At 47.1% G+C, this 287739-nt stretch overlaps 5 protein-coding genes across 26 annotated transcripts; 3 read left to right on the forward strand and 2 right to left on the reverse strand.

Annotated features, from left to right (window-relative positions):
* Positions 1-1011: 1011 nt before the first annotated feature.
* Positions 1012-28936, forward strand: GMEB2 (glucocorticoid modulatory element binding protein 2). Of its 7 annotated transcripts, none has more exons than XM_084854451.1 (11): positions 1012-1174; positions 7652-7834; positions 14250-14347; positions 16224-16351; positions 18203-18306; positions 18598-18755; positions 19659-19697; positions 20732-20803; positions 22641-22778; positions 23873-23995; positions 26956-28936. In XM_084854451.1, exons 2-11 carry the CDS (start codon positions 7704-7706, stop codon positions 27600-27602), a joined length of 1638 nt encoding a protein of 545 aa, XP_084710577.1. In that variant the 5' UTR covers positions 1012-1174; positions 7652-7703; the 3' UTR covers positions 27603-28936. The 7 variants fall into 7 exon arrangements, with proteins under 7 accessions (XP_084710577.1, XP_084710578.1, XP_084710579.1 ...); XM_084854452.1 differs by having other exon boundaries at positions 14253-14347; XM_084854453.1 differs by having other exon boundaries at positions 14253-14347; positions 16229-16351.
* A 13374-nt stretch (positions 28937-42310) lies between these two features.
* Positions 42311-126982, forward strand: HELZ2 (helicase with zinc finger 2). Of its 8 annotated transcripts, none has more exons than XM_084854484.1 (21): positions 42311-44403; positions 50179-50237; positions 76996-78116; positions 79631-79814; positions 82105-82212; positions 85156-85679; positions 86449-87090; positions 89364-90150; positions 93493-93568; positions 94053-97569; positions 100473-100558; positions 106659-106793; positions 108197-108355; positions 112906-113050; positions 113877-113993; positions 115052-115247; positions 117133-117267; positions 118528-118746; positions 119670-119830; positions 121746-121909; positions 122808-126982. In XM_084854484.1, exons 3-21 carry the CDS (start codon positions 77119-77121, stop codon positions 122927-122929), a joined length of 8475 nt encoding a protein of 2824 aa, XP_084710610.1. In that variant the 5' UTR covers positions 42311-44403; positions 50179-50237; positions 76996-77118; the 3' UTR covers positions 122930-126982. The 8 variants fall into 8 exon arrangements, with proteins under 8 accessions (XP_084710610.1, XP_084710611.1, XP_084710613.1 ...); XM_084854485.1 differs by having other exon boundaries at positions 50182-50237; XM_084854487.1 differs by having other exon boundaries at positions 42311-42649.
* A 10667-nt stretch (positions 126983-137649) lies between these two features.
* FNDC11 (fibronectin type III domain containing 11) lies at positions 137650-143453 on the reverse strand. 2 transcript variants are annotated; one of them, XM_084854500.1, is made up of 2 exons: positions 143428-143453; positions 137650-139227 (listed from the first exon to the last, which is right to left on the reverse strand). In XM_084854500.1, exon 2 carries the CDS (start codon positions 139218-139220, stop codon positions 138276-138278), a length of 945 nt encoding a protein of 314 aa, XP_084710626.1. In that variant the 5' UTR covers positions 139221-139227; positions 143428-143453; the 3' UTR covers positions 137650-138275. The 2 variants fall into 2 exon arrangements, with proteins under 2 accessions (XP_084710626.1, XP_084710625.1); XM_084854499.1 differs by lacking the exon at positions 143428-143453 and adding an exon at positions 143087-143313.
* A 15891-nt stretch (positions 143454-159344) lies between these two features.
* Positions 159345-207978, reverse strand: STK35 (serine/threonine kinase 35). Of its 8 annotated transcripts, none has more exons than XM_084854496.1 (6): positions 207264-207837; positions 196455-197204; positions 182773-183026; positions 176160-176315; positions 172078-172230; positions 159345-163194 (listed from the first exon to the last, which is right to left on the reverse strand). In XM_084854496.1, exons 1-2 carry the CDS (start codon positions 207739-207741, stop codon positions 196492-196494), a joined length of 1191 nt encoding a protein of 396 aa, XP_084710622.1. In that variant the 5' UTR covers positions 207742-207837; the 3' UTR covers positions 159345-163194; positions 172078-172230; positions 176160-176315; positions 182773-183026; positions 196455-196491. The 8 variants fall into 8 exon arrangements, with proteins under 8 accessions (XP_084710622.1, XP_084710621.1, XP_084710619.1 ...); XM_084854495.1 differs by having other exon boundaries at positions 159345-163595; XM_084854493.1 differs by adding an exon at positions 163297-163595 and having other exon boundaries at positions 176160-183026.
* Positions 207979-264535: 56557 nt separating this feature from the next.
* On the forward strand, positions 264536-267094 carry PDYN (prodynorphin). The gene is made up of 2 exons (XM_084848430.1): positions 264536-264664; positions 266426-267094. The coding sequence occupies exons 1-2, from the start codon at positions 264536-264538 to the stop codon at positions 267092-267094; spliced, it is 798 nt and encodes a 265-aa protein (XP_084704556.1).
* Positions 267095-287739: the final 20645 nt, after the last annotated feature.

Below are 287739 nucleotides of genomic sequence, written 5' to 3' on the forward strand. Positions count from 1 at the left end.
ACCCTGGGGTGAGAGGCAACCGTCGATCTCAATAAGATTGCTCCCTAAGTTTTGTTTCTCATACTTGATCCTTCTCACAGCCTAAGAGCATAAATGCACAGTCATTTTACAGCACAATGTATGATGACAGGGACCTCCTTTCACCAGAAGATGCAATTGGGTGACTGAAAGACGGTGGTGGTTTGTTAACTGCAGCATCAAGATCTGAAGACTTGTCTGGTTTGAGGCTCTGAAATCATCCAAGAAAGTATTTATTCAGTGAATACACATTTGTTGGTGTTCAGTTTAAGGTATGTTTAAGGCGCTTCTGGCAAATACAATCCATTATGCGTTGATTTCATCTGAAATTTTTATTTGTTTTTTTAACGATCTGTGAGTCACCTTGAGCGCCTATTGATGCAGAAGACAAGATACATATGTTTTTAACAAATAAAATAAAAATAATGCCATTATAAAATGTTTAAGTCTTTAAGATCCTGTTTATCTGGAAATGTTGCAACACTTTCCTGTTTAGGCTGGTGTTAAGCAAGACATGGAGGGTTTTTTTTTTAAAGTTACCACATTTTAACAGGTTCCCTACTCTTGAGATGCAAGGGAAAACCACCCCACCACCCCTGAAATGCACAATAAAAAAGAGAATGTTAACACATTCCTTACTAGCTGTTTATATAAGGCGGGGTTTGCCAGCAGCAGCCTCAGAGCAGAACTAGGAGCTTTCATCGCTCGGGCGCGCTCCCGGGAGGCGCGCGGGTGCTCGCGCTAACGCGTGCGAAGCCAGCTCCGCGAGCGAGGCGGCTCTCGGCGCTCGGGCACGCGCACGCGCAGGAGCACAGGCTCGGGCGCCCCTTGCATCGCCGCGCAGGCGCGCTGGGCTCCCCGCGGGACTTATTTCGCAAGGCCGCCCGGAGAACGCCCCGCCACGGGCCTCCTCAGCCCTCCCCCGCCAAATAAGTCCCGACGAGGTAGCGGCCACACCGCAGCGGCGCAGGCGGCGGCGCGCGCCTGCGCAGCAGACGACTGAGGCGGCGCGCGCGCCGGAGCCCCAGCTTCCCTCACACGCCGCCGAGACAGACTTTTCCCCCCTTCCCCAACGCCCCCCCGCGGCTCCCCCCGCCCCTCCCCCCCGCCGCCGTCGCTGGAACCTGAGCCCGCGCGTCGGACGGCAGCGGCTGAGGTAAGAGAGCTCCGGCGCCGCCGCGGGGCCTCCGCACGCACCCTCCGTCCGGCCAGTCAGCCGGCGGGTCCCTGCGGAGCGTCAGGACGTTACGGCAGCGGCGGAAAGACGGCGACGACGGCCGCTGCGCCGCGCCGCGCCGCGCCGTCTCCTCTCCCCTCCCCTCCCCTCCCTCGCGCTCGCGTTGCGCCTCCGCCCCTCCCCCCGCGCGTCCCTCACGATGTCAGGAGCGCTGGCCGGGCGGGCGGGCGCGCGCGCGCCCGAGCGCGGGGGAGAGCGCGCGGGCTCCCCCCTCCCCCCCCCTCGCGCGCGCGCGCCTGGAGGTCGGCCGAGCGCCGGCGTCGCGCGCCGCCGCCCTCCCTGCGCCAGCATGCCGCGGCACAGCCTGCCCCCGCCTCGCACGGCCCTGCCTCCCGCGGGCGTCTTCAGCGCGGGCTCGTCCCGTGCCGAGCCTCGCTGAGTTCAGATGAAAGCCCCCCCGCCCCACTTCGCATATTTAAAAGCTCGTATGCCCCCCCCTCCACACACACACACCGTTTTTCTTTTGTGGTTGCGGTGCTTAAGAAGGAGAGGTCTCCTGCCCCGAGGAGCCTACAGCATCCGGGCTGCCACAACAGAGGAAGGGGACACGGTTTTAAATCTCGTTTTCAAGCTGCCTTGAGTTTCTCGTGTTATTTTAAATCTCGGATTTAAAAATAATAACGCAGGAAGGTAGCGTCGGTTTATAAACCTAGCGGTTAAAAGACCATGCAGCAAACCTCAAAAGACTGGGCGAACAGGAAGATTTTGTTTGGCGGGTGCCGCTTCCTGTGCTCTGCCAACAGGTTTCCAGAGTTTCTGTGCAGGCGTCCCAGCCAGGACGTGCAGCGAGTATTCTGCACAATACTAAACTTGTGCCAAGTGCAATCCTGTGAATGTTTACTCTGAAATAAGTTCCGCTATGTTCAGTGGGTGTGGATAGGGCTGCTGCTTTGACAGCACAGCCCTAGGACATGGCTACTCAGAAGTAAGTTCCATGGAGCTCAGTGCGGCTTGCGCCCAGGTAAGTGGGTGTAGGATTTCAGCCTAAGAGTGCAATCCTATGCACACCTAATGGTGCTTCTAGACAGACCGCTCCTACTGCTGCCAATTAGAAGGCGTTGTGCAGCTATTCCGTCTTTTCTTTTTAACGGATTATCTGCAATAAGATAAAAGACAGAAAAAGTGGGAAAGCACAGGAAGGTTACAAGTTGAAGACAAGGTCATCGGGACCCCCCCCCCATAAAATTCTATGAAGGTGGGGGGTGCTGGCACCATAAAAGCCTTGTCTGGAAGCACCCTAAGACTCACTGATGTTTGTGGAACTTAATTCCTGGTAAACATGCATAGGATTGGGCTGTAAGAAATACACTGTGGTGTAGGCTTCTGTGGATCAGGGACCACTTCATGAGATGCATCATTTATGTGTAGCAGTTGTAGTGTTACTTCCACCCACATGCAGTGACTGTGTGGTTTCCCCCTGTATTAATTAGATTTATATCATGTTTTTAGAGAAACCTACCCCACTTTAAAACACAACTGAACTATCGCTTACATGCATCCCCCCCCCCCATTCCTAATGCATTAGTCTTCATCTTATGGCAGGGGTAATCAACCTGGTGTGCTCCAGATGCTTTGGACTACAGGTCGTATAAGTTCAAACAACATGGCCAATGGTCAGGAATTATAGGAAAGGAAAGGTTCCTCCTGTGCAAGCACTGAGTCATTGCTGACTCCTAGAGGGACGCCGCTTTCACTGGCGTTTTCATGGCAGACTGTAGCGGGGTGGTTTGCCATTGCCTTCCCCAGTCGTGACTACCTTTCCCCCAGCATGCTGGGTACTCATTTTACCGACCTCGGAAGGATGGAAGGCTGAGTCAACCAGAGCCAGCTACCTGGGACCCAGCTTCCGCTGGGATCAAACTCAGGTCGTGGGGAGAGTTTCGGTTGCAATACTGCCGCCTACCACTCTGCGCCACACGAGGAATTATAGAAACTAGTCCAAAACATCTGGAGGACACCAGGTTGCCAACCCCTGGCTTACGGTTATGGTCATGTATGCATGCAGTTCAGCATTGGCTGTGGAGGAATAGCCACAATTGCTTCTTGTTCAGATCAGATCTGTTGCATTACATGGAATTATCTTGCTGCCTGTAGCTTATTGCATGCAACGATATATGTGCAAGTGATGGGTGTTGCATTCTTGCAGTTTTCAATCCTGAGCATACAAACTTGAGAATAACCTGAACTCAGTGGGACTTGCTTCCAAGGAAAGATGCATAGGAACTGCTGCAAGGGGTCCAGGATCTTGGATCAAGCAGAGGAAATGATTGGTTGAAGATTGATCCAGTATTCCCTGTCCAAATCAGTTGACTCGGCAAATTGTTTGTGAAACTGGCATTTATTGCTCAACTTAGGTTGCAAGTGCTGCTGGCACTGTATATCTCTACTCAGTTAGCACTCATTTGAGCTTGAGGTGGTGAATCTTCAGCACTTCTAGATGTTGCATACAATATCTTCCCTGTTTAAAAGGCATCTCTTTTGGCTTGGTGCTGCATCTTGCCCGTGCTTCTGACTTTCTATACTTTCAGTGAGCGTTTTCCTTACATTTACAGGGGACAGGAACCTCTTATGGCTTGGGAGTACACATAGCTAAATGTTAAAGTTGGTAAACTGCCCTTTCCAGTGTACTTCTTGCATTTATTATGTGGTCCTTGCATATAAACATTAAGGCATACAAACACTGTCATCTACATGGCTACATAGAGATATGACATATTTTTTGAAAATCCCAGATTATACATGCGCCTGAAGTGTGATGCTTGCTGCTAGTAGAAGCCATAGTATAGTGGTAAAATACATGCATGCATACTCAGTTTCAGTCCTTGGGATCTCCAGATTTCTAATTATCAGTGCCTTAGAGAACCACTTCAAGTCAAAGTAGGTAATACTGGACCATGTAGTCTGATGGTCTGACTCTCTCTATAAGGCAGGGGCCTGCCTCCCAAATATTTGATGTTGCCCCTTAGGAGCTGGAGATATTTTTAGCACTGTTTAGACATTTTTTTTCTAGAGAGGTATCATTTTAGTCAACTTTCATCTTGTCTTGTACTCTATACCAGGTACTTTACCAGCTTTGGGTGACATGGAGGCTCTGTGCTTCTTCATTTATGCACCTCAGTCTGGAACTCTAAGAGCAATGATGCACACTGAATATCCTGGAACAATGCTATCTCATGATGTAGCATCGTTCCAGGACATCCTGGGGCATAAAAAATGGTGGAGCACCAGTGTATCCACTGACTCTAACTCAAAATTTGCCCCCAGTGACTCTGAGAACACAAAAGAGGTGAGGCGGTTTCTCGCACACCCCTTTCACCTCTGACACCCCCCCCCCATTCATGCCAAATCTTCTTGCTGTCAAAATTACTAGTGGTGGGCTGAACTTTCAAGAAAGCTGCAGTCATAAGGAAACCAGCGATTTTTCCCAGGTTGGTGGGGGATTGATTTAAACTTCTGTCCCAGAGCATCTTCTTGTTTTCCTGAACTGCATTCAGTTGTTTTGGACTCTTGTTGAAGGGAAAAAAGAGTGCAGTGAAGATGTTACTTCTTTGGCTTTTTAAATGTCTTCTTAAGATGCTGCAGCTTGTGCTAGTTGGAGTAGATGGCCTCTGCAGTGTGTATAGCAGATGCTAGGGCTCCCCTTCCCCCTGAGCAAAGCTTGCACTTCACTGGGTCTTGCAGAGAATTTTGCTGCTCCTCCATCAAATACAGAAGGACTTCTCTGTTTAGGATCCAGGTTACCAGCATTTAACTCTTCTAAGATGTGGGTTATCACAGTTGTAGCCAACATCCGCTTGTTTTAACAGGCTTTCCTGCTCTTTGGCACCGTGTCCTTTTGAAATTATGACACAGGAGATCTGCAACAGGGATCTCTTTTTTGAGTTTCTATGTTATATGTATGAGATACCTTTGCAGTTTTAGAATCCTATGCTAAAGTCTTGGTGGTGCTGAAATGAGGAGATTTTAGCGCATGCTCTGTTGCAGTTTGTGGTTTGTTTCCACTGTGACTAAATGCCCTATAAAAACTGGAGAATCTTCTGACATCTTGCCACACTGTTCCACTGCTTTTTCTTTTTCACATGAAGGAATACTTTAAAAATGAAAACTCTCCTGCAGTATTGAGTGATACATTCCACTCTGTCGTCTCAGGGCTTTACTGTCTCATTATCTCTTCATTCTGCTGATGGTGTGTACAGTGTACCAGGCATTGTTGTTGTTCAGTCGTTAAGTCGTGTCCGACTCTTCGTGACCCCATGGACCATAGCATGCCAGGCCTTCCTGTCCTCCGCTCTCTCCCGGAGTGTGCTCAAGTTCATATTCATTGCATCGGTGATGCTATATAGCCATCTCATCCTCTGCCGTCCCCTTCTCCTTTTGCCTTCAATCTTTCCCAGCATCAGGGTCTTTTCCAGGGAGTTTTCTCTTCGCATTAGGTGGCCAAAATATTTGAGCTTCAGCTTCAGTATCTGTCCTTCCAATGAGCACTCAGGGTTGATTTCCTTTAGGATGGACTGATTTGACCTCCTTGTAGTCCAGGGGACTCGTAAGAGTCTTCTCCAGCACCACAGTTCGAAATCATCAATTCTTCGGCGCTCAGCCTTCCTTACAGTCCAGCTCTCACAGCCATACGTTGCTACTGGGAAAACCATAGCTTTGATTATACGGACCTTTGTCGGCAAGGTGATGTCTCTGCTTCTTACTATGCTGTCTAGGTGTGCCATAGCTTTCCTCCCAAGGAGCAAGCGTCTTTTAATTTCATGGCTGCAGTCACTGTCTGTGGTGATCTTGGAGCCCAAGAAAGTAAAATCGGTCACTGCTTCCATTTCTTCCCCTTCCATATGCCAGGAAGTGATGGGGCCAGATGCCATGATCTTAGTTTTTTTAATGTTGCGTTTCAAACCAGCTTTTGCACTCTCCACTTTCACCCTCAACAAGAGGCTCTTGAGATCCTCTTTGCTTTCTGCCATTAGGGTGGTATCGTCTGCGTCTCTGAGGTTGTTGATAATTCTCCCGGCAGTCTTAATTCCGACCTGTGATTCATCAACCCAGCATTTCTCATGATGTACTCTGCATATAAGTTAAATAAGCAGAGCGACAATATGCAGCCTTGTCATACTCCTTTCCCAATTTTGAACCAATCGGTTGTTCCATGTCTGGTTCTTACTGTTGCTTCTTGACCCTCGTACAGGTTTCTCAGGAGACAGGTAAAGTGGTCTGGTACTCCCATCTCTTTACGAATTTGCCAGAGTTTGTTGTGATCCACACAATCAAAGGCTTTAGCGCAGTCAATGAAGCAGAAATAGACGTTTTTCTGGAATTCTCTTGCTTTCTCCATGATCCAGCGAATGTTGGCGATTTGATCTCTAGTTCTTCTGCCTCTCCGGTACCAGGCATAGCAGAGCTAAAGATTTATTTAACAAAGGAGAGGGAAGGTATCAAAATAACACACGCGCATGCGTGTACACACACACACAATATTAGGTAAGGTTAATAAAAGTAACCCCATGGACATTAATAACTGGGGAATACTAAGGCCAATGAAGTAGTTATTCCCCAGTCCAGTTTTTTCTGAGTTAACAGCAGGTGGGCAATTGAGCCTTCAGAGTCTCTCACCTGTGAGATGACTCACATGAGGTCCATGGCTGGAGACAGCTGCTGTCAGTCCTTGGTTGGTTAGCTGTTGGCTGAGATGCCTCTGGTGGTTCCCTGGGATGAAAAGCATTCCATTGCATGCATCCACCAGGGAGCTAAATTTACAGCGCTACATATAAGTTATCTGAGGGATCTGCTTACAAATCTTTATGGGCCTAGTACTTTCTCAAAGATGATCTTATTGTCTGAACAAGGCTTCTCAGATGTTATTCCATGTCATGATCATCACTGCTGTCCCTTAGACATGAGTAAAATTGTGTCCTTTTTGAAGTGCATATTACTTTTTCAAATTCAGTTCAAAATTCCCTACCAATAACTAAATGGACATATTTTTACAATGAGAAAATGACAACACTGCATCTGACTGGCTGACCTTTTAGCGGAGTGAGTTATTCATAGTTTTCAGGGGGCATAGGAAATTCCCTGATAAATTTAAAATTAGCAGTGCACCAAGCAGTTACAATAAAGCAATGCAAAATACCAGCAGCCACAGGAATAATTGTATGGGAAATGGTAATGGTGGGTTTGACCCCTTGTGCTGCTGGTTGATGTCCTTTGGCAGTGGCGGTGATGACAAATGTTTTGGCCCTTCCTCCTGTTGCTTGAAATCTATTGTGGTGAAGCTAAATAACCCTCATGTATAAAAAGTTTCTGATCCTTGTTACTTTTAGATGAAGGAAACCAAATGTTCTGCTGGCTAGATCAGCACCATGGCAACTCCTTCAATCTGTGCTTCCTCAACAGGACAGAGGCCTTTACCACATCATTGGTGCTTGCTGCTTTCACCTTTCTGAGGATGGCAACCCCAGATGTGAGTGTTCACATGGAGGAGGTGGTGGTGGTAACAACTCCAGACAATGTGGTTGATGGAAGCGGCATGGAGGAGGTGAAAACTGTTCTAGTCACCACCAATCTGTCCCAGCATGGGTAAGCAAAAAGGCTATCAGGTCCCTGGGATGGATAACTTTATGGTTGCAAGTGCTGTGGTACACACCCTCTGTCCATTTCACTGTAGTTTGGATGGACAGAACTCGGTTCAGAACCCATAAGTGCATTTTTAAAAAATACCCAGACAAGCTTCTATTAGAATAAACAGAGCTAGCTGCAACTGCTTTATTTATCACAGACTAAGGCTGCAGTCCTGTGCATGTTTAGTCAGAAAAAAGTCCAACAACTCCCAGCATTCCCCAGCCACCATGGCTCAATTTTTTTGTCTAACCTTGCATAGGATAATGCAGCCTAAGTTGGTTTTAATTGGAAGATAGAGCTTGAGCAGTCTTGTGTGCATCTAATGTTAAAAATGGAGGCAAACTGAAGGCCAACCCTGGCCATTTCCAGCAACCTGCATTTATCAGTGTGCAAGGAAAGCTCCAAGGTCAGAAGTATATGTTAGCACCAAGCTAGGGCTGTTGACAGCTGTATCCAAATCCAGCAGTGTAGTAGTATGTGTTCTCCAACCTCATCACTCCTTAGGAGTGGGAAGTGCAGCAAGTCAAAAGTTCTGCTTTCTTAGCCAGGCTCCTAGTCCTTATGACTAGGCCTGGTCAATGCAGAGGTTTCATACTGGGTGCCAATCACAGAGGATTCTCTTGACTTTCTCTTGTTTGAAGAGGGCTCTGAAGCCACAGTAGTTTACTGGGCTAAGCACCAAATTTAGGGCAAGGGGTTACCTGTTCAAACCTCAGAGTCCCTAACAGCATAGTAGCCATGATCATATAATCTGTATTTCTTACTACAGTTCTTTCCACACGGTTCCTTTGATTGGGATAGAAATAGTTTTCCCAGTGATCAGTAAAAACCATTTTAGGAACAGAAGCAAGCCACCTGCTTCATTGGTGCTTGTTTCTATATATTCTGTCTGCTTGATTAATCCTCCTGGGGAGAAACTTCAGAGTGACTTTCTTGCAAAATCTTAGCAGTGCTGCCACCCACGGGTTTTGTCATGGAAACAGCCCATACAAGCAGCTTTTTTACTGTAGGACTATGTGGATCTGTCTGAATAATTGCCCTCTTCTTCAAAGTGCCTATGCTAGAGGAAGCTGTTGTTGTTGTTTTAATTAAAGAAGCGGGGGGATATCATGAAGTAAAGATGGAGGAATGAGGTCTGAACTCAGCTTTGCAGCATGAATGTACTATTATGTCTGTATAATATTTCAAATGTTCTGCTATGAAACAGTTTGGTGACCTCTGCAGACAGAGCTAGTTAGAGGCAAGTTACATAGGGCAACCCCTTCATGGATCACTGCCTTGTTGTGGCGAAGGGGCTTGCGTAACTCAGTGAAGCCATAAGCTATGCCGTGCAGGGCCACCCAAGACGGACAGGTCATGGCAGAGAGTTCTGACAAAATGTGGTCCACTGGAGAAGGAAATGGCAACCCACTCCAGTATTCTTGCCAAGAAAACCCCATGGAACGTATCACAAGGCTAAAAGATATGACGCCGGAAGATGAGCCCCTCAGGTCGGAAGGTGTCCAATATGCTACTGGGGAAGAGCAGAGGGTATTTCCAAGTAGCGCCAGAAAGAGTGAAGCGGCTGGGCCAAACCCGAAAGGACACTCAGCTGTGGATGTGTCTGGTGGTGAAAAGAAAATCCGATGCTGTAAAGAACAATATTGTTTAGGAACCTGGAATGTCAGATCAATGAATCAAGGTAAGCTGGAGGTGGTCAAACATGAGATGGCAAGATTGAACATCGACATCTTGGGAATCAGCGAACTCAAATGGACAGGCATGGGCGAATTTAATTCAGGTGACCATCATATCTACTACTGTGGGCAAGAATCCCTTAGAAGAAATGGAGTAGCACTCATAGTCAACAAAAGGGTGGGAAAAGCAGTACTGGGGTACAATCTTAAAAATGATAGAATGATCTCAGTACGAATCCAAGGCAAACCATTCAACATCACAGTAATTCAAGTCTATGCCCCAACCACTGAGGCCGAAGAAGCTGAGGTTGATCGGTTCTATGAAGACCTACAACACCTTCTAGAACTAACACCAAAAAAAGATGTCCTCTTCATCATAGGGGATTGGAATGCTAAAGTAGGAAGTCAAGAAATCACCGGGATAACAGGCAGGCATGGCCTTGGTGTACAAAATGAAGCAGGACAAAAGCTAATAGAGTTTTGCCAAGAGAACATGCTGATCATAGCAAACACTCTTTTCCAACAGCACAAGAGGCGACTCTACACATGGACGTCACCAGATGGTCAATATCGAAATCAGATTGATTATGTCCTTTGCAGCCAAAGATGGAGAAGCTCCATACAGTCAGTAAAAACAAGACCTGGAGCTGACTGTGGCTCAGATCATGAGCTGCTTCTTGCAAAATTTCGGCTTAAATTGAAGAACGTCGGGAAAACCACTAAACCGTTCAGGTATGACCTAAATCATATCCCTGATGAATATACAGTGGAGGTGAGGAATAGATTTCAGGGATTAGATCTGATAGACAGAGTGCCTGAGGAACTATGGACGGAGGTCCGTAACATTGTTCAGGAGGCAGCAACGAAATCCATCCCAAAGAAAAAGAAATGCAAGAAAGCCAAGTGGCTGTCTGATGAGGCTTTACAAGTAGCTGAGGAAAGAAGGGAAGCGAAAAGCAAGGGAGAAAGGGGAAGATATACCTAACTGAATGCAGAGTTCCAGAGAATAGCAAGGAGAGACAAGAAGGCCTTCTTAAATGAACAATGCAAAGAAATCGAGGAAAACAACAGAATGGGAAAGACTAGAGATCTCTTCAAGAAAATTGGAGATCTCAAGGGAACGTTTTGTGCAATGACGGGCATGATAAAGGACAAAGAAGGCAGGGACCTAACAGAAGCATATGAGATTAAGAAGAAGTGGCAAGAATACACAGAAGAACTATACAGGAAAGATCTGAATGTCCCTGATAGCCATGATAGTGCGGTCACTGAACTTGAGCCGGACATCCTAGAGAGTGAAGTCAAGTGGGCCTTAGGAAGCATTAGTAACAACAAAGCTAGCGGAGATGACAGTATTCCAGCCGAGCTATTTAAAATCCTAAAAGATGATGCTGTTAAAGTGCTGCATTCAATATGCCAACAAATCTGGAACACTCAACAGTGGCCACAAGACTGGAAAAGGTCAGTTTACATTCCAATTCCAAAGAAGGGCAACGCCAAAGAGTGTTCAAACTACCGCACAATTGCGCTCATTTCACATGCCAGCAAGGTGATGCTCAAAATCCTACAAGCTAGGCTTCAGCAGTATGCGAACCGAGAACTACCGGAAGTACAATCTGGGTTTAGAAGAGGCAGAGGAACTAGAGATCAAATCGCCAACATTCGCTGCATCATGGAGAAAGCAAGAGAATTCCAGAAAAATGTCTATTTCTGCTTCATTGACTACGCTAAAGCCTTTGATTGTGTGGATCACAACAAACTGTGGCAAATTCTTAAAGTGATGGGAGTACCAGACCACCTTACCTGTCTCCTGAGAAACCTGTACGAGGGTCAAGAAGCAACAGTAAGAACCAGACATGGAACAACCGATTGGTTCAAAACTGGGAAAGGAGTACGACAAGGCTGCATATTGTCACCCTGCTTATTTAACTTATATGCAGAGTACATCATGAGAAATGCCGGGTTGAATGAATCAGAGGTCGGAATTAAGATTGCTGGGAGAATTATCAACAACCTCCGATATGCAGACGATACCACCCTAATGGCAGAAAGCAAAGAGGATCTCAAGAGCCTTTTGTTGAGGGTGAAAGTGGAGAGTGCAAAAGCTGGTTTGAAATGCAACATTAAAAAAACTAAGATCATGGCATCTGGCCCCATCACTTCCTGGCATATAGAAGGGGAAGAAATGGAAGAATTGACAGATTTTACTTTCTTGGGCTCCAAGATCACCGCAGACGGTGACTGTAGCCATGAAATTAAAAGACGCTTGCTCCTTGGGAGGAAAGCTATGGCAAACCTAGACAGCATAGTAAGAAGCAGAGACATCACCTTGCCGACAAAGGTCCGTCTAATCAAAGCTATGGTTTTCCCAGTAGTAATGTATGGCTGTGAGAGCTGGACTATAAGGAAGGCTGAGCGCCGAAGAATGGATGCTTTCGAACTGTGGTGCTGGAGAAGACTCTTACGAGTCCCCTGGACTGCAAGGAGGTCAAATCAGTCCATCCTAAAGGAAATCAACCCTGAGTGCTCATTGGAAGGACAGATACTGAAGCTGAAGCTCAAATATTTTGGCCACCTAATGCGAAGAGAAAACTCTCTGGAAAAGACCCTGATGCTGGGAAAGACTGAAGGCAAAAGGAGAAGGGGACGGCAGAGGATGAGATGGCTAGATAGCATCACCGATGCAATGAATATGAATTTAAGCACGCTCTGGGAGAGAGCGCAGGACAGGAAGGCCTGGCGTGCTATGGTCCATGGGGTCACGAAGAGTCGGACACGACTGAACAACAACAACAACATAGGGCAAGTCTGCTGTATGTGCATTGCTAGCAGATGAATGGGTAAATGGAGCTTCTGTACTAATGTAAGGGTTCACACTTTATGCAGCCAGCCAATTAAAGAAAACAGCTGCTTATCCTAAACACCTGCTCTTTTAAGGAGGCAAGACACTCTTGAGAAGGGAGCCCTACAGTGCTAGTGTCTGGATGCCTCTGGTGATGGACAGGTCTGGGTTAAAAAAAAGAAGGTTATGCAAAACTCATTGAATGCTTCCATATTTATTTATTTATTGTTTACAATATTTGTATACTGCTCCATATCTAAAACAGATTTCGGAGTGGTGAACACAAAAGATAACATAGTAAAGAAGTAATCATGCTTTTTTAAAAAACAGAATGCCAATAGAAACTGTGACTGGTCAATTAAGGAATGCCTTCTGGAACAGTGCTGTTTTCAGGAGGTGCCAGAAACAGCAGTGTTGGTGCCTGCCTGACCTCCAGGGGCAGGGAGTTCCAAAGAAAGGGGGCCACGACACTGAAGGCTCTTCTCCTTGTGGACTCCAATTGGGCCATAGGTCTATGTGGAACCACCAGGAGCAAGCCCTACGATTACCTCAGTGACCAGGCAGGTTGGTAAGGGACAAGGCGCTCTCTCAGGTATCCAGGTTCCAGGTTGTTTAGGGCTTTGTACACTAGTACTAAAACCTTAAACCTGGCCCGGTAGTAGATAGGCAGCCAGTGCAGTTTCCTCAGCAAAGGAGTTACATGCTGAAAAAGGGCAGCTCATGACAATAGCTGAGCTGCTACGTTCTGCACTAGCTCCAGCTTCCATACCAGCCTTAAGGGCAGCCCCACATAGAGCGCATTGCAATAATCCAATCTTCAGGTTACTAATGCCTGTACCACTGTGACCAAGCTACCCCTGTTCAGGAGAGGCTGTAGTTGGCAAACCAGCCAAAGCTGGTAAAAGGCACTCCGAGCCACCATGGCCACTTGGGCCTCCAGCGACAATGATGGATCTAGGAGTACCCCCAAACTACAGACCTGATCTTTCAGAGGGAGTGCAACCCCATCTAAAACAGGCAATGCGCCTATTGCCCGGACCCAGGAACCACTGACCCACAGGGCTCCCATCTTGCCAGGATTCAGTTTCAGTTTACTGGCCCTCATCCTGCCCATTACTGAGTTCAGGCACTGGTCAATGACTTGCACAGCCTCTCCTGATTCAGATGTCACCGGGAGATAGAGCTGTGTGTCATCAGCATACTGATGGCACTTGGCTCCAAATCCCCTAATGACCGGTCCCAGCGGCTTTATACAGATGTTAAATAACACTGGGGGCAAGATGGTACCCTGCAGAACCCCACAGCTCAATTGCCAAGGGGCTGAGGCATGGTCACCCAATATGAAGCTGCATTATCTAATCTACTACCTTCTATTCCGGTAGTGGCTTCTCCAGGGTCTCAGGCAGGGATCTTTCCTGGTCCTGCTGCCTGAGATCCTTTTAACTGGGGATGCCGGGGGCGGGGATTGAACCTGGGATGTTCTGCATGCTGGGCGTGTGCTTTTCCACTGAGCTTGGCCCATTCCTTCTCCCTTACATGCTGCTGTTCTCAAGAAAAGAACCGCCATCACAGAACCACTGTGAAAGGAAGGATGCTGAGCTGGATGGTCCACTAGTTAACTTGTGGCTGGCTGGGGAATGCTGGGAGTTGTAGGTCTTTTGTCTCTCTAAACAGGCATAGGATTGCACCCTTAAGTGAGTATATTTTGGCTTTTGCCAGTTGCTGGGGAACTTTCTGCATTTCTATGTATTATAGTTCAAAGAGCTGTGGAGTGACTGTCCAGATCAAGACTTACAATCAAATGAGCAGCTTCCCTATTTTTTGATAAACTGTTCTTGTCCATCTCTCTTACTAGCAGTGACCTAAATGAAGACACCCTAGAGACAGAAAATGCAGCTGCTGCAGCCGCTGCTGCTTTTACAGCCTCTGCACATCTAAAAGAAGCCCTTTTAGGTAAGCAAGGGGAATGACAGAGGCTGGTCTCTCTTTTGTATCACAGTCACTTGCATCAGCAAGTTGCATTGCCTGGGGTCAGGCGCAAAGAACTCTGCTGAAATGTTTACAGCTGTGCTGCCAACTCCTGGAATAAGCATTCTACAGAGTTGGGGTCACTGTAATTTGTCATTTGCCAAGAGAAAGGGGGGTTCAATAATTCAAGATATAAGACAACCAGAGTGTAGGAAGGGGTTTAGCAAGCAGATAATAATATTGTCGTTACTGGGCGCCATCCACCAATCCTTCTCCTGTGCATGCCCTGCTGAAACTGTTATTTATTTAAAATTATTTCCAGGCTGCCTTTAAGGGTAGAACCCTCCCAAGGCGGCGTACAAGATAAAAACCATATGGAATGGTTACAATAAAAGTTCCATAAAAACAGTGATAAGCAATCAATCAATCAATCAATCAAAATAGATATTACCATTAAAAGCCAGCAGGCTAAGACACTACAGGAAGGCCAGGGAAAACAGGTAAGTCTTCAGAGCTTTCCTGAAGACCTGAGATGAATAGGAGGCATTACTGTGGGGCTTGCTTAGGAGAAGCTCCAGGAAGATCATGCTCGTTATTATTACCCTGTAATAACATTCTTTTCATGATGCATAAGGTCATGAAAAGATCAAGACTATTCATGATGCATAAGATAAGACCATCCACTGGCAACATTCTTAAAGGCAAGGAGAAGGTTGATTCCATCCTTGAATTATTCCAAGCATCTCTGCCAGTTACGCCATAATAATATCGGTAGAGGAGGACAAGGGTCCTTGATTTGTCATCTCCCTTAGTATATTAGTCCCTCTGTTGTATGCATTGTTAGTGACAGAATAGTTTTTAATCCAAAAACCGGCTGCTTCCAAAACCCATGTGATTCTTGGAGCAAAATGCCACAGCTGGGATGCTGACATTATGTGCTCTGGAGGTCTTCATCTAGCCTTGGCAGTTTTGTGGTTTCCCTTCCTGTGAGTTGGGCACCAACTAGCTGAGCCAAAATGGGATTGGAAGTTGTTCTGTTTGCATAGGGGTAGGAGGCCTGCTGCTTGGAAGGCTACCTTCTAGAAACTGCCGGAAACAGACCTGCTTTGGGAGAGAGAAGTGGATTTCCTACAGCTGGGTGTATGTGTTGCCTGTGGAAATTCTCTCTTTATATTCGCATGAAAAGCCAATATATATTCTTCCTGGTGAGAAGACAGAGGGATGGTTGAACCACATGCTTTAACATGGGAAGAGAAAGGGGGAAGAGGTATAGAAACAAAGGGAAACAAAGATAACTGGTCAAGGCTGACCAGCAGCTGGGCACAACATTTGACTCTCATCCTTGCCCCATGCATGCAAAGCTATCAAATAGGTAAAATTAATTTGTAGCAGAGAATGCAGAGGCCCCTCTTTGGAAAAACCAATATGTGCCTTTAATTCAGGCATTGGTATACTGTGAGCCACTCTTCCTTAAAAAAGACATTGCATTCTTTTTGTAGGTTCCAATTTCTCCTTATAATTACCATTGCCTCTCTTTCCCTTTGATGTCTCCCCCATTTGGTGGAATTTAGACCTCAGTGCAAGTGCCTTTATCTTTTGCTTATGTTACTCTGTAAAGCATCATATACACTGATCGTGTTATATAAATAGTCTAATAATATTATTAATGTATGTTTTATGGAAGCAGTTGAGCTGGTAGCTCACTATTAAAAATTGACTGGTAATCACTTTTCAGCCTGACTGCAGGCTTTTGTTTCTGATTTGGGCCTTTTAAAACTTGTATTTAAATGTCTTCATTTGACAATCAGTAATCCATGGTTGTAACCTTTTAAAAAATCGCTTCTAATTCCTCTCCCTGAAGTGAAGATGGCCGAAGGAGATGACTGTGTGGAAGCAGAGATTGTTTATCCCATCACCTGTGGCGATAGCAAAGCCAACCTAATATGGCGGAAGTTTGTTTGCCCTGGCATCAATGTGAAATGTGTCCAGGTGAGATGGCTGCAGAATTATAGAAAATAAAACCTTTTGTATACAGGGCTGCGCATCTTCATCCACCGCAGTTTCTGGGAATCTGATATTCAACACATTCATGAAGCTCTCGGCATTCATTTCATTGTAACAAACACATTTGTTAGCCATCATGCTTGCTCAACAGCAGGCAGGAGGCATCTCCTCCCAAAAGTGTCTGGTGGGTTTCAGTTAAGGTTTTCCCTCCCTACGCAACTCAGCCACTGCACATCTTTACCTTTCTCCCTGCTTGCCTTTTACCAAAAATGTCATTGCAAGAAGTAGGAAGATAAAGAATCGGGACCGAAGAACTGTGATTTGCATAAGATTCCCCTTCTTTGATCATATGATGCATTATTTCTAAAGCACCTGATATATAAATGAAAATGCACAAGTCCCAGCCTGCAAGGTCACACTCTAAATAAAAAGGAATTGAGATAAAAAGGAAGAGAACTTGGAGGGAGAAGGAAAACATTGCACATGGCTGGGTGACATTAAAAGGAATATAAACAGAATTATACTTAAATACCTATAGGATAATTAATCAAAAATAATCAAGAGAATCAAAATTAGAAAATCATCAAGAAACACAAGAGAAAATGGTGAGTTTTTAATCACCTTCTCTTTAATATTTTCTTCAGCACAGTTTTTTTTTTATCGTTTTCTAATCATGCCTATCTGAGATAGATTACGATTATTCCCATTTTACAGATGGGCACCTATGGCTGAGAGTGGGCAACAAGCTGAATTCACAACTCATTGGTCCAGTCCAGCTCTCTGCCTTCTGGACCACTTGGGCTGTTTGTTTCTCCAGCTATTGAGATGAGAGGTTTGTCGGAAGGTGCATTGTTTCAGGCTTCTGTTTTGACTTGTAATGTGCATAATATGACCAATGGGGGTGAGCAGTAAGGGAGACCTTGTGGTGACTGCTGCTCACCCCCAGTGAGGACATCTTTGAACCTATCACTGATGCAGAAAGGGGGAAGAGGGAGCCCCGTGTGGTGCAGAGTGGTAAGGCGGCTGTAATGCAACCAAAACTCTTCCCCACGACCTGAGTTTGATCCCAGCAGAAGCTGGTTTTCAGGTGGCCGGCTCAGGTCAACTCAGCCCTCTATTCTTCCGAGGTCGGTAAAATGAGTACCCAGCTTGCTGGGGGAAAGGTAGTTAGGACTGGGGAAGGCAATGGCAAACCATCCCGCTATAGTCTGCCAGGAAAACGCTGAGGAAAAACGGTGTCCCTCTAGGGGTCAGTAATGACTTGGTGCTTGCACAAGAGGAACCTTTCCTTTCCTTTCCTGTTGTTTCTTTGCTGGATCTTAGTCAGGACCATGAAGCTGGAGAGGATGGAAGCAGCTTAGGCCTTTGCCTCTCCATCCTCTAAGCTTCCTTCCTGATTGCAGCCTGGTTAGTTTCAGAGATGTCCTAAAGCAAGGAGAGGGTGGTGGGGATTGCCTCAAACCCCTTCCAGTTCCATATTTATTCAGACGTTGTGGCGATGGGTTGGAGGGAGTGCTGTGGGGGGGGGGAGGTAAGAGCGAATGTTCTCTTCCCTCCTGCCTATCCCATCAGATGTCATGCAAGCCTCCCTCTCTGTAGTATGAGCGAACCTCCCACCACCACCACTTGCAACATGGCATCGGCTATAACAAGCGCAAGACTCTTTCCCTAGGCCCGCTCCATTCCACGAGAAACAGAGCCTGCAAAGGCCTAGACATGGAAGCCGTGACCTTCCTCTTACGTTGTCTGTTTCGCAATGGTACTTCTGCTGTACTACTGGCGGATGATGCTGTTGGCTTGCCTCTTCATCCCACACCCTGTCTCTCTTCCCTGTAGTATGACAACCACTTGATAAGTCCCAAGGAATTTGTCCACCTGGCTGGCAAGTCCACCTTGAAGGACTGGAAGAGGGCAATCCGGATGAATGGGATCATGCTAAGGTTAGCCTGTGCTAAAACATGAACATTGGACTGTTGTTACTTTTCAGGGAGTTCTGTTTTTATAATCACTGCATATGGGCATTCACATTCACTCTGTGTAATTTGTGTTATATATAATACCTCCAGTATTGAAGGCAGAATGCTGGGGAACACGAGTCAAAAAGTGCAATTATAGTCTTGTCCTGCTTGTTGGCTTCCCATAGGCATCTGGTTGGCCGCTCTGGGAACAGAATGCTGGTCTTGATAGGCCTTTGGTCTGATCCAGCACAGTTCTTCTTCTTATGTTCTTAGGAAGATCATGGATTCAGGCAAGCTAGATTTCTACGAGCACACAAAAGTTTGTTCCAATACCTGCCGAAGCACTAAAATTGACCTGACTGGAGCCAGAGTGTCTCTAACCAGCCAGACTTCAACAGAGTACATCCCTCTCACACCTGCCTCTGCAGATGGTACGTGGACTATGTTGTGCAGCTTTCAGGAGTTAAACCCTAATTTTTCAGGTTCTATTATAGTGGTGTATTATGACAGTTTTTTACTATAACTGCTTTTGGGAGCTGGCTGGGGGTGGGGATTCCTCCTCATCTGCTGATTCTCCCTCTCTGTTTCTGGCTTCTTCACATCAGAAGTTCAAATACTTGCTGGAGACAGACTGATGCCAGTTGAAGTAGACCAGCCTTCTCCAACCTGGCACCCTCCAGATGTGTTGGACTGCAACTCCCATCACTCCCAACCAACCAATAATTGGTTGGGGAACGCTGAAGTAGACTAGGCTAGACAGACAAATGGTCTGACTTCATATAAAGCAGTTTTGTGTTTTCATTCGCACAGTGATCTGTTCTTGCCAACTTTGGCAAGGGATCATAGCACAGTAGCACACATGCTTTGAATATATGAGATCCCAAGTTCTGTCCCTGGCATACATGCTGCGAAAGAACTCTCCTGGAGATGTTGGAGAGCTAGGTGGAATAGATAGTATTGGGCTAGGGTGGACCTTTGGTCTTTTACAGTATAAGGCAGTTATGTTCACAGTTCCTTCTTGATTCCAAGCATGGTGATCAACCGCACGCGGAGCATTGAACAACCCCCCCCCCCAATTATTAGGACTCAACTCTGGGCTACCCAGCATCCTGCCTGCACGTCAAGCAGTCATTGATATCCCCAGAAGACTAGAGAAATAAAGTCTAAGATGGGAAAGAAAACCCTTTCTGATCCCAGTGGGCCACAGCTGAGACAATGGAATGAAAATTGCAGGGTATCCTTCAGTTCTGTTTTGAACCTATTGAGATATTTTGCTTCTTTAACTGTTTGATTTCTGCAACTAAAATGTACCCCTTTTGTATCCCATGTTGCAGCTGCCTGCCACATTCATGGTGCTCTGAGAGAGTTGGCAGGTATGATTTCTTCTAACCTGTCTGCATAGTTCTCATGCCCCCACAAAGCAGTGTTGGGTGTCTGTTCTGGGAAACGCTGCAGTAGACTACTTTGCAAGGAGATCTCTTGACTCAAGGAGGATTTCTTCTTGAACCTTAGTTTCAGAAATACTCTAGCTTGGTTCATAATGTCCCAAGTAGAGGCAGCATGAGCATTCTATGCACTCAGTTCACATGGAGTTCCCTGGAGCCTGTTACTGCCCTTCAACTCATGCTGAGTGTAAAAGATTAACATAATGGATTTGCGTTATATTTGTGTTCCCCTTGAGCTTTAATTACTGCTGATGTTCTGTCCCTCCTATCAGCAATTCATCCCAATCAGTTGCTGGCTGGGTTCTGTGGCAGAACACCAGGATTTAGACTCCCCTTTAATTGGGCTTCCTTTCAAAACCAGCAACTGGTGACCAGCTAAATAATTTAGATCGTTTCATTTAAGGCTTCTCCTCTGAATTATTGATCATTTTTGACAGATGAGAATTTAAATGCAGCCAGGAAGACTTCTGGTCTTCCTGGCTTTGGTCCACGCACACAGTTAGCCAAAAGATCTCTTTCAAAAAGACATTTGAATTGCTTTTAGAGTTACAGTGAGTCCAATTTCCAAATCTAGGAAGAGTGTCTTTGGTTTCAATCTCCACTCAGCCATAAAACTCACTGGGTGATCTGATGCAGTTATGTTGTCTCAGCCTAACTGATGTCTTGGGGTTGTTGTGAGGGTAAAATGGAATAGCCTCCTAATACATCATGGTTTGTTATTCCAAGATTACTCATCATATAAATAAGCTACAAGCATAATGCTAAGATTTTGAGGTTCTTTATTGAAATCAGTGTTAGTTTAAGAAATGCTGGGAGAAGTGAGGAACGGCTCCTGTCTAGTGTTAATGACAGATTTGTAGAAATCAGAATGTCTATATAAGAAGAGCATGCAGTGAAGTGTTGCTATAGCTTGCCCTGCTTTTGTTGGCAAAAATGTGGTTTTTGTTTGCTTTTAATCACAGTAAATGGATCTCCTGCCACTATCACCATAGAAACATGTGAGGACTCCACCGACTGGACCACTGCTATTGGAGGTGATACTCGGAGAGAGTGCCTGTGGGTCTGCCCTCAGCCCACCACATAGTCTGTGTCTCCAATTCTATTCCGTATTGGCTCCCTAACCTGAAAGGCTTGTGAGAAAAAAGGATGCATGTATGTTGGAAGCTGCTTGGCATCGCGGTCTTTGTGTACATGGCCATAGCCCAATTGTAGAGCACCTGTCTGAAAGCTTGGAGAGCCTCTGCAAGTCAGTTTAGACCAGAGGTGGGGGATCTCAGGCCCAGGGGCCCAATCTGGCCCTCCTGGGATCCCAGTCCAGCCATTTGGGGTTCCCTAGAAAGCCATGCCCCTTCCTTTGGCCCCATGCCCTTTCTCCCAACCGCCGATTGTTCTGTGGTTTCCTGGCTTTTGTTAGGCCCCCCCCCCCCCATTATAAATGGTTGAAATGCCTCTCAAGGCTTAGCTAGTAGCAGCAAGAGCTTCAAGTTACAATATTTTTTCTATTTTGCCCCACCCTTTTTGCCTTTGGCTCCGGACCCTTTGCTTCAGCCCCGCTCACAACTTGGCTGAAAGAGGTTCAACACCCCTGATTCAGACTATATTGAACTAGATGGAGCAATGTTCTGACCCCAGTACTCCTGACAACCACTGCTTCTTGCCTTTTGGTATGTTGGTTGTTACATAAATAGCAAAACTGTTGTGTTTTTATTAGTCCAACTCTTGTTGATGAAGGATGCTGTGTAACCTGAAAGCTTGCATTCTCTTACACTAATAGAAGTTGGTTTAATAAAAGTTACCTCTTTACCCTTTTTGTCAGGTCGTGGTACTTTATTGTTAATTGTTTTTAGCTCTTTAAATTGTTTTAACTTCTATATGTTTTTATTTTGTTGTAAGTCACATTGAGTCCTTTTTTGTTGCAAAAGGCATCTAAGAATAATAATAATAATTATTATTATTATTATTATTCCCGTTCTGCACCTTTGAGGCCACATGCTCATGGCAGATGTTTTTGAAGTGGGTCATGTGATTAACATTTCCTGGAGTATACCATATCAGATTGCAGGAGAGTAATTGCATGATTGGCAGAAAAGCATTCAAACTCCCTGCACGTAGAGGTCAAGGAGAAAGGTTCTAGTTTAACCTTCTCCCTGACATTCTAGGTTTTTTTCTAAGGATTTGAGGGAGACATTCAAACACGATTCCCCCACCTTTTAAGGTGCTTCTAGATGGAGAGCTCCTAGTGCTACTAATTAGAAGGCAGTGTTCAACTATTCCATCTTTAATTCCTTAACAGATTTTCCTAAGAAAAACGATGGAAGAAGTGATGGAAAAACATGGGAGGGTTATGACTAGAAGATGATGTTTGGGTCCCCTGTATAATTCTGTGGACAAGACAGGGCAATTGCACCATAAAAGCCTAATCTGAAAGCACCCCATTTAGTCTGAAGTAGTTTAGTACAGGAACAGTTATATCACACAAAGAGCAGGTCACGTGGTAGAACTGCGAGGCTGCCATTTGACAAACAGTGTGGTGTAGTGGCTAGAGTGTTGGACTGGGAGTCGGGAGATCTGGGTTCTACTTCCCACTCGGCCATGGAAGCTCACTGGGTGACCCTGGGCCAGTCACAGACTCTAAGCCCTACCTACCTCTCAGGGTTGTTGTTGTGAGAATAAAATGGAGAGGTGGAGGATTATGTACGCCGCCTTGGGTTCCTTAAAGAGGGGAAAAAAGGCAGGATATAAATGATGATGATAATAATAATAAATAAACAAACATATGCCCTGTATCTAGAGTGGGAGTCTGGGCTATATCAGGCAGGCAGTTGCCCTGCCTTCTTGCAAATTTTTTAGGGCTCTCTCATTTTCCTTCAGATGATACGTTTACATTTTGGCGAGGTCTGAAGGAAGCAGGCATGTTGGAAGAAGTGATCCAGGAGTTCCATGTGGAGTTCATGGAGACCATGAAGGGCCTGCAGCAAAGGAGTCAGGATCCCCCATTACAGCTCAGTGGTAAGAACTGGATGGCACAGCGACTTTCCTTGCCATTAGATGGCTTCATATCTTTCTTTTTAAAAAAATACTAGTTCTACATCACATGCATTGCTAGTGCATCTTCTAAGAATAGCAGGCAATAAATGCTAGTGCTGGTAATGCTGGGAAGCCAGAAACCAGCAGCATGTTTTGTAGTCAGGCTACACTGAATTTGCTGAGCACTTTCTGACTTTTAATAAGCTGATGAATGAGGGCTCTACCTACAGTGATTACAGCTTTGTGTATTCTCTGCATCTGTAATTTGTGGCTCGTGCAGGACTTAGCATCCTGATATTCTCAGCTTTTACTTAAAAATAAAGGTGCTAGACCTCATAGTTCCAAAGCCCTGTATCATAGCTATACTTCGCCATCTGTCCATGCCCTTTCTTCTGTTTTCCTTCCCCCTTGTCATCCAGTCATTTGCCAAAACATTTCCAAATTCTTTCATAACATGGCTCTAGGATGCAACATTTAATGACAATGATGTAACGATGCAGATTTATTTAATTAGTGCAACTTATTCTGCGTGCAGAATTCAAATGGTTTGGGCGTAGTGTAGAAACAGCCTTTTGTATTGGAGGTACATCATAAAGCAGTACCTTACCATGTGGTACAGAAATGAAAGACAACTCCTTTTCTTTTATTACATGTTCACTGCTGACTGTGGAAGAAATAGCTTAAAATGACAAATGCAACATCAGAAATTATTTATATCATGCTATCAGTGCAGATGGCACTTTACAAAATACCAAAAATAAACCAGCTCCCTGCCCACAAAGAGCTTACAATCTAAGAGGAAATGCAGTTGCACTTACTTAGGCCGCAATCCTATACCGACTTACCTGGGAATAAGCCCCATTGAATGCAGTGATACTTACATCTGTATAGGAGTGCAGCGTTCATTTTACCTAGAGATGTGGAATTGGGGGGTTAAGTCATGATAAATTAAAATTCCAGCACTCTGACCTATATCCCCCTCTACCAGTAAGGAGGATAGAACTGATTGGAGAAATCACAACTACTTTTTTTCATTGTCAGCAATTAGGATTTGTGTGTTTTCCATTTTTTTCAAGATGCTGTCTTGCTCAACAATACAGTTCAGAACTTTGGCATGCTGGACCTGGTGAAGAAAGTTTTGGCCAGCCACAAGTGCCAAATGGACCGTTCCAGAGAGCAATACACACGAGATTTAGCAGGTACTACTCCTTAGTCCTATATGCAAGTGTTCCTTTGTCACAGGGGTGTCAAAGTTCTTTCAGCCCAAGGATAGAATTCAGTTTCAGAGAAGCTCTCAGGGGTCGCATTCCAGAAGTGGATGGGGCCAAAAGCACCAGCATGTTTAAACGTACTGTCCTTACTGACAGTAACTAAATCTTAGGAGAGCTATTTCCATATTTTAGAATGGAAGAAAAAACTGCGCAAAAGGTGGGAAACCACCAAACAATTGGGGTCAAAGGGGGTGGGACCCGGGGAAAGGGGTGTGGCCATCTGGGGACCCTGGACGGCTGGATTTGGCCCACAGGCCTGAGGTTCAACATCCCTGAATGCCAGTCCCCCTTCATAAGTGATTCTTTGGACATCTTCAAGGAACCTTTCCCAGATGATCAGTTGATAGTACAATGAATATGCAGTTGTTGCTCATTTGTGGCACTAGCTCCAGCTCTGTCCCGCAAATCCTGCCTAAGACGCAGTTGCACAAGTATCGCTAGCCCTGTCTGCCGGGTACCTCTGATATCATTGGTGGGAAGGGTACCTATGATGTCCAGAACGGTTCTTTCCCCTCCATTCCTGCACCATGATGCAACCCTCCCTCCAGTGCTTGGCCTGCAGAGAGGAGCCTTGCAGGGAACTCTTGACAGGACTTCCTCAGGCTTTGGCCTGAGACTTCCGTTCTAACAAGGAGCTACTCCAGACCCTACCTTGAGACTTGTCAGTTTCTGCTCCTGTGCACGCACAAGTCCCCTGTTGACAGTCTGTGTATTGTTGCTCTTGAGTGCTGAAGTGCACGTTTATTTATTTATTTCATTTCTATACTGCCCAATAGCCGAAGCTCTCTGGGCGGGTCACAAAAATTAAAACCAAAGTGCACACAATAAAACAATATAAAATATATAAAACATTAAAACCACAGTATAACAATACGACCAGAATAAAACCTAGCAGCAATGCAGGGATTTATAGATTTAAAACAAGCTAAAAGTCTAGAAAGTTAATATGCTAAAATGCCTGGGAAAATAAAAAGGTCTTCACCTGACGCCGGAAAGTATACAGTGTAGGTGCCAGGCGAACCTCACTAGGGAGCTCATTCCACAGCCAGGGTGCCACAGCAGAAAAAGCCCTCCTCCTAGTAGCCACTCGGCTCACTTCCTTTGGCAGGAGCTCACGGAGAAGGGCCGCTGAGGATGATCTTAAGGTCCAGGCAGGCACATATGGGAGGAGGCAATCCTTCAGATAGCCTGGTCCCAAGCCGTTAAGGGTTTTGAATGTTAATACCAACACTTTGAATCAGGCCTGGAAATGGACTGGCAGCCAGTGCAGCTGGAAAAGTACTGGCATAATATGAGCTCATTGGCCAGTCCCTGTTAACAGTCTTGCTGCCCGATTTTGGACCAGCTGAAGTTTCCAAACCGTTTTCAAAGGCAGCCCCATGTATAAGGCATTGCAGTAATCCAGACGAGAAGTTATCAGAGCATGGATAACTGTAGCTAGGCTGTCTTTGTCCAGATATGGGCATAGTTGGTATACCAGCCTCAGCTGATAAAAAGTGCTCCATGCCACTGAGTTCACCTGTACCTCAAGTGACAGTTCTTGGTCCAAGAGCACCCCCAAACTATGAACCTGATCTTTTAGTGCAAACCCCTCCAGTAAAGGTTGAATATCACCTAGCTGGGCAGATGAACCACCCAATAACAGTACCTCCGTCTTGTCTGGATTGAGTTTCAGTTTATTGGCCCTCATCCAGTCCATTACTGTGCCCAGGCACTGATTCAGAACAGCCACTGCCTCACCTGGGTTTGATGAAAAGAGAGGTAGAGCTGGATGTCATCGGCATATTGATAGCACCTCAGCCCACACCTCTGGAAAACCTCCCCCAGCAGTTGCATGTAGATGTTAAACAGCATGGGGGATAAAACAGAGCCCTGTGGAACCCCATGGCACAATTGCCATGGCACGGAGCAATAATCCCCCAGCACCACCTTCTGGAATCGGCCATCCAAGTGGGAGCGGAACCACTGCAGTGCAGTGCCTCCAGCTCCCAACCCAGACAACCTATCCAGAAGGATACCATGGTCAATGGTATCGAAAGCCGCTGAGAGGTCCAGGAGAATCGACAGGGTCGCGCTCCCCCTGTCCCTCTCCCAGCAAAGGTCATGCCACAGGGTGACCAAAGCAGTTTCTGTTCCAAAACCAGGCCTGAAGCCCGATTGAAATGGATCTAGATAATCCGTTTCATTCAAGAGTGCCTGGAGCTGTCCTGCAACCACCCGCTCAAGCGCCTTGCCCAGGAAGGGGATGTTGGCCACTGGCCTATAGTTGTTAACATCCTCTGGGTCCAGGTTAGGCTTTCTCAGGAGTGGTCTGATTACCGCCTCTTTTAAAGCGGTAAGAGGCAGTGTAATGTAGTGGTTAAGAGTGTTGGACTAGGACCAGGTAGACCCAGGGTCATGGCTGTGCGAGCCAGTCTCTGTCTCCCAGCCTAAACTACCTCACAGGATTGTTTTGAGGATAAAATGGGGGAAGAACCCTCAATGGAAGAAGGATGGGAAACAAATGTAATTAATAAATGAATTATATAAATTGCTTGGTTAAATTTGTAGAAAACCCGAAGCATGGAGACAGGTATGACTCTGGTTTAGACTTCCCATTTATCTAGCAATCAATTTCTACCCCAACTTGTGTAGCAAATCCTTCAGCTTTCTAGTTCTAGAAAAGGCAGCTGCTGACAGACGGGTTGTTCTTCTCTGTAGCTGCAGCAGCAGTACGTTCTACTTACATTTTTATTTTATCTTTTCACACCGAAGCCACCTTGTACACTGTATTTTGGAATGGCTATGCAGTTTAAGAGGAGGCAACCATTCCTACCTCTTGGCTGAATGAACTTACTGGTGGCCCTGCTTATCCACTGTTATCCCCCTCCCCCCCGGCTTTCTCCCAGCTCTGGAGCAGCAGTGCGATGAGCATCGGAAGAGAGCAAAGGAACTGAAGCACAAATCTCAGCATCTCAACAATGTGCTGATGACCCTGACACCGGTCTCCATTCCATCCCCTCTGAAACGGCCCAGGCTGACTAGAGCCACGTCGGGACCTCCTGCCATCACCTCCCAACTCCTGACTCAGTCGGCACAGTTTGCCCTGGCTCCAGGGATGCCAGTCACGCAACTGGCCAGCCTGCCTATAGGCAAAGTGCTCTCTGCTCTCCCAGCATCTACTCTGGGGAAGACCACAACGCAAGCTACTTCCATTGGCTCCCCAGCCTCCCCCCTGCTGGGTGGCTATACCGTTCTGGCGTCTGCGGGTTCCACTTTTCCTAATGCTGTTGAAATACACCCGGATGCCTCCAATCTCACAGTGCTGAGCACTGCAGCTATACAGGATGGCAGCACTGTGGTGAAAGTGGTGAGCCCTTTCCAGCTGCTCACCCTCCCAGGACTGGGCACTGCCATCCAGAACGTAACGCAAATGTCTCCAAGTGAGAGCACCATCATGACTGTACCGTCCAGCCTGGTTGAGGGCACCACAGCAACTGAAGAACGTACTACCATTGAGGTAACGACAGTAGCAGGTGAGCCTGCGCAGAAATGAAGCACTGACTTTGGCCCGCTTTCCGGGGTGTGCTCTGGGTTTACACAGCCATCCCTCTGATGAGAAGAAGAGGGCACTGGGAAAAGAGAAAGGGAGACAGGTTGGCTAATGGGAGAATAGTGAGGCTGGAACAATAGAAGGGAGAGAGGCAGAGAGAGCAAAGGGAGAACATTATTGAAAAGACAGGGAAAAGATCACTATTCCACTGGAACCATTAAAAGCTACAATCTTTCCATCCTCGGCTTGTTACCCATCTCTAGCTGCCTCAGCTGGAACAAAGAGTGTGTAGAGATGGGGGAAGGCAAAGCAGGTTGCCAAGAATAAAATAATAAAAAGAACAAGGAAAAGCAAACGATGAGCCAGACAGCCAGGTGTAGCTCTAGAAATTACAGTCCAAGCAGCCAGAAGGGCATTTCCTGGGTTCAGGCATGACTCAGGCTGTTGGGTGTACATGCTGTGTCACATGCGTGGCTGGTGGCTTCCCTGCCATATAGGAGAGCAGGTGAGAAAAGCGGCCGCCTCTGCCAGCTGGGCCTGGACGAAATGCATAGGAATGGTGGCAGAAGCGTTCCTTTGCATTGCAAAACACACATGGGAGGTAAAACAGCCTGGAAGCCAAGGAAAATCCTCTGATCAGGGTGGGGTGCTTGGAAGAGGGACTGATTATCACTCAGTCCCAAATGCAGCGGTAGGCAGACCCGATCTGTTGATATTACAGCCTGTGGTAAACTGACAATCTGAGTCTCAGGAGGTTAGTCATTAAGGAGGAGGGTTTGCATGCAGGACTGTCAGAAACCCATCCAGAGAAAAGCCCATAGCCTCATGATTAAGGGCCTCTTCCTTTACTTCATTCAAACACACATACACACACAACCCCACACCTTCTAGCCCTTCCCGTTGTGAGGATAGTGCACAGAGGTTACCATTCTGCTAAATGCTGAATGCCTGAGCTTCTTCCATGTCAGTGGAGGGCTGCCTCTTTCTCTGCTCATGCTGTCATCTGCCATGGCCAGTGGGCCTTACCTGCTGTGCAGCAGTACCTCAGGCTGCCATATCATGTTTGAAAAGCTTGTTTGGGCTGCGAAAGAGTTGTAATGTTAAGGAGGAGAGAGAAGATGCCGCTCCTGAGCTTTCTTTAGATTGTTCAGCTGGCTTGAGGGACTTGATAACTGATTATTTAAAAAACAAAACAAATGAAGAGGTGCTTGTGAGAGGGAAACAACTCCTGCTGTCAGAGGCTGCAAGGCATCGGATTCTTGCAGTATGAGTTTGTCTGTCAATAGCAGTGAAAGCAGGTCTCTTGAATAACCTATTAAAATATTTTTGAAAGCATGCCTTGTGGCTGAGTGGCTCTCTTTCTGTTGCACTTACAGTTGGGATGCTTCTAGACAGAGGGATCCTAGTGCTACCCATCAAAGGGTGTTGTGCAGCTGTCCTGTATTTTCCTCGTTAACAGATTTTTTTCTGCTAAGAAAAAAGATGGAAGAAGCAGTGGGAAAACATGGGGGGGGGTTACAAATTGAACATGATGTCATCCAGACCCCATGGAAAATCCTGTGAATGAGGCAAGGAGATTGCACAATAACAGCCTTGTCTGGAAGTAACTCTGGAAGTAAGCCTCACTAGTTTCACTGGAGCCCAAGTAAAAGGGCTTGAAATCAAACTTTCAGGGTTTTTTTAGTCATGTCAAAGATTAATTGTGTCACACACACACACACACACCCCTCTCCGATGTGTTTTGGAGAGTACCTCAGTGGTAGAGCACATGTTTTGCATATGGAAGGTCCCGGGTTTAATCCCTGGTATTTCTAGGTAGGGCTGGAAAAACTCTGGCCTGAAATCCTGGAGAGCCATTGCTGCCTGTCAGTGTCGACAATGCCGGGCTCGGATGCTCTGACTCACTATAAGGCAATTTCCTGTGTTCCTAATCTTTCCCAGGGCCTTAGTTATAGTGACCCCATTCATATATTCAAGTTTGGCTTGTGCTCCATTAGCATGGTGGAAGAGCCTCCTTCACCCTAAAAGCAAACAAATGCTGGAGGAAAACCATGCAAGCCAGGCCTCTGCACAATCAGGCATTCACATGGAGGACCCAATCCTTGGATAGGCTACTTGTCTGCTGGAGAGGAAGAACTTCTGTATTGATCCTCCACCATGCGTCTTCAAGGTGACACAGGCTTGGCTGTATGAACTCTGGTGGTAAACAATTAAGGCAAATCCTGAAACTAGGACGCTCCTGTGGGGGTGCTAGACTGCTCTTGAGCCAGCATTTCCAGAAAAACAAGGCAAAATCCCTGGGGGTGGCAGGGGAAATCTCTGATGAGATGAAAGGAGGATTGTGCCAGACTTCCCACAGAATTGTGCCCCAAAGTTGCGAGGTTTGTACTTCTACCATATTTGAGGCTACACATGTCTAAAGTGAATGCTGGTGCTAACTTTACAGGAAGCTACTTTTTCAATTTCCGGCTTGGCAACTATGTATAAAGACATGACATGAAAGAGGATGTTTTCTTTTTGCAACCACTAGGTGTAGCTAGAGATAAGCACTTGGAAGATTGATGGATGGCAAACGAACTGAAATTGGGTTCAGGGTAAATTGAAAAAAAGTTGTGGTAAGCCAATACCATTATTAGAACCAACTTACAGTGTTACAAAATAGTGACCCAGCTTCTGAGTTCCATAGAGTGCATGCCGCCTTGAGTGCCATTCTTCTTTTTCTTTTAGTAGAAAGGCAGGACAATAAATAAATGAATCCAACCACTAGGTAATTCTACCCAATCTGGCTTCTATTGACTCTTTACCTGTTGCACCCAGTTAAAATTAATCTCCACCTTTGCTAATACAAAGACTACTGTGTTTCTTGCTACTTCTGCTCTCTGCCTCACAAGGATTCCAGGTGTTCGATCACTGCTGGCAGAGACAGATCCAAATAACTACTAGATTTTATATTCCCCCCCTCCCCCGCAATAGATAGATATGTAGGGGATCTGCAGTGTTTTCCTCTCTCTTCCTCCCTACCCCAGCATAATTTCTTTCACAGAGCTCTCTCATACCCACCCCAGAAAGCTAAAGCCGTCCTGTGTATCAAGTATTAAAATATGAGTACGAAAGTTCCTTGAAATGAATGGTGCTGCTGTCGCTGACCCCCAATATGCATGGTTAAATGTTATTTTTTTTGCATCCTACACGATGGTATGCTTAATTCTATCCACGCCATATCAACATACCTGTATCCTGATGTTGTCTTATGTTGTCCTAGCTAGAGGGGGTTGGGGATTAAAATCAGGGTTGGCGTTTTTGGTAGTGGCCACATGTTTAAGGTAAGGTAAGCATTTATTTGTCAATAAATGACCATACATCATAATAAGTTTTTAATGGAATGTGTAGCCCTGACTTTAGTGAAACTGTAGCCACCATTTTCGGGTATGAGAGAGGCCACACAAGCCGGAAAAAGGATTCTTCATAACAATTGATAGTGACCCTTAATATGGATCTTGAAAACTGTGGCCTACTTCTCACCAAGGTGTTAATTCAGTATTCCTGCATGTGGAAAGCTAGCAGGTCAGGGAGAAGGCTAGGCTGTAATTCTTCAAGCACACAATTTTTCTATATGGGGAAGAATTCATTTTCATATTTTGCATGGAGCATTAAATAATGGAAGCCCCCCTCTGCAGCCTGAAGTGGTGTAAAGCCCAGATGCAAGCTGATCACCGTAAAAACTATGCCTGGGTGCGGGGGACAGGAAACCTGTTCACATCCAATAAATTGCCACTTCCAGGATCTGACCTTCAAATTAGATATGGATGTTAGTACTCTAAGGTTACTACCAGTGCGGGCTGGTGGCTCTGATGTCAGAGGGCCGGTGAATCCACTCCAGGTTTCAGCCAGAACTCTAAAGGAGCTCTCCAAGGTGCTTTACAGTCAGAACTATAAAGGATGTAACCAAGGTTGGATAGAATCATAGAATAGTAGGGTTGGAAGGGGCCTAGAAGACCATCGAGTCCAACCTCCTCCTCAATGCAGAAATCCAAGCCAAAGCATCCCTGACAGATGGCTGTCCAACCTCGTCTTGAACGCCTCCAGGGTGGGAGAGCCCACCACCTCCCTGGGTAATTGGTTCCATTGTCATATTGCTCTAACAGTCAGGACGTTTTTCCTGATGTTCAGCTGGAATCTGGCTTCCTGTAACTTGAGCCCATGATTCCGTGTCCTGCACTCTGGGAGGATCAAGAAGAGATCCTGGCCTTCCTCTCTGTGACAGCCTTTCCAGTACTCGCAGAGCGCTATCCTATCTCCCCTCAGTCTTCTCTTCTCAAGGCTCGAAATGCTGAAGGATAGCTCCTTTAGAGTTCTGACTGAAACACGGAATGGATTCAACGCCCCACTGACATTGGAACCACCAGCCTCCGCTGGACCACCTTAACAGGCAAATGTTGGACTGAATGAACAGGCCACTAAAAATATAAAGGAATCTGAGCATTAAAGGAATGGACATGTACAAACCCTACCAGTGCCAGCACCAGGTTTTTGAGGGCCCTTGGACAAGACCCCCTCAATCGGCCCCGTCAGTGAGTCTGCTTTCTCACTGGCATTGTCACCAGCTGCCCTCGCTCCTCCTCCTGTTCCTTCTCCTTGCTCCCCCTTGCTGGCTGGACAGGCGAAGAGCCAGGGAGCAAGCAGGCCGTGGCATCTGCTGTTCCCCTTTTCCCCACCACCATTGCCTGGGCCAGAGCAAGAGGCAGGTGAACAAGCAGGTTGCAATGGTGAAGGAAAGGAGCAAGTCCCAACAGCTCTTGTCAGTGGATCCCTGATGGGGTGTGGGGCCTCAGCAGGTGCCCAGCCATGCCTACCCTTGACACCAGCCCTGAGCCCTACTCCGATGTCACATCATGCAACAGCCATGTTCAGCCAAGTTCAGACCTTCCCCCAGCTCTGCATTAAGGACAAAAATGTATTCGTTGTATCACTTGTGAAAGGTCCCTTGGACTTGAGGAGATCTGATGTCAACTTCTTGCTCGGTCATATGTTCTGCAAGACCATAAGTAAGCCACTCTCATGCCTCAGTTCCATATCTGCTCAAGACAAATCCTGCATCTCTCTTCATACATTAAGGAATTCTCTCCCCAGCCCCATTCCTCCTTTCTCTTGATTGCAACAGACCGGCAAACAGAGAAAAGCAAGCCTGGCTGTGGGAAGGCTCATAGAGACGAAGGCTACATCAGTGGAAACATGTGACAGGCTGAAGCTCAGCAAGGAGAAATGGAAACTGAAACTTAAGCGGTTTTGCAGCACCATCTGGCTTCGAGTGATGCAACCGTTGTTTTCTCTGTACTGACTGTGCTCGCTCCAGCTCTCTCACTCACGTCCATCCTTGCTCTCCCCCTAATAAATGATCCCAATTCGCAATTGGCTCCAGGTTCTCGCAAAATCATAAGGAGCTGCCACATACCAGGTCAAGTTACTCGTCCTTCTAGCCTGGCATCATCTGCTCTGACTTGCAGTGGCTTTCCAAGTGTCTTAGGCAGAGGATATTTTGGATCACCTGCTGCTCGACTTTTTTAGACAGAGATGACGGGGTGAAACTGGGGCCTGCTGCATGCAAAGCCCATGCTGTAAGGTCGGTCCACTCCCCTGCAGAATACACGACAGACACAAGCAGAGGTGTTGCTGGGCACTTAAAAGATTCGGGGCCCTATCTTTCCATTGGCATCAGTGGAAGGGGTTTTTTTTAAGCTTAACTTTAAATGCAGAGGGGGAATTGGGGAGGTCACAGGGAAGGGAGGGTTAACCCTTCCCTCCCCAGCTGTGTTCCCCCTGGACCCCCCCCCCTCACATGGCAGCTTAGGGGAAAACCCTCCATTGGCACCAATGGGGGGGGGGATGTTGCATCATCAGGGGAGGTGGCAGTTCCTGGCAAATAGATCGTCCACCAAGGCGACCAAAGCAGTCTCTGTCCTGTAACCCAGCCTGAAGCCGGGGTTATAGGCCAGATCTAGGTAATCCCACTCATCCAGGAATCCTTGGAGCTCAGAAGCCACCACGTGCTCCAGCACCTTGCCGAACAATGGCATATTGGAGGCCATCTGGAAATTATCCAACACAGTGGGGTTTGGGAGAGGCTTCAGCCAAAGGCCTTACCATCGCCTCCTTTAGGCAAGTAGGAATCGCATCTTACTGTACAGAGGCATTCACCGCTCTCCTTGCCCACTCAAGCAGCGCCCCGCCCCCCCACCGCCGCCCGGCTGCTTTTATAAGCCAGGAAGGGCAAAGGTCCAGCACACAACTGGGACGCCTCACTTCTGCACAGATCCTGTCCACATCCTCGTGCTATAAAATTGGAAAAGCATCCATTATAACTGGACAAGGAGGAGCCAAAGTTACATCCAACAGACCTGTATCAACAATGGCATCCGTTTCAGAAGAACATGAGGAGAGCTGTGCTAGGTCATAGAATCATAGAATAGTAGGGTTGGAAGGGGCCTACAAGGCCACTGAGTCCAACCCCCTGCTCAGTGCAGGAATCCAAGTCAGAGAATTCCTGACAAGTGGCTGTCCAGCTTCATCTTGAATGCCTCCAGTGTGGGAGAGCCCACCACCTCCCCAGGCAATTGGTTCCAGCATTCTGTTCACAGAGTGGCCAACCAGCTGCCCACAGGAAACCCACAAGCAGGACACGAGTGCAACAGCACCCACAGCTCATTTCTTGAATCCCTCAATTCTTTTCCTTCCTCAGGGCTGGAAGACTGGGGCAGGCAGCAGATGCTGGGAGATGGTAGCAAAGTGCTGGAGGAAAGAGCAGCGTGCCATGCGGCCTGCCCTTGTCTCCCGAAGGTAGCCTGATGCCTTCAAGTGTAGTGGAGGACACTTTCCCATCACCAGTGTTGGAAGATTCAACTGCCGGTCCAGTTGGCTTTTGTGCATAGAATGAGAGGGGAAGCTATGTTGTTCTTTGCCTCAGGGAGCAAAATATCTTGGGCTGGCCCTGATTCCTTTAATCTCTGTAATGGCCCCTTGGGCCAACAACCAGTACAGGGGTGACGGGCATGGTTAATAGCGGGGCGGGGGAGCGTGACCTCAGCTTGCGGTCCACTCCTAGTCTCTGCTCGGTAGGCAACACATAGGGTTATTAATTACCACAATACATGAGAAAACACTAACTTCTGAGGAGCTGCATGGCACACTGTCTTACCTCCAAGGTCTGCACTAAGAGAGAGATGGGGAGAGGTTCCATTTGGGCCTCCTGCAAGAGCTAAACATAGCAGGTTCCCTTAACACTATGTACCCACAAACAACCCCCCTCTTGTTGTTGTTCAGTCGTTCAGTCGTGTCCGACTCTTCGTGACCCCATGGACCATAGCATGCCAGGCCTTCCTGTCCTCCGCTCTCTCCCGGACTCCCCTCTAGCACTTAATAAATTGCACTGCTGCTACATCAATTTCACAGCCCTCCCAGCACTTCCCTAAAAAACCCAACACATCAGGAGACTGGATAACCACACTGGACTACACTGCAGAGTTGTCTTACACTATTCTAACACACACACACACACACACAACACACACCCCAAATGGGAATAACAACTTTGCAGGCCTGGTGTAACTCATACTTTCTAAACCGCAGCCCGGCCTCCTGCAATATGGGTATAATAATTATGAACTTTATCTACACACATTGTCAGGGCACTTTAAAAAAAGTTTATAAACTCAGCAATTCCCCCCCCCCCCCGCCAAAAAAAAGATTAACAAGACCTGAGTTAGAAAGATCATTAACCCCTGTCTTTGCTGCTACCTTTTGTTTTTTGGTAGATGTGCTACTGCCCAGTCTCAACTACACTAAACTCCTGGATTTCTAAACCAGGGTGTTTTTTTTTATAATGAGGCTGCAATTACTTCCTAACAGGGAATATCCCCAAAAGGCTTAACCAGATAGTGGGTGTGTTAACCACTGCTATGAATTCATTCATTAGCTAAAAACACTGAAAGGCGAGAGCAGGCTAAGTTCTCACAAAACGAATGGGCAGAATAGTGCCTGCACATCTTGCCTCATGCCTCGGGTTCTACGAAATACTTCCTTTTTTAAAAAAAATGAAAGCTGGGAATCTGGAGATTATGGCTCATTCATGGGGGAGCAACAGCACCCCCCTTGTCCCTTCTTGTGGATGCCCATTTTATTTTTATTTTTTTATTTATTAAATTTCTTAATCTCCCATCTCGCCGGTCACCCGGCCACTCTGGGCATTGTACAATGGTACAATTTAAAACAGTAAAATTATACATTAAAACATTATTTAAAAATACCCTAACCCACCCCAAATGCCTGCCTGAATAACCAAGTTTTCAGTGTGTGGCGGAAGCTCATTAAAGAGGGGGCATGGCGGAGCTCCCAGGGAGAGGGTTCCACAGAGTGGGGGCCACCACAGAGAAGGCCCTCTCCCTTGTCCCCACCAGTCTAGCTGTCCTGGCTGATGGGACAGAGAGAAGGCCATCCAAGGCTGATCTTGTTAAGCAGCCTGTCTGGTGTTGCTGGAGGCACTCCCTCAGATAGGTTGGGCCAGAACTATATAGGGTTTTAAAGGTCAAAACCATCACCTTGAATTTGGCCCAGAAAACAACTGGTAACCAGTGCAACTCCTTCAGCACCAGAGTGATGTGATCATGCTGGCGGCTGCCTTTAATCAGGTGAGCCGCCGCGTTCTGCACCAGCTGCAGCTTCCAACTGTCTTCAAGGGTAACCTCACGTAAAGCGCATTACAGTAGTCTAGACGAGAGGAGACCAGGGCATGTACTCCCGATGGGAGCAGATGGTTGGGAAGGTAGGGGTGCAGCTGCCGTATCAGATGGAGTTGGTACAACGCTGTCCGGCTCACGGCTGACACCTGAGCCTCCATGGACAGCTGGGAGTCTAAGATGACCCCCAGGCTGCGAACCTGGTCTTTCCATACCCCATTCAACACCAGGTCAACATCCCCCAATCTCCTTTTGTCTCCCACCAAAAGTACCTCAGTCTTGTCAGGGTTCAGCTTCAGCTTATTCCTCCCCATCCAGCCACTCACCGTCTCCAGACATTTAGACAGGGATTCCACAGCCAACCCTGGTCAAGATTTGAAGGAGAGGTAGAGCTGCATGTCATCCGCATATTGATGGCACCACAATTGTGTGTTGAAATTTGTAATCTGTTTACAGCCTTGGACTTCCTTTTCCCATCAGAAAGAGGTGGTTCTTTCCAAGTTATCTTTTTCTCCCCTTTCACTAGAGGGAAGGTGGGTGTGTCTATGCTTTTGAGCTTGGCATTTCTTCTGCTTGTTTGAATTGACTACTGCTCTGGCAATGTTTTGTATACATCTACCTGCTGCCTAGGCAACTCCCCTACTTCTCTCTACACACATCTGTGCTATGTGGGTGGAGGGAGGGAATAATGACATTGGCCTACATTACTGGTTGTTGTAAAGATTTTTATTTTATTTATTCTTCAAATCTTTAGGTGGCATTTCGGTGTCCAAAGCAGCATACAATAAAATGGCAAAGCTGTTGGATAGAAACCACTGCAAGAATGGCGATATTCGGATCAATGATTGTAATAAAATCTATCTATCTATCATTCAGAAACCAGTAGAACATTTCAGCCTCCCAGGACTCTGTCACTGATCTTAAAGTAGCCATTGTGAAACAAAGTAACATCAAAGAGAGGCCGGGGGCTTCATCACACGCACCTTTTATCCTGCAATTGAGATGGCTCCTTCACGAAAGTTTGTGGGCTCTTTCATGTTGCCGTGAGCCTGCCGTGACCCTCCTGAACTAAATGACCTTTGTTCCGTTTTTAAATAGATCGTAAATAATGAGCTATCAAATTACCCTGTTGTGGTCTGCTTCAGTTTCCTCAGTGAAAAGAGTTAAAGCACAAGAAGAGGAGTGAGATCAATGAAAGATAATGGAAGACTTCAGATATGGGGGGGGGGGAAGGGAGCACATGTAAAGGGAGTCAGTTGTGATCCTGCATTTAAAAGGGAAGCAGAAAGCCCCATTTTAAATGCAACATTTTAGGCTGGTGTAGAAATGCCCTAGAGCAAGAGACTGCTGTGTAAGAATTGAATCTGTTCATGAATTCTAGCCAGAGGCTTGAATCGGGATAAAGGATATTTTTAATAACACTACGTGTGTTAATTGGCTTATCTAGTGCCCGGGTGGTATCAGCAACAACTGCACTGTGAATGATCACTGCTAACAATTTCCAGAGGGGTGGGTAGGTGATGTAAACTTTGTTAGAGGGAATTCAAATGCAAAAAAGGGCAGACAGTGATGATTACCTTAACAGTTGTCATTCACAAAACATTGTTGGGTGATAAAACAGACATCATTGCAATGGTGAGCCGATTAACATATGCAGTGTGATTAAAAAAAAAAAAAAAAGTTTAGCCCACCACAGTAATATAAAGCATCTTTGCAAGTTTGCTTTTATTGTGCATTTAGGAGTGGTAGCAAATATTGCCTTTCATTTAATCTTTGGTCAAACAGCAGTGACAAATAGGGACTTTAAGCTCAGAGAGAAAAACTCAAGGTTGCAGTCTTAAGCACGCTGAGGTCTGAGTGCACTGTCTTAGGATCGTGCTGCAAATCTCCCTTGTTTGGCTTTTTTAAATGGCCGTGCTGACTGGGGATGATGGATGTTGTAGTTCAACACATCTGGAGGGCACCCAAGGCCATATCCAATAGGGCGCTAGCACTAACGTAAATTGCGTTGTGCGAGCGTAAGGGACCTCTAGCGCAGCACCAGTTGGCACAGTGGGGCTCCCTGGAAACCTGTCCCACCAGCTAAGGCTACTGACATTGCCATGAGGTTGCTTATGCTAGCGGAACATAATTTAGGTTCACGCTATTGTCCAATTGGATACTGCCCCAGGTTGGGGAAAGCTGCTTTAGTAGGCTCCTTGGATAGCTCTTTTAGAGTTCTGACTGGTTCTGACTGCCCCTAGGAGCGGATGTACCACCCCACTGACATCAGAGCCACCAGCCTCCACTCTTTAGATGGTAATATGTATTACTTCATTTACTTAAAAATGTGTTGCATTTGAGGACCATCCCCACCCCCCGCTCATTCTGCTGTGTGGGATCCTCTGCTCCAAAGCCTTGCCTTAAGTGCTTTGCAGGAAGGCTATCTATGGCTACTCGTCCTGATGGCTCTGTGCTACCTCCAGTACCAGAGGCAGTGAGCTCATGTACACCAGTTGCTGGGGAAAATGGGTGGGAGGGTGCTGTTGCGCTCGTGCCCTGCTTGTGGGTTCCCAGTTGACAGCTGGTTGGCCACTGTGTGAACAGAATGCTGGACTAGATGGTCCCTTGGTCTGATCCAGCAGGGCTCTTCTTATGTTCTTAAGGAAGAGCAAAATATAAATGCACATAAATAAATAATCATAGTAGCAGGAAGGAGAAACATCTGTTGAGTGAATAGTGCTTATAATACATCTGCGGATACACTGGTGTTGGTTTGTTTTTGTTTTTAGTGTGTGTGTTCAGTCCCAAGCTTTCTTGCATCAGACTTCTACACTTCCTGCTGCATGAAATTCCCTGCAATAGTTTGAAAACACCAGGAAGCAATGGAAAGTGAAAACGATTACAAAGGGAAACTGCTCAGCTTGTGATGATTTCTCTTAGGGAGCGGAATGGGAAAATAATACAAAGAGAAAAATTCATCCAGTGGAGAGAAAGGGAACAGTTTGTGAGGTTTGGATGTGCACTAAATACTGATCTGATGATGTCTTATAGCTGCATCTCAGCCTCCACAGCGCAAATGACCACTCAGATCCAAGGTTCTGTGCAAACACTTTATCAGATTCAGGATGTTGATTTCCTGTGCTCAGAATTCAGAAACAATCCCTGCTCATTCAATCACTATCAAGAAGCCATGTTTTGTTTTGTTTGTGAGGATGACATTATCTATCTTTTCTTGAACACTCAGCTTTCCTCGACCACGAAAACCATCCGACTCTTCCATGTCTCTCCCTACCCAAGATGCATTTATGAATCCCTTTGCCTCTCTCCCCTCCCCTGACTTCTTGCATCTAACGCAGACTGTAAACTCTTTGGGGCAGGGACTGTGGCACTTTTAGGTACAATGCTTAGAATACTCTTGGTTTTATATGCATTTCCATAATGGTAAGAATAAGGATGTATTTTAATCTGCCCTGATTATAATGGAGATGAGAAAGCAAAGACTAGGCATGATAGCTAAATGGAATTTCCATGTTTGGAGGCAGTTTACCAGTTGTGTGTGTGGGGAGAAAATAACAGGAGAAGGGGTGCCCATAGGCTTGTGGGCCTCCTGAAAGCATCTGGCTCACCAGTGTGGGAAACTAGATGCTGGAATTGGTGGACTTTTAGTCTGATGCATGGCTCTTCCTATGTTCTCACCAAGCATGTTGTCTTGTACCCACATTATACTCTCTACCAGATTGCTGCCCAGCCTTTGCTTGGAAAGGGATCACACCACTCAGCCTCCTTTGAATTACTTTCCATCCATGTCATGGATTTGTGCCTTGAAATCCAAACAGGATGAAAGGTGGCATTTATGTAAATGTAGAAATTAAATACATTAAGGGCACAATCCCATCCATGTTTAGAAAGAAAAAAAAGTCCTACACCTCCCAGCACACCCTGGCCAGGATCATGCCCTAAATAAATTTCCTAAACAGGTAGCATTTCCATGTATGAAACAGAGACAAATCTGTATGCAGAGCACTACATGTAAAAAACCCACAGATGTTACAGAGCCTTCTCAGCTGTGGCACCCCAATCGTAGAACACCTTCCACTTCCTAATTTGGCTCCCTGATGGCTAATTGCTGCAAATTTTACATGCTTTTCATAGAGTCTAGGATCATTTAAAGTATTTTCTTATTTAGTTGGATGCATTTGAAACTTTGGGCGTGTGTTTTGCTGCTGCTATTTTTGCTGTAAGAATTTTTTACTGTCCACTTGGTTTTATTTTTTTGTATGGGTTTTATATCGTGTTGTTGGCTGCCTTGAAAACTAAGCTTGCAAAACATTTTAAACAGACATCACTTTGTGCACCAGTGCTTTTAGTTGTTTATTCGGTCAGTCGCTTCCGACTCTTCTTGACTTCATGGACCAGCCCACGCCAGAGCTTCCTGTCGGCCGTCGCCACCCCCAGCTCCCCCAAGGTCGAGCCCGTCACCTCCAGAATATCATCCATCCACCTTGCCCTTGGTCGGCCCCTCTTCCTTTTGCCTTCCACTTTCCCTAGCATCAGCATCTTCTCCAGGGTAGCCTGTCTTCTCATGATGTGGCCAAAGTACTTCAGTTTTGCCTTTAAGATCATTCCCTCAAGTGAGCAGTCTGGCTTTATTTCCTGGAGGATGGACTGGTTTGATCTTCTGGCAGTCCAAGGCACTCTCAGAATTTTCCTCCAGCACCACAGTTCAAAAGCATCTATCTTCCTTCGCTCAGCCTTCCTTATGGTCCAGCTCTCGCAGCCAGAGGTTACTACGGGGAATACCATTGCTTTCACTATGCGGACCTTTGTTGTCCGTGTGATGTCTCTGCTCTTCACTATTTTATCAAGATTTGTCATTGCTCTCCTCCCAAGAAGTAAACGTCTTCTGATTTCCTGGCTGCAGTCAGCGTCTGCAGTAATCTTTGCGCCTAGAAAGACAAAGTCTGTCACTGCCTCCACGTTTTCTCCCTGTATTTGCCAGGTATCAATCAAGCTGGTTGCCATAATCTTGGTTTTTTTGAGGTTGAACTGCAACCCAGCTTTTGCACTTTCTTCTTTCACCTTCGTCATGAGGTTCCTCAGCTCCTCCTCGCTTTCAGCCATCAAAGTGGTATCATCTGCATATCGGAGACTGTTAATGTTTCTTCCAGCGATTTTAACTCCAGCCTTGGCTTCAGCAAGCCCAGCACGTCGCATGATGTGTTCTGTGCACTACGCACCTGTGCTAGGAAGCCATAATTGGCTAGGAGCTTGTTCCAGCACTGATGTGCCTTAAGAGCAGTCACACGGTCAACTCTGGCCCTCCATATTGAAGTATCCTGTACTGAGCAGTGGGTTGGACTAATGGCCTAAATGGCCCCTTTCAAGATACCTGATTCTAGGTATCTTCCTTCAGTTTAGACCAATTCCTTTTTTTATCCAGCAGTGAGTGGCAGAGAACTGGTGGCCCTCCAGATGTTGTTGAAGTCCAGCTCCCATCAGCCCCAGCCATTGTAGGGTTGATGGGGATAGGATGTAGGGGATAGGATTGTTTATGTCTTTCCTTATAATGCAGAAACAGTGTTGCTTGTCCATCTAGAAAGAATAATTTTGGAGGAAGACTTTGGACCCATAACAGGTTCGTTGACTACAGCTAGGATTGCACTGCAGCCTTCTCGAAATCTTCTACTGCTCTGTCTGTGTTGGACTGGCTCTCTGGAACAGGGCTGGGCAGAAGGTAGATCGCCACGTTTTGGGGGATTTAACTCCCAGAAGCCCCTGCCAGCATGGCCAATGGACAGGCCATCTGTAATGGGCAATGGACGTCTTTGCAAACGAAGATGTTTGCAAAGACGTCTTCCCAATAATAATAATAACAAGGACCGAATATTCCTCTCCGCTTCCCCCACCCGAGATCCTTTTCAACAGGGGGATGGAGATGGAGGAAAGAACGGGGCGGCGCAGAACCAACCGAGGACGCGACACGCCCCGAAACGGAACTGGCCGCGCCGGGCGGCGTCGTGGGGCGGGGGCGCCCCCGCGATGCGAACCACGGGCCGCTCCTGCGCCCCCCCTCGAGGCGGCGGCGGCGGCGCGGCCCGGCGCGCAGGAAGAGGGAGCCGCGGCGAAGGGGCGGCGCGGCTCCTCCCCGGGGCCTGATGCAATTTCCGAGAAGCGATGCCATAGGTTTGGCCGCCGAGGCCCCCGAGAAACGAAAACGCGGCCGGGCTTTAAAGCAGGCGCCGGCTGCCCGCCCGCGCCCCGTCCCGCGCCCCCGCCTCCGCTCAGCCTCCTCCGGCGGGCCCGGCGCCGGGCCAGGATCGCGCGCGCGGCGTTCGCACGGTGAGCCGTCGCGCGGGACGGGGCCGGGCGCCTTCGGTGGCGCGGCCCGCGCTGCTCGGGGCGGGGAGCGGGCTCGCGCCTCCGCGCACGAGCGAGGCAGCCGGGCGCGGGGGACCCGCGTTCGCCGCCCGTCCGCGGCCCCCCGGAGGAGCGGCGGCCGGCGCTCCCGCTCTTGAGGCGGGTCGCGACGCATCCCCCTTCCGACGTCAGCCCGCGCGGAGCCAGTTTCCCGGGGAGCCGGGAGCGGGGCTCCAGGCGCGCGTCCCCGGGCCGTCGGGGAGCCGGGCTCCGCACGTGGCGGGCGCAGGCCGCGGCGCGATGGGTGGTCGCGGGGGCGGGGGCGCCGCCGCCCCCCCGCTCGAACTTGGAGGGCTCCGCCGGAACTCGGGCTCTCCCCGGCCTGGGGCCGGCGGCGCGCCCCCCTCAAAAAACTGAGAGGAGCGAGCGTGGGAAAGGAAGCCGCGTCTAGGCGGGCGGATCGCACGTCGGGCGGCCGGGGCGGCTCGAGAGGAGGGGGTTCCGCGGAGGGGTGGGGCGGGGGTGCCGCGCGGGCGCGGAGAAGTAACTCGAGCTCACGCGGGCGAAAAGAGATCAGATGCGCCGGACCGCCCGGCAGCCCCTCATCCAGCCCCCAGCTGGCCGGGTGTGTCGGGCCGCAACTCCCGCAGCCCCCGGTCGCCCTCGGCCGAGGCCACGCTGCCCTGCGCTCCCGGCCTCGGGGAGCCCGCCCGCGCAGTCCGCCGCCCGCCCCGCCCCGCCCCGCCCCGCTCCCCGGGGGCGCCTCGGCCCCGGCCCCCCGGCGCCGCCGGCCGCAGCGGGTGCGGACGCGGCGCGCCGCGAGGAGGCCGGGGACGGTCCCGGGAGGCGCGGCGCGGCGCGGCGCGGGGCTGCTGCGCGCGCGGCCCCGCTCTGGAGCTGCGCGCGGCCGGAGGGCGCGGCTGCCGGCCCAGCGGGCGAGGGCGGCCCTGGGTGCGGGCGGCCGCGTGTACGTGCGGCCAGACGAGCGCCAGCGCGCGGGCGCGGAGCCCGGCTGCTCCGGGGCAGCGACGAAGGCGCCGCGGCGCCTCCGGGGACCGAGCGGCACCGGCGCTGCTCGGCGTTGTTTGTGGGAGACCCCCCGCTCTTGCCCCGCAGGCCCCCCTGCACGCGTGGCAGGCGGACCTCGCTGCCTCGGAGGCGGCCCCCGCTACTCCCGTGGTGCATTTGAGTCGCAGCCGCCCAGCAGTCTAGGGCAGCGTAAATGGGTCATGCCTCTCCGTTCCCCATTTGATCCTCATAGCAACCCCGCGAGGTGGGCTAGTTAGGCTGACGGACGGGCCCGAGGTGGCCCAGTGAGCCGCATGACTGAGTGGGCATCTGAACCCGGGCCTCCCCGTAGCGGAATATACGTTAGAGTGAACGAAACTGAAAAGAATTTATGTAGATGTGATTAGTTTTGCGTGTATTGTGAGCGCGCCGTGAGTACATTGGCGCGTGTGGGTCGGTTAAGTGCTGGAAGCAGAAAGCTTCTTGGCTTAGGAAGGGCACCTTCGCGAAGATGCTGCTGGTGGCAGAGGTGAACCTGGCTGCAGTGGGAGGCAGGCTGGTGGGGTTAGGTGGCAGAAGGAGGAGGAGTGGTTTGACCAGGTCTGAAGCTTAGCATGAGGTCATCGACATAGGGTGATCCAAGGCAAGGGTTTGATCTGTTTGGGAGAGAGATCCTGGGAGAAGGAGGAACCTGCCAGCGTACTCTGTCCGCCATGCCTTCCATTTAGGTAAATACGAAATTTTGATAACTGTTAGGTTGAAAGGAACGTAGGTTTTACCATGTTAACAATATGCTTGCTAGTCTTTCCATTATACTTTAGTGATTATAACTTCTGTATGTTTAGGGATGTTTATGATCTGCATTATCATTATGAAAGCATTTTGTTCTCTTAGACTGTTTGAGAGAGAGAGGGAGAGGGAGAGAGAGAGACCATAATACCAACTTTGTGTTGTCTGGCTTGAGAGAAGCTTCGGGGACCACTACCCATATGTGAATCCTTGAAGCCCCAAACACTCAGGATTTGTAAATCTGTCCCTGAGTGGGGTCTGTCCTTAAAGCCGCTGTATTTCCTCTTGGTCAGGTGAATCTCGGATACACCCGTTCAAGTAAGGGAAACAAGCTAGTCAGATGGAGCGAGAATAAGTTACTTGTCTCATCCTCAAATCTTTGACACTCCAGCCACTTACGTCTTCCCCACCTGGGTCCCTCCAGATGTGTTGGACTACAGTTCCCGAGATCCCCAGCACAGTACAGGTAGTGGAAGTCTGATTTAGCCTATGCTGGCTCAAACTTCATTTGTCTGGCAAAGTGGGCTCTAGCCCATGGAAGCTGGTGCTGCAATACCTTCGTTAGTCTTTAAGTTCACATAAGCCTTATGGTGCCGCTGCCCCACACCGCCCCAGAGTTGCCCACCCCCGCCATGAGGCTCTTGGTTGTTTTTGCTGCAACAGACTAAAATGGCTACTGGTCTGAAACCTACTTTTACCCCTCTATTATTTTCATATTTGCCCCACTGATGTTGAGATTCCCTTGCGATGACAGCCCAAACACATTGGCAGCCTTCCCCAACTGGGTCCCTTCCAGATGTTTTGGACTTCAACAAAACATTTCAGCCCAGCCAGAATTGTTGTTAATGCACTCAGTCACTTCCGACTCCTCGTGACTTCATGGACCAGCCCACGCCAGAGCTTCCTGTTGGCCTTCGCCACCCCCAGCTCCCCGAAGATCGAGTCCGTCACCTCCAAAATATCATCCATCCATCTTGCCCTTGGTCGGCCCCTCTTCCTTTTGCCTTCCACTCTCCCTAGCATCAGCATCTTCTCCAGGGTATCCTGTCTTCTCATTACATGGCCAAAGTACTTAGCAGTCTGGCTTTATTTCCTGGAGTATGGACTGGTTTGATCTTCTTGCAGTCCAAGGCACTCTCAGAATTTTCCTCCAGCACCACAGTTCAAAAGCATCTATCTTCCTTCGCTCAGCCTTCCTTATGGTCCAGCTCTCACAGCCAGAGGTTACTATGGGGAATACCATTGCTTTCACTATGCGGACCTTTGTTGTCCGTGTGATGTCTCTGCTCTTCACTATTTTATCAAGATTTGTCATTGCTGTCCTCCCAAGAAGTAAACGTCTTCTGATTTCCTGGCTGCAGTCAGTGTCCGCAGTAATCTTTGCACCTAGAAAGACAAAGTCTGTCACTGCCTCCACGTTTTCTCCCTTGATTTGCCAGTTATCAATCAAGCTGGTTACCATAATCTTGGATTTTTGGAGGTTTAACTGCAACCCAGCTTTTGTACTTTCTTCTTTCACCTTCGTCATGAGGTTCCTCAGCTCCTCCTCGCTTTCAGCCATCAAAGTGGTATCATCTGCGTATCGGAGATGGTCAAAACTCCTGGGAGTTGTAGTTCAAAACATCTGGAGGGCACCAGGTGGGGGAAAGCTGAAGTAAGGAGTTTAGCCCTGAAGTAACAATTGCACCTTATCAGCTTTGCCTCGTGCACCCTTCGCAAAATTCACGATAAGTTGCTGCGTCTTTAAAGTGCCAGACAACACTCTGCCATGTTAATGGTGCTAAATTATTTCTGCTACAGATTCTTCAGGATGATGTGCCTTCCGTAGGGGGTCACCAAAGGAATGGTTCACAGAAGCATTGCTTCCAAGACCTATTCACATGTTGCTCAGGCGTAGGGCACTTGCGCCTTGAAGAAGGATTGGGGCCATGCTGCTGGCCCTGATCCCAATCTTGTGTCGCTGGGCTAGCCCTGCTGCCGACATCTGTGCTCAGTGCGCAGCTGTGGGGAGCAGAGCCAGAAGCATGGACCTGCTTCAAGATGTGAGTATCTTACATGAGAGTGACGGGGGAATAGGGCTTCAGACTCCTCATTCCTTGATTGTGTGGGACGTCTTTGACTGAGAGTTGGTTCCGATGAGATAGTGGTGGTTGCACTGAGCAACAAAAACACACTCACAACGGCTTCCACAACCAGTCTACTTGCAGGAGTGGTCTAATGTTGGAACTTCAGACTCTTATAGAAATGTCAGCTTCTCTTTTGTGGGGAAAGGTTGGCCACACTGAGGCTGCGAAGTGTTATGCTTGAGTTCCGTGACAGCTCCAGGTTTCTGAGGGCTCTTGGGCAAGACATCCACATGGGCCCTTTTCATCACCGTTGTTACCAGCCGCTCCTGCTCTGCTTTCTCATCATTGCCACCACCTGCTTGCTGGCCAGGCAGAGAGATAGTGAGCAAGCAGGAGGGGCCGTAGCTCAGTGTGATAGAGCCCCTGCTTTGCATGCAGAAGGTCCCAGGTTCGATTCCTGGCTTCTCCAGGTAGGGCAAGGAGAGAATCCTACCTGAAACCCTCGAGAGCCGCTACCAGTCCGTGTTGACAATACTGGGCTAGATGGACCAATGGTCTGCCTCCGTATAAGGCAGCTTCCTTGAATATGAACCTGAGCACGCTCCGGGAGAGAGCGGAGGACAGGAGGGCCTGGCGTGCTGTGGTCCACGGGGTCACGAAGAGTCGGACTCGACTGAACGACTGAACAACAACAAGGCAGCTTCCTGTGCTGCTATGTTCCTTCTCACGGCCACCATTGTTGGGCCAGAGTGAGAGCCAGGTGAACAAGCAGGCTGAAAAGGTGAAGAGGAGGAGCAGCTCCAGGGGGCTCTTGTCAGTGAGCCTCCCCTGGGATGTGGGCGCTCAGCAGGTGCCCAGCCATGCCTACCCTTGACGCCAGCTCAGTTTGAGCTGACATTAGGTGATAAGAGTTGACTTGGTTCTACAGAAATGCATCCCCCACATTTTCCTAACAAGGAGGATGAGGTGCACATTCATTCATTATCCATTTATTATATTTCTATAAAGCCCCATAGCTGAAGCTCTCTGGGCAGTTCATAAAAATTAAAAACGGTTAAAAATATAAAACCATTTACCTAAAAACATATAAACAGATAGCACACACTTGGACAACTTTTTTTTTTAAAGACCAAAGACAATCCAGGACCAGATTAAAAATGCATTAAATGCTGCCAAATGCCTGAGATAAGTTGTTGTTGTTTCTTCATTCAGTCGCTTCCGACTCTTCGTGACTTCATGGACCAGCCCACGCCAGAGCTTCCTGTCGGCCGTCGCCACCCCCAGCTCCCCCAAGGTCGAGTCCGTCACCTCCAGAATAACATCCAGCCATCTTGCCCTTGGTCGGCCCCTCTTTCTTTTGCCTTTCACTCTCCCTAGCATCAGCATCTTCTCCAGGGCATCCTGTCTTCTCATTACGTGGCCAAAGTACTTCAGTTTTGCCTTTAATCATCCCTCAAGTGAGCAGTCTGGCTTTATTTCCTGGAGGATGGACTGGTTTGATCTTCTTGCAGTCCAAGGCACTCTCAGAATTTTCCTCCAGCACCACAGTTCAAAAGCATCTATCTTCCTTCGCTCAGCCTTCCTTATGGTCCAGCTCTCGCAGCCAGAGGTTACTACGGGGAATACCATTGCTTTCACTATGCGGACCTTTGTTGTCCGTGTGATGTCTCTGCTCTTCACTATTTTATCAAGATTTGTCATTGCTCTCCTCCCAAGAAGTAAATGTCTTCTGATTTCCTGGCTGCAGTCAGCGTCTGCAGTAATTTTTGCGCCTAGAAAGACAAAGTCTTTCACTGCCTCCACGTTTTCTCCCTCTATTTGCCAGTTATCACTCAAGCTGGTTGCCGTAATCTTGGTTTTTTTGAGGTTTACCTGCAACCCAGCTTTTGCACTTTCTTCTTTCACCTTCGTCATGAGGTTCCTCAGCTCCTCCTCGCTTTCAGCCATCAAAGTGGTATCATCTGCATATTGGAGATTGTTAATGTTTCTTCCAGCGATTTTAACTCTAGCCTTGGATTCATCAAGCCCAGCACGTCGCATGATGTGTTCTGCGTACAGGTTGAATAGGTAGGGTGAGAGTATACAACCCTGCCTTACTCCTTTCCCAGTCTTAAACCAGTCCGTTGTTCCGTGGTCTGTTCTTACTGTTGCTACTTGATCGTTATACAGATTCCTCAGGAGGAAGACAGGATGACTTGGTATCCCCATCCCACCAAGAACTTGCCACAATTTGTGATGATCCACACAGTCAAAGGCTTTAGAATAGTCAATAAAACAGAAATAGATGTTTTTCTGAAACTCCCTGGCTTTCTCCATTATCCACTGGATATTGGCAATTTGGTCTCTAGTTCCTCTGCCTTTTCTAAACCCAGCTTGTACATCTGGCAATTCTCGTTCCGTGAATTGCTGGAGTCTACCCTGCAAGATCTTGAGCATTACCTTACTGGCATGTGAAATAAGTGCCACTGTTCGATAGTTTGAACATTCTTTGGTGCTCCCCTTTTTTGGTATGGGGATATAAGTTGATTTTTTCCAATCTGATGGCCATTCTTGTGTTTTCCAAATTTGCTGGCATATGGCATGCATCACCTTGACAGCATCATCTTGCAAGATTTTAAACGGTTCAGCTGGGATACCGTCGTCTCCTGCTGCCTTGTTATTAGCAGTGCTTCTTAAGGCCCATTCAACCTCACTCTTCTGGATGTCTGTCTCTAACTCACTGACTACACCGTCAAATCTATCCCCAATATTATTATCCTTCCTATACAGATCTTCCGTATATTCTCACCACCTTTTCTTGCTCTCTTCTGCTTCTGTTCAGTCCTTGCCATCTTTGTTTTTGATCATACCCATTTTTGCCTGGAATTTACCTCCGATGTTTCTAATTTTCTGGAAGAGGTCTCTTGTCCTTCCTATTCTATTATCTTCTTCCACTTCCGCGTATTGCTTGTTTAAAAATAATTCTTTATCTCTTCTGGCTAACCTCTGGAATTTTGCATTTAATTGGGCATATCTCCCCCTTTCACTGTTGCCTTTTGCTTTCCTTCTTTCTTGAGCTACTTCCAGCGTCTCAGCAGACAGCCATCTTGCCTTCTTGGTTTTCTTTTTCTTTGGGACGTTTTTTGTTGCCGCCTCCTGAACAATGTTGCGAACTTCTGTCCATAGTTCTTCCGGGACCCTATCTACTAAATCTAGTCCCTGAAATCTATTATTCACCTCCACTGCATGTTCATTAGGAATATTAGTGAGCTTATATCTAACTGACCTGTGGGTCTTCCCTATTCTCTTTAGTGTGATTCTAAATTGTGCAATAAGAAGTTTGTGATCTGAACTACAGTCAGCTCCAGGTCTTGTTTTTACCGACTGTATAGACATCCGCCACCTTTGGCTACAAAGGATGTAGTCAATCTGATTTCGGTGTCGACCATCTGGTGAAGTTCATGTATAAAATTGTCTTTTAGGTTGTTGGAAGAGAGTGTTTGTTATGCACAGTGAGTTGTCTTGGCAAAATTCTATCAGCATATGTTCCGCTTCTTTTTATTCTCTCAGACCATGCCTGCCTGTAATTCCAGGTGTCGTTTGACTACCCACCTTAGCATTCCAGTCTCCTGTAATGAAAATAACATCTCTTTTTGGCATATTGTCCAGTAGGTGCTGCAGATCCTCAGAGAACTGATCTACTTCTGCTTCTTCAGCATCTGTGGTTGGTGCGTATATTTGGATCACTGTGATGTTAAATGGCTTACCCTGAATTCGAACTGAGATCATTCTATCGTTTTTTGGATTGTATCCAAGCACTGCTTTAGCCACTTCATTATGAATTATGAAGGCTACTCCATTTCTTCTGTGGTCCTCTTGTCCACAGTAGTAGATCTGGTGGTCATCTGATGTGAAGTGGCCCATTCCAGTCCATTTCAGTTCACTGACATCCAAAATGTCTATATTTAATCTTGACATCTCCCCAGTAACCACATCCAATTTGCCCTGGCTCATAGATCTTACAGTCCAGGTTCCTATGGTGTGTTGATCTTTAGAACATCGGATTCGTCGTTCACCTCCAGCACCGTCGGTAGCTAGCTGCCCTTTCGGCTTTTAGCTAGCTGCGTCATCACATCTGGGGCTAGTTGAACTTATCCTCTGCTCCTTCCCCGTAGCATTTTGACTATCTTCCGACCTGGGAGTCCCATCTTCCGATGGTATACCCATATATCTCTGGTTGTACTGATCCATTTAGTTTTCATGGCAAGAATACTGGGGTGGGTTGCCGTTTCCTTCCCCAGGGATCGTATTTAGACTGACCTCTCTATCATGACCTTCCCATCTTGGGTGTCCCTTCACGGTTTAGCTCATGGCATCCTTGAGGTGCTCAAGCTCCAGCACCGTGACAAGGTAATGATCTCCTTTGCTGGAGCTGAGAGAAGAGGGCAGTCTGAACCTGGCGCCGAAAAGATAACAATGTTGACGCCAGGTGGGCCTCATCAGGGAGATCATTCCATAACTGGGGGGCCACCATGACAAGGTCCTCTCTCTTGTTGCCACCTTCCGAGCTTCCCTTGGAGGAGGCACCTGGATGAGGGCCTTAGATGCTGCACGTACTGTGCGGGTAGATTCATACCAGGAGAGGCGCCCCATCATGGTCCTGAGCCATGAAAGGCTTTATAGGTCAAAACCAGCACCTTGAATCAGGCCTGGAAACATACAGGTAGCCAGTGCAACGGGCCAGAATTGGTGTTATCTGTTTGGATCTTCTTGCCCCTGTTATCAGTCTGGCTGCCGCATTTTGCATAAGCTGCATCTTCTGAACTGTCTTCAAAGGCAGCCCCATGTAGAGTGCGTTTATTTTATTTAAAATATTTATTTGCTGCCTTTCAGGGCAGAAGCCCCCTCAAGACGGCTCGCAGCAATAAAATACATAAAAACAATTAAAATATTAAAAGTGATAAAAATATAAAAACAATAAAAACAGCCATAAAAGCCAACAATAAAACCAACGATGATGTTAACAGCAGCAACAGCAACAATAGCAGTCATATCAAGAGAAGGCCATGGTAAAATTACATGTTTTCAAGGCCTTCTACTGCATTTCGGTAATCTAAGTTGGAGGCAGACCCACATAGAGTGCATGGCAGTGATCTAACAGCGCTGTTATTTTCCCTCTTGCACAGAGTCTGAGTACTCAGGACACAAACCCATTCAATTAGCCCCCACCCCGCCTGAGGGTCTAATATGCCAGAGCACATGATCTGTCTGCCCGTGTTGCCTTCTAGGCCAGTGTGGGCTGGTTATGTGCATCCACCACTCTTTCCTAGCTGAACGTCTGCAGTTACTTTTAACATGAATAGGTTTAAGAGCTGGTTCAACATTTGAATGGATTGACATTCAGGCTAACATGGATTGTTTCCTAAGTAGCTTGCTCTAGGTGACCCAGTGGGTCTTTGGCAGAGTTGAGGAGTTGTACCCCAACATTCCAAGCTCAAAGCCTGTTCCCTAAATATTGCTCTCCCCAACCCCTACCTCCACTGTCCCCCCAAGTTCTTCTCTAATCCGCTTTCCAATAATAAAGATCTTATTTTCTGTCTGACGGACAGAGGTATAACCCAGAAAAAGTAGAACGTGTTGTCGAGATTTTATTATAAATGACTTATTGTTAATTATTCATGCAGCATCATTAGTTCAAACGGTGCTTTACCATATAAGGACTTTCAGCACTGGCAATGATGCTATTTGTTGAGGGGCCAAGATAATTGATGGGATGGCATAGAATCCTAGAGCTGGAAGGAGCCCTTTAGACCATTGAGTCCACCCCCCTGCTCAGTGCAGGAATCCAGTTTAAAGCATCCCTGACAGATGGCTGTCCAGTCTGTCGTCTGAATACCTCCAGTGACAAGAGAGCCCACCATCTCCCTAGGCGGTTGGTTCCATTATCTGACTGCTCAGACTGTTAGGAAGTTTTTCCTGATGTTCAACCAAAGTCTGTCTTCCTGTGACTTAAGCCCATTATTTTGTGTCCTACCGTCTCTGCAAAACAGGTTGTGACCCTCTTCTGTGTGACAACCCATTAGGTACTTGAAAAATGCCATCATACCCCTCTCAGTGTCCCCTTCTCAAGGCTAAACATATCCTTTTCCTTCAATCGTTCCTTGTAGGACTTGGCTTCTAGTCGCCCGGTTATCTTTGTTGCCCTTCTCTGAACTCGTTTTAATTTATCTGAATCCTTCAAGTGGTGGATGGATGGACTCTGTGGTGAAATGGGAGACTGAGGTTACTGCTGCTGTGTTGCTGTTTGTGGCCTGTGATTTGGGAGCAAGGGAGAGTTGGCGGGTAGTGTCACCAGAAGCATAGTGTAAGGGGTGTTATGGTGGCAGGGGACAATAGCATCAGAGGGAAAGGCAGTTCAGACATCTTCATACTTTTCTCCTTGTGGAATGCCATTGTTGTGGTAGGGTCTGAGCAGGGTCTGAGCAGGGTGAGGCCTGAGTGCCAGTTCCTTACGTTGTGATGGATACTTTTCAGCTTGTGCATCACAGGGATGTGGACAAACTACTTGGAGGGAGGGATGCAGCACACCATATGGTTCTTTGATGCTTGTCCATCTTGGCTGATGAAATCTGCCAGGGCTCAGCTGGGTATATGGACCTTGGAAGTGGGGAAAGCCTCTCTGAGGGATGCTGTGGTCCCTGCTGCCTTGAAGGTGGCAGTGGTGAGGCCGTTACTAAAGAAATTAAGTTTAGATTCACTGGTTGGGGACATCTGCTACCCAGTTTCTGATATTCCATTCTTGGGCAAGGTGTTGGCCAGGGGGTGGGGGAGCTGCTCAACTCCAGCTAGTGTTTGGTTGTGGTCATTGTTTGAATCCAATCCAATCTCTGCTGCCAGACATTTGATGGCGCGAGATGGGGCTTTTAATGTCAGTTGTTTTATCAGGTCCTGGTAATTTATTGTTAATTGTTTCAGCTGCTTTAAATGGTTTTTAAATTGTATGTTAAAGATTTTATATTCTGTTTTTATTCTGTTGTATTTCGGGTTGTAATTCTTGTGAAACTCCCAGAGAACTTTGGCTACTCCATATGGAGGTTTCCCATTGGACTGAGCTGGGGTTCCACTCCCCTGAAGGACTAGGTTCGCAGTTTGTGTTGGGGGGACTCAGGCCATGGGTCACTCAACCTGAACTTGAAGGGTTAATATGTACCTGAGTCAGGTGGGAGGGGTCTCTGGGAGATGGCATTGCCTTCTTCCTTGTCTCCTCCCTATGCTCTTTTTCTCCTTCCTGCTTCCTCCTGCAAGGGATGCTGTCCATGAGGCTGACCTCAGCCAACTTACCTTGAGATGTAAGCTTGTTATAGCTCAAGGAAAATCTGTTCTTAACCCACCACTCGGGTGTGTTTTGTCTACAGCCATGGCTACTGCCGGGGGGACTGATAAGGACTTCAGTTTGGGAGTTCTCCTGAACCAGGCATTAGCTGGAGGAGCTCAGGTGGTGGCAGTGGTCAGGAGTGCTTCTTAGCAGCTTAGGGTCACTGTTGGCATCCCAGCCTACCAGGAGTGGACAGATCTTGCCTCAGGAACTCACACACTAGCGACTGGCTGGACTACCGTAATGTGCTCTGTGTGGGGCTGCCTTTAAAGATGGTTTGGAAACTTCAACTGGTTTAAAATGCAGCTGCCCGGGTACTGGTGGGTGCCAGGTGGTCAGAACACGTGACATCTACATTGTACCACTTCCACTGGTTGCCAGTGCATTCCTGGGCCCAATTTAAAGTGCTGATACTGGCCTTTAAAGCCTTAAATCAGGGGTGGGCAACACATGCCCGTAGGCTGCATGTGGCCCTCTGGCCTTTTTTGTGGCCGCACTGCACGTGCTGCTGAAATTCAGGGGTACGACAGCAAAAAAGGGCTGGTTTGTCTTTGTTTTAAAGAACAAAGGGGGGGGGATTGGCCCCCAGGCCCCCAGAAGTTGTCCACCCCTGCCTGCACACTGAGATCCGCTTCCAGGGCCTGGCTTGCATAGGTTGGCGCATGCAAGGGAGAGGGCTTTTTTCAGTTTGTGGAACTTTGTTCCAGTTAGGATTTGCCAGGCTCCATCATTACAGGCCTTTAAGCAGGCAATGAAAACTTATTTAGTTGCTGCTGCTTTTTCATAATTTTAAGGATTTTTAACTACCCTATTGTTATGGTGATGCTGCTATATTTTGTGATCTTCACTTTTTATTGGCCAGAGTGCTGTTCTAATGTTATTGCTGGCTGCTGCTCTTTCCTGTTATTGTGTCATGTGTTTGTAATTTAATTATGATGGGTTTTTAAATATTATATAGTAAGCTACCTTGTGAGTTTTTTGCTTTTTAAGGAGGGACATAAATTTATTAAACAAATAAAATAACCACACACACATACAAAAGAGAGGTCTCTGCCCCAAGGTGCTTACAACATAATGCTTGGCAGTGGCAAAGAGAGAGAATGAAGAGACAGAGATGGGAAGGAGTGGCTATCTTCAGTGATATGCAGGGAGAAGTAATTTGACTTGGTACCAGTTTGAATGTGGGGACCAAAGGAGCGGAAGCATCAAAGCCTAAGCCAAAACTTTGCACTTGATTGACAGGGTAGACAAGAGTCATAGAGAGGAGAAGGTTTGGAAATAATGATATGGCTTTTCCAAGAAAAATTGAATTGGATTTTTTCCTGCAAAAGCTTCCTGTGCAAATTATGTTAAATTCTGGAAAATGTTCGTTAAATTGCATTGGAAAATTTGCCCTAGAGAGTGATCTAATTTAGCATGTTGATTTTATTTGCATTTAGTAAACAACAAAACTAATAAAAGCACCCTGTTTTATTTCTTTGTCCCAATGTACCAGAAGTATTTGACCTACAAATTAAACTATACTTAATTTAAATGCTATATTATGTTGAATTTTTTATTGGAATACTTGTAAAAAATTAAAGACAATAGCATGTATGTCTCTTACATTGTTTACATTTAAGGAAAAAAAAACAGGTGCTGAAAACTGCTGACTCACTGATAAATTTTCACAACCGAAAGAACTGTGCCTCTGCCGGTGGTGATATGCTGACAATCACTCATCTACATCTCTGAAACTGACGTTTGCCCAATATCGTATTTGTGTGCATTCGTTGTTACTAAGGAACCTATGAAACTGGAAATTTTCTGTGGAAAAAGAAAGCACTAGAAAACTCTCGACGTTTTGAAACTTTTCTGCCCCACACATCCCTGCTTGGGAAGAAAAATGGGTTCAGTTTTTGACATAGAGTTTGAGCTGGTAATGAGCCTCTGAATTTGCGAAAACTGGTCCAGTTTATGGCCACATCTCGCCATAAGAAACTGCAGCCATTTTCGCCACAGTCTTTCTTTGCCAATGCGGTGGGTGCGTGTACTGGTGCAACAGCTGCCCTTTGCAAGCTGGATAGCATTTTGTTTCTTGTTTTCATTTCGTGGCTGTTGCGGGCTTTGGAGTTAATACCGTGTCTCGTAATTGCAATGTTGTACATCCGTGTAGAGCGTGTCTTTGTGCTCCTGCCTTGGATCTTGCTGAAGAGAGGAGGGTTGAACATACCATAGTGGCCAGCGTGTTAGCTTTGAGCCAGGAAGTCCCTGATTCAAATTGTGCTTCTGCCACAAACCCTTAGGCAAGCCACAATCTTGCAGCCTCTTCCTCCTTCTGCAGTATGGAGTTAATAATATTGGCTGACCTTACAGCAGGCGTGTCCAGCCTATTTCAGCCAGAGGACTAAATTTTGGAGAAGTTCTTGGGGGACCGCATTCCAGTGGTGGGCAGGGCTGAAGGTCAGAGGGTGGGACCAGAATACCAAATGTACCAGCATGTTTTAGCTTAAGTCTGTCTTTGCCAGTAGCTCAGTCTTAGGAGAGGCATTTCAGCCTTTTAGAATGAGGAAGAAGCTGCACAAAAGCCAGAAAACCACAAAACAATTGGTACGTGGGAGAAAGTGGGTGGGGCCAGGGGAAGGGGGCGTGGCCAGCTGGGAACCCCAGCTGGGCCGGACTTGGCTTGCCTGAGATTCAATGCCTGCCCTGCAGATATGTGCAGAGGTTCTGCACCACTATGCTCTTGCGTCACACTGTTTCTGGGCTTGGCTGTTGTGCAGCAGTGTGAGCAGGGGAGGGGGAGGCACATTATTTTATTTATTAAATTTCTTAATCGCCCATCTGGATGGTCACCCGATGACTCTGGGCGATGTACAATAATACAACAGTTTAAAACAATAAAATTCCACATTAAAACATCGAATTTCTAAAAATACCCTAGTAAAAGGTAAAGGTGTCCCCAACCAGTCGTGTCCGACTCTAGGGTGCGGTGCTCATCCCCGTTTCTAAGCCGAAGAGCCAGCGCTGTCCGAAGACGCTTCCGTGGTACTGTGGCCGGCATGACTGTACACCGAGGTGCACGGAACGCTGCTACCTTTCCCGCCGAGGCGGTACCTATTTATCTACTTGCAATTTCTTGCTTTCGAACTGCTAGGTTGGCAGAAGCTGGGACTGAAGATGGGAGCTCACTCCGTCACGCAGCACTCGGGTCTCGAACTGCTGACCTGCCAACCTTCCAGTCTAAGCCACCGCGGCCCAAAAATACCCTAACCCACCCCAAATGCCTGCCTGAACAACCACATTTTTAATGTGTGGCAGAAGCTTACTAAAGAGGGGGCATGGCGGAGTTCCCTAGGGAGGGAGCTCCGCAGAGTGGGGGCCACCACAGAGAAGGCCCTCTCCCTCGTCCTCACCAGCTTAGCTGTCATGGTGTCAGAACTGCTGGAATGTGGCCCCTCCCGATGCCAGAAAGGTAACAGGTGCAGAGCACAAGGGAAGCAGCGTTTCCCCTCCCGGAAACCGAGTGACACAGATGTGCTGTGGCTGGGGATGCTACCATGAGAAGGAGCAGGCCTGAAGGCACCAGGCGGTACCAGCGGGCAGCTGCGGGGGGCCTGCCATTGCCACTGCCGCCTCCTTGCTGCTGCTCCTCCCCATCTGCACCCCGCTTCTGCTTTCTTCTCTGCGTTTGCACTGCTGTCTCATCCTCTCCTTCCTTCCAGTCATTTGCAGGGAAAAGAGAGCCAGTGTGGTGTAGTGGCGAGAGTGCTGGACTGGGAGCCGGGAGATCCGGGTTCTAGTCCCCACTCAGCCGTGGAAGCTCACTGGGTGACATTGGGCCAGTCACAGACTCTCAGTCCAACCCACCTCACAGGGTTGTTGTTGTGAGGATAAACCGGAGGAGGAGGACTGTGTTTGCCGCCTTGGGTTCCTTAATGTGTAAAAAAGGTGGGATATCAATGTAATAGATAGATAGATAGATAGATAGATAGATAGATAGTCCGGTCTGCCTGCTCAAAGCAGACATAAGTTTGTATCCAATTGGGTTGTATCCAATGTTAGCCTAATATAAGTCCCATTAATTTCAATGTGTCTGCTGTAAGTAGGACTAACGTTGTATGGGTTGTATCCAGTGTTAGTCCTACTTAGGGTAGACCCATTGAAAAGAATGGTACGTAAGTTAGAGTAACATTGGATACATCCCTTTAATAGGACGGAGGAGCTGGGCCCACCCTCTGCAGTTGGGCTGGGGGGCGGGGAGGCATGCAGACCTGGAACCAGCCCTAAGAAGGGGTCCCAGCTTGCACCAGTCCTCTTCTTCCAGATGCTCTCTGCTTTCGTGTTGTCTGGTAGACCAATGGGTCAGCCTGTATGGTAGGGCTGGCGAATGCCAACTCCCATCAGCCCCAGCCACACAGCCAGTGGGCAGGAGTAATGGAAGCTGTCATTCAATAACATCTGGTGGGCCACCGGTTCACCAGCCCTGCTATATGCCTATTAAGATAAAACCGTCTCCCAATGCTGCAGATGTTCTAAATTGTGTATAGTTTTTTGATTTTTAAAAATTTCTTTATCACATTTCTATATGGCGAAGCTCTCAGGGCAGTTCACAAAACAAAATGTAAAACTATGAAATACACAGTAAACATAGTAAAACATAATATAAAAACCTTGGTCAGTATCCAGTGCTGTCCTTGCGCTGGCAGAACTACTGTTAGCACAGCGGGAGCCTGCGGGTTCCCAAAGCAATTGGAAACGTGCAGAAATGTTCATGTCTGGTGCACCTCCAGCAGCGCCAGACAGGCCGCTCAACAAGATCAGCCTCGGATGGCCGTCTCTCTGCCCCATCAGCCAGGACAGCTAGGCTGGTGGGGACGAGGGAGAGGGCCTTTTCTGTGGTGGCCCCCACTCTGTGGAACTCCCTCCCTAGGGAACTCCGCCATGCCCCCTCTTTAATGAGCTTCCGTCGTGCATTAAAAACGTGGTTGTTCAGGCAGGCATTTGGGGTGGGTTAGGGTATTTTTAGAAATACGATGTTTTTACTGTAGAATTTTATTGTTTTAAACTGTTCTGTTATTGTACATTGCCCAGAGAGGCTGGGTGACCAGACGGATGGGCGATTAATAAATTTAATAAATAAAAAAATTAATAAATAGAAAGATTAAAAAAAATCTAGAATGGCGCAGGTCAGTGGAGCTGGCAGAAGGGACCTCTGGAAACAAGTGTTTTTGCTGTTTTCTGGGATTTGTTGAAGGAGCAGTCGTTCCTGTTGTGTTCACGGTGGGTCCTGCGAGTGCAACAGAGCCAGTGGAGGCAGAGTGGCTGTGCTGGATCCTCCCCCTTAAGTTTGACACAGGATAAAACTAAAGTAAAAACCATAATAACAGCGGCAGTGGAGGCCGGTGGCTCAAATGCCAGTGGGGTGGTGAATACGCTCCAGGTGTCAGTCAGACCTCTAAGGGGGCGCTCCAAGGTGCGTAGATTTAGTGTTCCCAAGATTTAAAAATGCACCAACACTTTCTTAAATTGGAAGGGCGAGAACTATCAATAAAAGAAATGTAGATTGTAATTCTGTAGGAATATAGCTGTGGCATCAAGCACCTTCCAAAAGGGTCCTGAAATGCCTCCTGTGTGCCTCTCTGTTATGCCATGTGGGTCTGCTGTTATACAGTGTTTATTATCTGACTTTGTCTTGGACACCAAAGATCTGATGCAATCTTTTCTGCATTTTGGCCGCCCAGTGAGGGACCTCAGCAGCCAGCATCAGGAAATCGAAACTTAAGTGGCATTCACCAAGGAGTGAGCGGAGAGAAGTCTGGGTGGTGTTGCCACAGTCACAGGCTATGCTTGAAATAAACCCTCACCATCAGCGAAGTCCACAGATTTTGGCTGGCCTTGGTATCCTGCCAAACCTTGTGCTGCCCATGATCCTGCTGCCCCTTCTGCGGGAGGGGCAGGGCCCCAGCTGATGGCACACTGGCCTGCTTTGCACGTTCCGCCAACGCATGGTATGGGTTGTTGTATTCTGGGTTGTTGTGACGCGTGTTAACCATTAACAATCCAGAAGGAAACCCATGGCTTGCTGTTGGGTTGTGAACTCTGGGTTGTTCAGACCATGGGTTGTCACTATGTGTGAACCGTAGACCATGGGTTGTTCATGGGTGGTTTCTCCAGAATACAGAGGCGATGGGCAAGAGCAGAGAAAAAACTCAGTTGCTCTACGTGCCATTACTGTAGTGCTGCAAAGGCATTTGGGATACAGGGAGGGAGGAAAACAAACAACCCAGGGATTGAGGCAAAAAACAGCCCACACTCAGCCACTGAGTGTGGATTAGTGTGCTGTGTGAACTCCTGCTTGTGGTTTCCTGGCTCCTGCTTGCGGGTCCCTGGTCGACATCTGGTCGGCCACTGTGTGAACAGAATGCTGGACTAGATGGACCCTTGGTCTGATCCGGCAGGACTCTTCTTATGTTCTTAACAGCCCCTATGTGTTCAAGATTACAGCCTTTATGTTGTTCACCTCATATCCAATATGCAGACCAGATCATACAGGCTTTTAACTGTATTGACTGGAGCACCCTTCCCCAACCTGGTGCCCTCCAAAAGTTTTGGACTACAACTCCCAGCATTCCTGACTGTTGGCCATGGTGGCTCGGGCTGATGGGAGTTCAAGTTCAAAACTTCTGGAGGGCACCAGGTTGGGGGGAGTGGAAATTGAGCTCACTGTGAAGTGTAGAGAGCAAACTAGGGGGAGGCAACCCTGATGCTGTCCAGATTTCTGAATTACAACTGGCATAATCCCCAGCCATCAGGGCCAATAGGAATTATGGGAGTTGTAGTCCAAAACATCTGGAGGGTACCAGGTTGCCTCCCTCTGGAGCAAACCAATCTGGGCAGGGGGCCATCTTACTTCTTACATTCTGTGTAGAGCTTTGCACATGTTTGGCATTAAATCCTAACTCCATAAACTGATGTTGTCCCTGGGGGGCATAGCATACGTGTTTGTGGGTGGGGGATGAATGCTAGGAAGCAGGTTGTGCTGAGGCTAACCCTTCCTCCGCCCCAGCTATCCTTCCTCCTAAACTTGACTCTGAGGTGGGTTAGCATAGAGCTTTTCAAGAGGGCTGTCAGTCAATGCATTGTTGTGAACTGGCCAGAGAGCCTTGGCTACTGGGCAGTATAGAAACATAATAATTAATTAATTAAAGAAATCCGAATCAACTAATTTGATGACCTTTAATTGATTAATTTTCACTTGATTGGCTGTGGAGGGGTGGGGGTCCAGATGGTAGAACACGTTCAGAAGGGGGCACTCCCCACATTCAGAAATGTTTTCAGGAGATTGTATTCAGGCAGTGCTTAGCGGCTGTAGCAGTCAAAGGTTTTCTCTGTGTCCACAATGCCTAAAATCAAGCAAACATGACGCATGATTCAACTCTCTTATGAGTAAGTCAACAAAAAGTTATTGTTTAGCTCTTGTATGGCCCAGTTGACGAGTTGGCCCAGCCAAAAAGCAAATCCCATCCCACACAGGCCTGGTATCTTTAAAAACAAGGGTTTCATAGTCTTGCTTCATCCTGTTGCGGGACTGAGCCATCAGTGGGTCACGGGATGAGGCCCTACGTGTTAACCCTTCAGGAGTTCTCGTGGGATTTTGATTTACTCTTTTGAAAAATTATTTGGGCACATTTTCCTTTTGGTTTTAAGAATGACAACTTTATTTCAGCCTTGCCTGTGCCATGGGGGATGTGCTCTTGGCTTTCTTGTTCTCCCTTCTAGACTTCTTTGACCTGGGGCCCTCCAGTTGTGTTGGACTGCAACTTCTATCATGCTTGTTGGGAATGATGGGAGTTGCAGTCCAATGCATCTGGAGGGCTCCAGTTTGGGGAAGGCTGCACTAGGAACACAGGAGGCTGCCTTATACTGAGTCTATTCCAAGGCCCATTGGAAGTTTGCCCAGAAATCTTTTCAGACAGAAATCTACTGCTGTTTCTCTCCCCTGCCTCCATGCTTTCTTGCCTAATATGAGAAGGAAGAAAAAGGGGCTTTGTTGTCGCTGTCTTGAAACTGTTAGGAAACTGAAGGACTTGCGATCTACTGTGAATCACCCAGAGATCCCCGTCTACTTTCTGTCCTCTCCTGGTCTACACTGATTGGCAGCATCTTCCCTTGATTTCAGGCTGGGCTTTTTCCCAGCCCTACCTGGAGATGCCAGGAATTGAACCTGGGACCTGCATGCAAAGCAGCTGCTCTACCATCAAGCTACAAGCCCTTCCCTGTTTTTCTAAATTTCAAATTCTAAAGTGGCTATCGTGTCCTAATGTTGCAGAACCCAGAGTCAGAGAGACCACGGAGTGAAGGAAAAAGAGATTCTTTATTTAACGTGCGGGCTTAAGGCTGGAATCATTTCCAAAGAGCCAGAAGCCCCGAAATACATCAGCACATTGGTTTTATAGACATTGTGACACACATGAAATGGCTCCTCCTCCCCCTCCCGCGTGGGGTTGCAGTCCTCAACATTTCTTCTCCTCGCACCATTGTTTATAATACAAGAACTGGGTTATAGGGTAGCCATGATAAGGAGAGAACAGAAGAGAACAGCAGAGAACAAGATATACAATTGTATGACCTTTGACAAGATTAGGAATTCCTGTGTCTCGTCAGCTTACAACAATATATTCAAGGGAGAAAGAGCTCAGCAAGAACATGAAGCATGAGACTGCATGAGGCTACTTAGTCTGACCCCCGATATGGCTGCTACATTCCCCCCTTAAATGCATAATTTCATTACAATTATAGCATTTCTGATAACCATACAAAGCTTTTTGTGACATACATATTACTTAGCCTCTTGTTGGGCTATTAGAGCATAGAGGGCAGCAGTTTTACTAGCTGAGACTTAAAACAGATTGGTTAAACAGTGCATAAGACAAGGAATGCAGAGACATAACAGAACTTTTATGAACAACACTGGTAGAATTAGGATGAACAATGCTTCAAGCCAGCTAAGATCTGGAAGCCAAGGGGTTAACTAATTTAGCTAATTGTTTTGTCTTAGCTACTATATTGTGCAGCTTGTTGATCTGTTCATCTACAGCATTGCTATTATCAGTTAAGTTAAAACAACAGAGCTTTTGGTGTGTCTCACAACTTAAATGATGAAGAAGGAAGAGGTAATCCATACCAGCTCTATTTTCTAGAACTGCACCTCTTAGATCATGCAACTCTTTATTTAACAATGACAATGCTCGTGAGGTGGCATTTATGCTTTTGGCTAAGCTGCAAGCTAACCGGTTGATCTTTAGACCATTAGCCAAGGCTAAATCTGGAACCCCAACCAGTGACATTGCTAAGGCCAATTTTTCTGAGTCAGAATATAACTGCATATGACTATTAAAATTTTTAGTTAGTTGGAGTGCTCGAGGCTGCCGTCGACGGATTTTCTCGGGCCACAGGGGAAGAATTGGCACCAGTTCAATTGGCGGCTGAGGCCACATGGGTGGTTATTAGACAAGTTGGCAGGAATGAATGACCAAGTGCGGGAACTACATGTCTAAAACCATCCATGAGGCAAAAGTATGTGGGCATCATTAAAAGATATGTTTTGAATTTTATTACAGTGGAAGGGGGCCAGGGATAGCTTTGTATTTTCTGGAAAATTTTTGACAATTAAGCATTCGTGCACACGTAGCAACGATGGGGGTGCGTAGAGTGAACTCTGTAGGGGGTAGGATCTTTGCAACTACGCCCCAATTAGCATTTTGGGAATAAGTTAAACTTACACCATAAACTCTTAACATGGTATCTTTTTGAATTTTCCTAGGATGTCTACAGACAGGTATTAGGCAAGAGCTAATAAGCCTGTTTGCAGGTATACCTCTTGGCAAACAAAAATGTTTTACTCCCGTGATGTTAGCCAGGTGAAGCCAGTAATTATCAGCAAATCACTGGGACAAACTTCTTCCAGGGGCAGACCCCCCTTTTTGCACCTTATTAAGGAAACACAATGCAACACTACTAACACTACAACACTCATGTTTGATCTTCTTTGGGATCTGACCGTACGCCGGGCAGCTATTCACCTGGCAAGCTGCAGTAGGGTCTAGTCCCCTTCTTCAATTCTCCAGTTGCAGGTCTGACCGTACGCAGGGGGACAGTCTCCCGGTGTGTCCACAGTAAGGTCTAGCCTGAGTCTTCTTACTGCTTTTTCAGAATGATTTTTAAAGGATTTTTGGGATTTCTGTTTACAGTCTACTCTCCCCCTCTCGCTCTCTTGACTCGTGTCCAATGTATCCAGGGTTTAACTCCAGCTGCTTTCATAGCTGCGGGAGTGGAAAGTATGATAGTTCTCAGTCCTCTCCATCTGGGAGTCAAAGGGTTATTTTTCCCTCTTTAACTCATACTTTAACTCTTGGTTGGAAAGGATGAACTTCTGTGATGGGAATGGCTTATTTTTAAGACAAAGCCACGCTGGGCTTGAAGAACTTCGCTCAGTGTTTGGACTTCTTGTTTAAGGCTAACGTTTGCTTGCTCTTGATGCCGCTCCAGTGTCAATCATGAAGTCAATGTCACGGCCCCTCTCAAGCTGTCTCCCTCTTCGCCCATTCTGGCCCCTTTGGTTTTCTCCTTTGTGTATTTGATTTATTTTATTTGGGCATTCATGCCACTAATGTCTATCTTGTCCACACTGGGCACACTGGTTCTTTTTTAAGAATCTTCTGCCTCTGCCGGGTCTTCTTCTTTTTTCCTTTCGTCCACGTCTTCTTGGGCCTCTGGGTCGAGGGGGGTGTACTGGCGATAGGCATCTGAAAGACGCTCCAAGTACGCTCTGGGGCCTCAGTGGCACCTTGCAGCACTTTAGACACTTTGGTCATATTAATTGACTTCTTCATACCTGCTTTCATGGCTTTTAACAGCAGGGTTTGATACTGGGTGAGGTGCTCTAGCCCAACGTGTGTTTTGGGATTCCAGAGGGGGGGTTTACTTACAAGGAGACTTTATTGGGTAACTTACAGCACACAGGCGTACTTAATGGTTGGATCAGACAGCTTCTCTGAACCACGAACTATTGGGCTAAATGGGTTTTATACCATACATGTTACCCATGAGGCAACACAACACTAGCAAGCATTTTCAGCATAGGCTAGAAGTGTTTGGTTCTCAGGCACAGCTTCCTGTAAACAACTTCGCTTCCCAAAGTGCTTGATAACACTTTTATTCATTAGTATGGGAAGACAAATTTTTCTCTTTCTTTTGCTTTCTTTTTCTTTGCTGATCTGCCTGTATTGCAGATCATGTTTCAAACTTTTTACATAAAACTTTCTGCTCCATGCACCAGCCTTGTCTCTTTATTTGTCTTTTTCAAGTTAAACTTACTTAAACTTTTCTGCCTTACACTAGTCCCAATGACACACATTTGGGATAGGCTCTTCTTCTCCTTCTAGTTACATTTTCTTCATCTTAAAGAACTATTACATTATTGTGGCTACTTTACCCCAGGTAATAAGCTCCAGGCACAATCAGCTGCTTTTAATTTACCCTGGGGGCAACTATGGCCACGCTTCTTCTCTACAAATGTTTTTTTTCTTTGCCTCTTGCCTTTTCTTTTTTCTTTTTTTCTGTCTTCTCTATCTGTCTTCTACTTTCTCTATTCCTTCTTTTCTACTTGCTTTTGTCTTTTCTCCTTGTCATCCATTGGGAACCACACTTAGTATTATTTGGAGTTGCAACTAACACTAATCTGCAAATATCACATATATTTTATGATATTTAAGAAATCATAAAATATACACAACAAACTTTTTCTGCCATTTAACACAATGAATGGAAAGCACTTTTAGCACGGTAAGGCATGATGGAGCAGATCCAGCAATCATACTGCTCTTCTGGCTGAAAGCTCAGGGCCCATTAAAATCAAGGGACGGGCATACCCACACACGCAAAGAGTTCTAGGTCACCATTTTTGCATCGGCAACTCTATGCTGCATGAGTTCTGGCAGAAGGAAATCTAAAAGTCATAGATCAAACTCAGCCTGCTGTACACTGAGCTGACTACAAACACAGACACACGGTCCACAGCGATGAGAGTTCAAGTTTATCCAAAGCTTCACAGCACTGTCCATGGCAAGTCTTTGACAATTTAAAATTTTAGTTCATGTGCAGAGTGTCTCTAAAAAGCCCAGATGATGATGGAGGCAAACAGAGAAGGCTCTGGGCAATGAAGATGCGATGTTTCCAGCAAAGGCTCTCCACTTTTGCATCAGTTTAAAAAGGGAAAGTGTGGCCCTACACCCCTTCTGACAGACAAGGGCCTTTAACTTTTTAGCAAGGCCTCTGTCTCAACAGAGCGGCACAGCTCAGCTCTCTAGCTGTGACGCTTTAACCTGGGCAACTCCTTTGTAAATTCTATTCTACTTCTGTCAGGTTCTCACAGACATTTTAAAAACTTATTCTTTTTTTTTTTCTCTTCTAACCTGGTACACGAAAGCACTGAAGCACTGAGTGCCGAAACTCAGGACGCTGGGGGGTGATGGGCATCGCCTTATACTTGCATTTTTCAGGCAGCCATTAATCTTCGGGGAGGCGGTGGGGTGATTTGCAGGACTTCAAAGGCAAGCTTCTCAGTTTGTTTGTATTTGTAAATCCCAAGCTCAAAACAGGACATGATGAGGTACAGGGCAGCTAAATCTTTGCTTTGGCACGAGCAACAAATACCTCGGGTCAGCTTTCTTCGCTGGGGTCTCAAACAGGAAAACAGTCTTAATTTAAAGTTGTAACATCACTGACAGCGTCAGCCAGCCAGCCACACAGATCTCATTGTTTTTTAAGACAGTTGCTCCAATATCTTCTTTTCTTCTCAATCAGGTTGGGTCTCCCAGCTTACACAGTTTATTGCAGCTTTCAGGAGCATGGTAGTAGCGTGATTTTGGCTTGGCCAGGAACATGCTGTCTGGTTTCTCGGTCTCTTCAGCACAAACACTCAGGCAGTGTAACACTGGACACTCAAATCAGTGAGATTTCTTCATTGCAGGGAACCCCACGGCAAAAGCTTAATGGTTACGCTCTTCAGAAATCATATAGCCGATGGTCAGTAGCCACAGGCTCTATGCAATTCTAACACAGTTCAAAGCTAAACACGGTTACCTTGACAGAGATCTTCAACGTGGTCTTTCCGCTTCATTCTGCTTTGGGACAGTCTTATGGCACACTTTTCACTCGAAGAGGGGTCTAGCCTGTGCTCTGGGGGCTGATTCTTCACCTTTATTTTCTATTTTGCCTTCATCTTCTGGGTCTTCATTTTCAGTTTCCATTTCTTAGGGATTTCATCTCAATTAGGCGAGGTGATGATGTTGCACAACTCAGAACGTTGTGGGCAATTTTCCTGCCCCCCCCCTCGGCGCGCTAGGCTAACAGCTACTTCTTTGGCCTTACACTCTCACGCTCCCACGCTTTGTTAAAAGCCAGACCGTCCTGCAACATTTTTCTAATTAACAGCCTCAGATCTTGTTCTTTTTTTCCTCTCAGCTCGACCTTGAGCTTTTTGCTGTTTTCTCGCTCTATTCTGAATCTTTTAAAAAAAAACCTTTTTCCTTCTTTGTTTGACATACATCTCAAGGGGGTGCAAGTCTTGAGCAGTAGACGAGCTCGCCTCCCCTTTTTTGTGAGAACACATCTTTTTAAGGGTCACTGCCGATTTTATTAAATCTTCTGCCCAGCACTTCAATTCTTCAGTTTCTTTTATTAACGCTGATTGAGGTGTAAGAGGGGAACCTCCCGATCCCGTAGAGACGGAAGTCTCGGCAGACAATACCTGGGAGTTGAGGACCGTAGCTGAAATCGGCGAATCACTGCCGGTGGGGCTTGAAACTGATGGCGACAGTTCTAAGTCAAAGCGAGGGGCAATGCCTCTAGGGGGGATGGCAGGGGCTCAGGAGCCACAGGATCTGGATCTCGACGGGGCGGTCTTACAGTAACATGGGCCCGTGGTGGAAGCAGGGCATAAGCAGGTGGAAACGCCGTTAGCTCTGCCAGATCTTCACATGGGACTTCTAACACTGGTTGTAATTTCTTTTTGGCCAATTTTTCTTTTCTGAGCACCAAAACCTTTGCCTGGGATTCTAGGCATTTCTTTAGCCATGGAGGAGAAGTGCGGACTATGGAATCTCACGAGTTTATGTAGGGAAATTGGTCGGGGTGCCCAGGTCTCCCAACCACAATGGCATATACACGGCTGATTTTGCTGGGCTCTAAAGAGCCTTTAGTAGGCCATCCTACACCAAAAGATGGCCACTCCATTTCACACAAAGTCTGCAACCGTTGAGGATTCATGGGGGGGTCCCCATAATCCCCACTAAAACCTTCCTTAAAATTTGCTAGCATACATCCCAAGGGGGTGCAAGGTTTGCTTCCCCCCCCCCACCCATAGCCTCCCTCCTAAACTGAAGACAGACACAATTAGGGAAGGGGAATTGGTCAGTGAGTAAGGGGTCTCACTGGCCGACACAAGAGGATTTTACACACCACGCACTTTGCTACTGGCCTGGGCACCCAGACAGTCAACGGTATGCGTCAGAAACCACAGTAGCCACTCACACAATCATCAATCTCTCCACTGCATCCATATGTCCCTGCCACCCACTTTTTCCACTTTTTACCAGAGCGGAAAGCGGCTTCCCCAGCTTCCTCAGCTTCCTACTGAGTACTGGCGTGCTGGGTACTGGCGCCCACTCGGGGGTGTGATCAGGCCCCCCTTCTACCCGCAAGGAGTAGGTTCTTTTTGTATACGTATACCACCAACACTGACCTTCATAAGGCGGGGCCCTCTTTTTTTCTGCCCAGTGGCCTTTCTCCCTAAAGGCGGGGCCCACTTTTTCCCATATACTTGCCTTTCTCCTGAAGGCTTCCAATGTGGGTTTCAACTCAATTGCAGCTGCGATACAGGCAGGGCTCAAGTTCCTTCCTCCGCTTTCCAAGGTTCTCTTGCTGCTCGCTGCCGTTTGGGCGATCCCGGTGCAGGCTTTCTCCCATTCACTCGACAAAAAGGTCGGTGGTGCCAAGAAAGGGAGGCATGCGCCGAGCTTGTCTTCCCGGTGCGGCGATCAAGAGCAGGCAACTGCCACCTGTCTGGCTCAGAGCCTGCCACATCAGAGTCACGGCACCATTTATGTTGCAGAACCCAGAGTCAGAGAGACCATGGAGTGAAGGAAAAAGAGATTCTTTATTTAACGCGCGGGCTTAAGGCTGGAATCATTTCCAAAGAGCCAGAAGCCCCGAAATACATCAGCACATTGGTTTTATAGACATTGTTACACATATGAAACGGCTCCTCCTCCCCCTCCCGCGTGGGGTTGCAGTCCTCAACATTTCTTCTCCTAGCACCATTGTTTATAATACAAGAACTGGGTTATAGGGTAGCCATGATAAGGAGAGAACAGAAGAGAACAGCAGAGAACAAGATATACAATTGTATGACCTTTGACAAGATTAGGAATTCCTGTGTCTCGTCAGCTTACAACAACATATTCAAGGGAGAAAGAGCTCAGCAAGAACATGAAGCATGAGACTGCATGAGGCTACTTAGTCTGACCCCCGATATGGCTGCTACACTAAGAGGGCTATCAGTTGGGAAGTTCCTCATTCAAATCTTATGTCTGCCATGAGCTCCTGCAAGTGACCTTAGATATACTAATCTAAGGGGAATAATGATATTGAACTACCTTCAAGGGTTGTTGTAAGGATGACAGGTTAATGTAGACAAAGTGCTTTGAGCAGTCTAGGGTGCTATATAGAATGCAAAGCTGTTATTTAAGTATCAAAGTAAAAATATTGAGCCCTGCCCACATCAGCAAAAAAGGCAATCAGCTTAGGGGGTCTTTCTTATTTCGAAGCCACATTTTCTCCCATTGCAGCAGACGGGGCTGCAGAGACAAATGTTTGCAGCAGCAGTGATAAAACTGATGAGGTGGACTCCATTCCATGAGCGCTGCGCTACATCTCTTGGTTTTTAAAGCGCCACAAGACCCTTCGTTGATTTTGCAGCAACAACAGAACTATGTGCCTGCCTGCCCTCCACATGGGATATGATGCAATACTTGTTCCCCATTAGTTGACACCCCTATTAGCAGTTTGCTACTGTTTTGCTGCCATCCTCCAGCTTAATACCCACGCCTGGTCTTTATCATCCCCACCTTTGTTGTTCAGTCGTTAAGTCGTGTCCGACTCTTCGTGACCCAATGGACAATGCCAGGCCTTCCTGTCCTCCACTCTCTCCCAGAGTGTGCTCAGGTTCATATTCATTGCATCGGTGATGCTATCTAGCCATCTCATCCTCTGCCGTCCCCTTCTCCTTTTGCCTTCAGTCTTTCCCAGCATCAGGGTCTTTTCCAGGGAGTTTTCTCTTCGCATTAGGTGGCCAAAATATTTGAGCTTCAGCTTCAGTATCTGTCCTTCCAATGAGCACTCAGGGTTGATTTCCTTTAGGATGGACTGATTTGACCTCCTTGCAGTCCAGGGGACTCGTAAGAGTCTTCTCCAGCACCACAGTTTGAAAGCATCAATTCTTCGGCGCTCAGCCTTCCTTATAGTCCAGCTCTCACAGCCATACATTACTACTGGGAAAACCATAGCTTTGATTATGCGGACCTTTGTTGGCAAGGTGATGTCTCTGCTTCTTACTATGCTGTCTAGGTTTGCCATAGCTTTCCTCCCAAGGAGCAAGCGTCTTTTAATTTCATGGCTACAGTCACCGTCTGCGGTGATCTTGGAGCCCAAGAAAATACCATCTGTCACTGCTGCCATTTCTTCCCCTTCTATATGCCAGGAAGTGATGGGGCCACATGCCATGATCTTAGTTTTTTTAATGTTGAGTTTCAAACCAGCTTTTGCACTCTCCTCTTTCACCCTCAACAAGAGGCTCTTGAGATCCTCTTCGCTTTCTGCCATTAGGGTGGTATCGCCTGCGTCTCTGAGGTTGTTGATAATTCTCCCGGCAATCTTAATTCCGACCTGTGATTCATCCAACCCAGCGTTTCTCATGAAGTACTCTGCATATAAGTTAAATAAGCAGGGTGACAATATGCAGCCTTGTCGTACTCCTTTCCCAATGTTGAACCACTCGGTTGTTCCATGTCTGGGTCTTACTGTTGCTTCTTGACCCTCGTACAGGTTTCTCAGGAGACAGGTAAGGTGGTCTGGTACCCCCATCTCTTTCAGAATTTGCCACAGTTTGTTGTGATCCACACAATCAAAGGCTTTAGCGTAGTCAGTGAAGCAGAAATAGACGTTTTTCTGGAATTCTCTTGCTTTCTCCATGATGCAGCGAATGTTGGCGATTTGATCTCTAGTTCCTCTGCTTCTTCGAAACCTAGCTTGTACTTCTGGTAGTTCTCGGTTCACATACTGCTGAAGCCTAGCTTGTAGGATTTTGAGCATATCCTTGCTGGCATGTGAAATGAGCGCAATTGTGCAGTAGTTGAACACTCTTTGGCATTGCCCTTCTTTGGAACTGGAATGTAAACTGACCTTTTCCAGTCTTGTGGCCACTGTTGAGTGTTCCAAATTTGTTGGCATATTGAGTGCAGCACTTTAACAGCATCATCTTTTAGGATTTTAAATAGCTCAGCTGGAATACTGTCATCTCCGCTAGCTTTGTTGTTAGTAATTCTTCCTAAGGCCCACTTGACTTCACTCTCGAGGATGTCCGGCTCAAGTTCAGTGACTGCACTGTCATGGCTATCGGGGACATTAAGATCTTTCTTGTATAGTTCTTCTGTGTATTCTTTCCACCTCTTCTTAATCTCATCTGCTTCTGTTAGGTTCCTGTCTTCTTTGTCCTTTATCATGCCCGTCTTTGCACAAAACGTTCCCTTGAGATCTCCAATTTTCTTGAAGAGATCTCTAGACTTTCCCATTATATTGTTTTCCTCAGTTTCTTTGCATTGTTCATTTAAGAAGGCTTTCTTGTTTCTCCTTGCTATTCTCTGGAACTCTGCATTCAGTTGGATATATCTTCCCCTTTCTCCTTTGCTTTTCGCTTCCCTTCTTTCCTCAGCTACTTGTAAAACCTCATCAGACAGCCACTTGGCTTTCTTGCATTTCTTATTCTTTGGGATGGATTTAGTTGCTGCTTCCTGAACAATGTTACAGACCTCTGTCCATAGTTCCTCAGGCACTCTGTCTATCAGGTCTAATCCCTGAAATCTATTTGTCACCTCCACTGTATATTCATAAGGGATATGATTTAGGTCATACCTGAATGGTTTAGTGGTTTTCCCTACGTTCTTCAGTTTAAGCCGAAATTTTGCAACAAGAAGCTCATGATCTGAGCCACAGTCAGCTCCAGGTCTAGTTTTTGCTGACTGACTGGAGCTTCTCCATCTTTGGCTGCAAAGTACATAATCAATCTGATTTCGATATTGACCATCTGGTGATGTCCATGTGTAGAGTCGCCTCTTGTGCTGTTGGAAAAGAGTGTTTGCTATGATCAGCGTGTTCTCTTGGCAAAACTCTATTAGCCTTTGTCCTACTTCATTTTGTACACCAAGGCCATGCTTGCCTGTTATCCTGGTGATTTCTGGACTTCCTACTTTAGCATTCCAATCCCCTATGATGAAGAGGACATCTTTTTTTGGTGTTCGTTCTAGAAGGTGTTGTAGGTCTTCATAGAACCGATCAACCTCAGCTTCTTCAGCCTCAGTGGTTGGGGCATAGACTTGAATTACTGTGATGTTGAATGGTTTGCCTTGGATTCGTACTGAGATCATTCTATCATTTTTGAGATTGTACCCCAGTCCTGCTTTTCCCACCCTTTTGTTGTCTATGAGTGCTAGTCCATTTCTTCTAAGGGATTCTTGCCCACAGTAGTAGATATGATGGTCACCTGAATTAAATTCGCCCATGCTTGTCCATTTTAGTTTGCTGATTCCCAAGATGTCAATGTTCAATCTTGTCATCTCATGTTTGACCACCTCCAGCTTGACTTGATTCATTGTTCTTACATTCCAGGTTCCTAAACAGTATTGTTCTTTACAGCATCGGATTTTCTTTTCACCACCAGACACATCCACAGCTGAGTGTCCTTTCGGCTTTGGCCCAGCTGCTTCCCTCTTTCTGGCGCTACTTGGAAATTTCCTCTGCTCTTCCCCAGTAGTATATTGGACACCTTCCAACCTGAGGGGCTCATCTTCCGGCATCATCTCTTTTATCCTTGTGATACGTTCCATGGGGTTTTCTTGGCAAGAATACTGGAGTGGGTTGCCATTTCCTTCTCCAGCGGACCACATTTTGTCAGAACTCTCTGCCATGACCTGTCCGTCTTGGGTGGCCCTGCACGGCATAGCTTATGGCTTCACTGAGTTACGCAAGCCCCTTCGCCACAACAAGGCAGTGATCCATGACGGGGACCCCACCTTTAACAAAGTCTAAATACCTGTAATGGCATCTACTCACATGCATCCCATGTCATGCCTCTCCCCCAGTTCTCTCTAAGCTTCTGGGCATTCCCTGCTTTCAGTCTTTTAACCTGCAAGCTCCTTGGGGCAGGAACTTACTTCTGAGGCCCTCCTCCAAGTGCCTCCTCCAGGGAGGCTTGGAGGATGGCAGCAAGGGAGAGGGCTTTCCCAGTCTTGGCTCCCTGATTGTGGAATGCTGTCCCCACTGAGGTCCGCCTGGTGCCAATACTGTCATCTTTCCAGCGCCAGGTTAAGACTTTACACCCAGGCGTTTGACAGCATATGATGGCGGTATCTATGTCAGTTGTTTTGTCAGGTGCAGTATCTTATTGTAACTGGTTTTTTTAGCAGTTTTAAATTGTTTCTAAATATCGTATGTTGAAGTTTTTATATTATGTTTTTTATTATTTTGTATTTGTGGTGTGTGATTTTTATGAACAGCCCATTGAGCTTTGGATATTGGGCGGTATAGAAATGAAAGAATTAATAATACTTGATCCTGCAAAAATTGAGAACTTGTAAGTTACAATTTCTGGGAGGCTTTGCAGCAGGTGGGAACACCTGCTGTACATGCTCCAGCAGTCCAGTTATGATACATGGAAGGCAAACTCAAGAAGGCACACTCGATCCAGTTGAGAGAGCATAAAGAGGCATAGCGATGTTGCTGGTTCGGGGCTATGTGTGGAGGAAAAATGCTAGGAACCCTGGTTCCTGTTTTGCTCTGAGCAGGAAGCAGTTTTGATGAGCTGACACACTGGCATCTGATGGTGCACAGTTCTGAGAAACCCATGGAAATTGGCCAGGCTTTGGGGGAAGAAAGCTTTGGGAGAAGATTTCCGGTCACTGCAGTGATAGTGACAAGTGGCGTGATGAACTCTGTGAGAGGGTTTCTTATCTAAAAAGGGCATCATACCATATTGCATTCTGCACACACTTTGAGGGTGGCGTGGCACCATTGAATCCAGTCGCTAGGTAAGGCTGCCCTCCTCCTCCCCTCCCTTCGCCTGGCCCTGTTCTCGTGACTTGTTATTATTGAAAGTGAATTTAAAACTAATTTAAATGTTACTCATTTGCTTCAAAGAACTGCTGCCCTGCTTTTCCATCTGTAGCAATCAGAACAGCATGCAAAATAATGCTAGAACAACCCAAAACAACACATTAACAACAGACAAAGAAACAGCACGCAAAAATCCGTAGTATTAGGAGCGTTGACAAGTCCACAGCAGCCTGGCTGGTGCACAGAAATTGAGCAGACTTTCCCCCACCTCTTTATCTCCATGCCAGGCAAAGCTTGGCCCACTTAATTTCTGCGCGTCAGCTGCTCTGTTTCCATGACTGTCTTCTTGTGTTTTTCCCCATCTGCTGGCAAAGAGCCAGCATCGATCGCAGAGAGGCAATAATCACGCTGTTCTAGCAGGCCCTGCCTTCCGCTTCCCTACCTAAAAGAAATTCACCCCAGCGGGAGCGATGGTGGGGGGAGCTTCCTTCAGCTCACCGCAATCCTTTTCCCCCTTGCCCTCACTATAGCAGAGAGGTTAAGGCCGAAGTTATTGGAACATGGGATCTTCCTTATCCTGGGTAATTGATCTTCCAGAGTCGGGAGAGTTCCTGCATTGAAATAACAGCAGGATCTTCGGGTGGGGGCGGGCGGGCGGACATCTCCCATGGAAACAACTCCAGAGGCAGTTTTGCGTGGCCATGTGGACAAACACCGCCACCACTGCTGCTGATGCACCCAGCAGCCCTGCCAGCTTACTCTCCCTGCATTCACTGTGCACCGTTATTATTATTATTATTATTAGTATTATTATTATTTTCATTATTATTCTTCACACGTTCCCACATGTACAGAAGGAAGCGGTGGAAGGTATGAGGAGTTTAATTATATATGCATGCACATCTTTAGCAAATCCCACAACAGTATTGTATTTTTTGTGCTTGACTATCACGGGCACTTTGGCGATGCTGATATGAAATAGAAACACAGCCTGTGGACAGAGTAGTATTGGCCCTAGTTGGAAGAGGGGAATGCAGTAGGACATAAACCGGCTCTGGGTGAGCAGAGCACCACACTTGTGTCTTGATGGGGATCTGGCCTACCTCAGAAGGCTGTCCCTGTCCCATGCTGACTGTTTTCCCAGGTGCTCTGCCTTGCAAGGGGCACCCCAGATTGGGGTTTTAAAAAGGGTAAGAATCAATTGATGCCACTATACAGTATGAGACGCCCAATACCTGCACCTGCAAATAACCTGACACATGTCATATGCCACGAGGGAACCATGTGAGAGCGGGGAGGGAATGACTGTGTCTGTTCTTGCAAAATAAATTTTATAATAAAACGTTGATTTCTGAAAAAATGGGACTGACGTATGTTCCGTGCAATGAATGACCCGGAGACATGCTTTCTCAGCCACTTTGCTAACTAAGAGCACAATCCTATGCATGTTTAGACAGAGAAAAGGCCTACAACTCCCAGCATTCCCCAGCCAGCCTGGCTAAATCAACAATTCTTTATACGTAGATCCATTGGCTGCACATTTACTTGGGGAGTTTGAAATATGGAGTCAGAAATGACATGTTTTGATTAAAAAATCCCCATGGATGCAAAAGCTGCATGGGGGAGGGGTTTAAGTAGCAGGAAGGGAAAGGGTTAAGCATCCCCTCCCCTCCCCTCCCCTCCCACCAGACTTCTGCTCTTGCATTAAAAATGCCGGGCACAAGAAGAACAAAGCAGCTGAGCTTTACCTGAAGGCGAGGTGAGAGGCTGGAACCAGAATGCCCGGTTCCCATCAGGACAGTGGCCTGTATGTTTAAGGCACCAAAGCAAATGGATTTTATTGAGAGCCAAGAGTGGCTGTTATCCTGTTGATGCATGGATCTCACCTGAGCTTGTGAAAGGGGATGGGCGCTCCTGGGAGCCTTATCTCTGGCCATACAAATGCAGTGGGAGGCTTGATTTGGTTAAGGGCAGACTCCCTCAACCAGATGCCCTCCAGGTGTTTTGGACTTCAACTCCCATCAACCCCAAGCAATGGTCAGGATTGCTGGGAACTTATTTATTTAATTGGTATCCCTCCTGTTGGCCAAAAATGGCACTGCAGGTAGATAGAAATACTAAATGCAGACTAAAAACAAAATTTTAATGAAAACAGAACATCCAAACAGATCCATTAAAATACAGTTAGGCTGCAATCTTATGCATGGTTAGACAGAGAAAACTCGTACAACTCCCAGCATTCCCCAGCCAGCGTGTCTGACTGGGGAATGCTGGGAGTTGTAGGAGTTTTTTCTGTCTAACCATGCATAGGATTGCACCCTTAGAAACACAACGATAAAAGGAATAGCACCCAACCAAATAAACCCGCCTTTGTTGAGCAATAGACAGAGAATATAACTTCCCAGCCGGCTCAATACTTCAGTGTGTGTGTGTGTGGTTTGGGGAGGCAGTAATTTGAGAAACAGCTGGGATCCACTGAGGTTACTTTGCTTGCTTTCACGCAGCCTTCCCCAGCCAGGTGCTCCCCAGCATACCTCCATCATCCCCAGCCAGCATGGCCATTGGACACATCTGGAGGGCACCAGGTTAGGCGAGGCTCCTTCCACGTGACATTGGCAACTGCAGAGGGATCGCTGTTCTGTGTCAGTCTCTTGCCGGCTTTTTAATTCTGCTCCATTTTGCAGCCTCTAAGATTTGGAGAACGGAGCCAGAAGCCCACGCGCCGAGCCTCAGCGCCTGGTCCCTGATCCACATCAAGGGGAATTTTTGTTCTCTGTTGAACAGAGTTTATCGGACCTTGAGCCAAGATGCCCCAGCTGAATGGGGTTCTTCCAGCACCGCTGGACAGCCTCCAGGAGCAGCTGACGCTGTACCTGGCCTGCTCAAAATGCAGCCAGCAGGAGAACGAGAGCACCTACAGGCTGAGGGAGGTGGAGCACCGTTGCGTGATGGAAATCCTCCTGGCCAGGTGCAAAGGGAAGCGAGGGGAACTCTGGCGGAAGGTTGGCAGGAGGCCCAGCTTCCCCAACCCAACCCATTACGACATCTGCAGGTACTACGTTGCCGGCTCGGGTTGCACGAAGCACAGGAACCGCTGCACCTTTGCCTGGAGCCGGGAGGAGGTGATCGTGTGGACGTTTGAGAGGAAGAACGGCATGGAAAGGCACATCCTGAAGACGCTGGTGCGGCGGGCTCAGATCGGCTCCTTGGCCAACGGCCTTTCGAAGCCTCTGGATCCCAGCGTCGCGGAGGCAATCCTTAGTGAGTTTGGGGGCCATTTCCAGGAGATCTGTAGGTCCTGTTTCTATCAAACCCCGCAAAGGGTCTGCCCGAAAGGCCTGGCTCAGAGCTGCCAGAGCCACTGGAACGCACTTCTGGTCCATGTGGTCACCGACGGCAAGATGAAGGAGCAGTACACGGAGATCCGGCCCTGCCCGGGGGCCGTGAAAAAGTTTGGTTACTGCAGGCACGTCTCTGCTGGCAAACCGTGCAAGTATCCTGCCCACCGGTGCATCTTTGCTCACAGCGACATGGAATTGGCGGTCTGGGAGGCGGAGCAGCACCGCGGCTTGGCGCGCATAGACCTCCTGTGCCTGCAGGTGGATTGCGGGGCGGGAGAGGAGGACTCGCAGCCCAAAGTCCAGTTCTACTGCAAGGTGTGCCTGGTGACCTGTGACTCTCAGGAGAGCTTTGAGAACCACTGTTCCTCTGTGGAGCACACGCAGCTGATCGCCACCGACACCGTGATTGAGTGGACTCATCGGGCCCCTCCGTACGACCCGAAGACCTTTGCGCTTTGCAGCCGGTAAGCGGGGCTGTTTCTGTAGCTTATTTATTCTTTCAAATGAAAGTAAGTTCGGAACCATTCCTAGGGTGGTATCCGGTGTGAGATGAACTTAAGTCCAATTCATTTCAATGGGTCTACTCTGAGCAGGATTCACATTGGGTACAACCCACAGACTGCTTTATGCTCGACGAAGTGGGCAGTGTCCACGAAAGCGCATGCCGTAATATATTTGTTCGTTTTTTAAGGTGCTGCAAGAATCTTTGTTTTTCTGGGTTTAGTGGGAATTCTGGCCGCCTTCTGCTTTTGCATTGATCGAATGGTGGCCAGGCGTGCATGCAGCTGCTTGTGTTAATCCGTGGAGTGTCCCGTGCATGGAAAGTGCGCCGTCTCTTACTTACCAGAGCCAGCTCCCCAACATTCCGTCACACTGAAGAGCGACCAAGAGACAGAACGTAGGGTGGGGCTATGCAAATGAGGGGTGGGCCTATGCAGATAGGAGCAGTCTTGATTCTTAACAGCTGTGGCCACTGGGGTAAGGAGCAGATTTACAACCCCCAAACTGCACTCGATCCCTTTATCCCAGGGGTTCGGAGAAGCTCTTGGGGGCTCCATTGCAGTGGTGTGTGGGGTTGAAGGTAAACAGGGTGGGGCCAAACTGCACAAGACAAAACACCCCAGCACGTTGTATCTTAAAGCTCCTTCTGCCAGCCTCAGGAGGGGCATTTCACCCTTTTAGAATGCAGGAAAAACTGCATTAAAGTCAGGAAAGTGCAGGTGATGGGGGAAAGGAAAGGGAGAGTGGCTGTCTGCAGGACCCCAGAGGAGTGGACTGGGACTGCTGGAGGACTGGATTTGGCCCTCCTGCCTGAAGGTTCTGCATCCCTGCGGAATCCCATAGAGCTGGAAAAAGTGTGCAGAGAAGGGCAACTAAAGTGATCAAGGGGCTGGAGCATCTCCTCTATGAGAGAAGGTTACAACAGCTGGGACTGTTTAGCTTAGAAAAAGGGCAAGGGGAGACATGATAGCAGTGTACAAAATTATGCGTGGTGTGGAAAATGTGGATAGGGAGACATTTTTCTCCTTCTCTGAAAATACTAGACCCCAAAGGGGTCATCCCATGAAGCTGATTGGTGGGAGATTCAGGACAGATAAAAGGAAGGACCTCTCCACACAGCGGAGAGTTAAACTATGGAATTTGCTACCACAGGATGTAGCGATGGCCACCAATTTGGATGGCTTTAAAAGAGGGTTGGACAAATTCCTGGAGGAGAAGGCTATCCATGGCTAACTAGTCTTGATGGCTATGTGCGACCTCCAGTACCAGAGGCAGTATGCCTGTGTACACCAGTTGGTGGGGAACATGGGTGGGAGGGTGCTGTTGCGCTCATATCGTGCTTGTGGGTTCCTGGTCAACAGCTGGTTGGCCACTGTGTGAACAGAATGCTGGACTAGATGGACCCCGGGTCTGATGCAGCAGGGCTCTTCTTATGTTGTTAATAAATGGCTGCCCGTGGGCTGGTTTCTCTGTGCAGAGCTGACGTCTGTGAATATGGGCAGGAGTGTGCCAAGGCCCATTCTGTTGAGGAGCTGGAAGAGTGGATCCAGAGGGCAAAAGTTGCTGAGAAGAACAAGAGGTCTGCCAAGCAGGAAGGCCTCCTGGCTTATCAGGACCGGCTTCTTGCGGAGTACCAAGAAAGCCACAATGAAGTCTTAATTGTGAGTTGCCGGTCGCGAAGGGAAACTGCGGGCCGGAGCATGGCGGTCGCTTGAGGGGAGGTCTGTCTTTTGGTGAAATGAGATGGATGTCAGAAGAGGGTCCGGCCGGGTCACACCGATGGTCCGTCTAGCCCAGCGACTTGTTTCCAACTGTGGCCAGCTAGGATACTTCTAGGATGCTTGCAAGCATGGCCGTAATGGCAGCGCCCACCCTTACTGTGTGCATTCTGAGGCACAGTTTGTGGAGGTTCCATTTAAGTGTCCCCACTAATAGCTGCTGGATAGACTTCCCCCAGGAATTTGCCAGCCTTTCCCAACCTAGGGTACCCGGATGTTATTGGACTACAGTTCCCAGCGTCCCCAGCCAGCATGGCCAATGGTCAGGAATTATGGGCCACTGTGTGAACAGAATGCTAGACTAGACGGAGCCTTGATCTGATCCAGCAGGGATCTTCTTATGGGAGCTGTCGTTAGGAAAGGCTTTTCAGTTCTTTTGGAGAAGTCCTCTATGGCTGGGGTCTCCAAGGTAGCGCCCGTGGGCACCAGTGCGTCTGGGGACACCTCTCTTGGAGCCCCTTAGGCTCCTTGCCTCTCCTGATTTTTATTTTATTTCTTAAGACTCTTTAATGTATGCATTTTTAATTGGGAGGCTGGCATGGTGCAAAGCAAAGTGGTGCTCACTAGCACCATCTCTATTTGGGATCAAAAGGGCGGTTTGTGTTTTGCAGCTCAGCCCCCACCCCTGCCTTGTACTTCGGTTCTTAGACAAGTAACTTTTCTTCTAGTCTCACCAGTTTGCCTTCTGGGAAACGAGTGTTTTGTCATCGGCCATGTCCCATTATGGCAGCCATTTTATGAATGAGCCAGTTGCCTCCCCATGGCCTTCAGACATTGTTGAGAGTGCCCACAACACTCTTTCAAAATTCCAGATGTGCCCAGTGACCTGGAAAGGTTGGGGAAGGCTGCTCTAGAGCAGCAGACTGTAGCCAAAACATAGAGAGCAACCTGATGGTCCCAGGGCGAGGGTCCCAGGGAACATAGGGCTGTTCGGAGTCTCCCTTCCGAGGCCGGAGACAGTGCTCCGACCTCGGAAGGGGGAGTTGGAGCTCCGCCCTGCTCCCCTGCCCCCTTGCAGCCAGCCTGGAGAGAACCGCATCAGCTGCCCTCCAAGGTTAGAAAAGCAACCTCGGAGGAGGCGGAAAGGGGGTGTTCTGGTAGGCTGTTGGGGGAGGAGACCAGAGAGGCCAGGATCTGAGTTATCCCGAGTTATCTCTTCCAGCTTCCTTCCATTCTCCTCCAAAGCACCTTCACTAAAAAGCCTGTCTAGTGAGATCTGCAGGGTGGGAGTATGGGGAGGTGACAATCACCTCCACCACCCCTGCCCTGCGCAGGATGATCGCACACCTCCGAGTTCGGGGGCTTCCAACCACCGAGGGTGCAAATGATAGGATTGTGCCCTTAACCAACTTGAACAGGTTCCTGTAGAATTATGGCAGTGAGACGCACTTTTAGCGAAGTGTGAGTAGTACTTCCAGAAGATAGATGCTTTCGCTTGCATGTCACATCCACTTCTATGGGGTGCTTAAGAATAAGGTGCCACAGCGCTGTTTACTACAAGGAATAAAAGATGGCTGCTCTTCTGGAATCTGCTTAAAGGTTAAAAGTGTGATAACTCACCCAGGTTGGATGAATACTTGAACTGAATTGAAACGTTTGAATGTCAAAATCCACGGGTATTTCTCACCCCACCCCATTCCCCAAGCTCAGATTTAAATTTGCAGATTAAGCCTGATGAACACAATTAGTGTTTGTGCATCTGTGTGTGGAAATGCACCACCACTACCAATACCTGGAAGTTGCCCCCAAATTCAGATTTAAGCCACTTGTCCTATATGTGAAATTCTGATTTTGAAATGACAAAATAACTCTGCAGCCATGGACCGGTAAGCAAACAGAATTTAAAGCTTGGATGGACAGTTCATTTATTTATTTATTTTATTACATTTTTATACCGCCCCATAGCCGAAGCACTCTGGGTGGTTTACGGACATTAAAACGTTAAAATACAATATAAAATGTTTAAAAACCATTTACATTAAAGCACACGGACAATATACACAAACAACATATAACTAAAAACAACTTTGAACAGTCGGTCAGTCAGTTCGATGCAAAGAATTAGTTACCTCAGCCTTTCACGCCCACTTGACTGGGGAAAGAAAGAGGGAAAGTCCCCTGCCCTCCTGCCACCCATTTGCCACTGGCCTCATCTGGTTGCTTTTCTCATCAGATTTCTGAGGAAGTGGATGGTGTGAAAGTTACTTGCCAGCAGCCGTTGCGGGTGCAGTCAGAAGACAAGAAGATGCACTACCGGTGGGTTTTCACTGTTCATTCCCAGGTAAGCTGGAGGGGTAAAATAGATCCCGGAGGTGGTTAAATGAGGTCTTGTAGTGGGCGTGCTGAACCTCCGGCCTTTGGGTGGAATCCGGCCTGCCTGGGCTCCCAAACTGACCGTCTGTGATTTCCTAGGTGGCCACATTCTCTTTCCCCTGACTGCCAGCCATTTGGGGTTTCCTGGCTTTTTTACCCCCCCCCCCAATTCCTCTCCTAAGGCTTAGCTGCTGGCAGTAAGAGTTAAGCTCAGATATGCTGGTATTTTTGGCATTTTGGCCCTACCCTCTCCTCCCTTCAGCCCTGCCCACCTTTGGAACGTGGCCCCCGAGAGCTGCTTTGAAATGGAATTTGGCCCTCTGGCTGGAGGAGTTTCAGCACCCCTGCCGTATTCCATCGCCTCGGAGAGTGCCAGCTTCTCGTGGGGTGGGCGGAACTCTGCACAGTTGCGTGAATTGTGAAGCGGCGACCAGGTGTGCAAACACGCTTTCCGGTTGCACTGTATGTAGGAAGCTGCCTTATATCAGGTCAGGCTATTTGTCTGTTTATCCCAGTATTACCTACTCTGGCTGGCAGCAGCTCCCCGGGGTCTCAGGAGGGGGACTTTTCCCCAGTCTGGCACCCTGTGATCCTTTTCACTGGGGATGCCAGGAACTGAACTTAGGACCTTTTGCAGGCAAAGCAGGTGCTCCACCACTGAGTCCTTGCGCCCCTCCTGAGTATTGCTCCTGCTCTCTGCTTGTGGGGCGCAGCAGTCCCTGGATGGATGCAGTGCATAGAGACAGAGTCCTTTGAGGTGATGTTTGGGATGCTACTGCAGGCTAGCTGCTGTCATGCTTGTCCCTCTAATGGACTGAACGATGTGTTCATTGGGCTTGTAATAACAACCAGGAGAAAATCATACGTTTGTGTCATAGTAGGGCCCTCCGTGCTGCCACAAAATAAAATGTCAGCTGGCAGGAGCCGTAGTTACGGGTGGTGGGAGGGCACGGCGCTCCCCTTTTCAAATGAACCCAGATTTTTATTTATTTTTATTTTGTTTTATTGATACTTTATGTAACCAGCCATGCATCAAGGAGCTCACTGTTGTCAAGGCCTAAAATATGCGGGGGCCCAATGCGAGAGAGAACAGGGCTCCTGCACCCTTAATAGTTGTGTGGAGGAGAGGATTTCAGCAGGCATAGCCTGTCCGCTATCCACTCCTGCAGAAATTCCCTCTTCTACACAACTATTAAGCCTGCAAGAACCCAGTCCTCTTTTGTGTTGGGCCACCCCTGCAGGCCACCATCACTGTGACCCAAGAGGTGGGGTCCCATTCCGGATCTCGCTCGAGTGCCACTATGGAGGCATGGGGGGGCGGTATTGACTGTCTTTTCAGCAACTCAGTTTCTGGTTTGGTCAAGAGTGGACTGCTGCTCAGGGGAAAGTTAGAAAGTTGAACAATCTCAGGGCTTCCCACCAGGGCAGGGGATGCGGTCTGTGAAGCCACCTTACACAGAGTCAGCCTATTGGCTTAGATCGTCCGGTATTGTCCGCTCTTAGCTGGCGACAGTGGAGGCTGGTGGTGCCAATGTCAGTGGGACGGTGAATTTGCTTCAGGTTTCAGTGCAGAGCAGTTCTGACTGAAACCTGGAGCAGGTTCACCACCCCACTGACATCAGAGCCACCAGCCTCCACTGGCTGGCGACATTCCTGCGAGGCCTTTCCCAGCCCTGCGAGGGAAGATCCCTCTAATTGGAGAGGCCGAGGACTGAGCCTGCCGTCTTCTGCTTGGGGCCGCTCCCTGCTTTTGCTAAAAATGGATGCACAAAGGAAGGTGGGACTTGAAGCTGCAGTCCAGGAGAACAAGCTGTAGACCAAAGGTGTGGAACCTCAGGCCTGCAGACCAAATCTGCCCCGCCTGGGGTCCTGATCTGACTCTATGGGGTTCCCCAGATGGCCCCATCCTGCCCCCTTTCTCCCGACTGCCACTCATTTGTGGTTGACTGGCTTTTTCACAGTTTCCTTCATTCTTAGAGGCCGAGATGCCTCACTGAAGGCTCAGTTGCCACCAGTGAGAGCTTTAAGCGAAAACAGGCTGGTCTTTTGGTCCCGCCCCTTTTGCCTTCAGCTCCGCCCACCACTGCAGTGCGGTCCCTGAGAGCTTCTTGGAAATGGGATTCGGCCCTCAGCTGAAAGTGGTTCTGAGCCCCCGCTGCAGACGATGACTTTGAGTACCCCACTGTGACATGGCATTTGTGTCAGGAATGAATCTGAGCATGTGGAGATGTCTGGCAGCTTAGATTCGGAATCAGAATGGGAACAGCAAGAACAGAGGGAGGAGGCACCTTCCCCGTGAGCCCAGATATGGCAAGGCTTTCTTCCCCAACCCTTGACACACAGATGCCCCATGCTGAACTGCTCCCCTGTTCCTCCACCATGAGAACTCAACGTTCGGAGGCGTGACTTGAGGGAGGCTAGGGTCCATCGCAGAGTGAAGCGGAAAAAGTTAGGGACAGGGCTCAGGCGCCAGGTCGGCCACTCATGGAAGCCAACGTAGGAGGGAGCCACCCTAAGGGAGGGGCACCCCTGGGAAGCAAGTCTGGCCCTGAAGTTCATGCCTAGACTGCTGGCAACTCCTCTTAACTTCCACCTTGCATCCTCTGTCGATACTCGTACATGTGTGGATTAGCTGCTTCCATGCAGTCTGAGAGTTCCCTAGAACCTGCATTTGTAAAGAAGCGAGTGGTTGACTAATACAGCAGTGTTGGCCTGAAGGTTTATTTCCTGGAGTGTGCTGATTGCGAAGGGAGAGGAGGAAGGGACGGGGCCGTGTGGTAGAGGGGAGCCCGGCTATCCGAGGTCTCAGTCCCTCGGCCTCTGGGGGGTGGGCTCCGCCTGCTTCCAAGGCGCGGCTTCGGTGCCGGAGTGGGTTTCCCCCACCTCCTCTGCCGTTGTCTTCCCGTTTCAGACGCCGCTGGCTCATGTGGCCCTGCTGAAAAGGGTCCCTGGAGCGATCTTCTTCCTCCCTGTGAACGGGCCCTCCCAGGGTCTCACCTACGCCTCAGGAGGGAGATTCAAGGCCCTGGGGGGGTATCCGCCGGCGACAGAGGTGGAGGTCCGCATGGCGTGCCGGACGTTCGGGGTCTACGAGCAATGGCTGGTGTTCGACTTCGGCAGCCGCCCGGTGTTGCTCCGAAAGCTCCAGGCCCGGGTCGGCCAGAAGGAGCCCCTCTGGCGCGTGGACCCGGCTGCCGAGCCCAGCAGTCAGTTTGTGGACTTCGTTCGCTGGCACAGTGGCAACCGCGTCGTGGTGCCCAGCGTGGGGCGCACTGGCAAAGAGCTGGAGCTGTTGGCCAAGTACAAGGCCCCGTTGCTTGCGCTGGAGTTCCGGCGGGGTGCTGAGGACAAGCCGCTCAGCCACTTGAACTACCGCCAACAGATGCACAACTTCCTGTTCAGAGAGGAAGAGGCGCAGCAAGCTTTGATCGCCAGGTGAGTGGCTGAACAGCCAAAGCAGGATCAGGGTAACAATGCAGGAGCCTTGAATTAAGAATTTTTTTTATTTTTTAAACTTATATATCCTGCTTCTCTCCCTCACCCCACTCCCCCCACCTAAAAGAAACTCAAACATACACGAAATAAAAACAAATCCATAGAATCACAAATGGCAACAAATCAGCAATGGTCAATTCAAATCAAAGAGCACCTTGATAAAACATGCATTGAAACAATCTTACCCTGTCCTGACTCCTAAATGGGCAAATAGAGGAGGTTAGTTGGGTTTCATGACTTCCAGAGCTTGGGTGCCACCAACAAGAAGGCCCTGTCCCACGTTCCCAATGTCCACACCTCAGATGGTGGTGAGACACGGAGTGGGGCCACCTCTTACGTTCATATCGTAGGAGATGGTCCTTTTGACATCCAGGTCCCCAAAACATAGGGCTTTAAATTGCTGGCATAAAGAAAGGGGTAGGCAATCTGGTGCCCTCCAGGTGATTTGAACTACAACTCCCATAATCCCTGATCATTGGCCATGCTGGCTGGGGCTCATGGGAGTTGTAGTCCAATCCATCTGGAGGACACCAGGATGCATGCCCTTGGCATAGCGTGCTGTTATGTTGCAAGGGGGTGGGTGGAAGTCTCTGATCTTAGACCAAAACAAATAGATGCTGTTTTGTCCACGTTGCTTCCCCCTCTCTCCCCCACACCCTGCACTCCAATCTCTCCCTGCCCCCCTTGATTGTCCCCTGCTCTGACACAGGCTCAACTTGCAAGTCGTGGCCTCCCTTCAGCCGATGACAGAGACCCTTTCCGTGGGGATGAGGTTCGCTCCCCCGGGGTCGCTGTATGCCCACATCCCCACGCCCGACTCTCTGACCCCAGACTCTGCGGAAGGGTACCTGCTGCACCGCTCCGTCAAGACCGCCCTCCTGGCCCCAGCCCCGCCCACCAGCAACCGGGTCTTCGAGGTCTCTGTCGACAGCAAGGCCATCACTGAGAGGAGCGTCTGGCTTCTGCTGCCCCAGCGCTGCTGCTCTGAGCTGGGCCTCCTGGCGGGCGCCTCCGTCAAGGTGGAGGTCCAGTTCCAGATCAACCGGCTCCTGTTCCCCTGGTGGCACCACGCCGTGGACCAGCTGTGCGACGAGCGACTGGTCTTCCCTGATGTGGCCGCCTGCTCTGTCCCATGGCCCCTTGGGCAGGCAGTGCTGCCTCTGCGGGGGAATGCGAAGCAGAACCAAGCCGTCTCTTTCATCACTGGACAGGCGGTGGGGGTCCGGCAAGTGCCCCCCCTCCTGATCTATGGGCCTTTTGGGACTGGGAAGACGTTCACCTTGGCCATGGCCACCTTGGAGATCATCAAGCAGCCACAGACGCGGGTGCTGATCTGTACCCACACCAACAGGTCAGCGGGGCTGTGGAAGGGTTTTTGGTTTTCAGCCAGTTTATGAGTTTTTTAAATTTAGTTTTTGAGCGGGGAGATTTGGGTGCTTCCAAGGCATAGGATCTGCACAGTGGAGTAGTGGTTCTGCTGTCAGTGGGGTGGCGAGTCTGCTCCGGGTTCCAGTCAGAACTCTCTAAAGGCAGAGTTCTGACTGAAACCTGGAGTGGATCTACCGCCCCACTGACAGCGGAGCCACCAGCCTCCACTGGATCTACATACATGCATACATAGATGGAGCACTCATAGGTTTACTGTCCAGTCTTATGTATTCCCACTCTAGGGGTGGGCCACTTCTGGCCCTCCAGATGACTTGACCTACCCGTCCCACCATCCCTCACCATTGGCTGTGCTGGTGAGGGCTGATGGGAGTTGTAAGCCCAGACATCTGGAGAGCTACAAGTTGGCCACCCCTGGTCTACTCAGAAGTGGGTCCTGCTGAGTCCAGTGGGAATTACTCCCAGATAATCGTGTGTGGGGCTTGCACCTTTAATCCTAACATGCTGATCTTTGCTGCACTTCTTTCCTAACTGTCTTCGATACTAAACAGCAATTCTTAAAGTAGAATCATAGACTCATAGAATAGCAGGGTTGGAAGGGGCCTACAAGACCATCGAGTCTAACCCCCTGCTCAGTGCGGGAATCCAAGTCAAAGCATCCCTGACAGATGGCTGTCCAGCCTCATCTTGAATGCCTCCAGTGTGGGAGAGCCCACCACCTCCTTAGGTCATTGGTTCCATTCGTATTGCTCTAACTGTCAGGACGTTTTTCCTGATGTTCAGCTGGAATCTGGCTTCCTGTAACCTGAGGAAGAAATCCTGGCCTTCCTCTCTGTGACAGCCTTTCAAGTCCTTGAAGAGTGCTATCATATCTCCCCTCAGTCTTCTCTTCTCACAGCTAAACATGCCCAGTTCTCTCAGTCTCTCCTCATAGGGCTTTGTTTCCAGTCCCCTGATCATCTTCGGTGCCCTCCTCTGAACCCTCTCCAGTTTGTCTGCATCCTTCTTAAAGTGTGGTGCCCAGAACTGGACACAGTACTCCACATGAGGCCTACCCAGTGCTGAGTAGAGGGGAACTAGTACGTCCCAGGATTTGGAAGCTATGCTTCTATTAACACAGCCCAAAATAGCATTTGCCTTTTTTGCAGCCACATCACACTGTTGGCTCATATTCAGCTTGTGATCTACCACAATTCCAAGATCCTTCTCGCTTTTAGTGTTGTTGAGGCAAGTGTCCCCCATCTTGTAACTGCGCATTTGGTTTCTTTTTCCTAGGTGCAGAACTTGGCATTTATCCCTATTAAATGTCATTCTGTTGTTTTCTGCCCAGCACTCCAGTCTATCCAGATCACTTTGAATTTTGTTTCTGCCTTCCAGGGTATTAGCCATCCCGCCCAGTTTTGTATCATCTGCAAATGTGATCAGCATTCCCTGCACCTCCTGCTCCAAGTCATTCATAAAAATGTTGACGAATGCTGGGCCCAGGACTGAGCCTTGCAGTACCCGCTAGGCATCTTCCTTTCCGACATAGTATACACTGTGGCTCGCTAGTGTATGCAGAGAAGTGTGCTTTAAGTTATTAAACTCAACCTGAGCTAAATTCAAAAATAACTTGCTACTCTGTGATCCTCAAGGCAGGGAGAACATGTGCAGCATCTGTCAAGCGAACCGCCCAGAGAGCTTCGGCTGTGGGGCGGTATAGAAACATAATAAATGAATGAAATGAATGAATTGTCCTAAAGAAGGACATAGGATCATAGATTTGAAAATGACCTCAGAGGTCATCTAGTCTGCTCCCTTGCCAATTCAGGAAATCCATTGTACAGCATCCTTAATAGGTGGTCTTGTGATAGGTGGTTTGTTGCAGCAACTTTTTGCCACCCTGTCACCTAAATTAGGCCATTGATATGAAGAAAGCTTAGGGGAAAACAGACGCGGATTGTTTGGAGAGAGGGAGAAAGGGCTGTGATCTCAGTTCTGGTATCAGTGTGGGGGATTTCCAGAAGCTTGGCTGTTGGTCAACTAACATGATCCCATCCTTGAGCCTTGACTCACTGGGGAAAGGCGATATGGGGGGCAGTATTACCCCATAGCTGCTAGTGGGGTGTCTGTCAGCTCTGCGTGTGTAAGTCTAAGAGTGAAGTGTGCCTTCGGTCTTAATCCAGAAAAAACAACAATGCTGTGCTCTAGGTATCCATCGTTTGGGAAACAGTGTAGTAAACCCGTCTTCCCTTGCAGCGCTGCTGATATCTATATCCGTGAGTATTTCCACGATTACGTCACATCGGGGCACCCTGAGGCTGTTCCCTTAAGGGTCAAATACACTGGCCAAGAGATCAAAAGCACAGACCCCGTCACCCTGCTTTATTGCTGCCTCTCCCCGAACCGGGACGCCTTCCGCCTCCCCACAAAGAAAGAGCTGGACCAGCACCGCATCGTCATTGCCACCTGCATGCTCTCCCTGGAGCTGGGGCTCTGCCCCGGCTATTTCAGCCACATCTTGATTGACGAGGCCGCCCAGATGCTGGAGTGCGAAGCTTTAGCCCCTCTCTGCCTTGCGACTTTGGAGACCCGCCTCACCCTGGCAGGGGACCACATGCAGGTCACCCCCAAACTCTTCTGCCTGCAGGGGAGCGAGCAGCTGGCTGGCCACACGCTGCTGAATCGCCTCTTCCAATACTACAAGAAGGAGAAGCATGACGTGGCCACCAAGAGCAGGATCATCTTCAACGAGAACTATCGCTCCACTGCCAGCATCATTGACTTTGTCTCCCGGCACTTCTATGTCGGAAAGGGAGATGCCATCCGCGCCAAGGGCAGCATCCCCCCTCATCCAGAGTTCCACCCGCTCATGTTCTGCCATGTGGCCGGCTCCGCCGAGCGGCACATATTGATGCCTTCCTGGTACAACAGCTCGGAGATTGTGCAGGTTGTCGAGAAGGTTCACGAGATGGCCCAGAGGTGGCCAGATGAATGGGGGGAGCGAGACCTCAAGAGGATCTGCGTGGTCTCCTACGGCATGCAGGTAGTCACTAGGGGTCCATGTCAGCCAGTGGTATATATTTATTAATTATTGCATTTATATCCCACCTTTTTTCCTCTGGCAAAAAACTGACGGGAACTCACATGGTCCTTCTCCTCTCCATTTTATCCTCACAACAGCCCTGTGAGGTAGGTTAGGCTGAGAGTCAATGACTGGTCCAAAGTCACCCAGGGAGCTTCATGGCTGAGTAGGGAGTAGAAGCTGGATCTCCCGAGTCACAGTCCAACACTCTGACCACTACACCACATTGGCTCGCACTGGCTGTCTTCTCCCATAATATTAATGCGACCAGAATTTAAGGGTCTGTGTCAGAGCCCCTGTCAGGCAGGCCATTTAGTGCAGCCTGGGGTTGATGGGAGTAGTAGTCTGCATCTAAAGGGGAAAGCGGAGGGACGGTACCATTACCAATTCCTCCCTGTCCTTGCACGATTCTCATGTGTTCAACAGCAGACAGGAATTCAGAAAGTTCAGAAATTACAGGCAGAAATTCCACTAAGCTTTCTTCCCCATCAGCACAGCTCCATTCTAGGAAAAGTCTACAGTAGCCTTTGACATGCGGTCCTTTAATTTTGGGATTTTCCCAGTTAATCAGGCTGTTAGAATCACATGGAACCTTACAGCCAGTGCAGTGTAGTGGCGAGAGTGTTGGACTGGGAGCCAGGAGATCCGGGTTGTGGTCCCCACTCAGTCATGGAAGCTCACTGGGTGACTTTGGGCCAGCCACACTCTCAGCCCAACCTACCTCACAGGGTTGTTGCTGTGAGGATAAAATGGAGAGGAGGAGGTTAATGTAAGCCGCCTTCGGTTCCTTGCAAGAGGAAAAAAGGCGGGATATAAATGCAATCAATCAATCAATCAATAAAAAATAAAATAAATTATGGAGTTTGGAGTTAAGATATACACACGCAGCATTTAGAAGGAAGTTAAGGATTTATTGAAGGACAGGCACTAAGTGAACAAACACAAATCCCAAACTGAAGAAAGCAATCACAGTATACTCAATTAGTTGCACGTTCTCTGGTTACAAACTTAGGGCGCAATCCTATGGCTGCTAGACAGCGGCTAGATGGCCATAGGATAGGCCGGTTTCTGGTAACTGACCTCAGAGCCTGCACTCCGAGGTCGGTTCCTGGAGAATGACTTCCCCACCCCCTCGGCCTCGTCAGCAGTGTGGATTGTGCCCAGGCTCCGTGCTTGAAAGAGCAGCATGGAGTGGGACAAAAGGGGCATTCCCCGGGGCAAGCTGTGCGGAAGTCTGGCCTCCGCCCACCCCACTCCGATGTCCCGTGGCTAGACAGCCGAAAGCACCATCTAGCCACAGATGCTGGGTGGCTGGAGGGCAGAGGAGAAGATCCCCTCCACGCTCCTCCTGCCCTGCATTGGATAGGCGGTCGCCTGTCTACACAGGAGTGCTCCCTCTGTTACCCAAATGTGGTACATTAAATGACTAAATATACTGTTAGTCCCTGTGTGTTACACAGCTGCCTTCAGCCAAGCTCAGGCCGGAGTCTGCTGGCTGTGCAACCGTCACACAGCTTGAGTCAGGTTGAAGCCAGAACCTGCTGTCTGTGTGAAAACCTCAAAAACAGTGAGTATGACCGTGCAGAGAAAACTGCGCCTTATCTATGCCCTGGATGGTAAAATCCTGTTCTCTAAATTCCACTCAACACACACCACATGCTGGCAAAAACTTGGCCAGAGCACTTGACACTTGTCCCGTGGATTGTGGGCACTGTTTGTATGTGCACATACAAACGATCCAGATGCAACCACGCCCTTCCTGAATACTGGCAAACCTGCGGGGTTTTATACTCCCCCCCCCCGGTCTTCATTGGGGCCTGGGGCATCAAAGAGGGGGTTGAAATGTTCTTTGTTGATAATACATCATCTCCCAAATTCCAATACTGACAGACTGACAGCATCCTCCTGACTCCCCAACATCTCTCAAGGTTGTTTCCATGGCCATTCAGTATGGTTCTTTGGTATTAAAATGTCTGCTGATGCCCCTCTTTATTGGCTCATCTCCGTCTTTTGTAACTGATACTTTGGCAATCTTCAGCACATACCAAGGCACCCCCATTTGGCCTTCCTGCAATAACGCCATTCACATGCCCCCCCTTTCCTGACCTGGGCTAGAATGTTTCATATGGATATGACAGAATTGGTGACACGTTAACCTTTTCACATTTCATGATTTTCTCCATTGACACGTAAATGTTTTGGGTAATAGGGTACATTCAGGATATTTACAATTCAAGTTGCATTCAGGGTCAAGCTTTGCATAACATCCTTTTAGTTTCTCACCACATTTGTTACATTTCAACATGAGATCAAGAGTTCATTGTGGCATCTGAAGTCTACAAGGTTATCTACTAGGAGCAGGGAAAGAAGTTACAGAGGGAAGCAACTTTTATTGACAAAGATCAAGCAAAGGTGGATTTAAGAAATGAGAGAGAAATTAATAGAAGTGATAAGATATTAAAAGTAAGATATAAACTTTACTATTTAAGGGAAATATTTATATGTGGATGTAAGGAAATATAGGGAAGACAACATGAAAAAATAGGAAAAATAAAACCACACTGAATCACCTTCCCCAATCTGGTGCCCTCCAGTTGTTTTGGACCACAACTAGGGATGTTGGAGAAATCTGCTGCGGATTCAAATGAGGCCGGATTCTTTGGAATCTGGCCTCAGGAATCTGCAGCGGATTGGCCCCACTAACCTCCTCTCCTGGAGGATTCCGCGTGAGGTGGCATGGCTGCTTGTTGCACCGGGAGCCATTTGCCTCCTCGCCAATCGCCATTAAAATAGAAAAGGTGATCGGCAGGATATCCCTATAGACTTCTACGCAAAATAGAGCCATGAATCTTGTGTATAAGTCTCCACAGACTTATACGCAAGATTCACGGCTCTATTTTGCGTATAAGTCTGCGGACATCCTGCTGATCGCCTTTTTTTTTTTAATGGTGATCGGTACGGAGGCGAACGGCTCTGACTGCAGGTAGGCGGGGCTGCTCCGTGAGGATTCCAGGGGGGAGGAATGGATTGCCTCCCCCCCCACGGATTCCCCACCGGAACGGATGGTGGGGAATCCATACATCCCTAACTACACCTGACCATTAGTCATTCTGGGGAAGTCCAAAGCCGTAGACCCCAGGCGGGTACCTGGGGTCTACGGTCTGCCCATTATGCCGCTCTTAAAATGCTCAAGAGGCTTGCTAGAGAATAGGTCTCAAGCAGCCCTGCTAAAGAAGGATTGGCCTGTTGGTGAACTTGCTAGCTGCTTTGATTTTACTTGCTGGCTTCTTTTATTCTCACCAGGTGACGGCAATAAGGCAGCACTTGCGGAAGAAGCGACTGGGAGAAGTGATAGTGGAGAACTATGAGAACCTGCCAGGTGGGTATCTGCCCAGGTGTGCTTGCAGCCAAAGAAGAGGACCCATTTTAGTGTCCACGTGAGATGTTTCAGCAGTTGATGAGGAATGTTAGAAAGACCACTATTCCATGACTCAGCCCACCCCAACCTGGTGTTCTCCAGATGTGTTGGATGACAACTCACCATCCACTAGCCAACATGGCCATGCTGCTGAGGATGATGGGAGTTGTCCTCCGACACACCTAGAGGACACCAGGTTGTGCAGAGCTGCTATAACCCTTTTGAAATAGGCCATTCACCTGCCACCCCCCTGAAAAGGCCAACAGACGTATCAGGAACACAGGATCCCGCATTCTACTCTCAGGGGCAGCAGCTCTCTGGCAGAAAAAGAGTAGTAAATATGGGTCTGTCTGTACCTTATTGCTTAATGGGGTAGATGCTGGTCTCTGTTTACAAGCAGTACCCTTTTTTTTTTTCTTTCTCTCTTCCATTTTATTTTCAACAGGGAAAGAATTCCGTGTTATCATAATCAGCACCGTCCATACCCGGGAGAGCCTTGGCCGTATCAGCTCCTCCAACCTGGACTTCTTCAACGACGCCCGGGTGCTGAACACCACCATGACTAGGGCTCAGTCCCAGGTCATTGCCGTGGGGGACGCGGTGGCGTTGTGTTCCTACGGGCAGTGCAGCAAGGTCTGGAAAAGCTTTGTCAAGGAGTGCATTGACAAGGGGACTGTGGCTCCTGAAACCCTGACGCTGGAGGAGATCAGGCAAGCGGTGTGTGACCGGGCCAGCTGGAACAGAGGGAGCCCCGAGCCTGAGGAAGAGGGGAGTGACACGGATTCCTGGTTCTCCGATGCAGAGAGTTTGAACGTCGATGACCCTATCTTGCAGGAACTCTTGGACGAGAGCAAAGACATGGTGGTGATGGTCTCCGATGAAGGGCTGTTGAACGTGAAGTCTGAGGTGTCCACCCCGCAGAGCAACAGGCAGCAGTATGTTAGCTACTCCCCGCAAACCATGAGGGAGTATCTGCGTATGCACCCCAACATGTATAAGCGCTGTGAGCTCATCAAAGAGGGGTTTGATCGAGCGTCTGCCTTCACTCTGGATGACTTCCCTCCTGTGAACGTCCAGATCAAAGGCCGACTTCACTGTGGGATGGCCTTCACTGGGGACCAGGTCTTGGTGGAGATCCTGGAGCCCTACCCAGTGAGGGCCACAGCTGAGGGAAGTCCCCATGGGAAAGTGGTGGGTGTTCTAAAGAAGGCCGAGAGGGCGTCTACCTTCGTCTGCTCAGTGGATGAGTTTGATCTCCGAGTTATGATCCCCATTGACCGCACAGTCACCAAAATCTTTGTCCCAGGCCTAAAAGATGAACCCAATGTTATTCCCATCCGCAGGATAGACCAAGGAGGGAAGTTCCACCTGAAGAAGTGCAAGAAGATGACCCAAGAAAGCAAGAAGAGATGCCTCTTTGTGGTCCAAATCATCACGTGGCGGGAAGGCTTTTACTACCCACTGGGGATTGTTACAGGTGTCCTTCCTGTGGCTTCCACACTAGAGGAAGGGTTGCACATCCTTGACGTAGAGTACTGCCTCACAAATGAATACCCAGCCTCAGTGAAGTGCGAAGTGGCCAAATTCACATCCAGCAAAGTCCCTCTTGCGGAGGGTAATCGGAAAGACTGCCGAGCCTACCTGACCTTCACAGTTGACCCCCTAGGCGCGAGAGATTTGGATGATGCCATCAGTGTCAGAGACCTGGGCGATGAATATGAGATTGGGATCCACATTGCTGACATAGCATCTGTGATCCCCAAAGGATGTGCTCTAGATCTGGAAGCGAAGAACCGGGGAGCCACTTACTATGCTCCTGGGAAGGAGCCGGTGTGCATGATCCCACCTCGGCTCAGCCAAGACCTCTGCAGTCTCCTTCCAGAGAAAGAGCGCCAGGTGATCTCTCTCTTTGTCTCAGTGGATAAGGTGACTGACCAGATGGCACCTGTGTGCTTTACTCGGTCCACAATCCGCTCAGACCGGCAACTGACTTACGAGGAGGCAGAGGTCATCATTAAGAACTACTACAGGGCAGACTCTCCGTTGCATAACTTCGACACTCTGGAGGGTTGTATCGCAGTTGCGTACCATTTCTCCCGAGTCCACCAGCTGTCCAGGCTCCATGAAGATTGTTATTATGACCAGTTGGATGAAGAAAGCCTTCTGGGCCAGAGATGTTCCCACCAGATGATCGAGGAGTTCATGGTCATGTTCAACAGTTCCGTGGGAGAGTTCCTCACCAATCAGGATCGCACCAGAAATCTAACCCCTCTACGTTGCCAGAAGGAACCCAACCCACAGCAAATGACCCAAATGAGGGACAAATACAGAGATATAATCCCGCTATCCACCCACCTTTCACATCATCTGGGATCTCCGACCACTGCAGTCCACATGGAAACCACTAATAATTTTGTTCTCTTGACTTCACTGTGGGATCATCTCAAGTCAGCTGCTGACGCCGGTGACATTCCCAAGATGCTTGACCTGATTACAACGGATGACATCCACCCCAAGCTGGCCCCTGTGAACCTGGAGTTCCGGAAGCTTCTTGCCCGCTCAGTTTTTCTCCGCTCCAGTTCCTCTGATCAGTCGAAAGTGGGCCATTACTCCTTGCATGTAGACTCTTACACCTGGGCTACCTCCCCCATCCGGCGCTACATCGACATTGTGCTCCAGCGGCACATCCTCTCTGTGATCTTGAAGAAGCCAGTACAGTACAACCCAACAGATATTGAGTTCCTTTGCCACGATTTCAACCGGAAGAATGGCATGGCCACTGCCTATGAGAAGAAGGCCCACTGTTTGGAGATGGTGGCTCAGTTGAAGTGTCAGGTCCAGCAGAAGGTTGCCTTTGTGGTGAAAGTTGAAGAGATGGCCAAGAACTTCAAAGTGTTGTTTCCTCTGAACAAGGAAACTCTTCCAGATCCTCATCTCATCAACTACAGAGCTCTCCAACTGGTAGCGCAGCCATTATTTAATCAGGAGCGGGACAGCATTAAGCTGACATGGAAGAGAAGAGTCTACTCCATGGTGAACTTAAAGGAGTGCACCTCCAAGTCGGCAGTGCTCCGGGACAAGAGGGTCACTTTCTTCAATGGCCAAGCCTGGTGTGATGTCCTTGCAGCCATCCGAAACAAAGGTTTTGAGGAGGTGATAGCTCTCCTTGAGAAGGGCCGCAGCACGCACTTGAGAAGTATGGGGAGGATGGAGAGGAGCAAGTGCTCTCACTATGTCAAACTGTCGCTGGAGCTCCGTGCTGGAGACGTCTTGTACCTCCAGCTCACCACAGATGTCCAGCGGGGCTTCCTGGTACCATTTGTACAACTGTGGGCCATAGGTCCGGGCTTTGATGTGTGTTTGGAGCACTCGGAGAGGCCCATTGACTGCTTCTCCAAATACGCCACCCAGGCGTCCAAGGAAAAGTATAAGGATGCCTCTGACTATCGCAAAGTGTGGCTGCCCCTCTCTGACATGGAAGCGGCTTCGTGTGCCATAGCCGAAAATGAGTCCATCGTCCTGCACGACGTCAAGATCGCCTGGAAGAAGCAGCGGACAAAGAAAGGACAGCTTCATGGGATGCTCTCCTTCTCCAAGGAGTTCCTGAAGGAGTGTGCCATCGAAGTAGATTTCAGCTATTGCTACCTGTGCATCCGTCTTTCGGGCCTGACAGTTGACGGAGTCCAGAGCAACCCTGAGGCCCTGAGCCGCAGCCTCGAACAGCTCAGTTTGACCAAGGGAAATGCCGAGGCTGGCAAATTCATGGTTGATCCAATTACCTACACTTGGGTGGCCCATGGGTGCACTGAAGAGGTTAAAGACAATGAGAATTCCGATCAGCGTGGTGATCTGATGGTGAATTTCTACATCCATTTTATGTCCATGGAAAACATCCCTGTCGAGGTCGATCAGGAATCTTCCAGGTTCACCGTGGAGCTGATTCCAAAGTTGCTTCCCGATGTGTAAGTCTGCATTGCTCGCAGTGGTTCAGTGGTTCTACTGCCACCTCTCTCCCTTTCTAGATTGACGTTCTCATTGCAAATCACATAGAGCAGCCTCCCCCAGGCTGGCTGGGGATGATGGGAGTTGTAGTCCAACACGTCAGGAGGGCCCCAGGTTGGGGAGGAGTGACATAGAGAGAGAGTAAATGGCTCATAACATTGTGTAGCAATTTGACCAATGATACCGGCAAATACTCTCCCAGTCTGCGTCACAAGGTAGATACCACCCCATCCCTCCTCTAGATCTATTATGTTGCCCTCTTAAATACAAGATGGTTACTACTCTGTTTAGTCATATGATGCCTGGAAGTGTGACCTCCACAGTATCAAGAGCCACTTCCCACTTTGACGTGGTCTGCGTACACGTTTCTTTGCCTTTGTGAACCATCTGTGGCCCTCCTGTCACCCTTTACATGTTAACTGTGGCAAAAATAGACTATTGGGTCAGATTCAGCTTCTGTGATGTTGCGGCAAAGGCAGCCTTTAGCCCACAAGAACAAAATCTCCACAGTACGCAGACCACCAATCCATTCTGGCAGGTAGCCTTTATAGGGGGTCAGGGAGCATCATGTGACCTGCTGTGGAAGGAGCTTTCCTTGGGTGGTCTCTCTCTCTACAGTTCCCTCCTTTGGCCAGAGTTAGGGCACAGACTAAATCCTTGCCTGAGACCCCTCAGGTAGGAGTCCCAGCAACCCCTTAATCTGGGTGTGAATCAGTTCCAGGATGGTAACTGTTTCCCATGAGCCTGCCTGATAATCTTGAGCCTACCTCATAGAATAGTAGGGCTGGAAGGGGCCGACAAGGCCATCGAGTCCAACCCCCTGCTCAATGCAGGAATCCAAGTCAGAGCATCCCTGACAGATGGCTGTCCAGCCTCGTCTTGAATGCCTCCAGTGTGGGAGAGCCCACCACCTCCCTAGGTCATTGGTTCCGTTGTTGTATTGCTCTAAGAGTCAGGACGTTTTTCCTGATGTTCAGCCGGAGTCTGGCTTCCTGTCACTTGAGCCCATGATTCCGTGTCCTGCACTCTGGGGTGATCGAGAAGAGATCCTGGCCTTCCTCTCTGTGACAGCCTTTCAAGCACTTGAAGAGCGCTATCCTATCTCCCCTCAGTCTTCTCTTCTCAAGGCTCAACATGCCCAGTTCTTTCAGTCTCTCCTCATAGGGCTTTGTTTCCGTCCTGTGATCATCTTTGTTGCCCTCCTCTGAACCCTCTCCAGTTTGTCTGCATCCTTCTTAAAGTGCAGTGCCCAGAACTGGACACAGATTTCCGGCTACTGATTGCATAGCTTCCTCAGCAGCCCCCATTTCCTCAGCAACAAGCAAGGGGCTGGATGTGCGTGCGCTTGTCTGATCTCGGAACCCAAGCGGGGTCAGCTCCTGTCAGCAGTTGGATGGGCAACCGCCCGGGAACCAGGCCCCCCGCACGAGCAGGGGGCTGCTCCACCCCTTCCAATGAGACCAAGCTTCACCTCCTTTTTAATGTATCGAGTAGGCATGCTTATTGACATGGTCAGTGCTTAATTTCTAGATGTTGGGTTGCTGGGCTCAGGTCCGTCAGCATTGGCTGATCCGACAGCACTCCCCCATTATCATCATCCATCATCATCCTCCTCAGCATCATTTATATACAGCCTTATCTGCTAAAAGCCTTTAAGGCGGTCTAATTTAAAACAATAAAACATTGCAAGAATAAAAACAAGACTATTAAAAACAGAAAATACATTAAAAACTACACATTTTAAAAGTAGTTAAAATGGCTAAATGGAAAAGATGCATGATGTGCGAGGATTCTCTGTAGTTGGTCTGGCAGGTACTCTGCACATGTTCAGGGCGCCTTCATCTCTTGAGCCTTGCCACTGGATCATAGCATTTTACAGTTGGGAGGGACTTGGAGGCCCTGCTGAATGCAGGCTCTACAATCCAGGATGCAGTTACAGCATCCCTGTCAGTCAGCCATCCTGCCTCTGCTGAAACACTTCCACGGAAGGAGACCCCACTGCCTTCTGAAGCAGATATCAGGGTGGAACCCTGGAGCTAATTAAGCCTTGTGCCCAACAATGTGACAATTAGTACATTAAATTTGCGCTGAGCTCGCTTCGTGTGTTTTCCAAACTGAACGCCAGCTTTGTCAATGTGATGAGCTATGCCACTTGAGCAAGCAAGTATTCTCTGTCTGACAGTCATCCTGTGAGATCGGGACAGAATTAGAAATGGAGCAGATAAGGTGGTATATAAACGTTAATAATTAATAATAAAATTAATCACTCTTGGGCCACAGTATTGTCACTTGCTGGATTCTCCCACTTCCTTACGTGTATTTCATTCCCTCCTGAGGGCTCATCCGAGACTTTTGCCTGATTCTCAGAGTAGAGCTTAGCCATTTGCGATCTTATGGATATAGTTTGCTCCAGCCTTCGGCTCTTTCACTCTAAAGAGGCCTAGCTTATTCTTGCAGCCAGTTTGTGCTCTGTGTCAGATGGTGGACAGTGGACATGAGTTTATTTAATGAATTGTATGCCACTTGTCAATATCCATATTCTCGGGGTGTTCCACAACAGTAATAGTTTGAAAGAGCGCGGAATTCCTTTTTCTAAGGATCTCTGGCAAGGGCTTCTCTGGATCCTTGTGGCTGTAATGCAGGAGGGCCCAAGGCTGTTGGGACTTCTCAGTGATCAATCCAGTTACATTCCAGTTTAAAGCTTGCCTGGTCCCACATGTTAATACTTGCCCATCCCTCTCGTAAAGCAAGTTGGCAGACCAGCAAGAGGAGCCTTCCCAAACACCTGCATTGCACCTCTCGTCTGTGCTGTCCTGTTTTTCAGAGGTTCTTTCCTTACCCGCTTTTCTTCCCTTTCTCGCAGCCGGAAGGAGAGAGCCATTTGGCAACTGGAGCACGCGACTGCCCTCGCCGCAGGAATAGCTCTCGGCCGGAAAATTCCTGACAGAGGTAAGTGGAAACAAATCTCAGGGTGGGGTATTGAAACATCCACCAACAGTAGTCATAATAACAGGATCCAGTGCTCTGGCTGTGAATATTATCCAAGAATTATTAGAGAACTTTTCATTGATTTAATCATTTGTCTTTCAACCGATTCAAGCTGCAGTCCTATACCACTGAACGCAGTGGGGCTTACTTCTGAGCAAATACGCATAGGATTGCACTGTGAATCAATTACACCAATAACATTTCGCACATTGCAAAAGCTTCGATATAGGTGCTCTTTTTTGAGAATCCTTAGCATTAATTTATTTATTATACTTCTATACTGCTTAATATATTAAAGTCAGTTTACATTAAAATGCAATGTAACACTATAAAGCTAGATAAAAACTGAAAACAGTTTATTTATGTTAGGACCACAGTATTTAATCCAGCCTTCGCCAACTTGGTACCCTCCAGACACGTTGGACTGCAAGTTCTATCATTCCCAGCAAGCAAGGCCATTGCTGGCTAGGAATGCTGGCTGGCTTGGAATGATAGACCTTGCAGTCCAACACATCTGGAAGGCACTAGGTTGGCAAAGGCTGGTTTTGTCCATGAATTGGTCTGATTTAAAATCCTTTATGGTTATCTGAATATGAGCCAACAATGTGATGTGGCTGCAAAAAAGACAAATGCTATTTTGGGTTGCATTAATAGAAGTGTAGCTTCCAAATCCCAGGAAGTACTAGTTCCCCTCTACTCAGCAGTGGTTAGGCCTCATCTGGAGTCCTGTGTCTAGTTCTGGGCACCACACTTTAAGAAGGATGCAGACACACTGGAAGGGTTCAGAGGAGGGCAACGAGGATGATCAGGGGACTGGAAACAAAGCCCTATGAGGAGAGCCTGAAAGAACTGGGCATGTTTAGAATCATAGAATAGTAGGGCTGGAAGGGGCCTACAAGGCCATCGAGTCCAACCCCCTGCTAAATGCAGGAATCCAAGTCAGAGCATCCCTGACAAATGGCTGTCCAGCCTCATCTTGAAGGCCTCCAGTGTGGGAGAGCCTACCACCTCCCCAGGTAATTGGTTCCATTGTGGTATTGCTCTCACAGCCAGGAAGTTTTTCCCGATGTTCAGCCAGAATCTGGCTTCCTGTCACTTGAGCCCATTATTCCGTGTCCTGCACTCTGGGATGATCAAGAAGAGATCCTGGCCTTCCCCTCTGTGACAACCTTTCAAGTCCTTGAAGAGTGCTATCATATCTCCCCTCAGTCTTCTCTTCTCAAGGCTAAACATGCCCAGTTCTTTCAGTCTCTCTTCATAGGGCTTTGTTTCCAGTCCCCTGATCATCTTTGTTGCCCTCCTCTGAACCCTCTCCAGTTTGTCTGCATCCTTCTTAAAGTGTAGTGCCCAGAACTGGACACAGTACTCCAGATGAGGCCTAACCAGTGCTGAGTAGAGGGGAACTAGTACTTCCCGGGATTTGGAAGCGATGCTTCTATGAATGCAGCCCAAAATAGCATTTGTCTTTTTTGCAGCCACATCACATGGTTGGCTCATATTCAGCCTGTGATCGACAACAATTCCAAGATCCTTCTCGCTTGTAGTGTGGTTGAGCCACGTATCCCCCATCTTGTAACTGTGCATTTGGTTTCTTTTTCCTAGGTGCAGAACTTGGCATTTATCCCTATTAAATGTCATTCTGTTGTTTTCTGCCCAGCGCTCCAGTCTATCCAGATCACTTTGAATTTTGTTTCTGTCTTCCAAAGTATTAGCTATCCCGCCCAATTTTGTGTCATCTGCAAATTTGATCAGCATTCCCTGCACCTCCTCCTCCCAAGTCATTAATAAAAATGTTGAAGAGCACTGGGCCCAGGACTGAGCCCTGCGGTACCCCACTCGTTACCTCTCCCCAGTTTGAGAAGGTCCCATTGATCAGCACTCTTTGAGTCCGATCCTGTAGCCAACTGTGGATCCACCGGATCATTGTTTCGTCTAGCCCACTTTGAGCTAGTTTGCTCATCAGGATATCATGGGGCACTTTGTCGAAAGCTTTGCTGAAGTCGAGGTATATGATGTCTACAGCATTCCCACGGTCTACAAGGGAGGTTACTTGATCAAAAAATGAGATCAGATTTGTCTGGCAGGACTTGTTTTTGACAAATCCATGTTGGCTTCGAGTAATCACGGCATTGTTGTCAAGGTGCTTCCAGATGGATTGCTTTATGATCTGCTCCAGAATTTTCCCTGGGATTGATGTCAGACTGACTGGTCTGTAGTTGCCAGGTTCCTCCTTTTTACCCTTTTTGAAGATAGGGACAACGTTAGCCCTCCTCCAGTCATCTGGCACTTCGCCCGTCCTCCATAATTTCTCAAAGAGAATAGACAGCGGTTCTGAGAGTTCTGTCAGTTCCTTTATGACTCTAGGCTGCAGTTCATCTGGCCCTGGAGATTTGAACTCATTCAAAGTAATTAGGTGTTCCTTGACCATATGCCTGTCGATCTCAAGCTGCAATCCTGCCCCTTCAGCCTGTACTTCGCCTTTGCCAGGGGGGTCATAGACCCTCTTTTGGGAGAAGACTGAGCCAAAGTAGGAATTGAGCACCTCTGCTTTTTCTTTGTCATCTGTTATCGTTTTGCCATCCTTATTTAATAGCTGAACCACCATTTCTTTCCTCTGCCTTTTACTATGCACGTAGCTGAAGAAAGCCTTTTTGTTGTTTTTAGCATTCCTCGCTAACCTCAGCTCGTTCTCAGCTTTAGCCTTCCTGATGCCATCCCTGCAATTCTGTGTTATCTGCCTGTACTCTTCCTTTGTTACTTGGCCTTCTTTCCACTTCCTATATGTGTCCTTTTTTGTTTTCAGGTCATCCCTAAGCTTATTGTGAAGCCACATTGGCTTCTTCTGTTGTCTTCCACCTTTTCTTCTTGTTGGAATTGCTTGTGATTGTGCCTTGAGAATTTCCTTTTTTAAAAGCTCCCACCCATCTTGGACTCCTTTTCTTGCTAGCATTGCTTGCCATGGGACCTTACTGATCATTGTTCTGAGTTTATGAAAATCAGCTTTCCTAAAATCCAGGGTACGTGTTTGGCTACACTTGGATTTTGCTTCCCTTAGAACCAAGAACTCAAGTACGACATGGTCGCTTTCCCCCAGAGTTCCTGTAACTGCTACTTTATCCACTAAGTCATCTCTGTTGGTTAGGATCAAGTCAAGGATAGCCAATCCTCTAGTTCCTTCCTCTACTTTCTGTAGGAGGAAGTTATCCGCCACACAAGTCAGGAATTTCCTGGAGGGGCCATGTTTTGCAGAATTTGTCTCTCAACAAATATCGGGGAAATTGAAGTCCCCCATTACTACTACATCATGCTTCCTTAAAACATTGGCTATTTGCTTTTCAAAAGTTTCATCCTTGTCTTCTCCTTGATTGGGTGGCCGGTAGTAGACTCTGACCACCAGGTTCCTTTTATTCTTTGCTCCATTTATTTCAACCCAGATGCTCTCGATGGGGCTACCAAGCTCCTCCTCCTGTATTTCTGTGCAGAGATATGTATTTTTCACATACAGTGCAACCCCACATCCCTTTCTGTTCCTCCTGTTCTTTTTGAACAAGTTATATCCTTCAATTGCTGTATTCCAGCCATGAGAGTCATCCCACCAAGTCTCAGTTATACCTATCAGGTCATAATTTCCCTCTTGTATTAAGAGTTCAAGTTCGTTCTGTTTGTTTCCCATACTCTGGGCATTAGTATATAGACATCGAAGACCATGTGCTTCATAGTCTGGCTTTCTTCCTACATGTGTCTGAAGACTATTATTGGGCGCTATCAGAGCTGTTCTCTCCATTGCAGTGCATCGTTACCCCCAACATTACATCTCCCTTCCCCGTAGGATTCAGTTTAAAGCCCTCCTGATGAAGTTCTTCATGCTGTGACCAAACACATTCTTCCCATTCTTTGTGAGGTGCAACTTATCCCTAGCCAACAGCCCATCTTCCAGGAAGTATAGCCCGTGGTCCCAGAATCCAAATCTCTCTCGTCGGCACCATCTTCGTAGCCAGTCATTCACCCGGAGTATTTTTCATTCCCTTTCTATCCCTCTTCTAACTACTGGAAGGATGGATGAGAAAACTATCTGGGCCCCAAAGTTCTTGAGTTTCCTTCCCAAAGCTTCAAAGTCTGACGTGATTTCTTCGTAGCTCCGCTTGGCGGTATCATTTGTTCCCACATGGATGAGAAGAAAGGGATACCTGTCAGTGGGCTTTATGAGTGCAGGCAACCTTTCAGTCACGTCTCTAATCTGTCCTCCCGGGAGACAACATACCTGGCGAGTCCATGGGTCTTCGCGACATACTTGGGTCTCGACCCCACGCAGCAAGGAGTCTCCCACTACTACCACTCTTCTCTTCTTCTTCTTGTAGGCCTGGGTTTCATCGCCTCTGTTTGACTGACCTTTAGCCTCTTGCTCATTCTCATGCAGGTTCCCCTGTGATTCTTCCTCTGCAGGCTGTCCTCCAGTCTCATCTGCAAGTACCTGGAATCGGTTCCACAGCTCCACTGCTTCCACCGGTGCAGAGTGGCGTCTAGTTCTTCTTCTCCTAACTGTCACCCTTTTCCAAGGAGCATCCTCTATTCCATTTTTCTTCACCTCAGCATTTCCCACTGCCTCATCTTGCTGTTGCTCTTCAAGCTTCTGGTCTGCCCTTTGCTGCTGTAGTTCCCCCATTCTGTCCAAGAACTCTTCGTGTTCTCTTATTCCCCGGAGGGTCGACAGTCGCCGCTCCAGTCCACTTACTTTTTCCTCCAGCAGCGTGATCAACTTGCACTTGTTGCAGGTGTAGGCCATGTTGTTCTCAGACAAGAAAACAAACATTGCACACACCTTGCAGGTCACCACCACTGGAGAGTCTTGTCCTTCCATAGCCTCTTTTCCCTTTTTGTGTCTAGCTTTGTGATTGTTCTAGAGTAGCCTGTGCCTGCTCCTCTACTCAGTAGAGGTTAAAAGCAGAGTCCCACTGGTGTGAAAGTGTGTGTTACAAGACAAATAAATGGAAAAAAGTTAGTTAAAATAAAAAATTATAATTAAAAAAAAATGTTCGGGGCCTCCCCCTTGACCTCCCCTGCCGAACTCCCCTGATTAACCTTGAGAAGAGAAGACTGAGGGGAGATAGGATAGTGCTGTTCAAGTACTTGAAAGGTTGTCGCAGAGAGGATGGCCAGGATCTCTTCTTGATCATCCCAGAGCGCAGGACACAGAATAATGGGCTCAAGTTACAGGAAGCCAGATTCTGGCTGAACATCAGGAAAAACGTCCTGACTGTTAGAACAATACAGAGGTGGTGGGGAGGCATTCAAGATGAGGCTGGACAGCCACCTGTCAGGGATGCTCTGACTTGGATTCCTGCACTGGGCAGGGGGTTCAGCTCGATAGTCTTATAGGCCCCTTCCAACCCCACTATTCTATGATTTCAGCACCTGAGAAAATTGCCAGTGACAGGAACCCTCTCAGAAGATGCATTCTTCCATCACTCTGAGCTGCGGGATGCCTCTTCTAAGATGCTCTGTCGTGTTTGTGCAGGAGGTCAGACAGGTGCCAACTGTGCTGCTTTCAGCACCTCCTGAAAACAGCTCTTTTTCCAGGAAGCGTTACGTAACAAACCAGCCATGGGTTTTATTGGCATTCTGTTTTTAAAAGAACAATTTTAATAATGGTGTTGTGATTCTTTTTTATCTTTTTACTTCTGTACTTATGTTCACCACTCTGGAATCTTGTTTTAGATATGGGACGGTATATGAATGCTGTAAATAAAATGAGTAAATAAAATAAATAATCCCCAGGCAAAGAAATTGTGGGGTTTTTTCCCCCTTTCAGAGCTGCTGTTTTTAAGTCTATGCAGATTTATGCAGTTTTATGCAATTAACACTCATGCAGTTGACTGACTAGTGTTTGTTTAATGACAGTCCTAATCTATATAATGCTCTCTGAAGCCAGTTGGTGGTAGTATCAACCCTAAAAGTCCCTTTGGCTTCTGAGGATTTTGCTCCCATCTTGTTTGAGACCCCAAATACACTTCCACCTCGAGGTGCCTGTTGCTTTTTTGATGTTGCTTTTTTTAATATGCAGAAATGAGACATTCCAACCTCTTGACACGCAGAAGCTTTGATCTTCCAAGCGGACTACAGAGACTCAACCCGAGCCAAAATCGCGCCATTTCTGAGGCTTTAAGAAAGCCGTACACTGTCATCCAAGGCCCACCAGGTGAAGTGACGGCACAGGGGTGCAGTTGATGGGAGGTGGGATGCTGTTAGCAACCTACTCCAATTGCTCTTTGATTTTATTTATTATCAATAGCTGGGTTTGTTTAGTTTGGGAAAAAAGGAGGGTGAGGGGAGACATGATAGAGGTGTACAAAATGATGCATGATATGGAGAATGTGGACAGGGAGACATTTTTCTCCCTCTCCCATAATACTAGAACCCAGCGTCATCCCATGAAGCTGATTGGTGGGAGAGTCAGGGCAGAGAAAAGGAAGTATTTCCTCTCCCAGTGCATAGCTGTACTATGGAATTCGCTACCACAAGACGTAGTGATGGCCACCAATTTGGATGACTTTAAAAGGGGGTTAGATAAATTCCTGCAGGAGAAGGCTATCAATGGCTACTAGTCCTGATGGTTATGTGCTACCTCCAGTACCAGAGGCAGTGAGCCTATGTACACCAGTTGCTGGGGAACATGGGTGGGAGGGTACTGTTGCACTCACGCCCTGCTTGTGGGTTCCTGGTTGACAGCTGGTTGGCCACTGTGTGAACAGAATGCTGAACTAGATGGACCCTTGGTCTGATCCAGCATGGCTCTTATGTTCTTATGCATGGTGGTCTTCTAAGTGGGTAGGTGTGCATAGATATTACCTAGAGTTCAGAAAAGAAAAAAAGAAAGAAAAGAAAATGGGTTGGCCGGGCCAGGCCAGAAGATAAAGCTTCTCTGCTGTTGCCTGGTCAGCGGAAATGTCTGTCTCTTGGTCAGTGGCTGCAGCAACCCTGGGCTGGGGAAGACCCTTCTCCCGTCTTGATTTGGAGATGACTTCCCATGGCTCTGAACTGCTCCTGACAGGGAAAGGAATGGTGAGGTCAGAAGGGATTGTTGCTCAGAGCACATGCTTGACCTACACAAGATCCCTGGTTCAGTCTACACCTTCATCTATTAAAAGGATCTCTGGTCATGGAAAGGGCTCTGTCTGAATCCTTGGGGAGCTTTTGTCACTCAAAGTAGGCAGTACTAGATCATAGAATAGTAGGGTTGGAAGGGGCCTACAAGGCCATCGGACCAGCCTGATGCAGCGTAAGGCAGGTTCATGTGGATGGGAATATTTGGTCTTCTGGCCAAACTGACTTGTTATGGACAATTATTTGCTGGTGGATAGAACAAACCAGTGGAGGCTGGTGGCTCCAATTTGAGTGCAGCGGTGAATCCGCTCCGGGTTTCAGTCAGAACTCTAAAGCAGTTATCCAAGGTCAACTCCTTCAGAGTTTTGACTGGTTCTGACTGAAACCTGGAGCGGATTCACTACCCCACTGACATCGGAGCTGCCAGCCTCCACTGGAACCAACACCTAGCCAGGGATTATGATAGGCTGCTCACTCCTTTTTTTTTGTCTTATCCAGGGACTGGGAAAACTATGGTTGGAGCTCATATTGTGTACTGGTTTCACAAGCTGAATGAGGAAGGAATTGGGAAGGAACCAACCCTGGATGACGGGATCAAACCAAAGAGCCACATCCTGTACTGTGGTCCCTCTAACAAGTCTGTTGATGTTGTTGCCGGTAATTGTCATTGTTGACACCAAAAGGTCAAGTCTTGGAGAAACAGTCAAAGTGGGTCTTGGCTGCTTTGCTAAGCTGTGACATAAACTTGGTTGTGATGTTGCCTGCCCTAGCTGCAGCTCCCTTGCTCAATTAAGAACCTTCCTTGTTTTTTCCATTGAATGCCCTTAAATTTGTTATAATTTTCCTCTCCCCCTTAGAATCATAGAATCATAGAATAGTAGGGTTGGAAGGGGCCTACAAGGCCATCGGGTCCAACCCCCTGCTCAATGCAGGAATCCAAGTTAGAGTATCCCTGACAGATGGCTGTCCAGCCTCTCTTGAATGCCTGCAGTGTGGGAGAGCCCACCACCTCCCTAGGTCATTGGTTCCATTGTTGTATTGCTCTCACAGCCAGGAAGTTTTTCCCGATGTTCAGCTGGAATCTGGCTTCCTGTCACTTGAGCCCATTATTCCGTGTCCTGCACTCTGGGATGATCAAGAAGAGATCCTGGCCTTCCCCTCTGTGACAACCTTTCAAGTCCTTGAAGAGTGCTATCATCTCTCCCCTCAGTCTTCTCTTCTCAAGGCTCAACATGCCCAGTTCTTTCAGTCTCTCTTCATAGGGCTTTATTTCCAGTCCTCTGATCATCTTTGTTGCCCTCCCCTGAACCCTCTCCAGTTTGTCTGCATCCTTCTTAAAGTGTGGTACCCAGAACTGGACACAGTACTCCAGATGAGGCCTAACCAGTGCTGAGTAGAGGGGAACCAGCACATCCCGGGATTTGGAAGCTATGCTTCTATTAATGCAGCCCCAAATAGCATTGGCCTTTTTTGCAGCCACATCACATTGTTGGCTCATATTCAGCTTGTGATCGACAACAATTCCAAGATCTTTCTCGCTTGTAGTGTGATTGAGCCACGTATCCCCCATCTTGTAACTGTGCATTTGGTTTCTTTTTCCTAGGTGCAGAACTTGGCATTTATCCCTATTAAATGTCATTCTGTTGTTTTCTGCCCAGCACTCCAGTCTATCCAGATCACTTTGAATTTTGTTTCTGTCTTCCAAAGTATTAGCTATCCCGCCCAATTTTGTGTCATCTGCAAATTTGATCAGCATTCCCTGCACCTCCTCCTCCAAGTCATTAATAAAAATGTTGAAGAGCACTGGGCCCAGGACTGAGCCCTGCGTTACCCCACTCGTTACCTCTCCCCAGTTTGAGAATGTCCCATTGATCAGCACTCTTTGAGTCCGATCCTGTAGCCTACTGTGGATCCACCGGATCATTGTTTCGTCTAGCCCACTTTGAGCTAGTTTGCTCATCAGGATATCATGGGGCACTTTGTCGCAAGCTTTGCTGAAGTCGAGGTATATGATGTCTACACCATTCCCACGGTCTACAAGGGAGGTTACTTGATCAAAAAATGAGATCAGATTTGTCTGGCAGGACTTGTTTTTGACAAATCCATATTGGCTTCGAGTAATCATGGCATTGTTTTCAAGGTGCTTACAGATGGATTGCTTTATCATCTGTTCCAGAATTTTCCCTGGGATTGATGTCAGACTGACTGGTCTGTAGTTGCCAGGTTCCTCCTTTTTACCCTTTTTGAAGATAGGGACAACATTAGCCCTCCTCCAGTCAATTGGCACTTCACCCATCCTCCATGATTTCTCAAAGAGAATAGACAGCGGTTCTGAGAGTTCTTCTGCCAGTTCCTTTATGACTCTAGGCTGCAGTTCATCTGGCCCTGGAGATTTGAACTCATTCAAAGTAATTAGGTGTTCCTTGACCATATGCCTATCGATCTCAAGCTGCAATCCTGCTCCTTCAGCCTGTACTTCGCCTTTGCCAGGGGGGTCATAGACCCTCTTTTGGGAGAAGACTGAGCCAAAGTAGGAATTGAGCACCTCTGCCTTTTCTTTGTCATCTGTTATCGTTTTGCCATCCTTATTTAATAGCTGGACAACCATTTCTTTCCTCTGCCTTTTACTATGCACGTAGCTGAAGAAAGCCTTTTTGTTGTTTTTAGCCTCCCTCGCTAACCTCAGCTTGTTCTCAGCTTTAGCCTTCCTGACGCCATCCCTGCAATTCTGTGCTACCTGCCTGTACTCTTCCTTTGTTACTTGGCCTTCTTTCCACTTCCTATATGTGTCCTTTTTTGTTTTCAGGTCATCCCTAAGCTTTTTGTGAAGCCACATTGGCTTCTTCTGTTGTCTTCCACCTTTTCTTCTTGTTGGAATTGTTTGTGATTGTGCCTTGAGAATTTCCTTTTTTAAAAGCTCCCACCCATCTTGGACTCCTTTTCTCGTTAGCTTCGCTTGCCATGGGACCTTCCCCAAACCTCACTCTGTTCCACATGTGCCATAATGAAGTCTCTGAATCTGTCTAGTTCTTGTGGTGGTGCTTCATCAGAGAATCATGTTGACCTGGTAGCCAAGTCAAAACAAACTTTATTTGAACAGGCACAAAAGGGTGAGCAACACATGTGTATGTGAGGATTACTTAGGGCGCAATCCAGTAGCGATAGATGGGCATCTCCGACCTCCCCTGAAGTCAGAGGCAATGCAGGGTGGAAGCAGCACAGAGTTTGCCTGAGACATGCGTTTTCACACATCCAAGTGTGTCTTTGGGGAGGTGGCAGAAACAGGGCTAGAGACCGCATAGGAAGCTGTCTAAAACAGCGTCCGTGGTCTCCTCCCATCCCCGCCCCCAGGCACGCCCCATTTTTGCCCCTCCTTGCTCTGTGTCACAAGCACGGAGGTGGCAGCGGCGGCAGCGTGGTTCTCTCCATGCGAGCTACGAGGGGATGGGGGAGGGTGGGGAGCGCGGTTGCCAGAAACCCAGAATTCCTTTGGCTTTCTAGAAAATGTCTAGTGGCCATAGGATTGTGCTTCCCACTAATTCTAGGATCTGTTTCTTCTTGCAACAGGTCAATTTGGACTCACTTTTCCTCTGTCTTCCTCACTCCTTCCCTTCTTTCAGATTCCTGTTTTGTAGCCCACTGTCTACTCCACCATTCCCCAACCTGGTGCACTCCAGATGTGATGGACTACAACTCCTAGCATGCCCCAGCCCAACACACCCTCCCCCGTGGGCCCCTGTTCCTGAATTCCTAGGTGTTCTTCCTGCTGAGTTTCCCAGTGATTGGTTAGCTTGCCTCTTGCTGTCTGGCCACAGTTTTCCATGACTTGTTACCCTCCCAGTTGCACTATATGTGTGTCTGCCTTTGAAGACTATGTGAAGCTTCAGTTGGTACACAGAAGAGTTCCAGGAGTTTTACTAGCACAGCCTATTTGGATCATATCTCGACGGTCTTGAAAGCGCTGCACCAGCTGCCTGTCCATTTCTGAGCCCAATTTAGTGTTGCTAGTATTGACGTTTAAAGCCCTAAATGGCTTGGGACCCTGATACCTGAAGGAGTGGCTCCCCCCTATTATCCTACCTGCACTCTCAGGCCTGTTTCTGCATTCCCTCCTTGTTGGGTAGTGGGTAACAACCAGAGAGAGGTTGTGAAGTGGGTAACAACCAGAGAGAGGGCCTTTTTTGGTCATGGCACCCCTGGGGAAGCTGTTCTACGGAACGCACTCCCTATGGAGGCTCAGCTGGTGCCAATATTGCTTTTTTTTTCAGGCACCAGGTGAACAGAATAAAAAGAGGTGCCTGAAACGCCAGGCGTTTAAAGTGTATTAGGCATTTTAAAACATTGCAGGTTGCTCTGTTTTATCTACTGGTTGTGTGTGTGTATTGACTGGGTGTTGTTTTTGATATGTTAATCTTGTAAACTCTCCTGGAACCAAATCTGCTGATGGGTGGTATAGAAACATTTTAAATAAGTAAATTAAGGGTGCAATCCTATGCAGATAGGTGGCCGCCTCCGAACTCGGAGGTGACTGCCGTCCAATGCAGGGCAGGAGAAACATGGAGGGGATCGCTCCCTCCGCGCTTCTCCTGCCCCACATTTTTGGCTAGACAGCCACTGTCTGGCTGTGGGAGGGCAGAACGGGGGAGGAGGCTGCTTTACGACACATTGGATGTGTCGTACAGGCATTTCCGCCCTCCCCGCCCTGGAACGCCCCCCAGGAATGCCCCATTTTGGCTGCTCCGCACTCCTCTTGCGAGCGCAGAGCACAGGCAGCGCGGAAGTAGGGGAAGGTCGGTTCTCTGGGAACTGACCTCAGAGCGCGGCTCCAAGGTCAGTTCCCGGAAAACAAGATATCCTATGGCCATCTAGCCACTGACTAGTGGCCATAGGATTGCTCCCTCCGACGTCTACTGTCTGTCCTTTGTGTAGGTCCTAGTGAGCTCCCCTGTCCATCAACTGTAGCCAAGCCAGCTTTCTGCTTCTTCTGCAGTTATCAGCTGGTTGTCAACATTCCCTGACTGACCCCCCCCCCCCCCGACTATGAATATTCACATCAGCATGTTCGGGGAAGGGATTCACAGGAGATAGCTGGTTCTGGTTTACTGTATAAAACAGGAACAGTGTTGTGTCTGCAGCATCTAAGGTTCGGGTCCCTTTAATTGGAAACAGAGTTCATTTTCATGGTGGCTGTTTTGTTTCCTCTGCAGAAATGCTGTTGAAGATGTGGGATTCTCTGAGGCCCCTGAGGGTGTATGGAGACACCATAGAGTCCATGGAGTTCCCTTATCCTGGCAGCAGCTTGCATGTCTCCCGCAAAGCCCAGCGGGACTCAAAATCCAAGCCTGAGATCAGGTTTGAACTTAACCATTTCATTGCTTGATCAGATATAGAGTCAGTTTTTGACCATATTTAATTTTAAGGATAAATCTGGTTCTTTCTATAGTTTGTGGAGGCATGTTTACGTTCTGTTGAAAAAAAAATTCTTAAAAAATCTTGCTCTTGTAGTTCAGATCCAAAAACAATTCTGGAAGGAGTCTTGAGCTTGCACATTCCATCACCCGTCTCCCCTCGCTCGCAGTTTGATTAGTTCTTTCCTGTTTTGTTGCAAACCATAGTTTGCTGTTGCATCTTAGCTAAAAACTATAGTGTGTGCTTGCCCTGGAAACCAGGATTGCAACCATGGTTTGAAGATGATTTGCAATCTTGGTTTGGATTTTGGCAGTAAGCCTAAACCATAGTCTGCCATTTGGGGTGTGTTTGCTGCAAACCAAGAAGGAACTAAGTAACTGAGAACACTTTGGGGGTGGGGGAGAAGAGAGCTAAGGAGGGAGCGGGGAGCATGTGAGCCCAAGACTCATTCTAGACTTGTTCTTTTCTCATAGCATCAAACCATGGGTTGGTGTTACCCCTAAACCGAACCACTGAGAAACATTTGAGAGCAAGAAGCTGGATAATGTGATTGGTACAGCTGCCAGCTGATTCAAGGTTTTTACATTGCAATCCTATGCATATTTATTTGGAAGTAAATTCCACTGCAATGTAAGAAGCAATCTAGAAGCAATCTGTGCTCTCTTGTTAAGTTTTCAGACGTTGGAGTGATTTGCAGGAAAACTTATAAATGTTGTTTGTGTAAATATTTAGTCTTTTACTTTAAAAAAAAATCATTCTTTCTGCCCAGGGCTATAACTTTACACTACCTGATCCGTCAGCCATCAAACCCTTTTGCCTCCAAAATCTGTGAGTTTGATGCACGTGTGAATAGAGGAGAGGAGATAACGGAGGATGAAGTTACGAAGTAAGTGCAACACAAGTCAATACAAGGAGAAGCCTTGGTTTTGTCGCTGCTTTTATCTGCATCCTGAGGAGGTTTCAAAACCAAACTTTCAGAGTATGTGGCCTTATGGCAGCTCGTTGGACCAGTTTAGATGTAATGGGAAACCATGGCTTACCATTATGTGAATGAGCCTGTATGAACCTTAGAGTTGTGTACTCTGCCTTCCCCTCTGTTCCGCTTTTATGTACCAGAGGAGGAGATTGAAAGCACCTGTTTTTGCTTTTAAATAAACCATAGTTCCCTGTGATGTCTGCAGTTGGGGAAGTGTGGTTTCTTTGAGCTATAGTTTAAGAGCAAGCCAGAATCTGAAACCATGGCTTCATTTTGGTTTGTTCTTACTAAACATGGTTTAAACAAACTACATCCTGAGTTTGGATGGCACGAAGCTTAGCCTTTCAATCTCCTCCTCTGACCCATGAAAGGGGAAGTTGGAGCATTTAAGCCTGAGAATGGATCTTGCAGGTTCAGAGTAGGGTTTCCTCACCCACCTCTGGCTCATATGTTCAAAATGTCGCCATTTGGATGGGGTCTGTTGCTACAGCCTTGCAGCCATAATATGAAAACTGGTAGGCCTTTCTCAGCAGCTTTTCAAAAATCAAGTTTTAAACAGCCTTTTAATAATCAAGTTTCTAGCCCTTGTGAAAATATGCTTGAAAGTGTGTGGACAAAGCCAGCTTTCAGTGACTAGAAGGGATGCTGATTAAGGTTTGCCGTGGTGGCCTTAGTGCCCTGGTTACCTCCTTGCCTCCCCTCATGACTAGCTCTCCTTGTTCTCCTCAGAACTAGAACAAGTTGTGCAAAATAATCAAAATAAAAGAAATCGTGCAAATCTGTTCAGTTTTCATGCAGATCATGGAACTGAGGTTTTCTGTGTGGGGTGGGGAGCAGAATCTGGATTGCCTGGGTACAGAATTATATTATGATTTTGTTTTTAAAGCACAGTAGCTCCCCCCCCCCCCCGGTCTAGAGTGTTCTGGGTCCTGTGGCAGAACTGAGTGGTCTCCCTTGTGGCCTTCTAGGTACAAACATTTGCTGAGCAAAGCCCGGGTGCACGAGCTGGAGAAGCACGACGTCATCCTGTGCACATGCTCTGCCTCTTGTGCCCACAGCCTAACAGAGCACCTGCATGTCAAGCAGGTGCTGATTGATGAGTGCGCCATGTCCACAGAGCCAGAGACCCTCATCCCCTTGGTGAGCTACAAGAAGATTGAGAAGGTGAGTGGGCCGCTTACGATCATGATGATGACTCGTGCATCTTATTCCTATCCTGACAAGTGAGGCTCTGCAAGAAGATGTTGCAGTGTGTCCCCAACCAAGAAGCAGCATGCTCCTGTTCATGTTCTCCAGCCAGCCTGGAACTGGAGCCTTGTCGTGTTGTTTGGGACTCTCAGAGGACAGTGTTTTTTTTTTCTTTCCTACCCTCCTGAATTTTTCCTCTGCTGTACCGGATAGTACTACAGAGTTTAGTAACCAACCAGCCAAAGAGTTTGTTGTATCTCAGTAATTTGCCATTATACAGAGTTACAGGGGAAAAAAGATCATTACACAGTTTAGAACTCTGCTAGAGAGCCGGTGTGGTGTAGTGGTGAGACTGGGACGCAGGAGATCCAGGTTCTAGTCTCCACTCAGCCATGGAAGCTCACTGGGTGACTTTGGGCCAGACACAGACTCTCAGCCCAACCTACCTTACAGGGTGGTTGTTCTGAGGATAAAATGGAGAGGAGGAGGATTATGTACACTGCCTTGGGTTCCTTGCAAGAGGAAAAAAGGCAGGATATAAATGCAAATAACAAACAATATCAATAATAATATAATAGACCCTCAGAAATTGAGTAATTTTCCTTGCAACCTTTAAGCTTTGTAATGTGTGTCCGTAAAACATTCACAAGAAATTGAGATGTTCTGAAAGATACATATTTGTCAGCCTTAGACAATAGAAAGCAAACCTTTACAAGAGACGACCTTCCCTTCAACAATTTTATGAATGGATGAATATATTTGGCTCTAAGATCATTACAGATCAAGGATTCTAGAAATACATGAATAATATCTTCAACTGATACAGAATTGCAACCGCATACTCTGTCCTTCTTAGGAATCCTTTTATGCCGGCCCACCCGATCTGCCAAAGGAAGAACATTTAATCTTGCCCGAATAAAGGCCACCCTCATTTTAACATTTGGCAGAATTTGAACACTTCATTGGTATTGTTGTGGCAGGTGATGGGGTGGTCAGGGTATAACAAGGGGAGGAAAGCGTTTTAACTTCATGGCGCATGCGCACCTCCAGGCTGTTATAAGCTGCTAGTGCAGGGTTGTTGAATTTCTTTCAGCCTGAGGGCCAAATTCCACTCCAGAGAAGCTCTCGGGGGCCGCATCCCAGTGGTGGGCAAAAGAGGCAGAGCCAGAACACCCCTGGAGGAACCAAGGGGGCTGTGCAGGCTGCATGCAGAACCTCCCTGGGTCAGATTAGGCACACAGGCTGGAGGTTCCACAACCCTGAGTTAAACCCTAACTTTTACCCAGTATGCCTTAAACCCGGTTGATCTGGGCTCCTATTTTGGCTCAGCTGTGAACTAACAGGGTCCCTTTTTGAGCGTGCCCTTACCCCTCAGCCTCAATTCCCATTCTGTAAAGTGTGAACAAGCCAACTGGATCCAGAGTGCATGCACTGAATTCTTGTGCAAGTGAGAGTTCACTTTTAACGGAGTGTGGAAGCCCTGTGGTTGGCGCCTTCTCCATGCACAGATGGGAACCTTCCATTAAAGTGAATAGGGGAGCTTTTGCCGATGGGGAGCCCCCTGCATTTTGTCGTTTTAATTTCCGTTCATGCTTTTGTGCTGCCAGATTTTACCAGTGCCTGCTCTTTTTGGACAGCCGGAAAAAGCAGGACATAATAAAAAGGCCAAAACTGCAATCCTATGCACACATGCCTGGGAGTAAGCCTCACTGAAGTTAATGGGACTTACTTCTGAGGAGACATGTACAGGACTGCGCTGTGAGTGAACTGAATGGGTACATCTGAACTCCTTTGCCCACAAGTAATTGGTTAGGGGCAGGAGGAAGCCTGAAATGTCAGCTGTGTGCATGATTTCTTCCAGGTGGTCTTTCTGGGGGACCATAAGCAGCTGAGACCTGTGGTCCACAATGACTTCTGCAGGACCCTAGGAATGGAGAAGTCACTCTTTGAGCGCTACAAGCACCAGGCCTTGATGCTAGACATCCAATATCGCATGGTAAGAAGGTGGCTCTCTGCCTAGAAGCAGAGCATGACTTTTTGGATGGAGCGGTCTAAGTAGTCCTGCCTCACAGGGTTGTTATGAGGATAAAATGAGGGTGGCAAGGAACTATGTACACTAAAGTTCCTTGGAGGAAGAGAGGAATAAGGATCTAATAGGTAATAAAACATCCACTTGTTCTGCCTTTCATTTGGTGCTGTGTGCGTGCATGCTGGTTTTAATTGGCTGCTTTTCCATTGTTTTGTTTTTAAGCTGCTCTGTTTTTTTTTAATATGGCAACAGTTTTCATTTTGATTGTTTCCTTCATATTCCTGTAATCATTTTTAGCCACTTAGGGCATGTTTTCATGGTAAGATGGGACACAAATAAATAAATGGGTTCCCATATTTGCCTCCAGCAACTGCTATCCAGAGGAAGAGTGGATGGTCCATTATCTGTCATGACTGATTGCTGTCCGGTCTCTTCTCCATGAATTTTTCTAATTCTTGAAAAGTTATCTTGGCTAGTAGCCAATAACTACCAGTAGTTAATTATTTATTTGATTTGTACCCCACATTTCTACCAGGAAAATGACAGGGTTGCACTAACACACCAATCATGCAGTGTGTATCAAAAAGTCCTTGCTTTTCTTGCATGAAATTGTCATTAGTAATTTGAGCTTTTAAAATTGTGTTCTATGTATTTTATCAGTTTTTTGGGTAAGCTGCTTTCAGGATTGTTGTTTTTAATAAAGAAAAGCAGGGTATCGTTTGTTTCCTTTTGCCAATCCTGAACCTATAATAAGCCTCAGGGAGGGAAACCAGTGCCCCAGGATTAAGAGAGAGCCAAGAGTTCAAATATCGCCATAAGAATAATGAAATTAATTAAATTTTGAAAAACCTCTACCTCACCCTTTAAGCCTGCATAAAAATGGCTAATGAGCAATATTTAAAATCTGGAAATGTCAGAGCGGTTGTATAAAGCCGTGTAATACGGGAAGCAGCATGAACAATATTCAGTGGTAGAAACCAACTAGAAACTTGGGAAAATAAAAGGTTACATGTCCTGGGCAAATGATGAGGATGATGCACCTTTCCCTGTACGCCGAAAGCATATCATGTTGGGTGCCGGGAGAGCCTTCTGGGGAAGCGCAGACGTGGAGGCCCAGAGTGTGGAGCCGGATGGATGAGTGCGTGTCTGCTATCAGCACAACGTCGTCTGTGACACTGAGCCACCGCCACCGTGTGAGACGCCACGTCTCTCTTTTTGTCCCCGCAGCACCGTGAGATTTGTGCGTTCCCATCCGAGGCGTTTTACAACCGGAGACTGAGGACCTGCCCTAACCTTCGCCGTCGCTGCAGCGCCTTCTGCCACAAGAACCGGCTCTCTTGCCCCATCATCTTCGGCCACATACAGGGAAGAGAGAGGAGCCTCATCGTCTCCACCGAGGACGGGAATGAGAACTCCCGGGCCAACCAGGAAGAAGCGGAGCAGGTGGTGAGTAAAGCTGCAATGGGCAGCGATTGCCTGGCCTCTCCGGCAAGCGTGCACGTGGCCGAGGGTGAAGACGGCCCGCTCTGGCCGGCTCCTCCGCCTTCCAGAGCGCCTTGATCTGCAGAGACGAGCAGGCAGTGGTGAGAAGCGTCAGATGGTGGTTTCTGCAGACTGAGGTTCTGTGAAAGGCACAGGGATGGGCCAGGTTATTTTTATCCGGTCAGTTGGCAACACTGCCTAGCGGGTAGAGACAAGAGTTTGAATCCCAGTTTAGTCATGGATTGGCTTAGTACAGTTTCAACATGCTGTAACACCCCAGATTGTCTAGTCCAGGGGTGTAGAACCTTAGGCCCAGGGGCTAAATCCGGCCAGTCCCGGGGTTCCCCAGAAGGCCGCACCCCCTTTCCCTGCCCCCAGCCCTTTCCCCCTGACCACCAATCATTTGGTGGTTTCAGCAGAGGCTGGTGGTTCTGATGGCAGTGGGCCGGTGAATCCACTCCAGATTTCAGTTAGAACCAGTCACAACTCTTTAGGAGCTATCCAAGGTGCTTTGCGTGTTGAACAAGGGATACTTCACACCGTGGAGAACTCCTTTAGGGTTCTGACTGGCTGTGACTGAAACCGGGAGCAGATGCACGGCCCCACCGACACCAGAGCCACAGCCTCCACTAGGTGGTGTTCTGACCCTTGAGCAGTTTCCCCCCCATTCCAACAGGTTGAAACGCCATTCCTAAGCCTTAGTTTCTGGCAGTAAGAGATTTTGGGAGAAAGGTGGGGCACAAATCTAATATAATAATAATTATGATGGCGATAATAATGATTCTTATAATTCTTATTATCTGCCTAGCCCATCTTGGGCTCTGTTTCTTGTACCTGCTAGGATGTGATGGAATACGTAAGGACGTTGTCTCCACGCTCTTTTTCAGGTGAGAATCGCAAAGCAGCTGACACTCGACAAGACCACCAAGCCTGAGCACATTGCTATCCTCACCCCTTACAACGCCCAGGTAGTCGAGATCAAGAAGCTTCTTTCTGAAGCAGGGCTGTGGCATGTAACTGTGTGCACCATCATGAAAAGCCAAGGCAAGTTGTAGCCGTGTAAAGCAGGGCTCTGCGTTTTAGCCAGCGTGATCTGCCTGCAGCTGACCTGTGAGGTAGCCATGGCACACCCTGCACCAGAAAAAGCATCCTATGTCCACACCCGAGTATTTACACAAATTATTTTCCAAGGCCACCGCTGTTATCTCTTGCACCTAATCTCAGCACTCCCCCATCCCAACTGCTAAGGGAGATTAACTGCATAGGCAATGCAAAGGTTAAAAGTTTAGCTTTTAATGTCCCTTTTGCTCTGGCAAGGAGCTGCTTTTGAGAAGAATAAATATACCACAGCTGGGGTCATCTCATACCTGAGGGTGCAGGAAAGGGGAGGGTCTGGTGAGCACTTTTAGGACTTTCCAACCTTTCAAGGCTGTAAGCAGACCCGATTAGAAGGAGGCTTTGTCATTCTAAACCAGTAGAGCGGGTTTCCATGTGATTGCTTTTTTAGAATGTGACATGTGTGTAAACTGGCTCTGGGAGTCTCCAAATGCTGAATCCGATCAGCTGTAAGTGTTGAGGACTTGGGCATTCACTGCTAGGGAGGCAACCTACAAACGTGATTTTACATCCTCTTTCCAGTATGCATTTCTAAGGGTGGCATGCCATGTTGCAAGGCAAACAGAGGGCTAGCAACCCTTGTGTCTGCCTTGTGAGCGGACCCAGGCACTTGCAGGAGGCAACCGGTGGGTGGGCGAGGGATAAGCACCCACATTTGTGTTACCTTGGCAAAAGTGGTTTGGGGAGTATGTGTTGGAAGAGAAAATATATAATTTCACCCCAGTTCTAGTCAGTTTGCTTCATTTTTACGCTGCTTTTCCTCTCAGGTGGTCAGGACATTTCCTTCTCAACAATTTTATTCTTACAACTACCCTGTGTGGTAGGTTACGCTGAGAGACGAGCAGAACTCCCCAAATTTTGTCTGGCCTTGGTAGCCAACCAGAAACGTCTGGTCACCAGGTTCCCCACCCCCAAGTGACGGAGTCTAGTCTCTCATCGTGAGGTCAGGGATGACTCCTCACCCCACCCGTCTCCAGCCCTGCAACCAGAAGTGTGCTCAGAAGCACAGTATGAAATCAAGCCTCTGCTCCCCCCTCCAGCTTGGAGGGCCTCTGAAGTCCAGCACACCTCCAAGGAAGACTCCTTGCGCCCCTGTCCTGTACCAAGCTTGGGCTCGTCATGTTCATGAGAGGTCACTCACTGTGGTGAGTGAAATTGTGGACCCCCTGCAGATAAGTGACTGGCCCAAATCCCCCAGTGAGTTTCGTGGCTGAGCGTGGCTGACATCAGAAGAGCCCTGCTGGATCAGACCAAGGGTCCATCTAGTCCTGCATTCCGCTGACACAGTGGCCAACCAGCTGCCCATGGGAAACCCACAAGCAGGACATGAGTGCAACAGCACCCTCCTAGCCATGTTCCCCAGCAACTGGTGTACAGAGTCATACTGCCTCTGATCCTGGAGGTAGCATATAGCCACCAGGACTAGTAGCCATTGAAAGCCTTCTCTTCCAAGAATGTGTCCAATCCCCTTTTAAAACCATCCAAATTGGCGGCCATCACCACATCTTGTGGAACTAAATTCCATAGCTTGATTATGCACAGTGTGAAGAAGTCCTTCCTTGTATCTGTCCTGAATCTCCCACCAAGGGAGAAAAATGTCTCCCTACCTCCACGCCATTCATAATTTTGTACACCTCTATCATGTCCCCCCTTGCTCACCTATTTTCTAAGCTAAACAATGCCAAGCATTGTACCCTTTCCTCATAGGGGAGTTGCTCCAGCCCCATGATAATTTTGGTTTCCCTTTTCTGTGCCTTTTCCAACTCCACAACATCCTTTTTGAGATGTGGTGGCCCAAACCGTACACCACCCTGAATGACCTGTTGCCATTTCTGGCCCCCAGGCAGTGAATGGAAGTATGTGATTGTGTCCACCGTCCGCTCGTGTGCCCGCTTGGAGATTGACAGAAAGCCCACCAAGAGCTGGCAGAAGAAGTTCTTGGGCTTTTTGGCTGACCCAAACCAGATCAATGTCGCCATCACCCGGGCACAGGAGGGGCTTTGTATTATAGGTGAGTGACTGGGGAGGGGGGTGCTGAGGAAACAGTTTGTGCGAGCAGGGACAGGCCAGCCCCATTGTGTGAAGTGCATGGCTGCAGAGGTGCCCATTGGATGCCAGGGGAAGCCTCAATACCCCTTTACCCTGGGAAGTGACAGAAGTGGGCAAGTATAGCCAGAACTGGTGTTCTCTCTCCATGCTCATTCATTCATTCCATTTATTTCATTTATTTATTTCATTTATATCCCACTTATTTTTCCTCCTTAAGGAGCCCAAGGCAGTGTACGTAATCCTCCTCCTCTCCATTTTATCCTCACAACAACCACCCTGCGAAGCAGGTCAGGCTGAGAGCCTGTGACTGGCCCAAAGAAACCAATGAGCTTCCGTGGCTGAGTGGGGACTAGAACCTGGCTCTCCCATGTACCAGTCCAACACTCTAGCCATCACACCACACTGGCTCTCCTTTGCTTTGGCAAAAGAGGGGGCTGGATTTGGTCCAGCAGTTGCCAGCTGCTGACCTCATCCCTCAGTACAGAACCTCCTCTTATCAATGTCCGCTTTGCCTCTGTTTTACTGGTGCAAACCACCCAAGATACATAGGAAGCTGCCTTTATACAGAGGCAGACCATACGTCCCATGTAGCCTGATATTATCTACTCTGACTGGCATCGGCTCCCCAGAGTCTCAGGTAGAGAGAGGCCTTGACCATCACCTACTGCTCAGGCATTTTTAAAACTGGAGAGGCTCAGAATTGAACCTGGAGCCTCCCGCATGCAGAGCGTGTAGCTTCACCACTGGGCTTGAGGCCCTAACCATGCCGCTGCCTGAAGTGTAACCACTTGTTGTGAAAATGTCACGCACATAATGCTGTTCTTCATTCTGTTTTCCCCGCCACCCGCTTTTGCTTCTAGGAAACCATTATCTCCTGGAAAGCAACCCCTTGTGGCGAAGCCTTCTGGAACATTACAGGACCCAGGGGTGCTACACCTCTGCTACCGACATCCAGATCAGGAGGCTGTCGGCCGCTCGGTGATGCGAACGGAGGCCCATCGGCCGAAACATGTAGCTGTTTGTAATGGACCCGCGACGTTTTTCTCTGCACCTTCCCACCTTTTTAACAGATACAAGAATTGCCACACTAAGCCGCTAGGGGAAAAAAAACACGTGCAAAAACGTTTGCTCTTCAGGCATTGAACCATGAGAAGGGCGCAATGAGGGACCCCGACCTTAATTTGGTGACCACCCCTACATCATTGGTGGCCGGCCAGCAGCACAGGCAACACACGTGGCACAGGTTTGTGAGATGCCTGGATAGAGCGTGGGTTTGGCTACAGCACAGAGGCTGCTCTGTGTGGCCTCCTGCTCCCTTGGCTTAGTAGTCCAGTGGCAAAACCACTCCAAGTCGCAGAGGGCAGCAGAAGCGATGTGGTCTCGTACTTTGGACTTGACCTGCTGGCACGATAGTCGAGAAGGTTTGGTCACCACCGTGCTAGATGGCTTTTCTGATTATAACCACTGGTGAATGTCTTCTTTTCTGAAGGCTTTCTTTCTGGAAGAGGAAATATCTGTCTGTCTTTCAGTAGGGGGGCCAAAAGGTTGGGGTACTCTGTAGAATCCCAGTGCATCTTTGCTTTGGGGACCAAATGGATGCTGCAGAAAACCAAGGGAACGTCCACGAAGTCCCTTTCAGAAGAATACTACCTGCTAGCCCAGGAAAAGAGTTCCTCCACTAAGTGGAGCTTCCTTGCTCAAAACCAGAAGAACAGCTGACAGAAGGAACACAAACCTTTCTTGGCGTGGCATTAAAGAACCTTTGTATAGGACCATCTGAAGGCTTTTCATTTTTATAACGAGGCCGTCATGACCACCAAATGTAAATTGCTCTGTCCCAGGGAACTCCTTTTGTACAAATGTTTTTTAAGCTTCCGTTTTTGAATTTTACTTGAAAGTGTTTCCTCTTACCAAAAATGTGTTTTTAATTTTTTTTTTTAATTGCATCTGGGGTTTTGACTAGAGAACCACTGATCTGGTGAAGCTTGGCTTCTCCTGGTTTTTGCACTTTTTGTTCTACCAGCGATTATAAATATATGATGCAACTCTTAAGAAAATAACCTAGTATGTGGAGAGTGGTCAATTGTACACGAGGGAAGGAAACGACATTTTGCAAGGTTGCTGCCTTTTTCCCAGTGAGCCCTGTATAAGCCTTGATGAGAATTGCCCCCCAGTCCAAAGAAATGCTGTGATCGTCCGTATCAACAGTGCCTACTGTACCTAGAACTGTATGTGGTTATTCATGCATTCCAACTTCGTTGGATATGGACTATGGGAGGAGGGGGGAAACCTGTGCCCCCTCCAGATGTTGGACTACAACTCCCGTCATCTTTGACAATGGGTCATGCTGGCTGGTGCTGATGGGTGTTGCAGTCCAACAACATCTGGAGAGCCACAGGTTCCCCATCCTTAGTCTCCACTCTCTCACACTTTTGTGTACCCTGTACAACAGATCCACTTGCACTGCACTATTTCTACGTGCGCTGCATGGTGGCAGGGAAAAGAGGGCTTCTGATTCCCCCCCCCCCATTCCAGCTCTGAATATATAAAGTGCCTACTTTAAAAAAAGAAGTCTTAGAGAAACTTGATGCAAGGAGACCTGGGGTTAGGTCCCTTGATATTCCAACTGGATTGGATTTAGCTGCCATTTTGTAGCAATTTTCGTGGAATTCAGCTGCTCTGGCCCACAATCATCTCTGATATAACCGTTAGAACTGCGCAAAGCCCACAGGTGTGAATTTAGCCCAGTGTTTGCACTAAGATGATGTAACTGGGTTTTTTCCTCAACACCAAGGATTGTGGGAATGTGTGCAATAAGAAGTCCTGTGTTGTTACGTTGCTGCTCTGTGTCTTACTATGGCTCCTTCTTGCTGTCTGATATTTTAGTACATCTGATTTATTGCAGAGTGTGGAGCTGCTCTTTCTTAATGGGGGAGGAAAGAGGCTTAACATTTTGCAAGTGGCAAGCCTCGGCCTCAGCCCAGATTTAGCCATACTTAGAGTAGAGCCATTGAAATCAATGGGTCTACTCTAAATATGGCTAATTCTGGATCCAACCTCTAATTTTTGTGCAGTTTGAATACATTGTGTAAACAGAAACCTTTGGTATTTTTCTTTGGCTGGGCAGTTTTCCGCTCCAGAAATATAACCTTATTGTCAGGGAACGTGATAGCAATGGAAGGGGAATGAGGCATCTCTTTCTCCCATTCTACCTCAGTAATTTTAAATGGGAACATTTGAAAATTGTTAAAAATGCAACCTGCACCCCACATGCGTCATTTTACTGTGGAACAAGTAGTAAGTTTTGGACAGGAGAACCAATCTTGTAGCAATAGTCCTTGTACCTAGTGCACAGAGAGAGAGAGAGAGCGCGCGCAAGTCAGCACCGAGATATAATAATACTCCTGTGCTGACTCACTCTTCCTTTATGCAGGAGCTATAAACTCCTAAGCCAGCCTCAAAAATAAGACAGAAGTTACCAGCCCATTTTTACCAGCTCTTCTGCCTACATATGCTTACTATATTAGTATTAAGTGACCTAAAGAAAAATAAGAACTACTTTTAAAAAAGCAAATAAAACCTAATGCTACCATGGCTGGTCACCTGGAGGTGATATTTATTCACCACAGGCGACTAGGTAATTCGCCATTTACATTTTCAACTCTCCACTTCTCTGCCCTTACTCAGTATCTTTTCTTTCATCCCCTCTCTGTCCCCTGCACACTAGCTCCTCTGCTCATGGCCCCTCTGTTCCCTCCTTCCATTATTGTGCCTTCTACTGTGCTGCTTGTACCTGGCAGAGACCACCACCTGGACCTCTGCTTCTCCAAGTCCCCATGCAAAGCCAATCTGTTTGGCACACCTAATTCCAAAATCACAGTAGCCTTTTTCTAAAATTCTCCTGGATCAGCAGTTCCCTGTCTGTTGACTTCCAACTTCTTCTGTCTGACCAAGATGACAATATTTATTTAGCTCTTTATTCTGTGTCCATGGGATATAGGTTTTATCAAGGAAATATAAGGTAAATTATTATTGCCCTGTAGCATTGATACAAATGCACTCATTCCAGGTGACTTTTACATTTCAAACCTTTTACAGCTCTGTGGGGCTCTGTTTGATGGCTGCCATTCTGAGGAGAGAAACCATTAGGCATAATCTGCTGGACCTTTCTACTACACACGCCCAATGAAATTAATAGGAAGTGTGCAGAAACACATACATGCTGTTGTGCAAGTTCCATACATTTCATTGGGCCTGCTTAGGCGAATTGTCTTGTGGATTTGACCATGCCCTACCTCAGCATCCAAGGACTACAATTAACCCACCTTTTATATCAGCAGTATTTCTATTGAAATAGCTGCATACCCAGATACAGTGAGCTTGCTTCTCTAAAGAAAATGTTCAATGCAGAACATTTGAAATTTCAGCTTGGTATTTTTTTTTCCTAAGGATATCTCTCCTTAAAACGAGTGTAAAGGCAGAGGCAATTTTAAAGCTATTTTTAGTGCAATAAAAATAGCACAATCCAACTAGAACTTCTTCTGCATGAACCCTGTTGACATGAATGGGGCTTGGCGCTGGCATAGGTCCCATTCATTTTGGGAGCGTTTCTGGCTGGATTGTGCCTGAAACATTATCTGTGAAATGGACTAAAATATTTCTTGAGCTGTAACCAGCTGCATGTCTTTTTATATATGTAATATATATTAAAGCTATCTGTAATTAGTAATTTTGATTGTATTTGATTATTGGATTCTATTTTTATGATGTATTGTATTTTTTAAAATGGAATTTGCATGTAAGCTGTCTTGGGGACCCTTAGCAGGGGCAGGGGCAAAAAGGGGCTGAAAGGTGGGATAGAAGTTAAATATAATTAAATATTTCATATCTATAAATTATCGCTTTCTAGCACTCTGAACTATTTTTTTTAATCATAGGCTGATAAAACTATTTGTGATGTTTATATGAACCTTTACATTCCTCTTTTGTGGAGCTGATTGTATTATGCAGAATAAAATTTGTTTCTGAATTCTGATTATGGTAATGAATGGTGGAGTGGGCCGGGATGGTGGGTGGAGGAGGCCTGGTCTTATGCATGCAGCAGAATGATGAGGTACAATCCTGAGGATGCAGAATGGACAGCACCATTTCAGACTGCAGATAAAGGACAGTTTTTGAATGCTCCCCTATGTTAAAAAAAACAAATCCCTGTCAGTAGAAAACTAGCACAACAAGGAGTACGCCTTTCTCCTTGATGGTCTTTTTTGTTGTTAACAAAGGGAAACAAGATTATACATAAACTTCAGTAAAAGCAGACCAAATATAAGTCCATTCATGAGTGGCACCTATATACCACTCTTCTGAACGTTGCCAGTGTTGTTAGGTCTTCAATCCATTGCATTATAAACGATGAGCACTTATCCTGCCAGTGTTGTAGCATCAGTCTTTTAGATGTCAAGAGGGCGCAAAAAATCCATTTACATTGACCATGTATTACATTCCAAGAAGCAGGTAAATAATTTAAGAGAACATGTACATCAATAATTATTAAAGAACGTTCCAGTATAAAGTTTATCGAAAAGGAGGCAACTATTGGGCATTTCCAGAACATATGATTAAAAGCAGTATTACACCTCCAACAATTAGCCGAGTTAGACAAACCTTTATTAAAGAGACATGGCATCCAGTAGACCTGAAACAAGAATTTTTGCTGAATAAGATGTAACCAAAGGTCCATAAACACATCGGATACAGGTACCAAAGTGGCAGTCCATTGATTAGGGAAATAGGATATTTCCCTGTAACATTCTTGCCGAAGACTCCATGTATCACATTTATTCACTGATAATAAGTATTTATAAACATGAATCGTGGGTTGATATACATGGTCAGCTTTAATAAGTGTTTTGAATAGCAAGGAGGCAGTGAAAGCAGCAGGACCAAATTTAGATTCTATCAAATGTTGCAACTGCAAGTACTGCCATTCAGCTGTAGCAGGCAAATCAAATTTATCTCGCAAAGCTGAAAATGGCAAAAACTCATAATCAACACCCAGTAATTGATCTAAGGTAAAAATAATCATCCATCCAGGTCCACCACAAAAACTTTTTCTTGCCAATATCTAAATCTGGATTTCCCCATGGAGTCAATTTGGCATGGGGAAATGGCTCAATCTGTAATTGGCTTGACATTATATGCCACACATCTCTGATACCTGAGATTATGGGAGGAGTCCTATTCACTGTAATATGCAGAGAACCAAATGTCCATCGGGAGAGGGGGTCCAGCCAGGAAGATTCCAAAACTGACCAAGGTGGAAAATCAAATCTACATGGAAAAGACCAACATTTAGTACATGTCAGCAGATAAGCCCGGTGATGTGTGGCAAGATCTGGAAAGCCAAACCCATCTTATTTAATTGGGAGTTGCATCCTTTTCAATATTCTTGGTGGAAAGGAACCCCCCCCACTCCAACTTTGTGAAACAAAGCATTACACTTCTACAAATATTTGCCAGGTATAAATAAGGGGATCACATGTATAACATAAACAATTCAAGGTATAGTATTCTACTTAAATGTATTAACCTTACCCCATAAACTCAGCTTTAAAGGTGCCCATCTATATCTCATGAAATATCATTAATCAACTTGTTTAAATTTAACTTGATCATTTGAGATATATCTCTAGGGATAATTATTCCCAAATAAGTAATAAAATCTGGGCACCGTCGAAATCACCAGTTAGCCAATACGCTAGAGTATACTCTACCTCCAATTGGCATTATTTCTGACTTTGACCAATTAAATGATCAATTAAATCATTTCAGTGGTAATAAAATGTGGGAGGACGGGGTGTGTGTGTTGCCAACCAGATTTAAAAGCCTGCTCTTGGATACACTTCAAATGACATTGCAAAAACATGGTATTTAAAAACACTTTCATTTAAGCTAAGGGATTTGTGCTTTTGGCATACACACATGGCCATTTAATTGTTCATAGAACAATGGTCACCCATGTGTGACCTGTGATTACATCTCTCATCTCTTTAAGTAGTTGTTAAAAAACAGCTGGGAAAGGATTTGGATTGGGGCTGTGCTACTGGAGGGAGGGGTTACTTGCAGGGTTGGTTTCAGAAAGTAGCATTGCGGGATCGTTGCTCGACTTGATGACATTTGAGATGCGGAGTCCCATAAAGGTCTAGCTTAAACCTGCATTATCTTTAGCATCTACATGAAGCTGGTGGGTGAAGTCATCCAGGGATCTGGAGTCAGGTGTCACCTGTATTTGGATAACTTCCAGCTCTGTTTCTTTGTGTAATTACAGTCAAGGGAGGATGTAGAGGTTTTCCATAAAGTAAAATGTAGAGCCAGTGTGGTGTAGTGGCAAGAGTGTTGGACTGGGAGCTGGGAGATCCGGGTTCTAGTCCCCACTCGGCCATGGAAGCTCATTGGGTGACTTTGGACCAGTCACACACTCTCAGCCGAACCTACCTCACAGGGTTGTTGTTGGAGAGGAGGAGGATCATGTAAGCCACCTTGGGTGCCTTGCAAGAGGAAAAAAGGCGGGATATAAATGCAATAATAAATAATAAATAAAGTAAATCTCTCCCAGACTTGCCCACCTGGGTTCTCATGTTGTGGCAGGCAAGACCTGGGGGGGGCAGGGAGGTGGAGTTGCAGTGATCTAATGTGATTCTATCTTCATGACCAGGTACCCCATCCTGCAGTCTTCCAGTTTCGAGTGCATATCTGAAGGTGGGTGTTTGGGACAGAATAGGGATTCTGTTGGTGTACCGCCTGTTCTGCTACCCAACAATCTCCGTTCCTGAGCTAGCTGGGGTGGTCTCAGGGCTGGTGCTGCCCCCCCCCCCAATCCCTGGCTTCTTATGCTGGGGTACCTCAACATACATGCAAAAGCCACCTTGTCGGGAGTGGCTCAGGACTTCATGGCCTCCATGGCAACCATGGGTTTGTCCCAGTTAGTAGCTGGCACCACTCATTCAGCAGGGCACCCTTTAGATCTGATTTTCTGTGTTGGGCAGGAGGATGGTTATCTGAGGGTGGAGGAAATTGGCCCCTGGATACTCCCAATTTGCCCACCCGTCTTTCAGGATCCCTCTAAAATCCCCTCCCCACTGGATCACCTGTAAACCCTTTCATGCTCCCTTGCTACTTCTCACACACATGGCACGCCCATCCATTCAGATATAGAAAGACACAACCCTCCCCAACACCCCAGGCAGCTCCAAGCTGGCTCCCTGACATCTCCCCCCACCGCCCATATTGGCTCTCCCTAGCCTCTTCCCTGATGGATTCATGCTGGCTTGCCTGATTCCTCATAAGAACAGAAGAGGGGCAGTTACAACAGCTGGGCTTGGAAAAAAGGAGGGTAAGGGGAGACATGATACAGATCTACAAAATTATGCATGGTGTGGAGAATGTGGATAAGGAGACAGTTTTCTCCCTCTCTCAAAATACTAGAACCCAGGGTCATCCCATGAAGCTGACTGGTGGGAGATTCAGGACAGAGAAAAGGAAGGACTTCTACACAAAGCACATAGTTAGACTATGGAATTCGCTACCACGGGATGTAGTGATGGCCAACAATTTGGATGGCTTTAAAAGGTGGTTGGACAAATTACTGGAGGGAAAGGCTATCACTGGCTACTAGTCTTGCTGGCTGTGTGCTACCTCCAGTACCAGAGGCAGTGAGCCTATGTACACCAGTTGCTGGGAATATGGGTGGGTGGGTGCTGTTGCACTTATGCCCTGCTTGTGGGTTCCTGGTCAACAGCTGGTTGGCCGCTGTGTGTACAGAATGCTGGACTAGATGAGCCCTTGGTCTGATCCAGCATGGTTCTTATGTTCCTATGATGTATTTGTTATACTACTTATGCTATACAAATGTAGTTATTTTTTGCAAATCTAGAGATATATATTTGGGCCGGGGGGCAAATAATTTGCTTTTGCTCTTTCAGCGCTTAACTTGACTGCATGGAATGTTGAGAAGCTGCGAAATGTGAATAAGTAGGAAAGGTTAAAAAGAGCTTAAGAGCTAAGTTAAAAGAGCTTAACGTTGATATGGCTTTTTTTTTTTTTTACGAGAAACCCATTTGATGGCTGTAGATGGACGCATGTTACAAAAGGGCTGGGTTGGTGAGGTTTATGTTACAGATACTTCAACACAGTGAAAAGGGGTTGCAATTTTAATTCACAAGCGACTTTCTAATTCATAAGCGACTTTATATTATGATAATCACTCCCAACAACTTCATATAGATGTTACACATCAAAAGTCAAGATGGTATCAAAAGTCGCTGAGAGATGAAGGAGAACGAACAGGGTTGCACTTCTTCTCTCTCTCCTGATAAAGGTCATCCATCTCTCATGCCATTTTCCCTGTTATTCCATCCCCCCTGAAGCTGCTGTGTGACCAGTTGGGGAAATTATTTATTTTTTATTTATTATTAAATTTATTAATCGCCCATCTGGCTGGTCACCCAGCCACTCTGGGCGATGTACAACATACCATAAAACAATTTAAAACAATAAAATTCTACCATAAATTTTTTTTTTAAATACCCTAACCCACCCCAAATGCCTGCCCACCCCAAATTAATAGCAGCATCATGGGGAAAGCATTAACCCCCACCCCCACCCCAGCAATAGATTCCTGATCTGTATTTCCCCTCCCCTCACTCTTTGATTGCTTTTTGCAAACTTTTAAAAAGATGGGAGACCTGATCATGGATCTTCAACTCATATAGTTTGGCCCTCAGTGTATAGAAGTGGTGACCCACTATCCTCTGAAACCTGGGGAGGGGTGGGGCAATGGTGAAGGCATTATGAAGGCAACAAAAGATTTACCTTCTATCTAAGTCAAACTGTGCTCTTTTCCTTCAATGCAGAGCACCTGTTCTAAAAACACCTGACAGTCTGCAGTGGGTGGGAGGTCCCAAATTATAGTTATTATTTATTAGGTTTCTATACTGCCCCATAACGGAAGCTTTCTGTGTGGTTTATGAAGCTCTCTGGGCAGTTTAGTTGCATAAAGTTTGTAAGTATTATGGAGAGGACCCAAGAGAAGATACTGCAGAAGGGATAGAATCTTCAAGTATGGCCCATAGAAGGAATAAAGGTTAATTTCAACTATGGCATTCCTCCATAATCTCTTCCTAGTACCAGAAATCATGCCTGGTACATGAACTGATAAACAGAACATGTCTAGAGTGCATTTCCCCCCAGACCACTGAATAACCATGGCTAGCCTTCAAACTAGAGAATGAGGGATGGTGGGTCTGAGGGCAGGATGTAAGTTTAAGCTCCAGCAACTCTCTTGAGGAAATTTAACAATTGAAAGATCCTAGGTTTCTAGCTTGAAAAGGCTTGTCATAGCAAAAACATAGCCCTGCTGAATGAGACCAAAGTTCCCATCAAGTCCAGCATCCTGGTTCCCACTATGGCGAATCAGATGTCTTTGGAAAGCCTACGAACAGGACAGGAAGCTGCTTTTTTCAGCTACGTGCATAGTAAAAGACAGAGGAAAGAAACGGTGGTTATCCTTATTAAATAAGGATGGCAAAATGATAACAGATGACAAAGAAAAGGCAGAGGTGCTCAATTCCTACTTGGCTCAGTCTTCTCCCAAAACAGAGTCTATGACCCCCTGGCAAAGGCGAAGTACAGGCTGAAGGGGCAGGATAGCAGCTTGAGATCGATAAGCATACGGTCAAGGAACACCTCATTACTTTGAATGAGTTCAAATCTTCAGGGCCAGATGAAATGCATCCTAGAGTAATAAAGGAACTGGTAGAAGAACTCTCAGAACCTCTGTCTATTATCTCTGAGAAATCATGGAGGACGGGGGAAGTGCCGGATGACTGGAGGAGGGCTAATGTTGTCCCTATCTTCAAAAAGGGTAAAAAGGAGGAACCTGGCAACTACAGACCAGTCAGTTTGACATCAATCCCTGGGAAAATTCTGGAGCAGATTACAAAGCAATCCATCTGTAAGCACCTTGAAAACAATGCAGTGATTACTGGAAGCCAACATGGATTTGTCAAGAACAAATCCTGCCACACGAATCTGATCTCATTTTTTGATCAAGTAACCTCCCTTGTGGACTGTGGGAATGCTGTGGACATAATATACCTCGACTTCAGCAAAGCTTTCGACAATGTGCCCCATGATATCCTGATGAGCAAACTAGCTCAAAGTGGGCCAGATGAAACAACGATCTGGTGGATCTACAGTTGGCTACAGAATCGGACTCAAAGAGTGCTTATCAATGGGATCTTCTCAAATTGGGGAGAGGTAACGAGTGGGGTACCGCAGGGCTCAGTCCTGGGCCCAGTGCTCTTCAACATTTTTATTAATGACTTGGAGCAGGAGGTGCAGGGAATGCTGATCAAATCTGCAGATGACACAAAATTGGGCGGGATAGCTAATACTTTGGAAGACAGAAACAAAATTCAAAGTGATCTTGATAGACTGGAGTGCTGGGCAGAAAACAACAGAATGACATTTAATAGGGATAAATGCCAAGTTCTGCACCTAGGAAAAAGAAACCAAATGCACAGTTACAAGATGGGGGATACGTGGCTCAACAACACTACAAGCGAGAAGGATCTTGGAATTGTTGTCGATTACAAGCTGAGTATGAGCCAGCAATGTGATGTGGCTGCAAACATCAAAAAACCAAAGTGCTTTACCAGCAAGCACAAACCAATCCCTCTATAGTGCCATCAATCCAGCTTAATGGTGTGATGCTGGAAAATGTTGATCACTTTTTTTATCTTGGCAGCCATCGTCCACAAAAGCTGACACTGACGCTGAAATTCAGCATCGCCTGAGCTCTGTGAGTGTAGCACTCTCCCGAATGAAGCGTAGAGTGTTCTAGGATCGGGATATTCACAGGGAGACTAAAATGCTTGTTTACAAAGCCATTGTACTACCGACCTTGCTGTACGCCTGTGAAACATGGACCATCTATAAACACCGCTTCCAACTTCTCGAACGATTCCATCAATGCTGCCTCTGAAAAATTCTGCAAATTACTTGGGAAGACAGACGGACTAATGTCAGCATAACGGAAGAAGCAAAGATAACCAGCATTGAAACAATGATTCTCCAACATCAACTTCGCTGGACCGGCCATGTTGTTCGAATGCCTGATCATCATCTCCCAAAGCAGCTACTTTATTCCCAACTTATGAATGGAAAACAGAATATTGGTGGACAGCAAAAAAGATTTAAAGATGCTCTCAAAGCTAATCTAAGAAAATGTAACATAAGCTTTGAGAACTGGGAAGCTCTAACCCATGAGCGTTCCAACTGGAGGTCAGCCTATATTAAAGGCGCTGTGGTCTTTGAAGAAGCACGAGTACAGAGCGAAAGGGAGAAATGAGCTCAGCAGAAGGCACGTCAAGCAAACCCTCACCGTGATCGCCTTCCACCTGGGAACCTATGTCCTCACTGTGAGAGGCTGTGTAGATCCAGAATTGGCCTTTACAGCCACCTGCAGACCCACTGTTAAGACTCTACTCTTGGAAGACAATCTTATTTGGGCACGAGTGATCGCCATGATGATGGTGGCTGCAAAAAAGGCCAATGCTATTTGGGGCTGCATTAATAGAAGCATAGCTTCCAAATCCCGGGAAGTACTAGTTCCCCTCTGCTCAGCACTGGTTAGGCCTGGAGTACTGTGTCCAGTTCTGGGCACCACATTTTAAGGAGGATGCAGACAAACAGGAAAGGGTTCAGAGGAGGGCAGCAAAGATGATCAGGGGACTGGAAACAAAGCCCTATGAAGAGAGACTGCAAGAACTGGGCATGTTTAGCCTTGAGAAGACTGAGGGGAGATATGACAGTGCTCTTCAAGGACTTGAAAGGTTGTCACAGAGAGGAAGGCCAGCATCTCTTCTCGATCCTCCCAGAGTGCAGGACACAGAATAATGGGCTCAAGTGACAGGAAGCCAGATTCTGGCTGAACATCAGGAAAACATTCCTGTTAGAGCAATACAACAATGGAACCAATGGCCTAGGGAGGTAGTGGGCTCTCCCACACTGGAGGCCTTAAGGACAAGGCTGGACAGCCATGTGTCAGGGATGCTCTGCCTTGGATTCCTGCATTGAGCAGTGGGTTGGACTCAATGGCCTTGTAGGCCCCTTCCAACCCTACTATTCTATGATTCTAAGACAATAACCCTTCCCATTTGTTGCACCCAACAACTGGTATTCAGGGGCATATTGCCACTAACGTCAAAATTCCATGTAGCCATTTTGGCTAATACTTGATGATAGACCAAACTTCCATGAATTTGTCAACTCCTTTTTAAAAAGTCATCTAAGCAAGTGCCCCTTAGCACAACTTGGGGCACTGGAGGTATCGGGGTCACAGAACAATGAAGAGTCACTGCCTTTTGCTGAGGTGCCTACAGTATCATTTCCTATGGCTAGGAACCACCAGATGAGGACAAAATTCCTGAGAACAAAATGTCTCCATCTGACATAAAGCTACAGCCATATTCTAAGTGAAACCTTCCACTGCTACTTCCCCTCCATCACAAAGGCCCCTAGCTCCTTACCATCCTTATTCCTTCCTTCCTTCTCCCAATCCACAGCTCCTAGCTTAAACCCCTGTGGATTGTGTTGCTGTCACTTCTGACGCCCATAATTCAGCTAGAAGGGAGGAGATAGCAGCAGGTCTTTCCTGATACACATCGTAGCAAATGTCAAAAACTTAGTAAATGCTGGCTTTTGTTAAATGTTAGGTCTAGAAGGAAATGTTAGGAATGTTCTGCCATGAGGCTTGTTTTTGACATTTACACCTTTATCAGTATATAATGGAAATGAAACCGATATTTGAATGTTTACTGAAGGCGGTTGGCTTTGAGATGTATTCGTAAATGTCAACAGTTTCTTACATTTCCCTCTTAAATCTTAAGAATTACCAGTAAATACCAACATTCACCAGATTAATAACACTTACCTTAACATATAAACGATTCCTGTTATTGATTACTTTCTTTCAAGTGTTGCCCTGATAACTGATGGACCTAGGCTGGTGCTTGGAGGTGAGCATGAAGCCTTAAGAGGGTGCACTAAATTTGGGTTGGGCAACATTCTACAAACTACTTTTCCATAGGCCAGTATCCATCTGATGTGGCCTGTGGCTCCTTGACTGCATTCAGCGTAATGTTCTGGGCAGCTGACCCTTGTTTGTCATTAAGCCCCATCCATTAGTCTGCAAGGAATAATCATATAAAGATGTCACACATAAGAATAGCCTATCTATTTCAGCATTTTGTTCACACAGTGGCCAGACACCTACAGAAAGCCCACAAGCAGGACTTGAGTGCAATAGCACCCTCCCACTTGTGTTCCCCAGCAAATGGTATTCAGAGGCATGCTGCTTCTGATCCTGGAGGTAATATGTAGCCATAATGATCAATAGTCATTGACAGCCTTCCTCCTCCATGAATTTGTCTAATACCCATTGAAAGCCATCCAAGTTGGTGGCCATCACAACACCTTGTGGAAGTGAATTCCAGTGTTTAAGTATATGCTGGGTGAAGACTTCGTTTTTTATGTACTGAACCTCCTACTGTTCAGCTTCATGAGATGACCCAGGGTTGTAAGATTATAAGAGAGAGATCCACTTTCTCCACACCATGCATAATTTTATACACTTCTATCATGTCTCATCCATTACTCGCCTTTTTCTAAGCTAAAAAGCTCCAAATATTGTAACCTTTACTCGTAAAAGAAATCTCTCAAGTGATGCTTGATGCTTGTTTGGGGCTATCTAGTGCTTTCCTCCAGGAAGGTGGGAAAATTCAAAGACGGTGCAGCATAAACGACTGTAGCAGAAACAGACATGGGCATCATGAGCTTTCTTAGCCTCCCCCACAAATGGAGCTAAGTTGAGCTTTCCACCTTGTGCTGGAGAAGACTCTTACGAGTGCCCTGGACTGCAAGGAGGTCGAATCAGTCCATCCTAAAGGAAATCAACCCTGAGTGCTCATTGGAAGGACAGATAATGAAGCTGAAGCTCCAATATTTTGGCCACCTAATGCGAAGAGAAAACTCCCTGGAAAAGACCCTGATGCTGGGAAAGACTGAAGGCAAAAGGAGAAGGGGACGGCAGAGGATGAGATGGCTAGATGGCATCACGGATGCAATGAATATGAACTTGAGCACGCTCCGGGAGAGAGCGCAGGACAGGAAGGCCTGGCGTGCTATGGTCCATGGGGTCACGAAGAGTCGGACACGACTGAACGACTGAACAACAACAACATGCATTACACCAGTAGGTAGCATAAAAAGGTAAAAAGGTAAAGGTGTCCCCAACCAGTCGTGTCCGACTCTAGGGTGCGGTGCTCATCCCCGTTTCTAAGCTGAAGAGCCAGCGCTGTCCGAAGACGCTTCCATGGTCATGTGGCCGGCATGACTGAACACCGAGGTGCACGGAACGCTGTTACCTTTCCCGCCAAGGCGGTACCTATTTATCTACTTGCAATTTCTTGCTTTCGAACTGCTAGGTTGGCAGAAGCTGGGACTGAAGACGGGAGCTCACTCCGTCACGCAGCACTCGGGTCTCGAACTGCTGACCTGCCGACCTTCCAGTCTGCAGTTCAGTGTCTTAACCACTAAGCCACCGCGGTCCCTTTTAGTAGGTAGCATAGGCTGATGCTTATGACCAATTCACATATTTAATTAACATGCAAAGACATTGTTTTCTATGTGATTAACCAGGTATTAAGAAAGAAGCAGTTCCAGGTTTGTCTGCATTTCAGTCAGCCTCTCCTTATGAAGAGGTATGTGGCAAGAACGAATGATCCTGCTGTTTCACATAAACAAGCCAATTTAGTAATAGCAATTGTCCCAACATATCAAGTAATTGTGTGAACTGTCAATTAAATTGTCTCCTGTTCACATTCCACAGCCACACAAATAGCTCCCTCTGTCCTCTCATTTTCCTGTGAAGTATTTCAGTACTTTTAAAAAATCAGTTTTGAATTTAAAGTCAGTTTTTAACTTAACCCAATGTCCTACCAAGTCATTTTGATATCTAAAACTTGAATTGATGTTTTGCACTAGATCAGAGGGGAACTTCCAAGGCAGTCTCATAGGAAGCAATGCCAATAGGTCAAGCACAATTCCAGTTTTGCTTGGCCTACTGACTGCAATGGTTCTCTTGATAGCTTAAGATTTGTCAAATTTCCATCCAAGACAAGAAAAATCTCATTCTGTGATGCAAAAGCTTTAAAAATAAGTTTTTAATCTGACTTATTTTACATTCCTTGTGAATTGCTATGGTGGGAAAGTCAGGGTTCAGACATGGCACTCTCCATTCCTTCCTCAAGGTATGGCTTTGTTTTAAGCAGGATGGAATCGTGCCACTGTTCATAGACAAGCGTGTAGGTCTCTGCTCTTTTGACAGTGAACCTGTACAAACGGTCGGACAGCAGGTTGTGGATTTCGCACGTGTTCGAGGTGACTGGCATGATTCCACAGTGGACTCGCTCTAGGGGAGTTCTGGGCTCCAGCAGCTTAAAACGGAGTTCATACTGTTCGAGCTGTGGCTGCTGACTAGTGACAAACCACTTGAGACTCACCCAGTCCTCATGTGCCACTGACTCCCTTCGATCAAACATCACTGGCATTTTTGTGCTAAGGACTAGCCTGATGTGTGGGATTTTGGTAATTCCCACATCTGATACCAGACGGTGCTTGATGTACAACCTTCCAGGTACCAGCATAGCAAGGAAATAATCCATCTGCTCAGAGAGACTAGACAACCTTTGTTTGACTGTGTCCCATCTGGAGAGGAAAGTCATCATGTCGTAGGTCTCCAGGAAGTAGACCAGCTCCTCCCGACCTCTCCCCAGCTCTTCCAACAGGTCAGACAGGAGCAGCAGCTGGATTTTGGTTTGGATGGTCCCCACTTTCTTCATCTTCTGGAACCTCCAGGGGTCAATCAGTTGGAACATAGTGGTGGGTAGCATCAGATGGTTCTGATCTCCCAGTGCCAAGTGCTTAGGCAGGATTTCAATGTGATAGGAGCACTTTTTCAGGAGCTCAATCCTCTTGTGGTGGCGTTTGAGCAGGTGGAGGCTCAAGTCAGAGTGCAGGAATTCCAGCACTACGTTCTTCCTCTCCATGTACATCCTCCAGGCTTCGTGCTCCTGCTCCTCATCACTGTACACCACAGTTTGGAGGTTGGTTCCTAACTTGCTCAAATAGACGTCAATAGTTCCAATGTTCATCATGCCTGGGCTAGAAAACAACAATAATGAAAGAAAGACCCAAGGGAAAAGCAGGTCAGTTGCAACGTTGTCATATTGATTTGTGATTCCCTTTTAGTCCATTAATATTGAATCTCAGAGGTCTGTAGCCTATATACACATGAACTTCAGCCTTCCTCTGCTCTGAAGCTCCTGAACCCTCTGAAGCTCCCCCCACTGAAGCTGCTCCTGCTGGCCTCCTCCTCTTCCTTCCATTTTTCTTGACCATTCCCTGTTGGGATCTTAATTTCCTAGCTCCTTCCTTCCCTTGGCTGGCTACTGTTTCTAACCAAGAGGGAGCCAACCTTTTTCAGCCATGAGCACATTTGGCCATTTGGTCCTGGGCACCACCACAAAATGCCTGTCCTGGGTGGCTTGGCAAAGGACAAGTAACCTGCTCAAAAGACTGAGTTCAAGACAGAGATAGGGTCTCAGCCCCAACACACTAAACAACTCTTTTGAACCCACAGGTTTCAGCACCAAGAGAAACTTATTTTTCAGCACCCCCAGCTGTTGGTGAGAAAATTGGTGTTGTTGTTTTTTAAATGGGAAGGGTAGGGCACCTTGGTGGGCACCAAGAAAGGTGTCCAGAGGCGCACTGGTGTTTGTGGGCGCCACACTGCCCACCCCTGCTCTCACCCGTACCTCCTTGTTTCCTAGGTACTTGCTCAGGCCAACCCTCTTCGCCTAGGCTCTTCTGCCTGTCCTGCCTCTAGGATCTGAGCAGTTCAGCCAATGTGTCCCTTCAGTCCACCAGCAGAGTCTCTTAGGAAAAGAGCTGCTCAGCCAATGGACAAAGAGCAGCCCTCATGAATGGAGCAGCTGAGTTTTTTAATACAGTGGGCATAAGAGGTGCTGAAGGAAAGGAACCCTGTGTCAGTGTGAGAGGACCAAAACCCTCAACACAACGGAAGGATTCATGTGTGTGTTGCATGGCACAACCTTTGGAAAATATGTAGTAGTGTGAAAAGAGGGGGCCTACCATGAGCTACTCCTGTCTGAAAGTAAGTTCTTTTTGATTTACATTCAAGTACTTGAAAGATTGTCACAGAGAAAAAGGCCAGGATCTCTTCTCGATCATCCCAGAGTGCAGGACACGGAATAATGGCCTCAAGTGACAGGAAGCCAGATTCTGGCTGAACATCAGGAAATACTTCCTGACTGTTAGAGCAGTATGACAATGGAACCAATTACCTAGGGAAGCTCTCCCACACTGGAGGCATGCAAGACGAGGCTGGACAGCCGTCTGTCAGGGATGCTCTGACTTGGATTCCTGCATTGAGCAGTGGGTTGGACTCGATGGCCTTGTAGGCCCCTTCCAACCCTACTATTCTATGATTCTACTATTCTAAGTGACAAGCTGGCACTTCTCTTGCTCTCCTGGCAGTAGAAAGACACAGAGTGCCAGACTCAGATTGGTATCTGAGGCATGGATGCTACTTATGTGTGGGAGGTCTGAAAAACGAGAACCCAGAAGGCAACAGTCTGCATGTTTGCCACTAACATGAGCATATTACACAAACATGCTCAACACTCATAACATGCAAACCCCATTCTGTATCAACAGTAGCAGCAGTTTACCTGAGCCTGTATCAGGCATTCTCTCCTAATTGCAAAGCCATGCAAAAAGATGGATGAAGAATGGGATACTAGGGGAGGGGAGAAGAGTAGGACTGAAGTCTCTGTAGGTAGACAACGAAAGGGAGAGTGAAAAGGGTCCTCTGTTTGGTCACTCGATTTCTCTCTCAGGCCCTCTCAATTCTCAGTATTTTCAGCTTTTTATTCATCTCCACAACCATGAGGTCTAGAGACATATTCCCTTTTAAAAATCAATGGTGGGATATTTTGGAGGTTGACAAAAGTGCTGGATAGTGTATAACTACGATAGTAATCTAATGTCTATGTTTAAACAGGCTAGTGCAAATAACTCCATTATCATGTCTAATATGTTGGGTATTTACCCCCAAAATTTGTTTATACGTGTACGAGTCATACATTGATGCTAAATGACAAAAACCTACCTAATTAACTGCCCAAAATATAAGCAGCCTAAATAAATTAAAATCAAATAATGAATGCACAGGTCTCTAATGATTAACATTACAACACAATCCTATGCATGTTCACTCGGATGTGAAGTCCCATTGTGTGCAATTGGGTTTATTCCCTAGTAAGCGTGTTTAGGATTGCAGTTGTAATAATACTTACCATTTACAGAATGCTTTAGAGAATTCAGAGTGATTTACATATATTATCACAGTAATCGTTACAACAACCCTCTAAGGTAGGCCAGAATTACAATCTCATATTACAGATCAGGGGTTAAATCTGAATAGAGAACAGAGGAGCTCATTCCCTCAGTCACAACAGCTAAGAAGCCCAAAGCTTATTTAGCATTACCTACCTTAACAGGTATATTTATGCAAAGGATGCTTCATGCTAAATATAAATAACTAATAATATAGAGCTGCCAAAACCAAGGGATCATAAACTAGGTGGTTTGAGGATCCCCCCAAAACCATTTTACAAGTTTGATGTTGTATTTGCCTCTGATTTGGTTTGGGGTCTTTAAGTCAGGGTGCATTCACATTTTTCAATCTTCTTCCACAACTTCTTCAAGACAGGAGCAGGCTGAGGGAACATCCTTCCAGTTACACTGCCTGGCCCTGCCACCCAGGAAATAAGAGGTGAAGCAAGTCCTCTCTACCAGCCCTGCTGAAAATCTACTTAATTTTTTCCTTTTCCCTCACCATCGCCTTTTGCTTGTGTGTCATGTCTTTTTAGATTGTAAGCCTGTGGGCAGGGACTGTCTTATTTTACTGATTGACTGCAAGCCACTCCAGGGACCTGTTTATGGTTGAGGATCAGCATAAAAATAGTTTAGATGAAATAATAAATAATACTTGGGGAGGAGGACCTCTAAAGAGGCTCACAACCTCACCAGTTTGTGATCCACTGAAACACCCAGTGTGTCAGGTGTAAAAACTGAAAATCTGCTGGTTTATCAATGAGCATTTAACCAGGGAGTTCCTAATGCCATTTTGCACATTTTTTTTTGACCACTGAAGCCTGCTGTGTACAAATTGGTCCTTCCACATTTATCTGCATGACCTTCCTTAGCTATCCACGGTCAGCCCATCGTTGTGGGCAAGAAAGTACCGCGTAAATCAGCGGCTGGGCACGGGTCGCTTGGCAGCCAACCTGAGCTTCTTGGAACAGCTGCGAATGTGCAAAACACAGCAAACTCACTGTACGGACATGCAGGTGTACACGCACATGCACAGACACATACGCATGCACCGTTCACATGGCCTATGTCTCTATGCAAGCAATGGTTGGTGTTTGTGTGAATACAGCAGCACATGACTGTGTGAACTGGCTCCTAGACCTGATCCTCCCCAACCCACTCCCACCATCTCTACCCATCCCTCAGTCCAGGGGCTCCTGCTGCTTCCTCTAAGCCTGCTGTACTCAAGGTTGGAGGGTACCCCCACCTCATGCCCCCCAACTCCCTTGACACCCATCTTTCTTGTCACCTGGATTACAAGGGATTTTTCTTCACCTGACGTCCCCTACTGTGAGGCTGTCAGAAGTGAGCACCTTTCTGCAAGGGTCTTTTGGGTTACACCCCTGACGCCCCCCTCATCCAAGTCTTGCCCTCCCCGGGGTCCCAGTGAGGCTCGCCCCCTTCCCCGCGTTACCCCCCCCCCCGCATCTCAGGGAGCAACTATTTTCCATCCCTCTTTCCTCCCAAATAGCTACTTCTGCATTGGCTGAGAAAGGGGGGGCGGGTGAGCTGCACCCCTCATTTCCTCCCCTGCTGCCTCTCTTCTCCCACCCCCCGGAGTTACCTGTGGCTTAGCATGGTTGGTCCCGGGGCAGCCGCTCGCCCGCCACCCCCCTCCGCCTGGGCCAGGGCCAGGGCCAGGCTCGGGGCTGTGGCCAGGCCTCGCCGGTCGCCTTGGCAACCCATTGTTCCGAAGGGCCGCGTTCTGGAGCCTGTAGGCCTCACCGCGGGGGTGGGCGGAATGAAGGGGGAGAGGGGTGGGTGGGAGTGGGACTGGGAGCCCCTCAGGGAGAAAATGGGGAGGGGGAAATGAGGGGGTCAGAATGAGGTAATGGAGGGCTGTGAGGGGCTTATTGGATGGGTGGACGGGAAAAGGCACGAGGGGAATTAAGTATATTTATTTACCTATGTCCGCCTTCCCCAACCTGGCGCTGTCCAGAGGTGTTCGACTACAGTTCCCAGCATCCCCTGCAGGCCATGTTGGTGGGGGATGCTGGGAGTTGTAGTGCAACACCCTGGACAGCACCAGGTTGGGGAGGGCTGACTTATGTATTTGTTAATGGCAGGTCCTCCAGATGTGTTGAACTACAACTTCCACAATCCTCAGCCAGCATGTTGGCTGAGGACTGTGGGAGTTGTAGTCCAACACATCTGGAGGGCACCACGTTGGGAAATGCTGGTTTATGGCTTTCCTTAATAAATCATACAACATGAACATCACTTTAGAGGAGAGTTGGTTATTTATATACATATTTTTTCCCCAAGGAGCTCAGGGCAGCGTGCATGGAGATTCCAGCCCTCCCCCCATTTTACCCTTGCAACAACCCTGCAAGGTGGAGTGGTTACAGTGTTAGACTAGGAAGACCCAGATTCAAATCCCCACTCAGCCATGAAGCTGACTCAGTGACCTTGGGACAGTCACTTTCTCTCAATCAGCCTAATCTACTCCACAGGGTTGTTGTGAGGATTCACTGGGTGTGGGTTAGGATTAGGACCGTACACTGTTCTGAGCTCCCTGGACGAAGGGCGGGATGTACATATCATAAATTAATAACTAGGTCAGGAGCTGGCAGGCCTGAGAGACACCTCTGTTTCTCTTTTTTGACATTCTAGGGGTCTACCATTCCTGTAAAAAATAAAATATGCTGTAGCGTGTTGATGTTCTGGGAAAAGGGACACCCTCAGACAAGGATGTGTCTGGCAATCCTGTTTTGTATACGAGGTAGGTATTTCTCTGGTGTAATACTTTTGTTGTCTGTGAGAATAGCCTTTTTGTGTGTTTTTCTCTCTCCTCCAAACCTGAGGCTCATCTACCAGATAGCTTGCTTCTAACAGTGTGGCCTTTTTCAGTTGCTCCAGATCCCACAAAGCAAACGTGGCCTTTCATGTTTTGTTTTCCTGTGGCTGTGCTCATGCTACCCTTTTTCTTGGGCTCAGACTCTTTGTAAGTTTCTGGAGTCTAGAATCTAGACCTTACACCTACAACATTTTCCAGCCATTCTTGCTTTCACTGTTCAGAACAAACTTCTTTGCTATTAACTCCTTTGCTTTGTAATCCCTGCCTTATGTTTCAGTGTTGCCAGCTTTTCAGCCAGCCATCATAGCTGTGCCTTTAACTGAAGAGATTAGCAGCTCATAATTATAAACCCTACATCATAAACATCACCTGCTAATTTCTGCACATCACATTGCTTTTCAAGGCACAAGAGCAGGCTAGGCTGTTTTTTTTTTCTAGTCAATAGGCACCAAATACGTTGTTCTCTAGGCTTACAAATATCACCTCTTCTTTTTTCCTTCAAGCATTAACCCAGTTCTTTAGCAAAACTTTCCTGAACCCTCTAACAGCCTGATCCTATGCATCTTTATTCAGGAATAAGTAGTGCTGTGTTCAGTAGGGCCTACTCTCAGGTAAGTGTAGATGGGTTTGTAGCCTAACAGCCTGAATCTGTGCAGACCTTTTTTCTTGAAATAAACTCAATTAAGGATGCAATCCTATGCATGTTAAGATAGAAAAAAAGTCCTACAACTCCCAGCATGCTCCAGCCAGCCATGCTGGCTGGGGAATGCTAGGAGTTGTAGGACTTTTTTCTGACTAAACATGCATAGGATTGCACCCTAAGTTTGCCTAACTGTAAATAGGATCAGGCTGTAAGACAATCCTAAACACACTCACTTGGGATTAAGCCCTATAGAACTCAGCAGAGCTCACTTTCAGGTGAACGTGTATAGGATCAGGCTATAGTTAATTTTTCCTGTACCTCCACTACTGCTTGATTCCTTCCTACTCAATACCCTTCCTGCTTTGCTCAATTTTCGATACTGATCACTCCTCATCTCTGTGTCTTGGCTTCTCTGCCTAATAGAGATTCTAAAAAATATTATTTTTAAATAAAATTTATTATAGAACCCCCCCACACACACACACAAAGACATCAACAAATGGACAATAAAAAGTTATCAAACTATACCCACACAATACCTCCAGGAAATGGACAAGCCTTCCTTTATAAAGCTCATACCCTTATTCTTCTCAGGCTTCCATAACAGAGTTATATAGATGAAAATCATTGTCAATATACCAAATCTTTCCATAGATGTACATGAGATATTGGTATATTGAATTCGTTAGTATTCCTATTAGCATGGGAAATAAATGGATGCCAAATTACACAGAAGTCTTCCTTGTGTCCCTCATCATTCCCTAAAGAATGCACATATAACGTAAGTTTTTCTATGAGTGCAATTGACCATAGTTTATCCCTCCATTGTAGAATGGACAAGACATTTTGATTTCTTTTGTTCTGTGCTTTAATCTTGCTGCTAAACAACAAAAACTGATCAGGTGTTTATGCAATAGCGATTTGTTAGTATCCATAAACAGAGATAAAAGACCCAAAGAGGGAGGTAGTTCTAGTAATTGGTTGGTAATTATCTCTATCTCAGCAAACACTTTGCGTCAAAGCTCGAACATTCGAGGGCAATGCCACCACATAAAAATATAGGAGCCTCTGTATTTGCCACAGTGCCAGCATTTATCTGGGGGCATCCCTATTAATATAACTTAATTTACCAGGAGTTAAATACCAACGACTCACAAGTTTAAGGTTATGCTCATTGAAGGTCTAAAATATATTATTAATGCCTAAATAAGCTGTGGAAGTTGCTACTACAAGATGTAATCATGGCCACCGTGCTGCTAAGGCTGGACAACAAGGTGCAGGTCTGGGCCCCATGGTCCAGAAGGAATCCCAAACAGGCAGCACTGTGGGGAGTGGCTTCTCCTCCTCCTGCCATGCTGCTGCCAAAGGAAAGTGCATTTTAAATTAAATCATTTTAAATTAAAGCATTTTTATTTACTGAATTTGATTAGCAGTGACCTGAAAACATAAAATGTAGACCATGCCAATGTTAGTTTTCAAAAGTGAAATTTCAGGAGAACCTAGTGAGTAATGTTTTTATGCGATTACCTCTTTGCAATGGGAGAGTTTTGTGGATGAAGTGGACTGCATGGTTGGTGGTGGTAACGGGCCACCTGATCCTATCCAAAGTGTGCCCAAACTCACTGAAAGCAGAGGGCTTGAGAACACCTAAGTCTAAACAGAATCGGGTTATAAGACAGAATGCCTTTTGTTAATCTAAATTGCAGAGAAGGATAAATAAGGAGTTCTGGCTTATTTTATTGAGCTCAGTGTACACCAGTGCCCCTCCCATACATCTCTGAATACTATGTCGCTCATGGCTCTCCCCTCCCCCCCCCCCCGTCCCTCCCTCAAAATAGGGTTGGCAGGAAGAGGGACAGAGGTGTCTGGACTCTGCTTACTTTTTCAATAGGGGAGAATGCAGAGAGGGAACTTCTCTCTCTCTCTCTCTCTCTCTCTCTCTCTCTCTCACACACACACACACACACACACACACACATTTTGCTGCTGATCCCTAGATTGGATTCAGAGGATTTGTGCCCCCAACCTCTTGCAAATGTAGTACACAACACATAGCCTTTTTCTGTGCAAGAATCACAGCTTGCTGGATTTGAGCCCAGGGCTTTGGGTCCCATCTTGCAGCTTTATCAATGTACACTTTTTTCCACAAGAGAGCAGCAAAGTTGTCTTCTTCCCAAACTGAATCTGCTTCTAACTAGAGTTGTTTCTAGGATCCAGGAACCGACTTTAGCCATAATGTTTTTGTGGCTTCAGATCCAATGAGAAAGGAAGCAGTGACAAATACTCTGCATAACGTAGATATCCAGGACAGTTTCAAAATGAATGTTTTCAGTGGTAGATGTACATGTAAGAGTTTGAAATGTGGGAACTCTAATTCCCACCCAAAAGTTCATGTCTGTGCTGTTTAAAATATTAGAATAACTAGTTCACATAATGGGATTAGGCAAGTTCATGGAGGAGGAGAAGTCTATCAGTGGGTATTAGCCATAATAGTTAAATAGAACTTCCATCTTCAGAGCCAGTGTGCCTGTGAATCCCAGGTGCCGGAGGGCTCACAATGTGTGGGAGATGTATCCATCATGCTGTGCTTATGGTCTTTCCCCAAAAGCATCTGGTGGCCAGAGTTGGAAACAGGATACTGAAGGAGATGGATCTGAGGTCTGGTCTTGCAGGGCTCTTCTTATGTTCTCGTACAGTCACTCTATTCTTCATCACAAAGGAGGATTCAGATTATGACAAAAGGGAACCTCCTGGGAAAATGTTGTGCTTAAGAACTTTAGAAACAGAGTTCTGAAAGCTACTTTTAAAAACCACACTGAAATATATATTTTACCAAGATTTAGTTCCTTCCCCTCAATCATTCATTCATTCATTCATTCATTCATTCTCTCTCTCTCTCTCTCTCTCACACACACACACACACACACACTCACACACGCACACTTTCAGGGCCAATTCAAACAGATTCCCCACAGGAAAGTAACTGAAAACGTTTTCATGTGGCAGTGCTCCGGGTGGGCATTCATAATACCCCATGCAGCTTGCCATGTGCTTCATTGTGTGTAGATTCTCCATGCCAACTCTGCCTGGAACATGTAGCTATGACATGGAGACCCTCCGTACGACTGGGTCAGTAGCAAGGAGCGTCATCATGCAAAGATGGAATAATGCATCTCTAAATCAAAGAATAGGTGGGCACAGAATATCCTGGTGTTTATCACAGGTTATGCCACAATCACACCACAAATAGCTGGTGCAGCCCATACCTCATGGGATAAAGAGTGGAGAATGTTGCAATGCACCCAGCTTTATGGTAGCTGCCACTGCTGAAAACCCTGGCATGGATTTTAACCTGTCTGGAAAAAGAGTTGCTGTGGATGATGTTCCTGGCCAGCTCTCACAAGGGACCTGAGTCACCCCCTCACTCTGACTCTGCTCTAGACCTGCAGAAGAGGTAGCTTTGTAAAGTCTATTTAAAGAAAAGGCTTCTGTTGCACTTTTAAGGCTAGTTGATATCATTTTACTGAAAGAGCCTAAACTTCTGTAAGTAATCACTTCCCTGGAATTTCGCGTGGAACTGTAAGCAGATCAGAGGCATTTGCCCATTGAAAATTGCCCCCACTGAATCACTCCTGCCTCACACTAAAACAGATACAGACGTGGACTCAGTTTTCACCATGAATATGCCCTGAGCACACCCCTGCTGATGAAAAAGGATGAAGAATCCCCTCCATGCTGATCTCCCTTTATAGACTGCAGTCTCAGAGGCTGCATTGTGCGAAAGAATCATGGAATGACAGCTTCTAGTTCCACTAGATGATTATACTTTGTCTTGCTCTGGAGGGACAGTTAACATTCTTTACATCACTCTTTACATTGCTACATCAGAACACTCACTGTTACAAAGTGCTTCTCTTAGCTTTTACCATGTGAAAAGAAACCTAGGATGCAATCCTATGCATGTTTAGAAAGAAAAAAAGTCGTATAATTCCTAGCAGAATGCTGGGAGTTGTAGGAATTTATTTTTTCTGTCTAAACACGCATAAGATTATGTCCTTAAACTCTGTTTTGGCCCAGGTTGACAGTCACAATTTTTGAATAAATTCCTATCTTCCACCTCCATAGAGGCTTGCTAATTCCATTCTAGCTTGGGATCAGGGCACCTTAAAAGCTGCCTTCTCCCACATCAACCTACCTGTGCATTACAATCATCCTTGGAAGCTCGTCTTCAGCTCCCCGCACCCTCCAGAGTTAGTGGGGGGACCTGTGAGTTTGAGGGTGGCTTTGGAATTCTCTCCATAAGAAGGTTTACATGGCACTGCCTTTGACATCTTTTAGGCACCAGGTAACCCCTCCCTTTTTTTTTTTTTTAGTTTTCCAGGCCTTTTAGACTTACATTTTATTGTGGTTTTATGCTGGCTTTGTGTTGTGCTGCCCAACTGTGTTTTTATTGTTTTATGATTGTTTATCTTTTTGATACCATATAAGCTGGTCTGAGAACTTTATGGGATTGGAGAGCAGCACAGCAAATTATAGAAAAAAGGAAACAATAAATTAAATGCATCAGAATTTATCATTCTAAGGATGTCTGCTCCTACACAGCCACCTCTGCCACCTCTGCCCCCCCATCACTGTATATCAGTTTTATATTCATTCCCTCTTTTCCTCAAACACAGCTCAGACTGCCCAGTGAAGATGGACGTTTTATGCAAAATATGTATGCAACATTAGTCAAAATGTAGGTGTTAGTGCTGTGGATGGAGTGGAAGGTCCTGCATTTAAACCATGTTGCTGGGGTTACTAAGTGAACATAAGAACACAGGAAGAGCCCTGCTGGATCAGACCAAGGGTCCATCTAGTCCAGCATTCTGTTCACACAGTGGCCAACCAGCTGCCCACAGGAAACCCACAAGCAGGACATGAGTGCAATAGCACCCTCCTGCCCATGTTCCCCAACAACTGGTATACAGAGGCATGCTATCTCTGATACTGGAGGTAGCATATACCCATCAGGACTAGTAGCCATTGATAGCCTCCTCCTCCAGGAATTTGCCGAACACCCTTTTAAAATCATCCAAGTTGGCTATCACTGCATCTTGTGGTGGCGAATTCCATAGTTTAACCATGCGCGCTGTGTGAAGAAGTGCATCCTTTTCTCTTTCCTCAATCTCCCACCAATCCACTTCATGGGATGACCCTGGGCTAAGTGCACGTAATTGGCACTTGGATCTGCTGACAAGGTCTTGTGCCTTGATATGATTCTCTTAGGGTGTTCTGATGGCTGGTTAATACTTGTTTAACTTAACACAGTTGTCTGTATTCCAGCACAGCTCTACCTCGCACTGCTTCTCTCAGAGCTGGGCACCCAAAATAGTGTTTTTCAGGGACTCGGTGTTTTCGCTCTCCCCCTTTGGTAACACCCCCACTGAATGGTTTCCATTTCACACCTGCCATTCTGGATGTCTTCTCCAGGCCCACTTGCTTCACCTTTTTGCTCCCAAAGCACCTGGGAGAGACTTTCTTTTCTATTTCTGAGCCATCCACCCACAGTGTGTCTTTTTATTTTTAATGCACGTTAGTTTAAAAGCTCTCACTCGATGCCCTTCACCTGCAACCCACAGCGTTGACACAATGCACTTAGGATATAGCTTAATCTGTCCTTGTTCCACCCCCTCTATCTCCATAGCAAATGAAATTTAGCAAATACTCTGTGAGTCTCACTATGTTCATGTATAGATTTGGAAGCTCTGGAATGCCAGCTAGAAGCAGCTATCTCTTGGGACAACTTGTGGGTGAGACAGAAGATGTGGTGATCAAGCAAATTGCATTTGATGACGGGAGAACCGAAAGCTGGTTTAGTGTTGTGGTGAAGAGACTGATCTATCATTCAGGAAGGCCTGCTGAGATCTCACCTCTGCTGTGCACTTACTATGTTAGCCTTCCCCATTCGGGTGCCCTCCAGATGTGTTGGACTACAACTCCCATAATTCCCAGCCAGCATGGCCAGTAGGTTATAGGAGTTGTAGTCTAACTCATCTGGGGAATGCCAGGTTGGGGAAGGCTGTGCTGGGTGGTCTTAGGTGAGCTATTCCCCCATCTGGGTTGTTGTAGAAATTAGAACAAGATAACACAGGTAAACTGCTTTGAATAATACAAAGTACTAAATGGTTAGTACTATTACATTTTTTAACCTTTGCATTACTTTTTATCCCACCTTTCCCCCAGGGCATTAGGGAGGCACATGTAGTCATCCTCCCCTGCATATTTTATCTCCACAACATCTCTGTGAGGTAGTTTAGGCTGAGAGATGGTAACTGGCTCAAGGTAACACAAGAAGCCTCATGGCTGGGTAAGGATTTGAACCCAGCTCTCTTGGTTCCTCGTCTGACACTCTCGCCCTCTACACCACATTGGCTATACTGCACTTACTAATGGCATTGTTCACAAGGGGCTCGGTGCAAAACTGAATGGGCAACAGGTAGTGCCTCGCGCTAATGGGACTAAAGCCCAAATTCAAAGAACAGGGGTCACCAGGTGGGCTGTCATTATCCCAAGGGCCCAAGATTGGATCAGAACCAGTTTAAGGGTGATGGTGGTGATCACTTGCTCTGGTGCAACCTTCCCTAGCCTGCTGGCCTCCAGATGTTTTGGACTACAACTCCTACAGTCCTCCCACAATGGCCATGCTGGCTGAGGATTGCGGGAGTTGTAGTCCAACATATCTGGAAGGCTGGTTTATGGCTTTCCTTAATAAATCATACATCATGGAACCCAATTTTAGAGGAGAGTTGTTTATTTATGCATCTTTCTTCCAGGGAGCTCAGGCTGACCTAACTTGGTGTCCTCCAGATGTTGTGGACTACAACTCCCAGAACCCCTGACTATTCAACATGCTGGCTGGGTCTGATGGGAGTTGGGGGTCTGAAACATCTGGAGGGCACGATGTTGGCGAAGGCTGCTCTTTTGGTAGGTTGGTATCTATATTTCAGAACCATGTGGGTTGGCTAAATAAAGTGGCTTCTTCCCATGACAGTGCTGCAGTCTGCATGGCTGCTGGATATGGCTGCAGCATGGGATCCTCTGAAAACAGATGTGGATGCCTCAAAGGGCCATAAGCAATGACTCTAAAAATCAGCCAGAATTCTATTCTGAAGAAGTTGCCAATATTGGTTTTGAGCGCTTGCTTAGCAAACAGGAAAGAGGGATGATGAAGTTTTTGTGAAGGTGACCAACCTCTTTTCTTAATTCAGCTTGGTCTTTCTAGCAGGCAGAATCTTGTACCTGGTACACTGAGGAAAGTAAAGGAAGTGGGATGGATGTCCAATTCCACCACCCCGCCCTGTCCCATATCAGTCGCCAAGTTGAATGTGAAGTGGAGGGTTTTTGAAGGATACAGTGAAATGGGAGTATTGGATTTTACTAGTGTCTCTTTTGTTGGGGAATTACATTGCTACTCAGTTAGCAGAGAAGGGGAGAGTGGGTGGGTGGCTTTGGTATTGCCAAGGAAACTGCTGGTGGTGGTGTCCAAAGAGACAGTGTAATTATGTGTGTGCAAAACCCGCAAATTAACATTTGAGTTCTAGCTTAGTGATGCAGCATGGGAAATCATGGGAGCCATTGAGATGGATTAGGAAACCATATAACTCAGCAAAGAGCTCTCTAATCAGATTGACTGTCCATTGTGATGGTATCAGGGAACAGGGTTTTTCTGGAATACTACAGGTGCCAGGGACTGGGGGAAAACAAGTGTCTTGTGCAGCTCTTGCTCATTTCAGTGCAGCTTGCATAGGAGAACTTCCCAGTGGATTGCGTCCCATGGCTCAGATCTTGGTGTTTCCCATTAGTGATGCTCAAAACCTTCTACCCCACCTGGGTCATTAAAGGACCACCTCTGGGTGGTACAGTGTTGGCCGCCAAGCTAATGGGGCACCTTTCAGATGGTGCTTGATTTCTAACCCTGGAGATGAATTGGGTTCTGCCCTGTGAGGGAATCACATCCTCTATCCCAGAAGACCTTTCTCTGGATCTGAAATGGGTGTGAGCTGGTTGTGGTGGCACCCTAGTTGAGGAGCAGGCACTCTGTATATGTTTAGTGAAGATTCCTTTATTCATATTCATCTGCCCATGTGCTGAGATCATCTGTGGAGCCCTTCTCCAGCTGCCCCCATCTCCAAGAGGGAGGCCGGTGGCGATTGAGGTGCAGGGCTTTTTCTGTGGTGGTGCCCCAGTTGTGGAATAGCAGCTTTACTTCTAGGTGTCAGGCTATTCTTTGTAATTAACCAGCAAGTCAGTTTTGTGTCAGGTTTGGAAGTTTTTACGTTACTGGACTTCATTCCTGCTTTATCTTATTTTATGCTGTTTTTGCTCTTTTATTATTGTATTGTTGTGATTTACAGGTTTTTATTTTATATTTTGTGGTCTATCTTTCTGCAAACCACCTTGGGAATTTCATATATTCACTGAAAGGCAGGGTAGAAATATTTAAATAAATACCATTATTTCTTTCTGTTCTGCAGACCTGGGGTTCCTGCTTCCTAGCCTTCATCCTGATGAGTGCTGGGTACAGATAGATTAAGTCCTATACACACTGCAGAATGAACCCAACCTGCAGATTGTTGGCCTCATCACACAGAGATGAAGACTGATAGCAGCAGCCTGTTTCATAAGCTGCTTGGGAAGAGTAAACACCTATCGGAGAAACCGCAAATATTACATTTGCACCACAGACATTGTCATTATCTTTAAAGCTGACAGTTTGAAATATGTATCTAGATGTTGCTGGGATGTGGGAGCATTCTTAAAAAGCAACAGATTCCCCTGTGCTCCAGGAACTGATGTTCAGCCTGTGTCAGTAAGCCCTGAAATGTGTCTCAGGGCTAAAACAGCCATTACTTTAAATCTGTGTCTAGGAGCAACATCTCTCCCCACCCCCACATTTCCCCCCCTCTAGAGTAGGTGCAGGGCCACCATTCCAGATTGGGAACCTCGCAGGGGGATAGGGCAGCTTTCAAGATCTGGATTGCCCCCACCCCCTGAGCTTCCTCTAGAGTAAAAATGAAACAGGGATGTAGCTGCTAGACACTGATTTAAAGTAAAGTCTGTTTTCGCCCCCAGCTTCCCCAGGCTCAGGATTTATTCTGTCCATGTTTGTTGACTCAACACCCTACCCTGGATGCTCAGAATAGGTGGCACATGATAAATACAACATCCCGCCAATCATGATTTAAGATCCAACTGAAAACAGCTATAAGCAGTTCAGGTGGTAAAACACCCGGCTATTTCGTCTGCTTAACCTTGGCCCTTGAAAAGTGTGAGAAGACCTCCAAAATGGAGAAACTTCCATCTCATGGCCAGTTTTTGTCTTGCAATGGCCAGAGTACTGACACTGCATAACTGGACTTCAGGTCTCTGTGAGATTTGTGCTTTAATTGAGCTGTGAGAATCTGTAACTTCCTCAAGTCACTCTTTATTTCAGGGGAACAGAGGCAACTGTCTGACTAAGCAAGGAGGAGGTGAGGGTGGTACTAGTGCCAGAATGACATGGAAGAAGGGCTCAACCTTCTAAGACTTCAGGGAGAATTTCACTTCCTGAAGGGCAGAATGGAAGAAGCTGCCTTATTGTCCCATCTGGCATTTAATGTCCATTTGCTTTACAAAAGTCCTGCTCTTGGTGGAGATGAGAACTGCTAGAACCATTTTGTGGATAGGGATCAATACAGTGGCTTGCATTTTGGACTCTTCTTGGAGTCATGGTACCTACATTTCAGAATTACCACTAAACCACTGGGTCTTAAAATGCATCCTGAAAGCCAGTTGGGCTGGGCTGCAAGGTGGGGGCAGGGAATGCGTTCTGTACCCATCCTTTTCCCAGAGCCTGCAGGCATGCCAATGGCTGCCCTTTTCCACACCTAGCCCCACCTTCTGAAGAAAGATCACTCCCTTTCCCAACCTGTGGTCCAGTCTGGCCTGCTTCTTTTTCACCTTCTTTTCAGTATCCAAAATGCCACTGCTGCTGTCTCAAAAAGACCCGGTGTTACTCTTTTGCCCTTGGAACCTTTACTATCAAGTAGCATTAATGGCTGCAAACCTAGACAGCATAGTAAGAAGCAGAGACATCACCTTGCCAACAAAGGTCCGCATAATCAAAGCTATGGTTTTCCCAGTAGCAATGTATGGCTGTGAGAGCTGGACTATAAGGAAGTCTGAGCGCCGAAGAATTGATACTTTCGAACTGTGGTGCTGGAGAAGACTCTTACGAGTCCCCTGGACTGCAAGGAGGTCCAATCAGTCAATCCTAAAGGAAATCAACCCTGAGTGCTCATTGGAAGGACAGATACTGAAGCTGAAGCTCAAATATTTTGGCCACCTAATACCAAGAGAAAACTCTCTGGAAAAGACCCTGATGCTGGGAAAGATTGAAGGCAAAAGGAGAAGGGGATGGCAGAGGATGAGATGGCTAGATAGCATCACCGAGGCAATGAATATGAACTTGAGCACACTCCGGGAGAGAGCGGAGGACAGGAAGGCCTGGTGTGCTACGGTCCATGGGGTCACGAAGAGTCGGACACGACTTAACAACCGAACAACAACAACAACAGTACATGCAACAATGCTTCCATGGTACCACCTGCAATCCCCTTTATAGCTTGCCTTCCACCATGATAAGAACGTAAGAAGAGCCCTGCTGGATCAGACCCAGGGTCCATCTAGTCCAGCATTCTGTTCACACAGTGGCCAACCAGCTGCCCACAGGAAACCCACAAGCAGGGCACGAGTGCAAAAGCACCCTCCTGCCCATGTTCCCCAGCAACTGGTATACAGAGGCATGCTATCTCTGATACTGGAGGTAGCATATACCCATCAGGACTAGTAGCCACAGATAGCCTTTTCCTACATGAATTTGCCAAACACCCTTTTAAAGTCATCCAAGTTGGTGGCCATCACTATATCCTGTGGTAGCGAATTCCATAGTTTAACTATGTGCTGTATGAAGAAGTCCTTCCTTTTCTCTTTCCTGAATCTCCCCCCCCCCCCATCAGCTTCATGGGATGACCGCATTGGGTTCTAATATTATGTGAGAGGGATAAAAATGTCTCCCTATCCACTTCCTCCACACCAGGCATAATTCTGCAGACCTCTATCATGTCTCCCCTGACCCTCCTTTTTTCCAAGCTAAACAATCCCAGCTGTTGTAACCTTCTCTCACAAGGGAGATGCTCCAGCCCCTTGATCATTTTAGTTGCCCTTTTCTGCACTTTTCCCAGCTCTACAGTATCCTTTTTTAGGATCTACAATCCAGGGTTGCCCCCCTCTATCACAGTGCAGGGGGATTTGGTAATTACAAGAAATCTGTAGGAAAGGAACATGGAAATTTGAGCTGCTGATTTGGTGGGTTCTGAGGGAACGTGTAAATAATACGATGAAACCCATATTGTGCACAAGGCAGCAGAAATTTAATGGTCTTGTACCCGAGAGCTGTTTGGCCCAAAAGAATGGAGGAGGCTATGAATCTCTGGGAATTAATGCAAATATAAATTTATATGAAGGCGTCAAGCTCCACGCTTCCCTTTATCAACGAGATCTCCCTGTCAACTAGCTGCTTGCTGTTGTCTGGGTTATTAATCACTCTGACCTTTTGCAATCAAAATTAAGTGTGTGTCATCGTTCCTGTCTTTGGGATCAAAATATAAAGGAGCCAATTGATTTCCCTCCCTCTCCTTTCCCACTTGCTCTGATCTGACACTTAATAAAACATTATATTTCCACATGCCAGGAGTAAGCAAAACGCCCGGGTGCCACCTGTCAGATGGGCCAAGACTGCTCCGATACATCTTTGTAGGAAATCGATAGCTCGGGGCTGAAGAACTAGCTGAACCCAAATTAAAAGTCTCTCACAATCTCTGCCCTCGTAGTTCATGTCAACTGAGTTTATGGGACAGCAATGCAGGGTGCGAAATAAAACATTGAGAGAGGAAAATAATAGTTGGAGTCCTTTTACGAAGGATTTTTATACATTCTCCATCTTTGGGGCATGTTGTGGCTGGAGGTTTTTGGTGTCAGGATCCTGGGGACAAACACAAGTAGGTGAAGATGGGAAGCACACTCTCCTGGTGCTTGGGAAAGAAGAGGGAGAGGCTGATGAAGGGATTGTTCACACATGCACCACCACTTGATGACTGCAACATCAAGGGTCGACTGAAACATCTCAATGGACCATTGCAGATATTTTATTTTAAATAAATTACAAATAATTCCAGTAAACTGTCTATCAAAATTATTCTGCAAATCCAAACAAGCTGTAAAATATATATCAAAATAAACACATATCAAAAATATCAATATAAATATATATCAAAATATAAAATATACTCAATACTGTAAGAATATACCTACAACAGTAATATTATGCAAGTAAATCAAATAGATATAAACTTTATAAATATAATATTTAAGGATTACATCATAGCAAGCAATATATATGGATCAATATTATCCTGGACTGTATTATTCTAAAAGGAGATGATCAGATTTCATGTTTCTACAAACTTATTTGCCTGTTGTTTCCCTTCTGTAACTCCAACTATGTTAGTTAATTTGATCATATATACCATATCCTATAACCTATTAATCCACTCATCAAGTGATTAGGGGCTGTAGCTTGGAGGTAGAGCATCTGCTTTGGTTGCAGGAGGCCCCAGGTTCGATCCCCAGCATCTCCAGGTAGGGCTGGAAAAACTCCTTCCCAAAACCCCAGAGAGCTGCACAAGCATTTCAATGTACCAAACTCTTAATCTAACAAAATAGAATTACCAGTGGATCTGATGGTATATTATATCCTATCTTTAATTTATTTCAGGGTTAAAGACCATTGCCGATATACCACAGATAGAACCCCCACGTTGCCTCAAATGCAATGCTTTTCGATGCAGCCCGTTCGCACATACGGCTGCTGTCATGTGCTTAGATAAATCAAGGGACGTATGCACATGTGTACACAAGCACGTATCCCCTGGCTGCTACTTGCCTGCAAAAGTGGTGTTTACTGCGCACTGCATCTTTGGGGGCAAACAGCATCTGGAGGGAAGTTTCAACAGAAATTGGCACAGGATCCTGAGGCTCCTTTACTTTCAAAATAGAAGTGACAGTGTTGAGCACACTTTTGAAAAAGTGTGTTTGACTTAACATATAGTTTGGCTTACCCCGCGGGATGGAAGGTGTCCATGCATGATATGTGGCTTGGGAGATTATCTAGGCAGGAATTTGGGGAGTGAATAAATTCTAGGGTTTGGTGACTAGTGGACAACCCAAAAAGCCTCCATCTCAAAACCCCTGAAACCAGATGAGACTGTTTTAATGTTCTGCAGTGCCCTATCTCTAGGCTAAACCAGTTCCTAGAAGAGGACACCAGTGTCTTGATTTACAGCACTCTCTGCAATGCTGGGTTGTTGTTGTTGTTGTTCTCATCATCCAAGCTGAGACTTTAATTTACAACCTCAAAGGCACCTTTGTATAAACAGCATAAATCCCCCACAAAAGTTATGTTCTTGGGGATTGTAGGGGAAGAAGAGGAGAGGTGCTAGCAAGATACTGGCAGCCTTAGATGTCTGGCAGGGGCATTGGAGACAATGTTGGGGGGTGGGGGAAGGAGGTTTAAAATAGCCCATATAAAATGTGACACCCTTTAAGGATGCTCCCTAATGCTGATTCTTTTGAGACATTTTGTATTTTCATTTGGCTTTAACTTAATGAAAAGTTATGTTTAGAGAACAGAAAGCAGAGAGTAGGAATAAATGGTAAATTCTTCCAATGGAGGGAAGTCAATAGTGGGGTCCCACAGGGATTTGTATTAGGACCAATGCTTTTCAACCTGTTCATAAATGATCTGGAATTAGGAGTGAGCAGTGAGGTGGCCAAGCTTGTGGATGACACCAAATTATTTAGGGTGATTAAAACAAAAAGGGATTGTGAAGACCTCCAAAAGGATCTCTCCAAACTGGGAGAATGGGCATCTAAATGGCAAATGTGGTTCAATGTAAGCAAGTGTAAAGTGATGCACGTTGAAGCAAAAAATCCCAACTTCAAGTATAGCCTGATGGGTTCTGAGCTAGCGGTGACTGACCAGGAAAGAGATCTTGGGGTTGTGGACAGCTCAATGAAGATGTCGACCCAGTGTGCGGCCGCTGTAAAAAAGGCAACCTCCATGTTAGGCATAATTAGAAAAAGGATTGAGAATAAAGCTGCCAACATCATACTGCCCCAATACAAATCTATGGTGCGACCACACTTGGAATACTGTGTCCAGTTCTGGTCACCACACCTAAAAGAAGATATTGTAGAGCTGAAAAAGGTGCAGAAAAGGGCAACTGAGATGATCAAGGGGCTGGAGCATCTCCCTTATGAGAGAAGGTTACAACAGCTGGGATTATTTAGCTTGGAAAAAGGAGGGTAAGGGGAGACATGAGGGAGGTGTACAAAATGATGCCTGGTGTGGAGAATGTGGATAGGGAGACATTTTTCTCCCTCCCTCAAAATACTAGAACCCAAAGGGGTCCTCCCATGAAGCTGATTGGTGGGAGATTCAGGTCAGATAAAAGGAAGGGCTTCTTCACACAGCCCATAGTTAGACTATGGAATTCGCTAGCACAGGAAATAATGATGGCCACCAGTTTGGATGACTTTAAAAGGGGGTTGGACAAATTCCTGGAGGAAAAGGCTATCAATGGCTACTAATCTTGATGGCTATGTGCTACCTCCAGTACCAGAGGCAATGAGCCTGTGTACACCAGTTGCTGGGGAACATGGGTGGGAGGGTGCTGGAAGCAAAGATTCTTGCCCTTACCCCAGGGCATTATAGCAGCCTCCAAAGTAGCGGCTTCCTTGGGCACCTATGATGCAGAGGAATCTCTTCCAAGTGATCTGGCAGAGAAAGTTGTGACCATTAGAAGAGTGATCCCCCCTCCTTTTAGGGCACCAATGTGCCACAGATGAGGAGGGGCTTTGTGTTAGCCAGGGATGGGCGAACCTGTCTTTTTTCCAGCCTGTATCAGTTTTGCAATTCTATTCCATTTCCTAACTGTGAATTGTTCAGCAGTGGAACAGATTGCCTTTGGAGGTGGTGGGTCCTCCTTCGCTGGAGGTATTTAAGCAGAGGCTAGAGGCCATCTGTCAGGCACACTTGTCAGAGCCTAAGTTGAGCGGGGGTTGGACTAGATGATCTCTGAGGTTCCTTCCAACTCTATGATTCTATGATTCTGTTCTGCATTAATATGCAACTTTAAAAGGAATCCTCCCAAAATATGCATTTAAATACACATGTTAACATGTATTTAAATATGTATTTGCTCTCAAAGTATTGAAGTGGGGTTTCTCCCCCATCCCATCCCTGCCAATGTTCGTAAATGCGTATTTGGATATGTTTAAACTGACTAAAGCTGCATTGCAACATTCAGGAAAGTGCAAAATCTGGTAGACAGCTGTGCAGACTAGTCCAAGAAGTGTGGATCAGGCCATTCCATATAGGCACTCAAAAAAGTCAGATTCATCTAGGATCCCGGGGCTTAGCTGGAGAGCCACTGTCAGTCAGGGAGCATAGGCACTACTGGGCTAGATAGACCAATGGCAGCCAAAGGCAGCTTACTATGTTCAGACATGACTGACATAAGATCATCTATCTGATGAAATGGACTCTAGTCCATGAAAGCTCATGCCGTTATATTTATTTATCGTATGGCACATTTACATCGTATTACAATAAAAACATAGAACATAATAAATATGAAATGTAAAATATAAAATATAGACAGGAATATTACAGACTTATGTCTAGGTTACAGATATAGTTTTTTACTTCAGTTGTCACAGCCAGGAAATCAGCAAAGTCTGCATGGTAGGCTTGGTTTTGACACTCTGTCACTATATGTTGGATAGTTAGTTTTTCAGCCCCACAATCACAATTTGATGATGTTGTTTTTCCCCATTTATAAAGGGCATCTGCACATCTACCATGACCCGTACGAATTCGGTTCAAGGTTGTCCATATTGCACAGGGCTGGTCAAATCCAGGTGGTTTTTCCAAGATGCAGGGCAAGCTTCGGCATTGAGGAGGGCAGTTTCCTAGCCAATGTTGTTTCCACGTGTTGTGGATATTGAAATCATCTTCTAGAAGAGCTTTAGCGGTAGAAATGGCTGGATGTCTCGATCTTGACCTGTTTCGCTCCAAGTAGGTTACGTCACTTAATATTGGTAGCTGGAGATTGTCAATAATTGGTATTCTTGAAGAAGGGCGCTCTTTCATCTTGCATCCGGAAGTGGTGTATGGCTCAAAACAGGCAGCCAGTATGTGGGAGTAGATTGTATCATCCCTCTAACAATACGCATTGACTCATGCAGTTGTGTATTGATCTTTCTCGTGTGCGGACTATTAAGCCACACTGGGGCACAGTACTCTGCTGCTGAGTAAACCAGACTGAGTGTGGTCGTTTTCAGTGTATCCGCTGTTGAGCCCCAGCTAGTGCTGCATAGTTTGTGTAGAATGTTAATTCTACTTCTCAGCTATATGCCGTTATATATTTGTTGGTGTTTAGGGGGCCACAAGACTATGTGTTGTTTTTACACAAGTAGATATAGAGGAAAAGGTCTTGTGGGCTAGGAACGTTTACAGTCCTTGCCCAGAATTCCAGTTTCTTTTGCGCTCTGTGTGTCTAACTCCATCCAATCAGGCTGGAATGGCATGTAGAGTTGCAAACACCAGCATGTCTGTTACCTTGAGAGACCTCGGCCTTCAAGGCCAGAGCCAGATTCAGTTGATTGGATTGAATGATCTTAGCTGCATTCTTGTGGGAACTTTTCCCCTCCCTTACAGGGTTGGGTACAAAGCTTCACCTGGATGAAGATTGGCTAACTACGATCTTCCTTGAGTTGTCAGGGGATTTAGCATAAAAAGTGGGGGTTGGAGTTGCTCCTTTGTCTTCATCATCATCTGCATCATTATACTGCGACTTGCTTTCGAGCTTATGAGTCTTTGGTTCCTGGACTGAGCCCTGTCCTACTGGAAGACCCACACTTAGGTAACATATAGGGTAGCTTAGGTATTTCTTTGTTCTTTTTGCCTGAAGTATTGTTTACAAAGGTTACTCTGATTGTTGTATACCTTTTTCATTCCTTTTTCCTTTCCCTTATGTAAATAAACTGAACCTCTGTCTTAAGAGTTACGTGTGCTTTCTTCCAAGTAAACCTCAGTACTAAAACCAGAGTCTTTTGCTTGGTTTTGCTCCTGGTTAACATTTCAGGCTTGAGGCTTGTGAATAGGGTGGGGTGAAGCTGAACCCCTATTCTCTAAGCCTCAAGAGAGTCCTGCAAAGTCTGAGAGTTCCCTGGTTCAGTCTGAGGTGGATGTAAGGAGTGGTGGCAGTCTACCTTAGAAATGGATGGCCCCTGCCTACACTGCAGGGAGTTTGGGTAACTCCCTTTCTCCCTTCAGAGTCCTGGTTGTGCATCTGTCCCAAAGACCTCCCTGTGCCCATTCTGAGCAGCAGCAAGTGATGTCTTTATTTCATAGAATCAAAGAGTTGGACAGGACCTTGGAGATCCAAGGGTCCAGGGGTGGGCAACTTGTGGCCTTCCAGATATTTTGGCCTACAGCTCCCATGATCCCTCACCATTGGCTATGCTGGCTAGGGCTGATGGGGGGTAGGTTGTAGGTCAAAACATCTGGAGGACCACAAGTTACCACCACCAATTTAGTCCTGCCCTGCTCAATGCAGGTGTGCAACACAGGATGCAGACAGATGGCCATCCAGCCTCTGCTTAAAGACCACCATCAAAGGAAAGCTCACCTCCTCCTGAGGCAGTCTGTTCCACGGCTGAACAGCTCTGTGGTTAGGAAGTTTCTCCTCATGTTGTGCTGAGATTTGCTTCCCTGCCATTTGCAACCATTGGTTCTAGCCTTGCCCTTCAGAGCAACAAAGAACAACTCTTTCAAGCACTCTTCTGTATTCCAGCCCTAAGAGGCGGAAAAGGCCTTGGCGGCATCATACAGCTCTGAAGGTGGATGTCTTTAACCAGCGATCAACAACCAAAGTTTTGAGAGTGGGGGAAAAAACTTGTAAAGCTTCTGCTTCTCTGCCAGGGGAATGAGGTTTTAATTGTTTCATTTGCAGTTGGCTTTAGAATTTCTCTTCACAGATGCTTAATCCGCAGCACACGGGCAGAGCAAAGAGCCAGGCCATTAATCCTGGATGGAAAAAAAGAGCTCTGCTGAGGAACAGTTTAATCAGCCCACTCCCCAATGTGAGTCAGGATCAGCTTAACTCTGTGTTTGCAGAAAAGCTGGTACCTGTTGTGTCAAATGGATGGCCCCATCACATCTCAGGCTCCTTGGAGAAGCATAAACATCACCTTGCATCAAATCCAGCATCTGCATCTACGTGAGTCGGTTGGACTTCCGTGATATCTGCGTGCTGCCTTTCCTAGCAGAAGTAATTAGCCATGCTTCCTTCTCTTGATCTATACCTTATTAATAGTACAGTATGCATCTTCTTCTTTTACTATAATACAGGGGTGTTGAACCTCTTTCAGCCTGAGGATTCATTTTCAGAGAAGCTCCCCTGGGTTGCATTCCTGTGGTAGGCAGGGCTGAAGATAATAGGGACCAGGTCAAAATTACCAGTATATTTTAGCATATAGCTGGGGGGAAACTGCACAAAAGCCAGGAAAGCACTAAACAATCGGGGGGGGGGGCATCTGGGGAACCCCAGGTGGGCTAGATGTGGATCGCAGGCCCGAGGTTTGACACCCTTGCTATAGTATACCCATTGCTTATTTGCACCAAATTTGTACTTCATCCTGGAGCACGTTGTTTAGCGGTGTGTGTCTGGCAAAACCTCACCTCTTGTGCGGCTTTCAGTGTAGCAATGAGACGTGGTTGCATATTAGGATGTGAGTGGCAGGCTCCTAGGAGCTGTAAGGTTAAGGAGACCTCAGTGGTTCTTGCCTGTGAGATTGTGGATCGTATCCCACTCTCCTCTTGGCTGCAGGGGAGTAAGAGCCTATGCCTTCAGATGCTTTTTCTTTTCTTATGTGCACCATTAATTTATGGAATTCGTGGCCAATAAATATGGAGATATGCTGCAGGCCAAACCATCTGGCGGGCCAGAATTCCCTGCACCTGCAGCAGGCAATAAGAGAAAAATGTCCTTTTCCCAGCCAGTAGATCAGCCTTCCCCAGCCTGGTGCCCTCCAGATGTGTTGGACTACAATTCCCAGCTGGTGGTCCAACACATCTGGAGGGCACCAGGTTGGGGAAGGCTGCTTTAGATGCTGCTACTACAGATGATTCTCTGAAACTCTCAGAGAGAAGATGCTAGGGAACCACAAAAATACACCTTTAAAACCTCTTTGCTCCGGTTTCAGGTTACAGTTATGCACATGGCCACAGGGGGGAAGCAGGAGCATTGGGAAAACCTCTGACTCAGACTTGGGCTGATATGTTCGAGGACCCATGGTTGGTGACCAGGAAATGCAAGTTTCCTGTGTCAGTTAAGTACTCCGGGGTATGTATGTAAAGGCTCTTTGGTGGGAACTGGGCAACCTTCTCCACCACATCAGCACATCAGATGAGTGGTCAGAGCCAGCTGACAGCAACAGGTGTGCAGGAGCTAGGGCCATGGGACTGGATACAGGAAACAAAGGCTCTCCCTGCAAGGGGTCTGTCTGGCTCCTGCTTTTAAATATTGGGTATTTCCAGAGGGTTCCTAGCACTAGCAGTCAGAAGGCCTTGTGCAGCAATTCCATCTTTTCCCCACTCTTTATCCTTAACAGTTTTTTTGCAGTAAGGAAAAAGTTCAAAGTAGTGGTGGGAAAACACAGAAAATTATGGGTGGAAGATATCATTGTCTTGTCCCCTGTAAAATTCTGTGAATGAGGCAGGGCAATGGTATGATAAAAGTCTTGCCCGGAAGCATCTATTATTTATCTCCTGCTTTCTTTCTTTCTTTCTTTCTTTCTTTCTTTCTTTCTTTCTTTCTTTCTTTCTTTCTTTCTGCTTTGGCCCTTTTCCTCTAAAATTATAAACAGTTTTTCTTTCCTTGTTTTACCCATCAAAATAAGCTTTGCAAGAGCAGAGCAGCAAAATTCTGTTTAATGCATTTCTTAGCCCTTTCTAAGACTGTGGTCTTTCCAATTAAAAATGGCTCCCAAGAAAAATGGTTACATGATAAGAGCAGCAGGGTGGGGATTTGCAAGAGGTCAGCTGCAAGTGAAGAGCAGACCTTGCAAATACATCGTAACAAAATAATTCACATCTGTATTTTTTAACATAGGTCAGTCTGGAAGCTCTGGATGATTTTGCTTTTAGCATTCATTTAGCTCAGCAAGAGTAGGAGACTCTGTGCCCATGTGAGTGCAGGCAGGGATCCTGTACCTTAACAGGTGTGTAGCAGGCAGAAATTCAGCTGGTGAAGCTTCTTTCCAGCAGGAGGGTGCATGTCCGGGAAATGTTTGTCCTGTTGCTGTCTGCCTGCTGCAGAGCTGTTAAAGGCACAGAATTGGCAGAACAAAAGACGGCAGCTGAAAGGAAATGCTGTCATTTGGAGTTTTTGAAATTATGGAAGGAGAAGCAATCTACTGATGTGTGGGATGCAAAGTTGACCTGCAAGTTCTAAGGAGCTTTTCCGCAAGATTGGAGCTGATGTGTTGCCACCCAAACTTGATTTTGTTGCCATAGCAACCTTGCTGATCCCCAGCTGGGGGTGGGGTATATATAAAGTTACTTTTTTGTCAATCTCACCTGGAGGGTTAAACAATAAAAATGTGGAGATAAGCAGCAAAAGGGGGGGCGGGGGGACTGGCATGAAGCACAGAGTTGCTGCCAGCATGTCTGCAGAAGCAGCAGGCATTTCTTGTGTTATAAGCAGGAGCAGGGAAAGGCAGACATGGACCCTGCAGTGCCGTGGCAGCTCAGCTCCGCCCTGGGCTTACAAAATGAGGAGGGAGGGAAATGGGAAAGGGCCCCTTTGCGTAATTTGCCCTGGCAAGATGCAAGAAAACCTCTGGTGTATTGCATGAGTCCCACTAGGTGGAAATTGTTGACTTCATGTCTTTTGCCTCTTCTTTGAGCTCCGACTGTTTGAGGTACACTTCAACAAGAACAACAAAGGTGTTTCATGCGGTGAAATCCTGTGACTAGTCTTGAGTAAATTTACTCTGGACCCCAGGGTAGACTATAGCAGTAGTCTCCAACCCACTTTTACATTTCCATCTCCTCCTTCTACACATTTATTTTAGTGGTTGGTGCTGCTAGTATTTGGGAAAGACTGAAGGCAAAAGGAGAAGGGGACAGCAGAGGATGAGATTGCTAGACAGCATCACTGATGCGATGAATATGGACTTGAGCACGCTCCGGGAGAGAGCGCAGGACAGGAAGGCCTGGCGTGTTATGGTCCATGGGGTCACGAAGAGTCGGACACAACTGAACGACTGAACAACAAGCTGCTAGTATTCCCGGTTGCCAACTTTTCAACCAGTGACTGCAGATATGGCTACAGTGCCTTGGTCAATAGCAATGAGCAAGTGATAGTCTTTCTCTCCATGCCTTGAAAAAAACTCACCTGCTGGTTTCCCTAGCTCAAACTGTTGTTCAAGGCACAGCTACAGGAGCCAGTTAAAAAGTTGACAAGGTGACTATATGAACCACGTTAGTGTGGGCATGTGGCCTAGTTGCAAATCATGAGCCACCAACTGAAGATGAAGGGAACATGGAATCTCTTGTCTTCAGTTACAGCAACCTTCCCCAACCTGGCACCCTCCAGATGTGCTGGCCTGCAACTCCCATAACCTCCAGCCAACACAGTATATGTGCTGAGGATGTTGGGAGTTGAAGGCCAACACATCTGCAGGGCACCAAGTTGGAGAAGGCTGAGTTACAGGATATGATGAGTCAGGTTCCAGAGGAGGGTGGTCCGGCCTGAGAAGGGTCTCCATGTTGGCAGAACAGCGATACACTTGACAAGGCTGAGCTGTGTGGAATCCTAGCTGCACACTGGATAAAAGGATATTATCCTTTAATAATATCACTCTTGGTCAAAGGATAAAAGATCAACAGAGGGGTTCAAACTACAGGCGCAATCAAGACCAGCCAGCAGTTAGGGCCAGGAGAGCCGGAATTGCCGTCTTTTTTTCTAAAATCGCCCCAGCCTTGTCATTGACTGCCATGTCACAGGCAAGAGCCCACCGGTGCCACACGGAGAAGAAGTTTAATGGAGTTCAAATCTCCAGGGCCAGATGAACTGCATCCTAGAGTCATAAAGGAACTGGCAGAAGAGCTCTCAGAACCGCTGTCTATTCTCTTTGAGAAATCATGGAGGACCGGGGAAGTGCCAGATGACTGGAGGAGGGCTAATGTTGTCCCTATCTTCAAAAAGGGTAAAAAGGAGGAACCTGGGAACTACAGACCAGTCAGTCTGACATCAATCCCTGGGAAAATTCTGGAGCAGATCATAAAGCAATCCATCTGGAAGCACCTTGACAACAATGCCGTGATTACTCGAAGCCAACATGGATTTGTCAAAAACAAGTCCTGCCAGACAAATCTGATCTCATTTTTTGATCAAGTCACCTCCCTTGTAGACCGTGGGAATGCTGTAGACATCATATACCTCGACTTCAGCAAAGCTTTTGACAAAGTGCCCCATGATATCCTGATGAGCAAACTAGCTCGAAGTGGGCTAGATGAAACAACGATCCGGTGGATCCACAGTTGGCTACAGAATCGGACTCAAAGAGTGCTTATCAATGGGACCTTCTCAAGCTGGGGAGAGGTAACGAGTGGGGTACCGCAGGGCTCAGTCCTGGGCCCAGTGCTCTTCAATATTTTTATTAATGACTTGGAGGAGGAGGTGCAGGGAATGCTGATCAAATCTGCAGATGACACAAAATTGGGAGGGATAGCTAATACTTTGGAAGACAGAAACAAAATTCAAAGTGATCTGGATAGACTGGAGTGCTGGGCAGAAAACAACAGAATGGCATTTAATAGGGACAAATGCCAAGTTCTGCACCTAGGAAAAAGAAACCAAATGCACAGTTACAAGATGGGGGATACTTGGCTCAACAACACTACGAGCGAGAAGGATCTTGGAATTGTCGTCGATCACAAGCTGAATATGAGCCAACAATGTGATGTGGCTGCAAAAAAGGCAAATGCTATTTTGGGCTGCATTCATAGAAGCATCGCTTCCAAATCCCGGGAAGTACTAGTTCCCCTCTACTCAGCACTGGTTAGGCCTCATCTGGAGTACTGTGTCCAGTTCTGGGCACCACACTTTAAGAAGGATGCAGACAAGCTGGAGAGGGTTCAAAGGAGGGCAACAAAGATGATCAGGGGACTGGAAACAAAGCCCTATGAAGAGAGACTGAAAGAACTGGGCATGTTTAGCCTTGAGAAGAGAAGACTGAGGGGAGATATGATAGCGCTCTTCAAGTACTTGAAAGGTTGTCACAGAGAAGAAAGCCAGGATCTCTTCTTGATCATCCCAGAGTGCAGGACACGGAATAATGGGCTCAAGTTACAGGAAGCCAGATTCCAACTGAACATCAGGAAAAACCTCCTGAGTGTCAGAGCAATACGGCAATGGAACCAATTACCTGGGGAGGTGGTGGGCTCTCCCACACTGGAGGCCTTCAAGACGAGGCTGGACAGCCATTTGTCAGGGATGCTCTGACTTGGATTCCTGCATTGAGCAGGGGGTTGGACTCGATGGCCTTGTAGGCCCCTTCCAACCCTACTATTCTATGATTCTATAAGTGTTGGAAAAGCTCTGCCTCTTGATTTCTGCCTGCGGCTCAGCTCTTGAAGGCATGGAGCCTCTCTCCATTACAAGGTGAAGACCCTAACAGAGAGACCGGGGGGGGGGGGAGAGAGTTAGCCAGTTCTTGGAGTGCAAACTGAACCCAGGACTGGCCATAGTGTGGAACAGGCACTTGAGGCAGCAGATCCCAGAGGGTTTGTCTTTTTCCTGCCTTGGTTACTCCATGTTGCTGTGTAAAAAAAAAAAAAAGGCCTGTTCATCTGCAGCGTGTCCATCTAGATGAGATTTTGCTTTCTTGTTTCAAGAGCACCAGTGTGAAGGGCTGATTTACATGGCAGCCCAGCAAGCAGAGTGGGCAGCCTGGGGCATGGGGGTGCACCTCAAGCTCAGGTTTGCTGCCGACCCCACTGCGCATCTATGCATAGTCAGTTGGGGCTGGTGGCTCCAATGTCAGTGGGGTGGTGCATCCGCTCCGGCTTTCAGTCAGAACCAGTCAGAACTCTAAAGAAGCTATCCAAGAAGTGAAGCACCAGCATATTTTGCGAAGCACCTCAGATAGCTCCTTTAGAGTTCTGACTGAAAGCCGAAGTGGATTCACCGCCCTGCTGACATCGGAGCCACCCGCCTCCACTGCACACAGTTCAAAGAGTGTAGCCCCTGCTCACATACTCTCTTCACCCCCTCCCTATGGCAGACAAGTATCTTAAGGAGCGCCTCCAGCAACACCAGACAGGCCGCTTAACAAGATCAGCCTCGGATGGCCTTCTCTCTGTCCCATCAGCCAGGACAGCTAGACTGGTGGGGACGAGGGAGAGGGCCTTTTCTGTGGTGGCCCCCACTTTGTGGAACTCCCTTCCTAGGGAACTCCATCATGCCCCCTCTTTAATGAGCTTCCGTCGTCCATTAAAAACGTGGTTGTTCAGGCAGGCATTTGGGGTGGGCTAGGGTATTTTTTTTTTTTAAATTTTATGGTAAAATTTTATTGTTTTAAATTGTTTTATGGTGGGTTGTACATCGCCCAGAGTGGCTGGGTGACCAGTCAGATGGGCGATTAATAAATTTAATAAATAAATAAATAAATAAGTGATGTGGATGGGGTTCATGCATGCAGTAACAGAGAAATCTGATCACGCGCATGTTCGATGCATGGCAGGAAAGGGTATACAATCCTGCAAGTCACTCATGTGTTCCACAGTGCACGTGCAAGCTACGAGCCAGGTTGGTGAGCGAACTGGGCCTAAAGCAAACATTGACTGAGGTCAAGATCTGGAGATGAGAGAAATTCCCAGTAACAGGCAGCTGGGAACCAGGATGCAGCCAGACTGCAGGTGCAGAGGGGAGCTGAAAATGGTGACGGGAGTAAGCGAGAAGTTTGCCAGAACTGGAGCTTGCAGGAGAAATGACAAGGCTCAAGATCTCCATTGCTGCTCCTGCAGAACTTGAAAGAGCCAGTATGGAAGACCCTGGTCTCAGGATGCCAGCAAGTCAAACATCAAAGCAGGCACACCGTTGGATGAACCTGATGAGCTTAGAACTCTTTCCAACTTGTTCTTGCTCTTGTTTTGGTGGAGGAGAAAACCTCATAAACCCATTTCCTAGTCAGAGGCCTGGGAGGCTCTGCTCTTGGAGTAATTGTGCTTAATGATCTATGCAGTGCTTGGAGGGAATGAGCTTCACACTCATGCAGGCACCTGAGAAAAGCCATTAGGGGGACGGCGGTAATGGCGATCTCCATTACTGTCTTCCAGCACCTGAAGGAAGAAACAAAAAATGGAGCTGTGTGGGGTCTCTCCTGGGACAGAGCAGAGAAGCACAGCTTGTTTGTTCTCAGAAAGGCAGCCATCAAGAGTGCTGGAGGGAGGGAGGGTGAGATGGCAGAACACATTTCAGAGAAACCATGTATGACACTGCCTGATGGGGGGTTTGGTTGCGAACTCTGCTTACCTGGGGCTCTTCCCTTATGTTCCATCATGATTTCTAAGATCAGTTCCTGCACTATGATGTGCCCTGCCTCCATACCTGGGCTTCCAGGTACCCCAGAGACTTTTAGGGTCCTGTTGAGATCAGCACTTTAAAGGTAACAGGGAGCTAATACAGGTCTTGGATCCACAGTGAGATATGTGCTGAGTGGCAAACACCCACCAGAAGGGGAACCCCCATGTTTTGCACCAACTGTAGTTTCTGGCCTCTCACCAAGGGCTCCCTGCCCCCATAGACAGCACCAGAGTAGTCCTCTAGCATTGAGATGGCAAAGGTAGAAGTGATGGTCACTGGGCCTGAATCTGTCACAAAGGGATACACATTTCATCGCACCAGGCGGCTGGACACCACTGCAATATGTTCTTCCAAGGATCAGCAAAGGACCCAGGGTACCCAAGGGCTGCGAAATTGCATGACCCAGAGAGGCTTTGCCTACCCCATTAATGATAGCACTCTTGGTAATAACTTGTAATGGCTCAAGTCTGCAGCAGGTACTGAGCCTCCAGCCTGCGAGGTAACAGGCAAAGACCCACCCTTGGAGCCATCAAGAAGTCAGCCAAAGGGGGGGAATGCCGGGGGGAGAATGCCCCATTAGCAAAGGAGCCTCTTGAACAGCAACAGACGTTAGAACAGGGGTGCTGAGCCAAGTGGAGGCTGGTGGCTCCAATGTCAGTGGGTCCATTCTGGGTTTTAGGCCAAACTCTAAAAGTTCTGATTTTAGAGTTTTGACTGATTCCGACTGAAACCCAGAGAGGATCCATTGCCCCACCGACCTTGGAGCCAGCAGCCCCCACTAGCTCATTAGCTTCTGCACATCCCCCTCCCACCGCCCTGGCCCCCATTCCAAAAAGCTGGAATGCCTCCCCTAAGGCTTTGTGATTGGCAGTCAGAGCTTGAGGCTAAAAGATGCTGCTATTCCTGGCCCCGCACCTTTTGACCAGAATGCCACTCAGCAGCTTCTCTGAGACTGAATTTGGCTCCTGGGCTTAAAGCAGTTCAGCACTCCTGCTTTAGAAGGTTGTGTGTTAAGGCTGATGGCCCGTATAAAAGCATCTGGGTCAGTACTCAGGACTGGTCTTTGGCCTAAGCAAGGACTGAGCTTACTGCTGGATGAATGAGCTGTTACATGCTACATGACTGTTATTTTTGCTGCAACAGACTCACACAACCAGTTGGCGCAGAGTAACAGCTTCCAGAGGGGCAGGCGTGCTAGTCTGTGGCTTACAGTAAAATAAAAGTTTTACTTTATGGGCACCTTCAAAATGCCATGCTAAGAAAAGCCAAACCTGTATATATTATGCAAAATGTAAACATTTTTGCATGTATATTACCAGAAATTTCTGGGTATCATAGGCAAGCTTGACTTCTGTTTTTCACGGCTGTCATCTGTTTTGCTGTCCGTGGAATGTTCTTGTCACAGGATCCGAGGATGATCTGATTGGGTTCCACAGGCCTTGGCAGATATCAGGCAACTTGCTCAGCTCCTGTTGGAAATTGTAACATCCTGGTTCAACTCATTCCTGTTCTCTGGCTTGACTGAAACAGGTACCATTGAAAACAATAAACTTTGAATAGCTGACTCAGCCTTCTCCAACTCAGTCGCCTCCAGGTGTGTTCGACTGCAACTCCCATGGCTGCACCAGTCCTAGGAGAACCAGTCAAGCATTCACAACACTGGTTCAGCTCAGTTGGCCAAAATCGACCAAAGGGTTCAAACAGGTTTGCCTTTACCTTGTTAAAAACCATCAGCTGAGCAAGTCCGACAATATCTGCCAAGGCCTGTAGAGCCCAATCAGAACATCCTCGGATCCCATGACAAGAACGTTCCACAGAAGGCAAAACAGATGACCACGGGAGTTGCAGTCGAACACACCTGGAGGGCTGGAGAAGGCTGAATTAAGGTGACGAGCATCCTCTGAAGGTACTGCCCCTGCCTCTCCTGACACCAACAAGACTCTGTGCAAATGGGGTGCCTCGGCATACGCGACATACCACCGCACTTCCTTGGAGACATGCCAGGGCTCCATCTCGTTTGGCAGCAAGCTGGGACTGACAAGCTGCATTCAAGCCAAGTCGGGCTGAATGAATCCATTTCAGATCATTGTCGGAAGCCATTAAGGGGCACAGTGCTGATGAGGACCGTTCATGGGAGCTGGAGGCTGTTGTGGTTCTGCATTTGGGTTCTTCTGGACCTCTGATGGGGCACGAGGGGCTGGGTGGGCGAGAGACAAAAGGCCTGCCCATGAAGGCACGGTCAAAACAAACTGGCCATGTCTCAGGGATGGGGCTTTGGCCGATTACATAACAGTGCTGCTGACTGTGTCGTCCGTTATGCAACTGCGGGGGAGCTGCGTCATGCGGCTCACTTCTGAGCCGCGGCTGTTCTTGGCCCAGAACATCTTCTAAATTGCGCGGCGCAGGCTGCTGTGCTGTGGGAGGCACAGGGGCTGCTCCCCTGTCCCTCTGCACGTCCACAGATCCCCATTATAGAGGGCCATTTTATACATTATACAGAGGCAAACCCAGGCTTGCACACTTAACAGGGAGCTGCAGCCCATATAAGGGCTACTTGTCTGACACAAATGGAAATATGCTAAGGGGCTCATAGCGTCTCCCATGAAGAGGCAGTTGTGTGTTCATTTCTCATGAAGGATTCCGAGCCCAGTCGTGAGAGCTAGAGATCCCATCCCATCACTTGTGGGATGACCCCTCTCATAAGAACATCAGAAGAGCCCTGCTGGATCAGACCGAGTGTCCATCTAGTCCAGCTTTCTGTTCACACAGTGGGGAAGCAGCTGCCCATGGGAAACCCCCAAGCAGGACCTGAGTGCAACAGCACCCATTTCCTTGCTCCCAGACAGATATCTTAAGACCTGCTCACCTGAGGGTTTTTGTTTTTTTAATAGGGTAACGACAAACCAATTGGATTCCTGTGGTAAATTCTGACAAACTGAACTAGTGTAATGAATTGTAATACCCTGCTTCAACTCACTTTTGGAAAAGCTACATGTTGTGTGTCAAATCTGTATACGTGCTGGAGCTTTGAAATGGCACACTCAGCACTCCCAAATCCATCTGAAATGCTAGCTTGAATGGACGACCCTGTATAAAATGATTGTAGGCATCAGCACATCCCTCTCTGCTTTGTGAGATTTCACTCTGCATTACCTCCATGACTTCAATGCTATCTTCAATCATAAGGTTTAGAAACTTGGTTTTTTTAAATGAGATTCTCAGAAAGTTGCTTTGTGTGCTGAGTACCATTGTATATCAATGAATACTTTTGAAAGGCAACGGAACCGCGTTTTGTTCCTGCAGTAGCAATCACTTGGTTCATTTGCATTTCTTTTGAGCAGCCTCTCCCCTCCTCTAACTCTGTTATGGGAAATGCTTCATGTCCTATATACGCCTTCCCTCCTGGTTGTCTTTTCTGGGGAACATCCCCACTGAACGGTGCTCATTATGTCATACAGAAGGGCAGCCGATGCAGAGTGCCATTCTCCAGAATACTGCCCAAAGCCTATGCCAGAAAGCAGCATGTCTCATGACACCCCAGGGGTGCAATTTAGCACCCTGAGCTCCAGATACTGGAAGCACATGGGCTTCCTGGAGGCACGCAAGGTTAAACCCCAGCTGAAGTGACTCGGCTTCAGCCATTAAGACTGGAGCCACATGAAAAATATGGCAGTGCCCCCATGGGGCTGCCTGTCCACCTGGAGCTCTTCCACTCTGTCTGCCGTAGAACCAGCTGTGCTTTGGGGAGATCCCAAACCACAGGCTGGCTTTGCAAAGTAGCACTAGCTGTCCATGGTCTACAAGGGGAAACACAGAGGTGGGTGTTTTTTTTGCAGGCTGCCTTTTGTAAGGGGAAGGGACCTTCTCCTGGTAGTAGCATCAGGCACTTCCTCTTGTCTGAGAAGTGACTACACCCTTCAAATCAACTTGGAAATGGGTGGGATGCAATTTGCGACCCAGGAAGGCACCAATGCTTACAAAAGCAAGCTGCAAGTACTAGCCTAAAATGAATTTAGTAGTAACAATTGAGAAGTCCAGGGAGAGTCCAGCTTTGTACCACATGCTTAAAAGATGCCTACCCTTTACAAAACAAATGCAATGTATAGCCCTATTATAGTCTTGGCCCTAATTCGTTCTTTCCGCAAAGGACAGACAATCCCCACAGCCTCACTGTGGCCAGGGTCTCTGCTATTTTAAACTCCCATGTTAAAACAACAGAAAACAAGAGCAGCCTTGCCAGATCAGAGATAAGAAGACTCTACTATCCAGTTTTCAACCGAGGCCAGCCAGATGCTCTGGGGAAGCCCACAAGCAGGAAGGGTGGGAACAATTGGGTTAACAATCTTGGTTAACCCAATTCACTTGGTTGGCTTCCTAGAGGGCATTAAGCTATCTTCAGTGCTAACCATGGTGGTTTCAGCAGCTCCATTCACTGCACAATCAGCCCATCCCTTCTGGCTACTAGCTGCCCATCTTTCTCCATTCCTCCCCCCACCCAATGCTTACCTTCTCTCCATTTCCACTCCTTGCCACTCAAAAGTTCATCCCAAACCTTTGAAAACGTGGATTTTGGAAGCAAAGTGACATAACTTGTGTCCTTTTTGGCATGGTATGTTTGTTGCCTTAGTGGTGTTGCATACTTCACACAACCCCTGGGAACCTCTGCATGGCCAAGCCATGCTAAAAAACACTGTCCCCCAGGTAATCCACAGGTGAAGAATTGAATTCTGCTAGCTGCTTTGTAACCATGTATATTTGCACAACTTGCATGATTTCCCATATTATGCCAACTTTATTCTGCAGTTTTTATTCTGCATAATTAATGTTGGGTTTGTTAGTCACAGGGAGAGGGAAGGTGCTATACAAAGCCCACAGCCAGATCTTACTCAGCCACTGCTCTGGCTTCTGAGATTTCAGTAAGCATTGCCCACATTCTTCCAAGGCTATTGTTGGATTCATGAGGGACAGAAACTTGCAAAAGCAAACATTTGGAAGTTTTGAGGAGGCAGAAACATAAATGCTGCATTTTGCACTCCTGTGAAAGCACAGCAGACACAGCCCTGCAAGTGATCAAATTGCCTCCCCACCGCTGCTATGTAGGACAGCCCTTCCCAAATGCCGTGCCAAGGAAACCAGTTGTGTACCATGCGACAAATCAATATTATGCATGGAGGATAAAGCTATGGTGGCTACTAGTCATGATGGCTATCTACTGCCTCCACAGTGGTATTCTGTGTGCCTCTGAATATGAGTAATTGGGAACCACAGAGGGAGGGGGCTGTTACCCTCATATCCTGCTTGTAGGCACCCCAACGGCCTCTTGTGGGAAACAGGATGCCAGACCAGACTAGTCTTTGGTCTCATCCAATAGAGCCTCTGGTGAGACCACTGCACTCACCCAGAGCAGAGTCTCCCTGCTGCATGATTCATTGTTCCAGCTTAGCCTCCTCCCAATGAGGCATGTTCAGAACACGTCTCCTGCAGAAATATGGCTTGGGGTGAGAAGACAAGACATCCTGAAGATCTTACATCAAGAGTCTTCATTTTTATGGCACTGAAAAGAAGTTGGGGACTCCCAGTTATAATCCAGGTAAAAGAAAGTATACCACAGGGTTTCTAGGCGTTTGAGAAAAGCTGACCTAGGATGCTCTGATCTCTCCTAGCCCCCTCCCCCAACTCAAAGCCAGACACTTATAACATAACTAGGAGGTATGCGGCCTCGTTGCCTTAAAACCTCAGTAGCCTTTCTACTGGAAACTCCTCACCAAGAGAAGCTGTCCCCAACCCCCTTCTACAGCCCCTGGTGACCAAAGGGGGTCCCAAGCCCCAGCACTGATCCCTGGATCCCCTCCACCAAGCACAGCTGTAAAGGGAATCATGAACACAAAGACAAAGACACTTCATTTCAAAACTGGGTATGGCTTTTCAACCCCATCCACTAGCTTTATTCACACAAACGTTTCTTTAATTTACAAAGCTGCTGCCATTCATACACAATCAGGGTTTCCACAGTGTTCAAGGAACTTAAATACAATGTCGCACACCAACCCAAGTAAACCAAATAGTTTTTTTTTAAAGAACATAAAGTTGCTCACAAACAGGTCCTAGATAACCAGCTTCTGTGCAAAGAAAAAGGAGTTTTACAAGATAACATTGCAAACTGCAATTTGACGCCTGGGTTTAAGCCTTTCCCTGTTACACTCAGTTTTGCAAGTTTACAAATTCAGTGTCCAACCAAGCCAGATGTGGGCCCAAACTGCAACTGGAAAGTAAAATAGGGCTGGATTTTGGAGGGGATGGGGATGGACTTTGACCCAGCTCTCACTGAGGTGGTCAACCTGCATCTTTGCTGTACCATTTTTCAGACTGCAGGTGGGGACTGCATAACAGACCATTCCTCCAGACAAAGACACATCCCTCTACACAGAAAACTAACACACCAGGCAGGGAGAAGGCTAGAACCTCTCTCCGTGACATGCCAGTTTACCATGTGGAGAGAACGATTGATTTGGAATAAGAGAACTCTATCCTGTGTGTCCCCATCTGCGGTCTGAAGCTATACAGCTTCCAACATAGGTTGACCATTTGAGTGAGATTTGGGCCTTTGATGCCAATGTTTATTGTTCCCCTTCTCCTTGGTATCTTACAACTCTGAAAGCACGCCAGCAGAAAGACAAGATCCATACACTGTGTACCCAAAATGCAAGGAGGGGCAATGTAGCTTTTCCATCTTGCTTATCAAGTACTGGCATTCCACAAATAAACGTCTGGGAGAAAAACAATCCAGACAGTCGTTCTAGACAACTTTTTGCAACAGTCACTTAATTCCAGACAGCCACTTGCATCAGGATGCCCAGATAGAGACTAATACCAAGGAACTGGTACAAGCTGCACAGATGAATGGTGCCACATATCCAGCAAACCAGTTCAACAGTGACTGGCCATGCCAGTAATAATCCTCTATTATTTAGCTAGATTAGACTCATGTTGGTAAGAGTCTGGTTGGTGGAAACATACATTAACAGATACTATGAGAAAAGGGGGCCAGCAACATAGCCTGTACCAATCATCACAAGAATGTGGCTGAGAAGTCTTTTGGGAGGTGAGTGGGGGGAGGCCAGACCCTGACTGTTCAGACAGCCACTTATGAGCCCCACTGGTAGGGGTATAACAGCTTGTTCAGAGACAAAAACAATTGTGTCCCTTGTGTAAAAATGCATCTTTTAGGCAAATGCATTTTTGTTTAAAGAAGCCATAAGCAGTCTGTTTTCGCCCATTACCTTGGCTTAACCTGTGCCACAGTGCAACCCAGCAGGCTTAAACCCAGACTAGACAACTGCATAGAACTAGATATATTCAGGGAGAAAAAGAATTACAAGGAATTCAGAGATTGCATTCTCTCTCACTTGGAAAAACACATTTATTGCTCTACAAAAAGACTCTGGCAGTGTTTGGAGATATCCAAGAGGCACAGAGTGGGATCCTGAGGAACAGAAGTGTAAGGGACAGAGGAAGACAACTGCCATCCATTGCTAGCACCTCACCCTTTAAAACACAACAGCAGCAGCAGCAAGAGAAAGAGGAGATAGGAGAGCTAAAGTACTCAGTCTGTCTCTACCTCTTGCACTGAAGGACAACACAAAGTTTGGGGGAGTCTGAAAAAGCAGCAGAGATTAAAGTTGCAAGAAGAATAGCCACACAGCCTAGAAATAGGTTGATTTCCTGGGAGACTTTAGTTTCAAGGCTTGGACTCTCCTGGTAGTCTCCACTGCCCTGGGGAAGGTGGTCTTGCGGGTCCTCACAAAGGTGAAGGCATGGCTCAACTAGGGCATGTCACTGGCCCCAAAGCAATAGCAGGCAGCTGGTATGTGCTGCCAGCCAGGTCAGGCACTTCCATACTTACTTGGAAGCATTCAGTCCTGAGTCAGTGCAATGGCAATCAATATCCAATCTTCCCTAACACAGGCACATGGCTAAAGACTGTCATCCCTCAGAAGTACATGCACACCAGTGAAACTGGCCATAACCACTGCCACCAGCTAGCCAGCTGCTTCGGTGCTTAATGGAACGCTCAAAGCCTTCAGCTAGCGGCGTGGTATGAACAGTGCAGGAGTTGACTTGGTTTGGACAGTGACATTATGATTGGAAATTTCATGTCCTGGTTCTACCAGTGATACCACCGTGCCCCAAAAGCATATATAATACAGCCTGAGAAGGTAGTAGTCCCAAGACTTGTGAGTGCCGCAGTTAGCTGCTCAGCTATGGTGAATAAGAAGTTGCTAGCAGGTGACCAGGAAAATCCCAACTCTGTGGCAAAGATAAAACCACCTTTTCATTCTCCCTTCTAACACTACAGTGTATCACAGGGATTGGGCCTGGGACTCTTTCTCACTTTCAGCCTCAGAACCTGAACACCAAACCTAGAAGGGAGCTTGAGGCTTGTACTCAATTTCTAGATGTCACAGAAGTAAAGCATGGGCAGGCTCCCTCTCATTCTTGTTGATCGAATCGGAGAACCTACCTGCAGCATTGGAGGGGGTGGAGAAAGAAAAGGGTATGGCATTCCATGCAGGCATGGAAAGGATGGGAGAGCAACCTTGGTGGAATGTGTTGTACGCTTGAAGAGATGCCCATGCCGCCAGGTTTGTTGCTGGGTTCTCCTATCCCTGCAATGTAAACTAAGAACCCAAGTGAAGGGGGGAGGAGGTGGTGGTAGAGGGCTCTGGAATGGGCTAATGCCAGGTGTGAAATTCACCCAACAGTCCATCTACTAGCCACTGCACCAGGATGAGAAAATGTCTGGCAAGTTCTGGCCCGCACCACCAACTGTAAACAGCGCCGTTAGATGTAAACAGTTCAATATAGAATCATATCCACAACACAAGAAAGCCATGTCAGTCTGCCAAAATAACAAAACCTGTGCAACAAAATGTCAGCAATATTTCATTTTTTGCAGTAATGAACTAGCAATTTCCATTCCAAATTCATCCAAGGTAACTGGGGGAGTGGGGGCGGGAAAGACCCCTTTGAAAGAAGTAGGGGACACTCCTGTATGAACACATGCTATAGTACCTGGGATTCATGGGATCCCAGGAGATTCAGGCAAAACTATTTCCTGCTGCTTTTAACACAGCTATGCACTCACACGCATAACCCAAAAGCGAGGCAGCAGGCCAGATACTGGAGCAGCTGGTCAGGCAGAAGGTCTCTTCCTTAGAAACTTGTATGAAGGTTTTCCAAAAGAGGCTATGGGGCTTCCCTATTTGGATGTTGTCATCCTAGATGAAATGTGTTGTGGGTTGATATCAACTGATTTCTGAAGAGCTTAGTGGTACCCTGTGGGCAACCAACAAAGCTATCCCAAGCAAAAGAGGGAGGAGAAGACACTTGACGCAACAATGAAAAACAGAAAAAGGCCTTCCTTGACCTAATCCTGCCCCTGCAAAGGGTCCTTCAAATCCTCCAATAAGGCACTATGGATTAGCTACCACCACAAAAGCACAACCTTAACTGCAGCATGAACACAAGAGAAGGGGATGTGTCTGAAGTTTTATCAGGACCAAAATGGTGACATTATAGAAGCCAGGATGAGTTCAGCTGAGGGTGTTTGCCTGAAGACCTTCTGACAGAAACTGAGTCAAGAGCTTTTGAGATGGAATTGGGTCCATCCTCATGGTTTCCTCTACACACACCCCAAAGTGCAGAAGTGAAAAGAAAGGGCTACTTTGCTCTAACCAAGTTTCCCATGCACATGCTCCGGGGTCTGGAGGAAGGAACACAAAACCTTATCTGGTAGCAGTCCAAAAATATGGATGGGGTAACATGGGCTATGCCACAACACCAGCCCTGCAGCCTGGTGCAACAGCTAATGGGTCAAAGGGTTGTGTATGCAAGCCATAGTTGCCAGGTCAGTATGAGTAGCGTTGATGCCATGGTGACCAGTGCCTCCATTCTTCTGATTTGAGGCAAACAATCTCAAAACGCCACCTTCCTCATCCTGCTGCATTGTGATAGTGGATGGTACAGAACAGCTCCCAAACGGTTACTGGGATGGAGTCTCTCCTTGGATAATAGTTTCATGTTGCCAGTCAGATGAGTAGCAAACAAAAAGCAACTCTGATGAACCTTCTTGAAAGACCAAGACATCTTTCTTGTCACTTGGAAGATTGCTGTTCCAGTCATGACCATGTTTGGGTGGAATGGCAACAGCCGCAAAGGATGGAACAGAACACTGTTATAAGAGTCTGGCCACCATAGTTGTAGCACCTACCTAGTGCTGTGTGATTTAACTGGTTGAAATTTATTGCTGGTCAGGAGGAGCAAGGTCTGTGCCACCCCCATCCCCTCCAGGAAGCTTCTAGTCATTTGAGGTGAATACTTTACAGTTCAAAGGAACTGCTGAAGGGCCATTCAAGGGAGCTTATGGCCTTAAGAGCAAGAAGGCTAGAACTTACACCTAAATAGTAAGGCTCTTCATTCCCTTTTTTTGGGCTTTCCACGTTTGCAACAAATCTTCCCATTTCTCCCTAGAGCGCCAATAAACAACAAATGCTACTTGAGTGAAGAGTTTTGGGGAGCAGCAGGAAACAGCTCAACACAACTTGAACTTAGGTGTTAGAAAACCCAGGCAAGACCAAGAGGACTTGCAAATGGTAGGCCTGAAAAGCCACAGACAAGTCTTCTATGCCACAAATAATCACCCAAGGAAGAAGTTGGTTTAGTCATACTCTGGTTGTGGCTGTCCACATACCAGAAAGGCATGTAAAAGTGGGTGAGAGTGAATGCAAAGAGCAGCCTAGTGGGCAAAACCGACTTCTTGTATGGCCCATGTTTTATGGAGCAATGCCTTCCAAGAGCCACAAAATAAACATCACAGCATTTTCTCCAGAGCCTCACAAACACTGACTACAGCTATCAGCATCAGTAGTAGCGTTAAGGTATACGAGTCACCCTATAAATGGACTACCACAGACTGTTGACTCAGTTGCACTGCCTTGATCTAACTGGTTCTTTCACTGCTATGAGTCTGTACAGTGCAAGGAGCAAGCAGCCCAATTGGATTGGTAGTACCACCAATCAAGACCAACTGAAGAGAAGCAAAGAAGCAGAAACTTCCCTAGCAGCAGTTGACAAGTTTAGTGTAAAGACCTACTCATTGTTGGAAGTAGTCAGCTAGATCTCAATGAACAACAGAATGGCAGTTAGGAAATGATATCTAGAACAGCAACAAGAGTGTTTCAAACCAGATGACCACAGGGTAGGCCTAACTCTGTGTGTGGGTGTACATACGCTAGCATGTACAAAACCCTAGGGGCGAGGAAGGGACTGTGCTTTACACCCCCATTTACAGTGAGGCAGATCTAGGCAAGATCTGCCAAAATGACCCTCAAGCAGGTTCAAAGCTAGAACAGCCTAACAGGCAAAAGACGCCCATGTTCAGATATCAGCTTGATGTTTCAGGCTCTCTTGGTCACTCAAGTGACCAAACTATATAACCAATCAAGCCACCAGGCCCTTGGCAGGTATGGGTTTTTGATGGGCAAACAGACCACCTTCATGAAGAGAACAATGCCATGTGTTATCACCTTCCACCCCCTCCAAATACCATAGTGCTTTTGACCTATGAAACGTGGCACACAGGAACATACGCCTTTCACATGGTTACCACACAGCTTCTAATTTTGAGGCCATCTTTACAGTGGTTTCCTGCTTTAACAGGCCTTCGCTGCCAAGTTCCATGGGTGAAGAGCATTCTTAGGAAGGGGAGAGAGGAAAAGGTTTATCCCACCTTGTTTTTTGTTCCTTTTTCTAGAGGCTGAGCAGCCACCAGAGACAAAACATTGTTACAAGATTTGTGTTAAGCCTCAACATCCCAACTGAACCTCTCCCTGCTAAACAAATCTTACGCTCATCTTGGCCCAGAGTTCTGGTACTTAGCAGCAGTGGAAAAGAAATATGTTGTAGATTTGTTTCAGTATTTTGTTTAGGTGAAAGAGGAATTCCAGAAGTACCTGCACAGATTTAGTTGATCGGCAAAGCTGAGTTGGCAGAGGGGAGAGGAAGGGGAAAATGTAAATTTGAAAAAACGTTAATAGTCTCATAATGAAGTGGGTTACAACAGCTCCTGCGATTCTTATGCCTCATCGGACTTTAAGAAGAATCTTAAAGCTTCATGTTGCCAGTGATCCTGGTGTTTGACCTGGACCATCCTCAGCTTTCCTCTATGCATGAAAGTCATGGAGATTATAGTCCTCAGTAAGATATCCTGAAAGGAAAAGAAAGGCAGTCATGAAATACTTTATATTCATTTGTTTAGAACAACTAGCCTTAATAGAGAACATTCCAAGTTAACACAATCCTGTCCATTTCCTTCCTCAAAGAAGGTCTCCCAATTAGATGCCACCAGTAATTATGATTGGTCAGAAGCAAGCAGTGGCATGCATGCATGAACGAGTACACAAGTGTATACACCAGGAATTTCTGCCTCCAATGAGAATGAGATGTCCTCACCCTCTGCTATCTGGCCTTTGCTCAGAGATTGTCTGTCGCTTTAAGAAGATGAGTTTTCTGGTGCACCTACTCCACTGCACTCCACACTGCTGCTCCACAGGTTCCTTGGACCCACTGTGGAGTAAAGTGAGAGTCCTGCTTGTTACAGCAGGACAGAAGAGGAGTTTGGGCTAAGGAACCCGTGGAATGGCAGACAGCTCTGCTACAGAAGAACGGTTAGGCCTAAAATAGTGTACTTTGGGTTAAAAGTATGAAACACCAGAGTTGCCATACACTGACCCATACTAAACATTCAGAGTAAGCAATGGGCAGGAGACTGACAAATGCATTATCCTGCCTTTTAGTCCATGAGCTAGGACAAAAATTCTTGCCATAAGTGATGAATACTACTGAATAGGATTTTAGCAAAGTTTACACAAGGACAGGGAAAACACATACTAGATCTGCAGCAGTCACATTGCTTTGCATGTAATCATAATTTATGTTAACTCTTACACCGGGTCAGCCCTACCATGCAGCAGGGTGAAGCAAGCCACTCACAGCAGCACCAGCAGGGAGAAATACAAGATCAAGAGTGCTTCGTGTGGTCATCCACACCTCCAGTACAGCCTCTGGTCCAAAGCTGGTTTTGGGCACTGGACACTGTCAAACGTACTGCCACCACACCAAATGTAGCCAAAATATGCATAAATTAATAATGAATTGGGGGTGTGCACACCAAACTAAGTTTTGGACTACACCAAATCATATATCCAACCTCTAGGAGAGTGGCCTCTATGAGACCACAGCATCACATCCAGCCCAACACTCTGTTGTGGTGCAAGACATTTTCGCATGTGGCTCCCCCATACAAAGTGTATTCAGCATACGCAGAAATCATTAAAGAAGTGGAAATGTGCATCCCACAAGAAGCCTTGGGCCACCCCAAACCATAAACCTCCAGGTGTACGTCCTCTCTATGGTACACTCTTTATTTGGGCACAGGGGCCAACGGCCATGGAGTATGACATGCCCTCGTTCTTTGCTGGGAAAGGCAAGACGTTAGCTTGGGATACATGTAACATATTTCCAGAATTCACAACTGCAATTCTGACACGGGCAGAAGCACTCACACACATCCCTGTCAATACCATGGTGCTACTTGAAAGGTTCGCAGTGCGTCTGTATGACAGAACCAGTGGGTTGTGCACATTCAATGAGGCAAAACAGCATCTGTTTTTAAGAAGGTCATGATCCTCGGAGAATATTCCATCAACGCAGACAGCTCTCATACACCACAGGGATATCAGGGAGGACATGTATGGGGGAAAATATTTCAATGAGATCCAAAATTACTAAGTCCTGCAGACTGGTACCAGAAGACGAAAGGTAGATCTCAGTGGTAACACACTTAATTGTACAGTTTTTTACTACCATGATGGAAACTGCTTTCAAGAATTTAACCTGAACAGTAGTGACTTCATATCCTCCTCAATTTGTGTTGTTTATGGACATTCAATTTAAATTTATCTAATTTTATTAGGCCCCTTCATGGATCACTGTCTTGTTGTGGCGAAGGGGCTTGTGTAACTCAGTGAAGCCATAAGCTATGCCGTGCAGGAACATACAAGACGGACAGGTCATGGTGGAGAGTTCTGACAAAATGTGGTCCACTGGAGAAGGAAATGGCAACCCACTCCAGTATTCTTGCCAAGAAAACCCCATGGAACGTATCACAAGGCTAAAAGAGATGACGCCGGAAGATGAGCCCCTCAGGTCGGAAGGTGTCCAATATACTACTGGGGAAGAGCAGAGGGTATTTCCAAGTAGCGCCAGAAAGAGGGAAGCGGCTGAGCCAAAGCCGAAAGGACGCTCAGCTGTGGATGGGTCTGGTGGTGAAAAGAAAATCCAATGCTGTAAAGAACAATACTGTTTAGGAACCTGGAATGTAAGATCAATGAATCAAGGTAAGCTGAAGGTGGTCAAACATGAGATGGCAAGATTGAACATCGACATCTTGGGAATCAGAGAACTAAAATGGACAGGCATGGGTGAATTTAATTCAGGTGACCATCATATCTACTACTGTGGGCAAGAATCCCATAGAAGAAATGGAGTAGCACTCATAGTCAACAAAAGGGTGGGAAAAGCAGGACTGGGGTACAATCTCAAAAACGATAGAATGATCTCAGTACGAATCCAAGGCAAACCGTTCAACATCACAGTAATTCAAGTCTATGCCCCAACCACTGAGGCCGAAGAAGCTGAGGTTGATCGGTTCTATGAAGACCTGCAACACCTTCTGGAACTAACACCAAAAAAAGATGTCCTCTTCATCATAGGGGATTGGAATGCTAAAGTAGGAAGTCAAGAAATCACCGGGATAACAGGCAAGCATGGCCTTGGTGTACAAAATGAAGCAGGACAAAGGCTAATAGAGTTCTGTCAAGAGAACAAGCTGATCACAGCACACACTCTTTCCCAACAGCACAAGAGGCGACTCTACACATGGACATCACCAGATGGTCAATATCGAAATCAGACTGATTATGTCCTTTGCAGCCAAAGATGGAGAAGCTCTATACAGTCAGTAAAAACAAGACCTGGAGCTGACTGTATCATGAGCTTCTCATTGCAAAATTTCGGCTTAAACTGAAGAACGTCAGGAAAATCACTAAACCATTCAGGTATGACCTAAATCATATCCCTTATGAATATACAGTGGAGGTGAGGAATAGATTTCAGGGATCAGACCTGATAGACAGAGTGCGTAAGGAACTATGGACGGAGGGCCGTAACACTGTTCAGGAGGCAGCAACGAAATCCCTCCCAAAGAAAAAGAAATGCAAGAAAGCCAAGTGGCTGTCTGATGAGGCTTTACAAGTAGCTGAGGAAAGAAGGGAAGCAAAAAGCAAGGGAGAAAGGGGAAGATATACCCAACTGAATGCAGAGTTCCAGAGAATAGCAAGGAGAGACAAGAAGGACTTCTTAAATGAACAATGCAAAGAAATCGAGGAAAACAACAGAATGGGAAAGACTAGAGATCTCTTCAAGAAAATCGGAGATCTTAAGGGAACATTTTGTGCAAAGACAGGCATGATAAAGGACAAAGAAGGCAGGGACCTAACAGAAGCAGATGAGATTAAGAAGAGGTGGAAAGAATACACAGAAGAACTATACAGGAAAGATCTTAATGTCCCTGATAGCCATGATAGTGCAGTCACTGAACTTGAGCTGGACATCCTCGAGAGTGAAGTCAAGTGGGCCTTAGGAAGCATTAGTAACAACAAAGCTAGCGGAGATGACAGTATTCCAGCTGAGCTATTTAAAATCCTAAAAGATGATGCTGTTAAAGTGCTGCACTCAATATGCCAACAAATTTGGAACACTCAACAGTGGCCACAAGACTGGAAAAGGTCAGATTCCAAAGAAGGGCAATGGCAAAGAGTGTTCAAACTACCATACAATTGCGCTCATTTCACATGCCAGCAAGGTGATGCTCAAAATCCTACAAGCTAGGCTTCAGCAGTATGCGAACCGAGAACTACCGGAAGTACAAGCTGGGTTTCGAAGAGGCAGAGGAACTAGAGATCAAATCGCCAACTTTCGCTGCATCATGGAGAAAGCAAGAGAATTCCAGAAAAACATCTATTTCTGCTTCATTGACTACGCTAAAGCCTTTGATTGTGTGGATCACAACAAACTGTGGCAAATTCTGAAAGAGATAGGGTACCACATCACCTTACCTGTCTCCTGAGAAACCTGTACGAGGGTCAAGAAGCAACAGTAAGAACCAGACATGGAACAACCGAGTGGTTCAAAATTGGGAAAGGAGTACGGCAAGGCTGCATATTGTCGCCCTGCTTATTTAACTTACATGCAGAGTACTTCATGAGAAACGCCGGGTTGGATGAATCACAGGTCAGAATTAAGATTGCTGGGAGAATTATCAACAACCTCAGATACGCAGACGATACCACCCTAATGGCAGAAAGCAAAGAGGATCTAAAGAGCCTCTTGTTGAGGGTGAAAGAGGAGAGTGCAAAAGATGGTTTGAAACTCAACATGAAAAAAACTAAGATCATGGCATCTGGCCCCATCACTTCCTGGCATATGGAAGGGGAAGAAATGGAAGCAGTGACAGATTTTACTTTCTTGGGCTCCAAGATCACCGCAGACGGTGACTGTAGCCATGAAATTAAAAGACGCTTGCTCCTTGGGAGGAAAGCTATGGCAAACCTAGACAGCATAGTAAGAAGCAGAGATATCACCTTGCCAACAAAGGTCCATCTAATCAAAGCTATGGTTTTCCCAGTAGTAACGTATGGCTGTGAGAGGTGGACTATAAGGAAAGCTGAGCGCCGAAGAATCGATGCTTTCGAACTGTGGTGCTGGAGAAGACTCTTACGAGTCCCCTGGACTGCAAGGAGGTCCAATCAGTCCATCCTAAAGGAAATCAACCCTGAGTGCTCATTGGAAGGACAGATACTGAAGGTGAAACTCAAATATTTTGGCCACCTAATGCGAAGAGAAAACTCTCTGGAAAAGACCCTGATGCTGGGAAAGACTGAAGGCAAAAGGAGAAGGGGATGGCAGAGGATGAGATGGCTAGATAGCATCACTGATGCAATGAATATGAACTTGAGCATGCTCCGGGAGAGAGCGCAGGACAGGAAGGCCTGGCGTGCTATGGTCCACGGGGTCACGAAGAGTTGGACACGACTGAACAACAACAATTTTATTAGGATCTTACAATATCAAGTGGGAACATTACCTTGATGTAGAGAATGTTTACAAGCAAAAATTAAAACTCATTTATTTCAAAACAGGAGTAGATGCGAGCAGGGGATCCATACCAGGAAATATTTAGGCATTATTACTGCTTCCCCCTTTTAACTCTGATGCTATTAACCCAAAGTGCACTGTTTGGTCAAAAATCCTGGCTTAACTACTCCATTCTTCCCACTGCCTTGGAGTTTAAATGGAACAAGATCCCAGCTGACTAATTCGAAAATTCTACCAGTGAGCCCAGACTTTATTTGCAAGACTAGTTCAGGGTTTTGTTTTGCTTTCCTGTTTATGTTGTAACTTTTCCACTGCGGCACTTTGAGGGTTGAATCTTCTAATTATGCTGTTTCTTTCACTAGAGTGGTAGTAGCAGCAGCCTTTCCACCAGGGACCTGCCTCTCTGATGAGTGCCAAAAGCAAGTGTTTAATTATCTCCATGCCCAAATACTAGCTCAGCTTTCCTCAGCCTGGTGCCCTCCAGATGCTTTGGACAACAACGCTCAGTATTCCTGATCACTGGCCATGCTGGCTGGGGCAAATGGGAGTTGAGGTCCACAACAACTGGAGAGCAGCAGGTTGGGGGATGCTGAACTTGCTCAACATTGCAGGCCCCATTCAGAAGAAGCTGGTGAAAGAAACACAGAGCATATGCATTATCCAAAGGATAATCAATAGGTCTCTGATTGTTTACTGTAGGCAGAACAAAGCATGCAGCAATCTGTGTAGCTCCAGTTCACCTACTTGAGGTTTACCTCCTCCATTTGAAATGTCCCAATACAATACACCAGCTGCCACTGACACCAATGCCATTCAACAGTTATGTAATGCTTTACATGCTCAGTTTAAGAGTTACAGTAAACCAGTTTGCTGCCAATTTTGGTCTCTTTTAATGCATACGGTGTTTCAGTTCTTGTTTCATCTGTTCAAGCATCTTTTGGCATTGGTTTTAGACAGCTGTACTAGCTTGGCTTTGAAATCCTCTTCCCGGTGAATTGTGTTTGTTTTTTTAGCTCATCAGTGTAATTTGGTAGGACTTTATTATATTACAGTTACTTTTAATTATAGATACTAAAAAGAGATTAGTACAAGTGAAGGAAGTAATGAAGAGGAGTCAAAGTAGACAAGACACCATTCACACAAGTAGTAATTATGTGAATGATTTTTTTACAGTAAATGAGAGACAAACAATACTACTGACCTTTTCAGGGCCACTGCAAGGATTACCTAGAATGTATTTCAAATCTTTTGAACATTATAAAGCACTATAAAAATGCAACGTATTAAATGAATGGCATTACATACATGCAGAATGGCCTCTAGTTCCCAGGGCACTTTTAAAATATTTAAAAAGTGCACCATACATCCAAGTTACTTCATGGGAAGTATCCCTTTCTCTACTGAATTGACAGAAGACAAGGCTCACCACCACTGTGGAGACTTCAATACACAGACAAGAACACAAACAAGCATTAAGCCAATTACTGGGCTCATAGCTAAGGCACCTTGCCTCTCCTCCTGGACACAATGAACCTGAGTCTCAAGGGGAGTGAGGTTCGGGATAGCTCTTGCTTCAGCATCCAAACTCAGTAACCGAGTTTCTTGAGACAAACCCCCCTGTGGAAGGCCCAATTAGATGAAGGAAGTCTTAAGCAGAAAACAATTCTTAAGAGTATGCAATAATTAGCAATGGATTTTCTCAGGCTCTAATTTTCTTGTTGGATTTGGCAGGGGTGCTTCTGAAACTGGAGCTACATACAGTCAAAATTGGCCCCTTAAGAGAAGAGGATTCAGCTGAGGCAGCTGTAATTAGAGCAATGTTAAACAGAGCAGGACCATCTATTTTACAGCTGAAGCAGAGAAGCAGGTACATTTCTGGTTACGATACTGGCAGAGAGAGACCAAGGAGGCTGGGGGAGATACTGCTGGAAAGTGTCATTTTCAAGGCTCTGATTTGGTTAAATTCTTTAAGAATTCCTACGCGCAGCATTGTGTATACTTGGTACCACTGTAAACATACACCCCCAGTCTCACACAGGATGTCCTCTTGTGAAAACTTCCAAAAACTAGACAGCATTTTGGTGCTTCCCAATCAGCTATTCCTATCTTCCATCACCTCAGTTCTTGCTTAGGTGTTCCAGATTTTGCAGAATTCCAAATACTGAAGTATCATCATGCAAAATACGTATACTGACTGCCCTCTGCGCATAGTCTGGCTGTGCTTAAAAATCAGGAGCGGGGATAGAGAGGAGACAAGACACCTGAGATAATATATGCAAGAAGAAAAAAAAAAGAATCTCATTTAAGTCATTATTCAATAAAGGTAATCCCAAAGACTGTTTGGCAAGTCAGTTTCATGGCTCTTTTGAGGCTGCAGGTTTTCCCTTATAATATGGCGGACTTAGAAGGAAAGCGGCATATATGTAGCAAAAGGGGGTCAAAACTTCAGATGAGGGCCCCTCCAATAGCCCACCCAAATCCTTGCAATTCACGCAAATCAGCACAGCTAGCACCAAGTTAGATCATAGTGAGAAGTATTATATAAGCCCTTGCAAGATTAATGATGCTGATTGCGCCAATGGGAGTAAAGGCATTAGTCACCAGCACTGCACAAACGAGGCAAAAGGCCTGCAGGGCCAACAGACCAAGGTGAGCCTTGATCCCATCTGGCACAGAGCTGGATACAGGCGACAGACACTCCTGTCTCAGTTACTCTTTTAGCAGAGTGAAAGGGGTAGCAAATATACCCATAAGCCAGGCAAGAGCGGCCACAGTCCATCCAGCTGAATTTAAACACCCGCTAACACAGCCTTCGCCAACCTGGAGCCCTCCTGATGCGCTGGGCTGCAGCTTCCATAATTCCAGCCAGGTTGGGGAAGGCAACCAGCCAGTAGGAGGAAGGACGTTGCAGAATGGCAGCTTGAGCAATGCAAAGCTCTTTGCATTTCCCCACTGCAGTTGAGTAGAAGAGATACTCTCTGCAGATACTGGCAGTGAGGTATTCTGGCCCAGCCAAGCCTCCTCAGATTCTTTTAAAATAAGGACACCATCCCACAATCTTTAAGGTATTCTGGGGTATGTTTGAGTTACACCATCTTGCTGCCTGTCTTGGGTCATTCACAGTTCACTGTAGATCCCTGGGGAACTGTGCTCCAGAGATAATAGCAGGCTGGTTGTTTACATGATTTGCTTATCCCAGGATAAGTGAGAGACAAGTCAGGGCTCCCTGACTGTTCCAAAGATTGGTGACTTTCAGCTCACATCAACCCCTGAATACAAACAAATCATGTGGGGGCGGGGAGGAAGACAGCTCACCAGTCGAGTACGTGTTTGGGATGTAGAAGGTTCCAGGTTCAGTTCCCAGCATCTCCATTTAAAAGGGTTTCAGCAAGCAGGGCAGTGAAAAGGACCTCTGCTGGAGCTCTGGCAAGATGGGGAGGACTGAACTGTGCTAATGGACCAAATAGTCTTGACTCTGTATAAGGCAGTTTTTGCTTGTGGGCCAGGCTAAATGATCATGTAAACAGAAGAGCAGCAAGCAAATTCTAGTACCTGCAGAGGTCTGGCCACAGGAACCTATCCTCCAAGGGATTTTGTCAGGGTAAGAAGTCATCACTATGAAAAGGAACCACACAGAAAGAACTTTTCCCAAACAGCAGAGCTTCCACTTGGATGAGCACAAAGCTGGTGCTTTGCTCAGAAGCAAGCAAGAGGATGGTCAACGTGACACGTCCCTTTCAGTTACATAAGGGGACAGCCCCTTTCACTGCAGCTGTGCTTTTGCTAGAGACTCATTACCAGCTCAGGCCCTGGCAAGGGGGTGGGGTGGTTGGAAGAGGCAGCTGGGCCTTAGAATCAATAGCCAGAGGGCAGGCCTGTCCCCTCGCATGTTTATTATGCCTGCATGTACCATTCTGAGATGTGCAGGAGGGATTTTCCCCAGAGGGCACAGCCTGGTTACGCAATGCAGCAGCATCATGTTAGCAGAGCATGAGTGATTACAGTTGGCAAACACAGACTGCTCCCAGGAGGGTCTGTGTGTGTGTGTGTGTGTGTGTGTGTGTGTGTATGTGTGTGAAGAGAATAAAAGAGATAATGGATCGCCACCACCTCCAAAAACCTCAAGAGAAAGGGAAGTCACCCACTGCAGCATTCCCTCATACCCCCTCCCCAATATTTTATCACATAGTTATAGCAGTCATTACATCTAATCCTAGTTCATGAGTTAAAACTTGAGACAACTTTAAACTTCTATTCTTACCTGTTTTCATTTCATTTCTTATATTTCTATACCACCCCATAGCAGAAGCTCTCTGGGTAGTTCACAAAAAAATGTTTTGTCTGGGAAGCTGGAGAAGTAAAATTCTTACCTGCATTCCCTTCTCAGAAAACTTACAGAAAGGAAGGAATGCTCTGGATGGGAAGTTAGGACCTTTTAAAGGTATATCCCCACATTAAGTATTGCCTCAAATGCATTGTCCTGAATGCTTAGAACGCTTTATATTAGGCCAAATGTATGCGGTGTCCTTTGGAGACACCTTGGAAGTAACACTAGCATGGAGACATGGAGGCTTTTGGGTCACGGCAAGGTGAGAGAAATGCTACAACCCCCACAGGGAGAATGCTTTGGAGCAAGCATCTTTAAATGGATCCTCTTGACCAGCAAAGTCACGGACCTAAAGACCAAAGGAGAACATGGAGCTGACTTAAAGGGATCACTTGGATTGGCAGAGTCAGGGTTTTTCATGAGACCTTTAGCACTGAAAATACCCATACCTAGTACTATACCACCTTTCCCTTTTTTTGCACGAGCTCTTCAGGGAGGGGCATCAGTCTCTCTTGAATTTTGTGGGCAGGGTAGCTCAAATTAAAAAGCATTGCTAGACCTTCTATATCATGTTAACCAAAACATTTGAGGGAGATAAGAGGTGTAATTGTCATCCCACCATTTCAAGGCTGTCATGTTTAGGACTGAATGCAGGAAGGGATGCAGTGTATGCCAGGCAGGACTTCAGCATGGACAGAACTGGGCTAAATGGGCCATTCTTGCTGGCTAATACATATAAACCTGGCCAATGTATATAAGAGGCTGTATGTACATTTCTGCAATGAATATGAATTTGAACACACTCCGGGAGAGAGTGGAGGACAGGAAGGCCTGGTGTGCTATTGTCCATGGGGTCACAAAGAGTCGGACACGACTTAACAACTGAACAACAACAACAACACGTACATTTCCACTTTAGATCAGCAACTGTTCAATAGGGTTTTCCAGAAGCTATCAAGAAGCACTAGGCAACAACCCCTATTAATACTGTTGTCTAAGCACATTCTGAACTGGTGTGTGGAAACAGCAGCACATCATTTTTATATAACTTCTGGAATGCATGCTGGAGGGCAAGACAGTCCCAACAGCTGCAGGAAATTGGGAGGCAGGGCTGCCAAAACACCTTTCACATAATGTCCTTTGGTAGGATTGAACAGGCAGTTGCTTCTAGCACAGGGAGAGCAAAGGTCTCAGACACAAGTCCCACTCTTGGAACGTCCCCACTGCAGGCCTGCACAACTTGTGAGCCATCAAGTCAAATGCAGCCTACCAGGCATGATTGATGGCCTCTTCTTTTCGCAGTCCCAGGCAGGCAAAGAGGCTGTTCAAGCCCTCTCTGGCTTGGGGCTGAGTTCAGCGCACATTGTGAAGGTCTGCGCTAAGACGATGGTAGCCCCCCCACCCACCCCAGCCTCCTCTGTCCTTCAGGTTTCCACATTCACATTACTACTTACTAAGTGGCAAAAGTCATCTTTCATGCAGAACCCGCTCTAAAAATTGCATTGACTTGCATTCTGCAGTATTGGCGCGTGCCATTTTATTCGAGGAGAATGGATCACTTTGCTTGCCCTAGCATTCACTCACTGCAGCAGCATTTTGGAAGGTCCTGTCAAAATATATACTGATTTCCATAATTTCAGCCAAGTTCTTAGACTCTGTGCATCCCTGGTAACAAATTCTATACGGCTTTGCAAATGGTTCAAGAGTCCTCCCATTCTTGAAATGTGTAGATGTTTTGCATGCAGTGCCTGGAAAGGAAACACGATTCCAGTTGTCTCCCTGTTTAGGTTCAGGAATGTGTAGCAGATTTAGAGAATCCAGCTTCCTCACTGAGCCCTAGTGACCAGCTAGAGGGACAGCCATTCCATAAATTTAGCTCCTTCTGTGTAGAAGGCTTCAGTCTTTCAGAGGTAGCTGAGGGGGACACAGCTGACCACTGTGGGCATGCACTGTACAGAAAGAGCAGGATGGCCCTTATTTATCCCTGAGAATGGGAAGCAGAACAAGAACAACTATATTCCTTATTGATGAAACCAAGAGACTGGGAAGTCCTTACAAGGAACTCCACAAGGGAAAAACTCCCCAGTAGGGTGTTGCTTAGTTAGCATCATGGATAATTTGTACCAAGGGAGGGATGGGAATGCAGGTACTATGACTGTTCAGATGATGATGTTGGAGAATGGATGATTTGTCAGGCAGGGTCTCCTCAATTTTGCCCTTAAAATGGCCAATTCAGCAGTGCCATCCAACTGCTGCTAAGGGACTGTTGTCTAAACTAAAGCAAAGCTTGCAACTTTGCTTTATTTCAATGCACTTAGGTTTATATTTATTTCAGTAACTACTTCCCTTTTTCTGGAATGGAATGAGGAAGGTAAGCCTGAACATTCAATATATTGTGCAAGGCACAGGGCTAATAATGGCCTAAGACTCATCTCTTCTGGGAGTGGCTATATGACATAAGTGCCCTACTGGATGAGACCAAATGCCTTTCCAGTCCAGCATCCCATTTCCCAGAATGGTTAACCAGATGCTTTTGGGAAGCCCAAAAGCAGCATGGCATGAAGGCAGTAACTCTCCCCTGCGGTTGTCAACAGTAACCAGTATTCAGTAGTATACTGTCTTTGAACAAGGAGATTCCACTCTGCCAGCATGGTAAAATGGGGATAATAGAACACAAGGTTGTTCATGGGATGTCAAAATGGCAAGACAGGCCTGATGACAGCACCCAGGCAATTACTTAGGGCCCCAGACCATCATCAGGCTCTCCTTAACCCCACAAGCAAGGATCCAAAAAATACATTCACCAGTTTGCCATTGGCAAATGCATCTCTTAACCTGGCAAATGTAGCATCAGGGAACATTGCCATACTTCTGTTAAGCCTGCAGAAGTGTGGGGGCTCTTCCTGACCTTGAGACATTTATAAAGCACCAGGACTTTCTTGCTGCTTTTCTTGCACTCCCAAGACTCTGCAAACAGGGATGCACAAGCCTTCCTGTCCTTGACCGTTCCAGTTCAAAGCTGGGAAGGAAGGCAGCCTCCCTCCCACACAAATTCCTTGAGCACAGGGTGATGTCAAACAGGAACCAGCCCCTCCCTCTGCCAGCCCTGCCAAGCACAAATCTTGTTTGGCCAGCCAAACTCAGTGGAGCCCTGCACATAAGGCTGTTCCAGAACACAAAGTGCTTCTGCTCTACATCACCCATGTACACAAGAAAGGAAAGTTTGAGAGCAAGCCCACTCTACTCAAACGGAGAGGGAAAGACCCACTAAAAATCTTCACCCAACAGCCCAAAGACTGTGGCACTGCATCCATAGTTGTAGGATGACAGGTGTCCACAACATACTCTGGCTGACAAACAGCAGCTCAATGCCCTCATGGCAGCAAACAAGTATGACTTGCCTTTAGGGCTACAATGTTTAATCAATTCGATAACTTGATAAAATAAATCAACTAAAGGTGTCCCCAATTAATTGGGCAACAGTTTTGTAACCCCCCCAAAGCCCATGTTTAATATGACCCCTTATACAAACTGCATGTTGGAAGCACCATCTTAAGAAAAGGCATTCTCCCTTCTCCCACACACAAGAGGAATTCTTAGATGATATGCCTGCTATGACATGCATGCATCATGTAAAAACAAAGGATGCATGGTTCTTGCTTCAGAAATAATGCTTTGATCCATATGCAAATGTAGACATTAACACTCTACGTGCCTTTGTATGTAGGTTCATGGTATCACAACAATAAAGATCCTTTTTTTTTGGTAGTTCAAAGCCCTGCCCCTTCATCTCATCCAGTTAATGCCACCTAGCTTATTCAGCTAGAAAGGATGGGAGCTGCTGGGTACAAAGCTCTCACACCACTTGACCAGCATCCAAGCGTGCACCCAGAGATTCTGTTTTCAAGCTTTTTTGAAGGATGTTTACTTAAAGGAAAAACGAGGCAAGGTGGATGAAAATCCCACTTAAGGAAACAATTCTCAGGAAAGTGAGTGTATATATACCCCCACAAGCTGCGTAATACACAGAAAAGGGGTTCCATCACTCCACTAGCTTGGGCAGCCTACAGAGAAGAACTGTGGAACACTTACCCCAGTTTTCAAAGCACGCCAGCACTCTGACCTGAGTTTAAGCAGCACAAGTAACCTGGTCCATCCTGGATTCAAGCTCAAAGGCATCGGGTCGATCCTGCGGGTTAGCAGCTAACATGTCTTTCAAGAGCTGCTTGATCCCCTCAGACATGGAAGTCCTGCGTTTCTGGGGGATGTGCAACTCCATCTTTGGGTTTTCTAGCAGCGCCTCCCCGACGGGTACAATCTCAGTCCCCTGCTTGATGTAGGTCCCCAGAAGTTCCTTCTTGGTCTCGGCATCAATAAACGTTATCCTCTCAATCATTGCCCAGATAATGATGCCCAGGGCAAAGATGTCTGCCTTGGCAGTGTAGTGTCCCTCCCAGACTTCAGGAGCCATGTAGAAGTCAGAGCCGCAAGCAGATGACAGCCAGTACTTGTTCACATTCACATTTTTGTTATCATTCCCCCCATCCTTGCCTCGAGCAGTCAAACCGGCACACACCTTGCTGAGGCCGAAGTCTGCCACCTTGAGAATGGGAGCACCCGATTTCTCCGTGATCAGGATGTTGTCTGGCTTCAGGTCCCTGTGCACAATGTGGTTCCTGTGAAGAAAGGCAATGGCGCTCGTCAGCTGAAGCATAAAACTCTTGTTGGTGGCTGGGTCCGGTCTGCGGGAAAGGATGTATTGGTTCAGGTCTCCCCCTTCACAGTACTCCATGACAAACCAGAGATAACAAGGTTCTTCAGCATAGCCCAGGATCCTCTCACCTTGCCAGGGGGGAAAAAAAGGACAAGGAAAAGAATTACTGCATAAGCAAGATGCGGAGATATCCAAGACTGATTAGACCTTGCAGGAGCACACAACATGAGTGCACCTTTTCAGTGTCCTTCCCCAAGATTAATTAAGAAGTCTTACACTGTACTGATAATTTTGCTCAAACCGTTTGGGGGCTAGAAAGTTATGCCTGTGGACGGGCATTAGAGGCTTACAGGTACAATTCATTCCTGGAGATTATGCAGATAGGTCAGGCTCTGACCTGGCTCTTTTGAGCACTGGAAGCTTTCAAGGAAAAACCCAAGATGCCTTCAAAAACTCTCACCAATCATGAGAGCTATTAAAGAATGACACAGAATTTGAGTTCTGTGCAAGATTTCAGATCCCACAGGAACAGCCTTACTGCACAAACTCTCTCTCACACTGACTTGCAGTGATCTTTCAGGCACCAACTTCCAATCCAAGGCCTCTTTGGCCACAAAAGCATCACAAAAATAGTGGTGGTGTGATGTGTGTGTAAAAAAACCTCCCTGGGAACTTTATGTTGAAGCAGTAGTGTTACTAAATTGACAGCCTGGAATTTGAAGTTCAAGTAGTGCTCATAAGCACACCCTCCATAAGCAGGACCTGCAGATGGAGTTTAATAAACCCAGATGACACAGATGCCAACCAGTTATTGCTCATCAGCTATTTTGTTCTACTACAGGAACTGAAAGGCATTCAGCCATATTACATGGAAGGCCAGACTTGGAAAAAGAGCAAACTACCCATAACAGGGGAAAGAAGGAGTGCTCCTACTCTGGCAGAACCCTCCCCACTCTGATCAGCACCCCCTAATGTACAATGGTTACTCTTTCAATACAATCTCAGGTGACTTTAGTCAGAGAAACTTTAGTCAGAGAACTTTCAAGAAGCAAAAGCTGTTAGGCTGGAGCTGGACAGAGCCATTTTTATAAGATGAAAGCAGAAATTAATGCCCCTGTTTGACTGGTAGGTAACTTCATTTTTATAAGACTGAAAGCGCAGGTTTAGCATGTTTATGAGATTCCATTGTAACTATGCTATTTTAAGTTACAGAACAAAAGTATTTTATTCATGACATTTTAAAAAATTGATTTAAATAAAAAATCTGATTAAAATTTTAAAAGCATTGATAGTTATCCACCCTGTTGCTTCCTGGGTCTGAGACAGCATGCCTCTGAATATCAGTCGCTGGGCAACAATGGTATAGAGATATTGTCTGCTGATCAAGTGTAACCATAGTTTACTTCAAGGGTGGGCAGAAGGCAGATGCTTTGGGCAATTTGGATTTCTGACTCCCAATTGTTTAACAATAGCAGCAACAAAATGACACCCCCCACCCTAAATTATGCTGCTGAAATGTAGAAACTTGAGGTAACCAGGAGTTATTTTTGTGTAGGACTGTAAGCTGCATTCAGTTCTGGCACTTAAATAAGGTTTCACGCTCAGAAGTCTTTAATTGTAAGTTTCTTTTGCACTTATGCTACATGCATCTGTGATCATATCCTGTGACGTTGGGGGCACAAGATTGCACAGGTTTTGTTGTGTATTAAGGGGTGCAAGACAGGAGCATCCCAAGTGCCTGATCACTGGGACCCCCCAAAAGTGTTGATGCTGTCATCAGGTGCCCTCTGCTGTTTGGCTAGCATGGCCAATGGTCAAGGATTATGGAAGCTCTAGTTCAAAATATCTGGAAGGCATCAGGCTGCCTAGCTTACCCTTGTGCTAGACATTCTGAATGGTTCTCCAGCCTTGCAAGAAGCATCCACTGCAGCCACCCTTTTAAACATGGTAGTTCTTCAGCTGACAGATAAGCCTGCATGTTTACAACAAGAAATGCCACCGCTGGCAGGCAAGGCTTATAACGCAATAGTAGAGCCCATGCTCTGCAAACTGAAGGGCCCAGTTGTAACCCCTGGGGAAAACCTTTAAAAAATCTTGGTTAGCAGGGCTAGGAAAGAACGTCTATCTGAAACCCTGGAAAGCTGCACCACTCAGGACGAACAGTACTAGGTGAGATAAACCATCAGTATGACTTTCTGTAAGACAGCTCTTTAAGCTTTCATTAAGGACTTCATTTCATGAAAGCACTAGAAAGGCCTTTCCAGACTACTATGCTAAGAGCATGCTCTCTAGCATTATTTATTTATTAGCTACATTTGTATCCTGCCTTTCCACCAGTGGTGCTCAAGGCAAGTATCAGAAAGACAATACAAATCAAAATACGAAATAATCAAACATAAAAACTCACTTTGAAAGATGTGGAAAAGCCACCCTTCTATGAGTAGCAAGGAGAGAATATGGTAGGCAAAAAGAGCAGGGGCCTTCTCTGCTCACACTTCTGCATGCCAGGGTATCATGCAGAGATTACTGGGGGAAGACAGTAGAGCCAGTCTTATGCACACCCCATCTACTTTCACCCAGCAGCCATATGTGTAGTGACCTCTCGGTAACATGGACAGGGGATCTAATGCCATCCAATTCACGTCTACAGGCCCTGCCCAGTTTTCTGTGATGTGGTGATGCAATGCTGTCAGTCATGCTGTAGAGCAACAGTAAGGCCAGCACCAACAGCTTGACAGGTTTGTCAATGACTCAATAGCCAGTAACTGAGGATATAGCATCTCTGAAGGCAAAGGCAGGATGCACAGTTAACTGTTTATGTAACCTCCATTCTTAGCTTGAGGCAAGCTAATTCTGTTGGGGAGGGGAGAATTATAGGGTGCTGCTTTAAAGTGTACTTGGCCAAATTTAAGATGTCTGACACTTGGCTTACACCCCCATCTTCCAGTATGCCACTGCCGCAATACAGCAGTATTGCTTTGTCCAGGAAGCAAGCTTTAGCCACATATACATGGCATCAACACATTCAAGAGGAAAAAATGAGATGTTTTCTACCAAGACGAGATATTGTCTAGCAAGATGCTACAAACATTGTCAAGTAATGCAGTTCCCAAACCCAAGAACAGCACTTCCATCACACCACTAGATGTTTACTCAGAAGTAAGCCCCACCACAGTTTAATGGACTTTATGCTGTAGTTAGCGTGCTTAGGATTGCTCATACACCCCTACCGATAGCAAAGAGGGATCAAAATACAATGGTAGGGTACATCCACCTCTAAGTGCAATAATAAAAGTAAGCTCTCGCTGAATTCTATTTTGGATTCTCATATATCTCAAACACATTGCCATACTACCTTATAAAAAGTTAAGGGTTTTAAAGTGGAGGCCCGGAAGTGCACAAGATAGCACAACAGGACTTCCAAAGGCATGAAGCCAAGTATGATCAAACACAGCTAGACACAAAAGGGTCCCAGGCCTTTGATAATAGCCTCTATAATAATGAGTAGTGGATAGTGAGGAATGCTGGTTATTTGCATAAACAAGTCTGTCACCCTGACTATTACTATGGTAACTGAAGGCCATATCGTAATTTGGCTATCCTTCCCTGTCACCAGTGTGTGAAAACCTTTTAAAAGAAAAAACCCTTAATCATAAGGGGTGCGCACTGCAAACTTCCAGGACCAATAAGGATGTTGACTGCACACAGGAAAGAAGGGTGGAGTGGGATGAAACATACTTTTTTATGTAATAAGCTACTGGGCAATACTTCTGGATTCCATTCTTAATCTCTGGAGGTGAACAAGAGGACAAGAGGAAAGGCAGTGACAAAATGGAAACTGAAGAGACTATTGCTTCCCTCAAAAAAGGTGGTCTTATGGGGTCAGTTAATGAAGTTATAAGCCATACAGGTTCTCAGTGTGCTCTGTTAAAACCTCACAACCACCCTATTAAGAAACAAGGTTGTTTTCAATAGCATAGTCACTGCTCTTTCTGTCACTTGTCATAAACCTCTGCTTGTTACAGTGATGGCATACTAGGACCACTTTGTTTTAAGATTATTACAGGAACACCATGAAGATGTCCCCAATAGGATAAATACTGGTTTAGATGAGGCTACTTCCAGAAGCGATTAAGTAAGCCAGCCACTGTTACCTAGCTACAACAGGGCACTTGTAATAGCCTACTCACTATAGCAGACATTAGTTTGGGATATGGGACATGGGCTGGAGGTAATAATTTTAAAGAGAAATAAAGTTGACAGGAGAGGTGTTTCACTGCCCTAAATGAGTTCTCTCACTATGTCCTCTCTAGCTCTTTTGTCCCAACATTATCTTTGACCAAACAGGTTTTGCAGGTTTCTAACACACTACAACCCCCCCCCCCGCAAAACTCTTCCTAGAGACAGAAGTGGGGAGACTGTACAAACTGCAGGTGCTCTACTGTACCCTCTTAAGAACTACTGTCTTTGTCCAGCATCAGTCCCCCTACTTCTATTTGCTGCTATGAAATCACAAGCAGCTTCTGCTTTAGTGGATTAATATGGAGTTTCAGGAACTGTTGTATTGACTAATTTTCTATCAAGTTATTGATAGTCCACCTGCCTTGCTACAACTTTGAAAATGGCAAGAGTTAAAAGTTTTGGCAAGATTTACTCATGTTTCTGCCATGAAGTATGTGCAGTCTAATGTGTGGAAAGAGTTAGAACTAAAATAAGGGTAGCTTAAATACAGATAGAGAAATGCCTGACACTTGCTTATTAGTTCACTAGATTCTTTCCGAAGAACTTAAAAAGGTACCCTTCCACCCCCTTTTCCCTGGGTAAGGAAAGGAAAGGTTCCTCCTGTGCAAGCACCAGGTCATTACTGACCCCTAGAGGGACGCTGCTTGCGCTGGCGTTTTCATGGCAGACTATAGCGGGGTGGTTTGCCATTGCCTTCCCCAGTCGTGACTACCATTCCCCCAGCAAGCTGGGTACTCATTTCACCGACCTCGGAAGGATGGAAGGCTGAGTCGACCTGAGCCGGCTACCCAAGATGCAGCTTCCGCTGGGATTGAACTCAGGTCGTGGGGAGAGTTTTGGTTGCAATACTGCTGTCTACCACTCTGCGCCACACGAGGTGATTAAATGTAAGATGGCCATGCCTAGTTTTAATTGCAGGTAGCTGACTGGCAGAGATCAAGATTTCAGCCTAAAAAGCAGCCATACTCTTTGAAACTTTGCAACATACCTTAGACCAGATAATTTAATGTTTCAGTTGTTCTACTGCAAGCATAACTAGGGTAAACAGAGCCATAGCTCATAGTGGGTGGGTCATGATGAGCCAGTCAGTTTACAGGTTGTCACAGTATAGATTCACAGAATATAAATATGACACCACACAATGACTGTACCCTGATTACCTGAGAGTAAGCCCACCTGAACCCAATGGACATTCCTGCCAAGTAAACAGGTGTAAGATTGCAATGTAATCCTCTCATTTGTGCTGTGGGCTCCCTCCAAGATGCTTACTGCATACTAGCATCTCAGAAACGTTTTTTTCTAATGCACTTTCATTACATACATTGGAAAACTAGGTTTGTTAGTATTCATTACACACAGTGACCACCTCCCTTTCCCCCACCTGAGTGACCTGCTTAAGAGCTAATATTGAGTGACTAGCTGTGAGGCTGAGGCACTAAAACCAGAAGCTCAAAGGCGGCTGATGTGCGGCAGATGAGTGCTGCATATTTCCGCAGAGCCCATCTGGGCATTCCGTGAGCTTTTGCATGGCACGCAGCTGAACAGCCTCTGCAGCTTGCTGGCCGACACGTGGAAGGGTTTGGCTTATCTGTAATAAGCCAGCTCTGTACAGTGACATAATGGCCTGAGGAAGAGCATGCAGTCCAGCACAAGCCCAGATTGGGGCTAGAACTCTGCACGTTGCTGCAGCACGTGGCACACTCTCTCTCAACTCCACATACTGTAGGTTTGCTTGGGTCTAAGGAACACCCTTTCTAAAAGAAGGCGCACATTAAATGCAGAGAAATAAAACACTGGCAGCAACATTTTGCTGAAGAATTGCCCCACCGAAGACCCAGTTGCTGTTTGCTCTCCCTCATTCTTTGACATTTGCTCCCCCACCCCAAGAGGACCATCCCCACCACCATAGGGGTAGGCATAATTGCTGTGCCTGCTATACCAAAGTGCATGAGAACTTTGGTATAGCATCATTTATGATGGGGCATAAGGTTGAGTGGTGTGGAGGTCTAGTCCACTAGGGACAAGGATAGACACTGTAGAGGATAAAGATAAGGGAGAAAAGGAGGGCACTTTTAGGAGGCCTCTGCCAGTCCCAAAGGAAGTGAACTTATATTGTTGGAAGATGCCTCAATGGAGGACAGGTAGATCTATGTGCATATATAGGTTTCTTTAACGAAAGAGCTGTGTTGCAAGGTGTTGCATTGCTGAATAGATCTGAACAAAGCTGGAAAAACTATTTCAAGTTGGCTAATACTAGTAGCATGCAAGGCAGCATATTATATTCTAGGGATGATGTTAACATTTTTAGATGTACAGGAATTCTCCAGGCTTCAAGGAGACCACCATGAGACATACATTAAAGTTACTCAATGAGGAATAGGGGCATATCTACAAAAGGCCTCAATGAGGGATGTGTGAAAGTTCTGTAAACCACCCTACATATAAAGGTATCTTGAGGTTCAGGACAATATGACTTGGAAATGTTAGAAGGGGACATTCAGATGAAGAGACACTTGCCATCTGTGGCACATAAAAATTGCCTTCAGGTGACAAGGAATGCAAGATTTATAGTAATTGGCTATTTTCTTCTAGGCCACAGATGACCAAACCCACATACAGACAGACAAGTAGAGATTTGTGGGTTAGTAACTTGGGCTTACTTGAGTATTTTCATCATGCAAATGTAAGGGCCTCAACTACAGGGTCAATAATCTAAAGTAAGGTCTCCAAAGGGCACAAACAGAACACACCCTAATACACATATGCATGGAGTCTCTGCATATAACCCACTGCTTTGATTAGATTCATTTTTCAGTCTAAACTTGCATGGTTGTAGCGACAGGTCAACAACAGAGGGTAACTATTACTGCAGAATGAGAGTATTGTGTCTACCTAATGCATGGCTGCAATCCTAAATGTGCTAGTACTTTACTGTTGCCAATTTGATACACTCCCTGGACACCAAAGTTTTCACCCCTCAAAGCTGAAAAAAATTGTTTAGAAGGTATTCGTACTGTTCTTCATCCAAAGATTTCACGACTGAACAACAACAAAACAAATCACCTAGAGAACAATCTTATGGTCCCTGGACAGCATCCCATGGACCATAGGATACTTCAGAGTCTCCCCTCTGAGGCCATAGACACTGCTACAATCTTGGAAGGGGGACTCTGGAATCTGGTCCCTTCCCCTGTCTCCTCACAGCTGCTGTGGGAAGAACTGTGGTGCCTGCATTATGAGGTCACAAAAGTGGCCTTGGAGGACCTCAGAGAGGTCCGAAAGGGGGATTTACAGTGGGCGAGGAGGGGAGGGGACAGGTCAGGATGTGAGAAATCCTACGGCATCTCCAGTCCCAGCCCTGCCTCTGCTAGATGGGCTCAAGAGACCCTTCTAGAGGGGGGAAAAAAATAAAGGGAGGAGAGAAAAGTGAAAGTCGCCTCCTTCGCTCCTCTTGCCCTGCCATGGTATTTTGTGGGCATTCACATACAAATCCCCATAGGGACCTGCATGCTCTAGGCCCTCTTTGGGGAAGGTTTCCACAAGGTATGTGACTCAGACACCTCAGGCTTGCTTGGAAAAGGGCTTTATAGGGAGCGCATGAAAAGTTCCTATATCTTGGGAAGAGCAGTGGTAAAACACAGGCATTGCACGTAATAGGTCCCAGGCACAATCCCTGGCACCTCCAGGTTTGGCTGGAAAAGATTCTTGCCTGAAACCTGGGAAAGCAAGCTGCTCCCAGTCAGTGTAGACCAGCCCTCCGTAATATGGGCCTCTCCAGCTGTTTTCACTTACAACTCCCATCAGCCCCAACCAGCATAGCCAGTGTTCAGGGATGAGAAGTATAGTCCAAAACGTCTGGAGGGACCCACATTGGGGAAAGCTGGTATAAACAATACGCAGCTATATGGGCCAATGGTCTGACTCAGTATATGTTCCTATCTATAAGGACCATTATCTGCGGGGGACATCTAATGGAACCACCTTACCTTTGAGCAACGTCTCCATGATGTGGAAGTAGAGGGCAGTTTCAAGCATCTTTTCCTTTGAGGCCCTTGGTAAGTAGTTTTGCAAAGCTGGCATAGGATCTGAATAATTATGCTTAAGGTATTGTCTATGTCACATGAACCCATCTATGGGGGAGGATGTGCCTGCCTTCCCCCATTTAACTTTGAGCCATACCTTCAGGAGTTTAGGGGCCCAGTATCTTGGACCATGTGCAAGTAAGGTGCTCAGTACCCCCTATTTCCCTTAATAATGTATGTAGAGCAGCTCAGAGGCCCCTATGCATGGGAGTAGGCTCATGAAATAGCCCTACTTCTATGGAGAGGCATGCATAGACATTTGCCCCTTCCTCCCACATTTATTTCTGCACAGATCTCCACAAGGTCCTACATCTTGGAAGTTTAGCACAGGACCTTTCTGCAGCTCTCTCTCCTCTATGTGCATGCTCACACCCTTGTTATGTACAGAAGGGGCAGTGCACAGAGCAAGTATCTTGAAGGTGCAGTTTTCCCAAAACCTTCCCTTTTGTTCTAAGGCATCCTACAAAAGGATTCGTTTCTCATATATACACACCTCAGTTCCTTTCACAGGTTTAGCAAGGGACAGTTTAGCAGACCAACCTTGGGAGATAGTGGTGTTTCTCTCCAACGGGTCCAGTAAAGAGCCCTTCTCCCCTTTCATGTTTCCTACCCCCAACCTGCTCTACCTCAGGATATACTGGAGGTAGTTTACTGATATTCTAAGCTGGGCACGCATTGTAAAAATGAAGAGTCCTATGTAGGAGGGCGTGATTGACCTTTCCTTCCTCCCTTCTGGTAATGAGGAGTATACGTTGGATAGACGTCTCAATGGAAGGGTTTGCATGATCAAACAATGCATAATTCATGGGTTGCTTGTGAGTGTGCGTGAACAAGTGAGCTGGCTCTCCCCCGAACCTGTTTCCGTAAACAACCCAGAGTGCCTGGTTCGCACATCACAACAATCCAGAAATGGGGGCATTCCTGGATTGTTTCCAAAAGCTAATTGGAAGTGGTTGAGAGGCAGCAAACAATTGGCTTAACGTGGCTTTTATTTGTGATTTGTAGCTGGTTAACATGCCATCATTTGTTTGCAGGGATGAGTTCAGACACAACGAGCCAGATTTCAGCAAACCACACCACAGCTTTATGTGGAAACCAGGCCACCTGGGTTACGGAATGAGCTTCCGACAGAAGCTTCCGCGGCACATACATTGTGGTCTCTCTGGTGCCATGAAGACCTTTTTATTTTCCCAAGCATTTTAGTATTGTAGTTCTGTCGGTTTCAGGTTGTTATTGCATTTTAAGTCTCTGCATTGCTTATTTTGGTTTTACGTCTATGCTGTAATTTTAAACACTTACAATGCATATTGTATTTTAGGTTGTATCTTGTGGTTTTAATTGTTGAGAACCGCCCAGAGACCTTTGGCTATTGGACAGTATAGAAATGTGACAGATAGATAAACAAAGCACAGTTAAGAGTTCTTCCGTGTTGGGATACACAGACCCGCACACTACTGTCTACTATAAAATACTACACAGAGCCTTCCCCTCCCCTAGATGCAAGGGACGGTCACCCCACCCACCAAAGAACTGCCAGAGGGTCCCCTTCCTCCACCCCCTTTGCTTTCGCAGTCAGTTATACGGAAGCAAAAGCGGTGGGTGGAGAAGCCTGTGGGCCTGTACAGACCCCCTGCCTATGCAGAGCTACCCCACGACCCCACTCTTTGTTCAGTATGGGGGGGCTGTGCCTGTAGGGAATCCCGCCCCCCCCCTTCCAGCATTTGCTCCTGAGCCGGAAGGGCCAGTCGTGGGGGAGGAGGCTGCACCGACCCCGGCTCGCCCCGAGCAGCAGCCGGCAGGGACGGGGCCTGCACCGCGGGGGGGTCCCCCACCTCTTCCTCGGAGGCGCGGGGCGGCCTGTACCTTTGAGGGAGGTCTCGACGAGGCGGAGGTAGAGCGCGCTCTGCTTGTTGCCGTGGCTCATGCGCTGCCCGAGGCCGTCGCGCTGCAGGACGCACTCCTCGAAGCGCACCACGTTGGGGTGGCGGCGGCGCAGGCTGGTCAAGGCCCAGAACTCGGCCAGCGCCAGCTCCACGTTCTCGGGCGCGTCGCAGCGGATGCGCTTGACGGCCAGGCGGGCGCCGCTGCGGCCGGACACGGCCTCGTAGACCACGCCGTAGGCGCCGCGCCCGATCTCCGCCACCAGGCGGTAGCGCGGCGGGGCAGCCGCCGCCGCCCGGCTCGGCCCGCCGCCGCCCCCTCCTCCGCCGCCCCCGACCTCCATGGCGGCGGCGGCGGCGCCCCTCAGAGGCGGCGGGGCCCGCTCGCGCTCCGCGCGCCTCAAGCGCCGCTCCGGCACCGTGTGTGTCCCTCGGCGGCCGCCGTCGTCGCCCGTTTCCATGGCAGCACCGCGGCGGGGCCTAGCCGCCGCTGTTGTCGCCGCCGTCGTGGCCGCGGAGCCCCCCTCTTCATCCCGCCCGCCCCGCCGGCCCGGGGCTCGACGGATCCTCGCGGTCGCCGCCTTCCCGGTTCCCCTTCGCCCAGGCCGCCGGTGGAGCTGCGGAAGGACGAAAGCCGCAACGAGACGGCCCGCGGGTGAGGGGAACGCGAGGTCGGAGGGCAGAAAAAGCGCGCCTTGCCTGCCCCTTTAAAAAGCGCGCAGCCAATCGACGCTTCCCAAAGCCGGATAGCGGGGGGGGGAAGGGGGGGAAGGAGCGGGCCGTACCATTTTCTGAACGGAGAGGGGACGGAGCAGAAAGCGGGGCTGGGGCGCCTCGTCTCCGCGCTCGAGCGGGGGTCGCCGCTGCCGCCGAAGCGCAGTTAGCGCTCTCGGGGGTCTTCAGGCGTGAAGGACGGCGCTTAGCCACGGCACGCGGCGAGCCCCGAGCGTCCATTTTTATATGAAGCCACCCCCCCCCGGGAATGGTTTGCTCCCTCCCTTGGACGGCGAGTTAAGGGAGCGGGGTAGCAAAGGGCCGCGGCGCCCCGATCGGCGCTGCCCCCCCCCCGCCGCAGCGCATGCGCTGCGGCGGGGGGGGGCAGCGCCGATCGGGGCGCCGCGGCCCTTTGCTACCCCGCTCCCTTAACTCGCCACCAGCCGATCCGGGGCCTCTCCGCGTACCTGGCTGCTGAGACGCCCCCCCGACCCCCCCCGCCTCTGCGCAGGGGGCGGGAGCCGAGGAGGTGGGCCGAGGGGGCTGTTGCATGCGCCCCTCGTGCAACAGCGGCTGGCCACCGGGGCGGGGGGGGGGTCCTGCGCGCCGCCTCCCGGGCCCGGAGCGCCGTGCCTTTGCCGGGCGGGAGCATGCGCTCGGGTCCTGCCGGCGGGCTTCCCATTCGGGCTGTTCCCGTGTGAGCAGAATGCTGGACCAGATGGACCCTGGGTCTGATGCAGCAGCGCTCCTCTTATGCCCTGCAACCCGGGGGGTGGGGTGGGGTGGGGTGGGGGGGGAGAAGGACTGCCCCCCCACATCCTTTTACAAATAATTAAAAGGCAGTGTGCAATTTTGTCTTCAAAAGGCCTGCAAACCAGGTGAGCCGCCCCCTACTTTGGGGGCAGCACCTCTCCCCCCCCCCCCGAGCTTTCAGGCTGGCTACAGGCCCGCTTCTTCCTCCTGAACCCCTTTTCCTCCTGCGTAGGACTCGGCTGTAGACCTGTGTGCACGTGACTGAACCGAACACACATCCTTCCCCTAGTTCACTCACCTGCATCTTTCTCCATTCTTCGCGTTGCCTCCTCGTGTGTCGAAGTTTAGGTTGGAAGCTCCTCGGGGACTTGTTCTTTCGGTCTCTGTAAAGTACCGCTATGAATATGAACTTGAGCACGCTCCGGGAGAGAGCGCAGGACAGGAAGGCCTGGCGTGCTATGGTCCATGGGGTCACGAAGAGTCGGACACGACTGAACGACTGAACAACAACAAAAGTACCGCTGGAGGAAAATTCTGAGAGTGCCTTGGACTGCAAGAAGATCAAACCAGTCCATACTCCAGGAAATAAAGCCCGACGGCTCACTTGAGGGAAGGATATGAAAGGCAAAACTGAAGTGCTTTGGCCACTTAATGAGAAGACAGGAGACCCTGGAGAAGACGCTGATGCTGGGGAAGGTGGAAGGCAAAAGGAAGAGGGGCAGACTAAGGGCAAGGTGGATGGATGATATTCTGGAGGTGAGGGGCTCGACCTTGGGGGAGCTGGGGGTGGTGACGGCCAACAGGAGGCTCTGGCGTGGGCTGGTCCATGAAGTCACGAAGAGTCGGAAGCAACTGACCGAATAAACAACAACAACAACAAAGTACCGCTCACTCACTTTGAGGGCACTTTATACATAACAGAAGCTTGGAGAGTTAATGTCGCAGCCAAAACTTAGCACGACATTGTACTGCCAACTTGCAAGCTCTCCAGTGTAAGCCTACAACTAACGAAATATTTTTCTTTGGGTTTCTTCAAACTGACTTCCCTCATCTAAAAATGCAGGCAGGCAGACAAGCGGCCCGAGCCGCTGCAGATCTGCACGAAGAGGCTGCAGCTGGGCAGTTTCAGAATTGGGGAGTATGATCCTGAAAGGGAAGGACCACCATGGTATTCATTTGGTGGTTGCTTTAAATATGCCCTGTGTGTGTGAGTGTGTATGTTATAGGGGCAGGAAATAAAGTTTATAAAGCACCGTTTTCAAGAGAGGCTGGATGCAGATGAGTACAATAGGTGTTCTTTGTCTTCCTACACCCCATGTTTAAATTGTACTATAATTTCATTTTTTCAAATAATTAATTTCAATGTAATTTCTCATTGAAGAACCACTGTGGTTTAGTGGTTGGACTGGGACTCAGGAGATCTGGGTTCTAGTCTCCATACTGAGTGTCGGTCTAACCTACCTCACGATTGTTGTGGGAATAAAAAGGGAGGAGAGGGAGGACCATGTGAGCCACCTTGGGTTTCTTGGAGGAAAGATGGGATGATAGATAAATAAGGAAGTAAACTTTACTTATTTGTTACATTTATATCATGTGTTTCCTCCAAGGAGCCCAAGGCAGTGTACACGATGCTCCTCTCCATTTTATCCTCAGAACAACCCTATGAGGTAGGCTATTTCAGAAAAGGGGCACTGAGGCAGGAGCCAGGGCCTAAGTTTGGCTTTGTAACCTAAACTCCTTGCTGCACTTCTAATACGCTTTATTCTTTATTTAGAATGTTTTTTGGATCACCCCTCTGCTCAACGAGTGCTTGAGGCGTTGGACCTTAGCTCCCTGGGCAGGGCATTCCACAACTGGGGTGCTGCTCCACAAAAGGCCCTGTTACGCGGAACCACCAACCACGCCTCCCTAGGAGGTGGGGCACACAACGAGGCCCCAGATGAGAACGCGAATTTCAGGCAGCTACAAAATTGTCATGCTCTTCTACTGGGGAAGAATTTATATATATATTAAAATATAAATATTTATTATGAATAAATAATAATGTGGGTGGTTTGGCACAGTGCCCCAGCCCTGGGTTTGGGGTAACAGTGCTGTGTCTACCCCAGCCCTGGGTTTGGGGTACCAGTGCAGCCAAAAGTGGGCAATGAAGGAATCTCAAGTTGAGGCAGTGGGTTGGATTAGGCTCCCAAGCAAGTGGAAATCACTTGGTACATTCCCTCAGAGTAAAATGTTGGGAATCACTAGATGCAAAGCCCCAAGTCTACTGTGACTGTGTCTGAATTCTTATGTAGAAGTTACATACAAATGTGTTGTACATGGAACACGAGAGCAGCGAGCTGCCATTTGTCATGGAAGAGGTTATCAATGGCTGCCAGTCAGGATGGCTATAAATTATCTTCAGTATTGAAGGACTGCTCATTGGAAGGACCGATGCTGAAGCTCAAATATTTTGGCCACCTAATGCGAAGAGAAAACTCACTGGAAAAGACCCTGATGCCGGGAAAGACTGAAGGCAAAAGGAGAAGGGGACGGCAGAGGATGAGATGGCTAGATAGCATCACCGATGCAATGAATATGAACTTGAGCACACTCCGGGAGAGAGCGGAGGACAGGAAGGCCTGACGTGCTCTGGTCCACGGGGTCATGAAGAGTCGGACACGACTGAACAACAACATGCTGGGGAACATGGGTGGGAGGATGCTATTGCACACATGCCCTACTTGTGGGCTTTCCACAGGCATCTGCTTGACCTCTGTGTGAACAGAATGTGGGATGAGACAGGCCTGTGCTCTTATTCAGTGTGGCTCTCCCTGCGTTCTTAGGCAGAATGCTGCAGCCCACCTCTTGATAGAGATTAGGATGTACAAATGGGTTGGGCTGTATCTAGTTGTGGTTATTCTGCTGCAGAAGGCATCCATGAGTGGAACAGGGAGGGAGGCGATTTTCTGTGATTCCCCTCCCGCTGCACCCTCCCTCTGCTCCGGGGGGCTGACCCTCTGGAGCGGATTTGGGGGGGTGGGGTGGGGGAAGAAGGTATTGCCTCCCTGCGTGTTCCACTGGCAGGCACCTTGCATCAGCAGTGACCCCTCAGCATTGGACACAATCCACTATATCCACCCTGTTCTGCTCCCAGTGGTAGTCGTTCCACATTTTCTTCGAGGCCCCATTCAAGGAGCTGGATCTGACCCTTTAAGGCCTCCCCTGCCCCCCCCCCCCGTTTCATCTTGTTTCAGGGTATGCCCCTGGATGTGCTAAATCAACTTTGTGCAAGTGGTGGTGACTGCTTGTGAAACGGAATTGGTGGGGCTAGCTGTGTGTGGAATGAAAGGAGCAGTGGGCCCCATGTGAAGATGGGCAGGATTGGATACTGCCCTTGATGTGTAGGGATTTATATAAATGGTCTCTGGGGGATACATGCCCACATATCTGGGGCGTTTGCCAAATGACATTCCTGGTGGATCTAGTGGTTGGCGAGTTATCACAACCATAACTCTATGTGATATTTCATTGCATGCTTAAGTAAGGTTCTTGTCGAGCAACTCAATTATTTTGTCACTGCTGGGCACTCAACATTTTAATTGGATTTTTGAAGGTGTTATACATTTTCAGGTGAGGGACATCAGTTTGAAAAAACCCAAAGAAAAATATTTCTTTAATCATAGGCCTACATTTCAGAGCTTGCAAATCGGCAGTACAATGTCGTGCTAAGTTTATTTATTTTCATTTCTGTGTGCAAGGTCGTGCTAAGTTTATTTATTTACGACTTAGCAATGTCATGCTAAGTTTATTTATTTTCATTTCATTTCAAGTTTTGGCTGTGACATTAATTCTCCAAGCTTCTGTTATTTATATAGTGCCATCAAAGTGTGTGGTACTTTACAGAATAACAAGCCAAAAGAACAAGTCCCCGAGGAGCTTACAATCTAAATTTTGACACATGGGGAGGCAACAGATCGAATGGAGTAAGATATAGGTAAGGGAACCAGGGAAAGAATATGTGTTCAGTTCTGTCATATGTACATAGGTTTACAGACCAATCTTATGCAGGTCTGTTCAGAAGAAAGAAGAGCCATGCTGGATCAGACCAAGATTCTTCTAATCCAACATTCTGTTCACACAATGGCCAACCAGATGCACCAATGGGAGTCCCACAAGTAGTACATGAGTGCAACAGCACCCTCCTGCCCATGTCCCCCAGCAACTGGTGTACATAGGCATACTGCCTCTGACATTGGAGGTAGCATGTAGCTATCAGACAAGTAGCCATTGGTAGCATCCTGCATGAATTTGTCCAATCGCCTTTTAAAGCCATCCAGATTGGTGGCTATCACTAGATCTCATGGTAGTGAATTCCATAGTTTAACTATGTGCTGTGTGGGACTTATTTCCAGCTAAAAGGGCATAGAGTTGCAGCCTTGGCTTCAGTTTTGAATGTCAGACTTTTATTTGGGTTTTTCAAAAGCTGGCGTATTTCTGTGTCAGCCTTTTCCCAAGCTGGTGTTCTTTAGATGTGTTGGACTACAACTCCCATCATCCCCAGCTAGCATGGCCACCGGTTGGGAAAGGCTGCCCTACATTAAGACAATAATCCCAGTATGTGGGAGCCTATTGTTCCCTGTCCCATGTGTGTCAATTAAGTTAGCAGTGCTGAGACAATGATGCTTCCAATTGCTACTGACTGAACTTTTTATATTTCCCTTTGGTTATGGGGCGGTTTAAAAGTAAAATAAATAAATATGAAGAGATTTGTTCCCTACAGTTTACCATTTATCCCCGCCACCCTCTACACTGATGTTTATAATATACCTCCCTACTCAGGATAACACTTCATGCATTTGGTGAAATGGCCACGAAAAATTATGCCATAATAAATTTGTTTGTCTTTAACGTCCCGCAAGACTCCTGATTGTTTTTTCTGTTTTATATTTTCTTATCCTCTTCTTCAAGCATGGCTATGACAAGTTAATAACTTTTCTTTGCTCTATGGAGTCAAGCTACACATGTAAACATATGTCCACTGCTGCTAACCCACATCTCCTCCCAACATGTATTTCTTTGGTGGGCCTGAGAGCTAGAGTCATAGAATCATACGATAGTAGGGTTGGAAGGGGCCTACAAGGCCATCGAGTCCAACCCCCTGCTCAATGCAGGAATCCAAGTCAAAGCATCCCTGACAGGTGGCTGTCCAGCCTTGTCTTGAACGCCTCCAGTGTGGGAGAGCCCACCACCTCCCTAGGGAATTGATGCCATTGTCGTCTTGCTCTAGCAGTCAGGAAGTTTCTCCTGATGTTCAGACGGAATCTGGCTTCCTGTAACTTGAGCCCATTATTCCGTGTCCTGCGCTCTGGGATGATTGAGAAGAGATCCTGGCCTTCCTCTCTGTGACAGCCAGAACCTTGATTCTTTTATGTAAGGATTCATTCTGAGCATTAGCCACATTTAACGGGTTGGGAACTTTTTTTTTTTCCTGCCAAGGGTCACGGTCCCTTGAAGATCATCTGTTAGGATCTCTCTCTCTCTCTCTCTCTCTCTCTCTCTCTCTCTCTCTCTCTCTGCCATACCCTTCTCTCTCTCTGCCATACCCTTCTTCCTCCCTCCCCAGTGGGCTGCTGGTGGAGGGAGAGATGAGTCTTGTCAGAGGTTGGAACTGATGGCTGCATGAAATTAGGCAGAGGGCGGCATGCAATCCTAGAGCCACAGGTTGTCCATGCCTGACATACAGCAAACCAAGGAGATTATTGGGACTGGACAAAGTGGAGCCTGAGGAACGTGCAGCTTCGGGGCAAGCTTTGCTCTGGAAGGGGCTGTCCCCAAAAAAAGACCTGAGTTTTTCACTGGCTGGGAACGAGGCCAAGGTATCACTCTGATGCAAGGTGAGGCAGGGAGGGGAGAATATGGACAGAGGCCAGGAAAGTAGCAAGCCAGTCAGGCAACGGCTAAATCAGATTGTTGCTCAGGAAAAAGACCCAAGAGTGATGATTTCACGTACAGCTGGGCCGGAACACGAAGGGCCAATGGAGAGGATGGGGGCTGAGCCATGTTAGGGGATAGCACCACCCTCTTTCCCCTCTATTGTGCTCCCTGCCCTGACTTGGCATGAGGGGTGCAGCCAAGCACCAAGATAGGAGGTTCTGGATTCAAGTCCTAGCTCATCCTGAAGGAGACACGGTACACATGGTCTTGCTGGGGATTTGGTCACACCCACACCCCTGTCCTTCCTGTTTGCTCTTCCTGTTATCCCCTGCAGTAGCCCTCCCCAACCTGGTGCCTTGCAGATGTTTTGGAATACAGTTCGTAGCAGTTCTGCATTAGCCATGCTGGCTGGGGCTGATGGGAGCTGAAGTCCAAAATATCTGGAGGTCACCAGACTGAGGAAAGCTGGCCTACAGGATGCGACATGGGGGCAGGTGTGTGTGGGAGAGGTGAAGCTCTTATTCTGTTGAGGGGCAGGTAGGATGGGTCTCCTGCCTGTTCCAGATCTTTCCTTCTCCTCTGGGGAAGGATTGGTAGGGAGCTGCTTGGCTGCCTGTCCTCTGTTCTGCTGTTAAACTGCATCCAACATAACCATCTTCCCAAGCAAAAGGTCCCACAGGGGTCAGGCAAGTAAAGCTGCAATGCTATCAATTTTTTCGCAACCGGCTTGTTCCAGTACTTACACTTTCTAGGTTGGGAATGAAGAGGGAAAATGTTTGCTAGCTGTCTTTGTGAAAACAAAGCAATCAACTCAGCCCTGTGGAAGAGAGACTGCGGTTAAGTCAACACCCATCTTTCTTTATTGTGCTCCATGCCACAGGGTGTAGGGGGCATTGCCAGTCCAACAGAGTTTCATATATTAAGATTAAGCAGCAAGATGGAAGATTGGGTTGGCATGTTTCCTCAGCAATATTAGACGAGTAAGTAAATCCACTCTGCAGTACACCTGGGAGCACCTTTGGGGGAAAAGAGGTAGCCACTAGTTGGGTTCTATATTAAAAAAGGAGAAAGAACAAACAAACCAAGGGCAATTATAGAAGGCTTTGAGGCACAACAGCAGCTCTCCCATTTGAAGTTACTTCCAGTGTCTACCCTTGAAAACATTGCAGAATAGAAAGGAAATGGCAATCTCTCTGTATTACGGCAGCCCATTCCAGTAAGCAGGTGTCATTGGTTAACCTTGGTATAAGTTCAGGAAAGAATCTCATGACATGGGCGATTTATGTGACCCGTTGTAAAGGTGAGCTTGTACATCAACAGGATTTCAACCAACAGGCCCGGTGAGCTAGATTATAAAGAAACAACCTCAATCCAAAATTAGAACATACATTTTGTGCAGAGATGATCTCATAGCTAATATTATTAACTGTCCCATAAATTTGGTCTTAAATTTTACTCCTTAAAAAAAATCCCATAAGGTTAAGACATACAAAGAGGGCACAAACACACCTTTCAGGCTAGATCTTAATCCTGAATTATGTCTGAGAAAACAACTCCTCTCTCAACATTAACTAATTAAACCTACATGGCTACATTTTCTTAGACATCTATATATCAAGCTTTTTCATATTTATATCTTTATACATTTTTTATAATTAACTGATAAGCGAAAACTTTAAGTACTCTTTCGAGATTGAATATTTTATAACCCTTGAATCCAAGTGACAGGGCTTTAATTCAGAATTCTCTCTTTAGATCCTATCCAAGTCACCTTGACAATTAGTTTTTGATATCAATTACCCAGAATTCATTGTGAACCTGCTTGTGTCTTTGCGTATCTTCCCTTTATACAATCACTATTTTTTACTTATTCACATCTACAAATTCTTAATTATGTATCATTAACCATTTTCAGTTGCCCTTTGCACAAGCAGTAGTTAACATGAGTAACAACTCAGAAGCACCTATGAAAGTAACACTTCTGCAGAATTTTGTGCCCACTCTTTCCAGAGGCAAAACAGTTGCTTAGCTGTCCTCAGTGCATGTGCTGTACCTGGACACTGCCAAATCCAGGATGTATCTCCTTCAATGCAGCTGGCACACCAACCAGCTTCTGGGGAAAGGTTGCAGCTTTTCCAGAAGGGTCGGAAGCGCAAGTAAAACCTACACCCGGTTCTCAAGGGGCGCAAACCATTGTAGTTGGCCAATAAAAAGTGAAAAGAACCTCAAGAGTGCTAGTTGTTTAAATCTCCAGGTAATTTGCTAGGTGCTCAATATTAGCAAGGTTCACTTTTTATTTACTTGTGCATCTGCAACTGTTCTGTTTTTTGGTGCTCTATATTTTCTCAAGCATGATTTCCTGTTATATTTTACAGGTCTCTCAGGAAGACCGTTGCACTACAGCAGCCTCCCCCAACCTGGAACCCTCCAGATGTTTTGGACTGCAGACTAATCTGACCTCATTATCTGATCAGGTAACCTCCCTTGTGGACTGTGGGAATGCTGTGAACATAATATACCTCAACTTCAGCAAAGCTTTCGACAAAGTGCCCCATGATATCCTGATGAGGAAACTAGCTAAAAGTGCACCAGATGAAACATCTATCAGGTGGATCCACAGTTGGATACAGAATTGGACTTAAAGAGTGCTTACTAATGGGATCTTTTCAAACTGGGGAGAGGTAACAAGCGGGGTACTGCAGGGCTCAGTCCTGGGCCCAGTGCTCTTGAACATTTTTATTAATTACTTGGAGGAGGAAGTGCAGGGAATGCTTATCAGATTTGCAGATGACACAAAACTGGGTGGGATAGCTAATACTTTGGAAGACAGCACCCTCCTGAGAAACAAAATTCAAAGTGATCTTGAGCGCTGGGCAGAGAACAACAGAATGAAATATCATAGGGATAAATGCCAAGTTCTGCACCTAGGAAAAAGAAACCAAATTCACAGTTACAAGATGGGGGATACTTGGCTCAACAACACTACAAGCGAGAAGGATCTTGGAATTGTGGTAGATCACAAGCTGAATATGAGCCAACAAGGTGCTGTGGCCGCAAAAAAGGCCAATGCTATTTTGGGCTGCATTAATAGAAGTATAGCTGCCAAATCCCAGGAAGTACTAGTTCCTCTCTATTCAGCACTGGTTAGGCCTCATCTTGAGTACTGTGTCCAGTTCTGGGCACCGCACTTTAAGAAGGATGCAGACAAACTAGAGAGGGTTCAGAGGAGGGCAATAAAGATGATCAGTGGACTGGAAACAAAGCCGTATGAGGAGAGATGGAAAGAACTGGGCATGTTTAGCCTTGAGAAGAGAAGACTGAGGGGAGATAGGATAGTGCTCTTCAAGTACTTGAAAGGTTGTCACAGAGAGGAAGGCCAGGATCTCTTCTCGATCATCCTAGAGTGCAGGACATGGAATAATGGGCTCAAGTTACTGGAAGCCAGATTCCAGCTGAATATCAGGAAAAACTTCCTGACTGTTAAAGCAATATGACAATGGAGCCAATTACCTAAGGAGATAGTGGGCTCTCCCACTCTGGAGGCATTCAAGATGAAACTGGACAGCTATCAGTCAGGGATGCTTTGACTTGGATTCCTGCATTGAGCAGGGGGTTGGACTCGAGCCAATAACTGAAATGTTAGTAAACTTTAGTCCTGGAGTGACTTTTAATGAACATAAGAACATCAGAAGAGCCCTGCTGGATCAGACCAAGTTCCATCTAGTCCAGCATTCTGTTCACACAGTGGCTAACCAGCTGGTGACAGGAGACCCATAAACAGGACATGAGTGCAACTGCACCCTCCTGCCCATGTTCCCCAGCAGTTGGTGTACATAGGCATACTGCCTCTGATACTGGAGGTAGCACATAGCCATCAGGACTAGTAGCCATTGATAGCCTTCTTCTCCAGGAGAATGCACAACTGAAGGAGAAAACTAATCAGCTTTCACACTTCTACCTCATTTCCCATTACCTTACCTCAGGCATAGCACCAGGGAGGTAAGAGTACCTGGATAACGCAAATACAATAGCGTTTGGAAATGGTGTGAAGCATATGCAGTTTTCCTTTGAACACAGGGGCTTTCAGGGTCGGCATCATGGCCAGGTGCCCACTGACTGGAGTTGCTTTTCCTCTCCACCATTGCATCCTGCTTGTTCACCTGCCTCTTGCGCTGGGCCAGACAAAAGTAGTGGTGGGAAGGAAGAGCAGGAGATGCCACTGCCTGCTGGCCCACTGGCTGTCTGCCTGTCAAACAAACAGGCTTGGCTGTGATGGGAAAGAGGGTGAGGAGCAATAGAAGCTGATGACAATGGCAGCGAGAAGGTAGACTCCTAGAGGGATGGTGCCCTTAAAGGGGGCTTGCCCAAGAGCCCTCAAAAACCTGGATCCAGCTTTCCAATCCCACCCCTCTAAAAGATATAATCCGAGTTTGAGATCTACCATATAGCTGGCATTGTTCCGCCTGCTGTTCGCAGAGAAGCAGCAGCATACAAAGAGAGGCTTAAATCCTCAATATCCAAACAACACCCTCTTTACAGCCTACAACCAGCTCCTCAGAGTTTAAAATCCAGGAAAAGCTTCCTCAGATCGACGGAAGACTTTGATGAATTCAAAAGTAGAATGGACTTATGGAAAGCTACAAAGAATCAACACTGGAGGGAACCGGCAGAGGAGCGGGCACCCGGTTCCGATGAAAGCTGGGAAGTGTGGAAATCATGGAATAGACTGCACACGGGTGTAGCAAGATCTAGAGACACTTTGAATAAGTGGGGCTATCCGGTGATCTCTGCCCTATGCGACTGCGGAGACTTGCAGACAACAACACATATGTATACTTGCCCTTTGTGCCCTGGCCAATGTACACATGAGGACCTTATGACAGCGCGACAGAATGCAATTAATGTTGCTAGTTTCTGGGCAAGATTTGTCTAATTTCTATATATTTTAACTTCTACATTTTATATTTTAAATGTTATGTGTTATAGTATGTTTTTTAATTGTGATGCTTCTGACACGAATGAATAAATAAATACCAAGTGGTTTCAAACCTATATGGGTTTAGGACAGGGTTTTTCAATTTCCCAGAGCAAAACCCATGAATATTCTTAAACAAAGAAAAAGTTTATTCAGGGAAAACTGAAGAAACTGTACCACAGGACTACAGGAAAATACAAAGTAACTAGGTAATGGAATTGGCCTTGTTTACATAATCAGTAAAGGATAGGGTACAATTAATGTTTATATTTTATTTATTTTTCAATTGCCAATCCTGTTTGTTCCCAGTGAAGCCCAGGGTGACTTGTATAGTTATTGTCTTTGCTACTCATCAGTTCCAAAGAACAACAAAGCCATTTCAGTTATGTGTAGTTAACGTAGAGAGCACTGATACAGCATTGCCACACATCCTATTTTTTTAGGAGTTCTCCCTCAAATCAAGCATCCTAATGACTTCACAATCAGGTAGGTTTGTTTTTAAAAAAAACAATCAAAGCATTCAGTTGCATTTCCAGCTAGGACAAAAGACTGGAAGCTGAGTCACAGTCTGTAATTCTACAGCCAAAATGGAAACAATTCAACTAATGAAGGACAAATAAGCTTATGTCTAGATCAAATTGTTAATCTTTGCAGCCCATTCTGAAATCACATTTCCACTAACATGGGGACGTGGGACGACTTCCAGAAGTCATTTTCTGAATGTAAACTATTATGCCCAAACCAGCCCACAGCTAGGATGAAGAGGTGGGGGCATCCATGTTTCTGCAGAGAGAATGCCAACATCCCAGGAGACAAGGCAGGATTAACACATGCATCCTCTGTTATTTCAGAGACGTGAGGCTGCCTAAAATGGCTTATTTCCAAATGCACACAGTGGGTCCAAAATCTGCCTCTGAAGGAAAGACTCAAGGTGTTTTTCAAACAGAGTGGCAATTGCTATTCATGTTCCTATCAAAAACACCTTTTGATTCTTGGAACTGGTAAATCAGTACTTTTCTACAAACACCCCTGCCCAGCCACTTAACCTATGGCTCTTCCGTAATTGTCACTGTGGCAAATTATAGCTATTGTCCTCTTCTTGTTTCCCACTACTGTATTGCTTTAGCACATTGTTCCTTAGATCTTCACTCCACAAAGTTTCAAGTCGTTCTATCAAAAAGCCGTTATTTAAAAAAGGAGAGTGATAGAGAAAGGCTCCTTCCTGCTTGGATCTCTCTCTCTCTCTCTCTCTCTCTCCATTCAGGTGACACTGAAATGCTTCTTTCAAAAGCTTTTGGGCCAATGCATGTTGTGTGACAGTTATCCTTTCTGGAATCTTTGCCTTTTCGTTATTTGTTTCTTTTGAAAGCAGGAACTCTCAGAATCTCCCACCAGGGGCACTTCTGAATAAAATCTCCCATCAAGGACACACAGATGCTGAGTTTACACATCATGGTAGCATTCAAGCACAACCAGGGAGGAAGAAAAACTGCTCCCTTGAGACAAGCTGTTTGTCTGAAACTGCTTCTCAAGTGGTCCGGGTGATTTCACCATGCCAACGCAACTCCACTTTTGGATGTGGTTTGCATGGTGGTAGAGTGAAGACTCCTTGGGACATGTGGGCCAGCTATGTAATTTTAGACTTTGGATTTAATGGTCTTACCATTAAAAAGGGGGTTGTGTGTCCCTCTTTAGATGGTAATGTGTATTACTTCATTGACTTCAAAATGTGATCAGGCAGCCCTGCTGTGTTTTGGGAGCCCTCCCGCTCATTCTGCTGTGAGCCCCAAAGTTCTACCCTGTATGGCACTGTCGGGCTTCGCACACTTTGTGTGTCAAACAACTCCCTCACTGCAATGTGCACATGTGACAATTTGCATACAAGTTCTCTTGGTAAGGTGACCAGACACAAAGGAGGATTGCTTCTACACTGAGGCAATTAGCTGGAAGCAGAATTAAAACGGTGATGCCGCATGGCACTTAATAAAGCTCCATCCCGCTCCCCACCTGGTATAAAATCTGGAAAAGCCCATTCTCATGGGCAAGGGCCCTCTACAGGTTTACCTGCTTTAAAGGAAAGGGGTGAGGAGGAAGCTGCTCATGAAAGAGACAGCAGACCTAAAAGGGATAGCATTTTCCAGCATGGGATTCGCCTGGACAAGTTGGTGCTGCTGTTGCATTTGAAGACCAAAACCTGGTCAGAAATTGGGTCTGAAAAAAGATGGGAGGACAAGGTAGAAAACTGGAATGCAATGATTTGTGTTGCAGAATTTTACCCTTCTGCCGGGCTCGGCCAGAGAACAGACATGGACTTTTTGTTTGAACAGATGTTTATTGCCAGAACACAAAGGTGTGGTGCAGTCAAGAGTTGCCAGTGTGGCCCCTTGGGACTGGACCCAGAACAATAGGCAACGTTGGTATTTATACAAACAAGTAAACAAGGTACATGTCGTAAGCTTTGGTCAGTATTTGGTGCAGTGCTGTGTCAAGCGGGTACAAACGTCTTTCAGAGGAAATTTTCTGGTTTCCAGAGACAAGGGCCCTGCTAGGCATTGTGACTCATGCGCATTAAGTTAATCAGCCACCGTCCTCTAGCAGTTCATTCAATCACTGCCTCTAGCACTAATTCAATCACTACGTCCTACGTGACTCTCAGCACTTCAGCAACACATTTCCATGCTAACAATGGAAGTGGTATTTTTCCACTTCATTTGTTAACAATGTTTGGATTCTCAAAAGATGCCATTTCTGAAGAAAACAGCTAGCATGGAAGGAACGAAGGGAAAGGCTCCTTTAATACATAGACAAGGAAATGTCAGAAGGCGCAGGTTGTTATAAGAATCAAAAGAACTTCCATGCTGCAGGGGTGCAGAACCTGTGGCCAGGGAGCCAAATCTGGCCCTCCAGGGTTCCCCCAATGGCCCCACCCCTTTCCCCTGGCTCCACCCCCTTTCCCCAACTACTGATTATTTGGTGGCTTCCCAGCTTTTGTGCAGCTTTTCCTCCATTCCAAAAGACTGAATTGCCTCTCCTAAGTCTGAGTCACTGGAAGGCAGAGCTTGAAGCTAAAATATGCTGCTAATTTTGGTCCTGCCCCATTTGCCTTTGGCCCTGCCCACCCCTGACATGTGGCCACCAAGAGCATCTCTGAAATGGAATTTGGCCTTCAGGCTGAAAGTGGTTCAGCACCCCTGCCCTACTGGATCTGACCAAGGTCCACATAGTTTTGCATTCAGTTCCATTTGTGTGTCCTGGGCCTCCTGCTTATCGATCTTATCGGGTGACTCTGAGTTCTAGGCTTATGAGAGAGGCAGACAAAAAAGTTCTTGCAGCCCACTCCCTCAACACAATTCATAACTGAATAAGCCTCTATTATGCCCTCCATTAGTCATCTCTTTTTCCTTGAACAAAAACGCTCCAAGGCCTTTTGTTGCAGAGAGGTGCTTCAACCCCTTGGTTGCTTTTGATGCCCTTTACTCTCTTCCACTTCTACCTGTTATTCTTTTTTGTGATGGAGGGGCCAGGACTGAACACAGTATTCCAACAGCACAATCATCTGATCCATGTCTACTCAGAAGCAAGTTCCACTGAGTGCAATGGGGCATACTGCCAGGTAAGTGGGTACAGGGTTACAGCCCAAATGCGGCTTCGCCAAAGAGCGATGCAACAGCGCTGAGCTGCTTCCAATTTTATTTCCTGCCCCTTTTTCCTAATAACTCCTACTGCTGTATTTGCCTTGTTTCATGTAACACACCATGTCATCATTTTTTAAGGGAGTTATCGCCCCCAGGAGGTTTTTCCTGGTTATTCAAGAGCAAAAATGGAAAAACTTCCCTTTGGAAAGAAGTAGAGGATGTCTACAGTCTGCTGCTTTCTCTCCTGCTGAGATAAAGGTGATTCTTTTTACTTCTAAAGGCAGGAGGAGGTAATTGCAACCCAGGAAAGAGTCCTTCGCACAGTCAGCAGCTCCTTGGCTAGTTAATTTTACATGAAGAAGTGGAGTTGTTCTCTGGTGACAGATCACTCGGCCTAATGAATGCTTCTCTGATTAAAGAGCAGACGGGGCTGCCTCTGCAAAGCAGGCAGTGGAGGCGGCTGTAGGGATCATCCCTTTTCACTCTGCAACTCATTTCGAGATTAAGCCAGCTGCTCTCCTGCTGGAAATGGCGTTCTTGGGATAGCAGGGGACTTGTGGATCTGGGAGAAGTGGTGGTGTGAGATGCTGAGATGTACGGACCAGCTTAGGACCACACGGGTTTGTTCCCACAGGTCCGAGTCTGAACAAGCAGACCAAACAAGCATAAAATCAAACCTGGATCGTGGGCCAAGAGGACCCAAACCCTTTGGCAGGGAAAGGTGAATTCTACAAGCTCAAGAAATGTGCATGCTGCCTGAGTTTGGATAAATTATTCTGCAATTATGATTTCCCATCTTTCTTCCTGCTAGTCATGGGGAAGTCATAATTGCAGGATTGTGGAAGGTACTACAGCTAGCTCATAGTTAAACTATGGAATTCGCTACCACAAGATGTAGTGATGGCCACCAATTTGGATGGCTTTGAAAGGGGGTGAGACACATACCAGGATGAGGAGGAGGCTATCAGTGGTTACTAGTCCTGATGTCTATGTGCTACCTCCAGTATCAGAGGCAGTATGCCTGTGTACACCAGATGCTGGGGAGCATGGGTGGGGGTGGGAGGGTGCTGTTGCACGCATGTCCTGCTTGTGGATTTCCAGTGGGCAGCTGGTTGGCCACTGTGTGAACAGAATGCTGGACTAGATGGACCCTTGGTCTGATCCAGCAGGGCTCTTCTTGTGTTCCTAACTGCTGGAAATCATGTTCAGGCATCCATCTGACTTCAGAGAACTTGCAGGCTTGGCCCTGACACTTTCAAGCATATCTTCATATCCATAAGCACTGGAAAAGCCTTCCCCAACCTGATGCCTTCAGATGGGTTGGAAAGGGCTGGATGCTGCTGATCTCGTCTGATCTCGTAAGCTAAGCAGAGTCAGCCCTGGTTAGTACTTGGATGGGAGACTGCCTTGGAATCAGGTTTCCTGCACTGAGCAGGGGGTTGGACTCGATGATCTTGTAGGCCCCTTCCCACCCTATGATTCTACGATTCTAAGACAACTCCTAGAATTCCCTGGCTCGGGTTGTCTTCCAACACATCTGAGGGCACTAGGTTGGGGAAGCCTGCTCTAGAAACTTGCTTGAACTGTGACTCTTAAAAAGCTACATTGTGGATGGCTCAGGAGGCTCTGGACAAATTAACTGAGGAGCAGTGTTTAGCCCATGAGGGCTGAATGGAACCTCCATGTTCAGAGACAGTCTATCTTTGAAGGCCAGGTGCTAGGAGACAAATGACAGGGGAGAGGTTTTGCCATCATACTCTGCTTGTGGGCTTTCCAGAGGCATCTGGTTCACCGCTGTGGGAGCTGGGATGCTAAACTAGACAGGCCTCTGGCCTGACCCGGCCTAGCTCTACTTATCTTCTGTCAGGGATGTTCTGACTTGGATTCCTGCACTGAGCAGGGGGTTGGATTCGATGGCCTTGTAGGCTCCTTCCAACCCTACTATTCTATGATTCTATGATTCTACACATGAAGCTGGGCTGGGGTGCCCATGTTTTAGGCGAACTTAGGAGAGGGGTGAGAGAACCTGAGCCCTTCCCCTTCCCAAGCTGTGCCTCTCTATGTTCCCCTTGCATCAAGCTCTGCCCCCCAGCCCCACTGTTATTCCAGATATTTATCATTTATTTACAAAATTTATAAACCATTTTATATCTAAAGAGAGAGAGAGAGAGAGAGAGAGAGAGATGAACAGTAAAGAAAAGAATCAAAATACAAAAGAATAAAAATATATGAAAATCAAGTTATACCAATAAAACTGTGGCGCGACATTCAGGAAGAGCTCGTTTAAATGAAATGTCTTCAGCAGACACAAAAAATGAAGCAACGTTGGTGCCTGCCTGACATCAGCTGGCAGAGAGGTCCACAGAGAGGTGCACTAAAAACTCTACTCCGAGTGGACGATAGCGGGACCTCAGGTCCATGAAGAACCACCAGGAGCGCCTCATCTGATGACCTCAGGGACTGGGCAGGCTGGCAAGGGAGAAGGCGTGCTCTCATACGATATTGGGTATCAGAGCTGCGTCAGTTGTGGCCAGAAGTGACAGGATGTAGGGAGCTGAGGCAGGGGGAAAGTTCAGCTCGCTGCACCCTTGTGCTCCTTTTAGTGTGAAAAGGAGACACCAACCCCGCACTGTCCCTGTGGCTGCCCCAGTCAGTTGCCTCAGTGCGTCCCTTCCTTCGCCCTTCCAGAGGAAATGGTAGGGCTCCCGTACACAGCTGAGCAGCAGCCCTTCCCGAACCTCCCTTGCCAACACTCTGAAAACATGGGACAGGGACATGGCTCAGGGGCAGAGCGCTGCTTTGCACGCAGAAGGTCTCAGGTCCCTGAGGGGAGAGACCTCTCCCAACCTGCGACCCTGGAGAGACGCCACCACTTAGGGCAGCTCTATACCAGCCTGAAATCCTGCATTTAAGATGGGGCTTCCTGCTTCCGTTTCAAATGCAGGATCACCACGGACTCCCTTTACATGCGCTTCCTTCCCCGCCCCCTTCGCCTCGTGTCTGAGTCTTCCATTATCTTTCATGGATCTCACTCCTCTTCTTGCTGCTTTAACCCTTTTCATGGAGGAAACTGAAGCGGAACACAACAGGGTAATTTGATCGCTCATTATCTGCGATCTATTTAAAAACGGAACAAAGGGCATTTAGTGCCGGAGATGCCCGGGATGATCACGGCATCATGTAAAGAGCCGTGAAAGAGCAATCTCAATCGTAGGATAAAATCTCCGTGTGATGAAGCCCTTAGACTAGACAATAGTCTGATCTGGAATAGGGCAGCTTTCTATGTTCTTAAAACACATGAACCCATCCAGGGCTGGCTCCAGGTTTTTTAATGCCTTTGGGCAAGACACCCTCCATGGGCCCCCTCCCTCGGCGAGTCTAACTTCTCATTGCCGTTGCTGCTGCCCCTCGTCCTCTTTCCCATCCTTGCTGCCACTTGCTTGCTTGACGGGCAGAGAGCCAGGGAGCACGCGGGCCATGGTCCCTGCTCCTCCTCCTCGCCTCTGCCGCCTGGGCCAGGGCCAGAGCGAGAACGAGAGGCAGGCGAACCAGCAGGTTGCGACAGTGAAGAGCAGGAGCAACTCCAGGGGGCTCTCGGCAGTGGGCCCCTGCTGGGGTGTGGCCCTTCGCAGGTGCCTGACCATGCCTCTCCTTGACACCTGTCCTGAATCCATCCACCCACAACTGTCTGTCTGTCTGTCTGTCTGTCTCACACACACAACATGCTGTAACTGATCATACTTTCACCACTGTGCCTGTCATAAAGACAGGGAGCTTGCCAGGAAAGAAATTATGAAGACTTGGAGACTGATCTTTGGTGCTCCTGATAACAGCAACACAAAGCTCCTTCTTTCTTCCTCTTCAGCCTGGTGCTTTGTGCAAGAGTGGTAACCTAGGAACAGGTCACTCCTTGCCTGTAAGAAATCAGGTTTTCTTCCATAGCAACACTGGTGCTTTTACCATGGCACTGAGGCAGCAACATCAGAACTCCTTTGCACAACAGGCTAGAGAAAAGCATCACAAAGTCGCCTCAGTTGCCAAGGCTGAAGTGAATCACAATATATTCAAGAAAAGCAGATTATGCTAACGGGGGGAATGAATGCACAGATGTCATTCTGGATGTGGGCCAAATTTAAACCCCAGGAACCTGTCTCACAAATGGAGGCCTTTGTCAGAGGCCCTTGTCCAGGCAACCCCATCTTTTGAGGTCAGGCTGGTGGCTATCTATTGGAGAGAGGTTCTTTTCTGTGGTGGCTCTCAAACTATGGAACTCTCTCCCTAAATATATTATCCCTGGCACCAACTCTGTTACCTTTTCCGTGCCAGGCAAAATCTGTCCTCAGTGGTGCAGCTGGGGCTGCACTTTGGGGCCAAAATGAGAGGGAGAAAAACCTCTCCCCATCTACTTTCTCCATATCATACATAATTGTATACACCTTTATCGTGTCCCTTCCTTACTCTTTTTTCTAAGCTAAAAACAACTAATATGTTGGAAGTGTATACATAAAAATGTAAATGTTTACACACACACATGTGTATCATGTAAATACACTTGTTGGGGGAGCTGGAATTGGCAGCGGTTCTCTGGGGTGTATAAAAAGGTAAAAGGTGTCCCCAACCGGTCGTGTCCGACTCTAGGGTGCGGTGCTCATCCCCATTTCTAAACCGAAGAGCCAGCGCTGTCCGAAGACGCTTCCGTGGTCATGTGGCCGGCATGACTGAACACCGAGGTGCACGGAACACTGTTACCTTTCTCGCCGAGGTGGTACCTATTTATCTACTTACAATTTCTTGCTTTTGAACTGCTAGGTTGGCAGGAGCTGGGACTGAAGACGGGAGCTCACTCCGTCACGCGGCACTCGGGTCTCGAACTGCTGTCCTGCTGACCTTCTGGTCTGCAGTTCAGCATCTTAACCACTAAGCCACCGCAGTGTATACTAAGTGGTAAATCTAGGTCTGCCCTATGTAATGTGTGCAATAGCACTCATGGGTAAATGGCTGAGAGGAGTTTTTGTCCCTCTCTCACAGGGTTCGCACTTGGAGTTATCCGATGAAACTGAGAGTGTTTCCAGATGAGGCATTTTATTTATTTCATAGAATCATAGAATAGTAGGGTTGGAAGGGGCCTACAAGACCAATGAGTCTAACCCCCTGCTCAGTGCAGGAATCCAAGTCAAAGCATTCCCTGCACCTCCTCCTCCAAGTCATTAATAAAAATGTTGAAGAGCACTGGGCCCAGCACTGAGCCCTGCGGTACATTTCTATACCACCCAATAGCCTAAGCTCTATTAGGAAAAAAAGAAAAGAAGAAAACCTGTAAGGAGGAAAAGGTGGGATAACAGCACAGTGTGTTTTGAGTGACAGCTAGGAGCGTTCCATCTGGAGGAAGCACTGTGGCTGGCAGTAGATTCAGGACAGAAAGAAAGACTTCTTCACCCAGCATGGAATTCGGTGGCCTTAAAAGGGATCAGACAAATTCAGGGTCTATCAGTTGCTGTTAGTGTCTCTCTCTCTCTCTCTCTGACTCACAGTGAAAGCCAGAACATTTAACTAAGCAATTTTAGATGTATTTCTGTTTTGTCATTTGTATATGTGGAACCAATAGCGCTTAGTTTGATATATTGAAGCCTTCAAGAAAACTAACACAGCTGTTGGGTTGGACACATTGTGCTCATTCCGTCTGAGTGAAGCCCTCCCTGCTGGCACCCCAGGCATGGCCCCTGCCATGGTGCACCCCTATGGTCCCCCGAGGGAAGGGTCTGTTCCCACAGCTGGGGGGCAGGGTTATAACTGTGCCCCTCTGCCTGCTCATCTCACCTGGCTTCACACTGTATGGACTGCAAAGCTATGTGCGAGTTAGGGAGGTCTGGCCCTAACTGCAGGAAAATATTCCTGCAGGCTTCAGTCATGTGGACACATTTAAATTAATCAACATTCATTAATGCATTTTAAAAACAAAATAGCCTTGAGATGGACACCTCTTGGGTCCCCTTAATATTCACGCCAAGGCCCTAGTGTCTAGGTTTCACAGCCTTGGCACTATGGCATTGTCAGAGACACACACACACACACACACACACAGGCTCTTTTATTATCTCTTTATTATCTACCGCACACACACCACTGTTCTAGGCAAAATGACCACTCAAAACAGGTGAAAATATTGTTATGCTCACCCACTTCTCTGAGCATAGAAGGTCCAGGGGTACAGTGTCTTAAGAACATCAGAAGAGCCCTGCTGGATCAGACCAAGGGTCCATCTCATCCAGCATTCTGTTCACAGAGTGGCCAACCAGCTGCCCATGGGAAGCCCACAAGCAGTACATGTGTGCGACAACACCCTCCAGCCCATGTTCCCCAGCATCTGGTGTACATGGGCATACTGCCTCTGGTACTGGAGGTAGCACATAGCTCTCAGGACTAGTAGCCATTGATAGCCTTCTCCTAGTTTTCAGACAGACACCAACATCTTCAGCAAGGTGGGTGGGGGAGCAGAAGCCTTCCCGTTTCAGGTATTTTCTAGCCATTTAAACGGCCAGAAATGGAGAGCAACCAGCTGTATTGGCCCCAGGAGTGTAACCAAGTCACCTGTAGTGTTAGAGGGGCCTAGAGATCCATAATGCTTGCTTAAGTTCATTATTAGTGCAATTCCCTTGCTAGTGAGCCTCTGAGCATGTGAAGATGAGTCAAAGGGCCAATAGTGCGGCTTAGCACATTCCATATTAATGAGTGAATCAAGATGTGCCTGGGAAGCGAAGTTTGTTTGTCTTAAAGCTGCAGGTAGCTGTGCTGAGAACCAAACACTTCTAGTCTATGCTGGGAATGAACGCTAGGTGGCGCTTGCTGGTGTTATGCTGCCTCATTGCTAATATGTATGGTATAAAACCCATTGTACCCCATGGCTCTGGGGTCAGAGAAGCTGTCTGATCCAACCTTTGGGTACGCCTGTGTGCTGATTGTTCTCAATAAAGCACTCCTTGTAAGTAAACCTGGATCTGATTTATCACTATCTTGGCACCTCTAACCTAAGAGTTCAAAGCCCATGGCCGGGGCAATACACCAGCCAATCTCGCTCACGAAAGGAACTGTGACTATTGAGTCAGTCCGGAGAAGTCAGCCTGGATCCATTAACCCTGTCCTCTCCAATCCCCAGTCTGATGACAATATCCTCAAATAAAACAAGATAACAGAACTAGGTAAAATATACGGACCCTCCATATGTGCCTCTGAATGCCAGTTGCTTTGAAGCTACTGTGGGATGGTGCTGTTGCACTCATGTCCTGCTGGTGGGCTTCCTAGATGCACCTGGTTGGCCACTGTGGACACAGTACTGGACTGGATGGATTTTTGGTCTGATCTATCAGGGCTCTTCTTATATTAGTGGTGGGCTTCATACTTAGCTATATGTTAAAAATACTTATCTCTGCACTGAAATACAGGAGGGTGAGCTTGGCAGCCCCATCAAGAGCATCTGGGTTACAATAAATGCAGCAAAGAATTAAAGGAACATGGTGGTTGGAGTCTACTACCAGCCACCCAGTCAAGGAGAAGACGAGGATGAAACTTTTGAAAAGCAAATAGCCAATGTTTCAAGGAAGCATGATGTAGTAGTAATGGGGGACTTCAATTTCCCTGATATTTGTTGGGAGACAAATTCTGCAAAACATGGCCCCTCCAGGAAATTCCTGACTTGTGTGGCGGATAACTTCCTCCTACAGAAAGCAGAGGAAGGAACTAGAGGATCGGCTATCCTTGACTTGATCCTAACCAACAGAGATGACTTAGTGGGTAAAGTAGCAGTTACAGGAACTCTGGGGGAAAGCGACCATGTTGTACTTGAGTTCTTGGTTCTAAGGGAAGCAAAAGCCGAGTGTAGTCAAATGCGTACCCTGGATTTTAGGAAAGCTGATTTTAATAAACTCAGAACAATGATCAGTAAGGTCCCATGGCAAGCGACGCTAACGAGAAAAGGAGTCCAAGATGGGTGGGAGTTAAAAAAAAAGGAAATTCTCAAGGCACAATTACAAACAATTCCAACAAGAAGAAAAGGTGGAAGACAACAGAAGAAGCCAATCTGGCTTCACAAAAAGCTTAGAGATGACCTGAAAACAAAAAAGGACACATATAGGAAGTGGAAAGAAGGCCAAGCAACAAAGGAAGAGTATAGGCAGGCAGCACAGAATTGCAGGTATGGCGTCAGGAAGGCTAAAGCTGAGAACGAGCTGAGGTTAGTGAGGGATGCTAAAAGCAACAAAAAGGCTTTCTTCAGCTACATGCATAGTAAAAGACAGAGGAAAGAAATGGTTGTTCAGCTATTAAATAAGGATGGCAAAATGATAACAGATGACAAAGAAAAGGCAGAAGTGCTCAATTCCTACTTTGGCTCAGTCTTCTCCTAAAAGAGGGTCTATGACCCGCCTGGCAAAGGTGAAGTACAGGCTGAAGGGGCAGGATTGCAGCTTGAGTTCGATAGGCATATGGTCAAGGAACACCTAATTACTTTGAATGAGTTCAGATCTCCAGGGCCAGATGAACTGCAGCCTAGAGTCATAAAGGAACTGACAGAACTCTCAGAACCGCTGTCTATTCTCTTTGAGAAATCATGGAGGACGAGGGAAGTGCTGGATGACTGGAGGAGGGCTAATGTAGCCCCTATCTTCAAAAAGGGTAAAAAGGAGGAACCTGGGAACTACAGACCAGTCAGTCTGACATCAATCCCTGGGAAAATTCTGGAGCAGGTGATAAAGCAATCCATCTGGAAGCACCTTGCAGTGATGACTGGAAGCCAACATGGATTTGTCAAGAACAAATCCTGCCAGACGAATCTGATCTCATTTTTTGATCAAGTAACCTCCCTGGTGGACTGTGGGAATGCTGTGGACATCATGTGGACAACTTGAGCAAAGCTTTCGACAAAGTGCCCCATGATCTCCTGATGAGCAAACTAGCTCAAAGTGGGCTAAAGGAAACAACAATCTGGTGGATCCACAGTTGGCTACAGAATTGGACTCAGAGTGCTTATCAATGGGATCTTCTCAAACTGGGGAGAGGTAATGAGCAGGGTACCGCAGGGCTCAGTCCTGGGCCCAGTGCTCTTCAACATTTTTATGAATGACTTGGAGCAGGAGGTGCAGGGAATGCTGATCAAATGTGCAGATGACACAAAATTGGGAGGGATAGCTAACACTTTGGAAGACAGAAACAAAATTCAAAGTGATCTTGATAGACTGGAGTGCTGGGCAGAAAACAACAGAATGAAATTTAATAGGGATAAATGCCAAGTTCTGCACCAAGGAAAAAGAAACCAAATGCACAGTTACAAGATGGGGGATACTTGGCTCAACAACACTACAAGCGAGAAGGATCTTGGAACTGTGGTAGATCACAAGCTGAATATGAGCCAACAATGTGATGTGGCAGCAAAAAAGGCAAATGCTATTTTGGGCTGCATTAATAGAAGCATAGCTTCCAAATCCCCAGAAGTACTAGTTCCCTTCTACTCAGCACTGGTTAGGCCTCATCTGGAGTAGTGTGTCCAGTTCTGGGCGCTGCACTTTAAGAAGGATGCAGACAAACTGGAGAGGGTTCAGAGGAGGGCACCAAAGATGATCAGGGGACTGGAAACAAAGCCCTATGAAGAGAGACTGAAAGAACTGGGTGTGTTTAGCCTTCAGAAGAGAAGACTGAGGGGAGATATGATAGCGCTCTTCAAGGCCTTGAAAGGCTGTCACAGAGAGGAAGGTCAGGATCTCTTCCTGATCATCCCAGAATGCAGGACATGGAATAATGGGTTCAAGTTACAGGAAGCCAGATTCCGGCTGAACATCAGGATAAACTTCCTGACTGTTAGAGCAACACGACAATGGAACCCATTACCTAGGGAGGTGGTGGGCTCTCCCACACTGGAGGCATTCGAGATGAAGCTGGACAGCCACCTGCCAGGGATGCTCTGACTTGGATTCCTGCACTGAGCAGGGGGTTGGACTCGGTGGTCTTGTAGGCCCCTTCCAACCCTACTATTCTATGATCCTGAAACAGCCTTTCTCAACCTGGTGCGGTCCAGATGTGTTGGACTACATTTCACGTGGAATTCCTCCCAGCATGGCTGGCTGGGGGATACTGGGAGTTGTAGTCCAACACAACTGGGTGGCACCAGGTTGGGGGAGGCAGCCCGAGTGGATTCTAAAGAATGCCCATAAGGTGCCATAAGAGGAAAACTCACCTCTTAGTCTATTAACTTACCAAAGGGCAAGCCCGTCGGGCAGCAAGAGGATTTGTTGCCATCCGCCATTAACCTGCTTGCGAGCTCCGGCAATTATCAGATCAGCAGATTTCTGCAGGAGCAGCCATTTACTGTGCTCCTTTGGTGCCAGTGCTCTCCCCCCCCCCGCCCCTAAAATTAGGGTCATTGTGCATGTGATTTAAGAAAAATCCAGCATGAGCAAATTGCAGCTGGCGCTTGGCAGGAGGCAGTTCTCCCTGTGCAAAAGTTGCAGGTATCAAGAGTGAGCCGCTTTAATCCTGCTCTTAATCCTGCTTTTACCTGTTTAATGTGCAGTTCCTATTGAAGGCATCAGGACTCCCAGCAGACAGCTGGCTCCCCCTGCTGTTTCAGGCTCTGCTCTACAATGGATTATTCTTCCCTCTTCTTCTTTTTTAAAAAAGCTGTTCTGTGTGAGTTATTTGATGATTAAAGCCCAGCACTCTTAATTGCCAGTATGGAGCATTAAGAGCTGACGTTTCTGTACAGTCCATGTTTCAGCTCTAGAATATGGCAGTCCCGGAGAAGCCTTCACACTTGTTCCATTTGCCACTTTCACTGGAGAGCAAACTTCGATCAAGAGCAGCCGCATAGATCGAACCGCCAGCTGGATTGATCTATTTGCTTTGACTGTAAGCTTTTGTATTTTGTTTTAATCCATCATCATGTGGAGCAGTTTATAAATTCTACAATAAATAATAAATACATTGGACTGGCTGGTGGATCATAGAATTAGAGTGGGAAGGGTTCTCAGAGGTCATCTAGTCCACTTCCCTGCTTGATGCAGGCTGTGCATGAAATAGCTCCAGTGATGGAGGAGTCTATAAACTGAACTAGTGGAGGCTGGTGGCTCCGCTTTCGGTGGGGCTGTGTATCCATCCTGAGTTTCAGTCAGAACCAGCCAGAACAATAAAGGAGCTAGCCAAGGTGCTGAATCCTATCCCCAAAATATCTTCAGGATCTTGGGTAGCTCCTTTAGAGTTCTGGCTGATTCTGACTGAAACCTGGAATGGATTCATAGCCCCACCGAAATCAGAGCCACTGCCTCATAGAACATAGAAAGTGGCCTTGCACCGACACAGATCCTTGGTCCATTTAGCCCAGTATTTTATGTATTCATTTATTTCATTTCTATACCACCCAATAGCCGAAGCTCCCTGGGCAGTTCACAAAAATTAAAACCAAAAAGCACACAGTAAAACAGTATAAAATATAAAAATTTAAAACCACAATAAAACAATACAACCAGAATAAAACCAGAGTAAAAAAATAGCAGCAATGCAGAGATTTAAAACACAGATTTAAGACAGCAAAGCTAAAAGACTAGAAAGCTAAAATGCAAAAATGCCTGGGAAAATAAAAAGGCCTTCACCTGGCACCGGATGGAATACAATTGCCAACACTGACAGGCTCTCCAGGGTTTCAGGCAGGGTTCTTTGGCCACATCATGAGAAGACAGGATACCCTGGTGAAGATGTTGATGCTAGGGAAAGTGGAAGGCAAAAGGAAGAGGGGCTGACCAAGGGCAAGGTGGATGGATGATATTCTGGAGGTGACGGACTCGACCTTGGGGGAGCTGGGGGTGGTGACGGCTGACAGGAAGCTCTGGCGTGGGCTGGTCCATGAAGTCACGAAGAGTTGGAAGCGACTGACCGAATAAACAACAACAGCCTGAAGATGCCGGGGATTGAATCTGGGACCTTCTGCATCCCAAGCAGGTGCTCTATCCCTGAGTTATACCTTCCCTCCCCCAGCTTTTGAGGCATGTACTGTTAAGAAGCTTCTCCTGGTATTTAGTTGAATCTGCTACCCTGTAATTTCCACCCCATGGTTCTAGCTCTGCCCTCTGGAGCAACAGAGAACAAGCCACCTTCAGATATTCAAAGCCTGCTATGGTTGTCTCCCCTTAATCTCCTTATTTCCCTTGTTGTCTCATCCTATGAACTGAAAGCACCTTCTCTCTTGTGGCTTCCCTTGGGCAAGTTCAGGTTTTGAGTGAATCTAGCAAATCTGGGGCAACTGCAAATCAATAGCAAATCGGCACCCTCCAAATGTGGGGCAAATTAATAAGGAATGAATTCGGGGATGGTGCTGGCCAGGGGTGGGTGGGTGGATTCTAAAAAGAGAAGTGCTGATGGGACTAAATCCTCTCCCAAAGTGACATCCGCTTCCAATGACCAGTAGTTTGTTTAGTTGTTTGTTGAAGTGTTTATACAGTGCCATCAAGTGCATGGAGCTGTAGAGTTGAGGCTATGGATCCAGAATGTATTAATTACCTGGAGAATTGATCATTAGACAGGAAGCTGCCTTCACACCAAGTCAGATTGTTGGTCCATCTAGCTCAGTATTGTGTACACCAGGGATGGAGAACCTCTGGCTCATGAGTATTCCCTATTCAGCTCACCAGCTCCTTCTCCAGGTCCCACACCCTCTCTCAGCAAGGGAAAACTCTTATCTGATTGGAGATAAGAGCTTTAGCCTGATGAGCACAAAAAACGTCTCCCATTCTCAGCAGAGAAAAATGCTGATCTCTGCTCAGCTGCAGATGTGAGATAATAGGTTTTTCATGCCAGGGACAGGAGGCAGGGCCTGGGGAAGAAGCTGCTGAGTGATTCTGTCCTTCTTACTTCTGAGGCTTGCCATGCTTACTTCTGAATAGACATGCAGAGGCTTGTTCTGCATCCTTCTGAGTAGACATATGTTGCTTGTGCTCCAGTAGCCCTGGAGAGGCTTGGTATTTGGGATACTATTTGAAAATGCTGCTGAGTTATTCAGTCCTCCTTACTTCTGAGAAGACATGCAAAGTCTTGCCCCACTTACCTCTGAATAGCCTTCAAGTCAGTAAGAATCATATTTTGGCCTTTCCAGCTCTGCCTTTGGCCCCACCCACTCTGCCTTTGGCTCCACCCACAGATAGAATGTAGCCCCTGAGACCTTTCCCAGATTGTAATTTGGCCCAAGGGCTGAAAATAGTTCCCCACCTCTGGTCCACACTGATTGGCAGCACAGCTCTTCTGGGGTCCCAACAATACCTGGAGATGCCAGGGACTGAAACTGGGACCCCCTTGCATACAAAGTCTGTGCTTCTACTGAGTCCTTCACCAAGGGGTGGCAGTATAATTCTTTGCCTCATGATGACTAGAATTTCTTAATAGTCATTGTGAGGGAGAACAAAGGGGTGCCTGTGAGAATGATGGTTCATAAGGCTTTGGCTCCAGGGCAATACATGCACCATCATCCTGCAAACAGCACTCCAGATCTAAGTCGGATTGCCTGCCCATACACCAAGGTCATCATGAGAGGCTCTTCTGTTGGTGCCCTTAGCACATGGTGGGTGCCAACAGGGAGAACGCCTTTTTGGTGGTGGCACTCTCCCTTTGGAACACTCTCCCCAAGGAGGCTTGCTGGCACCCACATTGCTAGTTTTTCATCTTCAGGCAAATATATTTCCCCCCCGCCTTTTTTCCCTATGCTTTAAATCAAACACACACAGACATTTCAACCTGGAAATCTGAACAGGTTTTATGCTGATTTCCTGCTGTTTTATTTTTCTTGTTGTGATCCTTAATTGTATTATGTTCCGTTAATTTGGAGCTTGGTATGTGACCCTGAATAATTTGATTGAAAGGCAGGATATATACATCCATAGAGAAAATAAATATGATGTGGCACTCTTTTGCCGTAGTTTTCAGGCAAGCAGCATTGTACAAGTTGCCACCTGACCTCATGTGCAAACAGCCCCCATTAACAATGTTGTTAAAAGCATAGCTCAAGAGCAGCGAGGCACCAAAAAGCAGTCGGGGCAAGGTTGCAGACCTGTTTCTCTCTTCACTTTATTGCAAAGCTATCAAGCACAGATCCTTCATGTTGGGGTGGAAAGACTGGTTGAGACCATGAAGGATTGGAGGGCAGGTGATTTTTTTTTAAGGATCTTGTAGAACAGGCGAGGGAAGTCTTCAGGCTTGTTGGATCGACTTGGTACTTTGCTCTGCTTTAGATGGACTGTCCTATTCCATCAGGCATGTAATGTTTAATGTTTTGCTAGACTTTCATTGTATCCAGTGGTAGTTCTATTTAGAATAGACCCATTAAAGCAAATGGGGCTTAAGTTAGTCATGACTAACCTTGCATTCATTTCAATCATTCTACTCTAAGTAGGACTAACACTGGAAACAACCCTTTAATAGAAATGCTGCTCGCTGATTTTATTGTATGGTTTTGTTCCGTTGTTCTTTGGGTTTTATGTGAACTTTTAATGGTTTTACTGTACTTTGCTAAGTGGAGGGTGCAGTTTTATATATCTAATATATAAATCAATAGCTCATGTTTTACTAGAACCCAGTGCAAAAGATGTACACATAGAATTAAAGAACAGAGTGTCTCTGAGCCACTGGAGACTGGTGGCTCCGATGTCAGTGGGGCAGTGAATTTGCTCCTGGTTTCAATCAGAACCCTAAAGGAGCTATTCAAGATGCAAAGCTATCCAAAGCACCTTGGATAGTTCCTTTAGAGTTCTGACTGGTTCTGACTGAAACTCGGAGAGGATTCATTGCCCCACTGACATCGGAGCCACCAGCCTCCACTGCTCTGAGCACATTCTGAGCCCAGGGATTTGTTTTCAGAACAAGAACTAAACCGAGATCACAGTCCTTTCCTACAAAAGTCCAGCCCTGGTTACTCCAAGTGTTCTTCATTTTGGCAGCTAAGTTAGGTGGAAAAAGTCATTTTCTTGTTGCTATTTTCAAAAATTGGGAGTAAGAAATCCTTGCTGATCTACTGCAAATCAGCCAGAGATCTACCAGTAGATCTTTCTTGCTACCCATGCTGGAGAGCAGGAATGGGCCTCATTCAGCTCACAACAAAGTTCTACCAGTTTCCCTAGTAGGGGAGACCTGAAGAGGAGTATTGGAAAAGGATCTAGTTGGTTTAGTTGATAACAAGCTGAGCATGACCCAGCAGATGCATCCAGCATTGCAGATCCTGCACTGAGTGGGAGGTTGGACTAGCTGACTTTCAAGATACCCTCCAACTCTAAGGGCGCAATCCTATGCATGTTTAGACAGAGAAAAGGCCTACAACTTGAGCACTGGGGAATGCTCAAGTTGTAGGCCTTTTCTCTGTCTAAACTTGCATAGAATTGTGCCCTAATTCTATGATTCTGTGTTTCACTCACCACAAGGAAGGGATAGATCAAGGTAAGCTAACTTCTATCTTGCATGGTCTACCTTTCCTGCTAGTTTCTCCATGATCCACTGATGTGCTTTAAATTTATAAAGCAAAAATCTATACTCAGGATCTCTCAACAGTTAAAGTATAAAGCATTTGTTTTAGTAAGTGATCTGAGCATGTATTCTTACCTACAAACACAAAAATGACATGCTGGATCAGGTCAAGGCTCACCTAATCTAGCATTCTTTTTTAAAAACCCCAGCAGGTTCTAGGTGGTCCATTGGATGTTGGGCAGTGGTCTACTCATGGATCATGGTGGACCTTCTACCCAACCCTGATGTAGAGGCTAGTCATACCAAATTCCATGATAAGCTCAAACATGTCTTGCTGTGACAGCTGTATTTTTAAATGTCATTCTGATTCTGAACAATAGTTTATTGTATTAAGAAAATTTTGAAACTGGTAGTATCTTTTTCTTACTTTTAACTCTAAAAATACAAATGCAAGCAAAACAGGTAATAACAACTATAAAATTAGAAAACCAAACCCCATAGACATGTGTGTAGAATAAGAAACAGATATTGAAAAGCCAGGAAAAAAGAAAAGGGGACAGAACAGGCAATAATTCCAAATACCGATTGACAGTTAAGCACAAAAAAGCGAAAAGCCTAAATGCCATCTTATAAGCAACACACAGCCTTTCACTAAGGAACTTGAAAGCACTTACTGTACCTGTTCTTGAACTGATTTGTGTGATTTACGCCTGTTTCAATGGTTGCCAACTATCTCATAATTGGATAATGACACCAGCCCTCACTGCTACTCATTTAAAATATATAATTTTATTCATTAGCACTATATACCAAACCTTCCGAATCCAGTCCTCTTTTAAAGAGTTCTTTCTACCTATTTTTCTATCTCTTTGCCACAAGAGTCCTTCTGGCAGTTAGCAATTTACTCACCAGATCGCTATTTTATTTCCGTAACGCATTCTTGCACATCACTTCGCGCACAGATTTGTGGATTTGTACATTATCAATGGCATTTTTACATTTGTTTTGTTTTCCTATTATGCTGTTAGTGCTGTGCAGCCATGTCAATTAGGGTGCAAGCTGCAAAAAAATACGAGAAATGAAATCAATCCCTAAAATGTAAGTAGTGTGCAGGGTGTTCTATGTTTACATGAGTGCTTGTGCAGTGTAGTGGGGAAATATGTAAGCTGCAAGACAAAGGCTGCAATTCAGATTCCAGTAAAGCCACAGACTTGCTTGATGTTCTTAATCAAACTGCTACTATTTAGCCCCTGCCTCCCTTACAGGGAAGTTGTGACGATGAATGGGATAATGTCTGCGAAGTGCTTTGAGTGCTTTAATGGTGCTATATAAATGCACAGAATTATGATTACATTTCTCCTATAGCGATCACAGAGAGATCATACCCAGCCTTGATCTCCCTGCTCAGAACCCACGTCAGGATATGCCCTGTCTCTCACAAGTTCTTGGAGGCTTCTCAGCATCACTCTGGCAACTGCTTTTCCCTGTGGTGCGGGGGAGACAGATTCCAGGATAGCTGTTGCAATATCGGTCGCTGGCCTAACTTTTTTGAAAGAAGCATAGCGTGATATTGGCATCACCCGTGCCCCGCAGGACTTCTCCTTCCCCCAAACTGCACTATAAGAGGGTCGTGGAAGAGTGATGGGGAGACATTCTGAGGCAGAGACGGTTTTCCTTCTTATTAGGAGTGCAATGCTGTCCATGGTCCTGAAACAGCACTAGCAAGCCAGTGCATCTTTGCAACGCATCCAACAAGACTGTGTTAGAAACAGAGGAAAAGACATCCTCCCAAATTATCTGAACCACAAGAACCTAAGACAGCCTTCCCCAACCTGGTACCCTCTGAGCTGACTACACCCTCCATCATTCACAGTCATCTGTGAATGACTGTGAATGTCTTTTCACCAGGTTGGGGAAGGCTCGTCCCAGTGGAGGCTGGTGGCCACGAAGTCAGTGGGGCGGTGAATCCTTGGAGAGCTCTTTAGAGTTCTGACTGGTTCTGACTGAAACCTGGAGCAGATTCACCATCCCACTGATACTGGAGCCACCAGCATCCACTGGCTGGTCCTAAGAAGATTCTGGAAGGATCCGACCAAAGTACATCCATCTTTCCCAGCATCCTGTTTCCAACACTGGCCAGCAAAATGCCTTCTGGAAAGTCTGTTATTTTCAGGGAAATTTGATAATCATGAGGGGGTTCACATGAATACACCTTCAGATTTAATTAATACTTGGAGAACTTCTTGGGATGTGCAGCCAATGCCCCCCCCCCCACGCCCGCTGCTGGAACTGAGCACTGCCTCCATCCTCCTTCAGAGATTGTTCAACTGACATTCATGAGAATGAGTTTTCCATACATATAGATGTATTCACTGAGAACTCCTGCACTTGCAGAGGCCTCCAGATTGAGCAGGGCAACGCCTCAGTTGTAGGAGCTCTCTTCAAGTACACCTGCATGTTCATAGAACTGGTCTTTTTGAATGTCCACTGGATATTTGTCAGGCAGGGGAAAGAGAGGCATGAGCTTCTGGTGAAGGGTGGGGCTATTCCATGCAGCCCTGCAGCCCCCTTTACAAGTTCTTCCAACCTGTGGAAGGGGTTATGTGTACCCCCCTAAAGACACCTACTTGTCAACATGTGCTGTTGTGCAAATTGTTATTTGATTATTGTACAAAAATCAGCCAGTCAGAATACACACAGGCTTGGATCCAGACTGTGTCATACTTAGAGCCGCCCCATTGAAATCAATGGGACTTAGGTTACTCATGATTAATTTAAGTCCCATTGACTCCAATGGGGCTACTTTATGAATGACTCAACCCGGATCCAACCTATTTGAAAACCAGCATGCCAAGCAGAAGGCTAGACTAGAACCCTTCTCTCTGACATGTTATTTATTTTATATGAAGGGAATGTTTGGTTTTTTGTTTTGTTTATATGGGGGAGGGGAGCATTCAGTCATGCAATCTCCCCACATCACGCTGAGATGGTGCAGTCCAGAAACAGTTTTACCACTTCCTTTGTTCTTGGTCAATGTTGACCAAATACATGTACATAGAATCATATCATAGGATCCTAGGGTTGGAAGGGGCCTACAAGACCATCGCATCCAACCCCCTGCTCAGTGCAGGAAGCCTGATTCCCAGGCGGTCCCCCATCCAAGTGCTAACCAGGGCTGACCTTGCCTAGCTTCCGAGATCAGAGAAGATCAGGTGCATCCAGCCCTTTGCTCGCCCTCACCGATGCATGCACATGCATGCACGCATACACACATGAAAGGCTCAAATCAGTGGACTATCTGACAGTTTCTCTCCTCTGCCCTTGAATTAACACCCCCCCCACACACCACAAAGGAATCAAGAAAGTATAGAAACTTCCTTGGAGCTCTGAGAACTGCCACAACAGTTCAGAGGTTTTCCATTTGGCATTGGAAAAATGGAGAGGGATTTAAAAAAAAAAAGTTGACAAGAGTTAGTATGTGACATGATGTTAAATTAACTCCCACTTCCTTTCTTGCTAGCCCAGAGCATATGCTAATTCTTAAGCCCTCCCTCCCTTCCAAGCTTTTAACTGTGATCAAGTTAAGAACTTAACTTTGCCATTACTGTACATTCCACATCTTTTACCTCAGTGTTTAATTGTCATTGTCCCAGCAAAATGTCACAGTGAATCACAGGCAGTCTTCCATTAGGATGAATATTAATTAAATATACTATTGAGTGTAATTCCCCCCCTCCATTTTTTTTCTTTTTGAACTTTTACTATTGCTGGTTTCAGGATCCCTTACCAACAAATTCCTTGACTTCACACAGCACAAGATGGTAGTTTAAATGAGGAAAAAGCAGGAGATGGTCGTGCTGAAAGAGAGCCTTAAGTACTGGATACATAAATGCAAAAGTAAGGATGAGTTTTAACCCCAATTGCCTGCTGATCCTGTTGACTGGAGATGGTGGGGATCTTGGAATTGTTGTAGTTCACAAGCTGAGCATGAGCCAACAAGGTGATGGTGGCAGCAAAAAAGGCAAATGCTATTTGGGGCTGCATTAATAGAAGCATAGCTTCCAAATCCCGGGAAGTACTAGTTCCCCTCTACTCAGCACTGGGTAGGTCTCATCTGGAGTACTGTGTCCAGTTCTGGGCACCACACTTGAAGAAGGATGCAGACAAACTGGAGAGGGTTCAGAGGAGGGCAACAAAGATGATCAGGGGACTGGAAACAAAGTCCTATGAGGAGAGACTGAAAGAACTGGGCATGTTTAGCCTTGAGAAGAGAAGACTGAGGGGAGATATGATAGCACTCTTCAAGTACTTGAAAGGTTGTCACAGAGAGGAAGGCCAGGATCTCTTCTTGATCATCCCAGAGTGCAGGACACAGAATCATGGGCTCAAGTTACAGGAAGCCAGATTCCAGCTGAACATCAGGAGAAACCTCCTGACTGTTAGAGCAATACGACAATGGAACTAGGGAGGTGGTGGGCTCTCCCACTCTGGAGGCATTCAAGATGAAGCTGGACAGCCATCGGTCAGGGATGCTTTGACTTAGATTCCTGCATTGAGCAGGGGATTGGACTTGATGGTCTTGTAGGTCCCTTCCAACCCTACTATTCTATGATTCTATGAACTGGGATCTCCTGTATGCAAAGCAGGCTCTACCACTGGGGCACCCCTGCTGAGAGAACAACTGTCTGGTCTGTCATATGGTTGTAAGCCACCTTGGGAGGGCTTCTGCTCTGAAAGGCGGCCAAGAAATATTTATAAATGAATGAATGAATGAATGAATGAATGTTGTAAGACAATGGCTTTGCAACACACCTCTGGGTTACTGGAATAACAACTGATTATATTCCCTTCAGTGTAGGGCTGGGACCCCAGAGGTTGGATTGCCTCCTGAGAACCCTTTGGGGGCTGGATGAGGTCAAGGGTGGGCCCTTTCCTCTCCAACCTCCACCCTCTTCCCCAAAGCCACACCCACTTATGTCATCAGTTTCCCAGCTCACGCTATGGAAAGGCACCCCTTTTTGCAGCACTGAGCTGGGGAAAATCTAAGTTCTTATCTTCAATCACTAACCACTGAGATAAGAGCCTTCCCCCAGGTCCATGCTACTGAAAGGGCTGCCTTTCTGTACCACTAAACTGGGGAAACCCTGCCAGGGTGGGGCTTGGGGAGGTGGGAGGGGGGCCCGGGAGGAAATCTGGCAGGCCAGATGAGGAACCCCCATGAGCCAGATCTGGCCCACTGGGCAGAAGTTCCCCATCCGGGCTTTGGTGCCTGAAGAGACCACTCTAAGACGGGCAGATCCTGACGCCAGTACCATATCTGTGGATTCTGGTGAGTAAATTATGACTGATGCTCTGCTTCCTACAGTTGGACATATTTTGGAGCTGGAAGGGCCTTGTCTTGTCACTGTCTGGTGTATCAGCCCAGAGTCTGATGCCAGGTCTCCCTCCTCTCACTGGCCAGCATCTCCCACTAAGAACATAAGAACACAAGAAGAGCCCTGCTGGATCAGACCCAGGGTCCATCTAGTCCAGCATTCTGTTCACACAATGGCCAGCCAGCTGTCTGTGGGAAACCCACAAGCAGGACTTGAGTGAACACCACCTTCCTGCCCATGTTCCCCAGCAAGTGGTGTACGTAGGCATACTGCCCAGATACTGGAGGTAGCATGCAGCCATCAGGACTAGTACCCATTGATAGTCAGGGACATCAGGCTCAAAGTCTTCTTATATTTTATATTTGCAAGCTTCCCTAGACTGACAACACTAGGTGATCTTTGGGCCATATCTACATTACAAACATCTATTGATTTTCTACCAGTTCAACTGTGATGGCTTCCTCTAAAGCAGAGGTCCAGAATCTCAGGGGTGGAAGCCACATCTGGCCTTCTACGGGTTCCAATATGGCCCTCTGGGGTTTCCCAGATGGCCACGCCCCCTTCCTCTGGCCCCACCCCTTTCCCTCAACCACTGGTCATTTGGTGCTTTCCTAGCTTCTGTGGACTTTTCCCATTCTGAAAGGATGAAAGGACTCTCCTAAGGCTCCAATTCCTTGGCCCAGTCTACATGGAGATGGAATAAGAAGCACTTTCTGGTTATATCCAGATTTTCATGAAATCCCTTTGGTCCATCAGGGGCACACGAAGCAAGGAAAGTGGAGTATACACTACCTAAAAACCCGCTTTCACGGGACACACAGCACTTGAAACCCCCTTACTTTGGGGTTGGGTGGGCAGAGTAAAACTGAATGTCATCAACCCCGTTGCTCAGCAAATGAGAAAAGTTTGTTCCCCGCCCTTGTCCATGCTCCCCCTGCTCAGGGAAGTTTACTGGAAGCACTGAATCAAGCCCCTGTAGTTTATCCCACACCTCCCCCCTCTCATCCACCATTGGAATATTGTGAAAGATTAAAAGATACTGTGCTATTGTGAATGGGAAAAACAGGCTACATAATCTGAATGGGTGAAGCAGCTACTGTGCTATTGTGAATACTTGAAACAGTGCTACTGTGAATGGGAAAATGCTTGAAACAATGCTACTGTGCTATTGTCAAGGGGAAAAACAGTCTACATCCTGTGAATGGGTACAGCAGTTGCTGCGGCATTGTCAATGCTTGAAACTGTGCTATTGTGTTATTATGAATGGGAAAAACAGGCTGCATCTTGTTTAATAGGTAAAGCTGCTACTGCGCTAGGCTCATGTGGTGAATGGGAAAACAGCACTACTGCGATATAGTGAAAGGATGAAACAATGCGAAGGCTGCCCCACCCCTTGGCCATGCCACTGCCGGGTCACTGCCAGGTCACAGAGGCATTCCCAGGATTTAATGCAGAGGGACAGGGCATGCTGCAGCGGAACTGCGCGGGAGCCACATTTAAGGGAAAATCATTCACTAAAAGGACTTTCCAAAAATGCGTCTGCTCCAGAGGGATGCTGAGGGGTGGCTGCGAATTGGCAACAGCATCATCTGTTGCAAATTACCCTGATGTGCTCTTGCTCTGCAGTAAATTGGCCATGTAGATTTGGCCCTTGAGTCTTTCCTCATATCATATGATGTGGCACTGGAGGCTGGGTGCTCCGATGTCAGTGGGGCAGTGAATCCACTCTGGGTTTCAGTCACCTTGGATAGCTCTTTTAGGGTTCTGACTGAAACCTGGAGCAGATTCACTGCCCCACTGACATCGGAGCACACAGCCTCCACTGAGATGTGGTCTCCAAGCCACTCACCATCTTCAGTGCCCTCCTCTAGACATGTTCCAATTTGTCCATGTCCTTCTTAAATAGATTTTTGGGCTGATCCAATTCATAGCAGAGAAGATGGAGGATTTCTGGGTCAGGAACACGAAATGGAGTAACTCTGGTGATTTTAATCAAACTCACAGCATAAGAGTTGACACTTTCAAAACTTTTCCCTTGGAGTTCCTGCAAAAGGTTGGTGGACGGAGCCGATCAGATGTCATATTTTGTTCTCTGATTGCTTGACATGAGAGCAAGCAGCTTGCTGTAGCTCAACACTTTTGTACCTCTGTCTTCCTGTAATTGAAGGCGTGCACACACACACAGAAAATCAAAGGCCGAACTCAAGACCTATTCAAGATCAAGCCTAAAAACTGAGCACTTGGGGGGGGGCAGATTTCATTTGAGTTGAATGCCTTCATCTGAAGACACAACGGCCTTATCAGGCAGGTGAACAACAACAAAAAATCGCATCTTTTTGTGCCTTTTCGACATCAGGTACTCCAAACGGAAAACAGGTTTCAAAATCAGATACATTAGAAGCTCATGGAAAAATAATCAGAGGGAGCTTTGGAGGTAGTGCTCTGTGTTGCATCACAGACTTCAGAGGCTATAGGGGGAGTGATCTTTGGCCATCCAGTTGGATAGGCACTTTTTCTTCTAGCGTGGCCATCCTAGGGAGCCGGAAATGAATCCAATTCAGTGGAGGCTGGTGGCTCCGATGTCAGTGCGGCAGTGAATCTGCTCCTGCTTTCAGTCAGAACCCTAAAGGAGCTATCCAAGGTGCAAAACTATCCAAAGCATCTTGGAGAGCTCCTTTAGAGTTCTGACTGGTTCTGACTGAAACTCGGAGAGGATTCACCGCCCCACTGACATCGGAGCCACCAGCCTCCACTGGTCGGAGCACATTTTGAGCCCAGGGATTTGTTTTCAGAACAAGAACTAAACGGAGATCACAGTCCTTTCCTACAAAAGTCCAGGCCTGGTTACTCCAAGTGCTCTTCATTTTGGCAGCTAAGTTAGGTGCTTTGCACCTTGGATATCTCCTTTAGAGTTCTGACTGGTTCTCGCCGAAATCTGGAGGGGATTCACCGCCCCACTGACATCGGAGCCACCAGCCTCCACTGTTCCAATTGCAATCAATGGAACATACTTTTTAACCAGGGGTGGGGAGCCTCAGGTCTGGGTGCCAAGTTCAAGGTTCCCCAGATGACCACACTCCTTCCCCTGGCTCCACCTCTTTTCCCCCAGCCACTGATCATTGGGTGGTTTTCTGGCTTTTATGCAGTTTTTTCCTCATTCTAAAAGGTTTAAATGCCTCTCTTCAGGCTTAAATACTGGTAGCTTTAAGGTAAAGTATACTGGTATCCAGCACTGGAATGCGACCCTGGAGCACATCTCTGAATTCGGCTGTGGTGTATGAGCAAAAAAACAAGATGGAGCCTCTGTGCACGTGCAGAGTGCATTTCCTAACTGCTCCACCTACACATCTGAGATTAGGGGAAGGTGTAGCTTCTAGGCAAGCCATCAGAACTCTAGGACTTCATTTGAGAAATGTCAGCGCTGACTGCGGTCATGCCCAAGTCCAGGCGATGTTGGGCCGACGGCTAGTACATGGCACTTGGGGTTCAAGAGCATTGGAAGCAGAGCACATGACTGTGTATTGCAGCCTTTGTTCTGCAGCCATGATGGCTGGGGTTGATGGGAGTTGTAGTCCAACACATCTGAAGGGCACCAGCTTAGGGAAGGCTGTTGTAATCTCTCTCTCTCTCTCTCTCTTTCTCTGCCACAGGATGCCTCCGGGGAAGAAGTTAAACTCCTGTTTCATTGTTTTCCCCCTCAAGGTGAATGATCAATAGCTTGGCATTGGGGAGGGGGAAAGAGAGAGCGGAAGTGACTGAACCGGAGGCAGGTGTGTGGGTGTGTGGGCTTGCACCGCTGTGAACATGCGTGTCTTTCTAGGACTGTGTATAACGGAAGATGCTTTAATAACAAGTGGGTGGAAGGTATGGAAGAATGACCCATGTATTGCTTTAGAAAGTCAAGGTAAAGGAGAACTAAATGCTCCCCTCCCCTCTCTCTCACACACTGAGAGAATAAAACAGATAAGATTCCCGCCCCGCACATTTAGCCAAGACGAGGGGGAGTGGGGGGTGGAGTGGGGAGCATCATCTGTTTAACTTCTCAATCCATTCCTAATGAATTACATTTCTTCATTTCAGTCTGGTGATAAAGGCAGAAAACTCAAAACGTTGGACATGTAGAAGCAACTCAACAGCCACAGAAAAGAGGCAGTTCAAACTATGAGTCCCTCTGCCTTCAGGCTATAGGATCAGCAAAAGGTTATTTTCCCTCCAGTTGTTTTGGGCAGCGACTCCCTTCATACCTGACTATTAGCCATGCTGGCTGGGGCTGATGGGAGTTGTAGTCCAAGATATCTGGAGGGCATCAGGTTGGGAAAAGCTGACCTAGAGCCTACGAGACTGAATCTCGTCTCTGCCAAGAGCTCACTAGGAGGTCTTAGGCAAGGCGCTCTCTCGGCTTTGGTGCCTCCATGATCTGCAAGATGGGGCTAATAATACTGACTTACCTTACAAGGTCGCTCGTCAGGATTACAGCTACATAATGTATACGAAGCACTCTGAGCACTCAAACGTGCCATACAAATGCCTATTATTACTGATATTATTATTAAGCCGGACAGAGAAACTGCCATCTGGATTTTTTGCAGTGGGCATCACATAGTCTCAAGTTTAACATAAGAGCTTCCACAACAAATCGTCAGAGGTGTGGTTTTGCTCAGGCGGCGAGAACTCTTTTTTCGAGCCATCCCTCAGTCCCATATAACTTAAATTATGGCTCTCAGGTCTCAGAACTTTGATGCCAGGGAGTGAGATATTACCTTAAATCTGTGCCTAGCAACTATTCTTTTCATTTTTACTCTATTGTAGGTGCAGGGCCTCCATCTGGATTGGGTCCTTAGCATGGGGGGGCGGAGGGAGACGAGTGGTCTTTTAAGATCTGGATTGGGCCGCCTACTCTAGAGTAAATATGAAAAGAAGGCATAGCTGCTAGACACAGATTTAAAATAATGTCTGTTTTGGCCCTAAAACTATAGGCGGCCATCACATTGTAAGCAAGAGGCTTGGCAGCCAGTGAGATCAGAGCTCACAAGCTTACTGTTACCTAGGCAAAGTCTCAGCCCACACAGACAGCTTTTGTAATTCTTCCTGGTGAGGGGAGCCACCCTGCAGCCCAAGAACCGAGGGAGCACTTCTGGCTGCAGCCTTGTGTCAGGGTGGGGCTGAGCAGCAGTTTGGAGAGCCTGGGCATGGCTGTCCCACATGGTGAGCCACCCAAATGTCAGGAACTGCTGACTTCTGCCCCCTGTGGTGAGCTGTATTACCGCGGCCTCTCGAGAACCACTGACCTCTGCTCCTTGTGGAGGGCTGCGCAACTACAGCCCCTCTGGGAAGAAACATGTTGATTCTGCTTCAGCTCTGCCCTCCCACCGCTCCCAGGCTGGCCAATGGCTCCTTCCCAGGGAGACGGGGAGTAAGGACACTTCCTGGAGGGAGCCGGGAGCCAGGGCTGCTGAGTAGTTAACTTCAGAGGATGAACCAGGAGGCAGGACCAAAGAGCAAGCCAAGAATCGAGGCTGAAAAGTGAGTAGAAACACAGAGCCATGCCAGTGCTCAGGTAGATCCAAGCAAGGAACGAGTGAGACAGGAAGTCTCCTTCCTCTCCTTCCTCCTGGGAAGGAGCCATTGGCTTACCTGGGCGCAGTGGGCGGGCAGAGCTGAACCAGAATTGGGAAGTTCTTTCCAGAGGGGACGTAGTTGCGCAGCCTGCCACAAGGGGCAGAAGTCAGGTGTCTGGAGAGGCTGTGGTGATACAGCTCACCACAGGGGGCAGAGGTCAGCCGCTCTTGAAAGGTTGGTGCAGGTCTCCATGCAGGAGAGTCATTCCCAGATCTGTGGGTTCCTGGTTCTAGCCCTGATAGCACCAAGCATGGGGACTGAGTCTGAGATGTGTGCAAAGCCATTGATTTACCATTTATAGCTCCCACCTCGACCACTGAGCATATGAGAGAGACAAAGGGTAGCACTAGATGTTACCAAAAACCAAACCAACCCTGAAAATGGAAACTACGTCTAGAGTACTTCCCTTCCTCTCTGTAACTTCTAGATCTTATTTTGTGCACTGGCCTCATTCAAAATGCCCCTAACTTCAGCAGCCCAGTGGTCCATCCAGCCACAGTACTGTCTCTCTAGCCTTGCTACCCAAATTCCTTTTAACTGGAGCTACCAGGGATTCAAGCCAGGCCTTTATGCAGTCAAACCATGTGCCCTGCCACTGAATTATGGGTCCTTCCATTCCCTTTATTGGCCATACAGAAAAATGCAAACAGCACTTTAATGCCATGCATGGAAAATGCCCTAAGAGATTGCCATGAGAAACTAGAGGGAAGAAGTAATCTCTAAAAAGTATAAAGAGTCTTGTGTGACACCTTCAAGATGAACAAATTTATTCTGGCATAAGCTTTCATGGATGCTGTCCACTTCATCAGATGCATGGTTAACCTCAAACTGGCAGATCTATATACACCTGCTTGTGGGGAGGGGGGAGATATAAACTGTGTTGTCCTAGGGAACAGAAATGCAAAAAAGTATAGAAAGTGATGATTACCTTAACAGTTGCTATTCAGAAAACACTGATGGGTGATAACACAACAATGATAGCAGAGACATTATTGCAATAGTGAGCCAATCAAATAACTAGTGTGATTTTTGAAAAGCCTTTATCCTTATTCAAAGCACAGGAATAGCCTTGAATTGATGAATCAAATCAGTCCATCCTAAAGGAAATCAACCCTGAGTGCTCATTGGAAGGACAGATAATGAAGCTGAAGCTCCAATATTTTGGCCACCTAATGCGAAGAGAAAACTCCCTGGAAAAGCCCCTGATGCTGGGAAAGACTGAAGGCAAAAGGAGAAGGGGACGGCAGAGGATGAGATGGCTAGATAGCATCACGGATGCAATGAATATGAACTTGAGCACGCTCCGGGAGAGAGCGCAGGACAAGAAGGCCTGGCGTGCTATGGTCCATGGGGTCACGAAGAGTCGGACACGACTGAACGACTGAACAACAACAACAACAAATTTCATATTGGTATCTGCCTTTGAAATTCCTTTGTACAAGAATGGTGACCTAGGCCGACCACCTGCTTACTTGATCCTTGCCCATCTTGGCTCATTATTGGCTGCAGAGAGAGACTGGGTGAGGGGATCAGGGCAGTGCGCGGTGGTGAATGCCTCCCTTGAGGAGGGAGTGATGCCATCAGCCCTCAAGGAGGCAGTGATAAGACTGCTCTTAAAGAAGCCCTTCTTGGATCCCCCAGTTCTGAACAACTTTCGCCCAGTCTCGAATCTGCCATTTTGGGGCAAGGTGATTGAGCGGGTGGTGGCGATGCAATTGAAGAAGCCGATTATTTAGACCCATTTCAGTCAGGCTTCAGGCTTGGGCATGGGACAGAAACAGCCTTGGTCACCTTGGTGGATGATATGAGGAGGGCTCTGGATAGGGGTGAATGCTCCTTCCTTGTTCTCCTCGACCTCTCAGCGGCTTTTGATACCGTTGACCATGGTATTCTCCTGGACTGCCTGGAGCGGTTGGGCATTGGAGACACCGTATTGCAGTGGTTCTGGTCCTTCCTCTCCGGCAGGTACCAGAAGGTAGCACTGGGAGAGGAGGTTTCAGACCCATGGCCACTCACTTGTGGGGTGCCACAGGGTTCCATCCTCTCCCTGATGCTATTTAACATCTATGTGAAGCCACTGGGGGCTATCATCAGGAGGTTTGGGGTGCAGTGTCATCAATATGTGGATGACACGCAGCTCTACCTCTCCTTCAAATCTTCACCAAGGTTGGCCATAGAATCCTTGTCCAAAAGTCTGGAGACGGTGAGTGGCTGGATGGGGAGGAATAAGCTGAAGCTGAACCCTGACAAGACTGAGGTACTTTTGGTGAGAGACAAGAGGAGGCTGGGGGATGTTGACCTGGTGTTGAATGGGGTACAGCTACCCTTGAAAGACCAGGTCTGCAGCCTGGGGGTCATTTTGGACTCCCAGCTGTCCATGGAGGCTCAGGTGTCAGCTGTGAGCCGGACAGCACTGTATCAACTCCATCTGATATGGCGGCTGTTCCCCTTCCTTCCTGACCATCTGCTCCCATCGGTAGTACATGCCCTGGTCTCCTCTCGTTTAGACTACTGTAATGCGCTCTGCGTGGGGTTACCCTTGAAGACGGTTCGGAAGCTGCAGCTGGTACAGAACGCGGCGGCTCGCCTGATTAAAGGCCGCCACCAGTGAGATCACATCACTCCGGTGCTGAAGGAGTTGCACTGGTTACCAGTTGTTTTCCGGGCCAAATTCAAGGTGTTGGTTTTGACCTTTAAAACCCTATATGGTTCTGGCCCAGCCTATCTTAAGGAGTGCCTCCAGCAGCACCAGACAGGCCGCTTAACAAGATCAGCCTTGGATGGCCTTCTCTCTGTCCCATCAGCCAGGACAGCTAGACTGGTGGGGACAAGGGAGAGGGACTTTTCTGTGGTGGCCCCCACTCTGTGGAACTCCCTCCCTAGGGAATTCCACCATGCCTCCTCTGTAATGAGCTTCTACCGTGCATTAAAAACCTGGTTTTTCAGGCAGGCATTTGGGGTGGGTTAGGGTATTTTAGAAAATGTTTTTATTGTAGAATTTTATTGTTTTAAACTGTTTTATTATATGCTTGTACATCTCCCAGCATGTAGGTTTTCACTGCATGTAATGTTCATGCAGCGTGTTTAAAATTTATTTTCTATTTATTTACCAGATTTCTAAACCTCTTCCTGCTCTTTCTTCCAAAATGTACAAAAATATATATATGCAAAATTGTCAGTTGTGATGAATTATAGACATGTTGCTCATGTAGGAGTTTCTCATGAGAAGCTGGACAAGAGCCAAGTCATGCGCTGCACAGCACTGCAGAAACACTGGGCTTGCTGCAACACTGCTTGCTGCACTGAACAAATAAAGCAGAGACACGGTTCTCCAAATACTCAGGGAAGACAGAACACATGCTGTTTATCCCATAGAAACATAGGAAACTGCCTTGTACTGATTTGGACCGTTGACCCATTGGCCCAGTATTGTCAACACTGACTGGCAGCAGCTCTCTGGGGTTTCAGGCAAGAATCCTTCCTAGCCCTACCTGGAGAGGCCAGAGACCTTACATAGGAACATATGAAGAGCCATGCTGGATCAGACCAAGGTTCTATCTAGTCCAGTATTCTCTTCATGCAGTAGCCGACCAGCTGCCCATGGGAAACCCACAAGAAGGACATGAGTGCAACAGCACCCTTTTGCCTGTGTTCAGAGGCATACTGCCTCTGATCCTGGAGGTAGCATAGAGCTATCAGAACTAGTAGCTATTGATAGCCTTCTCCTCCAGGAATTTGTCTAGTTCACTTTTAAAGCCATCTAAATTGGTGGCCATCACTACGCGTTGTGGTAATGAATTCCATAGTTTAAGTATGCACTGTGTGAAGAAGGATTTCCTTTGATCTGAAACTCCCACCAGCCAGCTTCATGAGATGACCCCATTGGGTTCTAGTATTATAGGAGAGGGATAAAAATGTCTCTACAATATCTTTTTTTAGGTGTGGTAACCAGAACTGTACACAGCATTCTAATTGCAAACACACCATAGATTTCCATAAGGGGAGCATGATCTTGGCAGTTTTATTTTCAATTCCTTTCCTAATTATGCCTAACATGGAATTTGCCTTTTTCACAGCAGCCAAATACTAGGTCAACGTTTTCATCAAGCTGTCCACCACAACCCCAAGATCTCTTTCTTGGTCAGTCACTGCTAGCTCAGATCCCATCAGCTTATAGCTGAAGCTGGGATTTTTTTGCCCCAACGTACATCACTTTACACTTGCTTACACTGAACCTCATTTGTCATGTTGATGTCCATTCTCCCAGTTTGGCGAGATCCTTTTGGAGTTCCTCGCAAACTTTTTTTGTTTTAACCGCCCTAAATAATTGGGTGTCATCCGCAAACTTGGCCACTTCACTGCTCACTCCTAAGTCCAGATCATTTATGAATAAGTTGAAAAGCACTGGTCACCCACAGTGCTTCTGTGCAGGCATCTGCCCCTTTTAAGTTTGCTTGACACGGTGTCCTCTTTGCTGTACAGAGCAACACCTCCTCCAATACGCACTGCCCTGTCTTTCCTATACCCAGAGATGACCATATCCCACTGGTTCTCTCCACCTTCCCTTGCTCCCCCAATCAATTCCCTGGGGCATGTCCCCCTGTGCTCTCCCTGTGTTTGGGGAAGTGTGTTTCTTTACATTCAGGTACAGTTCACACATGGCACAGCAACAAACCTGGGTTTGCCATGGGGTGCACATTTAACTGGGAGGGGAGCTAACTGTGGGTCCCTGCCAAGCATATCCATGTGATGCACATCTCTGTAAATGTGCCTTTGCTGCATTTGAAACCCCCCCCCCTCATTTTTAGGTATGTATTTAAGCACTGAAGGTGTACATTGAAGAAATGTAATGTGTGAAGGGGCCCTGACTGCAGTAGACAGCGGCAGGCAGACACTCTAATTTGCCTCTGAGATCTATGGGGTTTGGGGAATGAAGTTTTCACTTGACAGTCTCTCTCTCTCTCTGTTCTTCATCCTGCTTGCTCCCTGTTTCTGCATACAGCTGAAAAGTCTTCCTTGCAAAGATCTGCTGAGAATGCCGGTGTCCTTTTTCTCACTCATGGAGAGGTGTCTGAGAGCCAGAGTGATGCTTCTCATTATTCAGAGCTTTTGTCTTCCCCTATTGGCTCTGGAGAGCTTAAGCTGAGCTGGGGCTCAGTGACAGGAGGAAGCAGCGTGCCAATAAAAAGAGGTTCCAACGGGGAAGAACCTGAGCTGCAAAGCAAAGGGGAGACAGAGAACCCTCCCCTCCCCATCTCCCAATAACGAAATAACCCGAAAGGATACAAGAGGGACGTGCAACTTTTCGAGACTGTCCAAAGAAACCACCTGCAGCCAATACTGTGAAGAAGAGAGCCCGGAATCCTTTGGGAGTTTGGGAGTGCTCTGTGCAGGTAACTCTTTAACTCTTCCTGTGTGCAGTTAGTTAGTTGCCTCTTTCGTAGGCCCTCTTCGTTGATTGCCATAGATCTTTGTCCTGCAATCATCCGTTTCACTCCATCAATTTGTGTCTTTTCAGACCTGCCTGCAGTTTAAGTCCCAGTTTTCCCATTAGCAACAAACAGTATTTTTGGTCTGTGCTTGTGCGTTTTTCTTTCGACAATACACTTAACGTATAAATTGAGAAAGGGACCCCCCCCCCCCAGTGCCTCCAAATAGTATATTTATAGCACTTCTATGCAGGCATCAGTTTCAATTCTGGGAGAAAGTCTTAGGCAGCTAAGGAAATGCAGCCAGCGGCGAAGATCACTGATGTAGTATATTTCTAACTTTCAAGCTAACGGAAAGGAGATAGAATTATTCATCCTTCTAAAACTCCATGTTCAAAAGAAGTTTCCCCCCTTCTCTTTTTAGTTCGTTATGGCTTTTCCTGATACCCAAACCTCTTCTTTTCTGCATCAATCTCCTCCAATTTCTTTTTCTTTTAAATTGTGGACACATTCTTTGGGACATTTCTCTATTACTGGAGAAAATGTGTGGAAACAAATAGAGCTGATTCCCTGCAAGCGTGTGTGTGTTCGCGTGTATTCCTTTTGCATTCACTAGTGGAATAAATGGGCATGATCCAGCCAAAATGAAGCACTTTAAAATCCCATTGATTTCAAGCTCATGCCAATTGAAAACAGTGGAACTTTAAGGCTGCAATCCAGCACGCAAACGCTGTGGGACTCACTTCTGGCTAGACATGGGTAGGACTGCGCTGTAACTCTGGCTAGATCGTGCACATTTTCTAGCCCTGCTGGACTATTGTTTCCAAATCCACAATACTCCAGCAGCCTGGTGATTAAACCATGTTTAAAAGAACAGGAATAAAGCATGTTTAGAAAGGATCCCTTGAGCACAATCCATCGGGAAGATCTCCTGCATGAGCTTTGTTGAAACCAGCTTCTCCTGCTCGGCTTGTGCAGGAGAACTTCCCAATGGGTCGTGCCTTTAAGTGTGGCTTCATTGGGAAGAAATTGGGGTGAGGGGATAGGCTAGAAACAAAAGAAGAGCGAGAGAGAGAGAGAGAGAGAGAGAGAGAGAGAGAAAGGGGGCGTTTTCTGTTAGCAATGTCTTTGGTGTTATTGAGGCATCTTTTAAAGCAACCTCCGCCAGAATAGATTGTGGAAAAGCAGCAACAGGCAAATACGCAATATCAAAGGAACATTTCGCACACAGTTATTACGGAGGGAAGTAAAATGAAGTGAATTCCAGAGGGGAAAATTGCATCCATTTTCTTCACTGATTGCAATTCTTTGTGGTTCATTCGCAAGAAGAACCACCTTGGGGCACAATCCAGAGGGACATTCTCTTGCACAAGGCTTACATGGCAGAACTTCCCAGTGGTTAGAGCCTTCTCTATTTCCAACAGTCTTCCCCAACCTGGTGCCCTCCAGACGCATGCTTACTGGGAATGATGGGAATTGCAGTCCAATGCATCTGGAGGGCACCAGGTTGGGGAAGGTTGACTTACAACATTTTCTATCATAAAGCTTTAAAACCTCTTTGAAATGTTAAAGAACAAAACTCTCCCATAGGCCCCCCCTTTCTCACCCACCTCAAGCTATGGGGTTGAGAGCAGATCCATTTCTAAACTCTCCTCCTTCCCTGACTACACTTCATTTCTTGTTTTCCATTCCTGTCACTAGTTACGTGCTCTGTGCTGTTTCCGTAGCAAGACACACAACACACACACACAGAGTGTGTGAGAAAGAACAACTAGCAAAAAATGAATCTTACAAATGATTTCAGCAAAGAAGATCCGGGGACATGTTGGATGAAGAGCTGGCGAGCCAGATTTCAAACTGTTTTGCAACTGCAACTTATGGGGCTGGGTCCAGATTTAGTCATACTTGAAATTAATGGGACTTAAGTGAGTCATGACTAGGGATAGCAGAGAAATCCGCAATGGATTCAAATGAGTTTGTATTTTTATGAATCTGACCTATGGGTTCTGCAGCCACCGCCTTTTTCTGAGTCACGTGGATTCTGCAGACTTGCGGACTAGTTTTTCATGGGGGGGGATTTGTGCTAATTTGCATTAGGTTAATGCGCATTAACTAATGCACATTAGCGCCAATGCAAATTAGCACCAATGCAAATTAGCGCCAATGCAAATTAGCGCAAGTACAAAATTCTGGTTAAAAAAATCTGATTCCATCAATGTGCAGATGACAGAACAAAAGACGCCTGACAATCTGCATGAAACACAGACAGAAAGGATTTAACAAAATTCATACAACCCTAGTCATGACTGTTTTAAGTCCCATTGATTTTAATAGGTCCACTCCACGTAGGATTCAGTCTGGATCAAACCCATGATATTTACTCAAATTCCATCTGGCCAGAGGGAAAAAGAAGAAGGATTAGACAAATTCATGGCGGGGGAGAGGTCTATCAACAACTGTTAGCCAAGTCTACTATATGGGACCCCCATCTTCAGAAGCAGTGTATGTATATATGAATAGCAGATGCTTTGTGTGTGTGTGTGTGTGGGGGGGGGGACGACTGCTGTCTTTATGTCCTGCTTGGGGGCTTCCCAGCAGCTTCTGGTTAACCACTGTTGGAAAAAGGATGCTGGACTAAATGAACCCACCTTGGTCTAATCCAGCAGGGTTCTTCTTATGTATAAGACACAGTGTGTTGAACTGTGTATTTCTATAAGGAATCGAGACTGCCTAGTTACAGATCTTTCTGAATACTGGAAGCAAACAGCACATCCCCCCGCAGGCTGAGATCCATTTTAAAGAAAAAGCAGCAGTGTGGAGCTCCAATCCAGATCAGGAAGCACTGTGGAGGAAAGAAGAGTTTAACCCTTTCCCATCAGCACCAGTTTCCAGCCAACTCCCCCCACCCTTTGCTATTTGCCCCTGAAAGTTCTGTTTGCAGTTAAAAACACCTTTGGCAGCAAATAGCAGTTTGACTGTTGTCCTGCTATTGTACAACTGAGTTCCCCCATCATCTCTCTTCCTGTTCCTTCTGTGCTTTGATCTGTGGCTTCCAGTGATGGAGGTATGGCTTTAGAAGCTGGTGTTATGTTCCCATGTAGGGTGACCAGATGCAAAGGAGGTGGCAGAGCTCTTGCAGTTTTCAAAGTTGTGCAGAGCATGGAAGTTCAACAGGCACAGCTTTCTTCACCTATGCTTAATAAGTTCACGTCATCTCAAATTCCCTCCTGCACAGCCTTTAAAAGGCACTGGAGTCCCATGATGCCCTTTTGCATCTGGTTACCTATCTGAAAGGCTAGTGGAGAAAGGAGGAGTGGTCTGAGAGTAAGGGCAATCAGTCAGAGGGATGAGGCCTGGGAGATGGCAGAAGAAGAGCCCTGCTGGATCAGGCCAAAGGACCATCCAATCCAGCATCCTGTTCTCAATGCTGTCCAAGGAGATATTGCTGGGGAAAGCACCAGCAGGGCAGAAGGGCAAGAGCTTGCCAGCCATAGGTATTCAGTGGTACACGGCAACTGCACCCAGAAGTTCCATCCAGCCTTGGCCAGCCTGGCGCCTTCCACAGGTGTTGGACTACAACTCCCATCATCCACAGCCAGCACACCTGGTGCCATCCAGAGGTGTTGAGCTGCAATCCCAGCATGCCCCAGTCAGCCACTGGGCAGCAGGGGTTGTTTGAGGGTTATACAGCCCTCAAATAACCCTGAAAGAGAACATGGGTTGTTTGGGGGTTGTTTAACCCCCAAATAACCCCTGCCTCCTGGGTTTGGAGGACACGACAAACCAGGGCAACCCTCCACTGGGGACTGAATATTAAAAATGGGCGCTGGTACGTGCTGCAACACACTGTGGCTTAAATAAGCCACGGTGAGTTGCAATGATCTTGCGAACAGGCCCACTCAGTCAGACCCTTGGCCCATCTAGCTTGGTACTGTAAGCACTGACTGACAGTGGCTCTCCAGGGATTCAGGCAGGATTCTTTTCTAGCCCTACTGAAGTTCCTGGGGATTGAACCAGGGACCTTCTTCATGCAAAGCAGGTGCTCTGCCACTGAGCTCCAGCCCCTCCTGCTACAGCTCCTCCCAAATTATCTCTATCCACTTTCTTCAAACCATGCACAACTGCATTTAAGGTCCCACCACCACCCAACCCCGGCGGGGGCCCACCTTGCAATCCAAACCACGTGTACCTGGGAATAAACAGTGTTGGACATAGCAGAGCTTACTTCAGTGTGAACAGGCATAGGGCTGCATCATCAATCATCTTTCAAAAACAAGACCCCCCCCCCCACACACACACTAAAAAGCCACAAACGTTTTAGCCTTTCATCATGCAGAAACTGCTCCAAACTTTCTGAAGTCCAACCCTCTCGGTATCAAGGGAGAAGCAGGCCAGAGGTGGGCTTCTGAGCTACGGGTGACGGACCAAGCAAGAGATCCTGGGGTTGTGGTGGGCAGCTTGATGAAGATGTCGACCCAGTGTGCAGCCACTGTAAAAAAAGGCAACCTCCGTGTTAGGCATAATTAGGAAAGGAACTGAGAATAAAACTGCCAATATCATACTGCCCTTATACAAAGCTATGGTGCGACCACACTTGGAATACTGTGTCCAGTTCTGGTCACCACACCTCAAAAAAGATATTGTAGAGCTGGAAAAGGTGCAGAAAAGGGCAACTGAAATGGTCAAGGGGCTGGAGCATCTCCCCTATGAGAGAAGGTTACAACAGCTGGGATTGTTTAACTTGGAAAAAAGGAAGGTCAGGGGAGACATGAGAGAGGTCTACAGAATTATGCCTGGTGTGGAGAATGTGGGTAGGGAGACATTTTTCTCCCTCTCTCAAAATACTAGCACCCAGTGGGGTCATTCCATGAAGATGATTAGTGGGAGATTCAGGACAGATAAAAGGAAGGACCTCTCCACACAGCAAATAGTTAAACTATGGAATTCGCTACCACAGGATGTAGTGATGGCCACCAATTTGAAAATGGGATTAGACAAATTCCTGGAGGAAAAAGCTATCAGGGGCTACTAGTCCTGATGGCTATGTACTACCTCCAGTACCAGAGGCAGTATGCCTATGTACACCAGTTGCTGGGGAACATGGGCGGGAGGGTGCTGTTGCACTCATGTCCTGCTTGTGGGTTCCTAGTGGAATGCTAGAGTAGATGGACCCCAGTCTGATCCAGCAGAGCCCTTCTTACGTTCTTATTTTCTTATGTTATGTTATGTTCTTTATTTATTGCATTTCTATCCTGCCTTTTTTCCTCTTGCAAGGAACCCAAGGCGGTGTACATAATCCTCCCCTCTCCATTTTATCCTCACAACAACAACCCTGTGAGGTAGGTTGGGCTGAGAGTCTGCGACTGGCCCAAAGTCACCCAGTGAGGTTCCATGGCCGAGTGGGGACTAGAACCCAGATCTCCCAGCTCCCAGTCCAACACTCGCCACTACATCATGTTGGCTCTCGTGTGTTCTTATGTTCTTATGGGAGCATTGCCTTCATGTGCATGTGCATATCTTTATGCGAGGTTTTCATTATCAGCAGCACTGACTCTGCACATCCAGTCTCTGTAAGTCCCGTGCACTTAGGGGGTCATGGAGTTACCAGTGGTTCATTGTTGTGACACAAATATGCATCTCTGTGTCTGCTTTTTGTGAGTGGGTGGGCACCGCTTTTAGCACCTCCAGATTTGGCTGAAAAACCTAAATTGGCCACAGACACACCAACATTCCATGTGAATATTCTCTCTGCGTCTGTGCGTGGGCATGTAAGTTTGAAGTTACGTGCAAAATTTCAGTCAACCTGTAACATGTTTATCTTCTCTGACTGTGGTACAGTTGATTGCATTGCATGGCCCTATGGATGCCATTATTTCTGTCTCTGAACTGGCCCTTGGCAAATTCTTAGCGACACCTCTGCACTCTGCAGCAAATGTGGAATTTAATTCACTACCCTGGTGCTTTAATAAGTGAGTTTGAATCACTCCTGAGAGAAATCAATAGAAAGCAGCTGATTCAGAGGAATGGCAGGGATGACAGAGGAACCGATCAGATCCCATCACTTATTGCTGCCCATCTGTTCATGGGCTGGCAAATCCATGGATTCTTCTGCACCAAACACGACCCACCTAGGGGTGGAAGTGAGGAAGGAAGATACAGTTTTGCTGGGAAACCTTGAATGTTAAAATGGCATTGCTGGGAGAGCATCCTAAAGAGTGGAATGCACTCCTTTTAGATCTCAGCAGGAGCAGATCATTTCAGGGCCTGAAATAGAAAACCCAAATAGCAACTTCCCTTCTGCTAATTCGCATGGAGCATAACTCCAGTGTAGGTCTCACTGAAATGAGCAGAGGCCATCCTGGGTGGAATTGTAAGGAGATAAGCAGGATTATTAACAGTGCAATCCTATGCATGTCTACTCAGAAGTAGATTTCCAGGTAAGCGTATATAGGATTGCAGCAAGTCTTCCTGTACTTCTGCTCTCTAGTCACTGCCTAAAGAGGGCCAGATGTGTTCTGATTAGCAACACAGGTGGATCTGAATTATGACCATTTTTTCAACTATGCCTCCCTTTTCAAAGAGAGAACATCCATGTTCCTCTATCCCAGCAGCTTGGTGCAACCTGAAATTTGTTTGCACCTAGCTGGGTTTAACCTAGCTGAGTCTGCATACAGGGCTGGCATCGAGCGTAGGCATGGTCAGGCACCTGTGAAGGGCCTGCATCCCAGCAGGGGCCCACTGACAAGAGCCCCCTGGAGCTGCTCCTCCTCTTCTCCATCGCAACCTGCTCGTTCACCTGCCTCTCGCTCTGGCCCAGACAACGGGGGTGGTGGTGAGAAGCAGGAGCAGGAGATGCCCCTGCCTGCTTGGTCCCTGGCTCTCTGCCTGTCAAGGAAGCAAGTGGTAGCAATAATGGGAAAGAGGACGAGGAGCAACAGCAGCTGGCGACAATGGTGGTGAGAAAGCTGACTCCTCGAGGGAGGGCCCCCCACTGAGGGTGTCTTGCCCAAGGGCCCTCAAAAGCCCAGAGCTGATGCTGTCTGCACAGACATTTCAGTCCAACACCATCCTGGTGCCTTCCAAATGTGTTGGGCTGAAACTTCCATCAGATCCAGCCAGCATGGCCACTGTCAGTTCAGCACAACTGGAGGACACCCAGGTGGGGGAAGGCTGTTGTGATTAGTGTCATTGACACGTGGAATGACTTCCATCAAGAGGGAAGGACCAGTGCCTTGACCTTTGGGCAACCATGAAAAATAATCCCCCCCCCCGCATGTCCTTTTGCTTATATATGCTATTTTTGTTTTGTTTTATTGCCTTGGAAAATATCTCCTCCAGCGCCTTTCCCCCACAAAGCCATGCTCTGATCTTTCACTTGTGTTGGGGAGGCTTCGTTAATGGATGCTCTTAAGGCAATTTGGGATCAGCAGATGAAAGGTGCCAGATGATCGCAAAGCACTGTTATCAGATAGCGAATCGTGCCTCTGAGCAGAAGTCAGCAGCTCTGTAGAATTTGTGTTCTGCTAATGCTGATAATTCGACGTACGATAACACATATCATTCAGATTACAGCTTAATTTAGCCCAAATGAATCTGGGAACATTAGCATATTTCTCCATCAGCCTCAATTAAAGGACATGACGAAGAGAGTCAGCTGTGGCATGGAAGAGAGAAAGAGCGAACCGCAAGTGGTCTTCGGGGATTCACAAAACAGATCCCTTTGGGGCCTGAGAGTTTGAAGCCAAGAGAGATCCGCAGCTGGGCAGAGCAAGTGACTAAAGACATGTATTCACCTGCAAATTCTAGGCAGTTTCTGCATTTGTGGGATTCATTTCCAGCTGAAAGCAAATTCCACGCAGAGATCGCAGCCAAAACATCGCATGGTGGAAAACGTTGGGGTAAACTTATCATCAGATACCAAAAGTTCCATGTGCAAGGTTTGCAAAGAGGAGCCAGCAAGGGCAGAAGAAATGCAGTTGTTTCAGAGGGCCTGAAACAGCTGGCTTCCCTATAAACAGCTGGCTTCCCTATAAAGCCTCCTGGCTGCCTTGGAAAATATCTCCTCCGGCTCATTCCTTCCACAAAGCCATGCTCTGATCTTTCACTTGTGTTGGGGGGGCTTTGTTAATGGATGCTCTGAAGGCAATTTGAGATCGGCAGATGACAGGTGCCTGGTGATCGCAAAGCACTGTTATCACATAGCGAATCATGCCTCTGAGCACAATGTATATTTGCAGCCTGATCCATGCTGGGAGGGGTGTGGCTGGCTTTCCCATGAGGTAGGGTAAATCCCCTGCCTTGGGTGGCAGATCTGGAAGGGCGGCAGATCCCGTGTGCTCTGTTGCTGAGAGGGATGTGGGTCCACTGCCCTGTGCCTCACTTTGAGAGTCATAGGGCGGGTAGCTGCTCCAGAGAGCCCTGCTGGCCGCTCTTCTGCTGTGACGAATGCTGCAGCAGGAAAGCGGCTGTTGCAGCTCTCTGGAGCAACCGCCACCACTGCCTCACACTGAATAAGGCATAAGCAGGTGAGCAGCCTCTCTGGAGAGCCCCGCCAGCCACTCCCCTGCTGTGGCAAAAGCTGCAGCAAGAGAGCGCCGTGTAGCTACTTGGAGTCCTGCCTTCCTCTGAGGACCCCTTAGAGCAAGGCATCCAGTGGGTAGGCTCTCCACAGAGCCCGCCTGGCCCAAATGCTTCACTTCGGGTGGTCCTTCCTGAGAGTAAGGCATTGGTGGGGAGGTGGCCCTGGAAAGTGCCTGGGCCACAGCACAGGTGGTCTACAGGACCACCTCCCTGCCAATGCCTCACTCTCAGGAAGGACCCCTCAGAGCAAGGTATTGAAGGGAAGGCAGGTGGTGGGGGAAGTGGGTGGCAGCGGCTCACACTCCTCCCTCCCTGCAGCGGAAGTGGGAAGAAAGGGAGGCTGGTGGTGGTGACCATGGTGACTCTGGCAGGCCACATTCCTCCTCCCCGGCTCTGGCGGCAGCTCCTCCTCCTCGCACTGCCCCAAGCAGAAGAAGGGGGAAGAGGGGAAGGGTGTTAGCTCTGGCTGTGCCATCTCAGGCTGCTCCCCCACAGCAGCGGAGTCTTCCTACCCCAGGTGGTGGGAGGCATTGCACCAGCCCAGTGTGGCAGGCTTGGAGGCCTCTCTAGGCTGAGGCATGATAACCTCTGATAATGCCATCATCTGATCCATAAATTGAATCCTATTTTCCCCAGATCTGCTTTCAATCTGGCCGGGGCAGGGATGGTGGAGCAGTTCCGAGGGGTGGCCGCTCCCGCCCTGCATATCTGATGCCACTAATCGTCTGTCTCGTGTTCACCTCTCTTCCCATCCTTTCAGGTGCTTGCTGGGAAGAATGGTGTGGCAGCTTTTGGCACTGGCTCTTTGCCTCAGTTCGGCTCCCTCGGCTGCTGCGGATTGTGCCGCTTGGTGTTCCACGTGTGCTCTTCATGGCCAGGAGGTGGCGAAGCCCATCAGCCCATTAGTAAGTTGGTCAAGGGTTGTCTTGCCTATCCTTGCCCGCCTGCGTGAATGAAACCCTGCAGAGAAGGGATGCAGCCTGAATCCTAACCAGATCTGGGTGTTTTTATCAAACCAAATTCATTGTAACCCCACCCAAACCCATCTTTCCTATGCGTATGGAGGTGACATGTATATCTAATCACGTTTCACTCAGTCCAGTAGCATAGATGATGGCCATTCAGAAGCTAAAACAAGCCCCTCTTTGTTAACAGTCTCCATGTGATATGAGAACAGCTACCTTTATTGGACAGTGGGGACAGATGTCTCTGCTGTTGTCTGCACCCCTGTTGTGTGGTGTGAAGGGAAGAGACACACGTATTTTATCATGGAAACCTTATGCCCAACCCCTTTTTAACAAGCCCTTACTTTGTTTATCTCTTCTTGTTACTTTCTTGTTCTCTTGGAGAACCAGGAAGAACTGGAATCTTTAATGATCCCACTTTTAACACCATATTGAATTATGGAAAGCCAAGCAGCCATTTTAGAATAGAAACAAAAACTGCCTCCTCACAGGAATTCGCGCTTTTATTTTTGGCTGTTTGTTACTCCGAGGTCCCCTCTGAGAACCAGAACTCTTTGATTGTCCCATAGAACCTGTTTTAAATTGTACTGTTGTACATTGCCCAGAGTGGCCGGGTGACCGGCCAGATGGGCGATTAAGATATTTAATTAAAAAACAAAACAAAAAAACATGCCCAGAGAGCTTTGGCTATTGGGCGGTATAGAAATGTAATAAAAAAATAATAGAAAAGAAACTCATTCTTTTCCTAGCTATTTAAGACTCCAAGTGGGAGTTATGGAAATCACTGCATGGGACTTGCATTCTGGGTACCTCAGATCCCTAGTTCTGAGACAAGTTAGGTCCAATTCACCCACATGCAAAGCTTTTAAAAATTTTGTAAATGCAAAGCTTTAAATTCTTTAAACTTTGAATGAATCCAAGAATGACACAGAAGGGCCAATTAGGTGCCAGGGGCTAATGTAAAGACTCCCCAAACTTCTGCCTGCCCACAGTCTGAGCAATGAGTTGCTGAGAGATCATCTCCCTCTCCACCAGACTATTTGCTTCCACCATGCCATTCACCCAAGGTATTCACCTACTCTTGAGTCCAAGCGCTTGATGCTTATCCTCAGTAGGACATGCTAAACAGTCCCCCCGCACCAGTGTCCCATGTGCTCTTCTCTCCTATCTTTGAAATGTTGCCATAAGGTAATGAATGCCAAGTTCTTTCCACCTCAAATATGAAGAACTTTGTAAATTTTGGCATGTTCTCATCAAAAACCAAACTGAAATGAAATTTTCATGCCTCTACATCGGTCAAATCCAATTGCTAAAGCTATTCCTAGCATGGATAGAACCAAGATATGCCTGTCTGGCATGTAGCTGTGAAAGATGAGAAGCCTGTTGGAAAAAAATAAGAGGTGGCAACCCCAGCTCAGCACCAACATGACTTTTAAGGGCAGAGCACGCCAAGCCCTGGGCCTGGGTGCATGAGTGAATCCGTCAGTCTCGGTTTCTCCCACATTCACCTTGTTTAAATCTCAAGTTCTTTTTTGTCCCGAATATGGAGAACTTTGTGAATTTCTGTACATTCTTATCAAAACCAAACTGAAACGAAATTCGCACCCATTCCAGGTATAAGGTAACTGGGGAATTATACTGGGGGCACCTGGGGGAATGCTGGCCAGAGTGAAGGGTGTTCCTCTTGTTGGTGTCTTGCAGATTTGTTCTCTGGAGTGCCAGGGCTCCTTGCTGTCCAGTGCAGAGTGGGAGAAGTGCAAGAAAGCTCTATCCATCTTTGTCCCTTTCTTGATGGAAGGGGAGTCCAAGAAGCTATCCCAGTGGGATGACGAGGAGAAGTCCACCCAGGAAGGGAGTCCCAGCCCTTGGGAGCTGTATACTGGGCCAGTCAAACGGTATGGTGGCTTCATGAAGAAGCTGGATAAGAACAAGATCTTTTCTCTGTTCCATGAGAACTCCCTGGCCAAGGGGGGTGCAAGCAAGAAGTATGGCGGGTTCTTCCGGAAGATGGGGGAGAGGTCAGCCTCTGAGATGGAGGCAGAAGAGAATTACCCTGGGGTGATGGAGACTGGGGATCTGGGCTACAATGGGGAAGAATCAGACCTGGGGTCTCTCAAGGAGGAGATGAAACGCTATGGGGGTTTCCTCCGCAAATACCCCAAGCGAGGCCCTGAAGTGGCAGCTGCTGAGGATGGGGAAGAGCTGGAGGACCTGCACAAACGCTACGGGGGGTTCATGCGCAGGATCCGCCCAAAGCTCAAGTGGGACAATCAGAAGCGCTACGGCGGGTTCCTGCGGCGCCAGTTCAAGGTGACCACGAGGTCAGAGGAGGAGCCCAGTGCCTATTCAGGAGAGGTCTCTGACCTATAGAGGCTGCTTGCTGCAGAAACCAAGTTAGTCTCCAGCCAAAATACTTCCAATAGGGACTGTGTGGATTACCCCAACCCCAACTGCTAACCCCAGTGCTCAGCCAAGTAGTGCAGGGACCCCCTGCCAATCTGACAGTGCAGGGAATGGATTGATATTGTGAGGCACTTTGTCCTGGATGTTAGGTTTAGGACCCTTCTGGATCAGTCCTTCAGGGATAGCTAGGCATCGATGTTGCCTGTCTCCAGCCTCTCAAAAAGATTTCAAACTGTTTCTCTAGCCATCATCAGTATTTTTTTCCTTTTGATAAAAAGAAACCAGCTAGCTAACACATCTAATTAGCTCAAAAAATAAAAATAAAACAGCATCTATAAAATGTATTAGCACCGCACAATCCCAAACATGTTTACTTGGAAGTAAATCCCATTGAGTTCCTCCTAGGGGCCGATCTACACTTACGGGTTTTTTCACTTCCAATGAGGTTTCACCACCCATCTCTCACACTACACAGTACCTGCCTCGAATTGGAACCGGAATTTCCCACTTCCGTGCTCCCGCTTTCAATACCCTGATATCCCGGTATTTCCCCTTAATGTGCTCTGATTTTCTGCCTTTGCTACTGTAATGGTCGTAGTCCCCTCCCCTGCCTGTCCATATACAGCGGTGTTTGTATTTCCCTCCTGTCCAATCACAGCTCTCGACGGCCCCATGTCATTTTCCGGCTACTGATCTCATAACTTCCTCAGCACTCAATGTTTCCTCAGCAACAAGCAAAGGGCTGGATGTGTGTGCGCTTGTCTGATCTTGAAAGCTAAGCGGGGTTGGCCCCGGTCAGTAGTTGGATGGGTGACTGCCTGGGAATCAGGCTTCCTGCATTGAGCAGAGGCTTGTTCTATCCCTTCAAATGGCTGTTTTACCCCCTTCGGCTTTTTTTTTAAAAAAAGTATGCGTTATCTTCGAAGAATCATGGCTTCTCCGCAATTTTTTTTTTTCTAATTCAGGCATGATCTTTGAAGATTCAAATCTTTGAATCTTCGAAAATTCAAAGATCATGCCTGAATTAGGAAAAAAAAAACTTCGCGGAGAAGCCACGGTTCTTCGAAGATAAAGCCTTAATTAAAAACAAACGAACAGCTGAAGCGGCGGATAGAAGGAGGTAAAACTTAGTCTTCTTTGAAGGGATAGAACAACCCACTGCTCAATGCAGGAAGCCTGATTCCCAGGTGGTCGCCCATCCCACTACTGACCGGGACTGACCCTGCTTAGCTACCGAGATCAGACAAGTGTGCACACACGCACACACACTAAAAGAGAATGTGCTGTCTTTGTCAGCACCATGGCTGTATGACCATGAAACCTAGACATCTGAAACATGGCATGCATACCAAGGGGACCCTAGGGGTGTGCACCTCAAGCTGATTACAGTTTTAAAATGCATTCATTAGTTTAATTTCATTTAAATGTGTCCCCTTCTTTGAAGCCTGCAGTACTGTCTTCAGTCACTAGGCGGCAGAGTTCCCTAACCAACGCATCACTTTGCAGTCGATACAGTCTGAAGCCAGGGGGAGGAGGCTGAGGGAAGAGTTACACACCAGCCCCCTCCCCCTGGTGTGGGGCAGCCCCCCTCAGGGGAATAGAGTGGGGAGGGCCTTCCTCCAGGGGCCATAGGGTTGCACTGCAGCAGGGACAGTGCTCAGGGCTGCCGTGGCTTCTCTCAGATGGAGGGGGCTCAATGTGTCCAACGCTGAGAGCCTTGTAACTTTGCTTGAAGGCATCACTGTATCAAACGAAGGGCTATTGAAACCTGGGCGACACCAGGTCCATTTGCTAGTATATAATACGTGCACACACATGATTGTATCAGGACACTACTGGAAAAGACCCTGATGCTGGGAAAGATTGAAGGCAAAAGGGGAAGGGGACGGCAGAGGATGGGATTGCTAGATAGCATCACTGATGCAATGAATGTGGACTTGAGCACACTCCGGGAGAGAGTGGAGGACAGGAAGGCCTGGCGTGCTATGGTCCATGGGGTCACAAAGAGTCGGACACGACTGAATGACTGAACAACAACAAAATGTGTCAGGACAAAATAGTGAGCAGTGAGGTCAGAGGGAAATAAAATGCAAGAAATGCAGACCTTGAGAATTACATTCAAGCTTAAATGTACTTAAAATTCACAAAGCAATGGTGATGATAATAGGTGTTCATTAGGTCACCAACGCCAGGATGTTTGAGTTAGCAACACTGCTTTCTGGACGGTCGCTGTAATGATTTAACATAATTGCCACTCTGTACTTTCTGCATTTCATTTCCCTCTGACCTCAGAGTTTACAATCCTGTCCTCCTGCAAACAATTTTCTGTGTATGTGCCTGCCAGGTTAGGATAACACCTCATGCATCTGATGAAGTGAAGTCTAGTCCACGAAAGCTTGTGCCATAATGCATTGCGTTACCATTCAAAGTACCACAAAACTCTTCGTTGTGCTCATTTTACATATTTCTTTCATCCTACTGTTTCTGCTCAGATTTTTCAAATGCTACACACCTCCCCCCACCATAACAGTTCATCAAAGGCTATAGCAGGATGAGTTCCCAAGCCGGGAAGAAATTCCTCCATTTTCTATAGGTGTCTGGCCAGATTCAGGCTTATGACTCTTCCAAGGGCTAAACACAACATGGTTTGCCTTTGAAAGTTTAGTGCTGCTTGTTGAGGAGGGGCGTTTGCCTTAGACCTTCTGCAATGGGGTTTGAAGGCCACGAAGAGATCCTGTGTTTGGTAATGGTGCCACTTGTTTAAGTGAGGAGCAACCTGATTTGAAAGTAGACGTTGCTCCAAAGCAAGCAACAAGTTTGCAGAAGGTGGAGCATTCACAAGGCCCAGCATTGTCTGTGGTTGGGAGGGAAAAAACCCTTACCTGCAGATTTTTCTTCCTGCCATTCAGCTGTGCAGGAACCATGCCAGAAAGAAAGAAAAAATAGTCTAACAGCACAATCCTATGCATTTTTATTTGGAACGAGTTCCCCTGTGTCCAAAGGGGCTTACTCCCAGGTAAGCCTGCATAGGATTGCAGCCTGAAGGATCCACAGCTTCTGCTGATTTCACTGCACAACCGACCTGCAGATTCCTCAGATTTCGGAATCACGAGGATTCCAGTTTTTCGCTTTTGTGGGAGATTTGCACTAATTCGCATCAGCATAAGTGCGCAGTTACGAATTAGCGCAAGAAGAAAGAAATTCTGGTTAATTCCAGTTCCCTCGATGAGCAAATGATGGAATGAAAGATACCTGACAATCTGCAAAACACAGATGGAATGAATCCAACAAAATCCATACATCCCTAATCTCTATCCACACAAGAAGAGATATCCAGACATTTCAAAGGGTCCCGGGCAACTATGGCACTGCAGATTTGCCCTGTGAAAACTTGATTCCTTTGTGTGTGTGTCTCTCTCTTCCTGGATCAGGGCATGAACCATTGGTTTCTTCCTTCTCACAGCTGTTCTGGGGAGAATTTGTATATTTCTAGTAGATCATCTCCCCTGCCCCCCACCTGGTTTTCTAATTTCCATGATAAATGTGCTTTTGTAGCAGAGGTGGGATCTCTAGCACCAAGGTCCCTATCATCAGCCACTGAAGTACATCTTTCACAGGATGCAAAAGCTAACAAAGGGAAGGACAATTCCTCTCCTCTTCCCTGTTCATGCACTTTTCCAGATGGGCATTGCCGTCCCATTGTTTTTCCATAGCCCCAGAGTTAGCGCTTTCATTTACCCGCCATAATGGGGTGTTTTACCTGGAGAGCTTCATGCTGAGCTTGCTTTTATCCAAGGCAAATTGCAGCTCTGACCCCTGGCAACGAGGAAGGTAAGGCACATTAACAGAGCAGTGAAATAACCATTTCTCCCCATTGCTGAAGTGATCTTGAGGCAACCTGCAATTTGTCAGCCCAGCAGCCATTTGGGCTTTGATATTCCGCCATAATATTTGCCCATGTGGCTTAATCCCTCCCCTTCTTTGTGTGTGAGGAGTGTGCATATTTCAAGGGCTCAAGGTTTTCTTATTGGGTTACCCTCTCTCCGATGTGATGAAAGGTACTCACACATGCTTCTTTGCCCTATGTGATAGTGATAAGCTGTCTTTGCATGCATACAGATAAAGAATCCTGTGTGATTCAGAAGCTTGTACGCTTGCAGCACCAACCAGCTGACCCAATAAAAATGGCTGTTTACCCATTTTATTCAAGTATTTGAAATTAGTGGCACAAAAATGGCTCCCCCCACACAAATATCTTGAAATCTTATATTCACTGCTGCAGTTCCTCACACATTGTTTTGTTTCCTCAGTGTACACCACAGTTGTTTGAAAATGCACAATGTGGACAATAAGTGGCTACAAATGTGTGTTTGCAAACCTGTGTATTATATGCACATACATTCCTTGAGGAGGCAGGATTGGAAGTGGCTGTCTGCCAAGTGTACCAGCAGTGGCAAATTTGGGTTTGCCGCTGCATAATATACGAAAAGATCATAGCGTCCATCACTTTGATTTCATGCACTGATAGAATCACAGGAAGAAAGACACAGCCCAGTGGAGGCTGGTGGCACCAATGTCAGTGGGGCGGCGAATCCACTCCAGGTTTCAGTCAGAACCAAGTCAAAATTCTAAAGGAGTTCTAAGGAACTCCTTTAGAATTCTGTCTGGTTCTGACTGAAACCTGGAGCAGCTTCACCACCCCACTGACATTGGAGTCACCGGCCTCCACTGATGCAGACCACTCATCTCAGTTGACTGATAGCAATGCAGATGTTCGACCAATGCAGGAGTAGGCTACGAATGGATCCTTCAGTGTAAAAGGCTTTCAGAGAAGCTTGGACTGACTGCAGCCCGAACATGCTGCAGCTCTCCAGGCCCTCATGTGCTTAACCTTTGCCTCTCTGCCACTCTCCCATGCTGGGGAACTTTGGATAAAATGAAATATTGCACATTCAGCATTCTAGACTTACATGAAATCTCCAGCAAGACTGATGCCCGGTTCACACAGGCATTTCATCAGTTCTTGACTGTACCATACAGTGATGACTGACATGAGTGAAGGAGCATCCTATGTTAGTTTCCATAGATGGAACTTTTAAAATGCATGCCCCGAGGATGGTCCATGTAAGGAATATGTGGCACTGTTTCAGCATGAAAACTGGTCTTAACCTGGTCAACAGCCCAGCCCAACAGCTGGGATATACTGATCCCAACCCAAGCATCCACCAAATTCAAAATTCAGCAGTATTCAAATCTGAAAATTGGCTGAACTGACATTTTGGCTTTGAAACTTGATTTGATAGGCAACTTGCCAAATTCTAAAACTGAATGGTTTCCTCAGGTCAACATCATCCATAAAAATTGGGTGAACAGAAACGCTCATTTTTGTAAGCAAATTGGTGTTTAGGAGAAGCAAAAAATCCCACATCAATTTCAGCTCTAATATCGATTTCAATGATGTACCTCCGGCTTGGAATGTTGGACTTGGGATGCCCAACTTGAAGCACTACGACTGCTCCAGGTCTCCACTTCCTTGGTCTCTGCTGTCACCAGCTGCTGGAGAGCTATTGATCAGTGGCTGGACCAGTAACATTCCAGCAGTTGTCCACTCCCTGTAATGCTCCTGTCCTCCAGTACATTGCCCATCGTCTAATAGTCTGAAAGGTGCCTATGCCCAGTGCCCAAGCCATGGATGGTTATGAACCTCAAAAGACCCCATCTACCTCTTATCACAGCTTCACCCTACAGACCTTCAATTCTGCCTGACCTTAGCCAACTGGTCCATGTGTAACCTTAGGCAAATCCTTCATTTTCATGCATAGGTTCTAGGCTTTGGTTAGCATCAGTTGTTCTACTGGAAATCTCCCATTCACCTTGGATCAGGACCAACAACCCCTTAGGTTGCCCGAAAACAAATGCTCTCCAAATCTGCATGCCTCCCCATTTGGTTATCCTCAGGATCTGGTATTCAGAGGTAGAGACTTTCTGAACATGGGCATGCCATCCTGCTATTCTGGCTACCACCTTAATCTCTCCCCCAAGAAATTGCCAACAATGTTTTTTTAAAAGCCAGCTCTGGAGAAGCCTTTTCTTTTTGTCCTGGACCTACAGTCAATGAATGGCATTGGGGGACTTGAATTCTACTCTTGCGAAAGATATGACACATGACACTGAAGAACAGGCTCTCGTTAAAGACAATTTCACACAAATCTAACACATAGCTGTAGGTCAGGATTCACATTTTGAATGTCAAAGATTTTTCAGATTCCACATTTGAAACTCAGCCTTGAAGGAGACCTTATAAAAAGCCCTACATCTTAGTTCTTGTTGATTCATTATAAGACTATATTAACTATCAGCTTGCTATATTTATCCAAACTTCTAAAGCATCCAGCACCCCTAAAATCCCTGAAGCCAACAGCATCCATTACTAGAAACCCCCAAACACATTTGAAGTCTGGGAAAATAAATGCAAATTTTTGCAGGGAAGAACTGGGATGGGAATAACAGGGAAATTAAAATGAGCTCTAGCCAATTGCTATATTTGGACATTGCACTGTTTGGCTCAGCACCACCCTCTCCTTCTCCCTTGTGCTGTTTTGATGTGTAATAGTTGTGTTGGATTCTGGGTAATTTTTGAGCTCAAGTTTTCAAGGATCAATAAAACATTTGGCGTGCTCAACAGCCCAATAGATTTCTCCCCTTGTTCCTCTTCTTTATGATAAATAAAAGGAATATGTCAATGGGCATGCATACACTGTTGTTTATCTAATGAAAGTGAACAAAGTACTTCTGAGGGGGGGTGTTGGTTGAAGGATTCAGGGGACCCTCATATGAGGCGTTCTCAATGGCCTCTCTTGACCTGTAAGAAGCATGACATGCAAATGAAGAATTATCCTCCCTCTTTGCCTCTTATTTTCTTGGGTTCTCCAAGCAAAGAGCAGAGCTTGCTACCCCTGGGGGCTGTCCTGAGCACCATTGACATAAACTAGAGTTGCAGTGGATTTGTGAAAAGAGCAGCTTCGGGATTAATTCTGAGTAAGCAGCCAAGACTGCCATGTTATGCAGGGGACATGAAGTTTGACAGATGATGTGGTCATGGAGTTCCTGGGTTGTACCATGCAGTGAGTGTATGAGAGAGAGAGAGAGAGAGAGAGAGAGAGAGAGAGAGAGAGAGTATGCATGTGTCGTCTACTTTATGGCAACCCATCAGCATCTTCTACCCCCTCACACATTAAACTGACAAGCACCTCCAAAGTTAGGTAGGTGCGGCAGCAACATCAAAGGACAGGCTGGAAACTTCCCTGCCAGTGAGTGACTCACCTTACTTTTTTTGGTCATTATGAGGAATCTTTTGGAGAAGCTGGTTTCCTTTTAATGAGGTACCAACCCCTCCTGCAGCAAAACACAGGCACTGGGCGGGAAGAGGGAGCGTTGTGTTGTGGTTAGCGTGTCAGGCTATGGCTGGGGAGGCCCAGACTCAGGTCTTCCACTCCGCCATCAAGCTCACTGGGTGACTTTGGGCCAGTAGCTGTCTCTCCCCCTAAGCCACTTCACAGGGTTTGGAGGATCAAATAGGTAGATGGGGGGAAACAATGTACATTGTCTTGAACTGCTTGGGGTGAGAGTGGGCAAAAATGTAATGATAGAAAGCAGGGAGGAAGGGAGGGCACCAACTCCACTAGCATTTCCTGTGACATCACACACACACACACACACACACACACAAGCTGATCATGTTAGTCTCGCAGGGCTAGGAAAGAGCCACCTTTGCCTGAGGCTCTGGAGAGGTTCTGTCAGTCTGAACAGACGATACCAGGCTCTCAGGCTTACAGTCTAAAACACTAGTCCCATGGCCTCAGACTCAATAGACATACTTATTTCAAGCATTTTTAACCCTGCTCTTCAGCCAAATAAGGCTTCCAGAGTGGGTTACAAAGATCAACATGGAGTCCTTGTCCTCAGGCTTACAATCTGAAAGACAAGACGCAAAGGAAAAAGGGATTGGATAGGAAGAAGGCGGCAAATGCAGACACGTGTGCTTAGTTGCAAAGTTCTTATCATGACCAGAGCTGAAATGGATGCAGTCTAAAGAAAGGAGGAGCCAACAAGTGTTGGTCTGTCAGATGAGCAGATGGAACAGCCCCGCTTCCTGTCTCTCCCTCTGCTGCAGCCTGACGGAATGACTGGCTCTGCTTCCCTTCTCTGCCCCTGCTGCAGCCTGATGGAGTGGCTGTTGGATGACACAGGAACGTAGGAGGCTTGCACAGAGTCAGCCCATTGGTCCATCTAGCCCAGTATTGGCTACAAAGATTGGTAGCAGTGGCTCCTTGAGGTTTCAGGCAGGTGCGTTTCCAGCTCTACCTGGAGATGCTGGCGACGGAACCAGGGATCTTCTGCAGGCGAAGCAGGCTCTCCCTGCCCAGACAGGCCTTCTAGCTTCTGATCTGCATATGATGATGTGTAATAAAATCCCCCGTACCACTTGGCTGGTGGGACAACAGCCCAAACTATGCCCAGAGGTCACTGGATCATCTGCATGGGTTCCATATTTCATGTTGTTTTTGTTCTTTAAGGAGAAGAATCCATATGATCCACAGGATCCGATGCAAAAGCACTAGCTGGCCAACCCAGAGGAAGAGTTTCAGAATTCCTTCTTTAATAGGTCCAACATAGTCCAGCAAGCTACGGGAAGAAATTGCCCCAGAATGAGATGGGGCACGAGCCATGTGCGGAATTGGATGGGAGGCTGGTCTTCAGCTTCTGTTCTTAGCCCTGCCACTGACTCACCGTATGTAAAACTTACACTTTGCAAGAGGCCAGGCCAGGCCTGGGCAGCTCCGCCTGCACTCCTCTGTGGGAATGGCTTCACCCCACAAGAACCCACACCGCTTAGCCTCCCCCCATTCTGCCACTCTGCGCGTCAGTGTTCCCCAGCTGCAAAAACTGGGACATAATGCCATGTGCTAAGTGTATTGATCCCCGGGGGAAGGCAAAGCTGCTACAGCTAAGAAGTGTGAAACCAAGTGGATTCTAAGGAGGGAGTTTGCTTTATAGATCAACGAGGCTCAAATCTAATTCTATGAGGTCTCAGGTCTCTTGGCTTGCTCAACAATAATGAGGCTTGGGTATGAAGAAGTCGTGTTAGAGCTAAGGCGGCAAAGCTGAGTCAATTAATCATTCAGATTGATGGATGGAAAGCCTTTGGCTCAGTTCAAAATGTGATCCTGATTAATGGGACAGCAGCAGATTAAAAAACAAATATTGTTTAGCATACAAGTACTTACAAAAACGATGGACACCAGGAGACTTCTTAGAAGAGGCATTCCCACGTCTTTCACACACATCTAGCCCAGTTACCGTTATGGGCAGAGGCAGCAGCAGCTCTCCAATGTCGCAGACAGACAGAGTCTTTGAGCTTTTCTACAGGAGGCTGTTAATCAGCTGTATCTACTTTTTTTTTCCCCATCACAGAATTGAGATCCCAGCACTATATGAAGAGTGTGTCCTTTCCTGGCTTTTCCACTACATAACCTCTACGTTTGCACTGTGGTATAGCAGAACAGTGCAAATACACAACTGAAAAAAGCATTTTCTTTCACTTTCACAATTAAATGCTGCATTGCCTCTGCTTTAAAAAGGCTCGCTCAAAGTGCTGGTTAGACATGGAAGCGAAACTGGAGGGTCACATCATCTACCTGTAAACAGCCATGAACAGGGGATGATGAGTTCACAATAAATGCCTTGTGTAAAAAAGCCCTTACTCATCACCTGATTCCTGAAATCTTTTTTAACTGGAGGTGCTGGGGATTGAACCTGGGTCCATGTAAGCAAAGCATGTGCTCTGGCTTTTTCCATTTCTGAGACAGCACCTGCTGTGACACATGCATGCATCATCAATATGAATCCCCTCCCCCCACCCTTCAGAATGGTTGCTTATATTCATATCCAGGTGGAATTCATTAGCAAATCATCGGCTCATCGCACAATCCTGTGCATTGTCTACTCGAAGGAGGATCCATTGTGTTCAATGAGTCACTCCTGGGTGACTGTGCATACGATTGCATCCCAAAACTCATATCGCTAATGGACAAAGAGGTCTGTAGTTAGAGCTACATTCTGCAAAGAGGCAGCCACAACCCTCTCCATACTGAGCCAGGTTGCAGGCTTGATCAGATGTGCTGGAGAAGATGAAAGATAGGGTGAAAGATTTATGAGAACAGTCTAGCAGAGGGGTGTAGGATCACAGGCCTGGGGGCCAAATCCAGCCAACATGGGGTCCCAGTCCAGTCCTCTGGGGTTCTCCAAATGACCCCTCCTTTCCCCTTGCCCCATCACTTTCCCCCATCCTCGATTGTTTGGTGGTTTCCTGGCTTTTCTGCAGTTTTCCCCATCCTAAAAGGTTGACATGCCTCTGGCAATAGGAACGTTAAGCCAAAATTTGCTGGCATTTTTGGCTGTCCTGTTTGCCCTTCTCACTTCTGGAATTTGGCCCCTGGGCTGAAAGAGGTTCAGTACCCCTGCCCTACCATACTGTGCTGTGCAGCCAAACAACAGCTGGGATATCCTGGTATTCATCATAGTAAATGCTTCAAGAGTGAAGGGGAATCCCTCTTCTCAATGCAGATGCTCCAAGGAATTACAGCCCAGTGTCTTTCCGCCCAGAAATACCCCTGAGCGTTTCAGGAACATACATACCATGTCCACCAGTATTTAGAACAGGAGTGGGCAACAACTCCCATCAGCTGGTCAGGGATAACAGGGCCACTGGTCCCCCACACACAACTGAGAATACAGGGAGGACATCGGTAGAGCTGAGCAGTCATGTAGGGTGGCCAGCTGTGAAAGAGGACCAGGTGCCTGCACCGTTAAGAGTTGTGTAGAAGAGCTGTGTCATGCAAGCTCCACTTGCTGAAACCCCCTTTTCGACACCACCGTTGAAGTTGCAGAAGCAACTTCTTTTTGCATCTGGGCGCCCTGCTGCCAACTCAAATGTGAAGCGGTCTTTAGGTTAGTGTTGCCAACTTATTTAACGGGCCCTGCGCCTCTAGACATGCTTAACACTGTACTTTGAGAAGCTTCACCTGCTGCTTTCTGCAACAGATCAAGCTGTTGTTAAAGCCATAAGAGAAGAGCAAGTTGAGGTTGTTTTTTTTTCTGGTGAACTGGCTGTCTTGCTTAAGAACAAGTCTCTAACACAGATCTAGGACACAATCCTATGCATGTTAAGACAGAAAAAGTCCTACAACTCCCAGCATACCCCAGCCAGCATGGGTGGCTGGGGCATGCTGGGAGTTGTAGGACTTTTTCTGTCTTAACATGCATAGGATTGCACCTTCAAATAGTAATTTGCTAATTGGAAGCTGTCTTTTTCCAGGTCAGATTATATGTCCATCTAGCCCAGGGCTGGGGAACCTGTGGTCTTCCAGAGGTTTCTGGACTACAGCTCCCATCAACCACAGCCAGGCTGGCCAATAGTCAGGGAGTGGTAGTCCAGCAACCTCTGGAAGACTACAGGTTCCCCGCCCCTGACCTTGCCCATAATTCTCAACTGGTAGCAAGGTTTCCAGGGCTCTCGGGAAAAGAATGAGCTTTGCCATCATCTGCGACTGGATCCTTTTAGGACACAGTCCTACGCATGTTTAGACAGGATAAAGGCCTACAACTCCCAGCATGCCCCAGCTAGAATGGCTGTCTGGGGCATGCTGGGAGTTGTAGGCTTTGCTTTCTGTGCCCTTAATTGGGGATGTCAGGGCACAAATTGCTGCCTGCTCCAGCATTGGTGGTGGGGACTTGGGCAAGACAAGTCGATAGGCCCCTCGCTCGCTCAGCCTCCCCCCTGAGTGCCACTGTCACACGCTGCCGCTGCTCTTCCTCATCCTTTCTGCTGGCTTGCCAAGCGGAGGTCCCAATGAGCAAGGAGGCAGTAGCAGCTTCCACCACCCCTTTTCACCACTGCCGTTTGCTCGTTCCCCCTAGGCCAGAGCAAGAGTTGGGTGAACAAGCAGGTTGCAATGGTGAAGGGGAGGAGCAGGTTGGAGGGGGCTCTTGTCAGCGGTCCCCCTGATGAGGTATGCATCTTCCATGGGTGCCCAGCCATACTGACCCTTCTGCATGCCAAGCATGTGCGCCACCATTGAATTATGGTCCCTCCTACATGGGCATCCTGAGAATTAAATTTTGGCCAAGGTGGGCTGGGAGTTTGAGCTATCCCAGCAGGAAAGAGGTTGGGCAGGGGAGAATCGCCCCTCTGCCTCCCTGTGCAGTGAAAGTACACACTAAAATTGCACAGCGAGGGGAGAGCTAAAGGGGGACGCGCATCTTTTCCGCTGCACCTGCTCTTTCTGGGGGAGGCCCTCTTTGCTGGGAGGCCACCCTCCACCCAGCTGAAAAGCGGGGTTCCAACGCATCTGCTTAGGGTTGGTAGTTATGGCAACTGCTTTGCGAAATGTTCAGTAGGAGTAATTTTTTATCCGTGTATGCGGCAGCTCACCGAAGCCGAAGCCTCAAGGTCATCCTCCGAACGGGGAAGGATTTATCCCTTCCCCCTGATAACCCTCCAACTTAGAAACAACAGCATGCAAACAACAAACAGTTACTATGGTGACAGCTGGAGAACATTCATTCCCAGCAGGTGCAAAACCAAAACGGTGGGAAAGGGTTGATGCCTGGCTTGGATGGAGCTGGAGCCAGGAAACCTCATCTTCAGGATGTGGGGGGCAAGCCCCATGGCAGCCCAGTAGGGCCTTTCACAGGTGAAAAAGGGAGGGGTGGGGAAATCGGGACAGGTGCAGCTTTGTTATGCAGGGATGAGAACAGCCGAACCGCCATCTATGCAAGTATTACAGTTATCGAGTTCTCCCGCTTTTATTATTTATTTATTTATTTATTTATTTAATGGGTTTATATACCGCTGAAGATATTTAAAAATATCTCTAAGCGGTGCACAAATTATAATATACATGAAAATACAATTAAAATACATCAATTTGCTTTAAAATTAATCTAAAACATGAATCAAGCCATTAAAATCCATTAAAATCACCCTAATTGCAATCAGACTGGGCAGCACATTCACTCAGGGAAGGCCTGGGTAAAGAAATGGGTCCTTAATTGGCACCTAAAGCATGACACAGTTGGAGTCTCCCGAATGCCAGGGAGGAGATCATGCCATCAATTTGGTGTCACCACAGAGAAGGCCCACTTCCTGGTTGCTGCGAGATGGCAGTCTGCAGGTTGTGGTACTACCAGCAAGACCCCCTCTGGTGACCTTAATGAGTGCACACGCCTGTGCTGGGGAAGGCGATCTGCCAGGTAACCTGGTCCCAAGCTGTTCAGGGCTTTATATGCCAGCAGCAAGACTTTGTACTCGGCTCAGTAGCTAATAGGTAGCCAGTGCAGCTGCCTTAACACCGGTGTAATATGTGCACAGCCAGGCACTGTGCTCAGCATCCTGGCTGCCACATTCTGCACCAGCTGCAGCTTCCTGAGCAAGGAACAGGGGAGCCCTGCACAAAGTGCATTACAGTAATCTAAATGTGAGGTTGCCGATGTGTGGACTACACCCTATCCCTGCCCAGGAAAGGGTGTAGCTGATATACCAACCTGATAAGCCACTTGGGCCTCTAATGACAATGATGAATCCAGGAGCATCCTCTTGACATAAGAAAAACCCTTCTGGGTCAGGCCCAAAGTCCCTCTAACCCAGCATCTCGCTTCCAGCAGTGGGCAGCAAAGTGCTCCCAGAAATCCAGGAAATCCCTTGTTATTAGACCTCCAGCAACTGGTATTTGGCCTACTGCCTCTCAAGACGGAAGCTTGTTTTAGGCGTCCTTCAGAACAGCCATCGAAAAGACTTATTTTCCATGAACAGTGGAGCCTGGTGGCTCCGATTTCAGTGGGGCTGTGAATCCCATCTGGGTTTCAGTGAGAACCAGCCAGAACTCTAAAGGGGCTATCCAAGGTGCTGAACCTATTTTGGGAATAGGGTTTGGGACCTTGGACAGCTCCTTTAGAGTTCTGACTGGTTCTGACTGGAGCCCAGAATGGATGCACAGCCCCACCGAAATCAGAGCCACTAGCCCCCACTGTCCATGAATTGGCCTATTCCTTAAAAAAAAAAAAGAAAAAAAAAAAGAAGCCATCTCACCTGATGGCCAACTCCATCTCATGGAAACAAATGCCATTCATTTGCAACCAGACCCCCTAAATCCGAGAAAGGGCAAAGTCTGTCTCTTCTTTGGTATGACGACAGAGTTGCCCTCCACCCAGATGGTTCAGAGAAATTGTAAACAGCTGGCACAAGGATTCAATTGAAAGGAAATTATTTCAGAGGATCTGCCTGAGTCAAAGAAGAGCCCTCAATCTGGCTCTTGCTAAGAGCAGAGATGTCCTGAAACTGCATCCAGTGATGACCTGATTACATGATTGATCACCTACAGATGATAAGCCCAGTTTGCGTCTGCATTCAGGGGATTAATCAGCGGCTAGAGTGAGGTGAAAGCAGAGGAAAGAGCTCCAGACTAATTAGGGGCTCTTGAAAACACCATGTAAAGCAAATAGGAGATCTCCATCCCTCTCAAGTATGGAAAAGTAGGTGGACTTCAGAATTCACATGACCCAGGAATTGGCTGCGGACATACTGCTCCATGAGTCATAAGGGAGTAGCATTGGGGAGAATATCATTACTTCTGTGCATTTAGCTGTGGTGCTCTGATAGCTATGCTCGACTCATTGCAAAGGGGTGATTGCTCTGTTGTGCATCCAAATGGATTTTTAGTGTGCAATGTGGTAGCCTCACAGGCGGAGCATCACCTTGCCATATGGCCAGGGTCAATTTCTTTGGCTTTGCAAATCAGCTCTAAGAAAGTTGCATCTTTTGAGTTCACTGTGCAGCCATAAAGATTGACGAGCAATGTCAGTTTGCATCCTAAGATGTCTACTTTTTAGGATTTTTTCTGTCTTTCCCTATAAAGGCTAATCCAAGAGGGGTGAGGGGAAATTGAAGACAGAATTGTCGCAAGGTCAACATACAGGTACCAGTGCCACAGCAGGGTCCTGAAGTGATGGTGGACCAACATCCTGGCCAAGAGGTGAAGCTCCTGGTCCCTCTCCCTCAGCCATAGCTGGTACGTGAGCTCCGCCTGCTGGTGGGAATGTTGAATACAGAGAAGCTGAGTGCAGAATCAAAAACTGGAACGTGCAGCTTAAAAAGTTCCAGATGTCTGTCCATCAACTTTACCCTTTCTGAACCACTTCACCAATACTGGAAGTACAGGTACAATCACAAAGCTGAAAGGGATGGGAAGTAATCTATTGCATTTGTGGGAACTTGTAAACTTTCCTTCCCTGGCAAAAAGCCTCCCAAAGGCCGAAGTGTCCCAGGGCTGGTGAAATAGGCAGGACTAAAAGCAGCAGTGACATGACCAGCCAGTAGAGCAACTTTTTCCCTCTGCCCCAGCCTTTTCCCAACCCAGTGTCTTCCGGACGTGTTGGGGAACGATGGGAGTTGCTGTCCAACACATCTGGAAGGCATCACGTTGGGGGAAGGTTGCTCTGTCCAAACCTCTCTTGGCATGTCTGAAAACATTGACCTGAATTGACAAGTTGGCCCATTTTTCAGAATTCAAAAGAACAATAGCTGTTAACTGATCAGCCACCTGCCAGAAAGCTAAAGGGACAGGGCTGGTATATAGAATGGCCTAAAGCCTTTAACTAAAAGCTGAAATGAGAAGTTGGAGATGGAATTCGTCTCCCACTTTTATGGCCACCTTTGGACACACAACTGGGCAGCAACCTGATGTAACTTCATTAAGTGCAACAACAGAAAGAGTGGAAGGCCCAAATGCCAGGGTGGAGGGCAGAGAATAGGAGAGCACAATGCAGCTGGGATGTGCTGTTGACAGCCAAAGCCAGACCAGTCATGCAGTACTGCAGGGATGTTGAACCTCTTTGAACCCAAGAGCTGAATTTGATTTTGAAGACACTCTTGAGGGCTGCCTTCCAGCGGCTGAAGGCGAAGGGGGCAGGCCAAAGACACCACAAATGCCAGCATATTTGAGCTGCAAGAACTTGCTGCCAGTCACAAAGCCTTCGGAGAGGCATTTCAGCATTTTAGAATGGGGGAAAAAACACACAAAACCTGGGAAGCCACCAAACCATCAGTGGTTGGTGGAATGGACCAGGGCTAAGGAAAAGAGGAAGAGACTGAGCCAGGGCGAGGGCATGTGGCCATACAGAGAACCCTGGAGGACCAAGTGGGATGCCAGATGGGCTGGATTTGGCCCACAGGCCTGTGGTTTGACAACCCTGCAATCCTGCCTATTCTGCTTGGTAGCGGCTCCCAAGGCCTCTTGGAGGCCTCTCGGAGGGAGGTCTCTCGGTAGTCCTCCCACCTGCAACCCTTTTAGTTGGGGGTGCCCAGTATTGAGAATGGGATAATGGAGAAATTATGGGATTATGGGATAATGGAGAGAGCCAGGGAGTTTCAGAAAAACATCTATTTCTGTTTTATTGACTATTCTAAAGACTTTGACTGTGTGGATCATAACAAATTGTGGCAAGTTCTTGGTGGTATGGGGATACCAAGTCATCTTGTCTGCCTCCTGAGGAATCTGTATAATGACCAAGTAGCAATGGTAAGAACAGACCACGGAACAACGGACTAGTTTAAGACTGGGAAGGAGTACGGTAGGGTTGTATACTCTCGCTCTACCTATTCAACCTGTACGCAGAACACATCATGCGACGTGCTGGGCTTGATGAAGCCAAGGCTGGAGTTAAAATCACTGGAAGAAACATTAACAGTCTCCGATATGCAGATGATACCACTTTGATGGCTGAAGGTGAGGAGGAGCTGAGGAACCTCATGATGAAGGTGAAAGAAGAAAGTGCAAAAGCTGGGTTGCAGTTAAACCTCAAGATTATGGCAACCAGCTTGATTGATAACTGGCAAATAGAGGGAGAAAACGTGGAGGCAGTGACAAACTTTGTCTTTCTAGGCGCAAAGATTACTGCAGACGCTGACTGCAGCCAGGAAATCAGAAGACGTTTACTTCTTGGGGGACAGCAGTGACAAATCTTGATAAAATAGTGAAGAGCAGAGACATCACACTGACAACAAAGGTCCGCATAGTTAAAGCAATGGTATTCCCCGTAGTAACCTCTGGCTGCGAGAGCTGGACCATAAGGAAGGCTGAGCGAAGGAAGATGGATGCTTTTGAACTGTGGTGCTGGAGGAAAATTCTGAGAGTGCCTTGGACTGCAAGAAGATCAAACCAGTCCATCCTCCAGGAAATAAAGCCAGACTGCTCACTTGAGGGATGATATTAAAGGCAAAACTGAAGTACTTTGGCCACATAATGAGAAGACAGGATACCCTGGAGAAGATGCTGATGCTAGGGCAAGTGGAAGGCAAAAGGAAGAGGGGCCGACCAAGGGCAAGATGGATGGATGATATTCTGGAGGTGATGGACTCGACCTTGGGGGAGCTAGGGGTGGCGACGGCCGACAGGAAGCTCTGGCGTGGGCTGGTCCATGAAGTCACGAAGAGTCGGAAGCGACTGACCGAATAAACAACAATACCCAGTATTGAAACTGGGGCAGTCTGCAGGCAGAGCATGTGCTCAGCCGTTGAGCTCTGGCCCTTCCCTCTTTAAATATGAACATAAGAAGCCACCTTCTGCGGAGGCAGAATGTTGGTCCATCTGGTCCAGTATTGTGTGCACCAGTGATGAAGAATGCGTGGTCCTCCAGATGTTGAACTGCAACTTCCATCAGCCCTAGCCAGCATAGTCAGTGTTGAAGGATGCTGGGATCTGCAGTCCAACAACATCTGCAGGGACACATAGTCCTCATCCCTGGTCTACACTGATTGGCAGCACGTCTCTGGTGGGGATTTTCCCAGCCGTACCTCCAGAGATCCATTTATTGGCTGAAGTGAGAGTGTTGTCAGGCCTAGCTCGGGCGCTGCTGTGGGCCCTATGGCTTTAGTGCCAGATTCTGATTCAGACTTAGACCAGCTTGACTGGGAATGCAGTCCAGTCGAGGGAAGCTCGGGGCCTGGGAGTCCAGCTCTGCCTAGCCTCCCATCTGATTTCAGGCCGGAGGAGGAGGATGAATGTGAGAACCATGCAGGAGGAAGACTCTACAGGGGAGGGGTGTCAGGAGTGTCACCCAGGTTATGGCACCATCTGAAAAGGGTGGAACTGAGATGCCCCCTCAGACATAGTGGTGATTTATGGGCCAGACTCCCATCAGGAGAGATTGTCCAAAGGGGAGCTTTAGCAGTCCCCTCCCCTGTATTTAAGCCGGTGTTCAGGCTGAAGACCTTTTGCTGAGAACAACGTCTTCTTAATTGCTCGGAATACTTTATTGCCTGGACCTATCGGAAATCTTGAACTTTTGTCTGCCTAGAATCTAGTATCATTAAGACTTTGACTTGCAATGTATTGTTTGGACTGTCCCTTGGACAAAGCAATGTGCTGATATCCCCCGCCTGGGCTATTTGATTTACTAGGGATTATAAATGCTGTAATAAAGAGTTTCATTGTTATCTGTGATCTGTGTCGATTTGCCCGACAGTGTCAGAAAACTGAGCCTGAGAGGTTTGAACTTAGGGCCTTCCACATGCAAAGCTGGTGCTCTGTATCTGAACTAGGCCCCTGCCTGCTATGTCTCCTCCCACTCTCAATGGGAAAGGGAGGCTCAAAGAAGTAGGCATGGTGCATGATCCAAGAAGTGTGTCCCAGGATCTTTTCCAGCATCACAGAAGCTGCTGGGATATACCTTTGGGAGCATGCATTTAGTACACCATCCAAGACGAGCACCTTAGGATAAGGACATCAGAAGTACCAAGCTGAATGAGACCAAAGGTCTCCCTAGTCCAGCATTCCTTTTGCACAGTGGCCAATCAGATGCCCCAATGGGAAACCCACAAGCAGGACACGAATGCCATAGCACCATCCCATTTGTGAAGATTGCTGGGATCCTTGGGAACAATTCAGCTCGTGCTCTGGACGGTATAGAACATTTGTCTACCAAGTGATGCTTTGAGGACTTATCACCAGTAGGGATGTTGGAGAATTCCACCACGGATTCCAGGGAGGCCGAATGCCAGCGCATTCGGCCTCCCGGAATCCATGGCAGAATGAAGCCACCCACCCCACCACCCCGCGAAATGGGCCCAGAACGGAGCCTACCTTTGTCTGCCATTCCAGTGCTCCTCGAATGGCGGCCGCGTCTGCGGCTGCCATTCGCGTCTTTTGAATGGCCATGATAGGCTACATAAGTATTTACGTAGCCTATCACAGCAGTAGGAAGGAACACAAATGGTGGCCACTGTAGCTGCCGCCATTTGCCTCCATGTCTTTAGCCGTGATAGGCTACATATATATTTACGTAGCCTATCACGGCAAAAAAGAGGGGTGCAAATGGCGGCGGCTACAGCAGCCGCCATTTGCGTCCCTGTGCAACCCAGTGGCCGAATGTTGCAGCCCAGCGGCCAGAGGATTCCGGGGGGAAGGGATGGAGCGCCTCCCCCCCACCGCGGATTGCCTGGCGTGGAGCCAGGTAAGTGTTTCATACATCCCTAATCACCAGAAACATCCCTCAAGCTTTCTTTGTTGTACTAGTCTGCTGGGGAGGAGGGGAGTTGCTACCTCAACCACCTCTCTCCCTTTCCTAAACAACAACCCCAACTCTTAGCTCTCAGGTCCACATTTAGGACTCATGGCACCTCTGTCCCAAACAATGCATTTTTCAGTGTCTTTATATGTGGATGGGCTTGCGTTGTTGCAGCTGGCAGAGTCTATTGCATGGATTTAGGGCAGCCTTCCCCAACCTGGTGCCCCTCGAATGACTTGAACTGCAACTCCCACCATCCCCAATCATTGGCCATAATGGCAGGGTCTGATGAGATTTGTAGTCCAAAACATCTGAAGGGCACCAGGTTGCGGAAGGCTGATTTAGAAGTATTTTAAAAGCTAGATTTTGCCTCTCACCCTTCAGAATGTTAACCAGCATGCTGGCCTAGACCAAAGGGTGTAGTAACACATTTAGCACACATTACAAAGGAATCAATGTGGAAACAATTCCAGGTTGAATCAGATTTGGCAGATGGCCCTTTTGTTTTTGTTCTGACCCTGGGGCCATCAAGGCTAAATGGCAAATGTGGTTCATTGTAAGCAAGTGTAAAGTGATGCACACTGGGGCAAAATATCCCAACTTCAAGTACAGCCTGATGGGATCTGAGCTAGTGGGGACTGACCAGGAAAGAGATCTTGGGGTTGTGGTGGACAGCTCAATGAAGATGTCAACCCAGTGTGCAGCCGCTGTAAAAAAGGCAACCTCCATGCTAGGCATAATTAGAAAGGGGATTGAGAATAAAGCTGCCAACATCATACTGCCCTTATACAAAGCTATGGTAAGACCACACTTGGAGAATACTGTGTCCAGTTCTGGTCACCACACCTAAAAAAGATATCGTAGAGCTGGAAAAAGTTCAGAAAAGGGCAACTAAAATGATCAAGGGGCTGGAGCATCTCCCCTATGAGAGAAGGTTCCAACAGCTGGGATTGTTTAGCTTGGAAAAAAGGAGGGTCAGGGGAGACATG

This window comes from Heloderma suspectum, chromosome 4, assembly GCF_057233095.1.
Source record: "Heloderma suspectum isolate Gila_16-S chromosome 4, 16-S_ref, whole genome shotgun sequence".
NCBI lineage: Eukaryota > Metazoa > Chordata > Lepidosauria > Squamata > Helodermatidae > Heloderma > Heloderma suspectum.

Coding starts and splice junctions, on each gene's coding strand:
- GMEB2 (XM_084854447.1), top strand. CDS start 7,593: ATGTTCTGCTGGCTAGATCAGCACCATGGCAACTCCTTCAATCTGTGC. Junction 18,756..19,658: donor CACACCTGCCTCTGCAGATG/GTACGTGGACTA, acceptor CCCATGTTGCAG/CTGCCTGCCACATTCATGGT. Junction 20,804..22,640: donor CTGGACCACTGCTATTGGAG/GTGATACTCGGA, acceptor ATTTTCCTTCAG/ATGATACGTTTACATTTTGG.
- HELZ2 (XM_084854484.1), top strand. CDS start 77,119: ATGCCCCAGCTGAATGGGGTTCTTCCAGCACCGCTGGACAGCCTCCAG. Junction 97,570..100,472: donor CCAAAGTTGCTTCCCGATGT/GTAAGTCTGCAT, acceptor CCTTTCTCGCAG/CCGGAAGGAGAGAGCCATTT. Junction 119,831..121,745: donor ATCATGAAAAGCCAAGGCAA/GTTGTAGCCGTG, acceptor GCCCCCAGGCAG/TGAATGGAAGTATGTGATTG.
- PDYN (XM_084848430.1), top strand. CDS start 264,536: ATGGTGTGGCAGCTTTTGGCACTGGCTCTTTGCCTCAGTTCGGCTCCC. Junction 264,665..266,425: donor CGAAGCCCATCAGCCCATTA/GTAAGTTGGTCA, acceptor GGTGTCTTGCAG/ATTTGTTCTCTGGAGTGCCA.
- STK35 (XM_084854498.1), bottom strand. CDS start 207,741: ATGGAAACGGGCGACGACGGCGGCCGCCGAGGGACACACACGGTGCCG. Junction 197,205..207,263: donor CGTCGAGACCTCCCTCAAAG/GTACAGGCCGCC, acceptor CCCCCTGGCAAG/GTGAGAGGATCCTGGGCTAT.
- FNDC11 (XM_084854499.1), bottom strand. CDS start 143,208: ATGGGTTGCCAAGGCGACCGGCGAGGCCTGGCCACAGCCCCGAGCCTG. Junction 139,228..143,086: donor CCAACCATGCTAAGCCACAG/GTAACTCCGGGG, acceptor GTTGTTTTCTAG/CCCAGGCATGATGAACATTG.